Source organism: Semicossyphus pulcher, unplaced genomic scaffold, assembly GCF_022749685.1.
Source record: "Semicossyphus pulcher isolate SPU_LCO1_2020_fin unplaced genomic scaffold, fSemPul1.0.p SCAF_6, whole genome shotgun sequence".
Taxonomy (NCBI): Eukaryota; Metazoa; Chordata; class Actinopteri; order Labriformes; family Labridae; genus Semicossyphus; species Semicossyphus pulcher.
In genome coordinates this window covers 5747621-6035978 of record NW_027211737.1, presented here as the reverse complement: position 1 = coordinate 6035978, position 288358 = coordinate 5747621, and the positions used below count along the sequence as shown (strand labels likewise).

The following is a 288358-nucleotide window of genomic DNA, read 5'->3' as shown; positions in this document are numbered from 1 at the left end:
CACTCACTCCCTCAATATCCTCATCCTACTCGATCTCAGTGCCGCCTTTGACACCATCAATCACTCCATCCTCCTCAACCGCCTAGAGTCATCCCTCAGCATCACTGGCACCGCCCTCTCCTGGCTCAAATCCTACCTCTCCAACCACCACCAGTTTATAAGTATCAATAATTCATATTCAAACACAGCCCCTCTCTCTCAAGGTGTCCCTCAAGGTTCGATGCTTGGCCCCTCCTCTTCATCCTCTACATGCTTCCCCTTAGTCACATCATCCGCCGTCACGGCCTTCACTTCCACTGCTATGCCGACGACGCCCAGCTGTATATCTCCACCAAATCCATCACTGCTGCAACACACTCCACCATCACTTACTGCCTCACAGAAATAAAAAACTGGATGCAGGCAAATTTCCTTCAACTCAACAGCAACAAATCTGAAATCCTCATCATCGGCCCCAAATCACTCACCTCATCCTGTCCCGACTTCTCCCTCTGCATCGATGGCTTCACTGTTCCCGCTTCCACACACGTCCGTAACCTTGGTGTCATCTTTGATCAATCCTTCTCATTTCAACGTCACGTCAACCACATCTCAAAAACTGCCTTTTTCCATCTCGGAAACATTGCCCGTCTTCGCCCCTCCCTCTTGTTCTCAGCAGCTGAAACACTCATTCACGCATTCATCACCTCACGACTGGACTACTGCAACAGCATCCTCTACGGCACTTCCTCCAAAATCCTCAATAAACTACAATACATTCAAAACTCTGCCGCCCGTCTTCTCACCCACACCCGCACCAGAGATCATATCACCCCAGTCCTTCAGAACCTCCACTGGCTCCCCATTCAACAAAGAATCCAATTTAAAATCCTCCTCATCACCTACAAGGCCCTCCACAACCTAGCCACCCCTAACCTCACTGACCTCCTTCACCAATACACTCCGCCAACAGCAACCTCCTCACTCCTCTCACCCGATCCAAGCACCAGACCTGGGGGGACAGAGCCTTCTCTATTGCTGCCCCCTCCCTCTGGAACTCCCTCCCCCATCACCTCAGACACTCTCCCTCACTCCCCTCTTTCAAAACTGGACTCAAAACTCACCTTAACAAATCTTTTTTAAATCTGTGACTGTGTGTTTAGTTGCACCTTGATTGTTTTATACTGTATATTGCTTTTAATGTCTTTGCTATGTTGTTTTTACATGTAAAGTGTCTTTGAGTACCTTTTAAAGCGCTATATAAATAAAATGTATTATTATTATTATTATTATTATTAATGTTTCTAAAACGTTTTGACCGTTTTACATATTGTTTTTTGTGTTTATTGGAAGGAAACATGAAGTGCTGAGCTGGCTACCTGCTTTGTCTCTCAATTATTGTGTGTGTTGTAAACTGTGGTGTGATTTGTAGTTATACCACTGCTAATTTTGTACAAATTAAGCTAGCTGTGCAGCATACCACTAGCAGTGACAGAGTGAAATAATGTACACAAACGAAATAGTCATGAAACAATATCCTAACACCATCTTTTCTATCTTAGGTTTACCTTTACATTTTATATAGTCCTGAGTGAAGGTTAATATGGCAAAATAAATGGTTTATCTTAACATATATAGAATTAATCTCTTTTTTTGCCTTGATGAGAATCATTTGAAAATGTAATTTGAAAACTTATGAGAACTTTCTATTAAATTCCAATATATTTAAAGATGCCACTACAAGACTTTTTCTCTTTACTTTTGGAGACAAAATATACTTAATGTAAAACTTTTAGCAGCCATTTAAGACACATTTAATTTGTCCCAAAGTCCCTTTGGCGCAATAGAAGTCCCAAAAGCCTGAGTATAATTATGACATAAAACTTAAGCTCAGAACCTCTGCATTAAATGTAGCTGTATTACAAATATATAAATACATGGACAGTCCAGAATCCCAACATGTATAATATATTGTTGCTGGCACAAAATCTCAGTGCACGTTGTTGGTGTAGTTAAGGCCCTGTGTCACTTTGTGCTCATGTGTTTAACTTATTTGTTGACATTTATGAAACATTTCACGAGTTGCAATGTGTGGTGATACCATAAACTGGCCTTTTACTATAATTATATTACTGTCAGGTGACTACTTTTTTTTTGGTCTACTTTACTGCACAATGTTCGTTACTGTTAAATTGGGATTTAACAGCTAAAGGTTAACGTTGTAGAAGTGAATCAAACGGTACCAACAGCTTCTTGTCTGAAAGAGCAGATGCTCTTTGAATGACTGTCATGTGAAAACATGAGCGTGCCTTGGGGTGCCTGTGGTGGATCAGGAGTTAGAGTGGTGGTCCGTTAAGATCTACGGTTCGATCCCCAGCTCTTCCTGCCCACATGGTCCTTGTCTGATTAATGATAAGATACTGAATGCAAATTTCTTCTGTTTTGTGACTGTGTGTGTGAATGTGTGAATTCAATCTTAAGAGCTGAATTAGATCGGTCTTCTTCAGTGTTTGAATGTGTGTGTAAAAGGGTGAAAGCAGAGTGCCCATCTTGTGAGTATAACCTTGTTTTGTCTTGCTTAGAGAATACTTTATCTCAACCTCGTGGTGTTGCACAAAGAACCAATCAAAAAGAGAAGAAAAGACACTTTTAAATGAGAAAAATCGATGTTTTGCTCAAGGTGTAAAGGGGTTTTTCTTATTTAGTATTTGACAGATTGAGTGCACATTTAACTTAGAGTTTTTCATTTCCGTGTTTGCCCTCCCTGTACACGAGTAGCATCTTGTACTCACAGCTATGTTGTTTTCAGCTTTATCACAAGTACCTCAAGCAGAATTTCTCCACAAAGCTGCTCTCTTCTCTTCCCAGTGTTGTTTGTATCGCACAGTTTAGCTGCAAAAAGTTCAGAACTGTCAAACTGAGTTTAAACTATTTCTGAGGCAGCAGTGAGGTTTGAAGCTTCAGTGTCATAAATCAAGTGGTACTTATTATTTGTCTCAAAAACATAATGTACTGAAACAGGAGTTTTAAAAAAAAGCTTTGGCACCCAATTCTACTACCTTCTCCATCCTGGCACATGTAGACACTGCTAGCAAGCACTGAGGAATTTATTGCTTCAGTTTTCTACATCAAACATCAACACTGATTGGACGCATCAAATGTGCACCTCATTTTAGGGATATTGATGCTTCCACTTCAGAAGACCCTGAATCTTTAGTTCCTTTCCTCTACCATCATCTGCAAACCACGACCAGCTTCCAGCAGTCTGCTGCAGCAGCTGCTTGTCCCAGAGGACTGATGCTTCAGCCAGGAGACAATCAGCACATGGAGCACCTTGGAGGACTGGATCCCACCTTCGGCTGGAAGATGATGTCAAACATTGCAGAGTCATTGTAAGTGTCTAGTGTTACCTAACAAAGGGATAAAGTCATTTTGTATGTACATTAATGATTCATATTTACTTTAAAGATGAGGACATATTTCTCATTTATCTTCTCCCTTATATATATCAACATTTTCCCTTCTATTGTTTCACGTCTTGCAAAATGTCTCATTAGCTCAGATAGGTTAGCTGATCTCATATCTACTGAAAATCGCAAATTACTGTTTCGCTATTTATTGGTTGAACCATCAATAGGACAGGATGGGTTTGACACGCAAACTGATGCTAAACTATGTTTACGTTTTTTGTTACTATATTTAATTTTGAAAGTTCAACAATAGATTAAATTTCAAGTCTGTGAACACTTTTGCAGATTTTTTAACATTTCCTACATAATATTATTTAACATGTAACAGTTGTAAAATGGATTGACTTTAAATTAGGCACAGATAGGCCCATTTGTGGTTCCTAGAGTAGTGGTTCTCCACTGGGCTAGCCTCAGGAGCCACCACCACCTTCTTAATGACAAGTCACAACCCAAATTTCCAAAATTTCACAACCACTCAGACTTCTTTAATGAAAAATGTGCAGTTTGGACCTGACACGGAAGACATTTTTTTGCCACCATTTTTTTTCCCAAGCACACATTGACTGAAAACAGCTCTGCGACCAGCTGAAAACCACGGTGCTAGAGGATGACGTGTAGTTCCTTTGGTGATATCTTGACTTTCCTCCAGCGCCAACGTGATGTTTTGTGTAAAATATCTCGTTAACTCTGGATGAATTGCAGTGATATTCATTTTGTGAAAACCTTACTGATATCTAGGGTCATTGTAAGATTGAGATTTCTACTTGTGCAATACTTTAGTTTATAAACATTCCTATCAGGTTCTTTGTTTGAGTGCTGATTAACAAATGACAGTACGCTAACACACTTAATTTGATTGTGAAAATAGAGAAGATTATACCTGCTGTATGACACCGTCTTTTGAAATCACATCATTTAACTAGATGGAGGATTTCAGACAAAGTAGCTGCTTTGGTCAGTGTTGACACTAGTTTTAATCACGGGGTCAGTTTGTTTTGTGGCAATGAACTCCTGTGGATCGTCCGACTCCTGGTAAAAACGTCAAACACTACAGGGTCTTTTAAGGCTCCTTATGTAAAGTTTACAGCATGCTCCTGCCTTTCTTTGTGTACAAAGGTACAGTTAAAAAATAGAAGTGCATTCGGCTGTGTGATTCGACTGACAAAATACAAGTCATTTCCTGATTGATGATTTGAATCAACGACAGGAGGCAGCCCTAGAGATGATCACATCCAATGATTCATGCTGTTAGATTTTGGTATGAGCCATTAACCATGTAGCTAAGATTTATACTTAGAAGTCTTGAAGCATTGAGAATCTCACACAACAAGATGGACATTGATTGAAGCTAATTAAAAATAGATTAGAGATGACGATAAAACCATCCTACTGAATATAATAACTTATCAGAGAGATGTAATGTGTCTACTGGGCGATCCACCTCAGTACAGAAGACACTGGTGACCTTCTGTTCCTGTGAGCTCTATATTTAATGATGAGTGAGACATTGAGTCATCCTGCACAGGACGCTCACCTGCCTGTCTTGCATGTGTGATCTCGTGCTTTGAGTCATAACAAAGAGCTGCTACAGGAAGTTGTATCCTGTACGACAAGATAATAACTTGATAATAATAATTATCACAAGTTATTATCTTGTTCGCACAGGATAATATCTTGTTCGCACAGGATAATATCTTGTTCGCACAGGATAATAACTTTTTCACACAAGATAATGATCTTTTGGCATAAGATAAAAACTTGTGATAATTATTATTATCATCAAGATAATTATCTTGTGGGAACAAGTTATTATCTTGTACTGTATCTTGTATTATCTCGTGTAGATAAAATATTTCAACTTTTGGGACTTCAGGGGCTCCATAGGAAACACTGTCACAGATTTAATGATTTACTGTGATGAAACACCAGACAGAATGACAAATGATCCAAAACTCGGTATTTAAAAATCCACCTGAAAGTATAACACTCACAAATATAAAAATTTATCGACTGATAAATATAGGAAAATAATTTAAAAATAAGACAGAAAAGGTTGAATAAAATAGTCAGAAAAACACAACTCCAAACGTGAGACTATAAGATAACATAATTAGTCGAGCAACTGACAAGAGTCACCAGTTTTTATAAACTGGTTAATCTCAATAATTTATCAAACAGTAATGCCCGATTTTAGCTTCTCTAATGTCAAACAAATTTCAATGAATAGCAGAAAATCTTCAGAAGCCTCATGTTTTTTATTTTTGTATCCAACATTTCATCAAACAATCGTTAAAACCCGTAAAGTCTGTGTGACCAAGTGGACTCAACTGTGCCATTTGTCACTTATGTCACAGTCATTTCACATTAATCTCATTAACACTCATCTGTTATGTTAACCTTTAAATTCTCTAGATAACATACACAATCCTGTCCCGGGTCTGTTTGTGTTAATTGTTATATTTAGTAGATATGTTCACCTTCTCTAAATGCAGGTTGACACAGTTATAAAAGTAATTGTAATAACAACCATGTTTGTCTAAGTAGTTTCATTTTGCAATTTGCCATTGAGTGAAGTAAAGTGTACTGTAAGTGTACTGTGTGCCAGGGAGGAGGGTCATGAACAGACACCAGGATTTATGCTGTTATGAGTGTATTATTCTCGGTTTCTTATGTTAATATTTTGTGTCCACATTTTGTTGCTTTGCATGTTTCCTGGTTGTGCTTTTAAATAAATAGTTGAAGGTCCCATCAGTATTTATAGTCTGCCTACTACTTAATCATAAACCCTCTAGCAACAGTATCTTACACCCCACATCAAATTTAATCTTCCTGGTGTTACATCCGTGTCCTCAGTGGAAAGAATTAACACTCCCAAAACAATCAGTCAGCTGAAGAGTATTAGCTTATTATCTTAACTATAGACGATAAGTTAGGGATGCACCGATCAGGATTTTTAGAGCCAATACCGATTTTTTTTTAAAAATGAGATATGCTGATCACCAATCTGATCATCGATTTAAATGCATTTTTCCAACCTTTCAAAGGATATAAAAATCATAACACAGAAAGAGAAATTAATACATTATGATCTTAGTGTTTATTAGCCATTGCAGGTGATAACTGCACTGTTCAGAACAATAATATTACTAATATTTGATCATAATCAGAGCGCCACCTACTGGTAAAAACTCCATATTTCACATGTTTGATGAGAGCCATGTGAGGACTGCCGTTTCCCCTGCCCCCATCTTTGAAACATTATTAATGGAACATGAAGCTTTTTGTCCCCTTGAGATGTAGATGAAAGATAATGTATCACAATAGAGGCCACGTTCTACTTAATCTATGGATATAGCCATGTGAAGATGCAGAGAGCACTAACAGTAACATCCACGAGAATCTCTGACCTGACTAGCTGGCAGGAGAGGCAGCAGGAGGGGAGACGAAGATCGGAAAAAGGCCTTTCAAGTCATCTCTTCATTCAGCTGTTTGATCCTGATGTGCTCAGAAGGAATTCATCGTCTGAAAGAGAAGCGGGATTTAAAACAATCGCCGGAGCAGGTGGCTGGATTGTCAGAAGAGAGACGGTGGCAGCCTGTTGGCTCAGCGGTTCAGCCCTCTGATAACATTTTCCCTGCAGCTGCACCATCTGGGATTAGATGTAATGAAGTTGATTTTTTTCCCCTTAACAGATAGTTAGCAGTGCTGCCACATATGTCCTTGTAGTATGAGTCAATAATGCTCACTGCCCAATGTCAAACTGCCAATACAAAGTGAGTGACTGCTATTTCAGAGATAATTATGCTCAAGTGTAATGGAGTGTTCAGTTTTAGTTAATTGCTTCCATAACATTGCAGGACTCCATGCAGTGGAGCCCGATCATCTTTTAATTCACTTCTTCTTCTTCCTTGTTAAAGTTACGCCTACATTACCCCCAAGGCAATCTCTACACCCATCGGTTATCATCCGAGGCTGATGATCTGCTCATTGGAAAATCATTTCGTGATTTTTGTGCTTCTACCACGGCTGAGCACACTACTAAATTAAAAGTGTTCTTTTTTCAAGACTTCAGTGTGGAAAAAAACGGGAGTCTGTACCGGTCTGAACACGGTGCTTTATTTTGAAAAGACCGGATACTGTATGCTGTTTTCGTGTGTGACTTCCTGTTTGGAACGATCTGCTCTGTTCCGCTTGATTCGTGCTTGAAGCGGCCTCCGTCAAAAATAGACCCGGTGCATATCTTAAGCGGATCAGAGCGGAGACACGCTTCTGGGACCGCGGCACGTGCTGTGGAATCACAAGCATTGACTTGAATGGGCGCGATTGACTCTGGAGGTCACGGCGCACACGGAACGCGCCAGAGACGGATCCTGTGGAATTTGAGGGTAAGAATGGGTTGGTAGCAGATATGCAGATAAACACTACCAGTCAAAAGTTTGGACACACTTTCCCATTCACTTGTATGAGAAAATGTGTATATTTATAGAGATTCATGAAAAGCATAATCATAGCATGCAGCAAAGGGCCGAGGGACAGAGTTGAAGCCTGGCTTGTTGCGTTGAGGACTGAGCCTGTGTTTTAACCTCTGAGCTAAACTGACTCCCCCACACCGACTGTTTTTCCTACATGCAACAAAAGCCTCTTGATACGTGATTGGTCAAAACTACTCTGACTACAAACGCACTACAATACAAACAGTTATCTGTAAAAACATTTTTAACTGTTACTCAGGATGGGAATGAAAGTCTGGACGAGCTGCTCTTGCTGCCTCGCTCCAGGGAGGAAGCTGTGTTATGGAGTGTGACACTTTTATCACATCTATCGATTAGGGATGGGGACGAATACTCGAGTACTCGTTGTTGATGTCATTATTTGAGTAATGTTACACTGCACCTGCGCATGCGTTGTTTTCAGCAAAAGTAGTTTAACTCAGTGACATGCACCATGTCGGACGTGACCAGGAAAAGTTATGTTAGAAGTACAACGTGCTGTGCAAGATATGTGCTGTTAAACTTGTTTATCATAGAAATACTTGTTCGATGCTTCACCACATGCGCTTAGAGCACAAGGAGAAGCCAGCAGAGACAGACAACAGGAATTACATCATTTGCTAGCCCTGTTAGCACACGTCGTGATGATACCAGAGCGGAGGAGATTAGCCTGCTAATAATGAGCATGGTGACTGGAGACATTAAGTGTTGTGGAAGGAGAAGGCTTCCGTGTGCTGATGGCGTTTGTTGAGCTGGAGTACGAGCCACCATCAAGCCACACAACAGCTACGAGAGCAGAAAACAGCAGAAAAGGTAATTAGATTACTCGAATATTAAGATTACTGGAAATGCCCATCCCTACTATCGATTCTGTTTACAGTCTCAACTAAAAAGAAAAAGAGTTGCCCCCCTTCCTCTCCTAGATCATCATCTTTCAGGGTGAAAATGAACCCAGTCAGCTCAGTGCAGCTCTAGAGCTGTAGAGTTTGGACACAAGTGCAAATTTAACCCAATTTCAAAACTTCATGGGGGTGTTTGTGCTATTAACTTAACTTTTGTGAATCAGACCTTGAGATGAGGCAGATGGTGTTGGGAAGTGATGCACAAATCGTGGTGCCATCAGCAGCCGCAGACATTCTGTGTAAATAAAGGCTCTCAGACGTAAATGACTTCAGCTCTGTAGTGGAGTTTTCATGAGTCTTGTGTTTAAAGTTTATTGGTCGGAGGCACAACAAAGAAAAACACCATTAAGCTCAAGCAATTCAAACATAAGCCTGAGATTTGCTTAGAAAAAAATGTGGTCGTGCATCTCCTTCAGCAGACGAGTGACTCAATTATAAACTTAATCTACCTTTAGATTCATCCTGACCAAAACTGGCACACAGAAGGCTTCTTCTCAAAGGGGCATTAAGCAATATAAAACTTTTAAACCAACCTCTGTCATCGAGCACAGAGGCTCAGGAGAAAAGTGAGTAAGTCACAGCACAAGGTAACTTGTGAATTGATCTTTTCTACTTCTGTCCGTTCCAAGTAAAGAGGCAGGGAGGTAAAACAGAAATTGATGGAACACAAAAGGTGAAGAGGATTGTTGTCCTAAAGTGAACTACACCGCTGTGAGGTAAAGTTCTTTTTCTTTAAGCTTCAAAGCAAAATGTGTTGCTGTGCGAGGGGTCAGAATGAGTCAGAAAGTTTTATGGAACAAAACTTTACAAAAAAACTGCTGAAGTTACTCAACAGACTGGAAATAGTAAGAATTATGTGGAAATAAATTTTCACTCCCAAATGACCAAATTAGTTCCAGCTTGTTTTTGTTGGTATCCACATTTATTTTTGAACAAATATGACGCTGCTGTCTTTCGCTGTATTTCTTATTATAAAAACTGACTGACATGGAAGTAGAGATTCCATATTTGTCTCCTTCATCAATAATGAAAGTACATAGTCTGAGCTGGATTCATTCACAGTGACAGTTAGAAGCCAAACATGTTAATTAGCATCAAACTGGTGTGCCAGGAGAGTCAGCCTGCTGAAAGTGGACTTTTAATCTTAAACACTGTGGAGTTGTTTGGAGTCAAAGGTGCTCAGAAGGTCAGAATCATCTCTAACCTCAAGTAGGTGAAGTCAAGTTCTCTCCGAGCCCACTGAAACGGAAAGTGAGAGTTACAGAAAGTTGGCTGAATATGAATAAAACATAATAAGTAATTTCGTGTAAAGCCACGATTATGATCTTGGGAAGACGGCTGGCTTTTAGTGGACAAGCACGCCTCTCTTTGAACTTGGGTAGTTACAGAGGTTTTTCCACCAAATCTGGGCAGACACTGACCCCTTTATTAATCTTTTATCTTTTTTTTAACTCACACTTTTTCAATCGGCCTTTCATTTTTATGTCTAAACTGTATGGATTAACTGATTATCTATAATTTGGCTGCTCATACTGAAGATAAACACAGAACAACTGGTCGTTTGGTCAAGCAACAAGTCCCATGAAGTCAAACAGGACACAACCGTGTCCTCAACAATGTGGACAAAAAGACAGGAAGGCTGCACCACTTTTTTTCTCCACATTTTTACCATAAACCGAAAGTACAAATAAAAACGGGAATGACATTGTAACCCTCAAATTCCACAGGATCCGTCTCCAGCGCGTTCTGTGTGCGCCGCAACCTCTGGAGTCGATCGCGCCCATTCAAGTCAATGATCGTGCCGCGGTCCGTCTCCGGCGTGTCCCAAAAGCGTCTCTCCACAATACTCAATATTATTGTATTGTTTGTGAATCAGATCCGGCACAAAATGTAAGGCCTGCTTCTCATGCCCATGCTTTAACTTTACACCAAGTTTTATTAAAGTTTGGCACAAACTTTTCTCTATAAGTCTTCTAACAGACAAACAAACAACACTTTTTTTTTAGAGGTAATAACAAAACTGGCAAGAAGGTAATACACAGTGGATTTAAAGGATGAGTCAGACAACACGCACTGCACCCTAACTTAGTAAAAGCACTAAGTTACTTTCCAGCTCCATAAGCTACACACAGGAATAAAACCACACTCTAAAATATAACAACAATATGATGCAATCTATCGACGCGAAGTAAAGGCTGCATCATGGCGCGAATGAGTCATCTAACAGGCAATTTAAAATAAGGCTACATCCATCCAAGTGTTCACTGGAGAAAAAGGCATTTGGTGACATAAATTGTCTGCACCAAGTGTTCAGCCTTCTCCGGGCCAAAATCAGTTCTTTAACCTGACATAAACTACTGCTAATGTGGAGAAGTGTTCAGCCTTTCATCAAGCGCAGTTTCTGCAGGCTGAAGGATTTACTTGAATCACTTTTGACTTATCGCACAAGGGGGCAAATACCAATTCAGTGCTGGATAAAAAAAGCTGAGGGAGAGTTTTTGTGAAGCAAAGTGGCAAAACACTCAAACTTCTCCACTTGGCATTGAATAGAATGATAGAATGTCGTCACCTGTTTTCTACTGCTTTTTTTAAAGGCCTCGGGTTTAACATTTTGCCGCTGCCATGATGTATTTTTTAAGGGGCCAGAAAAGACCATACTTGGACCAGAGGGTAGCATGGAGAGCAGCGAGGAGCTAGCAAACATCTATGAAGTCATTTAATGGTCAATAAGATTTTGAGCTTGTAAAATAATGTTCACAGCTAGCAGTTGTACTTTACATTTTGTGTGCATGTAAAAAAAATTGCATGAAAGTATCATAAAACTTGTCCTTGTGTGGTGTAGAAATATTTTGTGCACGGATTTACAAATGTGTAAAATTTTGTAGCTTTAGCAACTATTTGAAGCTACAATCTGTGAGTTACAAGCACTAATTTGACCATTTCTTTACAGCTAAGCAGCTCACCCCACATTGTCTACTGAGCATCCAATCAGAGGAAGCTAAACTGTCCAATTATAGCACAACTGATTCTAGCCTGCATGTTCTGCAGATCCAGTCAACGCAGCGTAAGTGCTCCAGGCCTGTGAGGTTGCTGGATGTAACGGCTAAGAGCAAGAGCTAAGTTAGCCGTGCAGCTAGCAGAACTCGCTGACTCTGCCCGGTGTCAAGGCTCTGAGCACAGGGGTGTCTCAGTGTTCACTCCTCAGAATCGTTTGACCATTATTTGACTCCATAAACATCAGGCTATCAATGATATACAGTCTGTGCCTGTTGCTAATAATTAGCAAATTAGCTAGTTAACTGGCAAGTCAGTTAGGTAACCATTATGTTTCGCACAAAACCAGATAACTTTTTTTCTGCAGTTACTGATCAGAGTTGTTTTTGTATTAGGCTAAAGAAGATGGCAGAGCTTCTGGAACGCGACAGACTTCGGTAACACATCGGTAAATATATTGAGACTTTTACTGACCCCATGGAGCACAGACTTCTTGAACTGCCTGTAAGTACAATGAACCGCACAGAAAGTCAGAATGTTTGACTGATATTTGCATGAAAAACTAAAAGGCACAAACTGCAAACACGGCCTGAAGGGTTAAGTTTAGGGACAGTTAGCTGAGATGACACCTAGTAGACAGCTAGCAGCTACTGTCACTCAAAGCACATCACCCGTTATGAATTTAAACATTTACAGAATTATAAGTGGAAAGTTATATAAATGTCCATCCCTGAGCGGTTGTCATGAATAGAAAAATAGCTGCCAGCCTGTAAACATGTATAAACCTGCTGTAAAGTTGGCTCCTTTAACATGTGGCCTAATGGGGATTGGCTCACTTTTGGTGTCAGCCTCAAGTGGCTGCTTGAGGAACAGCAGTTTTTTAAACATCTGTGCCAGGGTCATGATTCGTCACACTAAACAGTCACAAAAGCAGAAGTCCACAGACTATTAGCCGTTACTCTCCATGTCAATGATTCAGCACTGAACTTCAAAAGGACAAGTGGTTTCAGGTAAAACTGGTCCCATTTGAAAAGCCACTGATGTTACGGAGGTTTTTCCTTCATATTTCACCCCAATTAAAGTCTTTCATGGTGCTTTAACAGACACTTTCTATCACAGAGACACAGAGGGACAATTGAGGAGGGAAAGGGCTATCAAAGAAGCTGCTAAATGAGCTTTCAGAATGGCTCACAGGAGATGAACGGCCTCTGAACAGGAGACAGAAGTTCATTCTGCAGCCTGCCCACACATACCCTCCTGACCAAATATTCAGCAGGCATGTAGGGAAACCATCTATCTGCATTCCTGCAATCCTCTGGGGTCTGCAGAAACAAGAGCTTCATGGAGATCACACGAGGACTGTGAAAGAGCACTTTCTGAGGGCTGAAAAATCAAATAGGTTTATTTTGAAAGACACTCTATGAATATATACATTAAGCTCAGTGTCCAACTCCTTCAGCGTGTAGCTGTGAATTACACTTTTAAAAGGGAAAATTGTTATGTTTTAGAGGAAGGCTCGACTTGAGGATGACATCGAGGCTCGAGGGTATAAAGCAGAGCGCTGCACAAAACAGTTTCTCATCCTCATTTATGTGTCACTCAGTGGTTTTCACTCTCAGCTGTCTGAAGAACTAAACCCTCGTGCCCACAGGCTTTGTGTCAGTGGAAAACAAGCGTGGGAAACACACGCTGGAAGTAATTCATCAACTCTAGAGTTCTGTAACTGTCAGACTGCTGAAGAGCACGTTTCACCATATTTTAAACTGTCATGCTTGTTCTTAAAGGGTATACAGCATTTTAATGTTGTATGTCATGTTATTGTTGGCTACAGTCCTCGATGGAGATGTCATCCCCACTCTCTTCCCCTGTTTCCAGCACTATCCACTGTCCTCTCTACAATTTATCTACAAAGTGAAGTAAATATTGCACACAAACCGAGCTTCTTTGAAGACAAAGGAGAAGCGGATCTTTCTTAAAACAAGTCTGAACACTTTAAACCAAAATTACAAAGAAACAAACACTGGGGCCTTGAGATAATAGACACGCGAAGCTGAATGGGCACTGACTGCCTCCTGTCTCCTGCTCTTTGTGCTCTGGCTCTTGATTGTTAAGTAGTCACAGGTGAACTTAATTACCTGCTGCATCAAAGTTGAGCTGCACCAAACAAAGGAAACACAACACAGCACGAAACAGCAACATTTCAAGGTTAACACAACAACTCTTGTTCATTATGTACAGCATCTGTTCGAACCTTTATGTAAACACTAAAAGACATTTCACTCAGTAACGATGAAAAGGGACATTAACTCTTGTCAGCTTCATTAGTCCAATAAATGTTGTTTCTTACTTTCCTCGACATTTTGTTTAAAAGGTTTCATTTAAACATTTAGGTTTTTATGTTCTTTAGTTAAATCAAATCATGAGAGCATAACTATTTTTTATGTGTGCATTCATATATTTATATGCTGGCAGGGAAGGTACTAAAGGTGCATCATCTTCTAAAGTGTCATTAAAATTATTCAAGGATTGTAAAAGAAATCCTCAAATATGTCACACTGACAGCACACACAGCACAGCACAGCACAGCACTGCGGCCCCTTATCTAATTTAAATGCATGGATTATATTCCACATTTATTATGCGTACCATATCTTAAAGTCATGTATCTGGAGTGAGCAGAAGGAGCAAATGCCTTTGAACTTTTTTGTTCAGTGCACCTTCCGAAAATTGAGACGTATTTCCAAAGGGAGGTTCACTGCTGAGACGGTTCGAATCCAATTCTCCAAAGTCAGACTGTAAAGTTTCATGTGGAACACTCAGACTGAGCTCTTATTGTTTTTAACTCTTGTCATGTGTTCCTATTAAAGGGCCAGTTCGCCGATTTACAACCTCAGTCCTATCATGTTATTATGAGTAGGAAAAAAATCCAATTTGGCTCTGTGCCTTTGGAGGACGATATCCGCTTCTCCAATGGGCCCTGGAAAACCTCCGCCAGACTACGTAAAACGCATCATCAGGCGGAGGCCAGGGAGCTTGCTAAACTACACTTCCTCAATCGCCTCCGATGTCTGCCGTGTTTAGATGAAAAAACCACATATCATAAAATGTTATCATTGAGGAAACGCTGCATGCTCTCCTGTATTCCCTCCCAGACATTCCACATTTATAACTGAGTCATGTCTCGTTAAAAATCGTCAGGTTTGAAATGTAGACTGCAGAGCCGAAGTTTTTTAGACGATCCACCGGTATGTTCTCGTCGTAGAGTTCTGTACCGCTCTGAGCCGTATCATGAAATGAAAAAAAGAGTGGATTTTTTACATAGAATTAAAGTTTTATTGTTGCACTGTAACTATCATAAATGCAAAGTATAAAATAGACTCTAAACTTTAAAGGGCAAACAAATCAAGACATCCAACATGAATATTTTTTACAATTTTCTTGCATTTATGTATATTAGAAAAAGACACCAAATCGAGCAAGCAAAACACTGAAAAATATATTGTGTTAAACTTCTTACACATGAGATGCAGCTCTGTATCTGTCCAAAAAATAACTTTTTATCTTCCCCACGACCCAATACCCATTTCAAGGTTTTTTACACATCATAATGTGTGACGCAACAGCCACAGCTGCCAGCACAGAGGAAACACGATCTCAAGTTTGAGACTCAAGTATAAGACAAGGACATGTGGAATGAATGCAATAATTTAATGCTGCTAATTACATGGAATCATGCACTGATTGGTAAGGACCACTGTAATAAAATACAGCTGCTAATGCTCTCAGTGATCCTGCCTGACATCCCAGAGATTTTATTTAGATTCTGAATTCTTGGGATTTGTTTTGCACCAATTTTATGCCTCAATTTATTCACGCAGTTCTTGTGCTTCATCAAGATAAAAGCTCTGTGCTACTGTTTTGTTTATAAATTAACATGATTTTAACTGTATTACTTTATATACTGCAGGGTATCTATGAATATCCTCCTGGGGATCAATAAAGTGGTGCTGATATAGTCATGTCATAATTTGCTTGATGGTTGTATTTTGTATTCTTAATCTAGAAAATAAGAAAAATAAAGATAAAATATATGTAAAATGTATTGTGGTGATACTGTACAGTACTTTGGTCTGAATATTAATGGAGCAGAAGTAGCAGAACTCATGATGCAATAACTCAACACTCATGATTTGAGGGAGTTAATAAAATAATTGAACAGTATGATTTACGTATTCATGCATACAGTTTGTTCGTGCCATTGAGCATCTCTCAAAGACACAATGGGCCTCATGCAGCAACAGTCTCTTAAACTTCTCTTAAATTTTCTGTTAAGAGAAAAAAGTCAACACCAGCTACACCAAACGTTCTTAACCATCCAGCTCTGCTCTCACCCAGGTGAGCTGAATGATGAATCCCACTTGATCTCAAATTAGAGTCGCATGGTTGAATTTTTTGTAATTAGCATAGGTAACGCCCCTTAAACACCTTATAAGGGCAGGTGCATGTTGTGTTGTGCAGGCACAAGGAGAAGAAGAAACGCCACCAAAAGGCAGTAAGAAGAAGAAGAGCAACTGCAGTAGTGAAATTGAAGTACTTTTAAATCAGCTTAAACAAAGTAAACATGTGATCTTCCTGAGCGCAAGCAGTGGCGTTACAGGTACATCAAAAATGCAGCAAAGGCAAAAGATCTGTGATGCTGTGAATGCCGTGTCAGCCGAGGGACGCACGGTTACTGAAATAAAGAAAAGAGCTTTGGAGAGGTGGCAGTGATTTTTATTTTATTTATTGATTATCAAGACACAACAAAAAATCCAAGGGATATCATATTAAAGTGAAAAACACTTATTTCCAACATGGTCTGAAGGTGCAGTCAGATGCTCCACTCGACAGTGATGCTCCGGGTGTGTCTGAATCCCCCGACACAGACCAAGATCCACTGCCGGGCACATCAAGCCCCCAATAGTCTCTTATCTCTTTAGCCCAAAAATTAAAAAAATTAAAATTAAGTAATCCATCAATATAATTCCCCTAAAAAGATAAAATAATCTAAATTATATGATGCATTTTTTATGTTTCTCTGTTTTAAAATGTATATTTCCGTGCATTGGACAAATAATTTATGAGGTTTTTTTTCTTACCTTGGTAAGGTTGCTCTCCACCAATCATAAAAATGTCTCTTACCTGAGAGAAGAGCAAAAATAAGAACTCTTGCTTCTTGCATGAGGCTCAACGTCACACAGATGTCACAGTGACTCCGTCTTTAAAAACAGACTGACTGCTCGTTCAGACTTTCAGGAAGCATTATCGTCTCTGCTGTGAAATATTACATATCACGTCCCATCTTCTCTCTGCGTCCTCTAAAACATCTTTCATCTCAGCCTTCACATCAGCTCATATTCTGTTTTCTTCCAGCTCTCGTTATAAGCATTGAGGATGGCTACTGTTTGTTTTAGACGGAGTCCGAGGGTCAACTTCAATCTAAACAAACAGGGAATCTCCTCAATGTCATACGACAGCAGCAGAAGATCCATAGAATGCAGATAGCAATTGCTGTATGAAAGGTCAACATGTCCAGCCTGCTTTCTTCTGCAGCGTTGTAATTGAGGACATTCATGTGATTTCTCTCACTCTTACTTTTAAGAGATGGTTAATTTGAAATAATTCTTAAATAAAGACAAATAACTGGTCCACATGAAGCCCTGGATCTCAGTTCCCATGCACCTTTTCTCAACAAGTATTTACTCCAATGCATTTAAAGCTGGGTCATAAGATGCTTGACCACTAGAGGGCAGCAAAAGCGACCAAAACAATATCACATAAATGCAGTCCAGAGATACTATTGACTTATCAAGTTGTTATGGCTCACCTGTGGACTGAAGTTATATATACTATATATATACTTACAGATTAACAAGTCCCAGAACATCAGCATCATCCTTTTTTAATAGAAATATCTTAAGACTCTTATTCTTGATTAATATTCATGCAAAGATCATTAAACCTTTGGCCACTTTGGGGTTTAAAATACAGGTTTAAATTTGACATAGCATCAACTTTTAAGGAGACTTGGCAAACTTGTTAGGAAAGAGCTGACCCTAACCCTAACCCTAACCCATGCAGCAGTTACAGAGCAACATTATAATTGATGGAAAAATGTTTCTGGCCACTTTAGTAAATGTAAGTCCATATTCACTCTTTTAGCTTTGTTTTGGGTCTCCACCATCTGCCGAGGGAAATTTAAGCGCTAAATATTTTCGTATATATATATTTTTTTGGCCTTTTATGCCTTTACAGAGAGAGGACAGTGAATAGTGTCAGAAACGGGAAAGAGAGAGTGAGAATGACACCCAGCAAAGGGCTGAGGGTGGTAGTCACACCCAGGGCTGTAGCTTCTGTATATGGGACACGCGATTTAACAGCTGAGCTAAACTGGCGCCACTGTTTTCATATATTTGACTTAAATAAAGAGACAGGTTTACATATGCACTGCTGTTAAGAGAGTCCAGTGAGAATAGCCCATATCAACCTAACTTCCACACACAGTGCTCAAGCTGTTAAGACTGACAATTATACCTTGAGGTGGACAACCAGTCCACACCGGTGACTGTAAGATGGAACACTTCTCCACCTCCTCACCTACATAAAAATAAAAACCAGCACGTAGTTTCTTTCAACAGCAGAGCAGCTTCTTGTGTTGGTCTGAAGCAGATGTTGTAGTAACGTCTCCTCTCCTCCGTTCATCCTCTACTCTGCTACTCGGGAACAGAACGCTGGATTTGTCAACAGAGCTGTCAGTCATCATTTTGACAGCATCACATAACTAATTAAAATTGAACTTGTCAGAAAAAATGAACACTGAACTAACGATAATGACAGAAACCATGTTTGAGAAAAATTTAGGGAGGTGGGCTTTATGACCTATACTGCAGCCAGTCAGCAGGGGGTGCTAGAGAGGTTTTGGCGTCACTTATGGGATAGCTGTCATGTCGTCCATCTTTGTATACAGTCTATGGTCTCGCACCGTTACTTGAAAAGTTTGCAACATAGATAAAAATAAAGGGAGTGCTGCACTGGGTAAAAAAACTGGTGGATATGATCTTGCAGTGAAAAATGAAAAACCAGGTGCTCTTCAAGGATAGGGCAGGTAGTGAGTAGAACAAAGAAAAAGACTGTCCAGCTATCTGTAGGTAAAAGAATCCTGGGTGTGGAGAGGTAGTCAAGAGGCATCCAAGGCACTCTGATGTAGAGTAAAAATCCTTTATTAAATCATGTTTAGGTCAATGCGTTCCATACTGCCTCTCCACACCCAGGATTCTTTTACCGACAGATAGCTGGACAGTCATTTTCTTTGCTTCTATAGATAATCTTTGTTCCGTCTACACTCGGTGCTGTGGGTTACAGCCCGCACCAAGCACCAACAACAATCTGCACCAAACATCATGGCTCCACTAACCTCCTCATCCGGCCTGTGTCCGTCTTGGTCAGAAGATTGTGGAATTAGAAGGGAGAATTTCCACATTATACCAGATCCAGGAAGCAGAGAAACTGCTGGATACCATCATAGTTCTTGGCTCTGCGCCAGTTAACACCACGTCCACAGGAGAGATGGACTCCACCGCTCCATGTTCTGTCTCTGCTGCTGCTGCTGCCACGGCCACTGCCGGTGCAGGCTCTCCTGCTGCTCCAGTCTCTGCCCCCATTGACGATCACTGGGTCCAAGTGGGGTCCAAGCTAGACCGAGAGCTCCCATCAGCTCCACTCCACTACATCCCGAGTCTTGAACCGTGGTTGGCGCCCACAAAAAACGCTGGACGGGGAAGAGGACTTCTCCAACCTGTGGCATCCCGCTGGAAAATAAATCCAGCATCCTTGATCCCCATGATTTCCCTCCACTGGTTGGTGACCCGTGTCCTCTAACCCCTCCTGCGCGGACGTCTGTGACATCTAGGTCTCCACCATCTGTATCACCTCTGGCTGCCCATTCAGGAATGCCGAGCAAGTCGGACAAGCTCGGCCGATCCACTCTTCCCAAAACCCGCCGCTCCGAGCCCAACTTCACCGCAGTGCGGAAGCCTCCGGTTCACTCCATGCGCGTCATCTCCCGTGCGCTTCTTCACCTGAGCTCCGACCTCCACCACGAGCCTCTTCTCCCACTACACTAGTCATTGGAGACTCAATTGTGAAGAATGTTAGGAGAAGATCTGCGGAGACCCACTGCTTTCCAGGCGCAAGGGTCGCTGACATTCTGGAGTATATTCCCGACCTCTTAGCCAAATACTCTGACGTCAGGAATGTAATTATCCACATTGGCTGTAATGATATTGCCAGCCAGAGGTCTGAAGTTTTAAAGCAGGATTTTAGCAGGCACTTAGATTTCCTTAAAAACTGTGGCAAATGAGTTTTTATCTCAGGCCCCATTGCTCCCTTCAAGAGAGGCATTGGTCGTTTCAGCAGGACCTTTAGCCTCCACACCTGGCTGCAATCTGTCTGCTCGAACTTCGGTGCCATTTTTATTGACAATTTTAACCTGTTTTGGAATCGCGCGTCCTTCTTCAGGGTTGACAGCATTCACCCCAGTGGCCTGGGTGTACGGATTTTAATGGACAACTTATTTTATGTAGTGGTAAATAAGGCTTCCTCAGAGTGACTGTCCAATGCCTCATGTTCAAATTTGGAGATGGCCACTTCCGGTTACCGGTCACATGCTCCCCCCCACACCTCACTCCTCTCACCCAACCCAGCCACTTACTCACTAGCTCCACCTGGTGATCACAAGTTTCCAGTCCCCTGTTGTAACACTCTCCCCTTGATAACCTCTATGCCAACAACTCCTCTACTCAGGATGCCTGTCCTATGGAAGCCTCGACCTCATTTGAAATGCTTAAAACGCACTGCAGTTATCTCAAATTTAATTAGAGGTCCCCTTCAGTCTAATACTGCTACCCCCTCATTGAATGAACTTGGGTCAACCCCACCCTCCTCACTTGATCCACATACTTTTAAAAACAGAAATGGTTTGGGTCTAATCCATTGGAACATTAGAAGTCTGCTTCAACACCACAAAATTGATCACCTTAAGATTCTGGTTTCTCAAACAGACCCTGATATTTTGGTGCTGACTGAAACTTGGTTAAAGAAACATGTCAGTGATTGTGAGGTATCTTTAAATGATTATAACTTATTTAGAATTGACAGAAATGCAAGAGGAGGTGGGGTGGCTATTTTTACTAAATCACGTTGTTTGGTCACAGTTCTTAATGCTGTTACCATACAAAAATGTTTTGAATTCATTGCTCTGAAGGTCAATTTAGGGCCCAGTAATTTAGTTGTGATTGGGATTTATAGACCTCCATCTGCTGAACCTGATGCTATTGATAAACTGGCTGATTTAATCTCTCAATATATAGATTATAATTTTGGGTGATTTTAATCTTAATTGGTTAACCAGTGTGTCTGCTTATTGGAGGGAGGTGTGTTATAATCTCAACCTAACTCAACTGATTACTGACCCTACTAGGCCTAATCTAAAAAACAATTCAAAGTCAACCTTAATAGATATGATTCTGTCAAATAGGAATGAGAAAATTGTTGCCTCTGGTGTCTTTGACCTTGGAATAAGTGACCATTGCCCCATAGCTTACATTAGGGATACGAGAATACAGAGAACTAAATCGCCAATTGTTGTGAGGAGAAATCTCAGAAATTTCAATGAACAGGCCTTCCTACGTGATCTCTGTCATAGTAATATTTCAACCATATTAGAAATCTCAGACGTTGAATTAGCATTGGATCATTTTATAAATACCTTCAACTCAGTTGTTAACAAACATGCCCCTTTTAAGAAGCAAAGAATCAAAGATAGATCGAGTCTAGAAAATCTGGGGATCCTTCACATTGGCTTGCTTTTAAGCAGCTAAGAAATAAATTTACATCGCTTGTGAGGAAAGCCAAATCTGATTATTATTTAAATACTATCTCTAGCTGTTCTTCAAACCCAGCTAAATTCTGGAAGGTAGTGAATTCTACTAAAAATAAACATACTGTTTCTCTGCCTTCACATGTAACCTACGATCAGCATCTAATAACAGATCACTTGGAAATATGCACAGCTTTTAACAAGCATTTTGCAGCAGCAGGTCATCTTTTCAAAAATGGGAATATGGGTTCTGGGGAATCTATAAATTGTCCAGAATCTGATGTCTCAGTATGTACTGTAAGACACATTCCTCAGTTTACTCTCCAATTTTTCACCCCTAATGCAGTTACTGGAGCACTTCTTGCCATCGACTCCAAGAAAGTAACTGGAGAGGACAGTCTAGACCCTTTCTTTCTCCGGCTCTCTGCATTGACAATCTCAGAATGTGTTACACATATTTTTAATTTAACCATTCTATCAGGTACAATTCCCAAAGTATGGAAGGTTGCGCATGTTACCCCATTGCACAAAGGAGGAGATATTAATGATCTTAATAACTACCGACCTATATCTAAATTGTCCTGTCTGTCCAAAATACTTGAATCGTTAGTAAATAATCAATTGTCTTTTTTAAAGTCTTTTTTAACTACATATTCTGTACTGAGCCCACACCAGTCGGGTTTCAGAACTAATCACAGTACCATCTCCGCAACATCTCTAATTTTAAATGATAATGATGTAGATGATCATAAATATTGTGCTGCTCTGTTTGTCGACCTATCAAAGGCTTTTGACACAGTCGATCATTCCCTGCTTTTACAGAGATTGTCAAGTATTGGATGTGACGCTAATACTCAAGGATGGTTCCACAATTACCTCTCAGATAGACGGCAGTGTGTAAAGGCAGGTAATGCCTCCATTTTTATCGTTAACAAAAGGTGTCCCTCAAGGCTCAGTTCTAGGGCCTATCCTTTTTACAATCTACATTAATGTATTGTCCAGGCCCTAAATACTTGTACGGTTCATTTATATGCTGATGATACCATTTTATATTGTTGGGCAGATTCAAAACAATTGGTCATTGACAAGCTGCAATTTTAATTTAATATTCTACAGGAGGCACTCATTGGCCTCAAACTCACGTTAAATGCACAAAAAACAAAATATATGGTATTTACAAAATCTAGGAAAATCGATTACAGTATATGTCACATCAGCACCTTATCAGGCACAGCGATCGAAAGAGTCCCACACTACAAATATCTTGGCATCTGGATTGATGAGAAACTCACTTATAAATTTCACGTTAATAATCTGACTAAACAATTGCGGATGAAACTCAGCTTTCTCTACAGAAACAAATCTTGCTTCCCAATGTTAAGTAGGAAAAGAATTGTTGAATCTGTTTTACTCCCTGTTCTTTATTATGTGGATGTAATTTATAGACATGCAGCTGTTACAACCCTTAAGCCCCTCGATGCACTTTACCACTCAGCTCTTAGGTTTATCACTGGCGATACCTACAGTACCCATCACTGTGTTCTGTACAATAAAGTTTGCTGGCCGTCTCTCTCTATGAGACGAGACCAACATTGGTATTTACTTATTTACAAAGCCCTCCTTTGTAACAATCCTAAACCAAGGATACTCAAATGCAGAGGAAAAATCCAGAACACAAAAATCCAGTAGCAGGAAAACTTCGACTTAGATACAGGCTGGACTAATTATCAATGGGATACAGGTGTAGGGAAAAAAACTGGCGGGAAACTGAACAAAAGCACGGCAGTAACACTAGACATGATACACAAGCACCAGGATACAAAATAAAACAGGAAGTGAACACAGATCAAATTAAAACAAACAAACAGGTTACACAGAACATTACATCCTTAACAAATTACCAACTTACCTTACATCTTTATTGCACCTAAGGACAGGAGCTTATCAGACCAGGTCTCAGGACTGGATAACACTTCATGTTCCTTGTGTCAATTCTGAACTAGGAAAGACTGCTTTTAGGTTCTGTGCTCCTGACTCATGGAATAACTTGCAATGCACTTTACATTTAGAGTCCCTGATAACTTTGGGAGATTTTAAAAACGCGCTTAGAAGTTTTAATGTTCTTACATGTACATGTTTAAACTGGGAATTATCTTAATCTGTTGTAGAATTCTTATTGGCTGTTTATTTTATTATCTTTCTGTCTTTTTCTTGTTTTGTTTCTATTGTATTTCTGCTTTGCTGCCTAATGTAATCTCAGCATCATTGAAAATGAGGGCCACCCCTCAATGTATTCCCGAGAAATAAAGGTTGAATGAATGAATGAATATCTGTGAAAAGGGATAGTAGCGCAACTCTTGAATCAAACTGCAGTACAAGAGCTGTGATGAGCACCTGTAAAAAGCTTAAGTATCAGTAATGATAGAGGTTCTACAAAGACAATTACAGATACTCTGGAGACGGAGATAAACTGCAGCTACATGTATTCATGAGGCTCTGTGCCCTTTTGAAGGATATATTTATATATCTGTTTAATTGTGTGATTCAAAGTCAATTTTATTCACAATGTCGGGTTTTTTAAAAACAAAAAGGAGGTAGAGCTTCCCTGTAGATATCGTTTATCTCACAGTAACATCCAGTCTCATTAAAAGGAGATCTAAAACAATCACTCTGAGGTCGCCTGCATGACAGAACTGCTGTCACCGTTCCGTTTTAGGGACTTGTTTTGATGAGACGAAATGATCTGAATAATGACATCTCCACAGAATAACAGAGAGGGTCTGATACGACTCATTATTCACTCATCAAAAGGTAAAAAAAAACGCCTGGCTTTTGTTACAAAAGACAATGAGGGGAAACAGGAGACTACTGCCAGTTAAACGAGCTAGAGATGTTTGATGGAATTTTGGCTGAGGCAGGTATAAAGAGAGTTGGGGAAGTGTAAATAAAAGTATGAGTAATGTTTTCCAAATCAGTGTGACATGAAAATAACTTGATTTAGTTATATTTCTGAGTTGATACAAGCAGGACGACTCTCCTCGCCTACTCATCTGAGGTCAGGTTGTGGTCAGTGTGTGACATTGCCACAAGGGTGAAGGGAAGAGATAAATAAGTGATTTTAAATAAAGATGCTTTCATCATAAATAAACGGAAGCCCTAAGTGGACATGCATCCATTTTATTTATCTCGAGTTGCCTGCCTGAACTAGCTCGCAGGCGTCGCTCCATTTTTGGTGTTGATCTGGATACGATCAGAATACTTCCTAACCCTCAAATTCCAAAGGATTCGTCTCTGGCGAGTTCCGCGTGCGCCGCAACCTCCGGAGTCGATCGCACCCATTCAAGTGAATGCTCGTGATTCCACAGGATTCCACCGTGGTCCCAGAAGCGTCTCTCCGCTCTGCTCTGCTAAAGATACGCCCCAGGTCTATTTTTCACGGAGGCCGCTTCAAACATCCATCAAGCTGAACAAAGCAGATCGTTCCAAACAGGAAGTCACACACGAAAACAGCATGCAGCATCCGGTCATTTAAAAAATAAAACACCATTTACAGACCGGTACAGACTTTTCATAACAACAACACACTGAAAAAAGAAAAAAGTGGTGTACTCAGCCATGGTAGAAGCACAAAATTCACAGAATGATCTCCAAATGAGCAGATAATCAATTTCGGAGATGCAAACTGAACTGTTGTTTGCTCTGTGTAACATTGATGTTATCGCATGATTTCTAAATTCTCGCACGATACCGCAGTTTTCCTGTGATCTTGTGATCTCGCGAATCCAGCTGCTCGGGCCAGCGCTGAGGATCAGACATGCTTCCTGTGGGCGAAGGCTCGCCGTGCCATCTGACAGACCAGAACTGCGCCACAGACGGAACGCACCGGACACGGATCCTGTGGGTTGAAGGCATAACAACTGGTCCCTGCTGAGTACGAAATAATGTGTTCATTTTTCATTCAACAATCTGACAATTGACTCATTGCTCTATTTAAAAACATGATACCGAAGTATGGGAGGCTGTGACCTACAAAACTTGATTGACCAGAGACTTAAAATCATAACTAAACCTTATTTCTCACTGGGAAGAAGCAAGGGTTAAACTGGGTTATTGAGATGAGGATTGACAGCGAGATAGACCAATCGTTTCTTGTGCCATCGCCACTTAATCGGTGAGCAGGCTGCTGACATTCTGCTGGGTTAATTTGCACGAATCGGTTTGTATCCTCTGTTTTGTCCCCCGCTGTAATTAATGATGATAATGCAAGATGTATGAACACCACAGATAAGTGTTTGTGACTTTCCTGTAAATTTTTATTCATTAGTTTCCAATCAGAACTGCAATTAACTCCAGCTGGCATCAAAGTGCTCAGATAATGAACCCTCTGTAGTTAGCTTGTTTTCTTAATTACCGACACTACACTGATAATGAATGCAATCCTGTCAATTTAACACATTTCAGGGACAATCTCTGTGTCTGAGCTAACAGGAAGTAATCAGTTGGTTTTTATTTAGATGAAATGCATGGTTATAAGAGCATTCATCATTACGCTGAGTATTCAACCTTTATTAACTCAGGGAGACTGATCAAGTTAAACAGCTGATTTTATTCATAACAGGTTTTTGATGCTCATTCAAACATGTGCTATGGCAGGGAGGAATGTGGGGTTCACAAAGATGAAAGAGCTGGGTCTTTAGCTTCTTCTTAAAGGTGAAAGGGACTCTGCGGACCGAATGGAGTTTGGTAGCTCGTTCCACCACCGGGGGACTACTGAGGAGAAGAGGCTAGTTAGAGACTGAGGGCCGTGTTGTGATGGGAGTACCAGGCACCTTTCATTGGCAGAGCGTAGTGGGCGGGACGGAGTGTAGACCTGGATGAGGGCGTTCAGGTAGGCAGGAGCCGTTTTTGTTGCTGTTTTGTAAGCAAGCAATAGGGTTTAGAATTTGATGCGAGGGATTGATGCGAGGGATTGATGGAGGGATATGAACAGTGGAGTGATGTGTGTCATTTTGGGTTGATTGAAGACCAGTCGCGGTGCTGCGTTCTGAATCATCTGCAGAGGTTGGAATGTGCATGCAGGAAGGCCTGCCAGTAGGGAGCTGCAGTAATCAATGCGTGATATACGAGAGCCTGGACCAGCAGTTGTGTTGCATGCTCTGGAAGGTAGGGTCTGATCCTCCTGATGTTGTACAGGGCAAATCGACATGACCAGGCAATCGAGACCACATGAAGCTTGAAGGTTAGCTGGTCGTCAATCATGACACCCAGGTTCCGGGCAGACTTTGTGGGCATGAGCTCAGTTGGTCCAAGCTGGATGTTGATCGGTGGTTGAAATATGTATTAATTCCTTTTATAAAAGGGTAATAAAGTAGTGGAAGACAGTCTTCCAAAGGGTTGGGCAGAAGTGAGAGGTAAACAATCTTTAGATCTACATCAACACGTTTCCTCTCAGCGAAATCTCCCACCATCACATCTCTTATCATCACTACGCAGACGATACACAGATTTACTTTCCCTCGAGATCATGTGACCCAAAAAGATAAGCTGCTGTTTTTCTCAGTGATGTTGGCACTTCATTTTCTCCCACTCAAAATCAGAAATCATATTGTTGAGTAGTTTTAAAACATAAAAAAGCACTGACTGACTCTTAAATGTAGTTCTCTTTTTGTTACCCGGTGGGTAAGCCTCCTTTGTGGTACAGCACAGGGATGAGGACGATGTTTACTCCTGTAAACAAACACAAAGCTCATGAATAACTTCAGAACAATGAAACAAAACTACATAAATATAGAAAGACATGAGACTATACAAAGCCTGGCAGTGTGTTTGTTTGTTCTGAGCCTTTTGCAGCCAGAATAACATTTTCATTGGATTAACAAACGTCATCCAAAATGTGGTTAATTTCCATCTCTAAGGACCACATGACAGTGAAACTGGCCTCAGCATGGCAGCAGCAGGCGAGCGGGCGTTACAGCGGGGAGTTTCCTCTCCTGTTAGCGTTCAGCAGTGGATGAGAGATGATCATTATGTGATCAGAATGGATCGTCAGCGGGGTGCAGCTGAAGGCTGGGATTAGTCTGAAATGACAAGATGAGCTGGTGTGGAAAAGCTTCCTCAAGAGAAATGATCCTGAGGATGAATTTAAATTTAAGAATGAAATATAGCGTGAACATCAAAAGCCATTTTATTTCGTTATGGCCACTTCTCAAACAAATGGTTCTTTATCGCTCTTTAGCTCAGCTGTTTGAGGATCTACTCAACTGATGACATGCCTCCTTAGATCAGCTCTGCAGCAGAGACATGCGGACAGTTAATCTCTGCAGAATTTATTTTTGAGCAGAAGGTTTATTTCACTAGGGCAAATCAACGATAATGAAATGTTTTCTAATTGGCACATTTTGAAAAGACCCGCTGCATTTTATATTTCAGCTGTCCTAATACATATTTCTATCAGAGAAGTTTTACATTCCTGTTAGAACATACATGTTAGAACATACATGTACACACTGTGGAGCGAGGAGAAGCGACTGTGTTCATTGCGGAGCTGCAAGCAGGAGGTTATTAGCCTAGCTTAACAAGAAGACAGTAAACAGGAGGTAGCAGGTAGCTAAAAAAAACTCATCCACAAGCAACTCTAAAGCTCACACATTAACACTCTCTGTCCTATTGGATTATTTTGTATACAAACAGTTACACTAAAACAACAACGTGTGGTTTACTGGGGATGTATGTCCCCCCAATAACTATTTATTGGCTAACAATTGAGCAGTGGCCTCCCCAAGTTTTGTCATCATCAAACTCAAACGTCATTCCTACATTTCTGTTTATGGACAGATTAATATACATACAGTATATAGTGTTACAGTATAGAGTGTTAATGAGTGAGCCTTAGGCGAGCTGCGATAACTTTGGACTGAGAGAGGCTAATTACTGACGAGCTAGTGCTAATGAATCCTAGCTCTTTTCTTAAAGCGAGGGCAGGCAATTTATTTTAATCATACTCTCTTTACATCTCGAGACTAATCCATAAATCAAATGCTAAGAATTGCAGGCCTGTTAAATGTTTTAATTCTGACTATATTCAGACCGTCTTCCTGTTGTAGTTGATGTAACAGGAACATATGTTGTTGTTGTTGCTCTCTTTGCCTGTCTCTATCCTGCTTCTCCCTCTCTCCCACTCTTCGGCCCGTCCAGTCGAGGCAGACGGCTGTTCAACACGAGTCTGGTTCTGCTCGAGGTTTCTGCCTGTTAAAAACAAGTTTTTCTGCCACTGCTGCCAAATGTTGCAAAGTGCTGCTCGTGGTGGATTCAAGTTGGGTCTCTCTCTAAATAATATAACAGTATTAGAGAGTACAGTCTAGACCTGCTCTGTTTGTAAAGTGTCTCGAGATAACTTTGGTTGTGATTTGGCGCTATACAAATAAAATTTGATTGATTAATTGATTGACAATGCAAAAAATCTGCTTCTCTAAGTCAGCTTCTCGAGGGCGGCATAACCTGAACACGCAGAGCCTCAAATCTCGAGCCTGGCACAGATGGTGTTTGGTTTCTTTAAAGGTTCATTCGTTCTTTAATAATTGAATCCAATTACAGAAAATCTCCTAAAATCATTTGTAGAAGCAGTTCGCCTCCATTTCCATCAAAATACATGTTTCATACGGCTTCATCAAGGCTTTGTTAGTCATTTCAGGAACAAAACAACAGCAGCTTAATTTAAGGATTAATGAGCTCCAGTAATCCGACATCACTCACAAAAGCAGGAAGATTTTTATTTTTATGGCTGACCGGTCTGATGTGTGTGGTTGTGGCAGTCTGGTGTCGTTTGCATGTGATTTAATGAAGGTAAACACACTTGATGGTTTTGTGTGATGGTACAGCGCTCTGTGCAACTGACAGATTTATTACCATCCTGCTGTTTTCATATGGCTGCATTGATTTTATGAACAGAAGCTGAAACTTTTCATTAAAATGCATGTGTGGAAAACAGAAAAGTAAAGCTCCACACGTTACAGCTTTCCTGCTTTACTCACATCAAATGCTTTTGATGCAGGTTTATACACATCTACTGGTTGTAAAGTTTATTAAAAATATTTGAATTGAATGAACATTTTAATTATCACATCTGTTATCCACGGTGCAAGAATATAGTTTACTCCTGTTGATAAGATCTCCACAGTGGCAGCTCGATGAAGTCACCAAAATACCAACAATTCCCTTTACGCTGCTTCATTTGAATAAACCTCACACCTGTTTGCACCTCTCCTCTCTCCTGTGCACAACACACTGAAATACCACACAGCTTAGCAAAGCTAACTTTAAGGTCAGTAAAATACCAAAGTGTCTGAGTGCATGGGAAAAATAGATCCCAAAGACTTGCGTCTCAAAAGATAACGACTTAATTCCTGAAATGCAAGAACTATATTCTTGAAATGTCAAAATATCACAGCATTTTTCTCACATACATTGGACTTTATCAATTAAGTGATTACTCATAGCATAATCCGTTCATCTGCTTATCCTGTTCAGGTTCACAGAGGGGCTGGAGCCTATCCCAGCTGTCACTGGGCAAGAGGCGGGGTTACACCCTGGACTGATCGCCAGTCAGGGCTGACAGACAACTTTCACGCTCACACTCAACTTACGGGCAATATTAGAGTCACCAATAAACCTAACGAGCATGTTTTTAGACTGTGGGAGGAAGGCGGAGTACCCGGAGAGACCCTGGGAGAACATGCAAACTCCACACAGAAAGGCCCACTATACGTCTGAACTGAACTAGGAACCTTCTAGCTGTGAGGCAACTACACCACCATGCAGCCCTACTTATAGCATAATATCAAAGGCCAGAAATACCTGGAAAGGATGTTTGATAAGGAGATTTTTTGATGCTCATTTCTTTCTTTTTGTGCCACCCTTGTTTGAGTACTTTGAGCCGTTCAGGGAGAATCAGCGCAACACTGACAGTCTCGTCTCTGTATTTCTTCTGTCTGCCAGTCACACTCATCTCAGCCAAACCACACTGCAGTGGAGCTCAAGTGAAAAGTTCAATATTGGACTTTCCTGTGAAGCTGGTTTGGCGACAGCTGCCTTGTGCCAACATCAGCACAAAGGGATGAGGGCAGCGAGGAGCTCTGCCCGCTCTGTGCCGAGCTGTGTTTGAGATCCTCTGCACACACTCACAAATGCTAATTCATAGTTCCCTGTCAGTGATGCTGTTGTAATTGTACCTCTCTCAAGCTTCATGTGCGATTCTGACTCCTCGTGGGGGTTTGTTTCTTCATCCTCTTCCTGAAACACGCTCACTCATGCAAACACATTTCCATTTTATTAAACACAAGTTGAGAAAATCGCAGAAAATGTGAGAATTTCACCCGAGAGAGTTGCTGATGCACTCGCCAGCGATTGCTTATTTTGTGACATTTATGCAAAACTGTTGATTCCAATTAACAACTTGTTTTCCAGCAGTGTAGCTGTTAGTCTCAGCGGATTAATTTGAACCACAGAGGGTTTTCAAACAGGAGCCAGTGAAGTGAGACAGGGGTGTTTATTGTGAGTGAGACTCACACCAACAGTAAGCTCATCTGAGATAATACTTTAATTCTCTCCTCTCCTCTGCTGCTACCACTGGTGCAGAAGACAAGACGCAGTATGGGGGAAAAGACACGCTCGTCCAAGGCCTTCATCACCACTTCAAGCTGGTTCATAGACTGACATGAAGAATTTTGTGATTTATTGATTATCGGAAGTGTTGTCAATTAATTTTCTGCCAGAGAACCGCTTGCTGTTTCTTCCATTAGTGCTCTGCAGTGAAATCAGGGGGCAACATGGCTCAGCATCACGTGTGTTTGTTTGTAATTCATAATTGATCCCATCACTAATGACCAAACTCTTAAACACCAGTCGATGGATTTCTTCAGCTTCATGGATGATTGCATGTCATTGCTCATTTGCAGCATGTTTAAAAAAAGGAGCACTGGAGGAGAACTCGCTGATTTGCATCGTTTGTTTAACTAGATTTCTGTCTCTCATAAGTTGAGGGTGTCTGCTCGTTTCCTGAAGAGGTTTTCCTGGACGATTTCCACCAGGATTGAATATTCTGCAGAGAATGACTCGGTTCAAGGAAGCATGACATGTCAGTAACCTTTGTCTGCAAGAGTTATTTAATAATGTGTGGAAGGATGTGTTTTAGCCTGAAGGGCTTATAGGAAATCAAATATAATGTGGAGATGGAAAGACTTTGTCTGTTGCTCTTTTCTCCCTCACACACATTGTTATTGTTGGTACCAATGACTGTATATATAGATGGACGACGCGTCTCCATCTGCTTGCATTGTACGAAAGTGATGCCAAAATAGCCCCTGTGATAGGCGCTGCCATCTTGAAATGGTGACGTCATTTGGAGCCAGAGACTGCGCAGTAGAGATCGGCGGGTGGAGCCGCCATATCCACCTCCGCTAACCAAAACACACACTTAACACTTAACTGAAAAAACAGGGATCTCACTCACCGGCTTGTTTAACAGCTGAACAGCTTCTCTGTGTTGGTCTGAGGTTAACGTTCACAGGTATGGAAACTTCAATGACTGTAGTGATTGTTTAAGTTACGTCTCTTTCACCGTTCCTCCTCTACTCTGCTAATCGGGAACAGATCGGCTGCAGGAGCCGTATTTGTCAACAGAGCTGTCAATCATCATTTTTACAGCATCATATAACTAATTAAAAATAAACTTAAATTAAAAATAAACACTTGGACATAAATCAGCATGATTAGAACTAACTATAATTTGGTGTGTATTTTGATATTATAGTTTGACTCATGTCCCATCTGTTAACATGGAGGAGGCAGGCTTTATGACCGATACTGCAGCCAGTCAGCAGGGGGCGCTCCAAATGTTTGGCTTCACTTTTAGGGAGCTGTCATGCCGTCCATCTTTTTATACAGTCTATGGTAATCATGAGGAAAGTACCAAAAGGTTTATTTTTACATGCACAGTCACAATGCTGCTCTTATCACAGAATCCTTGCAGACATGCATCATTCCCTTTTAGTTACAGTCAGGAATATACATGCTACTACAGACCACCTCCAAATGCAGAACTATGTCACAGGTTATTCTTTGTATTTTATGTATTTCAATGCTCAGATATAATTTCCTGTTTTATTTTACTAGCCTTGTGATGTTTTATTCCTGCCTTTGTGTGATTCCGGCTTGTTTGATTGTGTGCCTTGCCCTTATTGTTTTCACCTGCTCCTTGATTTGCTCACCTGTGTCTGATTAGCCTCACCTCACCAGTCTATTTTTGCTGCATTCCAGACAACTCGGAAGTCGAGTTTTTCCGACCTCCGACTAGAAACAGTGCTCTGGAACGCCATTGAAAATTGTGAACTGGGAGCTGATTCATCTACCCCGACTTTGGAAAATGTTAAAAACAAGTTAAATTGGCTAAAGACTTGCCAAAGAAACATCAGTTGGTCACGGTCGGCCATGTTTTGTATTTACTTTTGGCGTCGTGCACCTGGAACGCTCTGGGTTTGGAAGTCAGAAATTTCTACTGGGAAGTCGTCTGGAACGCAGCATTAGTCTTTGTCTTCCCATGTCTCTGTGGCAGTTCGTCTTTCATCAACCTTCCATCAAAACTTTTGTCAGCCACTTAGCGCCTGTGTTTTTGCCTGTGGACTAGTTTAGTTTGGTTCCTGGACTCTTGTGATTTTTCCTTGTGGCTCCCTGTGTGTTCTCCATTTGGTTGGATTTTTAGGTTGGGCCTTTGGTTGGATTTTGGATTCATGGACTCTGGACAGTAAGCCTTTGTTTTGGCCTTGTTTTGTGTTTTTGCGTTTGAGTAAATATCCTCATCGCATCTGGGTCCTCTCCCTTTTTCTGTTCATACCAAATGTGACAAAATATGTTGGAGCTAAACAGGGCCAATCGGAAAAATGTTGGTGCAGCACTTTAATCAAAAGAAAATCCTGTCTCTTCTTTATTCAGCTTGTGTCTCTCCCATTGTCACACTGATCCCTTAACTAATTAATTATCAGAGTAACCTTCTAAAATATACTCACCTTATAAATTGTCCCCTTTGTGTAGATTTGTGTGGTGGACTGCTTGTTACAGAAAGTATATGTGGGAATCTGTTGGTGCGTGTTTCTGCTCACCTTAAACTTGAACTCAATAAACTCCACTTCTGTTTTTAACCGTCTCTCTCCTCCACTCGTCTCTTTAATCCGTGTGCACTCGTCTTCACCTGAGCGGCTGCAGGTCTATCCAAACTTGCGGCTGGTCACGCACACTTGCATCTTTCAATCGACTTTACATGCAATCACACAGCATTCAAACTTCTCATAGGGCCTCATTAAAGCGGGGAAACGCAGAGTGAGTTTTGAAAGTATTTAACCCGGAAAACTGAAAAAGCAATCCCCTGAATAATGAACCTGCACCGCCTGATCACTGAGGCCGAACGAGTCTATGAGAGAGCCTCGGGGAGAGGAACGCTGTGCATCGCTGACATCACTCACCAGGTCAAACTACTGTTCTCTGCCATTCGTGTGTAGCTAGCTCACTAGATTACGCTTGATGAAGACTGAAGCTTGTGTGCTAAAAATGCTTATACGTGTGCACAGGAAGGCGGACAGGCAGGTAAGCCATCTTACCTTTTGATTCTGTATAAATTGACAGGCCGGCGACAGATTTTATTTTTGCTTTGTTTTTTTGCAGAGTAATTCATTTATTGGCTGTTCATTGATTGGCTACCCATACTGTAGATTAATATCTTATTGTAAATATCCTCCAATAAGAGCAGCCCTGTTAGCTGTAGAGGTGAGAAGTCTTTTCTTTTATGTACTTTTCTCCTGTTTGTTAGGAGGTGAGATCCCTGCATGTAGAGATTGATTTATTTCTTGTTTGTTGCCACGCTCTCCCTGAAGCCAGTCTATGTGTGTGTTGAATAAAACAACCTTGATTTGCTCCTCCTGTGGCGCTGGTTATCCTTACGAGCAGGGAAAGAGGAGAGTCACTCCGGTTTTCCCCTTGGCCGAGCGCAACATAAATTGGGGGCTCGTCTGTTTTCCCTCATGTTTCATTGAGTTTGGTAAGACTTTTGGCACATTTTCTTTCCATATTTATCGTGTCACTTTTTTCTGGACTGGCACTGTGGAGTTGGATTTGGTGGTTTAGCAATTACCAGAGCTGTTAAACAGCTGCCATGAGAGTGAAACAAAACAGTGAAGTCATGAACAGGAAAACCAAAAGAATGATCTGAAAGAAAATATAAAGATCTGTAGAGCTAAAAGGGGCTGGAGAGTTGGATACATCATGCTGTTCATATAGCGCTCAATACGACTGCTGTGACGTCGTTGACCTTTACTTTCTTCAGTCAATCCTGTGTTAGCTGTCCGTTTCCAAACATGTAGTCTGGGGAAGTCCTCCTACAGTCAGAGGAAATGTTGGCTATCTGCACACGTCATTCTCAGCTCCATCCAAACAGGAGAAGTGTTCCAGTGGGAGGCGGGTAACAAAATACTTTCCCTGTTCTGTTATAACTCGACGTAAGTCAGCAGCATCTGAGCCAAATTACATAATGTGATTCAGAGCAGACGAGGATGTTCCACAGGAGAATGACTTCACCTTTGTCTGCAGACGGCTTTTAGAAACAATTGTTTTTATCAACTGTAGTATTGGGGCTGCACGGTGGTGCAGTTAGCAATGTTGCCTCATAGCTAGAATGTTCCTGGTTTGAATCCCACTTTGGAAGTAGTGGGCCTTTCTGTTCTCCCCGTGCATGTGTGGGTTCCCTCCGGGTACTCCGGCTTCCTCCCACAGTCCAAAGACTTGCTCGTTAGGTTCAGTGGTGACTCTTAATTGCCCGTAGGTGTGAGTGTGAAACGTTGTCTGTCTCTATAGGCTCGTTCGAGATGAGCGAGGCCTGTGCAGAATCGATCGTCGCCTTTCTTATCACATTGCATGACGGTAAGTTTGTTGTCCGACTTGCTCTGAAAACCCGACTGCTCGAGGCGGTCGCAGTTTTCAGGGCCAGGCGCCGCAGGTCTGCGGTTGTGAGGCCGTATGGATGTACTGCCAAATTCTCTGAAAAGCCTTTGGAGACGACTTATGGTAGAGAAATGAACATTCAATTCACGGGCAACGGCTCTGGTGAACATTCCTGCAGTCAGCATGCCAATTGCACGCTCCCTCAAAACTTGCGACCTCTGTGGCGTTGTGCTGTGTGATAAAACTGCACATTTTAGTGTGGCCTTTTATTGTGGCCAGCCTAAGGCACACCTGTGCAATAATCATGCTGTCTAATCAGCATCTTAAAATGTCACACCTGTGAGGTGGATGGATTATCTGGGCAAAGGAGAAGTGCTCACTAACACAGATTTAGACAAATTTGTGGACAATATTTGAGAGAAATAGGCCTTTTGTGTTCATAGAAAAAGTCTTAGATCTTTGAGTTCAGCTAATGAAAAATGGGAGCAAAAACAAGTGTTGCGTTAATATTTTTGTTCAGTGTAGATGCCTGACTTTATGACTCCTCCCCCGACTGCAATCGGCTACTCTCGCCTGTTGTCGAGGCCAGCCGGCAGTCATCTGAACGAGCCTTATGTGTCAGCCCTGTGATTCAGAGCGAGTGTAACCCAGCCTCTCGTCCAGTGACAGCTGCAACCCTGAACAGGATAAGCGATATAAATAATGGGTGGAACTTTAGCGTCTTTAATTTTAATTTGTGAACCCCTTCACATGCAGTTTTATCATTTTGTGTCCCTTGAAGTGGCTTCAAAGCTTTTTTAAATGATCTTTAACCACAGTGACAGTATTATGCAGATTCTGTTTTAGCTGAAGGTTTTCTGTTTCAACATTTAAAGCAAAACCTCAATGCCTCTAATGTCTGCGCACAAGATACTTTTCATTGCTGCAATAAAATGCAACCCAGAATTGAATCATCACCTCGCTGAAAGAAAAAAAATAGGTTGTTGTATTCGATTGCATCAGATTGTAAAGTTGTTCTTTTATTATGTCCACTCTTTAAGCTTTACCAAGTGCTTAAAAACATCCCGCTGAACTCACACTGAACTGCAGTACAAGCCGAGAAGTCGACGTAAGAAATTATTCTAAACTTAAATTATAATAACCCAGGTGGTCTGCAGCCCCAGTTGCCCTTTCCCTCACACTGCTCGCGTGCGTGATTATGCAGCATGTTTATGTATTAAATCTGTGGCCTTTTCTCGTCTTAGCCTTTTATTACAGGAGCCTTGTTTTGCATTTGCACTGTCTTCCAGTTATAGTCTGAATAATGCCCTTGTTTCTTGGACAGTATTAATGTATGCATAAACATGGGTCTGATACACAGCCCTGGGCAGCTTATATGTTAAAATGTTCCTTTGCTTCTGTTTGGGCTGGAAGGTGGACAGATCTGCTCCAGGGGGGTGATTCTGGAAAGGTTAAATGTGTGGGAAGTCTCACGATAAATGAGGTGGACAATATCAGAGAGAGCGTGATACTTAAACAGAGAGAGAATTAAAACAAAGACATGAAACAATCACAATCACAATCAAGTCACAATAATCTCCCCACAAACTCTTGAACAGTTCACTCTGCCACTTCTTTCACGTTTGCTTTTCTTTTACTCTGACGAGGCCGGATTCAACCACGTCTCTTTATCGCACTCATAGTTGGAAAAATGTCACTCAAGACTCTTCAAAACTTTTCCTAGAAATGTGGTGTAAAGTTGGACAATAGATCACGAGAACAAATGCTTTTTAAAATTTGATTCCTTAATATTGTGAGAGCACTCACTGCAGAGTTTATATGCCCAGGCTGCACAATCCTATGAACGTGTCTTTTAATAAAAACAGAAATCGTAGAACTAATATTTTGTAATCTGCTTTTTGGTTGCAGCAAAGTTAAAAACAAGCAATTTAAAAGCATCGCCTTTCACTCTCTGAAGTTATAACTGATATTTCTCCACTATTTTAGGACCAAGCAATCACTTTATTATAAAAGAAACTATTTGGTGAAATAAAAACGTCTTCTTTACTTTGACTCTGCAACGCTGACAAATCCATCCTACAATCAGTTCTACACAGAAGACAAACTGATTGTGCCCATGAATTCAACATGATAAAGTCTCTTAGGATTTTTGTGTCCACTTTGCTGCCTCGTCCCACCATCCACGTCTGCAGCAGGATCAGTGAAAGAAAGCCTTTTGTAGTGGTACTTGCTGGAAATTACGCTTACAAGACCACATCACACACACGGGCTTACAAAAGACTCTCTAACACAACTTGTCGACATCATCTGTATACGTGTTCTGCAGTGGGAGAGAAAGTGCACAACACAGCAGCTTCAGGACATGACTAATGCTTGGGTGGTAGTCTGTTTCATCTCGTGTTTACAAGCTGACGTGTAAAACGAACAGACAGGCCAACATGACCCAGTTCCAACTCCATATGGGGGCCACTAATTCACCTCCTTCGCAGTTTGGGCTCAGTTTATGGCTGTTTCCGCTGGGCTTCTTCTGTTCAAGTGAGACCCATGAAAGCAGAGGCGAGACAGGGGGTGAGAGTGCAGCGCTCCACTCTCATTAGCCACCATTGTTTCAGCGACACAGTGGAGGAAGTAAGGGATGACTGTGCTCAGCAAAAGAAAAGCCACTGACGGCTGCAGGAGGTCTCCAAGGCGGGTGTCCACAAACTAAAACATCAGGACAATTTAATCTGACACGAGTTCATGTGCTAATAGGACAGGACAACAGCTTCAGTCTGTCAACAGATGCTAACATGTTCACAAAGAGTCAAATCTGAGCGGAAAAACGGTTTATAATTTAAGTGTTTTCAGTTTTAATTGATGTACTTTCTGCCACTTTTAGGTTTAAAAACATATATAATATGTACATATAATTTCATTAAAGCTGCATTGATTAAATTTTGGCCACTAGGGGGCAGACAACCCCCACAGCAAGATGACAAACACTGCTCTGACGTATTACCTTTAAATGTTCTCATGGCGAATATGTTCGCAAACAATTTCTTATTTACTCATAAAAAAGGTCACAGATCGAAATAAATACATTTGAAGTCATTTTTGGATCTCCGGATAAATGTTACTCCAAAATCTTTCTCAGTTTGTTGTATGAGCATCTTTTTATCAGAGTGTCAGCTGAAAACAGCTCGATGTCTGACGAGAGCCGTAGAGCTACTACTATGCAATACATTTGGCCAAAACCAAAAAAAACCCAAAAAGTTCCACAGTGTCACTTATGGTGCTAAGAGGGAAACAGAAACACAGGGGAAGTGGGCCCAAAAGTAACAGTGTTGGGACAATACAACCAATAACAAGACTGTAAATAGGATGACAAGGGTCGAAACCAGGAAGTCAGAACAATGCAGGCAAACAAATACACATGTAGGGCAGACAAACTAGTCCCTCCTGGGGCTGCTGCATTGAGGACTGTAGCGTCGGCTGAGCTAAACCTGCGCACTGTTAATTAACAATTCTTTTGTTCTTACTCTGAGAAACACTAGTAGTTATTGGATTGCACAAGAATATTAAAATGTAGTTTCTTTACGTAGAACCTCCTGTATTCTTGGCTGACCACCGGGGTCAGCCCTACACATGGGTCTGTATGTGACTGACTGAGTAACTGAGTGAGTGAGTGACGGTACTTTCACAGCCATAGAGAGAGAGTCGCGACATCGCAATGGTGGCTCATGGAGCATATTGGACCTCCACTGACGCGACTCTCTGTCTATACGACTCTGGATACTTTGTTCCTCCGCCGCTCGTCCGCTGTGCTCACCTATGTCCGCAGCGCACACCTGCTTTCAAACATGTTGTCATCGGCCGCATAAGGACAGTCCTTGTAACACATTGCCCACAAAAGTGCACATTGACCTGATGCGGTCAGACACATACTAGGTTTTGACCTGGTCTTGTTATTTAATTGTCTTTAAGGCACATTTGATCCTAAGGCAGGTGTATGTCTTTGTGAGCTGCAAACAAAATGAGCCTATGTCTGACTTCTGGGATGAAAATCTGCAGCAGAAGAAAAAGTTGGATCTTCTGAGCGATGCAAACATGAATACGTGCTACACTGATCGCACTTTTTGGTAAGTCAGACTTCACATATTTCCTTTGCTGCAAACAAACAAACTGCAGACAGTTTGACCTTTTTGAAGACTGGACTCGATCTGTTTTTTGTCTTCCAAGCTGTGAACATGTTTATGAGCCGCAATGTGATGAAATATTTCAGCATTTATTTAAACTACATACAGCATGAAAAACGGGTGAAAGCATAATTTTACTTGTGCATTTGGAGCACGATGTTGAGCTTGGTAAATTTCAACCACCTGGGTTCGCCCTCGTTAGTGGAAGAAAAAACATGCACATGGCAGCCGCCCGAGGCAGCTCGTGAGAGCTGGAGCTCATCACAAAAGCCTGTAAATTTTTGGAGTTAAAGCAGGAAAATCAATGTAAAAATAACAAGTTTTTTGAAGTGAATTTTAAAACTAATTAACACTTGGGGGCAAAGCAGATAAAGGCTTTTTTGTTGTGATAAAGTAAATATGAGCTTGACTTTACATGTAACATGGAGGCAGAAATGGATTTAATCAGAATAATGGAGCACTCGACGGGCTGGTGGTGCTTGTTAACAAAAGTAGCCCAATTAAAATAATGTCTCCTCTAATTAACATTATTATAATATTTATATAAAGGTAAACCAGTTTATTCGGAGGGTTAAATAGACTTTACTTAAACCTGGAGTTTCCCTTATCATCCTGCAGGAAACTGGCACTAAATAATGCTGTGCTTCATTTAGGATTATTTCAAACAGTGTCTTAAAAATACAGCGTGGGTTAAAGAGCCACTCTGATCGATAACAGAGAAACTGACCCCCCCCCCCCCCCTTTTTTTTAAAAGGTTCTGCCCAAATTTCCAGGCAGGTTTTGTGTGTCGTCAAACTGATATTACGTTGTCTTTTCTTTCTTTAAAACTTTTACTGTGATTGATTTTGAAACATAACAGCTCCTAAAAGGAACAAAAGTACATAATGCAAGATCAGCCCACCCGTCCCTCCCACCACCGCTGACCCCTGCTCAGGTCCTACAACTCTTTCTTCACTGTAGGCACAAATTCAAAGACAAAGAGACACATAGCCTCAGAACAGCCCCGGATGTTACAAAGAAAAAGATAAAACAAGATAATTGTATCTCAATAGGGAACATTTAACAGCCTACATTACTTCATCCAGCAAATGCTGGTAACTTTTCATCTTTGCATTGCATAGCTTATCATTTGTTGGCTGCAATAGTGACTATTCACCATTCATTAATACATTTTTGGCTTCTATCATTGACGTCATCGCTCAGCAGGGTTACTTTTGTTCTGTGGGGTGGTTAATCTTTTCATTTCTTAGGCATAGTGAATAAAGAGGTCCAGTAATGATTTAGACATAGGCAGGCCAAAGACATATCGGTGTACCTGCCACACGTCTTGGGCTGAAATGGGAGTTCTGAGACTTTATTCTGTGCAGTCTGTCGGGGGTTTGATCTTAAAAGAGAACTATTGACTACCAATAAGTTTCACTCCTGAGACTTTGCTTCATAGATCTAAAAAACAGTTCTACATCCATGGTCTTTGCCGTATGATTTTTAAAAATTCCTAGAATAAAGGTTGATATTCTTTACAAAAAGTTGCCTATAAAAAGATAACACTGAGTTTTTTGCATGTGCAGTAAATAGAAGACACAGACAAAGGAAAATGAGGAAACTCACAGCTGCATGCAAGTAAGTTGGAACATGTGTCAGATAATATAATATATCATGTCCTGTTCAGTTGTAAACAACAGTTCAATCAGTTTAAATGTAAAAAGCTATGTACAGCAGGCCTGGAAGAAGCTAGTGTTAGCATGCCCTGCTGACAGTAAAGCCTGGCAATGATACGTTATCTTATCAACAAGTTTTTAGCAGCAATATTTTGTGGGTGATGGCTGGCGACTAAAAGCCTATCAACACTTAATAATAAAAATGCTAACATATCATAGAAGGGTGATATTAGCAGCTAGCTACAACTAGTCTACAATATTTAAGTAAAAACAGTATTTGCTAACAGCTTTTTGGCTAACTAGCTCTACCCTGATATACAACAATACTTTGGCACTGGCCATCAACTGATGAAGATTTCCACTTTACCTGTAGGGACAAACGTTAGCCTATAGTACCTGAGTATAATAAAAAGTGCTTAGTTATCTTCGTTTCATGTTAGTTGCTAATGTAATAACACAGTTTTGCAGGGTTCTCATTTTTCATATTTAGGTCAGAAACATTAAAAAGTCAGCCAGAGACAGTTTTGAAACAATGAACAACCAGGTTTATTAGCTAGCTAGTTAGCTACAGCTTTTTAAAAAATGCCAGAAACAGTTGTATTTCCAGCACGTAAAATGAATGGTTACAGACTAAAATGTGAATTTTGTCTTAAATCAGGGACTACTTTTATTGAAAATTAAGCATCAACTTGGCCGTTGTTAGCTTAAACTTCACACATCTAGAGCTAGCTTGGAAAGCTTGATAGCAGATAGCAACAGTAGCTAAGCTTTGCTAGCCCTTTGGCCTCACTTCAATTCTTGATGTCCTAATCTGTCTGTGGAGGCATTAACTGACATTAATTTAAAAGATATTTCATTTAAGATTTATCACATCCCTCCGACCACACAGCTGCCTCGCTGATTTTTCAGTGTAGTTTAATGTGGAGACGAACAGAAAACAGTGAGTGTCAAAGCCGTTTCTCTGCTAAATTCAGTCACATTTGAGGATGTTGTTGGTCAGCATGTCTGTGTGCGGGCTGCTGCCTCTGCCAGGGCTGCATCAAATCCTCTGCTGCCGAGGGTCGTTGAAATTCACAGACCGTCAGAGGCTCTGCTTGGTCTGTTTCCTTAGAAACTGCAGAGGGATGGTGGGAATCAAGGAATGCAGGACACCAGGGGTTGCATTCCCATGTGCTGAGAGATCCATTCATCTCCTCTTTTAATGGAAACAAAATGCAAAATAATGTCGAGAATCATCACCTGCTGCGCCCTGACTCAGTTATTAACTGTTTTTAGCAAGTTGTTTCACACAGGAGGCAAAGAAGCAGAAACAAACAAAAGATGAATTATTTGAAAAGAAAAACAGTTTAAACTATAAAATTCATACATTTACTTTTGAGTTTTACCAAAACATTTACATAAATCTAAAAAAAAGAAACTATCATGAATCAGCATTAAACAAAAATACATTAAGCTTTGGTTTATTTATACATAACAGTGCGTGATACATCGTAAATGTGACATAAGAGGAGAATTATGTAAAAAAAACCACATTTGCTTATCAAAGAAAAACAGACAAAAAAAGGAAAGTAGTCAAAAAATACAAAATTCACAGATCTTCGAGCTGAGATGCTGATGTTTTGCTTGTGTGAATTTCGGCTCTGGGAATAATTTGCTACAGCCTGCAATCACTGATTTCCTCTCGGTACGGTTAAAGCAACTAGTGCTAATAAAAAGTGATCCATTAGACAAATATGAGGCTTTTAGTGGTGTCTAAAATGAACATAAATGGAGTGTTTGAAGCCGAAACAAGCAGAAGAATTCAGGTGTTTATTCCAATCAGAACATTTTCTCCTTCGTCTGCACAGCTTTTGTTTTGACATGATTTTAGAGAAGTGTTGCTAGTTAACAGGTTTTGAATGATTTTGCTATTCCCTTTATTATAGAACAAATAAAGGCACACATTGTATCAGCACATGATGAGTCTTTCACACATGGATCGGCAGTTATTGCATGATTGCGACCAATGGCGATAGGGTTGGTTTTAGTGCATGTTTTACAGCACTGACAGCAGCCACGACCTGCAGACAAAAGCAGTGCAAGAAACGGGGTTAGAGACTTTTTAGTGATCGAAGTGAAAAACCCACAAAAGTACATCAGTCATGCCTCTTTCGTCCTTTGTGTTATGCTTCAAATCAACTCACAAACAATTTGGATCTCTAGCTTCTTGCAGACGTGCATTTCTGTCGAAAAGATGTCCGGTCTCGCCCATTTTCTCAGATCCAATCTGGTGAAATCTTGAAATATCTGACCACAGCTGCCTCATGTACTCACTCCTCTAAGGTGCAAACACAACAACTTCATGATACCCAATTATAAGACCGTTGGTCATGTGATCAGTAGAGCAATCTTTGAAAACCGTGTAATGGTGCCCTGAGGCAACATAGCTTCCCTGTTCCTGTGGAGAGGATCAAGAGAGAGTAAAGGCAGTCAAACCTCTGTAACCAGGAACACACTGGGCATCACTTGTGTTCAAGACGACGCCTGTCACAAGCCTGAAGATACAGGTCATAACCAAAGACCACACCAGGAGTCAGATGAGGAAACAGCCCTTTCATTGAAGCTTTTTCTGGAGCTTTTGATCATCTCACATGGCCGGGGTTGTGGATGTTCAAAAAGTTCCTTCTTTTCTTTGAGCCCAAGTTGAAAAGTAACAGAGAACAAACATGATGGAAAAAGTAGATCTATTGCAACACCAGCTCTTTTTATCGAAAAAGAAAATTTGTGTTTGTACCTATCAACACCTTTGCCTTCCAAAATGGTCAGACATTTAGCTGGACTTGTTTTTGTAGCATTACCCCAGTAGTTTAACTGGTGTAGTTAGATGGAAAACTGAAGACAGACAACCAGGCGTATTAAGGATTGCTACATAATTGTATTACATACTACAGTATGAAGGACGTATCACAAAGATAATAAAACATTCGCTCATGTAGATTCAGAGAACAACAAAATTAGATTGCGGTCTGTCTTGTCATTCCCACTGATCTTTGACAATGACAATGCCTTTGTCCATGCAAGATGGCTGACAGCCATCGACCATGGAGCCCTTTATCATTACGATATCCTGATGTAAAAGCCCCGCTGTCTGTGCTATTGTTCTGTGGTTTGTTTCAGCATCACACTTAGCCTACATTAGCCTTCACGAGCCTTGTGTTTTACCTGTGACGCGTTTTTACGCCATTTTGTTCTTACCTGCTGTGAAAACATGACATTTCTACACATTTAGAGGAGGAAAAAATGTACTTCTCATTCAGTTCTTCAAATTCCAGCACATCACTGCATCTCAGACATCAGCATATCAAGGACATCAAGGATGTCAGGCAACGTACCCCCTGTATGCCTGTATGTGATTTTACAGGAGGAGAGACGTCTGAGCGGCCGACAGACATTGGACCGTCATGTGTCACTCTGTCCGGCATTGTGCTGCATTATATTTCAGATAAATCACCTTCCACCTCTTCCACCACAGCGAGTTTTGTGTGTGGTCATTTTGAGACTTGGTTTGCAGGTGTGCACAACGAGGCAGCTAAAAAAGTAAAGTGTCGCCACTTTCCACTAAAAACAACAATTTTGTCATCTGTTGTGATGTTCGCTCTGGACATTGTCAAATGCCAGTTTATCAGATATCATCTAACCCATGTGCACAACAAACCTAAAGAGATCTGTGGTACTCAAACTGAAACTTAACATAACATAACTGAAAATCTGATTTTACATGATGTAAACATGTAGAGATTTTTGATTAATGTTTTCCAATCTTTCTGCCTGATCTGTCTCTGCTGTAGTAACACGTCCTGTTAAGAGTGCTGCAACTCTCCATAATGTACATGTGCTATACTTATTTTTATTTATTAATGTGCAATATCACCATCTCGCTTCTCAACATGTGCAATACTTCTCTTATATTATTACATCAGGTGATCTGTTCATTCATGCTGTACAGCTGCTGACTTAGTTTTCCATTTGGTCTGTTGCATGTTTACGATACATTGTTCGCTCATCTTATATTTTTTAGGATACACTTGTTTAGTTACCTATTTTTATACGCCCTTTATTGTAATGCTGCACGAGCCACTTGCTGCTGTAAGTTTCCCTGTTGTGGGACGATTGAAGGATTATCTTATCTTAACTTAAAAATAAAAATATAAAAATAAATATTGAGAGTAAAATGTATGAAAGATAAGATACAAAATATTATGGACCATGTTCTGAGGCACATCGGGATAATTTTGAGCCTTAAAATGGTGCTAAACGTTTCTTTCCACACCATATTTAGCACTCCTTTGATCCTTCAGATGTTTCCCTAATCACTTCCCCTTCATTCACATGCACATTGTAACACGCTACACTCACCCCTGTGCCCCCAATTCAATTGTTGCTCTCCTGTTCCAGCACAAACCTATTTAGCAGCCATCACGCTTACGTAAGAGCCGCAGAAAATAAATGGTTTCCACTCGGGAGGAGGGGGCTTCCATTCAGAATATGACAACCATGTTTTAAATTATGTCAGATCCCAGCGCTCCCCTCCCTCTGCTGGAATGTCTCCTTTAGCACCGAGGAATTTTATGGCCCTACCTTCCCTCTGTTGTGGGGACACTGGGGGACAAAAAGCAGCGCTGACCCCATGGGGGGCATCTGCTGGGCTCACCACCTAGCCGCACATTGTGACTCCGGCATAACTTGGCTGTCAGACGTCACCAGTCATTGTGTCGCGGCGTTTTTTGTGTCTCGGGACAAAGCGTGAAAGAGAGAAAAGAAAACAATCCAGATGCCTTCTCTGAATCGGCTCAGCTTGCCCCCTTTTATAATGCGGGCGGGGGTCAGCTTTGTCCGGACGCGGTGATAGTTGTCGTTGTAGAGAAAGCAACTTTGAAAGCACATACCTACATGTTGTAATTAGGTTAGCCGTTCCCCTGGCTGATGGCTCTGTCTGTGGGGATTAACTCTCACAGTGATACAAATCAGACTCGTGTGTTTCAGCTGTATATTCACTCTCTGTGACTGAGCACCAGTTGTCCAAACTGGAGGCACGCACACACTGTGATAAAAGACTGCTCAAACAATGGGCTGACACCACAAGTATAATTATTGTTTTTCTTCTCAGCCTCTCTGTAAATATCTGACAGAAACATTTTCCTGTGTGACAAATAATCTGTCAGAAGATGAAGAAACCCAGAGAGCACTCATTTTCTAAAGAGGAATTTCCAGATGTAGTTCATTGAATTTAAGAGATTAATTATAAGCTGCTGAATTTAATTTGTCCTGGAACAAATAAAATAGCTGTCACTTTAGTTTTAATGTAGGCTACTAGAGGACTGAAAGGTTTTAGAAGGAAACCCTGAGACAATTCAATTTTTCCTCTTTTCATTTTTTTCCTACATTTTTTCTCATTATTACTCTAATTTTTTGCTCTCTTTTCAGTGTTATCATGTATTTTTTATTTTAAACTTCATCTGGAGTATTTCACCATACTCTCAATCAGTGGCGTACTCAGGCTGTTTGAGGGGCAGGGGCAAAAAAGAGGGGGCACCGGGTGTATGCTTGTTACGAAACCCTTTTAGTAAACGTTGTGAAACAGATGTTTAGATACCAGAAAAGATCGCGGTTTAGGTAAAAAATAATTTCATTAGTATGTTTTGTAACTAACTTGCAGTGACTTGCATGATGAACGATGTGTTTCTAAGTTTCGTACGTGTTGAAAAAGAAATTGCCTTCTGCAAAGTCCACACTGACTCTTTGTTTGGGAATCGAACCCTTTATATTTATATCCCTTCTCTCTGCACTGAAGTCACTTTGAAGTTACTTTATGTACGTCATTATTTATTCAATTAGTCTGATTCTGTTGATGTTTGTTTTTAACTTAAAAAAAAGTGTAAAAATCTTTATATTTTTTTCATTTGTGCTAATTTTTTATTTACTTTCATTTCATTTCTGGCATTTCCATTCTATTGTTTTATGCACAAAATGAAAATTTGCAATTAGATTGATTTAAACGCACTTATAGACATGAAACTTGACAAATGGTAAATGGACTGTTCTTATGTAACGCTTCAAAGTGCTTTTACACTACATGTCACATTCACCCTTTAAGATAATCCTTCATTCATCCCACAACAGTGAAACTTACAGTGTTACAGCAGCAAAGTGGATAGTGCAACGTAACAATAAAGCACATATAAAAATAATTAAGTAAACAAATGTGACCTAAAGAATATAATAAGATAAGTGAACAATGTATCGTAAATATGCAACAGACCAAATGAAAAACTGACGCCTGGATCCTGCTGGATCCGTGTCCGGCACGTTCCGTCTGTGCTGCGCTTCCAGTCCGTCAGACGGTGCGAGCCCCTGCCCACAGGGAGCGTGTCTGATCCCCAGTGCAGCGGAGCGCTGGCCCAAGCAGCTCAATTTGCGCACAAGATCGCGGGAGAACTACATTATCGCGCGATTATTGCAAAATCACGTGATAACATCAATGTTAAACAGAGCAACACACAGACAACAGTTCAGTTTGCACCTCCGAGGTTGATTATCTGCTCATTTGGAGATCATTCTGTGATTTTTGTGCTTCTACCATGGCTGAGTACACTACTTAATTACAAGTTTTTTTTTAAAGATTTCAGTGTGTTGTTGTTATGAAAACGGAAAAAAACGGGAGTCATTACTGGTCTGTACATGGTGTTTTACTTGGTTCCTGTTTGGAACGATCTGCTCTGTTCAGCTTGACGCGTGCTTGAAGCGGCTTCCGTCAAAAATAGACCCCACAGAGACGGACTGCGGCGCGTGCTTTGGAATCATGATGATTGACTTGAATGGGCGCAATCGACTCCTGAAGTCGGGGCGCACACGGAACGCGTTAGCAAGTTTACAGCATGAATGAACAGATCACCTGATGTAATAATATAAGAGAAGTATTGCACATGTTGTGAGATAGGGATATTGCACATGTACACACACGTTCACACACTGATGGCAGAGACTGCTACGTAAAGTTCCCAACTGTCAGTCATCACATTCACACACTGATGGATATGCCACCGGGATAAATTTGGGGTTCAGTGTCTTGCCCAAGGACCACCTTGGAGATCGAACCACCAACCTTATGACTGATAGTCGACTGACTCTATGACTGAGCCAAAGCCGATAAGGGGCCTGAATGAGACAACGCTAGTCTGGGAAACTTCTGGTTTAATCGTTAACACTGCATTGAATCACATTACTCTCCTCCGTTTTTTTGAGGTAAACCATTAATCTGCAAACTAACTATTAACTAAAACAGTTAAATGAATGAACTGGTGTCACTTGAGTAGATGTAGTTACTCTCCACGGCTGAATATAAGTTAACGGGAGTGAGAAGGGAGTTTTATAGGAGCAGCATGAGAAACAGGAGATAGAGAGAGTCCTGCTGTTTCTTTAGGCCCACATAAAACATAACGACAGAATCTTTACATTGAAACACTACAGGAATTATTTTATTTGTCCCCCTCAGAGGAATCATAGTGAATTTAGCCAACTTTAGCTTGAGCGACAAGTGAAAGGCGAGTTGTTAGCACACCTGTGAAAGCATTAAACATCTGTTCTCTCCACTGAAATCCTCCAAAATACTTGAAAGAGAAACAATAAAATCTTTCCCTGAAGCCCCTCGAGTAACATCTTTCATTACAGTATCTGCATAGAAATCTAATTTGGCCACAGAGGCCTGCTCTCAATCTGCTTCATGTGATTCGCTGCCAATTGTAACAGCAACTTATTTGTCTGGATCTGTGGCTGCGAGGAGGACCAGATGTTGGACTCAGAGGCCACATGAAGGAAGTCACAGGGTCAAGGATGGACAGGATGTTGATAAACTAACAAACCAGGAAACCTTGACTCCTCACTAAATGAAAAATCACTCTCTCTCCTCCAGCTGTCCTCATCTCCTCCTCCTTTTTCCTTCATCCCTCACTTCCACGTCTAGACCTCCTGGCCCCTCATTTATTTTCCCCTCGTCTTGCCTCTCCGCCGAACCCCGTCACCCAGTTTCTCTCACCTTTCTCTGCCTGTCTGTGTCTCTCTCTCTCTCTCTCTCTCTCTCCCACGGCGATGAGGCCATGAGGCGTGCAGATGTGCCACTTAATTAGGTTTCCTTATCTGCAGGCAGCTCACCTACAGTCCAGCCGAGCCAGGTCTGCAAACAGGAGCACACAACAACGATGGTGACGAAGGCAGGATCGTTATATTTCCTCCTTCTTATCAGGTAATTTTAATGGATCCTGCAGGAGAGGGAGAATCCTGCTCCGTGTCATCGCAGGGCAGATACAGAGAGAGAGAGAGAAAAGGGGGAGGCGGGGGGAGGAAAATGAACAGAATGTCTTGACACAGACTCTGACGGCCCTTTAGTTGGGCCCAATAAAAGCAGTGATATATGTTCATGTGTCTTCCATGTGTGATGCAGCAGAAGCCTCACACAGCGTCTCAGGGCTTCATCAGTCAAGGGGGGGGAGGGGACTTGGGAATTAATTTGTTGCTTCTTATTTCTTGTTTTCTTTTACAGTGAACAGGTGAATCTGGGGCTGGTCAACAAAACACTACAAACTCCCAACAAAGTATTGTTGTAGATTCAGTGTTAGAACTTGGCCAGATTTAGCTAAAAGAAGACGTTTATCAGAGATGTGGACTTGAGACTTGGTGGTTTGGACCCGAGTCGACTCGAGTCACTGTTTTGATGACTTGCAACTCGACTTGACAAAAAATAAATGACTTGAGACTCGACTTGGACTTGCAAGTTAATGACTTGAGACTTGACTCGACTTGAGGCATGATGACTCGGATGACTTGTGTGTGTTCATAAATGTTAGCTGTTAAATATAAAATGATAAAATGCAATGTTGGCAAGTTTCTGTCCTACTATCAAGTATGTACACAGCGTAAACTGGGAATCATGATTGGACGACTCAAAAAACTCCCGGGTATGTGATTGTCATCATTGGCTGTCAGTCAAACTCCTTGCTATGGCAACAAGCAACATCAAAGCCCCCAAAGAGAAGCCTCATCAGTCGTACTCGTTACTACTCAATACGGCCTCAGAGCAGACCATCATCATGGCTGCGTCTGTGCCAAGATAATACAGATACAATTCACTGTCAGACTTTTTCAACAGCTTATATAAATTGGCCAATAATATCTTTATTAGACAAACTAATAACACCTTGTCTTTCCTCTTTATAAAGAACGGATACTTCAGGTAAGAGTGCTGTATGTTGGGTGGAAAAAAATGGACTTGCTTTAACTAAGGACTCGACTCGACTCGACTTGCCCAAGAACAAATGACTCGAGACTTACTTGAGACTTGAGCAAAGATGACTTGGGTACAACACTGCCGTTTATGTACAGCTCTGTTTTAGTGTGAGCCTGGTTTTAACACGGTTATGTTTTAATGTCAAACATCTCCTGGGTACACATTGAAATTCAGTTAAAGTAATTTCTGCAGAGCTGAGTCCAAATTAATCCAAGTCTAGTCAATTCACATGTCTTCTTGTACATGAAACTGAAAGTCAGTGTGCTGGTGTTTCAACAGCCTGAGTTCTGAATATTAAAATGACACTCCATTTTTTCTCTTTAACCCTCATCCTACCAAAACATCCATCCATTGTCTACGCTGCTTATCCTGTTGAGGGTCACGGGGGGGCTGGAGCCTATCCCCGCTCTCAATGGGAGAGAGGTGAGGTACACCCTGGACTGATCACCGGTCAATCACAGGGCTGACACATAGAGATAGACAACCAAGCGGCAACCTCCGGTGTTAAGAAATGAAGCCAATGCGGCAAAGTGCAAAAGAGTGCAGTTCCTCAAGTGGCCACTTGAGACTTCAGAAAACAAGAAATAACATTACGGCAGATGGGAAAATGCCAATTTTTACAGCTGAAATAAACATATTTACAGCCTGGTACAAGAAACGGTTTTGTTATAAATAGCTAATTTTATTGTTCAAGATAACTGTACGGGGGGTGAATTTTTTTTATAACACACCCGTTTTAAATATATTAAGCTTTAAATCATAGGGGCCGGATCACTTGATTGACAGGTGGATCCTGCTGGCAGTCTGCTGGACATCAACACAGACACAGACACTGAGCTTCACTTCACCTGTTTGTGTTGTTGGAGCACGTAACGGGGGAACTTCCCCCTTTACAAAGTCAAACTAGCTCATTCATTATTTATACAGTCTATGGCTAATAACCACTAGCTACGCTAAGAAACATATAGCCTAGCTTCATAGCTTCATTCATTCGTAGCTGACTGATTCATGCGGCCCGCCATAGTCCTCAGCCATAGGCTTCAGCTCAGTTGCCCTCCGCCTCTGTGCCTGCCTCTGGATTAGCCGGCTCTGGCATTTCCAATATGGCGACCCCCAGCAGAAAACCTTTCACGCTCACATTCAGACCTACGGGCAATTTAGAGTCACCAAGTAACCTCACATGGAATGGAGTGAGGAAACCCACGCATGCACGGGGAGAACATGGAAACTCCACACAGGCCCCCTACATCTGAACCGGGATTCGAACCTGGAACCTTCTAGCTGTGAGGCGACAAACATTATAAGACATGTAATTAATATCATGTCAAAAAAATGTAGTCATAGTTAATTTGCATACACTTGTATCTCCTTTAAATGAGTTACAGCCCACTAACTCCCCTGATGGTGTGTGGTATTTATCATTAGGAGCCATGGCAAGAAATGCCTCCATTTATAACATAAGAAAATGAAGAATGAAAGTCACGAAATTTGGTGTGAAAATGTACCACTTGTGTCCGCAGGTACCCCACTCACTTGGATAAGAAATTGAAGCTCTATCGATAATAGTCCCTCAGATTGACACCTGTCCACAAAGGATCGCGCTTATTACACTTATTGCTGCAGCCCATCCAAGCAGCTACCGGGTGAGAGGCGGGGTTACAGCCTGGACTGATCACAGGGCTGACACATAGAGACAGACAACCTTTCACGCTCACATTCACACCTACGGGCAATTTTAGAGTCACCTATGAACCTAATGAGCATGTCTTTGGACTGTGGGAGGAAGCCGGAGAACCTGAAGGGAACCCTCGCATGCACGGGAAGAACATGCAAACTCCACACAGAAAGGCCCATTTCGTCCAAACTGAGATTCGAACCAGAAACCTTCTAGCTGTGAGGCGACAGCACTTACCGTGCAGCCTGAGTTTAAACATTATTGTTCATTATTGTGTTTCTGATGTTTAGGTTCTCCTGTTGTTGATACAATTATGGTCTTGTAAGACAGTATGAGCAGATCTTTCTCTTTTTCTCTCCATCTTTGTTGTACCCCCCGGCTTGCCTTCAGGCTCAAGATAATAACTCTGAATAAAACGTCTAACGAGTAACAAATGTCAAATGAGTGTCTGATAAGAAGAAAAGCAACGTGTTTGATTCTCTTCTCATATCTGGTTCTTTAACTTTAAACAGAAAATTGAATATAACAATGTGCAGGGCTAGCTGTAAGACTAGCTTTTATGCTTTCTCCATTTATACTTCTATCTCTGAACAAGACCTCTAATATTTGAACAGAAGCAGCTCTTTGTTCGATTCCAGCAAAGCCAGAGAATTACAATTAAATCTTTCCCTCAATGTTAGGATATTAAGAGATTCTTGTAGAGGGAGGTTAAACCGCAATCGCTGCTGCAACAACAGCACGGCTAATGCCCCTGAAGTATCGACAGTGAGAGCAAAAGTTCAGCTTCAGATCTGAATGAAGCTTCAAGACCGTCAGTCAGAAATGCAGAGGCCAAAGGTCAAAACGTGCAACAAATAGTGTGGAGTATTTCTCTCTATATATCAAACTGCTTTTACCCTCTGGAGGGGTCACTGGGTTAGCTGCTCAGGTGCATTATACAGCAGGTGAGATATTTGGCTTCAGGACTTTTAAATACTTCATTACACTTTTAAAATACTTACTCTTCTTTCTTGTTCAGTTTTATACCTCTATATTCTATTAAAATATTGCACTTTTTTTTTTGATGATTTTAGTAAAGATATGGCAGGAAGTGTGGGGAGGAGAGGGGGGGGGCATGCACCAAAGGGCAGAGGTCAGAGTCGAACCAGGGGCAATGCAGCAAGGCCTGCCCTTCCGACTGAGCTAAACCAGCGCCCTCAATATTGTACTTTTTACTACATTTTTTGATGGCTGGAACGACTTCTACGATAACCTTGTCCTAGTTCCTAAAGGACCCGACCTTTCAGTTCGTCCTGCTGTTTTTATTCCCATTGTCTCCTCTTTGTGATTTCTCATCCCTCCCCTCGAGGTCCTCACACTTTGCCTCCTTCTTCCACACCCCCACAGCCTTCTACTCAACTGTCTCCTCTTCACTCGTCAGCCTGACACACACTGGATCACTTCCTCTATTCTATTACCAATTTGTCCCAGTTGCCGTGTTCCTGGTTTTCTGTCACCCTTAACCTGCCTTCCTTCTGCTACCTGTTATTCTGCCTGCTGTTCCACCTGTACCTGTCTGTAAGGCTTGTTTTGTTTCCCTTAATCTCTGAAGACAGCCTTCTGTGTGCGGTCTGCATTTGGGTCCTGCCTACGTATTTAACCTATAAGATGATCTGTAAGGACATCTCTGTTTTAAACTTTGTTACTCGACTAAATTTCCATGGTGCTTTATTTTAAGTTTAAGCTATTAGCCGACTTATCTTCACACGTTTTTTTATAATTATCAAGTATTTAAATGAATGTTTTTGCGTGGAGGTGGCCAGCGTCTTATGCTAATTCAATTAGCTTTAGCCTTAGCTGTTTACTACTTGCTTCTCCAGTCTGGGCTAATACTGCCGTGAATTGTCTCAGTGATGTTGAATAAATCAGGTGCTTTGTTCACTCAGTTCAGCAAACACAATATAAGGCTTTATATACATATTTATACATACTAAAGCTAAACAATATAACAGCTTGGAAAGCATATTCAGTTTCCAAAGTAACAGGTTCATATATGTGTGTTCAACCTGTGGGTAGGGGCCCCCCAGGAGGTCACAAGAAAACTCTGAGGGGTTATGAGATGACTGACAGGTGATTACAGTCCTGAATTAGACAATGTTATTCCCTGAACACTGTTGACAGAGTGGAGGTCAAATTGTACATAACAGCTTTTAAAGAGTGTTGCATTATGGGTGGATTTTACCCATAATGTTGCTTGGCTAACAGGTGTCTTCCTGTCTTTTTAAGGCCAGTTCAGATCAGTGATTCGCAATAAGACTGGATGCAACTGGTAAAAGAATCCCTCGACATCTGAAATGTTCTAAAACTGGGCCGTACACATCAAAGCAACGCAACGCAGCTGACCGCTTCATAGCAATGACGCACTGACATACCCCACTACTTCTGCGTTAATGCTATATAATAACGTTAGTATTAGGCCCAGGTTACATGAATTATCTAGCTGGATTTCTGTTATCGTTATAAAAAGAAGTGGATGACAGTGACAGTGACATGCTCACAATGTTAGCTGTAACACTGATTAATAAACGTCGAACACAGAGAGTTTGGAAAGAGAGGATCTGGAGCCGTCTTTGGCTACTGCAGCACCAGAGACAGGGTGCTACGCCAGCTTATGCTGTTTCCTGATTGGCTGAAGTGAAACAGCTACATCATTCAGTTCTAAAACTGCATTTGGGAATTTGACAAATCAAATTTTTTGAAACTCCAGGCAACGGCTTCAGACGCTCTGCAACTAACCAGTTCACACCGCTGAAATTTTCTCTGCAACATTCTGAAACTGTTTTGTTGCGTTGTGAATCATTGATCTGAACTGGGCTTTAGAGTCTGTCAGCTAGCTCCATCTCGACCAGCTACAGAGGCCAACGTTAATCAAACTTCATAATGTGTCATTAAATGTTACGTTTATGCATTTTTTGCAGTACTTATATGTGTTGTTGTGAGTTTTTGAGATTGTTTTATTGTTCCGTTTGGAAAGGAAAGGATCCTAAAACTTCCTCTCAGTTGCTCCCCTGCTGTTGGGAAATTAAAACCCAGATCCCTCCATGCCCACCTGCTGCAGTCTGAACATCAGTTTGCAGGTTGGAGGCCTTTGAACAGAACGTGCCCTGTTCATGTGAAGCCATCAATATTCATTAACAGCATTATGATTCAGAAGGTGTGGGCCTGAACCATTTGCCTGCTTGTTACTTCGACATTCAATGGAGACATTTGCGCTGTCGTATTAAAGTTTCACAGGTCTGGCCGGCGGTGTCCCCATTAGCTCGGCTGAGTTTCTGTATTAATATTCAAACGCTTTACTGGATCCGTCTTAAACCTGAGGTCATGACATTTATACCTCAGAGAGAGCTGACACGGCAGAAGACGGAGAGAGAGAGAGAAGACAGTAATGAGGCAGACTACAGTTCACATTACTGCAAATGATTGCTACTGATTTAACATGCAGCTCTCGCTGTTTGGATCTCTTGAGTCAGCTGAGAGAAGAACTGTGCCACTCTCTCAAATGGTTCTTGTCAAATGTATTCACTTTTTGGGACTCAGAGCTGCAGAATTACAGAGAAATGTAGCTGAAGAGGAAAAACTGAACAAACAAAAGATTTATTATTGAATATTAAACCGTTTAAATAAAGATTAAAGTATATTTAATAGTGTATATATTTTGTGTTATTATTGCATGGTCAGTATTTGTCCTCTTTCACTTTTCCTCATCACTTTGGGTTGTAGAAGTCGGGTGCCTCTCCTGGTTCTCCTGTCCCACCATGTGTTCAGATGAGGAAGGGTAGGCACTGTAATTATTAATGCACTTCTATCAGTATTAACCTGCAGTGTTCAGGACCTCACCAAGGAAGAAATAAAAATAAACCACACTTAATTATCTTTACATCTGTTTGCATTTACTTGTAACACATTGAATACTTTCCTCTTTAGGCACCTAAAACCCATCAAATGAAGCAATCTGAGAATAAAAATCTGGTTGAACTGCTCACAAATAAAGGCAATAACCCGTGATAGGGGGGCACAAGCTCGCTATATATAAGGAGAAACAACTCAAAACATTTGGCATCAAAGGAGGCTTTGACAGTGAATTGAATGAAGTATTAACATCCGAAACAATCAGATTGACAGATATTCTACTTAGTTTCGGTATTAGTTTGCAGGGTTGAGGTGTCATGGAATAATCGCCATGCACTGTTAAACTTGTACAAACCACGTTGGTGGTCTTGCAAATAAGGATTAGTACTAAATATAACACAATGAAAATATAACACAAAATGTCAACAACTAACGGAATAGGGGGTTTAAGATACGATCTCATCACTCCTCAATTTCTGCATGTAAAATAAATCTGCGAGGAGAGATGAGGTCGGAGCCACCAAACACAAGCTATGTTCTGCTGCTGCAATAAACATTTCAAACTGTAACAATGTGAGTTGTCTGCCTGAAATGAGGTCAGTTAAGCCTGTTTCTATGTTTGTTTTGTGCTTTCTGAGGATTGGAGTTAGGATGATCTGGTGGTGCAGCTTTGTTATCTCCAGAAAACAACTGCAAATGACTCGTTATTACAGGAAAACAGAGTAAATATGATGTATGGATGCATGTCAGCTTAGGGCTTCCGCATGTATGCAACCTAACTCACGTCAGCTAAATCATTCAAACTTGATGTCCTGGATGAACGGCCTGTATGTTGACCTCATCCTTAACCCCCGACCGCCACTCTGGAGGACTTTGCTGCTCTTTATACTCCGTCACAAAACTTCCTAAAGCTTCTGTATCAAAGGTTCGAATTATACTCTGAGATTTGTGCTGACTGACACACAAGATAGGGAAACTTGTGTCCATATTCATATGTATAGATTATTATATTTATGTGACATATTCAACAACTGCCTTTAGAGTGGGTTAGTACATCACATCTGGCTTGGAGGCTTGTGAATATCTTGATCTATAACATCGATTACATTTTGTACTCAACTTATTTGAACATTCAGGTAGGACTGCTCCCATTCAAATATTTCCCTCTGAAATATAGAGGTATACAGTAGCAGAACATTAAGTACCCTCAAAATTGCACTTAAATTGTACAGTATTTAGTGAATATCTACTTTACACAACTTCTTTTGTATGATTTTGCAGTTAAAATAACGTTTTCACATATTTTACATGGATATTGAGGCTTCTATCTCTGCTGGTCCTGTCCTGGGATGAGTTTAAGGAGGTGGGGTTCCTCCTCCTCCTCCTCTGTCCCTCCATGTGTTCATTCTGGAGGAGGAAAAGGCGGCGTGACGTCACACTAGGCTGGTCTTGGCGTTTATTAGCCAGGGGAGCCAAGTGCCAGGTTGCACGAGCTCCACACTGCAGCTCTGTCCGGCCAGCGGCAGAGGGGATGTCCTACTAACTCCTCCAAAACTTTCTAGAAACTCAGTCAACAGACAAACACTGAGCCTGACTGACAAAGTGTCGCAACTCGCCTCACTCCTCTTCTAATGAAACTTTTAACTACTTTTATGTGTTTTTCTTTTTAACTAAAGTCCGCACATCCACTTTGACAAACTTTTTGAATGAGCCGGGTCACGCCTGCGTAGAAAGTTTTCCCGATTTTTCCCTTTTTTTATTTTTAATTTGCCGTTTGGATAAAAGTTTTATCACTTAGAAACTCGTGATGGCTGTCCTGTCACTAGCGTTACTACTTGTAGGATTTGTGTTGACTTCAGCTGACAAGGTAAGTGCCTCTGCTGCTCCACTGTTGCTTTATTTCAATCTAAAATGTGCGATTTAGCTTTGCCTTTCAAAATAAAACCCCGTTAATTTTAAATACGTGCAGATGTGAAAGCGGAAAAGTGAAGTTTCCCGACGCAGCGACAGGTTTAAGTGTCTCAAACTTTCACGTTTTTTCTGTAAATGCGCACACTGCTTCCTCTGTGAAATCCATGTTGACACTGCACACGCGTGTTACATAAGACATGAAGTAAAATAGAGGCATTTTTGTTAATTTTTTACAAGCAGCTCAGCCTGCTGTAAACTGCTGCTGGACATCTCAGACTATCCTGATTTCCTCCTGGCTTGTATACGCATTTAACGAGCTTTCTTTCCCCTCCCTCTTGCAGGCTGGTGAAGTAGATAGAGAGGGTAAGTACTGCTTCATTTATTTATTTGTTGTAGTCTAGTTTATACAAAGTTGAGAGAAAGTATGAGATTTTCCTCCTCACTGATAAAAACTCACCCTTCATGCACTGAGATCAAAGTGGGAGGGCAGTCTGTGTGTGAGGAGCTCTGTAATACACCTCCCACCCCCATTTACCCTCCTACCACCCCACAGCTCCCCTCACACACACACAAAGTCCTTCACCAACACACACACACACACACACACACACACACACACACTTATATTACATGAGCGAACTGCTTCAAGGGCTTTGTTATACAGGAAAGAAAATTCCACTTGTGAATCCTGCACATCTGTTATCCATTGTGAGGTTAAGAAACAAGTGAGCTGCAACAGTGTCCACGTAGGATCCTTTTACACCCGCTGTTATCTCCTGAACACCTTGGAGGGCCCTCACACAGAGAAGTGACAGCTGTCAGTCAGGGCGGGCAGGATGTTCTGTGATCCTTTGTAGCCTCTAGTGTGCCACCGTGAGCCCGGCTTCTCCATTATCAGCCTCGTAAAGCAGTTATTTCTCCCGTTCTGTGTCCTGTCTCTTAAAAATAACCTTCGATGTTTCCTCTTGCACACGTCTGCAGGCCTCAAGCTAGAACCAAATCTACGAATAAAGATTTAGTTCCTAAGTGGTTTGTACAGATGATTAACGAGGACTTGACCTATTCACCGATGTTCTGGTATTTGCAGTTCCTCTTGGGTGAGACAAAAATTCTGGAGTCATGAAAAGATAATCTGACATTCTTTATACTAATCAGACTTTTTGAGAGAGAGAGAGAATCACTTTTAAATGTTGTTTCTGTCTGTTGCACCCCTGAGTATACATCACCCTGTATCTCTGACTGTTGTATCGCCTTGACAACCAGAATTACTGAGGCCATCACCCTGTCTTCTCAGGTATTTTGAAACTTATTACATCTATATATCATCCCAGATGTATTGTGCAATTGACGCAAAGGGGTTAGCGCTGTCGCCCCACAGCTAGAAGGTTCGAACCCTGGTTCGGCTTCCCTCCGGGTACTCCGGCTTCCTCCCACAGTCCAAAGACATGCTCTTTAGGTTCACTGGTGACTCTAAAATTGCCTGTAGGTGTGAGCGTGAAAGGTTGTCTGTCTCCATGTGTCAGTCATCATTTCAATTCAGAAGTTAATTTCTGCCTTTTGGCGACTTGGTGACATGTAGCTTAATAATAACACAGCGAGATCGCATTTCATCATCAGAGTTTCCTTCTTCTTTGTTCAATAACTACCACTGACAAACCATCTGACATGGTGTGAAGCTATGGATAAGCGGGACAGGATAACAGGATAAGCGGGATAGATAATGGAGCAGCACAGTAAACATCTACTGCAAATTCTCCCTGAATAAAGCTCCAATCTTTCAGAAAACAAAATACACAATTTAACTGCCAATGAAGATGATGATAAACTGCAGAAAATAACCCCAAAATGCTAAATAAAAACGGACGTTCTGATCCAGTTTAGGGAAAGTAATGTCCACAAAACTTGTCACCAAAGAAGAAGACCTTTACACTTTGGATCTCCAAGACCTTTTAGCTGTGTTGGTAGTTGTATTAGAAATACCCAAAGGAATTAGAAAATACTCCATTTGACCATCCCTGTCTCTGTCGATGGTGTCAAAGGTTGTATATTAGGGATGGGGTTGATTCACATGAACGTCTAACACCTTCTCAGGCATCGTGCTCTGGGAAATAGACGTACAGAACTTTGAGTTGTAGTGATGGTCTGTTTCATTCCCCTCGTCTCTTTTATCATCCTCCTCCTCAAAACGCCTTCTGCCTGCGGCTTCAGTTGACTTTTGTTACCATCAACGTCGATGCAGAGAAAAATCTTCTGTGTAAACCTTCCTGACCTCCTTTCACTTTGACAGAATGCATCATTTTAAACAGACTCAGAGAATGAGAGGTACTGTAAGTGCAAACTTGTATTTATGGTTTGGTGACAATAACGGACGTGTTTGGCCTCGCAGTGTATCTGTATTTTATAATTTACGCGTTAGTACCTTTTGAGAGCAGCGTTGCAGTAAAAGTGTGACTTTGTAAACCTCCAAACTTCTGACTTTTCTAGCTCGTCATTTATTGTATAAAGCCACAGAGACATAATGTACTTGTTGGCTGTTTTGTTTTTGTAAAATAAACTGAATCCAATCCACAGTTCAATATCTGCAGCTCAGAGCAGCATATCTCCCACATGGCTCTGCCAACAGAGGGTTTTAATGTCTTTTTAAATGTCATGTTCTCTATAAATGTTCACATTTTATGAATATGCTCATTCAAAAATCATCATTACTGAGATTTTTAGGCAGAGTATCTTTCCTAACTCTGCTCTCATGTCATTTCATTTGCTCGGGCCGTCCTGTAAAGACTGAGACTACTTTTTACATGAAAACACTATGAAGAAGATCGAACTTTGTCAGATTGTAATTGCAAACTAGAGATTTCTGTATTTGTTGTGGTTGGGCATGGGTGGGGCTAAGGTGGAGGCTGTGATGTCACCAATCAGGATGTTTTTAACCTTTAAACCCAACGTGATAGGGCTGTCACTTTTCAATCGGCATTCGATATATCGTTTGAACCTGGTGAAATATTAACAGTTCGAACTGTAATGATGCGATTCATAATTGAAGCACGCTTTCCCACGAACAGATGAGTAATCTGCTGTCCAGAGTCCCAGAATGCATCACGTTTAAAGTAGTGTCCCTTGTATTCCAACAGATGGCGATAATACGCCGCCTGCTACAAACCAATGGAAGAAACTAACGAGCCGAGCCGTTGTTAACCTTTCCTGCTTCAGCGTCCCGTCCGTAGTCAGAAAGCACAGGGGAAGCTTATTGTTCTGCTCTAGGGCCGGAGCTGTAGCTAGCTTCACTTTAATACACCAGCAGAAAAAACACGGGAGCGCGGCTTGAGTCTTGAGGAGTCGTAGGCTTTAATATGCACAAACACAGCCTAAACTGTACATGAGTTCTGTTGTTTAAACAGCTACTGATCACTCTTTTCTCTGCTCTTCCGCTGCTCTGGTCCCTGACGCTTCACATAACTCATGCACACACACTAACGTTCTCTCTCACTTGCTCTACCACCCCACTCTCACGCACTTAGCTCTTCACAAAACAGAGCTACGCTTCTAATGTAAGACTGTGCTACAGAACTGATCAACTCAACACCAACGCACCTCAGAAGCGCTGTATGTACCACTACGTACCCAATATGTAGTGTACTACTAAGTACATTTAATGTGAGGCAGCAGCTGTAGTAAGTTTCAGTTTTGTAAGCAGAGTTTTATAACAACTCAGAGAGGACGTAAGAGTTAAGGTGACCAAAATCAGTCACATTAACTGGACTGTTTTACGTGCATGCATGGCTTTTCAGTGAATTTAGGTGCAGCAATGGCCGACTTTAACAACAACAATTAAAACATCTTTATTGAGATTTGGCCTAAATGTTCATGCATTCAATGTCAGTTGCAAAAAAAATGCAGACAATATAAAGTTTAAATGTGTGCATTGCTTCTCTGTGAATAATACAGCTATAAAAATCACCAATTTTCAACATTATTAATAACTTTAGCAGTTTTACTTGGATTGTTACATATATTATCTGCAATACTCAATATTATGCAGACGTATAATTTATATACAAGTTGTCTGGGGCTTTAGAAAAGGTTAAAACGTACCTGCTTATAAAGTCTGAATGAAGTCGTCGCACGAAGAAATCTGCTCTTTTCTTCTTGTGAGAGGGAGAAGTGACTCTTGAGATAAGACGAGGCTCTTGAGGATTAAGCAGCGTAAACCTCGTCTTCAAATACTCACTAATGAAAAGAGGTAATTCTCCGCTCCTCTTTGACTTCTTCCTCCTTCTTTAACTTTTTATCCCTTCAGGGTTTTGTCACAACGACTCTAAGGACTTTGGGGAGAGTATGTCAAACTTTATCCAAACTTGCACATGTTCAAGCTTAACCTTTTCATGTATCGCTATCAAACAACTAACTCTTAGTCATTCATGTGTGCAGAGAAGTTAACTGGTTGTGAACATGCAAAAACTTCAAAGGGCTTTTTGTAGGAATACCTCACAGTTACATCCACAGTGATCTGCAGGCATGTCTCTGGTTTCAGAGGTCTGATAAAAACTGCTGTACACTTTTTTATCTGTACAAACTTCACAAAGTCAGTGTGATGAGCTGCTTTTATCCCTCACAGGTTAATGCATCAGCATCATCATAACATTTGCTGTATATTAGCTTGTCAAATGCATGTTCCTTTACATCACATTTGTCCAGAGCGTGCCCTGTAGCTCTGTGATTACCAAAGTGTGTAATTTCCTCACACGTGTAATTTGAGTTTCAGCATTGACACCTGTTTGAATGTCTTCTAGTCAAATCCTACAAGATAATTGCACGGTTTCAGTATTTATGTTGCATTTTTTCCGACCAAAACCAACCAGAAATCTTTGAATGTGTCGGCCATCGAACGCATTTGGAAAAGCAAACCAAGCTTGGGTGGAAATTTCCTTTTAAACCGAGTGTTTCGAGGCCAACAGATTTCCTGGTACAACTGAGCTGACCACAAATAATCCAATGAACAAGGGTTGAGGGGAAATGAAGCAACATGTAAGGATGATGCTGACTAACGCCTGGCCCACACCAAAAGATTTTTCAAATCTTAGATGCTGAAAATGTGAGAGAGCCCACACATGAAGATATATAATCATAGATTGAACAGTTTTGCTCCTATAGTGTGTGGAGGGCAACGATTACACCAAACCGGCACACCACACACTCACAGATTCCATTCACCAACAACCAGAGTCCGACTCTCACAACTGAAATCTCGCAAATCTTACGGTCAAACGTGACTTAGAGTAAACAAACATGGCTGTGACTGTGGATGAAGCGGTGGAGACGGCGTGACCATGGGCTGTACATGTTACTTTATGCTACCCATGGCTGCAGTTGTTGTGCTTCCTTCTTCAGCTTGCTTCCCCATTGGCTATTGTTTCGTTCCACGTGACGATCCACAGACCACGTGCTCGGCTGTCATCGGGGTTCCCCCCCACGCAACAGGATAACGGATCGTAAATACTGGACATGTTTAATATTTGAAATCAGTGTGGTCAGGACGGCCTTCCAAGCAAATTGGGGGAAGTAAAATCACTCTTAAAGTCGAGCTGAAAGGACATTTCGAGAGTATCTAGCTTCCGTATCGTGACTTATTTCCGAGTGAAACAGGACGTACAGGCGGGACATATCAGAGGGATTTGATTTGATCGTTGAGAAGTGGGCGTAGACAGACGTTCTCCACAGCGCAGTAGCTAGCTAACTGACTGAGCGTTCTTGGTGCTCTGCGGCTAAATGTTGCAGATTGATTGGTTGAAATTGTTTGGTGCTAACTTACGTAAGCACGAGTGAAATTTAGTTTTACCAGAAGAAAAAAATGATCAGATTTTGATATAAGAATACGAAGAAATGGATTTTCTGTTTGTTTGGTTTTTTTGCCTAAATTGTCAAATAGATGCGCAATATTACCGGGGATGTGATCTAAAAGGATTAAAATGACATTCTTCATTTCACCTCGACTTTAACATCCCTCACACCACAGGAACGTCAGGCAAGAGCATCTTTAGAGCCATCGAAAAACTCGGGACTTTGCTAATGATTGTCAGAAGGGGGGAATCTTTCCTGCTTTAGATAGAATCATAGTCTACAAATTCTTTTTCACAGTCTTTAGTGGAGACTCAACTCAGTTTGAACCCTTAAAATGTAAAATGAATGCTCCAAGTGAAACCCTGAAATCTCACTGCCTATTTTAGTCAAGAAAAATATTGTTACACATTATCATCTAATTCACAATATTCCCGACCTTTGAGATGCAGATCGGGGGTAGTAAAATCACTCTTTACATCCCTCACACCACAGGAACATCTGGCAAGATCATCTTTAGAACCATCGAAAAATCAGGACTTTGCTTACTGTTGTCGGAAAGGGGGGGGGGTCTTGTAGTGTGTACCCCGCTTGACATCCAGTTTATGTATTTTTTAAGTTAGGTGTTAAATGTGACACATCAAGAACTTCTGGGAGGAAGGTTTGTTCTTCTCCTCTGTGCTCTCTTCAGCCTGCAGTTGTATTATAAAGTTTCATGGCTTCACAGAGACATTGGCAGTGTTGATTAGTCTTTCAGCAGAAATTCTGTAAAGGAGAAAAAGGCCGAGCATCGACCTTTAATAGCACTTATACATCTCTGCCTCCTCGTTCCTTTGAGAGACCAGTGGATTGGCACAACGTAAGAAATGCAGGGTCATCAGACAAAACTTGTTGTCATAGCTTAACTTTTGCTTTCAAACATCCATTGAACTGGCCAATCAAATACATGCAAGCTGAGATTCAAGGTAGAATACTTCAAAGTGGGTAGCATTGTGCTAAATCTATGAATTAACTATGTTTCAGGCGGGGAGAAACTTTTGCTATCTTGATAAACTTCCATCCTTGTACAATCCTAATCCTGCCTGACGCAAACTGACATTTTATCATTTGATGCTAATGAGGCTGAACCGGACTCAGAATTTGTCAGCTGAATCAGATTTGGCCTTTGGATTGCCTACACAGCTGTGAATGTTGGCCTTTTTTATCAGCCTATAAGTCTTATGTTTAACATGTAAGACTCAGGTTTATCAGAGTTTTCCATCTCCAGCCCACTACTAGGAGACCTCACAGATAAAAACAACCTGAGCACCTACTGATAAGCTAGTGGTAGCTCAGCTCGCAGCCCCTCCTGACATGAGACACTGATTTTTAATGTGAAACTACTTTATTTCGTGTTTTTATTGCTGGGTCTGTTTGATGTGAAAAGTAAAGGGAGCTTTGGGCAAAATTCCAGCATGAGATTTTCTGCCTTGTCTTTGGTTAATGTAACTATAAATCATTAGGTTTTAAAGACACAACCTCAACCTCTTTTCCTACTTCCTGCTTCCTTGTTTTCCAGGCCAGCTGAGGAGCCGGCTGAAGGAATACGGCCTGGTCACTCCCTTCAGCACCGACTCACATGGACACTACCTGTCACACCTGCTCTCCGCCACTCACAAGCAGCGCGTCAAGAGGGAGGTGTTTCCTTCTGGTGAAAATGAGCAGAAACTTTTCTTCAACATCTCCGCCTTCGGGAAGGAGTTCCACCTCCGCCTGCGCCCGAACAACCGGCTGGTGGCCCCCGGTGCCATGGTGGAGTGGCATGATGAGGTCCAAGGCTTTGGGAATGTCAGCAACAGCACCGAGGACGATTTCAGTTCAGGTGCCAACCAGACTGAATCCACCACCGGAGCGGAGAGGATACTGCGGCGTGAGCTACTAAAGACGGACTGCACCTTTATCGGTGACATCACAGACGTCCCCGGGGCCGCGGTTGCCATTAACAACTGTGACGGGCTGGTAAGTCCTCTGCTATAAAGCTCCTTCCTCCCCTTCCCCCTCAAGCCGTGTCTTTTCATTACCAAAGTGCCATGACCTTATCAACTGACGCTAATGGATTTAAGATGTCCGTAACTCCTGAGTTTAGCCTTTCTTTACGTCAGCACTCGGCATTTTTACAGCACATTGTTCTTGGAGATATTCTTCAGCCAGGCAGATGGAATAGCAGAGGTTTGTCACGGCTGAGTGGCCATGCATTGCACCCACAAACCCAACGGATTTCCCCCCCATCCTTTTCCCAACATAAAACACCAGTTCCTTTTGTGCTCCACAAAAGTCTGCAGTCCTATCCTCCCCATCACCCTCATAAAACACTTGAGCAGTAATTGAGGAATGACCCAGGCCAAAACTTCTTAAAGTAGGCCAAGGAAACATCTCTTGGTTTGGAGTTCTCTGCTAAAATGTTGCAGACTATAAAGTAACACAAAGCATGTGCTGCTCCATGTGACTCATTAGAAATCAATATGTTGAAAATATAACACTGATGGTTCTTTATCTTTTCATAAATAACAGCAATTTTGAAAAGAAAGCTGACCCAACAATGTTTATTTTCCTGCTAACAAGTCCGTACCCATATATAGCTCAAGTGTTCTTTATTCTCTAAGAGAAAAAAGGTGTGCTACTCCAGCACCGTTAGAATCTGTAAGTCCATTACTAAAACTCTGAACAACTGTTTGATGGATTCCTATGATTGCTGGGCTTTTGGTTGGAAAATAATGGTTCAAAAATGATGATTATTTCTTTTTTTTTTTCGAGACATCTCCTCTTTTTCTGCACCACTAATTGCTGAAAATGTTGGGTTTGAGTGAAATCTCTGCAACTACCAGATGGATTGCCAAATTGATACACATGCTTGGGGTGTTCTGATACCATCTTTCTCCTTCCTGATACTGATTCAAATACCTAGACTACAATAGAGGTCTTCACGGGTCCAACATTTCGTGCCTGAACCCTAAGATACCCGTAATTTTGTGACCCAGAACCGAACCGGACCAGTCTATTATTTGATAGCTGGGACCTGGACCCGTGCAGAACCGGGAAATGCCGGACCCGTCTATTATTTGAAAGCTGGGGCCCGAATGGAGTTATGTCGGACCCGACCCCGGCCGGACGAAACAGACCTGATCAGCACCGACTTCACAGCTTGCTATTAACAAGTTAGTCAGCTGTCACAACAAACCTTTTTGTCCTACCTGTGAGACGCAGCCTTCTCCCCTGTGCCTGGCGGTGCATATAATCCATCCTCCGCCAAGAAACTTCATGAAGCACATCCAGGTTTCCTGGTATCCATGTCGTGTTGATAAAAACAGAGATGCTAATCCACTAGTTATTTCAGATTAAAAGTCCACTTGCTGTCACACAAACGGATGACAAACGTGCGGCTCGTTTAGAAGCCACACACACACGTGTTTCTCTGAACTTTGCTTACTTTCTTCTCTTCTTTGTCCAAAATTTGCATAAACGAGGTTTTACCTCTTCATATTCATTTTCTTTAAGCTTTTCTGTCCATATCAGCGATGAAGGTATCCATCATTACCGGCTTTGGCTTCAACTTTTCTCTGAACCTGCAGTCACGTGACATGACACTCAACTCGTTGCTCTTTCTTATGTTTTTTTCCACTTTAATTCCTGCACGTTCTCACGTGAATGACACATTGTTACAAGTTAAATGACACACACAGACACACAGCACTTTAATCATGAACCCTTTCTAATCACGGACAGGTCTTCCTGGATCCATTCAGGTATTATAATGTTGAACAGACCTGGAACTGAGGATTATAGAATGAGTTCCGACCCGGACCCGTTTGACCATGTAATACGTGGACCTGAACCCATATGGGCCCGGGTCGAGTCCTGGGTCCTCGGGTTCTGGTACACCCATGAAGACCTCTAGACTACAGCGTGATACAAAGTACCCTCTGATTACAAAATATGCACATACTGGACAGGGCAAGTGGCCGTTCACCAATTTGTCTGGTTCTGTTTAAAAGGAAGTTTTTCTTACTGTTGCCAGAAGCTTTCTCATTTGTGGATAATTGTTGGGTTTCTGTTAATAATACAACAAAGAGGCCGTTTAGATCTGCTCTATATGTAAAGTGTCATGAAAATACTCTAGTTTTGATTTTGTGCTTTATAAATGAAATAAAAATTGTATTGATTGATATTATAGCAGGAAAAACCCTGTTTGCTAACATTTTGCTAGCTTACTGTCTGCTGGCACTGCACTATTGTTGTTTGTTATCATCACCTGAAACTATAGTTGATTTTTTTTTTTTGCCTAATAAGATTTGGTTTCATATCAATACATTGACTTGCATACTTGCCAATTTCCAATACCGCATTTTAGGCAGTATCGGAGGCCACCAATACTGTTATTGGTAAATGTAGTTTGATTCACCTCTAACATTCTTAAACTATGCTGCATTTTGCGTTTTAGCTTAGTGCTAATAAGCCTATTTAAACATCTTTTAGCAGCTAAGATGTTGAACATGGTTGACATTAGCCTACACCTGCCAAACAACATCATGCTAGCATTGTCGTTGTGAGCATGGTAGCTAGTTAATTTTAGCTTCTACCCGGAGTGACTTTGTGTTTTAGTTAAGTAATTAGTTAATCTTGGCAGGTTTTAGCTCCTAAGATGATAAACATGGTTGACACACAATCATGCTAGCATTATTATTGTGAGCATGTTAGCTCGTTGATGTTAGCGTTTAGGGTGACATTTCAGTGAAGCGGTAATCTTGATGTGTTTTAGCTACTAAGATGATGAACATGGTAGACATTACAGCTGCCAAACACCATCATGCTAGCGTTGTCTTCGTGAGCATGTTAGTTTGTTGATTTGAGCTTATCCCAGAGTGACTCTGTGTTTCAGTTAAGTGGCTAGCTAATCTACTAAGATGATGAACATGGTAGAAATTACACCTGCGCAGGATGAACTTGTTACCATTGGCATTGTTAGAATGTTAGCTTGCTGATGTTAGCATTTAGCATGGAGCACAAGTGTGACTTGTACACCCTCACGATGCAGGTAACAGGCTGTAAAGTCTTTGCTCTGGTAATATTGGAGACAATGGATGTGTGGTCGGTGTTTATCAGACTGTGAGTGCACAGATACGTGTTTGTAGGATACATTTGGTTTTTTTGTGTGTTTTCAGGGGAATTTTTTATTATGATAAAAACAGGAAGTAAAACAAGCCGTATTCTTTCTTCTGCCTTGTTTTGCAAAGTCTTTTTATATTTCTCACTGCTAAATAATTTTTTTAAAGGTTAAGATACCGCAACATCAAGTCCAGCATATCAAAAGGCTGCATATCAAAAGGCAGCACTTGTGAAAGCCGTCCCTTCTGGACCACTTTAAAGAGTGAAACATGGATATGATGATAGCGAGAGAGAGAGAGAGCCTCAGGGACTTACTTCATTGTGCAACATGAATGCAAAGCCTGCATTTTCTTACAAATGTGTGTGTTTGTGTGTGTGTCCACAGGATTTGATTCTCACAGGGTGGCCATAAGGTGCTCTGCAGGGTTTCGCTTTAATCTCTCCACATTACAACATGTGTAAAAAGGCAGCACATATGGAGAGTGAGTCTCGCAGGCAGGCGTGGGAGTGTGAGGTTGTGATAGTGCAGCGGGCCAGCAAATACTGAAGCCAGTGTGTGATATTGACCTGCGTTTTCATGAGGTGGTGGGAGGAGATTTACATGAAAATATGAGCTGACTTCCCAGGAAAACTTGACAGGTTGATTCCCAGGAAGAAAGCTGACAGGTTGTGTTTTGGGTTTATATGAAACTTGAGCCAACCCTCATATGATGCCAGCTTTCGGCCTTCATCTTACAGTAAGCAGACTGAAATAAGAGCTCCTGACAAACAGGAAGTCAAATTCTCATGGAAATGTAAATTACTATAATAATGATGATAACTTATACAGTACTTTTTAAAAGCAATGTTACAAAGTGCTTTTACAGATGAAAGGGAATCAATCTCACAGTTTTCCATTAAATGCATGTTCCAGTAAATAGGAGCTACAGTGAATGCACCTTAAAGGCCTGTCTTTGATCAAAGGAGCTTTTAATGTTGGAAGATTTCCCTAGTTTCTGCTCTTCAGGAAGCTCTTTCCATAACTGTAGCATCCTAAAAGTGAAGATCAGATTTCCTCTGGTTGGAAAATTAGATCAGGATATAACAAGATGACACTTTTTTGCAGCTCGTATCTCAAACAAAATACGAAAAACTAGATCTGAGACCCTCCTTTAAAACCACTTAGCATCATGTTTTAGGCTGAATCTGTGAAAACAGTTTTGGAGTGGCAAAGCTCAAATGAGAGATGACTTAAAGGCTTTAATGTTCAAAGCAATTAACATGCCACTTATTTTAGAAGGGCTGAGACAAACAACTATTTATTTAATACGGACTTTTCCTGCAGATTATTCGCCCAGTAAAGGTCAGCCCTAGTAAAGCTTTGAGGGCATGTAAAGTATCAAGTCTTTGGTAGGTTAATGCTAGTAAAGCTTTGAGAGCATGTAAAGTCTTAAGTCGTTGGTAGGTCAGTCCTAGTAAAGCTTTGAGGGCACGTAAAGTGTCAAGTCTTTGGTAGGTTAGTCCTAGTAAAGTTTCAAGCATTTACAGGACAAGTTCTTGTCAAGTCTAAAGTCTTAAGTGAGCAAGTCTGAGTCACTCTAAAGTTTCTAAAAGGGCAAGTTTAAGTCAATACTTGACTTGGGACTTGCCCTCTAAAGCCTTGAAACTTGAGTCTTCAGAGTGAGGGTCTAAGTTAAGTCTTTATATCTTGAGCTTTTCAGCACATTAGAGGTTAGACTTCAAACTGCTTTAAAAGATAAAGAATAAGCATAACTGGAAGACAAGCTTCACTTTTTGGCCTTATCAGTAGATTTGAGCTTGGTGATGTAGTGACTCCTGCAGGGCTAGTTGCCACTGTCTGTAGCTAGCAAGCTAACTGTTGGAACACTTGGCAGTTTAGGAGCTGTCAGTTTACCTGAACAATACTGTATTTAACAACTTGCTAACTGTCTACTGTCTCGGTTGTTCTTTGGAAAATTAGGTCACAGATTTTCAAGATGTATTTTCATTTATTCACTGAGATTTTCCAACTGTGTTAAAAGAAAATTCACTTTCCTTTGTTATGCTGCATAAATGACGTATTATGCAGGAATAATTGAATGTCAAAGCCACTGAGAGGGAACAGACACAACTTAAAATATGATAATAATACCAGTCCAACCGCTTCATTCTTCTGAATTGAGCAGCAGCAGCGTCTCTGTGTGAACTCCTAAATATAACGTCTAAAAATATTACAATGACAGAGTCAAGCTCGTCTGAAACAGATAATGCCGCTGACCTTTGAGTCTCTCCTCGGCTCTGCAGGATTCGTCCGTTTCCTTTGATAGGAGCAGGAGGAAGCAGTTCATCACTTGGGCACGTTCAGTCTCTCTAAGACATTAATAGTTGAACCTTGCAGGGGATTCGGGGCTGAGAGGGGCCACACAGGATGTGAGAGTTTGGCTTAGTGAATTCTGTTGTGGCAGGATGTCACTTTGAAGACGCCAGCAGCCATCAAAGGTCAGTTGCTCTGCGCAGTGGAAGGCTGATTTAAAAAGACTGCTGCTGTGTACACACTGTATGATGTCACACTAAAGTGAATCATACGATTATTTTCGTCTGATTTGAGTTAAGAGATTCTGGCATGGCGGTAATCAGTATCTGATTTATCCTTTTTTTGTCCTTTTTCTATGACTGAGCGCGTCTCTTAGGATGAACATCAGAGGAGGATGTCTTTTACTGTAAAAATAGAAGCACTATGTCCCAACAGGAAACAACTATATTTGGATATAACTCAGTTTAACCTGACCTGCGCAACCTACAGAATTAAACCATACTAAACTAACACACAAAAAAAATTAAGGGATTTTTAGAACTTGTGTCATTGTAAAGAAGTTAGTTGTAAAATGAACAATAATAAAATATCGACACAAAGAACACATTTTATTCTGACCTTTTTAAAACAAATTAAAATACACAGTGGGATGTAGACAGAAGCTTATTTAACTTATTTGACATTTTTTTACTGTTATACAACAGTTAGTTCAGACCAAGTAATCTGATTGGATAAGAGGCATTCCATTAGTGCCGATATAGTCAAGCAATATCACATGAGAGCGAGTGATGTTCTGAATAATATCACGGCACGAGGCCGCAGGCTTTTTGTTAGACGAGCTGCAAATAGTCGTAAACAGTAATAATCAACAACAGATTAGTTTTTGCTCCAACAACTCAACTAGTTCCACAACTTAGCTGAAACTGGGTCCAGTTTCACAAAGATAGACTCTGATTATGGCTTATATATGACAAATAGTCAGACTTCAGATAGATGTCCAAATTAATCCGTTTCACAAAGCAGTTTAGTTCTTGACTCTTTTAAACAGGACTATGGTGCATTGAATTCTGGGTAAATTAAGACTTTTTTCAAAACAAAAAAACGGCTGACCGAGTAACCCACATCTTATCACTCAAGGCAATTTACCCCAGCAGACAGTTTGTCTGTTGGAGGAATTCAACATTTTTAAGGGTGTTTCACTTGGAAAATTCAGCCACAAGTGCAGCAACAACAACAACAACAAAACTGACATAGAGAAAAATTGCAGCAACAGTTAACACTGTTAATCCCACCATTGAAAGGACAGTCAAAGACGTTCAAAATTTGGTGCTATTGGTTAGCAGCTGTCACTGATTGTTACCATGGTAACATGGGTCTTAGAGCTGAGCTAGCCTGGGGGTAAGGTGTCTTTTTTTGTCTTTTTTTGTCTTACTTGTCTTTATTTTTGTGAAACTTGCAATAGACTAATCTATGGGCAAAATTAAGACTGGCCTAACACTACAGACCAGTCTAAACATCCCTGTGAAACTGGCGCCATGACATTTGTTGCCAAGCCACCCAAACATTCTCCTGTACTCTGTGTCTACAGGTGACCACAGATCAGCGACTTTGTATGATGTATATTTATCTGTTTGATTTGAATTATCATCAACAAGTGAAGTTAGAGTCTGCTGTGTGATTCAGAGGTACCAGCCTGATCAATGTAGACATACACAGTCTGCTGTCATGTTCATTAACAGTATTCAGAACACCTGGCTGAGGCGGAGTGATACACAGAGTAAAAAGTCCCACTGATGTTGTTCTCTATGTCACCACTCATGGAATGCCTCCTATCCAATCAGACGACTTGGTCAGAATTAACTGTTGTACAATGTTTGTGACTGTTTACGACCGCTTGTGTAACTGTTGTATAAAAGCAATATCACACTCTGCCTCGTGCCGCAGATAATCAGACAATCAAATAATCAGATAATCAGATAATCAAATCATCAATAAATGCTTTGTACAGTACTCCATTACAGCAGGAAGACACATTTTGGATGTGTTCGGACATAGCCTACGATCTGTTTAAAGTACTTTACTATTTAAAAAAAAACTTTGCTAAGAAAGTCAAGGAATTTGAGTCTGGGTAGTTTGACTTAAGAACAGAAAAAGGATCAAATCTGGCAAAAAAAAGATACAAAAATTATTTGGCTGCTCACACAGTTTTCTGTGCAGCACTTTAAAGAGACTCTTTCTTACTTACTTTCTTTTTTCACTTTCCATTACTGGAAGTATTTTCTGAGTTGTCATCAACAAAAGGATTTTATTTATTGTAAACTGTGCGCTGTTTATTTCTGGGAAATAAACAGTTTAAAACAATAAGAAAAAATCTCTTCCATGGTTATTAGCTCTATTTCTGGAGGCAAACATGAAATATCAACATCACTATAGAACTTTTTTTATCATAATCATGTTCAGGTTCTGTTACGATGGTGCATTGATGTTCTGGGGTCATTAAATAACAATTACTAAAAGGTAAGTTTAGAATCATTAAATCAGGTCTAAATCACTTTAGACTGTTAACTGAACTAACAAATAACCGATTAACTTCCACGATACAACAGATATACTTTACTATACAGTTTGGTCTGTTTTGCTGCTGTAATGCAGAACATGATCGTGTTTCTCCTCCTGTTGTTTGCAGCCTGTTGCAAAGCGTGCAGGACTGCAGAGCTCCACATCAAACGCTCACCAAACCAGTTGTTGCTGATGAAAAAGCCAGTCGTTGAGGGCCGGTGCTCTTTGATCTCAAGTGGTAGCCCGAGCCCTCACTAGGTGTATGTTTAACTGTTTCTTAATTATAGCCAGGCTCCTGTCTGGAAGTCTTTACTGGAGCAGGCAGGCAGGCAGGCAGGCTGCTAAACGCTTATGAGGCAGATACTTCCTCTGCCTCAGCAGCAGCAGCAGCAGCAGTGTGGGGGTGAGGTGAGGGTGATCTGTGCTGGCCTGTGTGGGAGACGGCCTTCATACTGCATGCATGTCAGACAAAAAGCAGGGAGAGGGGTTTCTTGATGAAAGTTGATGAAATATATTCAGCGCTGACTCCGTTTCCTGCCTCTCTTGGTCCTTCTGTGCAGAGCAGAAACAAATCTGTCAGGGTCACAGCAGTGGGAAGATTCAAATATGATGCGAAGCAGAGTCTGTCGGCAAATAAGTGCATTTATTTCACATGTTCACGTCGCTGATTTATGATGACAGAAAACTGGTATCATTTTTAAAACTCATGAAAAGATTTAGGAATTATGAATGAATCTGACTTATTGAGCACTTCTTAACAAGTGGAAACATTTCACAGTATGAGATATTACAAAGTCCAAGTGGTGACGTTTTATTCGTGTCACAAGTTGGCCTCTACATCCTGTTAACCTAAGCCGACATGCATCCATACATTTTTTTTCCTCTGTTTCCCTGTGATAACGAGCACTTCCCGGTTGTTTTCTTGAGATCTCAACTCATTTATCTCGTTATGTCGAGATAACAACGCTCTTCCACCGTAACGTCAGATAATTATGACTCGTATCCTCAAAGCTGCAGCAGCACAAAACAGACCACCTTGGTGGAAAAAATCACAAGCGGCGCCCAGTTAGTGACGCGTTTTCCATCAGCCAGCAGTGGTTGGTCTGCCAGAGAGGGTAGGCGGAACTAAGCGGCTGCTTTTCCGCTCTCTGCAAGTGTTGCGAGTAAACAGTAATCTACTATGGCTGAACAAACAAAGAAAAGATCGATGACTACAGATACAACTTCAAAAATAAGTGAAAATACAAAGAAAAAGAAACAAATTCGAAGCTCAGATGAAGGCAAACAGTCTGAAAAGGAAAGTCAGTGAGGAAAATCAAGAATTACAACTGTAACAAAGGGGAGCCAGCTGTAGACGTCTGGTTAAATTGGGAAGTGTGCTCCTGCAATTACTGTTCAACGCCAAAGGTGCCGCCATAGAGAACGAAGCTGAAATGTTCCAGATAACATGTTTAACTTACCTCATTAGTGTGGGCAGTGTCAGCATGGCATGTCCGTGACCAGCCTGTTGTTCTGTTTTCTAGATCAGCAGAAAATTATCCAGCTATCGAGAAAAAGAGACCAATAAGTCAAGATCTCGAGAAAACAACCGGAAATTACTTGTTATCACAGGAAAAATTCAGGCCCATGAATGTCTGAGGATCAAAATAAATCAGCTAAAACAAGTGAAATAAAATGTTCACGATATATGTTCTGGTTCTTTTTTGCGTTGGGACAACTGTATATAAGACTGTCTGGAGTTCAGGAACTTTATTTGAGATACATTTGCGCTTAAATGTTGATTGCGCAGATGTTCTACTGTTTTGGAGAAGAACAAAAACGGCAAGTTTTGGGAGGGCTAAAGAATTGGGATATGGGATCAATGCATTGACTGGCATACTGGCCGATACCTGATATCACATTCTGGCATAGAAAACACTTTGGACCAGTTCATCCTCTTTTGCATGTAAGGATCAAGCAGCAGACACACAAGCTTGCATCAGTCCAAAGTCTTTAAAACCTGGACTCTCTTTGAAACCTGCTCACTGTTATTGGAAATCTGTGCTCCATAAAGACGTTTGCTTCCGTTTATGGGATATAATGACAGTGTCGGTTCCTCCAAGCACACCTGGTATGTACGCAGGTTCTTTTTGTCTAAGGATGGTGGTTTTACAATTACAGTACATCCATCATAAACATGTGAGGCTTGTTTCTTCTTCACGTGGATGAAAGTTACAGCACATGGTTCTGTTAAAAAAAGCTTTAAAGCAAACAATGAAGGAATGCGACTGACCTCGAAACATGGACGTATACTTTATCATGCCCATCCTCCTCCTCCCCCGACATGACTCGAAGTTCACATCCTGCCTTTCCACATGCACACTCGCAGGGTTCCCTTGTCCCAGAGTTGAGGGTTCACATTCTGCAGATATTTTATTGTGGACTCGTTACCCTGAAAGGAAAAGACGGGGAAGCTTCTCACGTCTGATATATTTTTGGACTTAACTTTTCTGTCCAGCTATGCAGAGAAGGGACGGAGATGGAGGAGGATGAATTAATGATCTGTTTCTACGAATGATTTAAAGTTATTAATAACACCGCTGGTAATGTAGCCGCAGGCCTCGGAAATCATTCAAACTTTTAATTTTTACTCTCAAGCCTTCAGAGGTAAATGCTGGAGCACAGTCATCCCCCAGTGAGCTTCAGTTTAGTAGTTAAATTGATGCAGGTCTGGTGTTTATTAATATCTCCTCCAGGATGTAACACATGTCTTACATCTGAAGCTAATCACAGCAACTCTGAGATGAAACACTTCAAAATTAGGAATTAGGGCCTGTGTCCACTAACAGCGTTTTTTTCACGACCTCAATTTCAGAGCGCTTCTCACTGACGCTTACTGTTGCTAGGTTACGAAGGTTGTCTGGCGGCACTTCCTCTTCCCTCAGTAGTAACTGTTAAGTCTATTTTAAATCGCTCTGTACGCTTAATATTACTGAAAACACTTTGGACCAGTTACTCCTCTTTTGCATGTAATGCCAATGTTTGTGGTTTTGAGGGAAATGGTTGCAATTACTGGATGGATTCCATTTAATTTGACAACTGAATAAAAGGCTTTCTTAGATTATGCATACACTCATATTGTGGAAGATGAAGGCTTTGTTTGTGGTCACATATGCGCTTTAATTGTGTGGCTGTTTTATGCAGATAAATATACAGTTATTAACACACTAGTGGTTTAGCCGTGGACTTCTAGAACTCAAACTGGAATGGGGACGTAACAATGGAAAAAGGCATCCCTCCTTGTTGTCGTTGCATCACAGCCTGCCTGTGATTTAAACCGTATTGGACTTGCTGACGTACGTCCATGTGGCTCAGAGCTGCATGCAGGTTTTTCCAATTCCTGCTGATTACCGAACATCAGATCGGTGTCATATGTGAGCGGAAAAAAACACAAGATCAGACTTTTGTGCACTTTCAGCTGCAGCTTAAAGTACATCTCTGAGCCGTGATGTACCAGCTTTGATTTCATCTGGACAAACAAAGTGTAAGCTGCCTGGAAATGCCTGAAAGCAGCCGTGAAATGCTGCTTCAGCCGTGCTCGTTTGTTTCCATGAAGCCGGACAGCTGGAACAGAAACCTCCTCTCGCTCTGTGCTGCAGGAAGTATTTTTTTTTCTGCAGATGAGCCACGATCGAGTGACAGATCCAGACAGACAGAGGCACAGCTGACCTGGGAACAGCACCAACGTGCAACGTCCTGACTGTGGATGTTAACCTTCACCTCGCCGGCTGAGTAAAGCTTGGCCACCTCTTAATGTGTGTCATGTTGCATAATCGACTCTGCCAGCCAACAGGGTGAGGCACTGCTGTGTCTGCGGCGTGTGAGACTCTCAGTGTAAACACACTGTGGGCCTGATGGGTAATGCATCAGTTAGAGTATCCTTTCAGAGTAAGAGCCTTTTTATAGGACATTTTTACCCTCTAGACCCCAGAAGAATTTAATAATGTTGCTGCAGTTCACTGAGCAGTTTTTACTCAATCCAGACAAACGGCTTTAACCCAAAAACTGTGTAAAACAAATTGAGTTTAAATGATGCAACAGAAAAACAACTAAAACTGTTATATAATATTCTCTTGAAACCAAAAATTTCAATACTAAAGAAATATTTTCCAAGTATGTGATCCAACACATTTTTGTGAAAGTTGACTTGGGAGAAAAACACAAAGTCAGACAACATAACAGATCCCTCTCTGGATAACACCAGTCCTTCAAAATAGAAGAGAAGTGTCCCAAACGTCAGACCTCACAGCAAAGTTAAAAACGTAAAAACGTGTCTGATCACTCAATCGTTTCTGAGCGCTCCTGAACGCAGCACAACACAGAGCAACACGTCAGTGAGGGAGACATGCCCGGACTTGTTTACTGCAGCTACTACGGAGACATCAGTGATCGCAGATGGACTCTTTTTATCGTGTGTGTGCGTCAATGAATATGTAAGTTAGTTTTGCACTGATGTTTATGTTACACTCTGTTAGCGTCGGCTTTGGCATGTTGTGTTACAGTATGCCTTTCCCTATAAGTCTGTGTGGCTTTGTTCTTCGCGCTATGAGATCTCGTGGCCAAATCTCGTTAAAGCCCAGTTCGTTTAATCAAAACCATGAGCCAGATGTTCAGACTAAAAATCTGAACTGGAAAAAACGTTCATAAGCTGTCTGATTCATAACTTGTTTGATGTAACTTCTTTGGGGTCAATTCTTATTGTAAACATCAAAGATTTAGATAATGCACCAGGTTAGAGGAGCACTGATATTGTAACTGAAATACACCTAACACAAATCGATATCGAATCGAATCGAATTGAGAAGTCCTTATCGATACCCAGCCCTACTGTTTACCCACGGTTATTATGCATACGTTTTCGACACTGTCTTACAGCTTCCATAGGTTTTAAGGATGCTTTGCTGGTGGAGCTGTTTCTACATTTCCAATGGAAACCAGCAACAAACACAAAAGACAAAAACAGAAATCTCAACTTCACAAAAAATATTTCACGTTTCAGTTATTGACGACAACTCAAAGCCTGGGACTTAATTTTCTGTGTTTTAATGTTTTGAGGATTAAAAATGGCGGGAACTCCTGGCCCTTTGTCAGGGGTGATGTACAGTGAGTGTGGTTGTTACAGTGGGAAAACCCTGACAGGGTGATGCAGGACCCCAAGTCAAAGCTTGTTACAAAAGAAATCAATAGTTTGACTCAAATTTTTGAACTGGAAAATATTTTATTGATTTTCATACCTTTATTGATTTAAAACCTTTTTTAAATCAGTTTACTTACCTGTTTTTACTCACATTAAACGGAAACATTTCCACTGATGTTAAGACACGGTGAACGGGAGCACAGGAATCAGCGCAGCACCTGATGGAGGTTTTCTGTCTCGTCACTGTCAGAGTCTGTTGACATTTTCTTTTCCACTCACCGCCGTATCCAAAACCGTGTTCCTTTTTAGTGATTACTTCTGTTTATTCCCTAATTTTGTCAACTTCTTCACCATCCTCTCTTGTTTTCTCAGTTTTTTGTCTCTTTTCCTCGCGGTAAACGGGCTGTCAAATTTACCGGACTTCTTTCTGTGGAAGGATATGATAAGAGTTAGTCCTCCAGAGTCTGTGCGTCTCTAGCGAGGGTCTGTTCTTCAAAGCAGTGGTTTGCCATGCAGAAATAGCAGACCTTAGAAGCCGTAATTGACCAATCAGCTTCAAGAATTCAACACAGCCGTGTAATACCATGAAATATTGAACAGGTTCCATGAAGCTGAGGGTTAGAGGGTTAATCAACTGTCCATCCAACCAGTTCAGAGCTGCACCTCCTCCTTTAAACTCCTCGTTTACAACGCAGAGATTCATGAGGAGTGACAAAATGAGCAAATAAGATATGCTGATGTTTTGCTGAGAGCTACGTGTGTTGAGCGGCCTAAACTTTTGGCCTCTGTGACATAAAAGCACCTTCTGGACGTGCGCGGCTCCTGACATATCTGCAGTGAAGAAAAGCAAAGAAAATATCCTATTTGATTAGAAAAAGAAAGTGAGCCAGTTCCTCTTTGCAGCGAGCTGCAGCACGGCACAAGAGTTTTATTCACTAATAGTTCTTAATGTTCCTTGTTGACTCAGCCAAGGCTTGTTGCAGAGGCTTGACCCCAGAGTTGTTTGGGTATACGGTTTGAGGTGCAGGAGGGGTAAAGATATGCAGAGCCAAGCTATTTCTCCGCAGCAGCCGAGGGTTGAGCTCAGTGTGTGCTGCCGGCCTGCTTTTATTGATATTTATGTGTTTAGACATTTTTAATCATGACCTATATAAACTTAAGAGGAGCCCACATTTTCTGTTGTCGTTACAGACGCACATTGAGAGCCATTCACCGGAGCGGGGTTTTATTTAAAGTCTAGTTTGGACTCCTCACCACCTCCTCAAAGCGTGTGCAAATGTTTGCTCTGTTTGGTGGAGCAGCACAAAAAGCAGAGCTGAAATAAACTCTGATATTGTTCCTGTATGTTTTACCCCTCTACACTTTGTAAATAGAAAGTCAATCTTTGAAATAATTATTTTTAAAGGCAAAAACAATCTGCTTAATCTGATATTGAACTTCCAACACAGATATGCTGGAGAAGATGCAGATAAGAGGATTTATTATGTAAATTTTTAAGAACACCTCTGAAATATTTGTTCTTGTAAAGCACCTCAAAAATAGTTTATTCTTGAGGGGTTGAAGACTTTCAGCTCCCCCCGTGAATCACAAGAAATGAACGTGTGTATTTCCTCCCCTGAAGTTGCCTTAAAGGCCGCTGGATGAAAATGGCAGGTAATGATGACGAAGGTTTGCTCACATTTTTAAAGCAAACACACCTTTGAACAACACCAAGGGTGAAAGGTGGCAGTGTCCGGGCTGAATTCAGACCTTTTTTCAACGCTGCACTACCTCAACTTTTTTTTTTGAACGAAAGCACGTTCATAGCGACCTCCTTAAGAAGTTTAGACTGAAAGAGACTGTTTTTGAAAAACTGGAGCCCTTCAGCTGAATCCCATATGTTTTTCTTGGCAGACGAGTGCTGTCTGCTTGGCCGCGGCTGATGTTGGGGATATTAAACTGATGGAACACAGGACTCTTGATCCCTTTTTCTGAGGCTCGTGTTTGGAGGCTCTGTCAGGCACCTGCCATTGTCTCCTCTGGTATCGGATCAGACCCAATCCTGGGTGGCAAAAATGTGCCATCAGTGGGACTTTAAGTCTCCTTTAAAGGTATAATAAGTAGGATTTTTCCTTGCATTTTGTCAACAACACATTCATGCTGGGCCCCTTCTCCTGGGCTCTTCGTCACCAGAGGCTCACTCTCTCTTGCGAGAACACGCCCACCCTGCCGACCTAACACCGACAGCATCACGATTACCTTTGCACTAGCATGCTAACCGCCGTTTACTGTTGCACTAGCATGCTAACTGCCAGTTAGCTTGTCCTACCTGATTTGAGGCATCTACCTGTCCAACAGAAAGAAGGCCAACTCTGCATCGCTCTTTCACCATGTTTGCCGGTCTGAATGGGGCCCAGCTGCTTTGTTCGTTAAAAAGATTCCTTGATGATATTTTTGACAGTAGTTTGGATGAGGAGGACTTGACGTGTGAAGATTTTAAGTGCGGGTTTGTTCATATTTGTTTGCACACTTCACCTTAACCTCGCTGATGTTCAGCTGATTGAAAAAGGGGAAAGGTTGATGCAGGTTTTGCTGAGCTGTTGATGAATGATAAAAGGAACGAGACTCAGGACGGGTTAATTGTGAAGCACACAACATCGCCTTCACTGTTAGCTGCAGTCCCTCGTCACCAATAGCACACACTCCAGTTTCACCTGTGTTTTATTTGATGCATTTTAACCTCCCTGAAGAGACGAGATTATCTGATAATTCACAAGAATAATGATGTCTCTCGGTGTGGATTGTTCTTATCAGACGAGGCAAAAACATCGACTTTCAAAACAAAAGCCCGTAATTAAAGAAATAAAATAAATAAAAAATTGTTTTGTCACAGATCAAGAATCATTTTAATTTCTAAACATCTTCAGTCCTCGTCATTCTCTGCACCAGCATGTCAACAGATGCATCTCCAAGGAAAGTGTCTGTTCACTAGCAAGGACCACACCATCACCAGGATATGATTGAACAATGTATTGATTAATGAGGTTTATGATGATGATGCTTGGGCCATGGAGAGGTCGAAGTTATTTAGGTTAACATTTTGGGGAAGCTTTACTGGGGATCTGCCATATTACCCGGGCAAGACAACCCCCTTAGGGTTGGGAGGGAGGGGTGCAGGAGACGAGAGCGATGGGGAGGAGAGGGGTAGGTTTGAATTTATGGGAATGCCGGTAGAGGCGCGGTTGAGGTGTGGTCCTGCTCAAGTAATAAAACTAGTGAAGCTAGTGAAAAGCTATTGAATGGGAGCCTGAGTTGGGATTGTTCTCTATTCATCCTCGCTGATCTTATTGTTTTTGGGAACTTTTCCACTGATACAGCTGATCTGGAGTCTGTGGATCAGGGATCAGTAATTAACTGTCCTCAGTGAGTTTACGAGTGATTATTTTCAGTCAGAAAGTAGATAATGACTCTAGATCTGGAAATTCGCTCTCTCAGGATTTTGTGGATGGTGCAACTCGTCACCAAAGAACAGAGACACTGTTGTCATGTTGTTTATTTTAAAAGCATCTTCTGGAGCAGGCAGCGCTGCAGGGAAACACCTGCTTGTACGTTAAACAGCAGGTGTCCCAGGATACCGCTCATTTTCAGCATGTAGTTGTTGACACCGCTTCCAAAAGCTTTCCAAAGTAGAAGCTTAAAATATGTACACAAAATATACACGTTTAGGTTCTTCTTAAATCCCAGGCCCGGTTGTATTTGGTCGTATTTGGAAATCCCATTTTTTGCTATCCAGGATCAGCTAATCCATCCTTCTTTTGTCCTGGTTTTTCAAACTAAAATTGGATCAACCTGATCTGGATACAGTCTTTTTTTATAAAGTCTGGAATCGTCAGTGCTCTAAAAGTGCCTACACACTACTTACTTTGACCACAGGGGGCGCCAAAATCCACACAAAAAGAAAGCTCCTGACAGTCTCTTGACATTATGTATTTTATGTTTGATATTTATTAGTCGGTGGGGGCACATTCCACTATGTCTTTACCATGTCACTGTAGCGATACAGCAATTCAAGTGCAAAATATACAAAAAGTCTACAGAATAAACTACTTTTAAAAATGTTTGTTTGACCAATTTTTTGCTGCAATCAGGATAGTCCTGATTTTAGGGATCAAATGCTCCCCTGAAGTTTGAACACAAACCGGAGGTTTAATCCAGATAACAACTAAAACTGGTTAAATCACATTTACAAATCCGTATTTCTTTTGAACACCCTTTCTCAAGATTTGATCCAATCTGTCAGCTGTAGTCGGATCATTGAAAGCACCGGCTCCTGCTGCTGTGGCTGAGATTCATCATGCTTCTTATGAACTTGTTGTTTATGTGATTTGTCACTTCCTGTGAGCCATGAGGGCGTCCTCTCAGTGAGGCGACAGTGCTAACCGCAGCCACGCTGCACAGCTCTTATTCACAGATAATTACTTTATGTTACTGCCGGTAAAATAATCACTCAAGTATGCCCTCCAATTATTCATCCAGCAGCCGCCAAATGACTTTTCTTTGTGAGTCTGAGTAATTTCTTCTTTAATTTCTCCCCATTTAACCTTTGATTGGTCTTTGTCATCGTCTTTAACTCACAGGTTATGAACCATGCTGAGAAAAAGAAACATCTGGACTGTGCTGATGAAACCCTCGAGCGATAACAGCCATGATATAATAGCTGTGACCGTTAGATTTGTTCTGCTTCATGGTCGCTGTTACAGCGAGCTGAAGAGCCTGTAGACCAAACGTGACATTTCTGACATGACATTTCTAACATGTTGTCAGCAGTGTGGTAAATCCTGTCTGTAAATCTTGCTGTGTGAAATCATGTCACATACAGCAGAGGGAGATTCCATATCACAGTTTTTTAGTGTACTTTAACAATACTACATTTTTCCAGATGCTGATTTTATCTACAAGGAAAACTCTGTTAGCTAAGTTTGTTTATCGCAATCTAAATACTTTTTAATGGTCATAAAACCTTCTCTTGTTGTTGCAGCTGACAAACTCAACTTGTATTACATCTACTTAGTCCGACTCCGCTCTGAATTCAAACAGTGTTTAGTTCTGCAACACGTACAAGAGAGTAGGGGTCTAACAATTAGTCGACACTGTCTACAAAAATCGATGACAAAATTAGTTGCCAACAAATGTTATTGTCACTTATTAGTCGGTTATGTCATTGCGTGTGTTAATTACATAATTAGAGCTGAGTTTGCTGAGGGGTGAGCCATCTCGCGCCATTACTAACTCTGCTGAGTGTTGCGCATGCAAAACAGCGACCGGGAAGCGACAGGTAAACAAAACAGAGCAGATTGGCGGCAGCCGATGCAACACCATCACGTCCTAAAACTTGTGAAGTCTGGGAGCGTTTCACCCTCAACGCTGCAAAGAAAAGGATCACCTGCAGGATTTATAAAGCAGACGTCGTTATCGTGGGAGCATGTTGATAATGCACGAGCATTAGAAGACTTTTTAAAACATTTTTATATCAGCACTTTGTCTGTCGTTGGTTTTAAATGGACAAAAACTTGATTTTTATTGATCTTTTGTATCAGTAGGAGCCAAATCAGCAGCAAAGTTTAGTAAGACATATTTTTACTGTAGAAACTATTTATTTATTTAGTGTAAGTCAGCACACGCTGAAAAGAACCTCCAACTACATTTAAAGCTGATAGCTAAATAAGCTAAGCAACTGTTCAGTTCGTTGTCCGATAAGTTGATTCATCGTTTCAATAATTGATGACTCGTCGTTAGTTGCAGCTGTACAAGAAAATCATGCAGCCGCTTTAGTAACCGAAAGTCATTAACTGTTGAATTGACCCTAAAGAGGGGGTATAATGCTGTTTCACATGTTAACACATATATATAATGTTACAATGTTGGATGTCCAGACTAAACATGTGTAAAGTTTCAAATCTGTAGGTCAAAGTATGTTGGAGTAATCCCCAGCCTTCTCAGCTCAGTCTGCAGGCTGCTGTGAACACCAGGTTTCACACAGGTTTTTCTACACGCTGCACTTTGTGTATTATTATTAGTATTATTATTATTATGTCATAATGTGTCTCAACGTTCATGGTGATCGCTGATGTTACAATAGTGGTATGTTTTCCTGCTGTAGTGTCTGAATCCTCATTGTAGCACAGCGGTCTGAAGGACATGAAGGAGCACTACCTGAACACGGCCTCAAACGTCCCATCAGATGGTTGAATTGCTTCTTTATGGTGGTTAGTCAGCTCTAATGCCCGTTTCAGGAGATAGCAAAGCAAATGAATGTGGAAATATTCATGACTTCAGGTAACAACGTCCCTGGGCGCCATTCCTCAGGCCAATTCTACTTTTTCACCCCACAAATGATGTAAGGATAATGAAATAGTCTCTCCTCTTTTCAATGCATGAACATCACAGCCTCATGAGCCCACACGTGGTGCTGTGGACTCATGCTGCATTCAAGTGCTCCCGACTGGTCCCATTTCCAGAGCTGTGAAGTCATTCTTCCTACTTAGCACTCGTAATGTTTCTGTTCTTGTTGCCCTAACTCTTATATTTTAGTATTGATTTTAACCTTGTTTTTGTCCAGCACTTACTGTTGCTAGGATACGAAACTGGTCTGGCAGCACCTCTGCTTCCCTCGGTAGTGACAGTCTGTTTTAAATCGCTCTGTTTGCTTAATATTTTCTTTGATTCAAGGAACATTTTACAAAGACAACAAAAAAACAATGTAAAGGAGCCGTGTCCTGGCGTTAGCAGCAGCTCCACACCTGGAAATTGTAGCCTCGAAAAAACGAAAGGATTATCTTCTCCTCCGCCAAGTTTATATCAGAAGTCCTGCCCATCTTGATTTTGATTGGTTGGTGAGGGAGAAGTGACACTTACAACATATTGCTTGTCATCAGAGTTAATGCTAATAAATACTTTTTTAAAGCTAATCCAGGTCGCTCTGGGGACACTAACTAAAGGGTGTAAATAATACTTTATTAAAAATGACGTGTAAGCAAGAATTTATCTGCAGTAGGACTGCACGAACTAATAAAGACTTTGTTTAAACAATATTTACGTTTGTCCTCCATGTTTTTCTTATGAGGCTGTGAAATTGGCAGGTCACCTGAGTTCACCGCTGGGAATTAACTTTTCCGATTATTCTGATGCCGTGTGAATGCAGGGTCAGCACAGTGTCACTGTTGTGCAGATTTTTGGAGTGCAGTGAGACCCCTGCTCAGTACCTGTTTGTTTCCAGAAAGGCCTTTATAAGACACAGTGAAACATAGCATGGGGAACCTTTTCCCAACATGTAGAAGAAAGCCATTTATCATCTGAGTTTCAGAGGCATTCAACTTGCTCTCTCTTTTATCTTACATGAAAGCGAAGCAGTTTGGCTCAGCCCGCCCTGAAGAAGATAAACTTTGCAACAAGCTGAAATTCGTTTCTAAGCTTCTTCCTCCCCGAGTGTTGGAGAGCGTTAGCTGAAAGAAGAGACTCATCCTGTGTACACAATATCTCTGCTTTAAGGATTTCTGAAATAATTAATTTCAGGGCCACAGTGTCCAATTGCTTCTGTCTTTCAAGATGAGAGCAGGTGAGAGCTCAGCACTTCCTTTGGTCCACACGGACTACAGGAGCATTTTGCTCTTTGAGACGTGAGGATTTCTGAATTGTTGCTGCTAAATATTCACACAACACAGCGGCCTCTTTTTCTGTGCATTTACATAAAGCAAAGAAGGGATTTAACAAACTTGTGTTTTTTATCATTTGGCATGATAGAAACTTTTGAAATCGCAAGCATCGACTGAACTGATGAGAGCTTTCCTCTGACGGCCCACTTCTTATCCCCGAGAGCTGCATGAAGAACCTGCGTTCTTTTTAAAGCAGCATCATTCAGTCAAAGTGCAGACCGGCTCAGTTACAGTGTTACAGAAAGATCTGTGCTTGTGCTTCCTGCTGTGCAGCAGCTTTGATCAACATTAAAATGCCAGCTCTCAGTCTCATTATAAACACTCTTGCATGATGTTTGTTTTTTAAAGTTGGACTTGGACTCCTCTCACTATTTGCCTCTTAACAAGAAGGCAGCATCTTCACGTAGTTTATAAGATGCTTCGTATTAAACAGCAGCACTGGACAGAATCAAGACTTTTATCCAATTATCCATCTGTCGGTTTGTTTGCAGAGCCGCAGAATCCCACCTGCACCTGAAGAGGCGCTTTAATAGGCCTGCACCCTCATTTATGACGTGTGAGAGTGGAGATACAGATCTGGACTCTGGCCTCTCGTCTTATTCTGAAGGAAACGCTGCAGCTTTGCTGATGCTAAATTGGTTTGCATGGTCTACTGAAGGCAGACGTAGAGGATATGATTATTAGGGTCCTCGGATCTCAAGCGATGCGGTGGAATCGCTGGGAAGAATCTTTCTTTCTTTGTTAAAGTGAATCACATTTTTAAGGGGCTAAAAATCAGAAGTGGGGAGACTTTACATTTCCTTTTTTTTCTACAGTGCATGTGTAAAAATATCTCTATAGCGCTCCCTTAAAATTTTCAACACAGTAGTCCAATCAGTACATTTCACCTACATGTATGAAATTAGGCAGGCATATGCATCATGTCAAGACCTTTGAAAAAGCCTCCTGGAGCTACACCCAAAATTTTACAGGAAGTCAGTCACTTTATTTTGAAATTGTGGTTGTTATTTATTTTTTTGCTGTTTACACAGATCATACATGAATGAAGTCCTCCCGGGAGCTTCATCCAACCCACCTGAAACTTGGTTAGCGTATTGAATTTTAAGTTGTTGAAGCGTGATCTTTGAAGGCCGTGGCCACGGTGTGCTGTGCCCTCCAAGGACTTATACAACAAAACAGGAAGTTGTTGTTACTAAAGCATACAGTGTAAAATCTGCCACAAACTTTACATATTTGATAGGAGTCCTCACGTGAATACATTAACATGACTGTTATGAGTCACAGAGCGCCACCTACTGGTAAGAGGAAGGGAGCTTTTGTGGCAAATAATCAGATTTACTCATATATACATTACATATTTGCTGTTTCCGTATGAGTGTCACTGTGTGTGTGTGTGTGTGTGTGTGTGTGTGTGTGTTTCTCAGGTTCCACTGTCTGTACTCAGGTTGACAATCTGAGTCTACACTTGATGTACAGCGACGTACTGCATGATTACTGCATGTTCTCTAGTGCCACACAGTGGACACAGGAAGTGACATTTCATTCGTTCATGCTGTGCCCAAAACGTATGTAAATTTAGACTTGTGTTTTACAGTGAAGCTCCTGTGAGGAACTTTCAGTTTGTGTTGATTTTGGCGCCCACTGTGGACAAAGCCGCACCTCTTATCTCTTTGCTGATTTTGTCCTGTACGTGCTTAAGTGGTGGTTTGTAACAATAAATCTCATCCTGCTTTCTTTAACAGTCATATGCATCACTGGAAAATTTCTGGAAAATGTAAACAAACGCAGCGTGCAGTTAATCGCTTCGGCATTAAGAATAACTGTATAGAAATAATCAATCTTGTCGCTGATGGTCTGGTTTGTTTCTGTAGGTCATATAAAGGCATCAGAACTAATTTCAATTTGTTTCATAACCAGTGAAAATCTCCTCACAGGAGCTTTAACGTGATGACTTAACTGCTGCACCACCATCAATGTATGCACATTGGGCCCACTCAACTCTGCTTGCAGCTTTAATCATCAGTGGTATATGAATGCATTACCCTCTGAGACCTGCGCCTTCTCTGGTTCTTTGGCTTTTACATCTATGGGATCATGTACGTTGAATTAATTTCAGTTTAATGCAAAATCTGCCTCCAAGCTTTTTCCCAGCAAACACTATATTCTTAATGTGAAGTGTTCAGCTGGCAGGCAGGACTCAGTCAAGGTGTGAGATGAGCTCAGAGTAAATAAAGAGACAGGAGGTGGCCGTGGGTGTTACAGCAGGAATAATTGCTGGCATGACAATATACAGACTCGTCTGTGAATGCTTCTGCAACTGAGGAAGTGGTAATTGGTATATGGCTAGGCACACTGCGTTACACCCAGACGATGTATGCTGACATACACACTATTTATAATCTCTGTTTGAGAGTGATGCCTGCAGGTGTGAGATAAATCCACACAATGAGCCGAGGAGAAAATCCCTGCTGTAAATATGTTCACAAAATGTTTAAAAATGTCAACTCACCTGAACTTTTTCATCACTGATTGTTGTTTATTTTGTGTTTTTTTCTGTTAATCTGACGTAACAATTGAAACCTTAAAATCAGGAACGTTCATTTGTCCCTCTCTGACAGCCGCGTATTCACGTCTCTCTGCAGGAGATGCTGCTCTCTTTGATAAGGCAGACGTGTCAGGGATCACTGAATGTCTCTTACTGTTGTTTTCTTTTCCTGCTCCGCATCCATTCATGCTGTGATGATCTTTGGCTGTAATCAGAGCGGTCCTTTGAATATGAAAGGAAAAACTCGCTGCAGATCTGTCCTTGGATTCAAATCTTCTTTCAGAATGAATCTGTAATATTTGCCACAACCTACGGCGCACATTCAAGGCTTTGTTTGGAGCGATTACAGAACAGCGTGAGGCTTGTCGGGGAAATGTGTTTTTCTCATTGTCAGTTTTCTACATTTTCTTTGGATTGAATGCAGGTATTTCTTTGTCAAAACAGCTCCAAACAACTTCTGAACAAATGTCAGATTGTTGTTTGCATTCTGGATGAGCTGTGAGCAACACTTTACATGGCTCTGATACTACCTGGAGATGTGCATGTTTCTGCATATTTAATGTGTGGCCTTGATAAAGTGCCCTTGATAAAATTGGGTAAATTAAAGTTGCTGTTATTTTTTAGCCCAGATGTTTATTCCTTTTTTTACTACATGTGTATTTTTAATTCTAAAATTGGACGCCTCATTTAAAAAGTTAAATCTTGACCTTAAATGTAACGTGAGGAGTTGTTTTCCCACTACTGGCACTATAAAGCAATGTTTTAATGAATGTGATCATGTTTTTAAAAAGTGTTATTTATCTTGTGCTCAGAAAGAACCCACTTTAGGACACGTATGTGCCCGCATAAGTATAAGTAAGTACATTTCTCCTAACTGTAGCAGGTGGTAATGTAAAGTCGTGCACTCAAGGCAGATAACATAACATAAACGCATCAGTTGCTTGTGATACCTGCTGGTGTCCTAAAACAGCATATGTTTACATTAAAGTGACAAAGCCCTCCAGAGGATGTTGTAACGATGTCAGGGACCAAAGGGAAGTGAGGTGACGTCATAACCCTTCCACAGGATCCATCTCCAGCGCGTGTGTGCGCCGCGACCTCCGGAGTCGATCGCGCCCATTCAAGTCAATGATAGTGATTCCAGAGCACTCACCGCGGCCCGTCTCCGGCGCGTCCCAGAAGCGTCTCTCCACTCTGCTCCGCTAAAGATACGTGCAGGGTCTATTTTTGACAGAGACTGCTTCAAGCACGCGTCAAGCTCAGCAGAGCAGATTGTTCCAAACAGGAAGTCACACAGAAAGCAGCATACAGCATTTGGTCATTTCAAAATAAAACACCATGTTCAGACTGGTACAGACTCCCGTTTTTTCTGTTTTTTTTAAGATCAACACACTGACACTTGAAAAAAGAACACTTTTAATGAAGTAGTGTACTCCTCCATGGTAGAAGCACAAAAATCACAGAATGATCTCCTAATGAGCAGATAATCAACCTCGGAGGGGCAAACTGAACTGTTGTTTGTGTGTTGTTTAACATTTATGTTATCGCGTGATTTCGCAATTCTCACGCGATCTTGTGATCTCGCGAATCCAGCTGCTTGGGCCACGGAACGCGGGCAGATGGAACGCGCCGGACACGGATCCTGTGGGATCGAGGGGTCACGCTCCGTTTGACGTCACACTCAGCGGACTGAAGTCCTGAATATAGCGTTAACTTTAAGACGCTGACATCAGTTAATTATTTCATGTTGATCTGAATGAAAGCAGTTCTCGTTTGTAGGGGTAATAACACGGAACTTTAATTTACGTCTCTCATCTCATGACGATCGTAACACAGCGTTACACCTGGTCAGTGAGTCAGCATCGGTGCAGACCCGCTGGTGGAGGGCTTAACAACCCACTCCCACTCCACACTCAGAGGTTTGGGACGGCACTCAGTGTGACGGACCCTCCATGCGATCACGCAAACTGGTGCAAGTGCGTCGGGAGACAAAAACATGAGACTTTAACACGAGAGACTGATGTTAGTTTCCAGCTCCTTTGAAAAGCGGTCATTTGATGACTCACCTTAACCAAGTAGTTTTAACCCATACCACATGCTCATCTTTGTCCCTAAGCCTTACCAAACCTTAACTATAGTGTTGTCTAATAATAAAACTGATTTATTTTCATCAGTGATTGTAAGTCTTGGCACAGACAAAAGATGTGAGCCTGCAGATTGTGGCGTCAGGGTTGAAAACGCCTCCATGTGTCCTTCTGCAGACACACATCTGTATTGTTATTTAAATGTAGAGGACTTGTTGAATGAGATGCTGTTTGACTGTGAATAAGTAGTAAAGTGTGAGACTGAGAAACGGCATAGCACTCACAGAAGCAGCAGGACATGAGCAGAAGAAAACATGCAGGTTGAACAGTGCAGGTTGGAAAGTATTTAACAATCACTTCATGAGGACGTAGAACATGTTTTTAAGCCTCAAGGATGCACAAAATGTGCTTACAAGAAAACTTAACCTCAGCAGGTGTATCCAGGTCTCCAGGAGTGAGCGGGCCATATGTTTAAGCAGTGATTTGACAACTCAGTTTTAAGTTAATATAGTCCGCTTTAACATCATTGAAGTCCCAAGTGGCTCAAGGAGGATGCCAGAGAGGGTAGGCGGAGCTAAGCGGCTGCTTTTCCGATCTCTGCAAGCGTTGCGAGTAAACAGTAATCTACTATGGCTGAACAAACAAAGAAAAGATGGATGACTACAGATACAACTTCAACAATAAGTGAAAATCCAAAGAAAAAGAAACAAACTCGACGCTCAGATGAAGGCAAACAGTCTAAAAAGAAACCGACCTGACCGTCAGCCAGGAAAATCAAGAGTTATAACCGTGACAAAGGGAGCCAACTGAAGACATCTGGTTAAATTGGGAAGCGTCTTGACACAATCACTGTATATTGCCATTAGTGGCACTCAAGAAAACGAAACTGAAATCTGTGAGATTGTCAGTTTAGGGGCTGTAGCTCCTCATGTTTAAATCATATGTTTAATCATGACCTGGTTGGAAACTTCGACAGGAAGTAAACCTGATTTTGTTGCCTGATCCTCTTACACTGGAACAAAGAGGAGAAACACGGCTGTACGGCAACAACATGAGGTCAAAAAGTAGTCGTAAGCACTGCTCAGTTTTAGGATGAACATGTTGTCTCTCCTGCCGCAGAAGTAAAAGGTCATTTAGATGCCAAACGTGGATTTAATGTGACTGGCAGGCTGTCCACCCGTGTGCAGCTAACAAAGATGAAGGTCCTGTTAATGAATGTGTGTATCGATGGCAGTGGGGAGAGTCTGTCGCTCACTATCAGAGTTACATGTAAACTTGAATAAGAACATAAACTGGAGCGGGTTGTGCGTGTAAAGAGAAGAGGAGGATGGGGGAGTGTTGGGATGTTTGGGGACTCTGGGAGTTAAAATGAGTTCAGTGTGCGTGTTGGCTGCAAAGCACCATATGTGCTCAGTCCAGCAGAGTGTGAGTGAAGAGGCCACAGCGAGGTACGGCCTGAGAGGTGCAGCAGTGGAGCCAGAGCGAGCGAGCGGACGGCTTAGAACTGCAGCAAATTCCTCTGGAGCTCAGAGAGAGGCGGCTCTGTCTGCGCACAGGTGTACTGTAACTGTTTTTTAAGTCACTCTTTAATGGATGAAGTGATTATTAGATATTATATCATCAGTGTTCCTCCTGCCTCACTGGATGACACTGACTGAGGTCGCCTCTGAAATGGGCCGTTCAGAACAGCGTCGTAGAACCTTGTTTTCAATGAAATCGACCAATCGTCGTTCACCTCCGGCTGCCTTCTTGCACAAGCTTGTAGTCAAGTCGTTTCAAGATTTCAACTTCCCATTCCGATACCTCCTGGTGATTCTGGCTCGTATGTATAAGGCCGAATAACCGATCCTGGAGCAAAGTGTAGTTCTAGGTCACATGCTCCTCAGTAGCAACTAATCATACTAACACTTGGCTTGCTGCAGCTTTAACTAGCCTCCACGTGCGTGACCGCTGCTTCAGCTCGCCATTTGGATGTGATAAGCTGTTTGTACGTCTTTCAGTGTGATCGTTTCAAACTGCGAGCATGACTCGGTTCTTATTGCAGGAAATCTGCGAGGGGCAGGTAGCGATCGCAAAGCAATTTCGTTTTTAATGTGTCGCAAATGATGAGGAGCTTTGTGATCACCACCTGCAGCGTCAAGGTAACCAGCTGATGATTGAAGGCAGATTGAAAGTCGCAAGGAATCAAAAACGTTCAACAGTGTCACATGGAGAGACCCAAGTGCATTTAGTCAGGCAATCAATACTTTGTTAGATATTATCACATAATATCTGTCATTTCATTGTTTCTGTTACTAGGACATTGGTGAGATGTTGTGTTGCCATCGTGTTGTTTTCTGTCTGTCTGTGCACAAAAATCAAGAACAAAAATGAAATTATTTAATTTTAAGCCCTCATGAGATCTTTAAGAACTTTGCCGCATAAATTTACATAAAGAAATGTAGAAAATGCTTCACAGCTTAATGCAAAAATGATCTTTATGTGACCTTATTAGCATAACTGCAAGTGCTTAAAGATCATGGCTGATTAAGGTGCGACATTAAGGTTAAATGCCTCTTTCTGGCAGTTAAAGAACTTTCATGCTGTTTAGCAAGTTTGCAGAAAGGTTCACCTTCTGATGTGCTTCTGCACCCTCACCGACCCTGTGTTGTGTTTCAGGCCGGAATGATCCGCACAGACTCGGACGAGTACTTCATCGAGCCGCTGGAGAGAGGAGCTCAGGAGCTGGAGGACCAGGGCCGAGTTCACGTGGTGTACCGCAGGTCGGCTCTGCTGCAGGCCCCCTCAGACATCCCAGAGGACTTCACGCTACAAGGTAAGACGCAGAGCCAGGATGTTTACTGCTGCTGGGACTGGGAGTGCTGCTACTTATTCTAATGCTGCTGCTGCTCCTTCTAACTTTGACTATAATAATGCTCCTTATGTTTCATGACCATATGTGAAAAAACATGAATTCTTTCAGACTGTTTAGAAAGAGAAGTTATGCCAAATATGCCTTCAGAGCCACAGAGCTGGTTAGCCCTCAAAATGCTCAGTTCAAATATCACACCAGGACTCTTCAATATAATAAATTCTCTAAAGGTTAGTGGAGCCACATGAACATTACTGACAGCCCGTATGAGCTGCACAACGGTCAACAACAGGCGTCTGTCAAACCAGAGTCCTCATGAGATGAAGTTTCTGTTGCATCTACAAACAGCCACTAGAAACTTGTAATGTTACAAAGCAGGTTGACGCGCTGGACTTTAAATGATGTTGAGTAGGGGTTGAGTACTCAAAATTCATGGTTTGGTATTTACATAAGAAAATGTAGAAGTCTCCATTTTTGTCGCTTGTTTTGAAAAATGTGAACGTGTACCTTTCTTAGTGTCACAGTTAAGGGCTGCACAGTGGTGCAGAGGTTAGCGCCCTCGCTCCACAGCTAGATGGCTCCTGTTTCCAATCCCAGTTTGGACGTAGGAGGCCTTTCCTTTTTGAAAGGTTTTTCTTATTTGGCCTTTTACGCCTTCATTCAGAGAGAGAGGGGGCAGGGGATAGTGTGGGAAACAGGGGAGGAGAGAGTGAGGAGGCAGGCGGCTGAGGATAGGAGTTGAACTCGGGGCTGCTGCATCGACTGAAGCCTCTCTATGTGAGACACTGGATTTAGCAGCTGAGCTAAACTGGCGCCCCAGTAGGAAGCCTTGCTGTGTGGAGTTTGCATGTTCTCCTCCGGGTACTCCGGCTTCCTTCCACAGTCCAAAGACATCGTTAGGTTAATTGGTGATTCTAAAATTACCCGTAGGTGTGAGAGTGAGTGTGTGTCTCTATGTGTCAGCCCTGTGATTGACTGGTGATCAGTCCAGGATGTACCCCGCTGGGATGGGCTCCAGCCCTCCTGTGACCCTGAGTTTTGTCGCAAATCCACAGCTTTGTTTTGGGCCTTTTATGCCTTTATTGACACAGATAGGACAGTGGATAGTGTTGGAAACTGGGGAAGAGAGACTGGGGACAACATGCGGCAAGGGGCCGAGGGTAGGAGTTGAACCCAGGGCCGCCACTTCGAGGACTCAAGCCTCTGTATGTGGGGCGCGGGATTAAACCGCTGAGCTAAACCAGCGCTCCTATCCACAGCTTTTAACGCTGTGTCGCATTACTTCTTACTTTGTCAGGGTTTGAATCTGTAAGCCAGGCGCTGCAAGTGTCCTGAAGGGGCTGGGCTTTGGTGACGACCATGTGACACAGATACAGGTCATTACTGTCAGTGGATGTTTTCCTTTTCAAACTGCTTTAACTACCACTAAACGCTAATGCTACAGAATGCACTCTGTAACATGGGAAGTTGTAGATGATCGTATTTGAAGACAGCGTGTCTCACTGAGCGTTCAGCCACCACAGACCTGACTCAGGCCAGCGTCATTTAACATTTGATGAAAACTGACCCACTTCTATTTGCCAACAAAGACCGAGAGGTGCATTTAAAATGCACTGAAAAGCTTTTGTCAGACAAATGACGGCTTTTACTTCTGCTGCTGCTGTGACCATTATTATTACTATGATAACAGCTGTCACCGCCTGCTCTAAAAAAACAGTTTCTGCTCTATTTATACCAAACAAATGTCACTGCATCCACTGTGAAGGCGGCGTGTGTTTAAGAACAACAAAGGTTGGACTTCCATGAGTCATCACTTTATCAGTGTGCTCTGAGTAGAAGGGAAAATGGAAATGTACCTCTGTGGCTTAGTGGTAGATGTGGTCGTCTTTCAATCACAAGGTCGGGGGTTCGATCCCCAGCTCCCTCAGGCTACATGTCGAAGTGTCCTTGGGCAAGACGTGGCATAGCCAACGGGTATGAATGTGTTATCTGATTGACAGTTGGGCACTTTACGTAGCAGCCTCTGCCATCAGTGTGTGAATGGGTGAATGTGACATGTAGTGTAAAAGCAGCTTTGAGTGGTCGCAAAGACTAGAAAAGCGCTTTATAAGTACAGTCCATTTACCATTTACCATACTTAAACGCGTCACATTATTGCTTGTCACTGAACTTGAATTGAATAGAAAACATTTCAGTGTCATTAAGGGTCAAGTGTTCTTCCACAGAGTCACATTCAGTGTGTCAGTGCCCTCGGCTGTGATGTAAACAGAGCAGCAATGCTGGTTAAGAGCCGGTCAGGCTGCGTCATCATACACATGATGTGCATATGCTTGCTGTCTTAATTAAAGCCTGCTGGTACGTACATGTGAACTTGCCACAGCAGCTTCTGACGGACTCTTTAAGTGTTTCATTTCCTTTGACATCTCTCTCTCTCTCTACATATGATCAGTTGCCAGCAGAGATATTTGCCCTGATTGCTGTTGTGGAAAACGGTTTTCTCTGACTGGATGGGACTGCAGACTGACATTAAAGGAAAAAGTCAACACAAAGCAGACAGTTTTTAGCAATCAGCCGCACAGTTGTTAAATTCCAAAACTACATTTTAGTTCCTATTTTCCCTCCTCTTGCTGGCACACAAGCTGAGAAAATTACTGTATGAATATTTATTTGCAGCCTCTGAGAGATTTAAAGGCCGACGCTGGCAGAAGCTGCTCACATTATATTATGCGGGTTATTCACACACACATTTTTTCCCTATAATAATGCATTGTAGAACATTTTGGGTTGCATAAATATTTCACATGAAGGCTTTAACTACATGTTTTTGAAACATTTTTGTTTTTGAAGGGTTTCACATGTCATGCTCACTTAAATGTAAACTGTTGTGTCTGTTGGCTGTTAGTGATCAGCAGGAGTCCAGCAGGAAGTACTAAACACCATCCTGGTGAAAATCAACACAACAAGGCTGTAACACGCAGGAGGCGACAATACTCTGCTTCTTTAGTGTTTGTATTATTGATGGAGAAGAAATCAAGTTTCAGTAGCTGCAGAGATTGCGGTGATCGCAGCGTATTGGTATTCTATGCTGTGAATGTAAACAAACAAAATAATATCAGTTACGATGTGGAGAATTTTCTCAACTGGTGGAAAGCCAATTAGTCTGACGTGAAACGGTTCATCGTATTCCTTCATGTGCTCACTCCGTTTAGAGAAACCTGGACTCCATGCTGTGACCTGTCTTTCTTCGTGTAGCACCCCAGGGAGCAGTAAACAACATAAACAACAACTCATGTTTTGATGTTAACGCCGAAATTGACTGCACTTGAAGCTCCTTTCTATTCTGCCGACCACTCAAAGCGCAGTATTGTTTGTACACTCATCCTATTCTAAGTCTCACATCCATTTCTAATTACAAGCAGTGAGAACGAGCGAGTGGGCGACTCTGGTAGTTTATCAGATCAGATAGTTTCATATTTACTCAAAGAGGATGACCTAACCTGCTCGGTGTTTCAGGGAACAGGCTGAGAGACGACCACCAGCCTTGGTTCTATTTCTGCAAAGTTTAGCACACAGGTGCTTCATTTGTAGAGGAAGAAAACGCAACCAAAACCAAAAAGAACAATACCACCCCTTGCAACACTGCAGCCTTCCTTGTAGTATATCTGGACTAGTCGCGTTCATTCTGCTACAGTTTGCTTGCTGTATCGCTGTGTGTTAGGAGATGTAAGGCCCAATCCCCACGACACCCTTTTGGCTCTACCGAAGGTTATAACTTGGCAGTGACCCCACAGAATGGACACATTTTTAAGTCATATTTTTCATGCGTCATACATGCTTTATATAAATGACTGTGCTGTAACTCATAACATTGTAAATGGTAAATGGACTGTACTTATATAGCGCTTTTCAAGTTTTCCGACCACTCAAAGCGCTTTTACACTACATGTCACGTTCACCCATTCATACACTAATTCACACACTGATAGCAAAGGCCTAAGTGCCAATCTCCAATCTATGCACATTCATACCCAATGGCTCTGCCTTCATGAGCAATTTGGGCCTCAGTGTCTTGCCCAAGGAGACTTCGACATGTTACTGTAGTAGAGCTGCCCCCTGAAAGTTGACAAGTCGAATCTCTGTCTGTGACCACTCAGTCGAAAAGCCTTCGTTTTTTGTTTTGTTTTCTCCGTGACATGCGCTGTTGGTTAACTGAAGAGAGATCACAGAGCTGTGTGTTTTTCATGCTCTGTACCTGGCTCATAACATCGTTATCTGTCCGGATTTCCATTACTTTAAGGTATATAGTACGTCTCACCATGCTGTGAATGACACTGTAACCTGCGATCAGTTCATCAGAGTTAATAATAACGCAGCGCGGGGAGGACGCAGACGCTTCATAACGTGGATCTGTGTTAATCACGCGGATCTTTCTGTCTGTCACTGTTAACAGAGACTTCAGTCTGCTGTGTTGTTCATATATTTCACACACACCTTTAGAGGAGCATCAGGCTTCATGATCAAACTAAACTGTATATCACGTCATCACTTCAGTCTGCGATCGCCCACTCCCTCCCTCTCTCTGTGCTCTCCCCCTCTCAGCGCTGCATCACAGCTTTTATTATATGTTGTTGTTTAAGGTTAATGAAGGTGAATGAGGCTCCTTGTATATTCACAGGGCCTAAGGCATTACCCCCCCAACACTGCTATATCTTCTTATCGAACGGCCAGATCCGATTTGACTCAAAGAATCCTGATTCAGGTACAGCCCTAGACTGTAGCAGTCAGGGATCGAACCCCCAACCTTCCCATTGAGACACTCTACCACTGAGCCACAGACGCCCCTCCTGTATTGTCTTTACAGGAACTTCTATTGACACAGTGAATTGTATAAAATGTTTGTTATGCTGATCCGCTTCGTTTTGCTTCACATTAACATCGAATTAAAATGCTTAAAAAAACTTTAGCATGAATTATTTTGTGAAGGAAAGAATCTGGCAACAGCAGCCATCTTACAATTTTTCATACTGCCAATATTCTTCAATTTGGCGTTTCGTTTGGGGTTTGCATTTGAGAATGCCCCATTGTGCGGGCCGTAGGGAGGGCTAGTTTACCGCTACACCATCAACAAAAGTGGACTTCATCTCCATCAAAACGGAGGTGTAGGGCCAACTTTGGTGTACTTGAATGCAGCCTAATACACGTTCACTCGCACACTAATGGCGATACCTTCTGGAGCAGCAATATGGGCTTCAGTATCTTACCTGGGGACACTTTGACATGCGTGTTGACGGAGCCAGGGATCAAACCGCTGATCTTCTGATTGGTGAAGGACCTGCTCTATCTCCTGAGCTGCAGCTGCACATGCTTAAGGAGTCATTACAATCTCTTCTTCACTCTGCTGATGTCTCAAACACGACATGCTGTCAGGAGAAAATCCATTCCACTCAGCACCTCATGTGTTTACAGCTGTAACATGTTAAGCATTAGGGCTGAACACGACTCTGAACAGAGTCAGTCGAAGTGGATTTGGCTTTTTAAAATGAAGCTTCGACCACCACCTGTAAGAGGCACGACAGCTGCCAACCGTACAGTTTGACATTTGCAGCAGACTACCTTCTTATGGTTCCAAGTCACGTCACTGTCTAATTAAAACAAATTAACTAACTTGTTAAGTTTGAAGTACTTCCTGATAGAAACAGGAAGTGATAGGAGGTAGAGACTGAACTGGCTGAACTGTATGGCACAACACTTGTGACAGAGTAGGAAGGACATGGGGGAAACAGAGTTGGGTTGACATATGAAGTGGCAGGTGTGACATTAACGAAAAAGCAGCAGGTAGAAGAGGTCGGCGACAGTGCAGCACCTTTTCAGTTGGGATTCAGCCACCACAAGCCAAGAGAAATATGTGCTTATGTTAACGATGTTGTTGCTACACGTGGAAATCTGTTTACCGTCTGCATAAAGATAACAGTTCAAGTCACCATAAGATAGACGTGAAGCTATCTTGACAGAATGATCACAAAGAAAAACGGTCTTTTGACAATAAGGGTTCACTGTATTTATTTATTATATAATTGTACTTAATTTTACACACAAGACAAACCAGGGCATCACTGTGAAAGGGAATAAGGCACAATAATAATTTGGATCTGGATTATATTTTTTGCCACAATTCCTGAAAGCCAAAATCATAATTTGAAACAAATTTTGATTAATCGCTCAGACCTAGTGTAGAGAACTACAACTCCCAGGAGGCATTGCTTGTTGGCTCATTGTAGGACCATGCTGTAGAACCCTTTAAATTCTTGGACATCATTTACAGCAGTTTAGATACATTTTCTTTCAGATTCTAGGTCAATTTGTGGATAAATGCAGCTCACTGGCTCAGTGTTCTGATCTTTAGTCCAATGACGTCTTATTCTAAAAAATGCTACGGAGCAGATTTGAGCCTCTGGCGGGCTCGTCATCATAGCGAGCGCTGCTGAGGCTTATAGATATTGTATTTACAGAACCTTTTCATGCCAAACTGATGTGAAAAATTTGATTTCTATGAAATAATCAGGCATATTCTTCTCTTTTTGTAGATGGCTTGGTAATTTTTCTATCTTTGAGATAAAGTAATCTAAATATCATTCCTTGCCGTCCACATTATGAGGCTGGAGATATTAGATTAGGTTTTAGTAATTAATCTAATGATCATGGACCAGCATTTAGAGCTGGACCCGACTTATCTTGGTCAACTTTGGCTGCTCATTACAAAGTGTCAACTGTTCCTTTTTTCACAGTTTAGGGCCACACCTAACGCTGACTTAGATTTAAGCCTAAATGACTCTCATCTTCACACACTGGCTGTCAACCAGATATGAAAACATGTCCACAGACTACTTTCTTAGTATTTCAGCTCACATGTCCCTTTTGACTTTATCAATGAACTGGATGAAGGATTTTAGTCTCTCTAGCTAAAGGTAGCGACAGTTTGCCTCACAGTCAAGCTAGTCCCTCAAATGAGCGTGGTAGAGACACTGATTTTAAGATGAAACTGCTTTATTTAGGGTTTTTTAGGCTTTACTTACCTAGTCTGTTTGTTTTGAAGAAATAAAGACCACTACAGAAATTCAGCTCTTGGTAAAAACCCTTATGAAGAATGAAAACTGAAGGAATCATTAGCTAGCTAAAAAAACAACAAACCAAACAACCAGAAGAGTTTCCAAGAGACACTGACTTTTAATGTGAAAATGCTTTATTCAGTGTTTTGGCCTGTTACATGGTCTGTTTGTTTTTGAAGTGGTTGAAGTTCTAGGTAAAAACCTTGTGAACAACGAACACTGAAAAAACTCTAACCTATAAACAAGTTAGGAACCATAAAACAAGCTAGCAGTTGCTCCACTAGCAGACCCCGGGCATTAGTGAGAAACTTACTTTTACGTGAAGCTGCTTTATTTATTGGTTTTACTGGTTTTAATAACCAGGGGTCCGTTTCAGAAAGCGGGTTTAGTGAAAACCCCGGGTTTGTTAACCCTGAAATGAGGGAAACGTCGGGTTTGCCGTTTCAGAAAGAGAGGTAACTTTAACTCTGAGCTGGTTTCTATGGTAACTGTGTCTGTGAACCTAACCTGGTCGGGAGCAGGTTTTCTTCAGGAAACTCAGAGTTTCGCTCTGTCTCCTCCCTCTAGAATATAAAACCCTCATTCGACTTCCTCATTCATTCAGCCCGTCTCACGCGTGTGTTTGAGCGGTTACAAATTAAAAATAAAAAACGTTACGTCTCTGTGCTGCTCTGACCGCTTTGCAAAAGTCTTTTATAATTATGATAAAAAAATCAAAAGACAAATCTGTGTCAAAGTCATCATTTTTAGATTTACCACCGCCACTGTCAAGAGCGCTCAGATAAGACAAATTTAACTCAGAGTAAGTTAAACCACAGTCCGGGGTTAGACTGAGGCTTTGTTGAACCTCCTTTCTGAAACGGACCCCTGGTCTGTTTGTTTTGTAGAGGAGGAGACCTCTATAGATAATGTGGCTCCCAGTAAAACCTTGTGAATGAATCCTAACTTAAACTGAGCATGGTCAAACAAGCTAGCAGTTGCTCCGTGAGCAGACCTTTCTTGATGTGTTGTGGTGTCCAAAGAGCATTTTAAAGACATTGATTTTTAACATCCAGTGCTTTTAACTGTTTTCATCACCAAGTCTTTTTTGTTCTGAAGAGGAGGAGACCTTATTTGGCTTCTGGTTAAAACTAAATCTGTAGAGATTCAACAGACAAAATGTAAGCCATGAGCAAGTTGCTTAAGTTTACCTTAAGTAATAACCTTAAGGAATCTAACAAACAAGGAAAAACACAGTCTTCTCTTGGCTAATAATGGGTTAACATTGATCCAGGCGGCTGCTGTGGGAGATTTTTTGCACTGGACAGTGGCGCCTTTGCTGCTGTTTGATTCTTTGACTCGTGCTGCCTCCTGTGATATGTTGGTGTTGATTGGATTTCATACCTCAAACCGATTTAGTCGCAGGATGTGATGGAGGCCGAAGGAATGTAAGATTGATTTTCCCATACTCACTCTGGGTGATGGCAGCGGAAGAGTAATTCCTCCCTTTTCTTAACAAACACCGCTGTGATGTCTCCGAGCAAGGCACGTACCGCCTTCCAGGCGCTGCTCAGTGGGAGGAATATCCCGCGCAGGTGTACTCAGCAGAATTCAGTGGTATTTTTTTGTAAGCTTGAAGGGCACTTTCCTCAAACTATATTACATTTATCTCAAACTTATTTTATTAACAGTTTCCCTGTTTCCTTTAAAGTTAATACAAAAGAATCGAAAACTTCAGCATCTGAAAGGGTTTGAAACGTGTTCATCTTCTGTCTTGATATTTGCTGTTGTCAAGGCAGAACTGTTTACGTCTGTTACACAGAGCGAGCTGAGGGAAGGTAGCCTTTGAGACTTTTTGCATTTAATGTGAGTGCTTTTGTTCCTGTGAACATCCACCAGGAATAGATTTTTTTCTGCAGCCTTTGTTAGATAAGTTAACCCTCACTGTGAATGGGCTTCAGAGGAACAGTGAGGGAGAGGTGGAGGCTTAGAAAGTGCTGTTCCTTACAATCCCCCTGATCTCAGCAGTGTGTGTGGTTAAGACGCTGTGTTTGTTTCAGCACCTCTTATTTCCTCTCAAGACCTGAGAGTCAGATAAAGAGCAGCGGGGGGGTGTGAACACAAAGATGCTGAGGAAACTGTACCTCAGCGGCAATTGGCTTCCCAGTGATGAGGAACAATAAAGTTTTCTTACAAAACTTGAGAACAAAAAGCGTAGACAGAAGAAACTAAAAGCAAGGCTTTAGTTTTTACTGAAGGAAACTGATTTATCGATATTTTATCAGAGTATTCAGCTGCTTCCTGCTGCTTCTAAAGCGAATGGTCTTGCTCAGGTTTGTTGTATATGTGGGGGAAAGATCGTCCACACCAATGACTGTATATATATAGATCGACGACGCATCTCCATCTGCTCCCATTGTACGAAAGTGATGCCAAAATAGCCGTCGTGATAGGCGCCACCATGTTGCCACTAACCAAAACACACACTTAACTTACCGAAAACACACCAAGGATCCCACTCGCCGGCGTGTTTAACAGCAGAGCAGCTTCTTTGTGTTGGTCTGAGGTTAACGTTCACAGCTATGGAAACTTCAATGACTGTAGTGATTGTTTTAGTTACGTCTCGTTTTAGTTATGAGGCGGGCTTTATGACCTATACTGCAGCCAGTCAGCAGGGGGCGATAGAGAGGGTTTGGCTTCACTTTTAGGGAGCCGTCATGTCGTCCATCTTTTAATACTTTTATTAAAAGATGGATTTAATACTATTTTAATACAATAGTCTATGGTCCACACCAACACTTTTTTTTTTTTAACTCTAAACCTTTAATCAATTGTTCCAGTGCTGACACCAGTATCAGAAATGTCTCCTATATAGCCCTAACTGTGGGATTGGGTATGGCTAGTACAACAGTCTAGCACCAATCAAATACCGTAAATTATAGATATAAAGGTTTATTTAGATGTGTTCTTTCACAGTTAAGTAGTCTCTATTATTAGGTACTTCTGTTATTGTTGTTGCCGTCTGTCTCGCTGGTTGTTTATCATCTCTTTCAATCTGTCTGTTTCGCAAACCGGCCGATAAAGGCCGATGGCTGTCCATCTATGAGTCTGGTTCTGCTAGAGGTTCCTTCTTCTTTCATTCTGTGTTTTCTCTGTCTGGCTGTCTCTAGATCCATCTCTTGCTCTCCGTCTCTCTCTCTATTTGTTTCTCTACATGGCTCGTTGCGGTAGATGGCGTTCCACCTGGCGTGTATTTTCAGGCATGTCAGAAAGGACAGAGATCAGGTCTGAAATGGAGCTCAAGCGCTTGTTGAATGGAAATCCTTTTTGATTTAAACCCTCGTTTAAAAAATAACAGTGAGCACTTCTCTCCTGTCTTTATCCAACGGTGATGTCAGGGATTGGATGTGAATGGCCTTCAGCTTTCTTCATTGGCACACTCACTCCCGATCGATGACCCTCTAACCTTTCCCAGTCAGTGCTGTGACTGGTTTTGGTTCGACGTTCACAAAAGGCTGATAGTGTCTGCTCCTTCAGTCTCTTGACAAGAGTCCTTGCTCTTTCACAGATGTAGTTTACACCACATCTGTTGCAAAAGAAGAGCTGACACAAAATCTTTAAGAGAACCTTGAATTTGAAAATGATTGTTTGAGTATCACAGAAAAGCGTTTCCAAGGTCAAGAAGGAATCTCAATCCAAAATACTGACCGGCTTCTGTAACAGCTGCCACTTTTCTGCTTTCAAAAAATGCAGCCGGACTTTATCACATTAAAACAGCAAAGAAAAACTTGCATGCATTGGTACAGTGGGGGAGCCAACACAGAGGGCCGAGCTTAAGCTTGAAAGGAATGTTGCTTCACAATTTAACCAAAGTTTCGACTTAGATTATGTGGATGTGCACAGTCCAGATAGATTCGTTAATTGTTCACATTTAGTGTTTGTCATTACAGCAGTGGTAACTCTCTGAAGTTTGAAAACCCTATCTTATAGATGGAAAACTCTTCTGAAGGTATGCTAGTAGTTGCATTCAGCTGTATCACCTGATCTTCATCCACAGTTGGAGTGTCCTAAACTGTCATGGAACAGTAGATGTGCAATTTTCCAATGTTCCTTCCATCCATCTATTATCTATACCGCTTATCCTGTTCAGAGTCTTGGCAGGGAGGTGGAGCCTATCCCAGCTGTCATTGGGCGAGAGGCGGGGTACACTGATCACTAGTCAATCACACGGCTGACACAGAGACAACCTTTCACGCTCACTCTCAAACCTACGGGCAATTTTAGAGTCACCAATGAACCTAACGAGCATGTCTTTGTACCCGGGAACCCACACATGCACGGGGAGAACATGTAAACTCCATGCAGAAAGGCCCACCGTGATACGAATCAGGAACCTTCTCGCTGCGAGGCGACAGCGCTAACCACTGTGAAGCCCTTTCCCAATCTTTGTTGTGTTAAAAAAATTAAATATAGTTCTTGACCTTGGGCACTGAGTTACAAACCAATCTCATCTCAACTGGTCTTACGAAAGAAAGGACTTTCAATCCCACCTTCCTTTTGGTATTTGAAAGTGCTGTTCAGTGTTTTAGCATCTGACAAGCTTTCAAACTCACGGATCTCTAAAACTGAGCCTTATTGGGATAATTTTTATTGTTTCATAGTTGTACCGGCAAACAACTCCCAACAGTTTTTAATTTTTTTAAGTGTTTGTGTTCTCCCTTATCCCAAAAGTGTTTGATGGGGTTGAGTTCAGGTTCTTCCACATAAAACTGTGAAAGTTTTTCAGCAGTGCTTCTGATACGAGTCCACTTGGTGAGGGAGTATTTCAACTTTCGCTCAGGTCACCTCGACTGTGGGAACTGTTCCTGTTGCAGCCCCACCTATAACAAAAGATTATCCCGCCGTTTGTGGAACAAGATTCTGAACAAATAATTTTTTATATCTTTGCTTAATTTCTCAGTTTTATGAATTCAGTTTGTCGAAACGAGATTCTGCTGGCTCTCCTGCAAGTCAAACAGCTGTAAGCATTTTCTGTTTTCCTATCAAACACTATTTCTCTGACATGAGATGCCAAAGAAATCAAACAAAAGCCGCAGGATTACACACGCAAAGGTGCTAATAATCACCCAGAACCCTGTTTCTTTACAGAGCTCCACTGCATCAACAGTCTCTGTCTTGGAAGAGATCTCTTATCTGAAACAGACTCTTACAGAAACAATGCTGTCCATGATGGAAGTCCAGAAATCTGTCATGAAACCGCCTTACTATAGGGTCTCAATAGTTATCATCTGACAAAAATGACTTAATGTTTATAGAGTAATATCTGTACAGAGAAGAACAAGAATCATGTTGGTGGGATAAACTGAGCCTTAGTTATATCAAAATGTCTTCATAGTGCAAAAATAAATAATTTATATCGCAGGAGTAACCGTGATTTTTATACCTCCATGAACGTGATAGCAATGGCTGACATATTTTGGGGTTGTCTGTTTGTCTTATTCTTGAGCAGATCTGGGCGACTGTGGCTCAGTGATAGAGTTGGTTGTCTCTCAAATGGAAGGTTGGCGGTTCGATCCCTGACTCCTACAGTCTACATGTCCTTAGGAAGACACTGAACCCCAAATTGCTCCCATAGCCATGGGTGTCCGCATATGCATAGATCCTGATTGGAGATTGGCGTAGTGGCTTTTGCCATCAGTGTGTGAATGTGTGTGTGAAAAAGGGAATGTGACATGTAGTGTGAAAGTTCTTTAGGTGGTATAAAGACTAAAAAGGCGCCATATAACAACAGTCCATTTACCATTTATCAGGAAATATCACCCTTCGAATCTGGCACGAACGTCCACATGGTCTCAAGGATGAACTGATCAGATTGTATTTGTCAAAGGTCAATAGTCAAGGTCACTGTGGCATGTTATTGTAATATTGCAGCAACAAGTGGTTCCAATTTATTTCCTGTCTTTGAGAAAGTGTTGAACAGATGATCTCCTTTTGTGTCTCAGAAGAAGGGACACTCTCATGCTCTGCAGTGAACCACTCACAGAGAGAGAGAGAGATACGTCCTCTGGTATTATGGCCCTCCTGTAAATGATTGCGGTGCTGCCTCTCCTGTTTATTGTCAGCTTACCTATAGAGTGTTATTGCAAATATATTCACTACACAAACCATCCCTTTGATTTTGACACAGCAACACTGATATTCGCTGGGAATCACTGATAGATGTAAACTGCAGCTTGACTGGTTGGTGGATGCAAACAACTGTGAGGCAGAAATTCGAGTTGCATTTAAACAGGACATTTTTAACTTTTGCATTTTGGCAATTTTGCAGCAAAAAAGGTCCAGGGGTCCATTTCAGAAAGCGGGTTAAGTGAAAACCCCGAGTTTGTTAACCCTGAAATGAGGGAAACCTCGGGTTTGCCGTTTCGGAAAGAGAGGTAACTTTAACTCTGAGTTGGTTACTATGGTAACTGTGTCTGTGAACCTAACCTGGTCTGGAGCAGGTTTTCTTCAGGAAACTCAGAGTTTGGCTCCGTCTCCTCCCTCTAGAATATAAAACCCTCATTCGACTTCCTCATTCATTCAGCCCGTCTCACACGTGTGTTTGAGCGGTTACTGAATTAAAAGAAGAAACGTTGCGTCTCTGTGCTGCTCTGACCGCTTTGCAAAAGTCTTTTATAATTATGATAAAAAAAATCAAAAGACAAATCTGTGTCAAAGTCATCATTTTTAGATTTTCCAACACCACTGCCGAGAGCACTCAAATAAGACGCCGTAAGTTATTGGATTTATTTTTTTTAGACTAACACAATTCAGTTTAATCAACATGAATTATAATGTATGTGAAGTCAGCATCATGTTAGGGATAAAGCTAATGCACATTGAAACAGCCACTGAATGATGTTTCATTAGTTTGATATTGAAAATCTGATTGAAGTGAGGTTCAGCCATGAGCCTGTTCTGCCTGAGCCGCACCTTTGAATGATGTTCTGGTATTTTATTTTTAACTGCTTCCATGTACGTTTTTCTCCCGCTGCATTGCTCCTAAATTAATATACATTTTAGCTTCCGGTCGTGATTAAGTATTAAATAAATAGACCAGTTCAAACTTGCAAATTTACTTGAGCAGCAGTTTCTTCCCACGCCGCTTCTCTCTCTTTTGCAGCTGCAGCCGTGTCACTTTATTTTTCTAAAAACATGCTCGTATTCGCTGAACGTCCGCGTGAGGATCTCGAGCTCCACTGGTGTGACGTAGGAGGACCTCTTTTTGTGTACCGTTGCCATGGTGAATCATGGTGTTGGGGCTCCATTAATGCTGGCTTTTTATAGTCAGCGTGCATGCACTTAACTCTGGCTGAACCTACTCAGAGTTGATTGAACTCCAACAGAGTTTTCAGTTCCAGAACAGCCGATCAGAGTTCAGGGTTAGACTCAGAGTTTGTTGAACCTGCTTTGTGAAACGGACCCCTGCTGGATTAGGAAGAAGCAGTGCCTCTTTGCATTGCTACATAAACAGATAAAAACACTGGATGACTGAAAACTAAACCTTCCAAACGGACCATTCACAGTAAGATCTGAAGATCTGAAGCTATAATGAGCGTCTTGTTTATGATGATGAAGTGGATTTAAGGAAGTTTAACCACAGTGGACACCAGGAATATTGAAACCCCAGAGAGTAGAGTCATGTAGAAACAAATATAAGTGTAACATATCTGTATGTATTCGTTATGACTCATGAGAAACAGTGTTTAAGACCATTCAATATCATTTGCATCGACTGGGCTTTAAGGGGGAAAGCCTAATATGTCCAAGTGCCAATAATAAATATTAGAGTTGAAAAACTACAATTCCCTAAAAACAGGGAAAACTCTGTCCTCAGGAAGATCATGTGACATGTGAGCTCTAGAATGGCTATTCAGTGGACATTGTACAGGGCTGAGTGGGAGTTATTGTTTTTACATTGATTACAAAGTGAAATCAAGCTGCACATTTTCCGTCAGTAATGATTCTGAGATAACACGTATCCCAAACTGATCCCTCCTCCGTCCTGTATCCATCTTGAAAAAAGCAAAGATTCCTGTGAACGCTCTCCCTCTCCGTGTGAAAACTCCTGATTTCCCAAAGGTTTTAAAAACTCACAACAAAAGATCAGAGATGCTCACTCTAACCTGAGGAGGTTTCTGAAGCCAATTTGACAGAGGTACAAAGCAATGAGAAACGTGCCTGGAATATCAGAATGAATGGGATGGTTGGGATGTATTGGAGCCTCCACCTGGTCTGTAAGAGAGGAAGTGTCCGGGGTCCAGGTTTCCAGGTTTCCTCGGCATGTCTGTATTCCTCCTCTGGGATTCTCCAGTGATTTCCACAATCCTCTCTGTGTTTGAAGAATCCATTGTTAATAGATCAGTCACTTTCTGTAGATGCTGGAGGAGAGAGGAGGGACAGTTCTCATCCAGCTGAGACTTTAACCCTTACTTTCATGTATGTCACAGAATTTCTACATTGATAAAAAATAGAACTAACATGTCTTAGTATACCATTTCTTTTCTTTTTTAAGATTCTTTTTTTTTATTTTTCCCTTATTTATAGGACAGCTGAAGAGAGACAGGAAGTATTGGGAGAAGAGAGTTAAGCCCGTTTTTGACCTGATTTTTGAGACGCACAACTTCCCGTTTCGTTGGGCGTATTTTTCCATGCAGTCTACAGGGGGGGGCGAGGGCCGATCATTTGCTCCCAAACCACTGTCGGATAGTCGGATGTATTTCTGACATGTCAGAAATTTTGGTCGGCCGACAAAGGCTTTCGCACAGTGGAAGCAGAGCCTCGAGCTGATCGGAGCATTTCTCCCTCAGTGCGCCCACGCAAAGTGATAACTTTGTAATAATAATAATAATAATAGATAATAGATAATTTTGCACCCTGATTAAAACTGTTGTTAGTGACTTGTAACGCAAAACGTAGAAAGTCAGATTTGGGGATAATACCGCACAACAGGGAATTTTAGCGTAGCGTTTGTTATCAAGTTTAATGTAGGCTTACCTCCAATTCACGTTGTAAAATGGACAACCCGTACTGTCCACGTCTGTTGAGCCATCTCTGTGTCCAGATGCGCCGGCCCCTCTTCTTTTTTGAGGTTTCAGCGCACAGTACCGCGGCAATCAACAACGCAGCCTTCTTCTGCTTGGTTAGCATGTTGCTAATAAACAAACCAGCGTCGGAGCAGCCGGCCCGTCAGCAGCCGTTTTCACATGGTTTTCACCCGTACAGTGTGAGCTCTCTGGTCGTGTTCGATGATCGGACCGTACAGTGTGAGTACATAAATCGTGAGCTTTGGCCGTACATCGTAGACAATTACTCGTACAGTGTGTGTTGGTATTAACAAGATTTTCAAAAATCGTACAGTGTATGCCCGGCTTTAGAGATGACATGCAGCAGGCACAAGGTCGGGAGCTGAGCCTGTGGCCGCTGCTTTGACACCTGTAGCCTCAGTATGTGGGCCGCCTGCTCTGAGCTGAACCAGCGCCCCAGTGTACATTTTATAATAGAGAAACTTTCAGATGTTTTGATCCCTTTTGTACGTTTTTATTTCAATCAGGAGAGACTTAATACGTTTGAACAATTATTTATTTACAGGTTGAAATGAAATGTGCAAAGTCTTTGGCGATTAGACTCCATCGTGATGTCATCGTGAGCTGGAGGGGTGTAGAGGCTGAGAGCAGGATAGGATACCCCCCCGATGGAGTCTAGACACTGGTGGTGATGATGGTGAAGAGAGGATGCAGGATGAGCTGAGCTGACTGAACACTGATGAAAAGGATGGAGGTGACTGGGGTGGAGGAGGGTCGCAATAATCTTCTGAAACGATGAGCAGACTGCGGAAGGGAGAGGAGCAGATTTAAAGTTTGACAGCAGTAAGATGATTGGTTCACAGACATCGTGTCTAACTCTGGTTGGTTAATGCTTAAATGGGAACGCCCATAATCAGCTGATCGCGAAACAGGAACAGAGGGGGGAAAGAGAGAGAGTGTAGTATGAATGAAGTTAATGATGAATGAATGAATGAATGAATGAATGAATGAGAACAGTCTTCCTGCTTGAACTTTCGCTAAGCTACATTACACTTTATTAAATTCTACACTTCAGATAAAAAACATTTAGCGTTTGAACATCAAAGGCAGACATGAGGACTGTTGAAAATCTGATGAAAAGTATGTGATAATATTAATTGCTTACCATAACTGCATTACATTAACAAATATGTTTTATGTTATATAATATGTACTGTTGTAAAATGTTTTATACTGTTAAACTACCAAGTTGAAAAACAAGCTTGTCAGTGCTCTCTGGTGGACGACTGATTTAATGGAGACACTGATTAAATTAAAATAGAAAATAGTTCAATTGTTGGAACACCACCGTGCTCGTCAATGTCACTTCTCCCTCACTGAGCAATCAACTGCAAGAAGGAGCGGGACTTCAGATATCAACTTTGTCAACAAAAATGGCGGCGGGGAAGCTAATCCTTTCGTTTTTTCAAGGGGACCATTTCCACATGTAGAGCTGCTGCTAACGCCAGGACTCGATTCCTTTCCATTCTTTCCAGCAAATATAAAACATACAGAACAATTTGAAACAGACCTAACGGTCTCTACCAAGGGCAGAGGAAGTGCCGACAGACAACTTTAGTAACCTAGCAACAGGAAGCGCCGGTGAGAAGCACTCTGACATTGAGGTTGTGGGCGCTGCCAGCAGTTAGTGGACACAGGCCGTAATGCTTGTTTATTATCAAAATGCAGATTTATCCAGTGAGATTTTTGATGCGTTGCAGCAATAACGAATACGTTTTATTTCGGGTCATAAAGACGTAATTCGAGAGAAACTAGTGATAACAGAATCACTTACACTTGATTGTAATATATAGATAACATTCAGTTACTCTAAAATGTTACTTTGATTAGTTTGTTAAGTGTTTATTCTTCATCAATTCCCTGATCTTCTCTTTTTATAAATGAAATGATGCAACAGCGGATGTCACGTTTGGGGTTCAAACAAAAAGGGAGAGGAGCCAGATGCAGACTACAGAGGATTGATTAAATAAAACAAAAGACAAGGTAAAAAACAAAGGCTTACTGTGTATAAAATCTGAAAGAAAAGGAAAAGGTCCAACAAAACAGGTGAGAACACAAAGGGAATCCAAAAGAGTCCAGGTAACAAGCTTAAGTTGTCCACAGGAGAAAACACGGACTAAAGGGTAGACAAACGGTGGTCTGACGAAAGGTTTCATGGAGAAGACGATGACGAAGTGGCACTGAGACAGGGGAAGACTAATGCTGCATTTCAGACAACTCCAACTCGAGAACTCCCGTTTCAGGTGCCGTTCAAGGTGACAAAGTAAAACAGGAAATGATCTAAACAACAAAATACAAATGAAATACATAGAAGAACTCATGAGAGCAGATTGAACATTGGAGATGACTGATTTTCAACACGTCAACTTCTGACCTCACATCTAACAACTTTAATATCCAGGTTATTGTATGATTAAGATCACACAACATGTGAAAAGCCCATATAATGCAATGTGAGCATATTCTCTCAAATCCCCATACACACACAAACACACACACAGCCAATCATGCTGACAGATGGGTGTGTGTGATCGTGGGGAAATGGGAATTACAGTGCGAGCAAACGTCTGGCCTCCTTACTGTGCCCCTGATATCTGATCTGCTGTTATCTGGCCCGACGCCCAGGTGAGGGATTCACCCTCTGCAGCACTCGGATATTAGGTTTTATTTTCACATGGTCGTGAAAATACAGTGAGGAACGAGCGAACGGCGTACCGGTGAGTTTCAGAAAAATAAGCCAAGCTCCGAGAGAGAAGGACAAAGGAAAACAGAGACACAGAGATCCTTACTGTAAAGGAAAGTGGTGATTATGTATTTGTCACTCAGATGTGTTAGGCAGAGTGGAGGCCGGCTGAGGGTGGAGGGATTTGGTTGGCTGGCAGAAGGAGAAGAGACAAAATAGCCAAAGAGAATATAATCTTGAGGGTATGTGGCTGAAAGCGTGATCCAGTAAGAAAACCGCAGGCCAGATGAGTGAAACTGGCAACAAAGACAGGTTGGAGTAAGCACTGCCAAGCTGCTTACTGCTGTAATTATTAATCTTTCACTGTCGCAGCAGAAGCAGAGACAATTCTTCGTACTTTTTAGAGCTGGTTGATGCAAAACCTTCTTATTTTCCCCTGTTAGACCCTCATATCGAGGCACGGGCCAGAGGCAGGTTAGAAAATGTATGCAGAGCACATCTCGCAGGGAAATTGATTTTGAGTTTGGGACAGGTGATTACTTTATATATTGTATTTAGGCTCCTCTTGCATTGTGGTTAGTCTCGTTAGAGGGAAATGAAGGACTTAATCTGCTCTGTGAAGTAGGGCACAGCTAAACGTGCTCGTGTGTGCTCTGCAAACCTCGCCTGGAATCAAAAGGTTTCTGTGCCTGCTTCGCTCTATCTTTCTGCTTTTGTGTGGAGGTTAAATGTGTGCCGCCCGGACCTCTTATTTTCTTTGCTTTCGAAAGCAGACACAGCACTCGGTTCTGAGAGGATCAACAAAGCCGTTTCTGCTCCAGGATTCCTTTGATTTCCCAAAGAAAAAGCTCTACAAAAGCTTCCAGAAGTCTGCGTCAGACCTGCGCTGTCGGTGAAGGATGGATTCTGTGTGACCATCTGTTTCCAGGTGGAGCAGACGGAGGCTGGGCTTCATTCTCTGAAGGGTTTTATGTCTGCCAAAAGAACTGGGCCGCAGGGAGGATTGGAACATCTTGCTGGTTGTTGTAAGAGACTGGTGCTCTGTGATGCAAAGGATTGTAATCTTAAGACAAGATAGAGGAGGAAAGCCAAGTTGTTAAGTGAAGTGGTGAGGGTCAGCAGGTATACTCCAGAGACAAGAGGCAGAATCTGCAGGAATGTCAGTAAGACATCTCTAACTGCTTTCATGGAGCTGCTAAGTGACCTATATTAAAAGAAGACAGGTTGTTTCAGGTGTTTGCTCAATATGTTTCCCTGCATTCATGCATCTTCAGATGTTTGCATTTCCCAAGTTAAGAAGTCCTTCTCCTTCTTTGGTGTGTCATGAGCTTTCACTTGTATGTTGGAATATAGAAACAACATTAGTGCTACAAAGAAGATGGCTCGTTTCTATTGCTCGGAACTCATCCAGGTCAATCTAAGTGGACAGCAACTAATGGTTATAACTCTGCTGGAAATTAAAAATGAGCCTTAGAGAGAGGGTAAGGAGCTCAGGCATCCGGAGGGAGTTCGGAGCAGAGCCGTTACTCCTTCGCATCGAAAGGAGCCGGTTGAGGTGGTTCGGGCATCTGATCAGGATGTCTTCTTGGCGCCTCCCTGTGGAGGTTTTTGAGGCCCGTCCAACTGGGAGGAGACCCCGGGTAGACCCAGAGCTCGCTGGAGGCATTATATATCCCGTCTGGCCTGGGAACGCCTCGGAATCCCCCAGGAGGAGCTGGAATACGTTGCTAGGGAGAGGGATGTTGGGGTTTGGGGTCATGTTTGCTTAGCCCGCTGCCACTGCGACCCAGCCCCTGATAAGCGGAAGAAGATGGATGGATGGATGGATGGATGGATATTCATATGCAGCACCTGAATTTATAAAACATTTTTCACCGCCAAATAAAAATGTACTCTGGTCTGCCATGGCTTTTGCGAAATATGATGTCTTTTTTGGAACTTTCTGAGTTGTTTTTCCAACTTCAGGGAGCCTTTACTTTTATTTTCGTACTTAAAATTCCAACTAAATTTCAACACAGCGTTAGTTAGACCCTGATGTCTTGTTCATGTAAGATTTATTGTGAATCAGCATATGAGTGCAGATAAAAATCCAGTTCAGATGTCATATTTTAACTCCATTCTTACATCCCAAGGTGCTAGTAAATATTGTTTTAACTGCCTAGCATGGAAGAGATGGTCTTGTTCCTGATATCTGCTAGTCACTTATCTGGATATTTCTGGTTTCACTTAAGACTGAAATATTGGCCGATGAACTCAGAGGCTAAATTGCTTTCAGACGACAGCTGAGTGGTCCTGGGATCGACCTGATTTTAACATGCGTCCTGGGTGGAATACACGGGTAGGACAGCTCAAAGTTCATGTGTGGGACACCAAAGCTCCGATGACGATGAGGCCACATTCAGAGGTAGACTTGGCTGCATATCTTCACATTATTTCAGTAGTGTGTATGTGAATGTGTCTTGTAACCACGTCATTGTAAACAGGGCAATGTTGAGGTTTAGTGCCGGACAACCTGCTCGTCATCCTTGCTTTAATACTTCTCTGCTACGTCTTGTGAAACTCTTTTGGTTATATTACTTCTCATGTCATCCCAAGCTCAACAAAGTGGATGCTTTAGAGCGGGCTGTGCGTGACATACAGGACATATTGGGTTCCATACTTATTCAGCAATTCTGGACAATCCTGTATTGTAAAAGGGGAGCAGGCGAGATGTCCGGACATGTTTGAGAGATGTGAACCTACAAGCAGTCATCATAGTTTATCATAACACATGGCAGTGAGAGAACGGATGTGTCAGAGAGGAGATGAGTGTATAAAACAGGATGTATCTTTTTATTAGCACTTTACTGAGTGAACACACAACTTTACAGTAAGTTTTAATATAACACCTCTCCACTTGAGCTCTTTCACTCACTCTCGAGGCTAGGTCACTCTTTTCTTTCATCAATGGATGGTTTTTATTCTGAACACGATGAATGTGATTATTTGCATAAAGACCGGGGAAGTGAGACGTGTGGACAAGTGGTCACTTGAGACACATTTTAAAGCCGTCTTGTGGGCTGACATAATCAGAGCTGTCTGCTTGTGATCAAATCGCCCACGACTCAGGCTTTAAGAACACGTTTCTGCTGCCTGTTTTATGATCTGTTAAACTACTTCCACTGAGTTTTTTTTAATACAGAGATGCACTCGATCGTGTTTACCTTCCCCAGCTTCTTAAACCCTCCTCACAGAGAGAAAACAGCCTGCAGGTAATCCAGGTCCGCTTGAGTGAGATCAGATAATACGCTGCAGAGGTGTGAAGAGGAGGTTGTGCTTCAACAATGGGATTCTTATGTGAAGAGCTAAACCCCCAAAAAACAGTCAGCATATTCCAAGAGATATCAAAAGGAAGCACCGCTTAGACTTTCAAGTCAAAGGTGAAAAAACACTCACAGTTTGCATGTTTATTTGGCTCATGTAAGTGTAGAAAACGCACCTTTAAGGATTATTACACTCCTTAAACTGGTCTGTGGTCACACATAGCTTGTGGGTGTCATTGTGCTACATTTCTTTGGTGCTTTCAGCTGTTTATTTTACTTTATTTGGGCACTGATGAACTTTCAAACTGTGTCACATTTCCTGCAGCTGCTTTTAATCAATTATCTTGAGTTTAAATGCAAAGATATACCACCACAGTTTGGGCAAATAAACACTGTGCATGTGATCTAATTTATACTGTCCTCATTCCACAACAGTGGCCACACTTGCTGCACAAACAGCCAAACAAAGAGCGCGTGCAGTAATTATCTGCTGGGCCGAGTTTCCTTTAATGGCTCTCTTGTGTTTGACGACTGATGGTGTTCTAATGGCTTCTTTTATTTCACACTCAGTAGTGTTGTAGTTTCCCTTCGCCGCACAGGAACCTGCTTCTAAAACATAAAACACATCTGCACTTTCCTTCCTCCCCCTCTTTAAACACGACGGAGCTTGAAGAGCTCATAAAAAAAAGGTACCTCACCATCTGATCTCTATTGTCTGGGCGTGCGGCATGTGTTTTAAAGCAGGTGGATGTGAGCGGCGTGTTTAGTGATAAGGAAAGCAATTTACCTCTTGTAATTCAAAAACATTAAGGTCATCAGGTGTGCGCTTTGTGCTGTCGAGGAGGATGCTTCTTCTAATGTGTTGCAAACAAAAGTAATTTTAAAGGTGTCGGAGGTGAGAGGGAACAATCAGCAGCCTCTCCCTGCAGGGGTGTGCGTGTGTGTGTGTGTGTGAGTCAGTGCAGCATCAATTCAGATATTAAACAAACACTGAATGCACCGAGAGACGCCCCTCTTTCTTCAGCATTTTAAGCAAAGTAAATCGTTGTTTAAAGCCTTTGGAAATTTGTATCAAATAGTAAAAATGTATGATATCAAATTTGAGAGTCTCTTTAAGTATCTGCAAAAATCTGATTATTAGAAAAATGTAGTTTTGCTGTAAATTTCTCAAGACTATGGAGGAGTGGAGGGGTGACCGGACTCCCTAGCTTCACCTTCAGCAACAGCACACAGTTAGCGTAGTGCAGCTCTAAACTGTGTTAAAGTGTCTGAGTCAGAATCAGAGGAGGAAGCAGAAGCCCGTCTGAAAATATTCATCTCAACATGTCACTGTGTACTCACGCATTATGCCGTTTGCCTGATTACTGCTTGTCCTTGGTTCCACCACCAGTCAGTCGGACCCACCAAACTTTGTCTTTTGGTGTGGACAGTCTTTAACCCAACGATCGAGCGCTCCACAATTGTAGCAACCATCGTTACGCCTCATGCCTCGTCCTCTGTTTCCTCCTCTGCCACGACCTCTGCCCAAAAACACACATAGGGCAAGACTCTGATACCTGTGAAGTCGGTGCACCAAAAATGATGTGACCTACATCCTGGCACCCGTTTAGTCGACTTGGGTGTGGCCTAAGTGAAGCAGTCTGCTTCTTGCTGGTCGTCAGCATAATAATCATGATCCCTATTTACTGGTGTGTGGAAGAAAGGAATGGACCGAATTAGAACGACTTATTGCGTCCTACACCAGCTTATTCTACATCGGCTCATGAACATTCACCAGTTGAGCTGAAACGACGAAAGAGAGTTGTTTGAGGGCATTAATGTACGGATGAATTGGAAATGTGGTAGGGGGACAAATTCAACAATATGTGCTACTGAAATCCAAAGATGACTCGACTACAGGTTGGGTTCCTCCTTATCATGAGACTGAAGAAATTATGTAACTTTTATCTCTGAGATTGTGATATTTTATTATTTTAGTTTATGTTTTGACTCAAGAAAGTTACTGTGCGCATTCAGCCAGAAACATTTGTTGTTGCTGGGTTAATGGGTCCACTCACAAGTGCAATAAAAGTGAGAGTTGCTTTTCCTGTAGTCAGTCTTCTGATTTCTGATCTTTGCTGATTGTTCTAGAAATTACCACGACAAAAGACAGTTAGCATAGTTAGCAGTTAGCATGCACTTGCAACATTAGCTAGGGTAACCGGTGGACTTCTGTGTTGTGTTGGATAGAGTTGACAGACAGAACCCGTGACAGAGAGGATGTCTTTAAGGTTGACCGCCGTTTATTCTGATAAACACATGAAGTGAAACAGAACCTCGATGTTAATTCTGCCTGCTCCGTTTCCTACACAAATAAATATACAAAATGTTAGCTTAACTAGCCCCAACTTTAAGCTAGCAGGAGCCTCTCCTGAAACAACTTTTTCTCAGTGCAAGTTGAAATCAAGACATTATGATATTGTACAAAACAAATGTAACAAAAGAATGTAAGAAATTAGAGGGTGGATTTGGATATTTAAAGAGGAGGGACTCCAAACTACAACACCTGTGGAGTTTGGAGGAGCTACAATCAGGTAGATTTTGTGTCATTATAGCAACAAAATGGTAAAGGTACACGACCCTGTCACACTGTGATAGCCCTGTTTATTCTTTAAGCAATAAATGCAGTGCTAAATGATGGCTCTAAAGTGTTATCTAGTACTATATGATTACAGAAATAAACTCGCACTGCCGACACTCAACACCTGATGCCCAAAAATAATTATATAAACCATACTACGTTCCCACAGCCTTAAACAGACAACCATATTCTACAGCACCTTGCCCGTGGAACGTGCTAATGCTAGATGTAAACAGCTAAATAGCTGCTGTGTGACTTCTCATAGGATTGTTTTGTGTAATTTCTTGCATAATTTTTTATGGTGCTTACTTTTGTGTCCGCAAGACCCTAAACTATATAGTCTAAAGGATGTTGTGGATTTGAGTGTCCAGCGGCTTAAATAAAGCTGACTGTGTCCCGTCTGATATCTCAAATGTTCCCTATCTGTGTGATGAACCAGCAGAGATTTAGAAGTTCTTATCCACATCGCCTCACATCCTCAGCGGTATGAACCCTGCATGATGATTTCTTTCCATTCGAAACCTGGTGATAATTAGCGTCTCCGGCCCGGGCCAAGGATCTGAAGGGAGGGTGGAAAAGACCCTGGAAGCATTGAGCAATATTTTGAATTGAGAAGCGCTCGGTTGTGTTCGTTCGCTGTGATTCATGAAGTTTGCTTTCCAAAAGTCACATGGCAGCTGGAAGAGGCTCATGAGCGTCTCTGTCTTCTTTCCATCCAGTCTGTCTGCTGGCTGGAACCAAATACTTTGAATTCTTGTAGATTGTTGTGATGCGACATCCTCAGCGTCCTCTACAGAGACATACTCATCCAGAGAGGCAGCATTACAGCTGTTTGTGTGTTTAGCATTCCTGGGAATTGCAACACTTTGGTATTCATTGCCTGACTCCAATGTTTTCGTATTGTGTAAGAATGTGAGAGCCGCAATAACACTGCCCATATGTGTGGAAATGACACCATCCACCATCAAAGGAAAAGCGTCTTGTGATTAAGTGTTGTTATTGTAAACTCTGCTTTCTCCTCGTGGTTATGATCACTGACAGGAACTGTACGGTCTGTTCTGACCTCATGTATTTTTAACTGCTGTTACTGCCGGGATTTAGGTTCAATACCAAGGTTTTAACTTAGAAATAAATAAATAAATACTCAAAGTTAAAGTTATAAAGGGTAAAACAAAAAATAAATAAATAAATAAATAAATAATAATAATTAAAAAAAAAATATATATATATATATTTTTTTTTTTTCTAGAACTTCTAAAGATTCTTTTTTTTTTTTTGCCTTTTATGCCTTTATTGAGAGAGAGGACAGTGGATAGTGATGGAAACAGGGGAAGAGAGTGAGGATGACACGCAGCAAAGGGCCGAGGGTGGGAGTCAAACCTCGGGCTGCCGCATACATGGGCCACTATATAACCACTGATTGGCTCCCACTCTATATGTTTTATACTACTTTTATAGTATAGCCAAAACATCATAGTGTGTGGTTGTATTTGTTCAATGTAAGACCTAACATTAGTACCTCACAGCTAGAAGGTCACTGGTTCAAACCCCGGTTTGGGAAATGGGGCCTTTCTGTCGAGGTCTGCATGTTCTCCTCGTGCATACGTGGGTTCCCTCCGGGGTCTCCGGCTTCCTCCCACAGTCCAAAGACATGCTCGTAAGGTTAATTGGTGACTCTAAATTGCCCATAGGTGTGGGTGTGAGTGTGAAAGCTTGTCTGTCTCTGTGTGTCAGCCCTGTGATTGACTGGCGACCAGTCCAGGGTGTACCCCGCCCTTCGCCCAATGACAACTGGGATAGACTCCAGCCCCCTGCGACCCTGAACATGATAAGCGGTCTAGATAATGGATGGATGGACAAGAAAACATCAAATCTCAAACTTTTATGGTAGACCAGATGTGCCATTCTTAAAATGTTTCTCCTTGAATCTTTTGTGTAGTGTGTAGTGTGTGATTAAAATCCTGGTGTAAGATGTGTTAGGTAATTTACGGATGTAGTCCTGGTGATTCAATTTAGATTAAAAGTCTGTGCGTGTGATATCTGTACCTGTACTCTCCAACTTCAGGGTGTTGGACGACAGGTTACAGCAGTGGTTCTCAACTGGTGGGTCGGGACCCAAAAGTGGGTCGTGGATGTGTGCTTGAAAAAAGAAGTTGTGGCAGAAAGTCTATGCTGCGCTTTTATTTTAAAGGACATGGGTTTCCATGACGACTGTTTATACTACTGTATTAAACTGCTCCATTTTTCGTTAGATACATTTGAGTAGTTGAAAAACTTTTGGGTCACGATTAGTCATTAACGAGGTGGTGGTGGGTCCTGAGGCAAGACCAGTGGGTTACAGGACAATCCTAATTTAAAAGTTTTGCCACCTCAGATCTTTTGATTAATCTTCTGACTGATGTAACAGAAGTTTTAAGTTGTACATAATTATCTTATCACAGAATTCATTTCCCAGCGTTTACAGAGCTTTTTTTCCACATCTACATTTCTTCATCGGCGGATGGCAGCACAAGTGAAAGCAGGAACAGCAAAGTGTTGGCCTTACTTTGTCAAACTACCATTGCCACGGTCAAGCATGAACTTAAACAAACAAAGTTTTTAGGGATGGCCATCACTGAAAGGATATAAAGCAGTTTAGTGCCAGTAGAACAGTGCTGATTGATTCTGCTATTAAGGTTGTGTACGCAGGCTGAAGCTTAAACATGAGATCTGGCAGTGCTGCTTTAGCTTAAAGCGCATGCCCCGTGTATAGAGGCTCAGGCCTCAACACAGCTGCCCTGGGTTCAACTCCAACCCTCTGTCATTTGCTGCCTTTCATCCCATCTCTCTTCCCTTATTTCTATCCTCTGTCCTATCTAATAAAGGCAAAGGCGAAACATAATCTTAAAAATAAAGAAAAAAAAATATGAGATCTGATCTGAAAGGGAAATCGCTGCAGACTGCGACAGTGTCCTTTACTGTCCTGTTGTCATAAGAGGGACAAGATGCTCATCTACGCTGCCTTGAATTAATACCATGTGCTCACAGACTGTAAGTTTTATGAGCAGAAGAGTTTAATCTATCTGTGGCTTATATAGCCATGCAGTCTTACGGCCGTACACACAGGTTTAAGTCAGTTTTCCCTGAAGGCAGCAGAGGACAGTGTTCTGTGTAATATGTCACAAAGTTCAAGGCCTCTTCCAATCAAAGTGTATTCAAAGGAAGCTCCTGCACCCGTCTGTTTAACCACTAAACTCAGCAACAGTTCGAGGCAGCAGGAAACATTTGGACTGACCAGACGAGGCGATGGTGCTGTCTGGCTGCCTCGTTACTTTCGGTCTGGCCGCACTGTCTCCTCATCCGCCAGGCCGGAAAAACTCATCAGGGAGATCAGCTGCAGCCGTGATTAGTTGGAAGAGCCTGCAGACTCTCAAACCTCTAAATGCCAGAATGAGACATTTTATTTCTCCAGTTAGTAGATTTAACAATTTATTACCTCATTACAAAAGGTTATGTTTTATATCCCAATTAGACGGACATTGTACTGATGCTGCAAATGACACAAAGATAAAAGAAGAGAAATTAAAAAGCAAATTGTATAACTTGATTTATTCTGGGTGTGGAGTTGTAAACAGTCCATGACCTTGTACTCCCTATTTTGTTGTGGTCTGTTCAGTAGTTTTCAGTAAGTTCTGCCAGATAAAATGACACCTACAGGAAAAAACATCCAAGGTAGAGGTAAAAATAGGCTCCATTCACAATCTAACATCCATTTCTCAAGGCTTCGGGTTCTCAGATTCCTGTATTTTATCAGTGGTGTTGGGCTGGGACAGAGTGGAAACAGTTTGTCACTTGACCTTTCAACGATGACATTGGGTTGTTTGTTCTTAGAGAGAAAGAGAGAAAAAAAACGGATGCAGGTCACTAAAATATATTGAACTCCCTGAAAGGAAATACAGTGAGCGTTTCTTCCAAAAAGGCAGTTCGCACCCTCTCATGAATGAAGCCTAAGTTTTCTGAATGTTGTAACTGACCGACCCCAACAAGGCCCGCCGTTGTCTGCTGCAAGACTCTCTCTCTCTCTCTGCCTCTCTTTACTCACACAAACACACTCCACACAAGTTTGATATTCTGCTCCTCAACAACTACGACAAGCAACACAACGGACACAGTAAGAAACGCAGAGTGTGAACTGTAAGCTGGTTCAGACTGAAAGAAGAGTTCGACTATTTTGATTTCTAGATAAAAGCAAATAAGAAGATTGACTTGTGTGTGGGGTAGACGGTAGCTCAGTCTGTCGGGACTTGGCTTTGGAACCGGAGGGTGGCCGGTTTAAGTCCAGGTACGGACTAACTATGGAATTGGGGCTGGTAGCTGGAGAGCTTTCCTGGGCACTGCCAAGGTGCCCTTGAGCAAGGCACTGAATCCCCCGACTACTCGGGGCGCATGTCCATGTGCAGCTCCCTCACTCTGACAACTTTCCATTAATGCATGTCCATAGTGTCCTGTTTGTGCATGTTTGTATTTTGGGCCTATGTCTGTGTAGCATGTGTGTACTGACAGAGTCGTCATCTTCTTCTTCTTTGTCTTCGTCTTCTTAGTACTTAGCTTGAAACAGGACATGGTTTGGAATAGAGGTCTTCACGGGTCTACACAGAGCCAAGGTACCTAGAATTGACCCAAAAACAGGACCCATATGAGTTCTGGTTCCTGTTTTGTTATGGTCCATTGGGTTTTGTTTGGTCCTGTTCTTTTACCGCGGGTCTGTTTATCATTATTTTTTGGACCCTAGATCCGAGAAGATCCGGTTATCAATGCTGATCACCTTTGCATGATAATTAGACTTAGGTCAGATTGCAAGAGTGACGTAAGGTCACTCAAGTATAAAAAATGACTATAAAGATGTCAAACCTAGAAGAACCTTCTCTGTCTGGGCCACATTCATATGCTGGTGGTGGACAAGGACAAGACCAAAAGACAGGAAGCAGCTAAAATCACAGTAACAAGAACGACAAAATAAGTGACACTCAAAAATGATAGCATTCCCAATAGACGTCTGAAACTTTATTAACCATTACATACACTAAGATAGGTAAGAACAGTGTGTTCTTTCCGACATAAGCAGCACAGCAGCATTGTAAGTAGTAATTTAAGAAATCCAAACGGATAAAAGTCCTTTGTTTGTTTGACCCGTCCATCACATACAACGCCACTCCAAGAAGACTCTTCATCCGTCACTTGAATTTAGTGCCACGTCACAACTTCACATTTTGAAGCGCTCAGGACCAAGCTGATGTCTTTGACAACTTGGGAATGAAAACAGGCTGGGGAAGTCACTGTAAACCTTTGCTGGAGGAATTCTGAGAGGTCGTTGAAACACAGACATGTCATAATCATTGCCCTTTGCAGATCACAGATCCTCGTACAACATAGAATGCCATGGCAATAAAACGGGAGAGGTAATCAGCATAATGATCTGAGCAAATTATGTAAAAGACCTTTGCATCTCTTAATTCACTAATAATATAAATGTACTGATTAGCTGGCTGCGCTGAGCGGTGTCTTAGTAGTGTCTAGTTTGAAAAAAGGAGCCTCTCAGAAGCACTGTAAGTCATATCAGAGCTGATGTAAATTTCTGTTCTGAAGTGAGAAACCTTCCTCCAGTGGATGGACCATCTTCATTGTGATATTTTACCTTGAAATGTTTCCTGTTCGCTTTACATGCCTCCACAGGAAATCGTCAGTTATAGCTGAACTGGCTCTCCGTTAAGACCAGCAGCATCCCTGAGTCTGTTTTCCAGCTCTGTGTCCAACATGCAACATTACTCCTTTGGAAGTGGACAAATAGTCAGATACCACCTTGGTCTGTTTACTCCAGTATGTGGAAGTGTTATTCCTGCCTTTTCATGTTATCAGTTTTGCCTGCTGACTCACAAGTCCTGCAGAGCTTTTCATTCTCATATTAAAAGTTTTTATTCGGTCAGAATAAAACAGCAGCTCGTGGAGACGGCTTTGGCTTTTAGCGACAAACATCGACTTTGAAGTCATATCCTTCAGCAGGTGGTTGAATTGGAATTTAATGAGGTAGTGAAATTGTATTTTAATGAGGGTCCATTTCGTTTTTTTACCTTCACTCTCATTCAAATATACAAACATGGGTCTAATGCAGAACTGCACCTCGGGTACAATATATCCGGCTGCTGCAGGAAATTTAAAAAACATGACCTAGCCTCCACCTTACGTGCCCCCAATCAGAGAGCCTGGCCCTGAGCTCTCCAAGTGAGGAGGCTTCTGTTCATCTTGTTTAAGTTATTTTTACATTCCTTGCTTCTGAGTCTGTTTGTAGTGTTTTCATTACTATAAGTGGCATTAATAGATATTATTAGCCGCTTGAAACACAATACTTACATATTCGACCTGTAAGTGGTTTTGGTGAATTAGCTAAGCGCTGCTTATGTATGCTAGTCGTTGTAAAGCAACTGTAGCTTTCAGTTTAGTTTCCGTTTCTTCTTATCTTTAATGAAAGAAGGCCAAAGTAAATATTCCTTTTTTGTTTGCAGAAACTCTTGAGGAAAATATCCAGAAGCAGTGATAATGAATAATAAAGTGAAGCTGTGTGCGCTAAAAACATCGCGGTTGATACATAGAGGGGCGGCTGTGGCTCAGTGGTAGAGTCGGTCATCTCTCAATGGTACGGCTCGATCCCTGACTACTACAGTCATATGTTGAAGTGTCCTTAGGTAAGACACTAAACCCTGAATTGCTCCCAAAGGCACAGCCATAGGTGTAAGCTTGTGTTATGTTAGCATGTGGTGATGTTATCGACACTTGAATTTAAAAGAGAATCTAAATGATCTACTTTTGGACACAAACCTTTGGAAAGTTTTGTACAACAAATTATTTAAATACCATTTAAGTAGCAGTTTTACAAGCAAAATATGCTACAAAAGGTGGTTACAAGCTGCAGTTTTTTGTCATGTTTTCAGGAACATTTCTATTAAAATTGTCCTTTACTTAATGCAATGAAAGGTTGTTAGTATAATTTTCTGAGGCAAAGAAGCCAAGACTCAGAAATCATTAGCAGTGCTTTAATATAAGGCCCAGTGGGAGCAGGAGTGTTGGCTTCAATTTTATGCCTAGAGCTCCCTACGAGCCTTTTAATAGTGTTTCAGAAGCCTCAGGTGGGCCACAGAGAATGCACGTAGACACAAATACACCTTTTAAATTCTGCACCGCACTTTAACACAGAACCACAAACCTGCATGGCGTCTCCATCATGCGAAATGCCTCGGCCAGCATCTTTTCTCCTGTTGCGGCGCGCTGCTGGTAATTAGGCTGCTGTTGTTGCTGCTGTCACCACTCATTTTCAACTCTATTCAGGCAGAGGGAAGAAAAAGGCTAAAACAATATTGCCTCAGTCATAAAACCCCGTGTAATTATCCCAGCTTTTTATGTGCCCTAGGGAGTGAAAAATTCCCTTACATGACAAGAAGCACATTGCCAGCACTAAATCAACTGCAGCTTCAGAACACCCTGGTGCTGCAACCAACACACTGCCAAAATGATAAAGCTACACATTGAGGTAATTTAGTTTTCAATTCAGTGATAGCCACCTGATTCAGGCAACTGACACATATGTCAATGAAAGCAATATTGAACAAACAGCATAACAAACATTATTCAAGGCCACTGCAATATGAGATGTCAACCGTGAAAGATTAGTGGCTTTAGTTGCTTGGACACACATTGCTTTCTTGGTAGGCAATAATGGAGGATATGCATGAGACTATTTGTGGTTTCACATAAAGGAATATGGGAAGAAAGAAAGACCTAATCAGCAGCATGTTCGGCCCTGTAAACAGCTGCCACATAGCTGCAATGGGGCCTGTTGTGTCCCAGTGTTACAGCTGACCAAGCAGACATTAATGTCAACGGCCTGTGGTTGATTGGTGTATTGTGCTTTCAATTGAATGTGTTCAGTTTGGTGTGTCTCTGTTGTTTACATTGTTTTACTTGAATGCTTCTGACAACATATATGGACAATTGTTGTAACAGCACAGGGAACAGGATGGTGGAGCAGCCATTAATTAAAAAACTCTTTGAATAAGCAATAAGCAGTTTCTATGCAACAAACCTGCAGATATACAGACAACAATCATGGGTTTACTTTGAAATTCAAGAAAACTTCAAAAGTTCATAGGCAAGTTGTGGGATTATAAGTAGTGTCTAGTATCGCAGTTCGATATCTGAAATATAGTTAAATTAAGAAAGTGAGTCACACTCACCCTTAAAATACCTGTGTCATGTCTGTGTGCTTAACTGAGATATAACTCAGCACTCAATTGCAGCAATTTGATTTAAAAAGTAAGTTTATTCTAAGAGTGTTAAAGTACCTGAATTTCCTCCGTTAGCTGTGTGTCACAGACGGGACTTCTTATCCAACCACTGACCTCGTTAAGTGGACCTAATCAGCTGGCCAAACTACAACTTCCTATTGGACCCAGATGACTTGTCCCTTTCTTCTACTCTGACTTCCCTGCAACTTATTCTGCAGTTTGTTGTGCATCACAGTTTGAAAATTGGCATTCGCTTTCTTTAAATCACATTAAACTGTATATCTAAAGCTTTTATTAGCCGTTATACGGTACAGCCCTCCAAACCAGTACAGCTTCTATATTGCCACGCACTGTTGTAACCATCCTGTAAGCAATTCTTTCTTCTTCTTTTTTAATATCTTAACATGCACATGAGCACATCTTCAGTGATGTATTCTTCAGTCATTGGGTGTTTCAGATTTTTCAAACATCAGACACCCTCACCCAGGTGACCCAGCAGTGGTTGATCAGGCCACGGCTTGTGTTCATGTAGCGCTCGTTAATCCCCATGGTCCTCATCTCCAGCATTTAAATTTCCCCATTTCCCTTTGTAGGATCTAGCTAGACTTTGGAATATTGTACTTTAATAGATCTTTATTTATTCCTCAATGAATCAAGTACCATTAGTCAATCAATCACTTGATTTAGCAAAAATCTCATTTGCTGCTTTTCTGTATGATGTGATAAAGGACTAAATATGGTTGACTTTTGGACTGTTGTTTGGTGAACAGGCAATTTGGTAATCTTGAACATCTCTCACTATCGATAAATCAAGAAATGAATAAAAATTGAAATAATCATAAATTATAAACCTGCAATGTAATCAAACTATGGATAAACTGTGTGTAAGCCAAATTTAGCCTTTTTGTCGTTATTTGCCTGCAATCTCATTTTCCATAAGCACTCTTGTTTTTATCAGACTCAGTCTTTCTGATAAACCTGTACACTTTTTGTTTTTTATGATTGCAATGACTTCAAATCGACAAATTCATGCTTAGCTCTGTGATTGACTGGCAACCAGTCCAGGGTGTACCCCGCCTCTCACCCAATGACAGCTTGGATAGGCCCCAGCCACCACGCAACCCTGAACAGGATACGCGGTACAGATAATGGATGTATGCATGGAAATTCATGCTTTGCGGATGTACCCTTGGCATTTTTTTGCACCATGGACCGTTTTTGTATTGACAGTCGTCTTGTGGATTTAGGGCTTTATTGCAACTGCTCGAATCATTATTTCCCCAACCTTCTGGTTTGGTTCCCTTTAATGTTAAACGGTCAGCTGCTGTAGTTCAGCAATGCAGCATATACGTCTACACCCACTTTAAAATTAGTAGGCTATCCTGTTGTTGCTGTGAATTTGATTGTGTGCTTTGACATTAATGGTTGCCTTTACTTGCTGTGGCCTGGATCTGCCAACTTACCTTTAAAGGATTTTATTGGGTGTCTTGTTCTCTGCTTTGTTTACTGAACTCCTTAGAGATCACCTCCTTTGAACAGCGGCGGTCGGGGCGATGCTCTAACACGTTCTCCTGACACCCATGATCTTGCCCTTTTTCACAGTCGGTTAGATCGTACTTTAAGCCCATTTTCATTTAGCTGTTCCCCTAAGAGGCCTGTGTGAAGCGAAGCTGTGTGTCTTGCGCCTGCTTATGTTCCAGAGTATGTTAATGGATAAAAAAGAACTCTGCTCTTCTGAATGTAGTCTGACTGTCTTCGTAGGGTTCATGACAGAGATGATTCAGGGTTTCCGAGTCAAAAGGCATCACTCTCGAGTTAAACCTGCACTGACCTTTCTGACTTAAATACATGCCTCTGTGATAATTAAGTCAATATTTTTGATCTTTGAACCCTCCTCTTTAAGAGGCCCATGAGCTCATCAGGCTCAGTTACACATTAAGCCTCTATTATTAAAAATAATGTCTAGTATTATAGCTTTAGTCGTGACTGTCTGTTATCACGACATCATTTTCAACAGCTCGAACAAAACTGTTTTAGAAAAACATCCTGCTCCCTCTGTTGGACCATTTGTCCCACTTTGTTTCACCTTTAGCTGATTTTCCCCCTTGAGACAAATTAGCTTCAGCTCACGGATTTTATGCAAATTCACATCCCCTCTTTAAATGTGCTTTTTTGTATCGTTTCATACAACACAGTACAGTATATAGGCCAATCCTGTAGCTCCACACAAAACAGAAACAGATAAAGGGATTACTGCTCATATTTTAATGCAAAAATACTGCCTATTGTCTCTGGAATACCCTGATACATCCAATAAATGTAGCTCCTTCTGTTCGACGTACTAACATTTATGATTAGATATATATAGATCTACAGCTCTGCCTGCTATATTTATGCGTTTGAATCTCAATAAACACATGCAAATTTGGTCCTCAATGGAACAACTGACTACATCTCTCAATACAAGCAATAACAGCTATGTTAAACCTAATAGAGTAAATGAAAGATGTGATAACGGCGGAGTAGATGATGATGTATTTTTAGATTTGCGTAAAGCATTTTGTAAAGTGAACCACAAGGTTGTTATTTCTAAAATTACTAAATGTAATTTTTGTTTCAAGCGCTGTCATGGATGTCTTCATATTTCTGATAGGACGCAGTGTGTTAAACTTTTGTGTAGCAACAAGAAGTGTACACTGGGTGTACCTCAAGGTTCTGTGCTAGGCCCCCTAATATTTTGTGTGTTTATACTGTATTAATGATCTTCCACTACTGTGTCATGGGATAGATCTGCAAGTGTATGCAGATGACACTGTTTTAGACACACATGCTAAAACAGCTAAGCTAGCAGCTGAGAAGGATCACACAGTGGCTTGATGAATCACGTCTAAGCTTAAACATCGTCAAAACAAAAGCAATGTTCTTTTCCAAAACTAACATACAGCCCCCTAATGTGGGCATCCTCATTTGGGGTTAAAAGAATGATATTGTAAGCGAGTTATATATGCTTCCACTCCATACATTTTCAGTTGTATGCAGACGATACTTAATTATACTTATCAATGAAGCCAGGTGAAAGCAATCAGTTTACCAAATTTGAAGCATGCCTTGAGGACTATTTGTAAAGTGTCCTGGGAAAAGCATTTGTTATGATTGGACGCTATTTAAATAAAAATTAATTAATTATGTTGACATTTCTTGGCGTGACCATGGACCCAAATCTTAATTTTAAGAAACATGCCAAAAAATGACAAAACCATTTAATACGGCTTAAAAAGTTTGGCAAATTTAAAACTGCCTTTCTATGGGTGCAGCCAAGACGATTTATGCAGGCTATGATCCTTTACCTCATGTCTTATAGTATCACATTTTGGAGGATTGCTGGTGAAACAGTCTTTAAACCACAAGAGTCTTTGTATACAAACAAACCTTAAAAAGTCTGGATAAATAGATCAAGGCATGGTCATGGTCCTTTATAAGTAAAACAAGTAAACCCAGGTCCAACAATAAGTCACCCTGGCAGTACATGTGTCCTTTCTCCTAACGAGGTTGCTGGAGTGTGAGTGTGTGTGAAAGGTGCAGTATGGGTCTTAATGGCGTCACAGCAGACACAGTAGATTTCCACTCCAGGCTGATGGCGAGATGCCTGTCGCCTACCTCTGTGCCATTTTTAGCCTGCGGACGGCTCTGGCTGGCCTCGTTGCCACCTTGCCGCACAGTGCCACGTGTGGGCAGGAGCTGGCTGGGGGCCTCTCCCAGCTCCTGCTGCCGCTGTTGCTGCTGCAGCACGGTGGGGCTCCCATGGGACTGGGTTGTGGGCCGGGGTGGGGTAGGGCGAGGCAGAGAAGGAGGCCGCTGACTGAAGCACACTAGCGGTCTTAAGGAGCGCTGCTGAGGGGAAGTCCTGTGCGTTTGAAGTAGGGACCTCAGAGAGCCTGTTTACTCAGGAGGGGGAGGGGGGAGCTGGCCCGCTGCACAAGAATGCCTGTGTCATGACGGGAGCGGCGGAGAGGAGGAATGCACTCCACAATCCCAACACTGTAGGAGCCGGGCCAGAGCTGAGGTGGCAGCCATTTCTTCCTATTTATTTTAGCTCCCGCTCCACTCAATCACTGGCCCTGTCTGTGGCCCTAAGCATCCCTGGAAAAATGAAAAATGGACTGCGCTTTTATTTATGGCTAGAGATTTCCAAGTATTTGCCATAGCACAGTATCTTCACCTAATGTGGATGAAATATAAGAACTGATTTAATAATTTATTTATTTGGGGGGAGTTCACAGAGCACCAAGGAGCACAGCACTCCTCGGTGGAATCAAACTTTAGTTTTTCACACTTAATATATTATTTTGCAAGAAAGTTAGGCTTTTATATTCAGGTTAATTGACCGGGACTGAATGCCAAAAAAATGCGCTGAGACACCTGAAAATGTCTATGTTAACTCAGTACATGTGCATAAGATTAAAGGGTTATACAGTGGATAGATGCCTATATTCATCTGATTCTTTATGTGATCTTAACCAGAGCGGTTATTCGAGACACATTCAGCATGCTAAGCCAAACTCACAAACACTAAAACCAGATTTGTTTTGACTCACCCCACTGCCAGACTTTCTGACACGGCAGCAAGAGGATTCACCAAAACTTATTTAATACACAGGCTGCTTGTGAGTCCATGCGAGCTTTGTTTACCAAGTCTGGTTTGTTTGCAAATGGGCTGCGTGAACCTAAACAAACCCAATTTTTAGATCAAGGCCAGCAATGTTTAGTCGGCAGACTACAGTCAGAGGTTTATGGACATTACCAAATGGAAGATGACCTCTCTCGCATTCAGTTTGAATTAAGTTTGAGGAGCAGAGTAAAGATGTGAAGGTCTTAAACCATACACTGTATAAAGACAGTGGATGGAGCCACCCTGGTGTGACCTGGCGGTTTGTGAATCCACCTTTTAAATCCTCAAGATGGGCATTTGACTGTTCTCCTTTTCTGGAGCCAGGAGTGACCATATTTGTACAACAGAGTGAATATGCATTGTTTTGTCTACCTGCTTTATCTTCATGATGTTTATTTTGAAAATTATGGTTCCATTTAAAGTTAATGTTTTGTATTGAAGATGACTTCAAACTAGCGATTAAGACCATAAACTCATTTTGACAGTGTTTACTAAAGTAATACATAAGCTGTAAAGTAAGATTATTTTCTCATCTTGTTTCACACAGGGGCTTAATCTGCTCATTTTATACAGCCTACGCCACACACAGAGAGTCGGTGTGTCTGCAATAAAATTAACTCTGAAAAAATGCTATTCAATAAATGTTGACCATTTGCACCAAAGCTGTGTAAAACATGTACCACTTAAGCTCTCAGCTACGACACATTATGTCAGCCTAATGACTTAATAATACCAGCTTTCATAAATCAGAGTTCTCATGATGTGTTTACAAAGTGCACTAAAAGGCTAAAAGCCTGTGATCAAAGCAAAAGACCAACACTGAATTCAGTTGATTTTTTTCTGTACACAGATTTGGAGTTGATTTGTTTGTGTTTGAGTTGTAAAAGCATTTCAGAGTTCTACACCATGTACAGAGAAACATACAATAATTAGGTCCTTTGCTCTGTTAGTCGAAATATGTAACAGGATTTAAATGGGGGTTTATGAAAGTTTCAGAGTTACTGAAACAATATAACAAGATACAAAACCACAAGATACAATACCACAGCATACAAAACAACGCTTTATGGTGATACGATATGACACTATACAGTGATACAGTAGGTCACGACGCGATATGACACGACGCGATATGACACGACACGATAAGATACGATACGACACAATATGACATGACGCAATATTACAAGACACGATAAGATACGATACAACACGATTAGATACGACACTATAAGATCAGATACGACACGATAAGATACGACACTATAAGATCAGATACGACACGATAAGATACGACACTATAAGATCAGATACGACACGATACGATATGCCACGATAAGATACGAAATGATAAGATACGACATGATGAGATAAGATACGATACGACATGATAAGATACGACATGATAAGATCCGACACAACATGACATGACACGATAAGATACGATACAACACAATAAGATCCGACACAATGCGATATGGCGCGACAAGATACGACATGATGATATAAGATATGATAGGACGCGATAAGATACAATACGACAAGACAGGCTAAGATACGATACAACATAGTAAGATACGATACGACGTGATAAGATACGGCACGAGAAGATGCAATACGACGCGATATGATACGATATGATACCATGCCATACAAAACACCACTATATGTTGATACGATACGACACGACACGATAAGATACAATACGATACGATACTGGTGAGTCTGGTTCTGCTCGAGGTTTCTGCCTGTTAAAAGGAAGTTTTTCTGCCAATGTGCCGAATGTTGCTAAGTGCTACTCATGGTGGATTCATGTTGGGCCTCTCTTTAAATAACTTAACAAAGAGTCGGTCTAGACCTGCTCTTTCTGTAAAGTGTCTCCGGATAACTTTGGTTATGATTTGGCGCTATACAAATAAAATTTGATTGAAATGTGATCGATACAATACCATGCCATACAAAACGACATTATACGGTGATAGAACACGACGTGATACGATACAATACTATGCCATACAAAAAGACATGATATGTTGCTACGATACAATACAATACATGAGCTGCAATATGATACAATATTATCCCCATGGAGAAATTTGTCTTGCAGTCAGATGCTGAACACATTTAGTTAACAAACTGTACATTATACCGAGCAGCAAACTAAACAAACAGCTTGAGTGATGTTTTCATGATAGAAAAGGTCTAACAGAACAATATCCTCTGCCTGAAAACATTAGAGAGACTCTTTTGAACCTCCCAGAGTGCACTGAAAGTTCACTTCATTTCAATTTCAGATTATGTCAAACAAGATTGAAAATGAAGCAAATACAAAACTTATAACAAAAGAACAATTTTCCACTGTGGTTGAAACCAAAGATAACAAACTGCGAGCATAATCACGGCTTCGCTTTTCACAGGCAAACAAAACAGACACCCTGATGATTCATTCACATCCCTGCCAAAACGTTCCCCTCTTTGGGTTTTCAACCTGCAACTCTCCTGCTGGCTGCTTTTAAGACCAACCAAGCTGCTGATTTAGGGTGGAAAATTGAATCGTCAGTGCTTCCTGCTGTAGAAAGTCCTGTACAAAGTAAGAGATATCTGTGTCCACTTGATCAGGAGTTGCTGTTCACTCCAGCAAGATGAAGGGACCAGATGAAGGATTTGGTGTCAGCAGTGCTCCCTCAGAGGTTTGACAGAGACGGCCTCGGCCTTCAGAGTGTACAGCTCAGCAGTATTAGAGGGATGTTAAGTACTGGTGGGCCGCTCCATCAAAAAAAAAAGGGAAGCATTAGCAATTTCATGGTCTGATTCAGGAAGTTCAGAGGGGACCAAATACTGTCAAGTCAGATAATTCACTCCACCCTCACACCGAGAGGAGACAGACACTGGCTTTGAACTCAAATCTGATTATAAAACCACATAATCTGTGAAATGTAAAAATGCCCTAAAGTAACTGTATTGTTTGGTCTCATAGTGCTGTTCCTGGGAGTTTATAAAGACATGAGTGGTGGTTTGAACTGATTACAGTTTAGCAGTGTTTTTACTACAGCGTCACTGCACACTCAGGAGGTTTAAAGCTTTAAACTTTCATCTCTCAGCATCATCAGCCCGAGTGTCTTCAAGGTTTTCAGAGGGTTTACCCGAGTAAGCCGACAGCCCGAGGCTTCATGAACAACCACTATTGAACACTCGATATGAGTCATTTCAGCAACATTAGCCGCAAAATATGAATTGAAATGCAAACCTGGTTTTTGGCCTCAGGGCGTAGATCTGCAAAATAACTGGTTTCTTGCTAATCAGACCGAATAAAAGTCCAGTCGCAGAGATGTGAGAATGATGTTTTCTGCTGAAGGTCATGGCTAATCATTTATAATGAGAAGTTGAGTGTTTTAAGTTGGATCAATGATTACAGATCTAATAAAAAAATGACACTCAAACACGTATTTGAAAGATAAAATGTAGTCAACATATAGCAAAGGTAGGCAATTCATGTAAGCAGCTTTTTGGGTATATTTAATAACATGCTCTTCACATCTCAAGAGGATATAACCTCTGGGAGCGACGGCCATGTTTCAGGTCTTCTGGTGTTATTCAGAAAAGCAATAAAGGATATTTGGGCCATCAGATATCATGCAGTCCTACTTGCAACTTAGATACAAGAATGGAGTTGGAATGGAAAGACCACGTCTGTTGGTAAATGCAGATGTCTGTTTATAGAGATGAATCAAGTCCTTAAACGTGCTAAGACAAGACGTTTAGCCTCCTTTGCTCTCCACATGGACCGTTTCCCTGCATACAGCCAATGTCTGCAGAGACACAGATCGAAAATGCTACTCAGACTACAAACGAAAACAAGAAAACTTTAGATCCTGCAATTATGTAGATAGCTGTTCATAGAGATGGGGCATCTGTGGCTGTCGCAGGCCTGTAGTAAGCCTGTACAATAATTTACTTTGGTCCAAATCAATGATTGGATACCCTACCTGCCCGTCTTTAAACCCACCTCCCTCGTCCATCCACTCATTGCATGTTAGCAGAATCTTCCATTAGGTAAAGCTAGCGAGCTAGTAGCAAAATATCTGTTTTTTATGCTTTTTGGATCAGATTTTTGTCATCAAGTTTAGAACTGCAACTAATAATTGGTTAATCTGTCAATTATTGTTTTAAATAATTGACAGATTGTTGAGTTCCTGTTGTAGATCTTTAGAGCCCAAAGTGTTTGCAGCCATCAGAAGTGAAAGAGATTAATTAACAACCAGGATCGCTTCAGTCTAACCTGGAACTCTGTTACATCGGGCATTTAAAGCATTTATTCATTTATCTGAAGAACACCTGCAGCTATGTGAAACACTCATGAATATTAACTCATCCCTCTGACAGCTGCAGTCCTGTGTTCTTGTAAATAACTGTACATCTTACGGATTAGTTGATCATAGTGTGAAGTTACTGTTAGCTTTTCAAAATAAAAGAAACTGTCGTGGTTTCTAACACTTCTCCCTCCTCTGTCTTGATCCCTGCACAGAACCAGAGCTGGATGTTCCCGGGACTCTGGACTCTGTAACCCAGCAGGTCAACGAGACGGTCCACCGCCGCCGCCGCCGCAGAGATGCCGGGGAGGACGACTACAACATTGAGATCCTGCTGGGAGTCGATGACTCGGTGGTTCGATTTCACGGCAAGGAGCACGTACAGAATTACCTCCTCACTCTCATGAATATCGTAAGTGACTGCAACGTGTTTTTGTTACTGGTTTGAATACTTTAAGATTCAGTGAAATGTGATATTAGTTGTGTATATGTGTTGGTCTTTGTGCTGGAGTGGGGATGGGCTTTTCAGGAATCTTATTGGGTAGTGTTATAAGGCATGTAAGTCTGCATTGAAACTGATGTTACAGGCGTTTAAGGATTAGGACAGAGTGCATCCAAAGCCAAAATCCTCTCTTGGCATCTGTTCCACCTTCTACAGTAAAGCTATTTCTCCTTGAGCCTTTCTTTCATTTTTCTGAGTATCTACAAGAGCACTTACACATAGAGATGAAACCTTCTTTTTGTTAACATTGGTAAATTCTTTTGTTGGCATACAAACAAAGACAGCAGCACCCTAGACACATAGATGAACCCTGATTCTCGCAGCTGCAGAAAGCAGTATTCAGCTAACAAGCTCTAAAACATAAACAGTACGCTACCTGCCTACAGACTAACAAACAGCCAACAGACAAAGTTACTGACTAGTGACTGAAGATGGTGAACATTTAACATCGGATTTAAAACTCTAAAATAATGCTGACTGATGAATTGTATTTATTAATAAAGACATCAAAAGACACTCAGCAAGTGAACCTTTGACCTATCAGATGACACATTTGACACACTGGCCATGAAATGAATTAGACTGAAGCCCCAGCAAGCTGTGAGCTACCTTCAGATCAACTGGTGGGGCTACTGCTTAGCTAGCGGGCATGATGGCTAAGGAAGCAGGGAAGAGCGAGGAGCATGAGGTTGATGCAGACCTTGATGTGAAAAAGCTGCACTTCTGCTATTTGGACTATGTCCACACGTACACAGGTATTTTTCAAAATGTAGCTTTTTCTCTGCGTTTCATCCACACACAAACACCGCTTTAGGTCACTGAAAACGGATCTTTTGTAAAACTCCAGCCAGGGTGAAGACTTTCAGAAACTCTGTTTCCACGGAGACGTGCACACGGGACAAACGGTGTTTTTGGCTCGTGACGTCAGGCTGTGTGCCGTTATCTCCTTTGTGAGGCGTCACAAATGACAGACAAACAAACAGTGATGCTTAACAGGTCTTTTTACATGGTTACACATATATGTACAGTTACTAGGTACAGTTGGTGTGACATTCTCATGACAGCGTTTCTGTTGTGTTTTTACATTTTCGTTTGGACAGGGATTTTTTCTAACCATGCTTGTGTGGACGGGGCTTTTTTGGAAAGGAAGGAGACAAAAACTCAGTTTTCAATAATACCTGTGTACATGTAGACATGGCCTTATTTTGGATTCAGGACAGACCCAGGTTACAAACACAGCTACTGTTGCTGCTAATTTGCATACTTCAATATTTGTTTTATTGATCAAAACACAACGCAGCTTATCCTCAACTTCTGCCCTTCTACTATAAATGGATACATTTACTACACAGTGTTTCTTCTTCTATCAAATGGTTAAAAGAATTCATGAATCCACTATTTTGTAAAGGTGTAAAGGAGGCGGGATAACTACACATCCAAATTTCTTTTCTTATTTTTATTGTATGATTTACGTTGGGCTGCTCGGTGGTGCAGTGGTTAGCGCTGTCGCCTCACAGTTAGAATGTCCCTAGTGCAAGCCCCGGTTTGCTGGCCTTTCTGTGTGGGCACGTGCATGTGTGGGTTCCCTCCGGGTACTCCGGCTTCCTCCCACAGTCCAAAGACATGCTCAGTAGGTTCATTGGTGACTCTGAATTGCTCGTAGGTGTGAATGTGAGCATGAAAGATTGTCCGTCTCTATGTGTCAGCCCTGTGATTGACTGGTGTCGGTCCAGGTGTACCCAGTCTCTTGCCTAGTGACAACTGGCATAGACTCCCGCCCCCCCAGCGACCCAGAACAGGAAAAGCAGTATAGATAATGGAAGGATGGATGGATAGATTAACGTTGTCACCGGGAAAAAAGGCAGCTACGCTTCATTTTTCAGATCTCCCTTCTTCCCCTTCTTCCTTTTAAGACCTGAGTCAGTATTAGAGGTATCAGGGTGTCTCTGAGCCGGACACAGGTCAGGTCTGTCATATCGACAGATCTAAAACAATCTTGGACAAAACACATCTGTGCTTTTGTCCACACCAGGATGCTTACTCTGCTAACTCTGCCCTCTGTAGAAATGATCCATCCAAAAACAAAAGTGTGCCATCAAACCCCAGGCGTGGATTATCCTTCTGTCTGTGTACACATGTTTCGGGTGTAAGTGCACCTGAGTGGGGTCATTTAATCAAGAAGCTCTTCATTGGCATTTGACAATCGATTCAGGCTGTGGTTTGCCTCTGGAGGAGCTTTAAAATTATAGTGTTTGCTCATTGCAGACACCGCAGACACGCCTCTCTGCTGGGGGGTCAAATTGGCCATATGTGCCAGTATTTGCCGGCTGCATGGTGAAGTGATCCTTTAACAAGACATTTGAATGCAGATGGAGACCCAGGGACAATACTCGCACCACATGCTCTGTGTGGAAGCTGCTGCTGTTCCTCAGCAACAAGTCAGCTGATGATCAAAGCCTCCCCGTTGGACATGGGGATGGTCGAAGAAGAGTGTGTGCCACTCATACACACACACAAATTCTGATAGGTGTTCAATTATCACTGTCTTCTGCTGTTAATGACGTGTTGCAGAATCAAAGCAAAGTTCACAGATAATCGTTGACTAGCAGGTTGTAGTTTTTGATGTGTGGAGTCTTCTGTGAATCAACAGGAGATACATGAGAAACGAGAAAATCACAGTGCTGCCATTGACTTTGTTAGAGGGATAATGAGTGTGCTACAGCTTTAACCCGCTATCTATTGACTGCAGAAAGCTGGCAGTATTCCTGATGACTTGTCATGCGTTTCCTGTTTGGAAATTGTCCTAGAAATATTTTTTAAATCCTTTACAACCAGAACGGTTAAAGAGAATCCTCTCAGAAGCTCCTATTGCGTTATTTACTTTACGCTCTTTCTCTGCAGGCCGTCGTCTTGTGTTTGTATTGTGTTCTTGTTTGGTCTCAGGATGTGAGAAAACACAGGATTGTGTCTCTTTCCTGGTTTGTTATTGATGACATGCTTCTTTATTCATTGTTGAGTTAAAATTGTTAGCCTCACAAGCCCTTAGCAAATTTTGTTTTGGCCTTTATGCCTTGTAATGAGAGAGAGAGAACAGTGGATAGTGTCTAAAACGGGAAATCAAAAACAGAGTGGGGATTACACGCGGCACAGGGCCGAGGGTGGGAGTCGAACCTGGGCCCGCTGCATCGAGGACCGCAGCCGAGATGTGGACTTGAGACTTGGTGACTTGGACTCGAGTCGACTCGAGTCACTGTTTTGATGACTTGCGACTTGACTTGACAAAACATAAATGACTTGAGACTCGACTTGACTTGAGGCATGATGACTCGGATGACTTGACGGCATGTGTTCATAAGTTTGAATGTTAGCTGTTAAATATAAAATGATAAAATTGTCACGTTTCTTTCTAACTATCAAGTGTGTCTGCAGCGCAAACTGGGAGTCATGATTGGACGACTCAAAAAGCTCCCCAGCATGTGATTGTCATGATTGCCTGTCAGTCACACTCCTCGCTATGGCAACACGCAACATCAAAGCCCCCAACTTCCTGACGTTTTTTCCCCTAATAGAAGCCTCATCAGTCGTACTCGTTACTACTCAATATGGTCTCAGACCAGACCATCATCATGGCTGCGTCTGTGCCAAGATAATACAGATACAATTCACTGTCATACTTTTTGAACAGGTTATATAGATTGGCCAATAATATTATTATTAGACGGGCTGCTAACACCTTGTCTTTTCTCTTTATAAAGACCAGATACTACAGGGAAGAGTGCTGCATCTTGAGTGGAAAAAAAGTGATTTGACTCGGGACTTGACTTGCCTTGACTAAGGACTCGACTTGACTTGACTTGCCCAAGAAAAAATTACTCGAGACTTGCTCGAGACTTGGACCAAATGACTTGCGATTTACTTGGGACTTGAGCAAAGATGACCTGGTCAACACTGGACTGCAGCCTCTGTATATTAGACACACAATTTAACCGCTGAGCTAAACCGGAGTCCCTAATTTTGACTTTCTAAAAAGATCCTTCACAGTGGCTTTTGTACCTTTGTACACGTTCTCATAATGGTGGCTAATTAAGTTAAAACCTGGACAGAATCAGTCTGCTTGTTCTGTAGAAGAAATTTACATAATATGACTTTTAATCTAGCCCTGCCTTCTCCTGGCATTAACAGGCTTCCATAGTTTAAAAGCACTCAGAACGCTCATGTTAATGCATGTTATCAGCACTATGTTGCAGCCTCAGGCTTCAATAATTTGAATCCATTTTTTCTATCGTGTCTATCTGCACACTTATCCCAAATAATGACGAAGCAAAAACAGGATTTTAGACACTTATTAAAAAGCGAAAACTGATATATTACAGTGACATAAGTTGAAGCATTTTGGGCAGCGATTACAGCCCTGAGTCTGCTCTGGTGTGACGCGACAAGCTTTGCATGCTGGGATTTGAGGATTTTCTGCCATTCATCCCTGCAGATCCTCTCAGGCTCTGTCAGGTTCGCTGCTAGACTGAGGGGGAAATGCAGCAACAGGAGCTTTCTGTGAATCCCTCATGATGGATAAAACATTGTAAATTGTCCTCCATGGTGACCCAAGGTGCAGGAAAACCTCCAGGGACCCCTTTATGTGGAGAAACGTGTTTCCTGGCTGTGTGCAGCGGTCATCACATAATGGAATTTGAACCTTGGTTGGGTCAAAGGTCCTGAGCCTCTGAACCAGGTTTTCATTAAGGACATACCTGTGCTTTGCTCCATTCAGCTTCACCTTTACCCTCACACTCTCACAGCGTGACCTTTGACCTTGGAATGGTATGGCACAGGTGATGGTTTTCTTCCAGACATGATGCTCAGAATTGAGGCCAAACAGTTCAATCTTGGTTTCATCAGATCTCAGAATCCTTTAGGGGCCTTAATGCAATCTTCAATCGAGCTGGAGGACATTTCTAAACATGCTCTAAACATGCTTTATTTTGTTATTAAAGGTGAAAGGGACTCTGCAGACCGAATGGAGTTTGGTAACTCGTTCCACCACCTGGGGACGACTGAGGAAAAGAGTGTAGTTAGAGACTTAGGGCCGTGTTGTGATGGGAGTACCAGGCGCCTTTCATTGGCAGAGTGTAGTGGGCGGGACGGAGTGTAGAGTAGTGTAGTACGTATGAGAGATGTTGCAGAGTAGTCATGTTGTTACAGTGCTCCTCTCTCTCATTGTTGCTCTGGTGATGATATTCCCGTGTTCTTTACGGTGATGTCGGTTGTATTTCCCGGCTAAACTCGACCGGAGGCAGCTCGGGCTCTGAACACTGATTACTGTGATCGACAGCTGGGTCCATTTCCTGCCTGCCAGGTCTTTTAACTCCACCTCTCACTCTCTCTCCCTGACCCTATGTCTCTCGCCCTCTCTGGTTCTTCCACACTCACTCAGACCTCCTTTCCCAACTTTCTCGTCCATCCCCTTTCCTCACTCCTCCCCACCTGCCTTCTAGTCTCCCTTCTTTCTTTCTCCTCTCCTCCAGTCACCTGACCTTTTATATGATCACTTCTCTCTGCATCCCTCTCCTCTCATCTCCTTTACATCTTCTCTGCCTCTCTTCCATTCTTTGTCCTTTACTTTTCCTCTCTCCTCCTTTCCCCTTCTTTCCTGTCATTCTATTCTCCGTTTTTCCATCATGTCTCCTCTCTTTTCTTTTCCTCTTCCCCCTCTTCTTTGTGTCCTTTTTCCTCTTCAACTCCTCTGTTCTCTTTTTTCTTTTACTACTCCCTTCTTTATCTTGTCATCTTGACTTTCTCCATTCATTCTCCCTTTTTTCTTTTTCCTCCTCTTGTCTCAGCCCTTTTTTTTAGACCCCTTTCTCTTTTTGACTCTCAGTCATTGATTGTAGCATTTAATGAGCATGTATTTAAGTGAGTCCTGTGTGTGTGGACGTGTTTGTGTGTGTGTATCCAGTGACACTGATGTCAACATTATGATCAACAATAATATAGCTCTCATGGGTAGTCTTGCAGACACACACCCACACGCTCAGTATTCCTTGGTTAAGTGCTGCTCCAGCTTTAAAGAAGAGATAAGAATTAAGTCTCCTCTTTTATTGCCACATCCTTCGTCATTAATGAGACTCCATTAGCGAGCGTAAGCACAGGCTTTTATACTGACCACCACAGTCAGGGAGAGTCGGGAAACTCGGGCTGTTCTTGTCAGGGTTTTTTGTCTGTCTGCATCTCACATAACTTGCGTGGCTGCTCCGTATGTGCAGCTGCAATCAAATTACATTAAATGCAATGCTCCAAAATGTGATATGAATTAAAAAATGTGATATGAAATTAATTAAAATGTAACACTTTTTTTGTGATATAGCTTGCCTAGATTTTTCTGCGTGTTTCAGCACACACGTCTTATCTCTGTGGGTGTTACAGTGATGGGTATATGTGCCTGGAAGGCCTAGCACTAGATCTATTGTTGTCTATTTTTTTCACTGGGGTCTTGAATGATGATCGTGCTGCTGCTGCTGGATGTGTCTCAGCCTTTGATGCACGCATGAAAGACACACGGGGATGAAATTGCTTCCCCTGGTAGCATCAGCTTTCTTCTCTCAGGCTGTCAGAGATCAATAAATTACATTCCTTATGAAAGTGTCACACAGAAGCTTTTACACATCGACCCAGTTACCAAAAAGGGCCTCCAATGAAAACTCATGTCCGGTATATGGCCAATAAACAGAAAAAATAGTCAAATCCAGCAATAACATGAAGAGAAGCTGTGGGAGCATTGGTTCCACTATAACATAAATGAGTCCTCTTCATGGGGCATAAAGTTTTATGGACCTCTGTTGGAGACATTATGGTACTGCAACAACATTTACATTTAAATGCATACTGAATAACCAGTTTAACCAAGTTTAACTGTGGTTCCTTTACTTTACAGACGTGCTGTAATACACCACATCTCATAACATGCTCAGATACTGATACAATGTTGAATCAACATGTCTTTTGTAAGCAATGTCAACATTAACTAAACATTTGAAGTTTGAGAATGGTGGAATTTATTGCTAGTTTTGAGAAGGATGATGAATTCATTAAATTCATAAAATCCAACCACTTTTTTACCTACCTGTAACTTTGAGATTTTATGTCTATTAACTCGTGCACACATCAGTTCTGAGAGCATTCATATAGTGTGACCAACATGCATGCAAACTCTCTCTCCTTTTCTCTATTTGCAACCACTAATTTCTACATGACTGCACTATTGTCATATTAACCTCTCAACTCAACTAATCTTTGTTTATAAAGTACCTTTCATAAAGTAGTGCAGCCTTAAGTGCATCACATTGCAACAACACAGATGGAAAATAAGAACAAATTTTGACAATAGACACAATTTTGCAACACTGAAATATTTGGAATCAATATTAAAAAAGCAATATAAATGATAGAGATGAAATATCAGGGCTGCATGGTGGTGCAGTGGTTAGTGCTGTCGCCTCACAGCTAGAAGGTTCCTAGTTTGAATCCTGTTTTGGCCTTTCTGTGTGGAGTTTGCATGTTCTCGCCGTGCATGTGTGGGTTCCCTCTGTGTACTCCAGCTTCCTCCCACAGTCCAAAGACATGCTCGTTAGGATCATTGGTGACTCTAAATTACCCGTAGGTGTGAGTGTGAAAGGTTGTCTGTCTCTATGTGTCCAGGGTGTAACCCCGCCTCTCACCCAATGACAGCTGAGATAGGCTCCAGCCTCCCTGCGACCCTGAACTACGAAATCAGCTGTTTAAAATACCTTTTTTTAATTAATTATTATATATTATTATTATTATTAAAATATTAAAGTTTAGATGAACAACTTATTTTTAGGATTTTAAATGTTTTATTTGTTCACATTTCCTTTACTTCATGGCAGCAATCAATAAGGTAAGCTAGCTTGTAAGAGACCTGACTTAAGTGAGGACGAGCACATTCATGCACTCGTGGCTTTGATATTTGTTTGGTTTCAAAATGTAGCAGACTCTCAATGGTTTCTCTAAGTTGCCACAGCTTTAACCAGAAAATGAATCCAGCAATTTAGACACTGTAAGTAAAAAATTCCTCAGGATTTAGTTGAACATTTCCAATTTGAAGATAACACCTGAGTTGTTCTTGAACAGATTACACACGTGAAAGTGTGTTTTCAGACGGACACTTCAGCTGAGGAAGCAATCAAGTTAGCGCTATTGATCCGAACCCCATCAATCCCCCCGCTTCCCTGCAAAGGCATGTGTTGTTGCTGTTTTGAAAGATGGGCTGCTGAACGTGAGCTGGATGAGTAAAATGTGAGGCTGCACACGTACAGTAAGAGGAAGACGGTCTCACTGTAAATGTGTGGAGGAGGATGTTAAGAAATTAATGCTTAGTACATCATTCTGGCCAACCTGTGAAAAATCAGTGTGTGGGAGAAAAAGAACATATGGTATCATTTCAGCTCGAGCTAACGGAGAGGCTCACTGTGAAACTAATTCCAAAGGAGCTGAGCTGAAAGTACTGAATCAGCAGCGTTTATCCATCTTTTTTCAAAATAAAGCACCATCTTCAGTGCTGCTCACGCACCAGGGGATGCTGCTGCCTACAGTCCAGAGCTGTGAGTGATAAAATATATTGGACTAAGATAGCTATTGCAGTTTGGAGTTTTTTGCCCTGTAATATTGTTTTCACCTCCTCTACCCTGGGTGGAGAACACTGACATATCGTGCAATGAGGCAGATAAGCTCAGTGAGGAATCACTGGCCCAAAGAAAACGAGACCCACTGTGATGCTGTCGCTTCAGTCCACATGCTCCGGGTTGCTAATGAGGTGTCCCTCGTATGCAGTGTCAGAGAGCGTGGCGAGATGTTGATCTGTTCACTGATTCGATTGGTATCTACTTTACAGTCAATTAGTTTGCAGGGAAACAACAGCTCTATAGATGGTCTGACGGGCCAACACACACATCACACTGAGCCTTTTAAAGGTCACATATCAATGATTGTATGTGTCATCATTGATTCCACATTTCATGTGAACAGGCATGACTTCTCTGGGAAATACAAAATAATGTGATATATTAAACAATAATACACTATATATATATTCACATAACCAAAACTTTCATTCCCAGCAGGTAAAATTTAAATGTCCAAATAAGGTTGTGGCGTGCCGGCCACCTGATGCTTTATTAAAGAAAGCTCATTCCATTTTTGGGCTCTGCAAACGAAGAAAAAAATCCTTAACTATACATTAACTATATTATTTTTCTAAATACATTCTAATTACCTTTCATCTGTTTTATTCCACAAATATCATCTGCACTCTAGCAGGGTTGCAGCGGTCTTTTGCAACTCTTAGTCACTTAGATGACAAGATCAATGCTCCTCCTCTTCATGTTCGTTGGTCTGGCATTTTGCCCCGCTCTCCCTATCCTAGAGCTGATGTGTGTGTTCATGCATTCGTCTGATTTTATCTTTCTATCTCCCTACAGAATCCTCATTGCCTGTAAGAATATTTGATATAATACAATATAATGTGATATAATGTAATTTATACGTCCTATTAAATTCTATATTATTCTAATATATTTGGATATTGTCTGGCATGAATTCAGTACCAAGGTTAAGTGTCTCATTCTCTGCATCTGCATGCAGATAAGTAAACATGCACATGCAGTAATTTAATAGCAGAATCCATCAGTGTGTTTAATATGTCCCAGATACCTGCAGATACAGAGAGCCACACTGATCCCTCAATGGGAAATTTGATCCCTCTTGCTGATTAAAAACACACAACGGGGCTGTGGAAGATAATAATGTTGAGGGAATGAGGTGTAAAACAGCGTGAGGACCGGTAGAAACTGGGCCACAGCCGGAGCTTGTATGCACAAAAAAAAAAAAACGTCATAGATTTAAGCTGATGGAAAATGTTGGTCAGGCTATCTGAGCAGATCCAGCTCCCTGACTCACACAGATCTATAAACGTTACTTCACAGCCTTTTTGACTGACAGCCAGGGTCAGACCTACACACGGGTCTGTATGTGACTGAGTGAGTGAGTGAGTGAGTGAGTGACTACTACTTTCAGAGCTGTAGAGAGAGAGAGTTGCGACATTGCAATGGCGGATCATGGAGCATATTGGACCTCCACTGACACGACTCTATACGGCTCTGGATACTTTGTTCAGGGAGTGGGCGGGGCCGCTCCTCTGCTGCAGTCTCAGTTTAAAGGTGAAATTATCTGTGACACATAAGATTTTAAACATCTGCATGAAACATCTTCCCTTGTTGTGCCAAGAAAAGTCAATTGTGTGCTGGTATCAAATTACCTCAAAGGGTTTTAAAATCTGCACAACATACAGCTACCTCGACTCAACAATTCCTTTATGGGGGGAAAATGGGGAAATCTCAGTAAAAACAAGAGAAGGGAACCTTTCTCGGTACAGAAAAACATGCAAATGATGTTGTACAGAATAATGCTAATTTTATTTATATACCGTCTTTAAAAATGAGTTTACAAAGTGCTATGACATCCAAAGAAAAACAGGATACAAACAGAAGGCAACACAACAACAACAACAAGGTCAGACACAGCAAGACAATTTTATTCATGATGAAGATAGGGGAGGACAAAAGATGTAAAAACACAACAGAAGAGAGATAATAGGACGATAAAGACGAGGAATAATCATAAGATAGGTAAAAAGAGTAAAAACATTAAAGCAGGTCTAAAATAACGTGATTTAAGAGAGTGTAATGTGTCCCAATTTATAGATATGCTATTAATGTGTTTTATGTGAGCTATTCAAAGTCATCTGATCAATAATGTCTTCACTTTGCTTCTCAGGTGAATGAGATATACCACGATGAGTCGCTGGGAGTCCACATCAACGTGGTCCTGGTGAGGATGATCATGCTGGGGTATGCAAAGGTGAGCTCCACACATCATTTCTGTCAATTGTTTTTGAAATGCAAAAGAAATAACATGAAATTGTAGAATCCCATTTAGGGCTCCTTTGCCCCAAAGAGTGCAAGACGGTGGGAGTGTGGCACTGAGTTTGATCACGTCACAAAGACACTGAAATCGAAGTGTCAAAAGAGCCTTCGTAACAGAGCTGGTGATTCCTATTAATAATTAATCTATGAATCATTTAAGGATTTAAGAATCACTTTGGATTTGATTATTATGCTCTTATGCTCTTATTGTCCTCTCATCCCTTCTATTTATAACTTGTCTTCATTCTAATGCTAAGTAAACAAAGAAAATTGGAGAAAGTAAAAGTACCCTAGAACTGTACTTGACCTGTACTTGAATAAAAAATATATTCAGCAATTTTATCTTGAGCAGCAATATTTGCTTGGTTCTCTAGAGCCTAGATAACAGTTGCATTGTTCTGACTTTGTCGACACACAACACAAGTTCTCCCATCTATCCATCCAGTACAGAAAGTAGGAAAACAATTTGACTTATTTGCTGCTCTTTAAAAGAGAGACTGTGGCAAAAACGAGGCATAACTGGATGTCACAGCAAAGAATGAGAAAAAGAAAGTCGCAAATATTTCTGCTTTGATGGAGCACGCATACAGAACAAACAAATACAACACTTATACTTCTTTGTATTTTATGCTCTTATAGTTCTCTCATGCCTCCTATTTAAAACCAGTCGTAAGTCTAATGCTAAATCAAAAGAAAAAATACCAAATGGCATTCAGTCTTTTCACTGAAATATTGATGTTTTTCTTCTCATGCTGTTATTTCAATAAGAAAGATTCGTATAAGTGCTTCCGAGCAATAGTTATTTCAACCTCATGGTGCACATTTGTGACATTCACACACTGCAATTAATAATGGATCAGAGATGCTAAATAGGGAGGAAAATGTATGCAGAATGCAGAGGTCAGCCGCTGTCGCTCTCTTTCACACATTCTGTAAAAAGGCACGCATGGATGCACACAATATGTGCAGGAAATCTGCAGCAGCATATAGATGAATGTTTGCCTGACCTTTTTTTAGTTTGCAGACAGGAAATTCAGTTTATGTATGCACTTATCGCACCAGAGCACCTGTGTTATATCAGTTTATACTACTCGTACTTGTCAAGTTTTACAATATATGCATTGCTATGCTGTTGACACAAGACTAAAATATACATATGCACGGTCAAGGTTGGATGCTAAGCATTCCTCTCTCTGTCTCTCCTCCCTGTCAGTCCATCAGCCTCATCGAAAGAGGCAACCCATCACGCAGCCTGGAGAACGTGTGCCGGTGGGCGTTTGTGCAGCAGAAAGGAGACCCTGAGCACGCCGAACACCACGACCACGCAATTTTCCTCACTCGCCAAGGCTTCGGCCCCACAGGGATGCAGGGTAAGACCCGGAGCACAGCCACACGGTTCAAATGTGCACTTGCCTGCACTGCCTTATGTGCTTAATCTGAATACTACAGCAGGTAATCAATCACAGTAAGGAGCAGTAAAAGCATCCTGTCCTTTAACATGTGCAACTTGTTAATCAGGACTGATCCTTTGGTTTATTCTTGACATTTGTGAGACGCTCAGTCTGCCCTTGAATTATTTGGAGGGATTACACATCTTGTCTTTATTTTAAAAGAGCTATTATGCAAATTTCATGTGGAACATTTAATAAGCCTTGAAAAAGAACACTGAAAAATCAAAAATAATTCCTCTCTAAAATCAAGCACAAATAGCACGACAGATCCTTGAATGGTGTCACCCCCCTTTTGTGCTTCATACCTTCCTTTAGTTTCTGTTCTTCTGAATGCAGACCTGGGAAGACTGTCGGCTAAAGGCAATTTACTCCCATCTGCCAGATATCGACTGCTTGCTGCACTTCTTTTTTCGTACAGCAACTCCAAAGTCATCACCATTAAAAACCCATACCACTTGATCTATGGCTTTTTATTTGCCTCTTTGAACAGCACTTGCATTCGCTGGAAGCGAACTTTGTGTGCTAAAGCTTCAGCTAATCTGCTAATTCCTTTTTTATGTAAGACAAAGGAAAAGGGATTCATAAGGTGCAGAAAACAGGCATCGTAAAAGACGTGTTTTACATTTCCTGACAAGCCCAAAGCTTAAGTACTGAAGTGCAGTCACTTACACGCTTGTTTAGGGGAAGTTTAATTAAAACTTGGAGCATTCTTAGCTTTGTTTGGCTCGGTAAAGGCTTTGCCAATAATCATAACAATGAAATGCCTGTGTCTCAGGTCTGCAGTGCTGCAGCTCGATGGAGTTTTATCTAAAGCTGGCATCAGGAAAGTTAAATTAACAGACAGTGTTGATGGGTTTGTTGTGATTGGCTGAAGTGACACGAATTGGAATCAGATTTGTTTTGACTTCGAGCAACAAAAGAAGCGTATTTCACAGCGGTAAAGTGGAACAATTGGACAATAGGTTTGGATGATAGAGTCTTCTGTTTGTTGGTTACCATTATGTTTGGTACGGTGGTCCAGACGTTGGTGTATTATAGATATTCTATTGACAGCATTCAGTTTTTTAGATAGCCAACTGGCAAACAATCCTTCCGCTTTATTCAGAGAAACTCTGGAGAGGATGCAAAGACTGTCGATTATATAAAGTTTAATTAAAGTTAAGAGGACAGAAAGCATAGCAGAAAAATACCACAAACATTTTGTGCAGTAGATGTGCAATTCCATGAAGTGATACGTCCAGGAAGTATGAACACGATTCTGAAGATTTACACTTCTTATACACAAGACTGATGCTGCGTCTCAATTTAGATACTTCTGGTTTTAACACTGTCATACGTTAAGTTTGTACTTACCTAGTAGGGTAGTGTTGTCTCAAGTATTACATGACCATTATGTGCTACCAGGACATGGCGTTTGCAACATTTGCCTGCTTCAATTCCTTCTCCTCGGTCTTCTTTTTAATGAAGAATTGCAAACCAGCAGAACATGAACGCCAAAATGTAACCACGATGGAAACTTATAATTCAGATTAATTTCAAAGAATAAAAATAAACTTGCCGTTAGTCCCTGTTGTGTGCCCCCTGCTTAATACAATGTGGAAATCTGCACAATCTGTGACACTGACCTGTCCATAGTAGTGTTGCGGACAGGACAAGTAGTGTTACTTAGCCAAGATGGCATCCATTTAGGATGAGATATGTCTTGTGTTCCTCACTTAACTCTTTAACCTTTATGAGAACACCACCCAAGTGTTGATAGTGCACTGCATGCTGCCATTATTATCAGTTTAGGCACACTTGTGTACTGAAAAAAACATGTCAAAGTAGAAATTGAGCCCAAATGAGACACATTGTAAGAGTCAGCAGCCATGCTAGCATCTCTGTGAGACTGCACCTATAAGCTAAATGATAAAATAAGATTGCTAGCATGCCTTCAATGATAATGCTAGCATATTGATTTTTAGCAAGTGTAATGCTTACCATTTTAAAATCTTAGTTAAGTGTTTTTGCATGCTAGCATTTGCTAATTAGCACAATTTAATACAGTTTAGGCTAAAACAAATGTTTTTCAGGTATTTGGTCATAAACATAACTGACATTCATTCAAGTCTCCAAAATGTGCCTCCCTACTTGGCCAACAGTTGGTGTGAAATGAAAGATGACATAGTTGGTTCATTGTTAGTGAGGTCAGCCCCCAGCAGAGGGCTTTGGTTTGTTATTAAAGCCACACACTGAACTGTTTCAGGGATACAGCACACATTAATATTTAGTTGAAGCCTGAAGACTGTGAGTGGAAATATAATGTGGTGAAGATTTACATGCAGACAAAAGCTTTTATCTTTTGCATCTCTGCCTCGTATGTAAAGGACTGTATATAGATAAGTTATTTTCTCTCCCCTCTAGGCCTGGCAGATAGAAAAAGGTCAGCATGTGTTGTATTTGAATGTACAGCTAGCGATGCATCTATTTCACATCATGCACTGGAGAATTAAAGCATCAGTGACAGATAAGAGATCAGCCTGCGACTTCTGAACTCTGTAAAAGCTTGAAGACACTTTTTTAATGGTCTGATTCCTGCTGGGAGGATCTGTAATCCAACTGAGTTCAAAGCTGCATCGAAACAATTTACCTGATTAAAATCATTCAACCAGCGTTGTCTTACCTGCAGTCACTGCAGACGTGTTTTTCAATGCCAACACCTGTGAGTTCTGTACAGTTCTCACCAGGGACTAGATTAAACAAAAAGAGCTACTGAGCATTTGGTAACTATGCTTGATAAGTATTTCATGGGAACAAAGTCCTTACCTTGCTTGTAATTATTTTTCATTTGGATCTACAGTATAAAGAATTGGTCATGTTGACATATGCTGTACATTTTATGGAGGTCCAGGTGTGCCAAAATACATTTTTAAAAAGGTACAAAAAGGGAACCAGCCTGATTAATGTAGACGTATACGGTCTGCTGTGATTTCAGTTAACAGCATTCAGAACACCTGGCTGAGGCGGAGTGATACACAGAGTGAAAAGTCCCAGTGATGTTGTTCTCTATAGCAGCGCTCATGGAATGCCTCTTGTCCAATAAGATTACTTGGTCCGAACTAACTGTTGTATCAATGAATCAATTATTATTTTTATGGCGCCAAATGTATTCAAACATATCTTATTTATTAATTTAATATTGAACACTTCTCAATGCTCTGTGCTGAAGTACAGCATCGTTCACAGTTTAATCAGTAACCTTTAAAGATTAAAAGTGATGCCAAATACAGGTCACTATAGATCAATGATGGACTACAACTGTTATTTTTGTGAGCAATTATGTCCCTTTGTTGACCCTTTGAATCCAAGCAGGGTGCTTTGCGGACTTTGCATAAGGATAAGACTAAATTACCTTTCCTTTTAATTTTCCACATTTAATATCTCGAAAATATCTGAGCTTCGGGCAGTAATGTAGAGGTCTGAGACCAGGCTATAAACTCCTTCTGATGTGTTTAATGCATTAGTTATTCCAATGTATCCTACATCATGCTGTGCATGTTTGTACACCAGCTGTTTTGAAGATCAAGAAAGTTGTCTTTGTGCGAGACTTTGAGTTGAATATAGAATTGGCACCACTTATAGAAATCTTTTCCATCTTCTCTCACTGCCTTTCTTTTATTTCTGTTCAGAAGTGAAATCTTTTGAAGCTTCTTCTCATATTTCCCACACACAGAGAAGAGAACATAAGTGCTTCCACCCTCCATCAAACATCCACAGTGAGCAAACAGTTATTTCCCAAAAGTAAAACGATAATGAATTGTTCGATTGTTGTTTTTATTGGCACACTTGCTGTCAGGCCATTTGTATTTCAGATGTTTAAGTGACATACTTTAGCAATCTGTGTTTCATCAGTTCCAAGCTGAAATCTGTCAGGACAAGTAAACCAGTAGCTGCTGTCTTTTTGTTGTATATCAATCATTTATTCCCCCATCGAGCAGCCTCGGTTTTCTTTGATGCCATGAAGTACATTAGGACATGATTGGCTTCGTGGCTTCCTGCAGAATTATTTCAACGCTATCTGGGGAAAACATCTAACAATCACTCCTCTGCACTCTTCCCTAGAGCCTTTGTTAGATAATGATAAACTGGAGCAACGGTATGAAGCAAGATGGCATTAATCTTCTCTGTTTGAGTGTGACATGTTTTGAAATTGTATCATTTTCACAGGATGAAGTAAACAAAGCAATTGACAAGATTTCACCCAATAGACGCCGAACAGACAATAACAGGTTGATAGAAATAGTTGATGGTAAAGATGGAAAGGAATTGCCCGTTCTATCTTCTGTAAATAGCTAATCTAATCCATCAAACACAACAGGTACACACAAAACTTATTCTTGCTCCATTCTGTTGGATTCTTTGTTAGTTATGATCCTTTATTTCCTAAACCTTAATTGTATCTGCTTATTCTGTAAGGTTGGGAAATAGTCTTAAAAAACTACCAAATTAGCCTCCTTTTATTGCATTTTACAAGTATAATGACCTACTTACCAGTGGAGTCATTTCAAGAAGAAATTTTGGATGGAAAAGGGTTCCAGGAGTCAGGTCACATTTTATTTTTCCGTAGATGACAGACAGTTGGAGCACTTTCAGGGCTTGGATAGACATTAAACGACTCCGGCTGAATCATCAGGACAAAGGATGAGCAACTGTGAGAGAAAATATGTGGCTCTTTGGTTAAAAGTCAAAAGTCAGTAAGAAGAATGTGAGGAGAAATGTGTGTGACGAGACCGTGACTGCCAAGGAGCAATTTGGTATGAAATGTTTAATTAAGCATTACATCAAAGACAGTGAGCAGAAGCTTCACTTTTTAGTAATTAAGTTCTGATTTATGGCTCATCGCCATATTTAAATGCATCGACCATATCACACTGACAGGAACACATGGTATTGTGATCCTGTGTGGAGTTGCGTAGCCTTTTGAAGCCAATGTGTGTCTTAGCTGTGCAAAAAGAACCTGTTTTTATTTTGGGCTGTCTACTTTGTGGCTAATGTTGGCACGGTAAGCTAGCTAGCTACTCTTTCTAACTACCAAGCAACCAACTATTTGGCTAATGGTTTGTAAGGTAGCTAGCTACTTTGTTGTCAGGGTAAATGATCAATATATCAACTAACATTAGCCGACAACAAACAGCTAGCAGCTAACAACTCTGTAATTACCAAGCAACCTACGGTACTGCTAATGGTAAGATAGCTAACTAGCTTCTCCCTGCTGGTGGAGCAAAATTATAAATTGAACATAAGAATCAAAACATTTAGTTTCATTGTTCTTTTTATTGCTGTCTGTTGGAAGACAGAAATGTAATGCTGTAGCCTACATGAAACTTGTTGGGGGATGCTAACCTTAGCTTTCTGCTTGCTAGCTTGAACTTTGGCCTAGGCTGATCAGTGAAAGAATCTGTGAAGCCCTGTTGTCAATGTCAGTGTTAAAATGTAATAATTTTAGGTAGAAATGCTAAAATATGTAAATGTACAACCTCAGGTTTATCTGTGAAATCAGCTGTAAGCTAACAAGAGCATTTGCCTAGCACACTTTTGCTAATGTGGCTAAAACATTTTGTTTTCTTGCATAGGAATAATCCAATAGGCAACTGGACGTGGTTGAAGTTCTTGAAGACGTTTCACAGAGCTAGCTCTGTCCACCTGTCAGTTTAGAACTGAAGAAGCCTTTTGGATGAGAGGTGAAACGTCTTCAAGAACTTCAACCAAGTCCAGTTGCCTTTTGGATTAGGCTTAGAATTACCATGACCTGGATGACTGAGAACCTTCATCAACTTTCTTGCACAGGCTTACAGAGAGTCAGAAGAGTCAGTCAGAAAGAAAACAAAAAATATCTGTTTAAAGTTTTACCCTGATAAACACAATAATAAAGTAAGAAGAGTTTCACACTCTTAACAAAACAAAGTCAAGGAGGATAATCAATGTCGACTGATTACACCCAGACTCTTTGTTCAACAAACTCATTCACACTTTTTAAAGTTTATTTTGAGCAAACTGATTCTCCCTGAAGAGGAACAGACAGTTTTCCTCCCAATGCAGTCAGTGCCAGTTTCATCGGGGCTGTGTTATCATGGAGGCCCAGAAGTGGTCACTGTTCCTGGAACATCCTGGATTCTGGTTTTAAGATGTTTTCAAGGGATTATCAATATTTAGTGGACTACCATATTAGGGCTATTATTAGGCCCCTGCCTATTATTCATAAGTGAAGACCCAGACTTTATTGTGTTACGATAAAATTGGTCTACATCATTGTTCTCTAAAGAATATAAATGCGAAATTATTGTATCATTCATGCATAAACAGAACCTAGCTACCAGCCTTTAATATGCTAATGAATGGTGCTAATTTACAGCTGTTTTGTGTTATTGTTCTTTCTTTCTTCTTCTTTCCCTTTTACTTTGTCTCACCGTCTGCTTTTACAGAGCTTTCACAACTAGAGTTATATAGACTTTTTTTTTTAGCTTGCCACTTCAGTTACGAAACATTGCATGACAAACTGTCGGCCTTATTTCGTGTGTCGCTTATGCTTATACTGACCCTTGTTTGGCTTTTGGGATGCTAATCAAAGCAAGACTTGTTATGAAAGGCAGCCTGCAGACCTGAAAATGATTCCAGGTTGCCCTCCATCAGCTTTGTGGTGAGTTCATTCTAACAATAAAATGGGCCATCAGATGAGCTAATGGCAGCTGGACCCAAAAGCGAAAGGGACACTTAATTTTAATACCCCAAATCCCAAAGTGAATTACACCCTCGGGAAAGCATTACGCATGAAGAGTCAATAAACATTTGTCTGAGTGAGCACTGAGTGAGTTTAAAAATGATCTCAGTATCAGGGTAGCTTTTTGTTTGTTACATTTAAAGGTCGGCTGTATAATTTAATTTTAGCTCTGGATTTTGTTTTTGTGGTGGAGATGAAAATGTTAGAGATGAGTGACTTCAAAAAACTGTATTGGTCTGAATATAAGACGACCCTGATTATAAGACGTCACCCCCTTTTCAAGACAAATCTTTCCAAAAATACTTTTTATTTTTATTTTTTTAAGATAATTTTTTTGGCCTTTGGCTTTATTTATAGAACAGCTGAAGATAGACAGGAAATGTTGGGAGTAGAGAGTGGGGGATGACATGCACCAAATGATCAGCAGACCGGGAGTCAAACCTGCGATCAGTGTGACGAGGACCGTAGCCTCTGTACATGGGGCGCCTGCTCTACTGACTGAGCTAAACAGCACCCCTCCAAAAATACTTTTTTTCAAATTTGTTTTCAAAAAGAAAACTACGAGGACCGCCGCTACTTTCTTGGCTGGGTAGGGCAGACCCAGTCCTGGGGGACTCCCAGGACCTTAACCAAGGTGCGGAGGGCTGGGCTACGACCGCTGATAGTGCAGGAGGACGGGACACAGAGCTCTGCGGTTAGCTGCTTTGCTTCGCGGCGCTATGGTGGCCCGGATCTTTTTATGCTTGCCATTCTCAGATACTCTGTGACAACAATTATCTTAAAATTGACATCATTACTCAGTTGTTGGTTAACTTGACCGACTTTTGAGCCATTTGTTCCCAATGATCACCGTGTCTCTCCATCTTTCACCCCCCTGGCTCTGTAGTTGTGAGTGACGACTGGCCTCGGTTATGACGGGTACACTCGCTCTACAGATGAGTGGTGCTGTCTATTGTTGTGAATGTATATTTAAAAGTCTAGACCCCGTATATAAGACAATCCCACATTTAAAGATGTATTTCAAGGGGGAAAAAACCTGTCTTATACAGACCAATACAGTAGATGTTTTGTGCAATACGTTTGTGTCTTTTGGTAGTGATGATGATGGATTTTTTTTTTCAATAAAGCGAAGAAATTCCCAACGTGAAATCATTTAGAAGCTACAAACAAAGACCTGAATACTTTATTAATTACAATAAGCTGCTTGGATATATTCTTTAATTACCATCTTCACTCACAACTTTAAAATCGAATCTAAACTCCTGACCCTAGGAGAAATCCATTCATTTAAGACCTTAACTCAGAATGAGAATGGAACAAACGACTGGTTGAATTTGCGGTTTAGATGTCTAAACAACCAATGACTCTGTTTAAAAGCCAGGACAGGTGGCACTGATCTAAATGTATATTAGCTGTGCTGTGCCAAAATCTATACTCCCTCATGTCTTTCTTTGCCAGGCAGTGTGTGGTTCACTTCTTGTTAGGTTATTTTCTTCTTATTGTGCTGCAGCAGCAGGAGGTGTGTGACTCTCTGTAACATGTCAAAACAGCAGCACAGATTGAGGGTTAAATGTGGAGACGTATGTTTATTCTAATCTTGGCACAGATAAGGTTCTTCAGCGCTGCCATCTGTAGCTTCAATACAAACAGTTATTAATGTCAACAATGTATTCCCAGTGAATGATGCAACAAAAGCTGATGCAAGTGTTGCAGGAAACAGAAGTAAACAGTAGAAATGTGAGTTGCAGGCTTATTAATAATTATGAAGCTGAGAAACGTGGAGGCGCTTCCTTCCTCGCTGTCAGTACCGCTGTGCCTCCGTCTTCTGCTGGGTTTGTGTTATACATTTCCTGTTTTCTTACTGAGCGTATCATTAATATCATAATGCACATTCAACACATGTAAGCACACAATACATGAGATGTATGCTACAAATACTTTTTAACAGCATTTGAAAGCATCAGAGTACTACGTGTAGCTCTTTTGGGAATAGAAATATAGAAGAATTGGGCCTCCCAGCTGAGAAACAAGAGAGTAATAATAAAAGTACAAAAAAATCAGTTTCACTTCTCTTCCATTAACCTTTACCTTATCATGTTGTCCTTCAGGTTACGCCCCAGTCACAGGAATGTGTCACCCTGTCCGGAGCTGCACCCTCAACCATGAAGACGGCTTCTCCTCGGCCTTCGTCGTGGCTCACGAGACAGGACATGTGTAGGTTCTTGCTCTCATCTTCCTTCTCCGCCTGCGTAGGTGTCTCAGTCTCCTTAACACACACATTCATCCTCCCAAGGTGACACTTATTGTCCTTCTGCAGAACACCACAGCTGCACGTGTGAACACTTACCTTGGGCTGTTTTTTTTACTGTGATCTCTATAGTAAGTGACGCAGGGGACCTTTACGCGGATCGGCCTTCAGCTTTCTGACAGTGAACATGTTGGCCTTTATTGAGTTTGTTTATTGATGAAATGTCCAAAAACAGCGGCCCTCAGCATGACCCCTTTCCCTTTTCATGCCCTTGAATATCTCACACGTAAATTCACACACCATATGTCCTGCAATAATATCCAGAAGTCAAATAAAAGCCAGTCTCCCGTTGCGGTCGGGGGGGCGGCCAAGACGCTAAAAATTAAGGCCATTAAGGGTGTATAAACCTTAATTTTGTGCATGCCAATGTAAATATACATTTTAATCACTTCAGTTTTACAAAATTCAAATGCTAATTTTAACTTATATGCCAAACTGTATTTTGTAGTAACCTACAGTTGCCACAAGACAGCAGTAGCTATGTTTCAGGTGCCGTACAGGAACTGTTCAACTCCCTAAACTTCCATCGTAGTCACTGCAAATGTTTAAAAATAAAATCCCTCTTATGAAATTAGGTAATTATGTTAAATGGATAGCCAGAGGACTTTTAATTTGTAGCTAATGAGGAAGTTTGTATTTACAGCTAAATGCAATAACATGAAGAGGGCAAATAAGAGCAGATCGAAACAAGGCCTAATATGTTAATATTAACAATTATACTGAACAAATGGAGCCAGTTAGAAATAAAGTTCTTCCTCTAACACAAGCCTCACTCAAAGAAAAGCCTGGTATCCTCTGCAGTTAGGGTAAATAAAGGTCCCACCTTAGAGGAAATACAGTATTTCACATCTGAAATACAGATGTGAAATACATTTAATTACCTTCCTCCCAAAGCATCTCCTCCTTCTCCCTCATTAAAAACTCCTGAATCTGCATAGTCTTGCTCGCTATGTGCTATGTTCCTCCTTTCGTAAAATTACAGCCGAAACAAAACTCGTCTCTGCCATCGTTTAGTGGCAACTTGTTGAAACTTAGCTAGCTTGAAATGTAGTAATTAGTAGTTGTAACGTTAACGTTAGTAGTCAGCAATGAGTTTGCAAACATCACGATTACGGTTACAGCTGGCTCGCACATCGCCGAAGTGGTTGCCATGGTTGCACATTATGATATGCATAGCGTCACCCCGTCCATTAACGGGATTGGCTCCTTAGGTTTGTGACATCACAAACCCTGCCGATCTGAAAACGTGTTGTTCAGCCTGTCCTTGGTACACTGCAGTTTAAATGCAGACAGGCCCAGCCATGAAGATGACTGCTGATGTTGTCCCTGATGTGTCTTGTAGCACATGAAGAACACCACATGGAGATGTTTACAAGGTTAAACACTTGATTTTCACTGGAGGGGGTCTTTAATTTCTCTCTCTCTCTCTCTCTCTCTCTCCCTCTCTCTATCTCACTGTCACTGTCACTCTCTCTCTCTCACACGCACACACACACACACACACACACACACACACTCACACATACATGAGCTGTAAACACAGCTGGATGAATTATTACAACAGTCATAAACATAAATGTCAGGACTGAGCACATATTGAATACCGAGTAAATGCACTACACACTGGACAACAGGTAGACTGCATGTAGGGTCACGTTCATAAGCAAACCCCGAATCCAACAGAAGATAAATATAGAGGATAGAGGCAGAAAGGATTTCAAATGTTCAGATTCAACAGACCTGAAAATCATCTGCAGGGCTGAGCTTAACAAACACAACAACAAATGTTTGATCTGAGCGTCTAGCAAAGGAAATGTCAGGGCAAGGAAGGCAGGGAGGTGTTGTAGAGAACAGAGGAGCTGTCTGGAGCAGCAGCTGTTTGAGAGAGTCAACCGGCTGATAGAGCAGAGATCCATCCTGCTGAGATGTCCCCGAGCAAGACACCGTATCCCCCAACAATATAAAACCAATGTGGAAACTAGCTGTTCTGTATGCACACAGAGATTTCTAGTGCAGAGAGAGGATTCTTGGAGGCTTGCTGACGTAAAAAGGAGTATTCACAAATCCTGAGACTGCAGGATAAGCTTCTGAACTGAAGAACAGCTCAAGGAATCTTTAGTCTTTCCTAAGCTGAGGAGATAAATGGCTTCATGAGGAGGAGAAAGCAAAAAAAACGATGAATGAAATGCTGCGTTAAAAAGCTCCAAATGAAGCTCTATTGATTAGATTTAAAGGAATATAATGTAGTGGCTGATTCTGATCTGACATACGTCTGATTTTCTCAATTATCAGAGGGTCTTTCAAAGCTTCAGTTTGATTTATTTCACTGGGTATTGAGTCATGCACAAATATTATGCCCAGCCCAACACAGGCTTACAAGTACAGATGTCCCAGTGCTATCTTTGTAGGTTTCAGCTAGTCTTCAGGTTTGTCCCAAGCTTCAGCGACATGGGACACCCTGCCTTTAACCTTTAAGAAGATTGTTGAAATAGATTTTGATTCAAGAGCTGTTTTGATAAATTGGACTCCAACAACGTTTACATGTCTCAGTCTGATCCTGATATGTGTATGAAGATTATCTGCTCACAATCTGGCCCACATATCTCTGATTGCTTGATATATATTTTTTTACACCCAGGTGCAAACTAACAATTAGCACCAGACTATAAACATGACTAAGCTGCTTACACGTGTTAAAAATCCTGTTTTGCCTCAACATCAATCAGTTTTCTCTCGTGTAAATGGCGTGTGTGCATGAACAAGCCTTTTGCCTGTCCCTAAATCTGTACCTTGGCAGCCAAACATCAGATGAATCATTTGACCTAAGATCCAGGAAGAGTACATAATAAAGTTTTGTCTTGGTGATTTCACAATAAGGGCTGATTAGTTTTAATAGGTTTGTAAAATATCTTTGTATAATTCTTGATAATGTTTGAGGCAGATTATTATGCGAGCAGGGACTCAACGGCTTCCTCAGAGGGTCTTTGAAGCAGCCATAGATAGTCGGAGGTGATGAAGATTTAATCAGCAGTGAGAGAACAGAAGACCGACAGGGTGACAGTCAGGTACCCTGCTGCACATGGTGTTGACAGCCGGGTCTGTGTGCGTTAAAAAAAGACAAACTGTCACCACCGTATGTAAGTATTAACTCATACTAAAGTCCCCTGATGTATGGAAATAGACTCCTGTTCACACTATTACCATTTACAACAAACAGAAAGAGAAACCACCGTGTTGCTATCTTTTAGACTTTGTTTATTGTCAGTTTTATGTCATCAATATGCTCCTAAAAAAGTGCTGCTTAGTTCTGATGACGGCAAAATCCAATTTTCCCTCATCTTTCTTTTGTGACTTACCATAACGATGCAATGATGCTACCCTATTTCTCAAGCTCTCTTTTAATTCTTCAGTACTACTTCTGTTCAAATAGCTCCTACAAGGTAATACATTGATGAGAAGGTGTCAGAAAGTGTGTACCATAATTATTTTTGGCTGACCGCCGGGGTCAGCCCTACACATCAGTCTGTATGTGACTGACTGACTGACTGACTGAGTGACGGTACTTTCACAGCCGTAGAGAGAGAGAGTTGCGACATCGCAATGGTGGATCATGGAGCATATTGGACCTCCACTGATGCAACTCTCTGTCCATACGGCTCTGGATACTTTGTTTGGGGAGTAGGCGGGGCTGCTCGTCCGCTGTCCTCACCTATGCTGCAGCGCACACCTGCTTTTAAACACGTTGTCATCAGCCTCATAAGGACAGTCCTTGTAAACATTGCAGGTGACAACATACAGATAAAAACATACATTACACAAAAAGACAAGGATAAAACTTCTTGTGGCTCCTGCTGCATTGACCTGTAAACTTGATCCACAGGTGTACGACTCATTGCATCGAGACAACAAAGATATGTGCAAAGTGACACTTTTGACACATTTTTGACCTTTGTTTCGATTATCTTTTTTCTTTTACAGAAATCTGCCAGCCAATCAAAAAGTAGTACTTTCAATTGCCATTGTTTGTTCACTTGATATTGTTGATGAATAAAGAGAGATTATATCTGCACATACATACCATGGAGTCCTTAGTAGAAGGACTGAACAGACCAAATATAGGAGTTTAAAGTTAAGCATTCAGATGTTGTGTCCTGGAAAAAAAGTTTTAATTTCAGACTAATTTGGTCAAAAACAAAGCAGATGCTTTGAGTTCAGTTAGTTAAAACGGCATGTTTTGTTTTTATTGTACATGACATGAAAAATGACATTTTTCCACTTCACTCGGTGAAGATAGATTTAAAATGTGTCAGTACATTTCAGTACATCTTAAGATAGATCTGAAGAATCTGAAAAAGTGATGACATAAAGACGCTCACTGACTACAGTATGTTTTTTACATTGTCTAAAAAAATCTAATTATTCCTGCTGAAACATGTATTTAAAAAAAGTCACACATTCTTCACAGCTCAGGCAGTTCACAAGGTGATACCTCGTCTGAATATCTGAACTCGAACTTCTGTTGGTGACATTGTAACGTACAGTATTGACGCCTCATCTGAAGAGTATATATTGATTCTTACAGCATGTTAGTACAACATGACCTGTCAGTCAGAACAAGGACAGCACCGAGGACATTTAGGCCTCCATCAAACCTTCCTTTGTTTCAGCTCACTGTTTATCACGCTGTGTGGTTGGCCTCAATGATTTTTCAACATCACAACAACTATTATGTGTAATTGGTTTGTAAATGATATTATAGCGACATGTGTGACATGAGAGGCTTTGAACAGACAAAACATGGAGACTAATGATGTACAGCATAATGAGAGCTGAAGCCCAGAGGAGCCACATGCAGCGAAACTCAGTAAACAAAGACATGAGCCAACCATCTGTCCTCTATGAACCAAAGCTTTTTATTTATTATCTGTTCTCTTGTATTAATTCCAGCTTCATGAATGACCTTGTAAGTTCTTGTGACAAACAGTCAGTTGTCTTCAGTTGCTTTTCACAAAAGAAAATGTTCTCTCCATCCACACACTCTGTTTACACCAACACATAAACACCAAGCATGCTTTGAAGCGCTCTTTCTTCAGAATCATTCTGAGTTCATCTCAGGGTTCTTTCTCCTAAGTATCTATATTTACTATGTGTTTAATATGTTTAATATTTGTCCTTTTAAAGCAAAGCCAAATATTCAAATTCATCAGAATGTTTCATTGTTATGTTTGCAACACCTTCACAGTTAAAACAAGAGGTCAAAACCTCGTATGTGGCTGACCGCATCAGGTCAATGTGCGCTTTTGTTACAAGGACTGTCCTTATGAGGCCAATGACGACGTGTTTAAAAGCAGGTGTGCGCTGCGGACGAGCAGCGGAGGAGCAGCCCCGCCTACTCCCCGAACAAAGAGCCGTATAGACAGAGAGTCGCATCAGTGTAGGTCCATTATGCTCCATGATCTGCCATTGCGATGTCACAACTCTCTCTCTCTCTCTACGGCTGTGAAAGTACCGTCACTCAGTCAGTCACTCAGTCAGTCACTCAGTCAGTCACTCAGTCAGTCACATACAGACCCGTGTGTAGGGCTGACCCTGGCTGTCAGCCAACCAGGCGTGCTCACACAACCTACTTTCCATCGCTGCCTCCGAAGCCTCAAAGGTCAACTCTCATCTGGTTTGCATGTGCTCAGAACATCAGGAGAATACTTCAGCTGTTTCATTCCTCCACAGTTGTTTCTGCAGTTATGTCAGGTTGATATGAAGGCCTTCGTTTCTAGGTGCACACAGTGGGTTAGAAGAAGAATCCACATGCATCATTTCCCTCGATGTTCATGTTTAAAAGCTTCCAGAAAAAGTTACTTCACAAGTTAATCTCTGAATGTCAATTTTTTCTGTTATACATGTTGTATATTATATCTCCTGGCTACACAGAGCAGATGATTTCTGTTTTGAAGTCAGTATCGGAGCAAATAATTGAACATTCAAACAACCTTCATGGGAAGTTATTTTCTGGAGGTTTATCTCCTAAAAAATACATATGACATTTCTCACTGCATCAAAGTGCTGCCTTTTCTTCCAGGTCTGTAACAGATTACGATAATTGAAAAGTTTCTCTAATGTCCTCCAGCTCGAGAAATAATTTAAAGTTTGTGTTAATTACAAATGTATATGTCGGCTCACAGGTTGGGAAGGTTTTTTCTTCCGAGGTGCTTTCTCATCTTATTTATCCTTTGCAAAATGGATCTGGTGAGTTTTTCTGTTGGGTTAATTGGACTTAAACAAATGCAGAAAAGACGACCATCAGTCCATCTGAGGTATCAGGAAGGAGTTAATTGATCTGTATATATAATAATATAATCCTTTATTGATCCCTGCGGGAAATCCGGGAAGAGGATAAATGGCCTACTTAAAGCTCCTCTGAGATTTGTCATACCATGCTATCCTGCACATGTGTAAATATCTGCTCGTCTCCCCCTGATGGTGCAGCTTGGGCATGGAGCACGACGGCCAGGGGAACCGCTGCGGAGACGAGACGGCGATGGGAAGCGTGATGGCTCCTCTGGTGCAGGCAGCCTTCCACCGATACCACTGGTCCATGTGCAGCGGACAGGAGCTCAAGAGATACATCCAGTGAGTTCATGTTTACATTCACACATTCAAGAGGGCAGACTTTTTCTGTCACATTATCTTAAATGAGTTAGAAGCATGTTCAGTTGTTGACTATGATTGACTTGAAAGCTGTCCTAGCTAATTTAGCAGTGGTAAAAGATGGCAAATCTGGAGCCTAGTCGAGGTAGGCTAGGGATATGAAGGTTAAAACTTTATTTATACAGCACATTTATAACACAGGCAAGTGTTTAAAAAGTCTGAACCTGAGTTCTTCCCTCTGCGAGTTTCACGCAGACTTTCATACTGGTTATTTAAATGCAACAGAACAAAACAATTTCTCATCTGGATTTGCACAAGATACGCCCAATGATAGATGTTGAATGGCTGCCATGAATCTATGAGAAAACTTTTCTGAAGGATAACATGAAAATAACTCTGGATAAGGATACATCTTGCAGCCTCATTTGTTCTGTTGGTCGCTGAAATCTCAACTTTTAGATATCGTGCTTACTAACAGACAACAAAATATTCAGTACAGGGTTGATGAAAAGGAGCAAGGAAGCTGGAGTTGGTTATTATTGCTACAATCTATAAATATGGCCCCTAACACACCTGGTATTAACATGTGTCCTGGGTGATCCCATCACAAGTGGTCAGCTCGAAGTACTAGCGTTCACATTTTGCATTTCAATGTGCCTCCAAATGCGTCTTCAGTGACCACTTGTGATCTCATTTTCCCGCTCTGTATGCAAAAGAACACAGAGCCTCGTTCACCTTAACACGACTTTGAAAGCATCATATAATACAAACACTGTGATGCAGACTCGCAGCACAGAGAGGGGGAGAGCTGCTGTGCAGGCGCTCGGGGGTGAATACGGACTGAAGTGATGACGTGATATGAATCTTTGATCATGAAGCTCGATGTTTGTCCTTATAGTAACTGTGCATGGAAATACGGACAGAACGCGACGTTCTTGAGTCAGGGTTAGAACATGACAAACACTCTGTGTCACAATCTGTGTCACAATCTGTGTCCTCACTGCGCTGCATGATTAAACTCTGATTACTGCAAGTGGATCACTTGATTTTTAAACTGTGATAAAATACTTGTGGATCGTATCTCCGACCCGCGCTGTCTCTCCCCCTCGACGGTTCGAGATCGATCCGTATTAAAAACTTAAAAACTTAAACGCAGTCTCCTTACTGAACAAGTACAGACACGATCTGTCTGTATTTCAGTACACACTCTGCTCTAATGCATACACTACGCTTACACAGCTGGAGTGACATAAATAAATATAAGATTTTCACGTTACACAGCAGAGAAATGTTAAATCAGACGAGAATGAGAGGCGAGTGATCTCCTGTAACCAAGTGATTGTTACCATAGATACAAGGAGGCGGTGCTTCATATGGCCCAGGACACGTGTGCGTTCACACCACCAGATGTACACTACCAGTCAAAAGTTTGGACACACTTTCCCATTCATTTGTATGAGAAAATGTGTCCAAACTTTTGACTGGTAGTGCATGTGGATGAATGTGTCCCAGACCACCTCCATGTGTGGCCTGAGTGATCAGATCTGAATGCGTCTTCAATCAGTCCTCGGTGTGTTCACACCTGTACTTAAAGTCGAGCTGAAATGGCATTTCGAGAGTATCTAGCTTCCGTATCGTGACGTATTTCCGAGTGAAACAGGACGTGCAGGCGGGACATATCATTAGAGGGATTTGATTTGATCGTTGAGAAGTGGGCGTAGACAGACGTTCTCCACAGCGCAGTAGCTAGCTAACTGACCGAGCGTTCTTGGTGCTCTGCGGCTAAATGTTGTAGATTGATTGGTTGAAATTGTTTGGTGCTAACTTACGTAAGCACGCGTGAAATTTAGTTTTACTGGAAGAAAAAATGATCAGATTTTATTATAAGAATACGAAGAAATGGATTTTCTGTATTTTTTTTGGCCTGTATTGTCAAATAGATGCACAATATTACCGGGGATGTGATCTAAAAGGATTAAAATGACATTTTTCATTTCACCTCGACTTTAAGGCTGTCCAATTGTGAGCCGATAATGAAAACCACATGTTAATACCAGGTGTGTTAAGGGCCAATGTTTTAATGTAAGGTGAAAAAAGCACTGACACACTAATTACGATCCTCAGTGCAATGACATTGTTGGATTACCCTCAGCTTTTGAGATACGTTCCTTTGACAGCATCCTGCCATTTTTAATCAGCACATTATGAGGCTCTGCACATGTAATCATGTGGTCCATTGCTGTTATCTTTTTCCCTCAGCTGCACAGGAATCGATCCCTGACGGGGAAAGTTCAGTCGAGCGTGGACACCAAACTATTGGCAGCGTATTAGAGTGCTGACACTGGCAATGTGCACTCAATCGCCATACAGCATCCTTTTTTCTAGAGCAGCTCTGGGCTTTAATCGTTGAATGTATGGCAGGGAAGAATCAATATATACTGTAGTTTGAAACGTGTTGCTGAAGAATGAGAATGTAGGATCGTAATGTGAAAGCTTCGGTTTTAAGAGGGAAAGAGAAACATCAGCGAGCGGCTGCTTTCGAGTTGTTTAAAATAATCTTACACTCCACCAAACACACATTTGTCTGAGCTAGGATGCTTTCATGCGCTGGCCACATGCAGCCAAATCCATCCAAAGAGTGGAATATAAATACATAACTAATGTTGCACAATATCTGAAAGCTTTTAGCAGCATTTTGTCAGAAAATTCACAGGTTTCAAAGTGGTTCATATTTAAACAAGTGAGCAATTAGGAGCTGCACAACAACAAGACACTTCACTTTACAATGTTTAGCTGCTCATGAGAACTGAAATCACACAGTGAATCCAGGTGCAATCAGTCTAACTTATATTTATTTAACACGTCTTTCCTTTGGTTTGTTCACTACTCAGCTAGTTGATGATGTTAGAGCATGCAGTAACGTCTTTCTTAAGTAAAAGCCAGTGTTCAATGATGGTTCAGTCTCAAATATAGCCAGTCAGTTGTGTGTGCGGTATACTGTATGTTCACGATTTAAATGTCCATCAGTACTGCAGCAGTCCTGCTACATTTATTGAATTTCCAATTGCTGCTACTGATCATTAACTTGACCTTAAAATGTCGTCAATGAAACTGAACTCTTCCTGCAGAGGTTTTACCATCAAACTTACAAGCACGCTGAGTTGGTGAAGGCTTTTAATTTGAAACATCTGTGCAGGAAGTTTCACTTATAGCAGTTTTACACTGTTTGAGGAAACATCAAAGAAAGTGCAACTAGAACAACTTAGTGAATAAAACAGACCCTCAGGGCAGGATGAGGGTGTGCGACAGGTATGATGATGTTTTTTGGATGGTTTTAATCTAAATTACAAACAATTGGTTCATAAATCAATTAGTGGTGAGTACGACAAAACTATTTTATTGTACTGATGGATTTAACACTGTGGAAACTCTTAAGCCCAGTTCAGATCAATGATTCGCAACGCAACAAAACAGTTTCAGAATGTTGCAGAGAAAACTGCAGCGGTGTGAGCTGGTTAGTTGCAGAGCGTCTGAAGCCGTTGCGTGGAGTCGCAGAAGATTTGACTTGTCAAATCTCCAAATGCAGTTTTAGAACTGAATGATGTAGCTGTTTCACTTCAGCCAATCAGGAAACAGCATAAGCTGGCGTAGCACCCCGTCCCTGGCACTGCAGAAGCCAAAGACGGCACCAGATCCTCTCTTTACAAACTCTCTGTGTTCGACGTTTATTAGTCAGTGTTACAGCTAACATTGTGAGCATGTCACTGTCATCCACTTCTTTTTATAACGATAACAGAAATCCAGATATCTAATTAATTCATGTAACCTGGGCCTAATTCTAACGTTATATAGACTTGACCCAGAAGTAGTGGGGTATGTCAGTGTGTCGTTGTTATGGAGATGGTCAGCTAGAAGTCTGTGAGAAAAAGAGCATACTCCTCACTTGATATTTTACCTCAGTAAACATTTCTCTAATAGTTTGATCTCAATCTCTAGTTTAAAGTCTTCTTCATTACAGCACGATGTTTATTTTGTAAAATATGAGCCCATATATGGGCCCCAGGTTCCTGGTTCGAATCCCGGTTTGGATGTAGGGTGGAGTTTGCACGTTCTCCCCGTGCATGCGTGGGTTCCCTCCAGATACTCCTCCTTCCTCATTGGTGAACCTTACATCTAACATCTATTCTTTCCTCTCCTGGCAGCACGTACGACTGTCTGTTGGATGACCCCTTCAAACACGACTGGCCGCAGCTTCCTGAACTTCCCGGCATCAACTATTCCATGGACGAGCAGTGTCGCTTTGACTTTGGAGTGGGATACAAGATCTGCACATCAGTGAGTACAGCCCTCAGGCTTCCCTTTACTGGATGGACGCTACCTACAGTGTGTACCATTTCCTAAAAGATCAGGTCAGAAAAACTCAGCAGAAAGGTGAAACAGAGAGAGATCATAGAAACTTAATTTACTCGCACAGAGTTAAGAAAGAAGTTGTCAACTTTCGCTGACTTTCGAAGTGTTTCCTGAGCGCGATTCTGGAGAGTTATTCCTGAGCTTTTTGTAGCAGAAGATGATGAAAGCAGACTTCAAATAAACTGACTTCTAAATATCTGCAGACTCAAACAAGCAGAATAAGGTGTCGGATTAGTGAGCACTTCTAAGACACATCTGCTGCAGTCTCACCAAGTTCTCTGCTGATGACAGGGCGAAAAGTACTCTGTCATTCTGACAACTGTTTCTCTTTCACTGGTCGTTCTTATTTATATACAAGAGGAAGAGTAAAGCTGATAATTAGAGATCTGGTCTAACAGAAATAAAAGGTTGATCCGTCACTTTGTTGAAACAGAAAGTGCAGGTACGTTGCGGCAGGTAAACAGGTTGAATGGTTAGAAATGGCCGCCCCAGATGATTCAGTGAAGACGTCCATCGATCAATAATAATCAGCCATGCAGAAACATCATCTGCTCTTTCAACTTCAAAAACAACTGGCAGGGCATGAGTCATCTTGGAGTGACATTTCTGAGTGAATGTGATCATACTTTAAGGAGAGGGCAGAGACCTTGTGGGTCCTCTTACCGACAACTTCCCATGATGACTCTTGATTTTCAATGGAGGTCAGCCTCTTTGATTTGACACCTGGTTATCTGAACCCACTGGGGATGAAGGCCGCATCGCTTGATTCCAGCATATAAAACCACCAGGGGTCCGCAAGCTCCATCTTGAGTTTAAAAACCTCCCTGCTGCAGTTTTTGTGGCAGTTATACTTAACACACAAAACTGCTAAAATCAGCCACTTTGTCTTCAGGAGCTTAGGCGTTGTAAAAATCCATCCATTTCTAGATGCAATGCAATTGGTAGGAAACGTATCAGGCAATATTTAAACTAAACTCAAACTAAAAATGAATCGACTGTCTTGTCAAAAAAGGCCAAAAGAGTGTCTCCTATAGAAGCATGTAACTGTAATCTTTCTGTATGTACTTCGGGTGTCGCTGTACTACTACAGCTTGGGTATAAAGGATGTGACCTTACTGTTTAGGTCAGGTGTGTGACTCTGGAAAGGCAAATGTTTTTTGACTGCTGCAGCGTAAGTCTGGCAGTCACGGTCAGTTGCCCATTTACACTTGATGCACTTGTGATTTAAAACAGTTTTTTTTCTACAGTCGAGTTTGGCTGCTGATCTTTAACAAATGAAGTTTTGCGTTAGTTAGTTCATGCAGGACATGTAAGTCAAACGCCCCAGCTGTAATCAGCTGTCAGCCTGCTGATTGAATCATCATTCCTAATCAGTAACACACCAGCGGCTTTTCACAACAAGGCGGACCATTTAAATGCAACTTCCGTCTCGCTGATGCTTGCTACACCAATGCTGCACGCACACTGCTGCAGCTGCTGCTGGCAATGCCTTGCCTCCACCACCTCACCTCCTCCTTTCTAGCCTGAAGCCTTTTGCCCACTCTGTATACCCAGGGGGGGTTTGTAGTGCATTCACTGGAAAGCCGCAGCATGCTGCTCGGCTAACCCAGGGAGCAACTTAAGAGCGGGGCCGTCAGCACCAAGCATAATGTATTTCCATTTGGCAAAAAATGATTAAATTACAGACCAGAGTGTTCCTGACTTAACAACCAGTTATCTACAAACTCAATCACAGTCAAGGCACTTCAGTGTCTCATTACAAGACTGAGCTCCACTAACATGTCTAGTTGTACTCTTATTTAAAGCATTTCAGCATCTTTCAGCTCATTGTTTTGGTTTCCTCGCCCCATAACTTAATTGTTTTATCTCCCAGCTCTCGTTGGTGTTGTTTACTGATGCAGCAGGCAGTGAAAAGACTCGTAAAAAAATATGGCTGACAAACCAACATGATATTTAATTACAGCATGTTCACCCTGTAAAGGCCATCTAATGAGGAGAAGGACCGTTGGATGGAGGTGCATTGATTCAGGAAAGAAAAAAACCCCGTTGGCGGATAATAATCGGGCTCATTAAGCCTCAGCTGATTCAAATATCATTAACATGTAAACACGATAGATTCACTTTTAGCAACTCAAATGACCAAATCATAAATTATTCCTGACATTGCCAAGGTCAGCAGATCACAACCTTCAGCTTGGGGTTACAGATCCAGCCTGTGATCATGAAGAAGTCAAAGGACACTTATTGGCAAATTTGTAGCTTGTCCATTCCAAAGCATTGGATAACTGAAACGTACTGTGAGGGGATTTGAGCTGGTTATGAAACAGACGACAGTTAAAACTGATGCCTTCCTTGTGCGCTACAAAAGCAAATGAGACCATCAGAGACAAGAATTACTATTTCTATGAAGTTATTTTAATACTTTCTATCTGCTGCTGCCAGGTCTGGTTCTGACCAAGGGACTTGGAGCACGCAGACCGAAAAAGCCTTTGTTTACATTGTCTTATACTTTGTACAAGACGAATCAGCCAAGAGATAAGACCACAGGGGTCGCCAAGATCGGCACAGAGTGAAAGTTTCTCACAGTATTTTGATTTCAGGCCCCCTGTGTGCCGATTCTGTAGGTCTGTTTCTCTAACGGCCACCAGGAGGTCGGTGTTTCCATCAACTTGGTGAAAATATGATGCTGTAGTTGCTTTATATCTGGATGCTGTCCTTTAGCGTAGTGTTTTGATGTGCTGTTGAACTCAGGTGATGTAGTTTGTAAGCTTGAAGGTCTGATTCGGGTTGGGGATGATGATGTCATCCCTGAGACCATGGTTCAATCCCCTTAAAATGTATCTTTTGAGTAGTTGACCTCCCTTTAAGTCACGTAACTCGCTAACAGACTTACAGACAAACCCCACCAAATTACATAAAACAACATCCTCTACACGCGCACATCGCCAACAAAAAACATGAAACAACCCGACAAAACTAAACATTCAGTCCAGTGTGAGGCATGATGGCTGTAGCTACAAGTCCTATTTTAACCCAAACCATGATATTTTCCTAAACCTGGTTAGTTGTGCCTAAACTTAACCAAACTGCAACCATTAAACCGCTTGATATTTATCGGTGTGTAGTCAGATATTTGGGTCATATTGTCCAACCTTTATCATAAATCTGTCCAATTATTCAGTGTGTGCTCCTTCCTTTGAAGCAGAAAAGACCTCAATGCTGTGGACAATCCCTGAATCACAGCAACAATCTCTTATTATTGGGAAATGATGTGAAATTCAGGCAGAGTATTTATTTTTTTGAATGCTGGCCATTTGGGAAAAATGGATGGTGAGGTTGACAGATGGGTGGGTGCAGCGTCACCAGTAATGAAGGCTTTATACCAAACCACCGTGGTGAAGAGGGAGCTGAGCTGCAAAGCTCTCAATTTACCCATTTACGCTCCAACCTTCACCTACGGCCATGAGCTCTGGGTGGTGACCTAAAGAATGAGATCGGGGATGAAAGCGGCTGAAATGATTGTCCTCTGCAAGGTGGCTGGGCTCAGCCTTAAAGGGCTCTGACATCCGGAGGGGGCTCGGAGTAGAGCCGCTACTCCTTAGCATCGAAAGGGACCAATTAAGGTGGTTCAGGCATCTGATTAGGGCGCCTACATTCTAAGGTTTTCCAGGCATATCCAACTGGGAGGAGACCCCGGGGTAGACCCAGAGCATGTGGAGGGATTATACATCCCACCTGGCCTGGGAACGCCTCTGGATCCCCCAGGAGGAGCTGGATAATGTTGCTGAGGAGAGGGACGTCTGGGTAACGTGGCTTAGCCTGCTTTCACAACGACCCCACGCTGCATAAGCGGAAGAGAATGGATGGATGGATGGAGTGCTGGCAAAAATGGAGCAAAGAATACAGTCAAACACACACAAATTGAGACCAATAGGCTATCAGGACAAGCAGCTATTATATTGCATTCTCCCCATCATAAACATCACTGTATTCATGTGGAAGTCTTTACACAACTGAGGTCATCCTCCCGAGTTAGCCTGAAGGGACCGACATGTTCGAGCCATTTGAGCAGGTGGCCTGTTTGAACCTTGTAAATACAGCACAGAGCCGGAGCTGCAGCCTGAATGAAGGGAGTTACAAATGTGTGTTGTAGGCTGATGGATTATTCAGGGATTTATTTTTGTGTCACAAGCTAAAAAGGATTTTTGTTTGTTTGCAATTAAAGCCGTTCAATCCAGCTAATTGTCTCGTGTGCCTCTATTAACACAGAGACGCTCGCCCGAGCCATTCAACAAGATTGGAGAATTAGACACGTTGAAAGAGTCCTATTAAAACCAGCACGGTTCAGATGTTCATGTATTTTTGTTGTGTCTATTAAGTGCTGGTAAATGAGAGGGACGAAGGAAGTTGTTCAAAACCTGTGACATTTTTATAAGTGAACTGAGCACAAATGACAAATCGCTCTTTGAACTCGTCACTCATCAGTGTGACTGTAAACCTGTTTTTCTTTGGCAATTTTCTCTTCATGCGTTGGCCTTTTAACACAACCAATAATTTCATGTGCAAATTAAGTATAACAAAACTACAAAACAGAATATTAAGAAAGATAAATAAAAGTTCAAATAAAGGGAAACAGACAGAAAATACCTGAAACCGGGAGCTGGTTTAACTCAGTGGGTACAGTCCTCGACACAGTGGCAGGCTCCACTCCCGCCCTCGGCCCTCTGCTTTGATGTCATCCCCCACTCTCTTCTCAATATGTCCTGTCTCTCTTCAACTGTCCTATTAAATTAAAGCAAAAATGCACCCCCAAAAAATAATAAAGAAAAGTAAGACCCAATACAAGCAAACAAACCAACACCTAGACAAAACAAAAATAATGAACAGATATTTACATTGATTTGTTTAAAGGTTGTCTACATCAGAAAATACAGTCCTTAAAGATGTAATCTTGAAGATCTCAGTTTCGTGCTCTTTGGCGCACCTACTGGTGATAACTTATATATCCTGAATGCCGTACACACACAAGGCCCTTTGCATAAATTGGAATAGCATGTCCTTCGCTCTATCAAACACAGGTAAAATTAAAAGTATATTAACCTACACATCTCTCAGGGTCTGCAGGGAGATGTAGTAGCTGTTTGAATTAAACACAAGATACTTGTGATTAGCCTGATACCCTGATGATAAGGATAAGTGCTCAGTGAAGAAACCCCTCCCCTTGTGTCCTCATCCCAATACTTATACTATAATTAACCTACCACATGACCCTTAGTGGTCACCGCAACCCAAGCAGCTCTGTCAGCTTCAACAGACCCAGGCTCCGTTCATATGAGCTCCAGGTCCAACTGTGGGGTCCAAAGGGAATTTGTTTATAGACCCTGTAAGAGTGGGTTTAACTTCTCTCCAACTTTATACACATATGCAAAACAAATTGTCTGAGTCGGAGTTATTTAATCTCCCTTAGTGGTTCTGTGACTGCATTCGGAGAAAGCCACAGGTGGGAAGGAGCTCCTGACTGTACAGAACCATATCAGCCAGGAAAGGAAAGAGAACAACCACTTTTAGAGATAAACCTCAACTACAAAAGGAGCAGAACTTAGAGGTAATTTTAGGACTTAAGATGTTCACAAAGCCTGGTGGTACAGAGACGCTGCAGGCAGCTGAAAGGCCCAGTTTTCTCAAATCAATCTGAGGATGTGTTCTAATCCTTGAAGAAGACGTGTGACTGCCTTCCCTGGAGAGGAGGTTAACAATCAGCTGTTCCCCCCAAAAGCCTCTTTATAATCCACTTAGCTTTAGTGCTTGTGATAGAGGAGCCCAGGACACAACAATAACAACTGGCTGTGCAGGCTGTCGGCTGTCTGTGAGACATGTAGGCCTCTACTATCAGTATTTGTTTTATCATGCCCTAAAGCCGGGGACAGTCACGGCCAGAGGCATTAGGTTTTTAGGTTGTCCACTCGTCTAACTGTCTGTAGGTATTCTTGTGGATGAAATATCTCAGGAACACTTTGAAAACGGAGATAAAACAGAAAGATATTTCCTCAAAGGTCAACATCAGATAGGATGTCATGATTTATTTTATATATTTATACATCCGTCCATTATCTATACCTCTTGTCCTGTTCAGGGTCGCGGTGGGACTGGAGTCTATCCCAGCTGTCATTGGGTGAGAGGCGGGGTTACACCCCGGACTGATCGCCAGTCAATCACAGGGCTGACACACAGAGACGGACAACCTTTCACGTTCACATTCACATTCCAGAACACACAGAAAGGCCCCGTATGTCCGGACCAGGGTTCCAACCAGAAACCTTCTCGCTGTGAGGCAACAGCGCCACCACTGCACCACCCTGCAGCCCTTTATTCATTTACATTTTTTACATTTTGTTATAGTTTTAGTATAGGATCTTGATACACTTCTATCTTCTGGTATATTAACTATATAGGTTTTTTAATATTTACTGTATATTTATTTCTGGTGCTACATTCTTGCTTGATAACTTACTGCTATAACATCACACTTTCCCAGTTCGGGATCAAAGTACCTCTATCCATCCATCTGTCCATCCATCTATTGATAAAATCACATCATTTTAAGCCAAAAGGTCAAAGGTCAACTTCACCGTGACATCGCAAACGTTTCTCCGGGCCATTATTCCTCTGCTTCTCTTGTGAAAGGAGGTCATAGGTCACTGTGACCTCATAGCCATCCCATATAATAAGCCAGATATCTCAGCGATGCCTGGAGGGATCTTGTTGATTTTCATCTTTTTATCAATACAGGAGAAGGACGCCATTGGCGATTGATTAGTGATCAATCTCCTCTTAGGAACATGTTTGTTCCGCTATCGCAAGAAGTGTCTTCTGGCAATCACATGCTCTACAGAGGGAGGGAGAGAGAGAGAGAGAGAGACGCACAGAGAGAGAGAGACACATAGAGAAACAGAGAAAGAGGGGGAGAGGGAAAGAGACATTCTCTGTCCCCCCAGTAAATGATTGTCGAGCTACCTCGCCTCTTAAAGCTGGCCTACTTACGTTGTTTTGGTTAAATAGTTATGTAATGCTCCGTGTATGGTGCTGCATACAAACACATGGTGGTAATTAATTCTTTTATCAAACGAAATTTGAAACGAGCATCATAATCAACAATGCTGAGCCTTTATTGAGTGTGTGTGTAGTGGTAAATAATGAGCTGCTCGGGGGATTAAAAAAAACAGCTGGATTTTCAGACTCCATCTCTGCTGTTCAGCTTTGGGTTTTGCTATTTTTCACCCTCGCAAACATTTTCACATACATGATGCCAGCTCACTAATCTCTTCTCTGTGTTTCAGTTTCGCACATTTGACCCCTGTAAACAGCTGTGGTGCAGTCACCCCGATAACCCGTACTTCTGCAAAACCAAGAAGGGGCCGCCTCTGGATGGGACGGAGTGTGCTCCTGGAAAGGTGAGTTTGTCAATGACATATACATGGCCAAATGTGTGTGGACACCCAAAAGAAGACCATAGAGGGAACAAAACTTTATGAGACATGGACAGAACTGTGTATACACCATTTAACCATATCACAAATGATAAAGAATGAAAGATTGATTGCATAATGTGTGTTTCATTGCAAGTTAGGGCTTTAACTGTAGAACATCTCATTCCACTTTTTCTGGGGAGGATTTTCCACCAGATTTGGGAGCCTGGCTGCAGGAATTTTCTCCCTGTAAGCCACAAGAGCATAAGTCAGGTCCAATACTGCTGTTTGGAGATGAGGTCTGGCCCACAGTCGATGTTCCAGTTGATTCCAAATGGTGGATTGGGTTGAGGTGAAGTTCTTCCATGCCATAAAGGGAAAAAGGTTTTTGGACCTGGGAAATCCCTCCCTGGGAAACTTTGGAAGCACACATTTTGTTTTGTAAAATTGTAATTTCCCTTAACTGGAAATTTGGAGCCAAAACTGAACTAAAAAACTCTCAGACCAAAAGAACATTGCCTCTCCTGACCGCATATGTTTGGCCATGTAGCGTTTCATCATGACATTTATTAAGCATAAAAATGAGGCTTTTTATGTTGTGCTAACTTTCCCTCTCTCCCTCCTTCACCCTGTCTTCCTGGGCAGTGGTGCTACAAAGGTCACTGCATGTGGAAGAACCCTAACCAGGTCAAGCAGGATGGCGCCTGGGGCTCCTGGAGCAAATATGGTTCCTGCTCGCGCTCCTGTGGAACTGGAGTCCGCTTCAGGACACGTCAGTGCAACAACCCAGCGTACGTGGAAAAGCAACGATAACATGATTTAATTATGTTTCTTGTAAGATGCACTTATTTGCTGTCTTGTGCATAAATACATCTCTAATGTCTGTAAGGGTGCTGTTTTGTGTAAGTATGGGCATATTTGTATGCCTCCATACTGTGGGCACAGATTTCCTCAGGCCAAATCTTCTTCAAGTTTCTGTCCATCTGTTCACATTTGTCCGTCTCGTTCTTGTGAACACAGTCTCCAGAACAACTATAGGGATTTTTCTGGCGGAAGCATACAACCATGGGTCGGTAATTCTTGTTTGGCTTGGAGCTCCAGTTACTGCTCCAGGCAAAGAAATGGTTCAGCACATAAACCCCTGTACAGCCACAAATGTTGAAAACAACCCTAATCTTTTATTTAAGCTTCTTAGTGTTTTGCATCTTTTCAACCAGGATTTGTTTTCACATTCTTGCTGTTAAAGAAATGCTTCCTGATCAGCACCTCTGTTGTACTTCTGCTTCCTTCCCTTAGGCCCTCAAACGGAGGCCAGGACTGCCCGGGAGTCAACTACGAATATCAGCTGTGCAACACCGACGACTGCCCCAAGCACTTCGAAGACTTCCGGGCCCAGCAGTGCCAGCTCCGCAACTCCCACTTTGAGTTCCAAAATGCCAAACACCACTGGCTGCCCTATGAGCATCCCGACGGTAAGCCAAAAAATGTCACCAGATTGTTTTGTTCCAGCGTGAGGGCGGTGGGTTATTTAAAGCCAAAAACAACAATGAAAGGTCTCACAGCCAGAGACGGAGAATAATTGTATATTCAGAACGGGGATGTTCCCTTTTACCAGATTCAGACAGTTTCAACACACTGACCACACTCTGCTGTGCCGAGAGAACTTTTTCAAGTGGTTTTCTTTCTTGTTTTAGTTTTAAATTCTTTTGTCCTCTCTTTTCCTTTTTTGTGGTCTCCCATCACTGTGCCAGTAAGCAGAGTTTCAAACCATCCAAGCTCAAAATGTGCCCTTTCTGCAAAGGTGACAGATCTCTACAGTGCAAACTCTGAATCCTATTTCCGTCTCTGTTCTCGGTCAGACGTTGCCTTTATCTGGCTCCGCACCATGGAGCTGTTTGCCACTTATTGCAGCCAAATTGATCTGGGTTTTTAAAGTCAGTGAAGGAGAAAAAAAGGTCAGAATGCCTGCTGAGAAACTGCAGGGAGGCGAGAGCGACAGTGGGGAGCCATTATTTTGTAACGTAAAGAGCTTTTCTGTAGAGTGTGGTGTAGTTTAATAACAAGGTTATCAAATCAGGTATAAGGTACAAATGAAGGTCCATGTGGTTTTATACAGGCTGTGTATTCAGACTAAGTGTAATCATTTTGTGTATGCACCCACATACTCATGATATGCTAAGAAACTGCAGGTACAGTAATTTGTTGTAAGTTTGCAATGATAAAACACAAGCATGTTCTAGTATGTAATGGGAAAAAAAGTCCCACTTCCCATGCCTAAATTAAATATTATTTTTGGCACAGTCTCTTCCACTGCAACATGGACATGATATATAATTTTCAAATTGCAGGAGGTGCAATATTTGTTCAAGGTAACATGTGTCAAAATACCATTTCAATGTAAATATTGTGCTGCAGAGATGTTCTACATCCTACACATCACACACAGACGTAAGGATCAAATATCTTTGTTGAGTACAGATCCACACAGAAATAGTGATGTAAAAATATCATTCCCTTTAATATTGCAAATCATATTGAAATTGCAATACAAGTCAAAATAATCGCAATTAGATATTTTTTCAAAATCGTTCAGCCCTAACGTGATATAATGTCAGTCCTGTTTTTTTACTTTCACGTTCAGAAATGCACAGATTTTTGCAAAAGATAAAGACTTGAGCAAAACAAAAAAGATAAGCTGTGTGATACGATACGATGCCATGCGATGCCATGCGATGCCATGCGATACGATGCGATACGATGCAATATGATGCGATAGGATGTGGTACTATATTATGTGATACGATATGACGCAATGTGATAGGATGTGATAGGATGCTATACGATGCAATATGATGCGATGTGATAGGATGCTATATGATGCGATATGATGCGATATGATGCGATAGGATGTGGTACAATATTATGTGATGCAATAAGATGCGATACGATGCGATACGATGCAATATGAAGCGATATTATGCAATACAATGCGATAGGATGTGGTACTATATTATGTGATGCGATATATAATGCGATACGATGCGATACGATACGATGCGATATAATGCGATACGATGCGATACGATGCGATACGATGCGATACGAAGCGATACGGTACAATGCGATAGGATATGGTACTATATTATGTGATACGATATGATGCGATGTGATAGGATGCGATAGGATGCAATACCATACAATGCGATACGATACAATGTGATGCGATATAATGCGATGCGATATAATGCGATGCGATATAATGCAATACGATGCGATACGATGTGATGCGATACAATATTGTACAATGTATTTTTGTGCTTTGTGTTGCGCCTCTGTCAGGGTGAAGGAAAAATGTAAGGGTCAGGATGATGATTTTTCCTCCCGGTCCCAAAACCAAAGGCAGAATACTGAACTGCTATTAAAGAAGAAACTATTTATTACTTACAAAAGGTTGAATTGTGACAATAAACTGAAGTAATATCAGAGTAATCCAAGGCCAAAAACACCTCCTCAAAAAGTGCTGATTAATCCTAGATTTAACAGACAAAACCAAGACACACTTTTATCTCTAAGATCCACAGGACAAAAACTTTATTGAACCCTGCAGCTTCAATGTTATTAAAACAAAAAGTGACTATTTACCAGTAGCGATGCTCACAAATCCAGTCGCACTAAGCCTCTGCTGGAGGATGAGAACAGAAGTGTGGACACAGATCTGAAGGCTCAGGATGAAGCACTTTAGCATTGTGAAACTCAGAGACTCAATAAGATTACTTGCTTACTTTGTCCTCCTGTTGTTGCCATGCAACAGTCTTGTTAGGTTGTTTTAAAGATATGACACAAGTACAGTGACTAAGGGGACTATACCACTAAATAGTAAGCAAACCCTTTAATTTATACCCAAATCTTTGTGTGGGGAAGGGCTTGCTGAATTAATGTACATAAATACAATTATAAAAGTATTCAGTTGTTCCTATAATGAACCACTTTTTAGTGTTGTTTTTTGCACTGCTTCAAGGTTTCTCAAATGGATTCAGAATCTGACAGCTCGTTATTTTTACCTGTATTAGGTTGTGTGTTAGGTTCTGTGTTAATTTTTAAACTTGTTATTTTAATCCCTGCGGCATTAGCAGAGGTAACGTTTTTTTGGGGTGGAGAAGTTGCAAGAAGGTTAAATCAGGTCAATCTAGCAGGTGTTCATTTAAAAAGTTTTAACTGGTTCAGTCTGACAGAAGTAGATGTTTGCAACACATCTCTGAAATATTCCTTAATATTCTTAAATTTTCCAAGCTGGATTTTCTGAATAATCCCACAACAATCTAATGACGTGTTATCCTGCAGCCAACAGGAGATGCCACTTGTACTGCCAGTCGAGGGAGACATCAGACATCGCGTACATGAAGCAGCTGGTGCATGATGGGACGCGATGCTCCTACAAAGATGCCTACAGTATCTGCGTGCGTGGAGAGTGTGTGGTAAGAACGTGTTTAAAGTACATGAGTTTGACATATTAAAAGCTGCGTAAGGTAATTAAGGACATTAGCAACCTCAGGCTATAAGAAATACATTTAGTACACAGCATGATGCAGAGTGCTCACTCCCTGCTGTTTTATAAGCAGCAGAAGGTCCATCCATCCATCCATTATCTTCCACTTATCCGGGGCTGGGTCGCGGTGGCAGCAGGCTCAGCAAGGTTACCCAGGCGTCCCTCTCCCCAGCAATATTTTCCAGCTCCTCCTGGGGGATTTCGAGGCGTTCCCAGGCCAGACGGGATATATAATCCCTCCAGCTAGCTATGGTTCTGCCCCGGGGTCTCCTCCCAGGTGGACGTGCCCGGAAAACCTCCAAAGGGAGGCGCCCAGGAGGCATCCTAATCAGATGCCCAAACCACCTCAACTGGCTCCTTTTGATGCGAACGAGTAGCAGCTCTACTCCGAGATTCCCCCGAATGTACGAGCTCCTTATTCTATCTCAAAGACTGAGCCCAGACACCCTCCAGAGGAAGCTCATTTCGGCCGCTTGTATCCGCGACCTCATACTTTCCGTCACTACCCAAAGCTCATGACCATAGGTGAGGGTTGGAACGTAGATCGACTGGTAAATGGAAAGCTTTGCCTTCAGGCTCAGCTCCCTCTTAGCCACGACAGTCCTGTACAACGCCCGCATTACTGCAGATGCTGCACCGATCCGCCTGTCAATCTCACGATCCATTTTACCCTCACTCGTGAACAAGACCCCGAGATACTTAAACTCCTCCGCTTGAGGCAAAGACTCAATCCAGCGTTTTCCAGCAGAGAACCATGGCCTCAGACTTGGAGGTGCTGACTCTCATCCCAACTGCGTCACACTCTGCGGCAAACTACCCCAATGCCTGCTGGAGGTCCCAGCTTGATGAAGCCAATAGGACAACATCATCTGCAAAAAGCAGAGATGAAATTCTGAGGTTTTTTATTTTTTTTTGTCATAAATGTGTGATCTGAGATTTCACCCACTGACAGCGGAAATCAATGTATACATCAGTATGTAATTAGGTACATGTCAGTCCCGTTGAAGCCTTGATGTAAATAACTTTCAGCTGTTTCAAATGTTTAAGGGTTTTAGCAGTTCAGTCAGAGAACTCAGGTTTATAATAGTTTAAATTGTTTATTGCAGCAGCAGAACATAGCTTGTGTTTGGCGTCTCGACTTCGACCTCATCACTCCTCGCAGACCTATTTTACATGCAGAAATTTGAGGAGTGATGAGATCATATCTTAAACCTTCTAACCGGAGCCTGCAGGTGGATGCTGGGGTGGTGGTGGAAGTATGAGCGCAGTTATGGTGCAGGGCAGCGGTGGCAATGACCGAGCAGCGGGAGAGACCGGAAATCTTGCAGCTCAAATCGAGCGCCACATTGGGGGGAAGTGTTTGCCAGGTGACTGTGGAGAATGACGCACGTCAAGTGTGAAATCAGTGCAGCTCCAGTTGCCTGCCTGAGCAAGCTCGCAGGCGTCGCTCAATTATACATTAAATGTTCTGAAATTACAAACACCTAGAAACCATTGTCAGGAAAACTGTACAGTAGGGTTAAAGAGGGGGTATTATGCTGTTTCACAGCTAAGTCTGCAGGCTGCTGTGAATGCCACGTTTCACACAGTTTTTTCTACACGCTGTACTTTGTGACATCACAGAGTGCAGCCTCAGCAGGCTTCGGAGGGCTGGCCAATCAGAAGAAAGTGGGCCTGTAGGGGCGGGGTTTCTTAAAGGGACAGAGCTGACTGAGTCGTTTCAGGCAGAGTTTTTTTAACTGTTAATTATGCTAAGCTACTCCACAGGTATCACAGAGTGATATATGAAGCTTGAAATTAGCATATAAAAGTAAATTGCTCTGGCGAATATATGCAACTGTTTTAAGTGCCTTGTTTGGAAAAGATGATCTTGAAATGGAACATCAATAGAAAAAAAGTCGCCTAATCAAATCCCACCACCCCGACATCAAAGGGTAATTAGTAATGAGCAGAATTTAAAGTCACAAATTAGTTGATAAAGTGTTTAATTTGACAGAAAATTAGTGTTAAACATCTAACTAGATTTTATGGGAAAACATCCGGCTTCTTTATTGTGAATGTTAAAGCATCAAAATGAACCTCATCTCATCTGTCATTTTGTTGTCTTGGTCCACAGAAAGTCGGCTGCGACAGGGAGATCGGCTCCAACAAAGTCGAGGACAAATGTGGCGTTTGCGGCGGGGACAACTCTCACTGTCGCACCGTTAAAGGAACCTTCACTCGAACACCAAAGAAACCTGGTAAGAACATTTAAAAGCAGCACCAACACAATGTCTGCAGACTGAATTCTTTCATAACACAGTTTCACAAAGATCATTATTATATTTGTCTAACATGAACGATTTCTTCCAATACTTTTCTGTCTTTTTCTACTTCTTGTTTCATTTATGCAGATAGTTCATGATCCCTGAACACTCTGGGTCAAAGATAAACTTTATACATCTACTTCATATTCTGCTAAGGAAGCCCTAAGGGGAAATGCATCCATACATTTTATTTACTCAGTTTTCCCATGATAACGAGTAATTTCCGACCTCGACTTTATTTTATCTCGTGATCTCTGCTGCACCACTGTGTGACGTCAGATGATAATAACTGGTATCTCCAGAGCTGCAAAGGCACAAAACAAACATAGAAACAGGCTTAACATACCTCATTAGTGTGAGCAATGGCTGCATGGCATGTCCTCGTCTATAATATCACAGAGACCAGCCTGTTGTTCTGTTTTCTCGACTGCCGAAAAGTTATCACGAGAAAAACAGCTTTGTTATCTCTAGTTTAGAAAAATAAGTCGAGATTTCGAGGAAACAACTGGAAATGACTCGTTATCACGGAGAAAACAGAGTATATAAAATGTGTGGTTGCATGTCCGCCTCTGTATCTGCACAGCTGTTTTACGATCATAAATTTATCACTTATTTATCCTTCATTGAGGCCAATATAAGAAGATAAAAGAAAAGTTGGAGGCAAAGCTTTGACTCAATGCATCATGGGTTTACTGGTCAAACATTAAACATTTGCATTCATTTCAAATATGTGCACAGTTATTACAAACTTCATCTGAACACTTTAGTGTGATCTACTACTAAAAAACCTGGACTCACATATAAAGGACAAGGCTGGTGTTATTCTATAATTTGTTATTGGCAAGTACAAAACGTACGACAGAGTATTAGGGCCACATTGAGGGGAAAAAAATCTCTAAGATTTTGAGAATAAAGTCATAATATTACGAGAATAAAGTAGCAATTTTACAAGACAAAAAAGTCATAATATTTTACGAGAATAAAGTTGTCATTTTACGAGAAAAAAAGTCATAATATTAGGAGAAAAAAAGTTTCGAAGGGTAGTACCAGAAGAGCAGCCAGTCACCTGCGCTAAGATCACGAGTCATTTTCAAATAAAATCACTTTTCAGAGTCCTGATCGTTCTGACAAAGTGGTGCTGATGTTCCAAAAGATTAAATATCTCGTACTTGTGAACCTATTCTAATGTATTGATATATAGCTGTTTAGTGTGCTTTTAGGCAGTTTAACAGTGTAGTGGTACGTTCCATTTATTTAGTGTTTAGTGTTCTTTAGTGTGCTTGTGCGAGACATGTATGCTTCCAGGCTACCGGGTGTGTTCAATAACGCACCATAAATACAGCTCCGCCTCAAGTTGTGTTAAGCCTCCTGTGCGATCAGTTACAAGCAGAACTTCACCAGATGTTCACTGTGAAGTTGTACTTCACACGTTCCTCATTTTAGTGAAGGTGGTTGACTGCTCTTCTGATATTTATAATATTTAGGCTAACAAATAAAACAACTCTCAGAACTTTCTGACCTCTTTTGTGGCATCCTAACACACAAGTCAGCATAATTCACAACTCGTTTTTGGACAAAAGCTGAGCTCAAAAGCACAGAGGAATAATATATATTATATAATGGTAAACAGGTTAGTTTTGATCTTTTGTCTCTCAATGGGATCTGTTGACAGTAACTCAAATGTAGTGGAGCGCCAGCCTTATCCTTAAACACCCATTCATCACCGTCTAACATCACTCATCATGTTTCAACCAAAATAACATCTCAGAAGATCTGTTCAATCATTGACATAAATACATTTACACACGAGTTTAACCCATCGTTAGGTTGGTTTTGTCAGCGTCACATTGGTTTCTATGGTAGATCATGCACACTGATGTGGGATGGTGTTAATATTGATGGATTAATTGAGTCTCTAGAGACCGCTATGACCTGCAGATAGAGAAAGGCCAAAGCAACAGAAGGAAGCTTTTTGTCAGCCTGTTTCCTCTGAAAAAAGTTCAATCAATGAGGAAATGTCTGACACAAGGTTTTGTTTTTCAGTTGTGTTCTCTCCCAGAATGATTTTATTAAAGTCATGTGTGAGTCTGTCGTCCAGCAGAAGACGTTCACTATCTCGTTTCAGAAATGTCTAGCTGGAGAAGTAGTGGATTATAAGGGGGAGCAGCACAAAGATTAACAAGTAATAAAAGACTAAACTTAATATTCCATAATCAGGTAGTGAGTAGAGGAAAGTGCTCACAGAGGTAGATGTTCCCTCCGCTCTCTGCTGCTATAAAAAGAAAAAAAGGAAAGTGATGAGGAGTCATATAGGAGTACTACTAAGTGTGACAGAAATAGTACTCCTGCAAGACTCCTCAGTTCCCTTTCAAAAATGCTTTATAAACTCCTGTGCCGAGCTCACGGCAACTGATTTTTGATATATTCTGCAGCAGGCTTGTTTAAAGTGCTCTACAACTTCTTAATGCATCCTCCATCCAAAGTCCTTCTGCTCGAGCTCTGCTAACATGAACTGCCCTCTTTAAAAACATCATTTAGGGGCGCTGGTTTAGCTCAGTGGGTAGAGCAGGCGCCCCATATACAGAGGCTACAGTCCTCAATGCAGGTTTGACTCCCTCCCTCGGCCCTTTGCCCTCTGCTGCATGTCATCCCCGACTCTCTCTTCCCACAGCTAGTGGTAAGCTAGCAGAGAACATGCTAGCAGATAAGCTCAGTGCTAGCTTGGCTACCGTCTTCAGTCACATTACTCTCCCCTTGCAGGTCATATCTGTCCTGGAGAGTCTTTCTGAATTGTTGCCTGAATAAAAATCTGACGTCCTAACCTAAGGTCCTAAGATTTTCCTTTAAATAAATGTCTGTTAAGTCACTATCTGTAACACAATGGTGACTGAGCCCATGGCCCACTGATGAAAGCCTTTGCATTTGCAGTATTACAGACTGGGTGTCGGTGGCGACTTCCGCAGAAAAAATCACAAGCGGCGCCCAGTTAGTGACGCGTTTTCCATTAGCCAGCAGTGGTTGGTCTGCCAGAGAGGGTAGGCGGAGCTAAGCGGCTGCTTTTCCGCTCTCTGCATGTGTTGCGAGTAAACTGTGATCTACTATGGCTGAACAAACAAAGAAAAGTTCAATGACTACAGATACAACTTCAACAATAAGTGAAAATACAAAGACAAAGAAACAAACTCGACGCTCAGATGAAGGCAAATAGACTAAAAAGGAAAGCGACCGTCAGCCAGGAAAATCAAGAGTTACAACCGGAGCCACCGATGTCACACATGAGACACTGACTGGATATCTGGGAAGTGTGCTCATGGAATTACCGTTTAACGCCATAGGTGCCACCAATGAGAACGAAACTGAGATCTTCAGGATTATTAAACAAACCTTTTATGAATTCGCCACTTAAACTCCTGATTTTGTGCCAGTATTGTTACAGAGAAATTAAAATTCCCAGCATACGTCCTCTTTGCTTTAACTTTCTCCCATCCCTTCCTTTAATTGTCAAAGGAGATTCTCTGCATGTGCAGTAAATATCTCAGGATGAAAGGAAATTAAATGTAGAGTGCATTTTTTTCTCCACCTGCAAAACTTTGATGAGCATGAAACCCTTTAAGCTCTGATTAAAAAAGCAAAGTGTGCTGGTGCTTAAAAACACATCTTGACCCCATTACCAGCATGCCACGTTTTAGTGTTTATCCTTTCACTGGCTCTTTCATTATTTTATTTTTTAAGCTTTTTACTGCCTCATGTTTTTTTTTATTTTAAGCCAACTCCTTTAAAAATCTGGAATAACTGCAGCTCATGTTCGTCAAGGCTGAAGCGGACACAGAAACTCTGCAGGGTAATAATTTAGATTCAGTTAGAAGCAGCACTTAATGAAAAAGGGTCGAGTGGCCTGTTGTAGCATAATTTCAGTTCTCATCAGTCAGTCGTCTCCTAAACTGACGAGCAGAGCAGCTGGACTGAAATCTATAGTGACAAACCTGCCAATTGGCTTTGAATAGCACACAGCAATACAATAAAACCCCACATGAGCACATTCATCCTGCCTGCTGCAGACGAGCTCTCTCAGCCTGGAGTAAAGAATTGAACATGATTGCAGCGACGTCACCCGCCTGCCTTTGCTGGATGAAGGAGGTGGATACAGACTACACCTGTATACAATTAAGTTAACTAGAAACCTGAACACACACTGATTATTAATACATCAGTAAGGCTGTTTAGTGTGGAAGTTAGAAAATATAGTTGAGCTTTAAAGATTTGACTATTTGAGTTAACATATTTATGTGTTTCCTGGGACTTGTTGCAGATATTGATTGGTGCTTACAGTAGCCAATAGCACTGATTGAGACAATTCACACACGAAAACAGTGACACCCAATAAATGCTTTTCTCATAAGTCCTGTGTGTTGTGGAATATGGACGTACAGAAACAGACACATTTGAAAAACATCCTTGAATGCAAGACGTGTTATAAACATTTCTGTATGTTTTGCAGGAAAGTGCAAACTCTAACATATTGAAAGAAAGAAAAACCTTTGGATGTTGGATTTTGTTTAACCAGGAAAGCCTCATTGAGATTAAAAATCTCTTTTACAAGAGTGTCCCGGCTTCAGTTTCAGACATACAACACAAAATAATTACAAACACAGGTCAGCATATTCTGGGTCACATAGCGGAGAGTGATTGGTCAAGAGAAAAGGGTGATAGCATCCGTACAAACTTTGGTGTAATTATGCAGCAGATACGCACATTATAGCATTTCTAATAACTCCAGGTAGTATTGATGGAAATAAAATAAACATCCCTGTCGTGCTGATTTGCATAAGAGCCTAGAGGTCTTTATGAAAGTGCATCCACCTCCTGCAGAACTCCATGTCACTTCTTCTGTCACAACTGTCACAGTCGTCAGCCCCCAACAGCAGGGTTCATTTGGATTAAAAGCCTTATTAATTAGCCCAGAAATAATTAAGCCCTTTTTTCTTTATTCATTAGTACAGTTAGAAGTTTTCAAATCTGAAAGTTCATTAAGGAATCGTGCTTTCTCTTTTATACAAACTGCTTTAATTCAAGCTGTCTCCTTCAGGTAATCTCAGCTCTGCAGTCACACAGGACACACGCACACACACACAAGCACACACACACACACACACACACATTTCTCATGCCAGCTTCATCTGTCATGAATAAATTGTCATTAAACTTGTATTAAGGCGAGGTACTCTCATGAAAGGCTTTGGAGAAATATTAAGCGTGACTTTCAGGGACCATCGACACGAACCGTTTCAGGATGGTCTTTGTTGAAACTGTCATCATTTCCTAACATCTCACTCTCATGTAACCACTCACGTTTCTTAACAGGGAAACAGTTAAGCAAGAGAGCCCAAAAAGAAACCCCTATGTTGGAAAACACAATATGCAAGTATCCAGTGTCACCATCACAACTTCTTTGGTAGCGTTGTCTGTCCAGCTTGTAGTGCAGATGGATGCCTAACACAGTAGAGAGCTAGAAACATGAGCGATGTAAGCTGCTGTCTCCTCTGTTACTAATGAAGTGTCTATTTAGGTCCGTCTCCACTGCTGTAACTGTCGCAGGTTCATTATCAAGTCAAGTCTCTGAAACTTGACATAAGAAGAAGATAATAGTCATTAAAGCTATTTTTGAAATGAAGTTTATTTCAGTATAAAGGTCTGCTGAGCAGTCGCTTCAGCGGCTTAACAAACTTACTTTGTAAAACTTGGTGCAGACAAAACAATTCGCATTTCATAAACCTGCATTCAATCTGGATTGTTACAATCTGAGTTATTGAACCTTAATTGGCACATTGATGCTCAGTTCAACCCAAACAGGCTCTAGAGAAGTATTTCCTTTTAGTCTCCATAAACTCAATTAAATTGTTATCAACTGTATGCACATGGACGCTATTTTCCCTCAACTGCATGCTCAGGGTGGAAAGCTCAAATGCTGTTATCATACGTCTAGTGTCATTCTGCTGTGGTTCAGGTAATAAGCTGTATTAAGGGGCGCTGGTTCAGCTCAGTTGGTAAGGCAGGGGCTCCATATAGAGAGGCTACTGTCCTCGACGCACTGATTGCAGGCCCGACGACTGGTCTGTGAACATTTGGTGCATGTCATACTGCAGTCTGTCCTCCCCAAACTTCCTGCCTCTCTTTAGCTGTCCTAAAAAAAACCAACAAGCTGTGCAAAGAAAGGGAATCTGACAACTGCTACAAAGGAACAACAAAGATAATAGATGGACATTTGGAGGGACAGTGGCCTATATTTTAATCTAAATCAAGATATTTTATTACCAAAAAGTTAATGTTAGATAACAGCTAATGTTAGCATTCAAGCTCTTCCAAGCTAAAATTCTTGTTTGCTGGTTTTAACTTGATATGGAGGGAATGTTAGCTAGAAAGCCATCATTATAAAGATATATCTGCAGTCTGTAGTCGAGGGGAGTTCGTACCAGAAGCTGTCGGTTTGCAGTCTGAGTAGTATCGTCCTCTAGCATTTTAGCTAGCTTTGGTTGTACGCAGGAAAACAGTCTGTGTGGGGAGCAAAAGAGGCAGAAAATCTGCTGTAATTAAAACCAGGAACCCATCAGCTATCATCTGAGTACTATGAGTGGACATTTGCTGAGAAGTGCAGCCAGCATCCTGTCGTCAGCATTGTGTCTTAACTCCAAATCCGTTTTCATGTCTGAAGCATTTAGCCGACTGTAAACAGTGACAAGCACAAGGAAAGTAAGCCTGGAAAGTAACTGCTGGCAACACAGGAAGCACTGAAAGTTGACCTCCGCTCCCAAAGACTGTGTTTTCGTTTGACAACAGCCTCTAGATTCTGAGACTGGCTAGAAAGGGCTGAATGCTAACGTTAGCTGTTGTCTCATAAAAGCTAATGACAAATATGTTGTTTAACCTTCAAATTTCTCCCTCCAGATTTAAACTGTCGTTCAACTGTCTGTTTACTTTGCAACCTCGATCACAGCAGTATGACATTATAACAGCATTTGAGCTTCCCTCCCCAAATTCCAGTACACTGTAGAGTGAGCGACACCTGCTACTCTGCCACCTGTTGTAACCTGTTGTGAAACCAGCGTCAGTGTGCCAGTCATTATCACCTCAGTGACACCACTGCGTCAGCGTCAGGAGGCCCTCAGTGTCGGCCTGCCTGTCAAATGTAAGGGCGAGTAATTACGCCGCTGCGGTGCAGGTGATTGGCAAGAGGCTCCTTGCCAGCTATAATACTCTGCCTCCTCATCTGATGTGTTCCCCCGGTCCCTGCTATGCTGATTAAATGTGCCTCCACTATAGGTGATGATGTTGCAGAGAAACTGGAGGAGACAACACCAACAATGCAAGACTAACTAACTGATTCCTTTTATTTTGAAGGGAAGACCAGAGGAGCCTTCTCTTTACCCAAAGGAGCAAGAAATGTGTTTTTAAACGAAACAGAAGACTCTAGAAATGTTCTTGGTGAGTCACGGTAGGTTTGTAAGTGGTGGACATCCCGGACAGAACACTTTGCTGCCTCATAGTCTGCAAAAATCTCTTACTCATGCCTCATTGAAACGTTGCTGAGAGCTCTTCTTATTCACATCCTGTCTGCACAGAGTCCACATGAACACCAGACTTCCTTGTTGTGGATATGCACTTCAAGGATGTAATTGATATTTCTAAGCGTTCTTTGATGACAGATGGATGTGAATGAACGGCCTGTTTCAATGAAAATTTTTCCTGCAGGCTTCAACAGCAGGAAGGAAAGCCGACGTAGTGTCTTTTTGTCTCTGTCAAACTTCTCTGTAGAGCAAAGTGAACAGAACTTCTGGCGATGTCCACCACTGCAAACAGATAGACTGTTTCTGTATCTGCTTAACTCATCTGTCTCTCTCTCTTATCTTTCCTAACCCCCCTCTTCTGCTTCTGCTGCTGCTGCCGCTGCATCAAACATGGCAAAGGTTACCTTAAGATGTTTCACATTCCTCCCGGAGCGAGACATGTGATCATCCAAGAACACGAGGCCTCCCCTCAGATTCTTGGTAAGTGTGACGTCCAAACACAAACACACTAATGAAATCAGAGGATGACTAAAACAGCTCATGACCATCCTCCTACTGTTTCCATGTAAGACAGATTGGAACATACGATATACTGTAAAATCATATATTACAGATTTTGCATAATTTATTTTTCATTACCTTCCAGGCTGAGAAAATGAGTCTTCATATTGCTCATTAATTATTCATTACTCTTTTGAAGAGGTTTCGAGATGACTGGATCTCTCTTTAAGGCACAAAAGGGACTGCGCTTATATTAGCATTGCATTTTCTCAAATACATTGAGATGAATTTACAGTCATACTCAACCCTATTCTGAAGGTACCTGCATTATTCATGAGCACCATATTAGAAACATGGAATAGGTCCATCTTCTTATTCGTATGTGCGCTCTGTGGGACGGTGTCTGGATCATTTCAGCACGACTTCTGTGGGGAGCAAAGGACAACACTGGATCATAAACTGTGTCCCAATTCAGGGGCTGCATCCTTCAAAGGCCCGTCGAAGGCTGTCCCATTTCAAAGGTCATTCAGATTCGTCCTCCTTTTCCCGGGCCACCAAGGATCCATCGGGTGCATCCTTCATGGCCCAACGTATCCTGAGATTCATTGCGTGCCAATTCAAACCAGATGGTGGCCAAGGAATACACTTTTAAATGTTTTTGGTTTCAACTCAATCGATTAGCGAGTGATAAAAATTATTTTAAAAATGTTAGCCAGCTAGCTATCTGTTGCTAGGAGACAGGAGCGGTGTCTGGTGATGCAAGGCGGGAACAGTTGGTGAAGCAAACAGGAAATCCTCCGTAGACCAGACCGTCTCATTTCGGCTTCGGGCTACAAATTTCTCATCCTCCGTAGACCGCGTCCTTCAAACGATGCAGCCCCTGACTTGAGACACAGCTGCAGACTGAAAGTGTCTTAAACCTGCATTCTGTCAAATGGCCAGCAGAGGTCCGCTTCTATGGAAAAAGGACAATTAGATTACATTTCACGTGATTTATTTCCTCAGTTCACATTTTTCTTATACGTTTATGGTCTCACGTATCCACCCCATCGTCCAAATATGGTCACTTCAGACTTCAAAAATACATTAAAAAAAGATAGTCATGGCTAAAATGCTAAATGTGAGGCTTCAAATGAAGTTCAACTTAATTTATAGAGTATTTTCTTCCAGTCAAAAGGTAAAAAGTGGTTCACATATACAAAAAATAAAAATAAATCACAACACAAAAAACAGCTTCTTAAGAGACAGACGAGACCAAAACAAATCTAAACACAAGACGGTAATGGAGATCTAAAAAAGAAAAGCTTTTAGAAGCCACTTAAAGTACAGATTGGGACGCAGTAATTACAGAACAAAATAAATGAGAATTATAATTGGTTATGGGATAAAAGAAGTTTATGGGATAAAGATGTTGCTTGATGTTTGTCAGCTAGTCTCTATCTCTGTTTGTGTCCAAAGTTAGGTGTTGTTCTTTGAGTTTGTTTACCAATGTTCATAAATGATGACGCTAATTAAGGAAGCTAAGGATGAACAAACTTATCAGACCTTCAAAGCAAAACAACAAACTGTTGGATCCCAGTGTTTCAGGTGGATAACTGAGACATAAAAAAAAGAGAAGCATTTTTGTTTCTTATTCATTGAACGGCCCAAAGGACACCTGATTTATTTATCGTCCACGAGGTGAAACAGGTCAGCATTGATCTCCTCGGCCAGAGGCACACTGTCTTTTTCAAAGAGCATTGTAAGTTTAACATTTAGGCCTAACTTATTTATCTGACACTGCTGTCCTGGGATCTATGGAGTAAAAGAATGTAATAAGAATAAAGAGAATTAATGGCATAAATATTGAGACGTATTATAACCTTGACAGAAGCCTTTGAAAAAGTAAAGAGCCAGACTGCTTCTTGTAAAGAATTTAATACAATTTCTGTCTGTATACATCAATAACATGCATCTTTAAATGTAGCCCGCATGAACCCTAAAGACAATCTCTCAGTATTATTACTTCTCCTGAATCCATGATTTCTGATTTTGGAATAAACCTACAAAAAATAAGAGAGAGAAGTTTGATTTATGGTCTTCATCTACACAACGATGCTCTCCATTCGGATCGTGTTGCAGTGAATGATTCTTAAAACGTTTTGAAATATTCAAAAAAGTTTTGTTTGTTTGTTTTTTTAGCTAAAAAAAAATGAAAAGAGCAGCATAATTAGCGTTTCAGAGATGTAAAAAAACAAAAAACAAAACAGTAGCTTCTTTAGTTAAACACTGCTAATTTTCCCAACAGAACTTTGTTAATAGCACTTGTTGCTATCGCTAGCAGTTAATGTGTGCTGAAGCTAATAACTAATGAAAGAAGAAAAAATGTGTGAGCAGCCGGGTGAGGCCGCAATCTGGGTTAGGGAGACCATTGTTTGTATAATCCTGTTTAAATTGATCTAAAATGAAAATCATGATAGTTAGAGCGTAACTTACATTACATTTAGGTTCGACTAATTAAGGCAATTTGAAGTATTTAAAGACTACCCAAGAATTATATCAAGAAAAGATAAGATAAGATGAAATAAGATAAGATAAGATAGACTTTATAGAAATTCAGCTCGAAGTAAAGGGCAGGCTAAAACAAGTGATGGATAAGAAAAGGCAAGACATTAAAATACAATAATAATAATTATAATAAATATACACACCATGTACACCTTTCACTTACTGTAGAAGGTTGAATTGTTGTCCAAAAAAATTGCAATTGAAATATTGCATAATAAATAACAATTTCAGCATAATAACAATTCAGTCACTGTAATTCCTTTGCAATAAATACTATTAAAAAACAATAACCATATGAATATAAAAGTACAACTGAAAGACTTAAAAATCTGAATAATTCAGATCAATTATTTGTTTACGACATTTTCTTTTCATGTTTTCCATCCAGAATTATTTTGGATCAATATATTTTCTGTTATAATTCAGTATAATTATAACCTAAATAGTAAAATTGAATGTATTTTTCAGTTCAAGTAAGAATTACAATACTTTTACCACAACATATTTCTAATATAACCTTTTAGTTCAGATTTTACAGATTCCGGGAAAATAAAATGTATTTGAAACGAAAGAAATGACTTCACATTAATCACATTAAACAACAATACCAGTGCAGACAATAGTGGACCGTTTGTACTGCAGCATTTGTATTGAAAGTGGTGCTTTGGAGGACTTTACAGTTTAAACGTATAGAAATCAAGTCTGTTTTATTTATAGGACCCAAACTCGCATAGCACAAATTAGCCTCGGGGGACTCTAACTGTAACTGTGAAATTAGGGAAACTGAAAGCCTCACTTTTCCTGTGTCAGTAAAAATAGAAGCAATAACTTTTATTTAGCATGGGAGTGAAATATGAAGCGAGTCTGCCCCGAGCTGTAGAGACTTTTTATTTCCTGCTCTGGGATTATTATCTGATACAAAATCTGTCAGACAAACCAGTGGTCCACTCTCCAAAGCCAAGCTATACAATAGATATCACCTCAAATTTTTCATATATGCTTAAATCAAATTATGTTTCAGTGTGATTATGGGGTCAACACATTTTTACGAGGTTTTGACCCCTGCTGATTAGGGTGAAACTCCTGCTGCCGTATGATTGGTTATTGCCCCTAATTTGTCTCAGCTCAGTTTCTTGATGAATTATGACAGAAATGAAAAGTTTTCCAGCTCAGTCTGTAATCAGACTCAATCACAGACATTTAGCAGGTAATTCTAGGCTGTAAAGATGTGAAACTAGAGAGACACTGATTTTAATTCCATGTATGATGAGGAGGAAGATTAAAATAAAACAGATTTGTATCATTTTATGCATATGGGCCATTTAGGCAATTTAGAGGAAACAATCAACAATCATCAGACTTAAAGTCTGTCATTTAGTGCTGTTTTAAATCTAAGAATATCCCTCAATAACTTTTTTTTTAGGTTTTCAAAGATAATGTGATAATAAGAATGAGCTCCCCCTCGAATGAACTAACTACTAATGAAAGTATTATTGAAGCCTTAAAGACCAGCTTCATGTTTTAAAACATAGAAAAATTATCTGCTTAAAATAATAAATTGTGTCTGATAAGTTTTTTCTGCTGTTTAATTACCTTGAAAAAATCCTCCAAGGCTTCTCCTCCTTCTACAGCCGAAAACAAAACACTTCTCTGCCGTCGTTTAGCGGCAACTTGTTGTGATAAGTAGTCGTAACGTTAACGTTAGTAGTCAGTTTGCAAACATCACGATGACGGTTACAGCTGGCTCGCACATTGCCGAAGTGGTTGCCATAATGATATGCATAGTGTCAGCCCGTCCATTAACAGGATTGGCTCCTTAGGTTTGTGACATCACAAACCCTGCCACTCTGAAAACGTGTTGTTCAGTCTGTCCTTGGTACACTGCAGTTTAAAAGCAGACAGGCCCAGCCATGTAGACGACTGCTGATGTTGTCCCTGATATGTCTTGTAGCACATGAAGAACACCACATGGAGATGTTTAAAAGGTTAAACACTTGATGTTCAGTCAGTGCAACTTAACTTGGGTTCAGAGTGAACTCCAGTACATCAATCATATACCTCTTATTTTATGTCTTCTAATGTATTAGTATTATGTTAGGATCATGATTTCACTTGTATCAGCGCATTTTTATAGTATCGTTTGTTACCTCTACCTAAGTAAATACTCCAAATAAGGCTCTGAAGTTAGTGATACTTAAAGAATATAAACCCACAGTGCCCGCACTTTCTGTAGCCAGCAGAGACGGAGCGTTCTCCTGTGTTATCACACAGCTAAGGTGCACTGAGCGGTCAGAGTGAATGTTAATGTCTGCTGTAAAAGGAGTATTTGCTCTGTGCTTCAGGAAGGAACTGGACTGTGCCGGATGAAAAAGCCTCCATCATCACAAAGCATCATTCAGAGAGAAAAGTCTGTAACAGGAGATTGCCTTTTTTTGACCCAAACCTGCAGCTCTGAAAGAAAAAAAGAAGCTCTCTGTAGGAAAGAATCAAAAGATGAAAAACATTTAAAACACACATGATAGCAGCATTGAAAAACATTTCATTCAGAGTGAACATCTGGCTTTTGATGACGCAGGTTCCTTCTTGTGCCTGAAGTCACTCTGTCAGTTTTATCATGAGAATTTCTCTGCCGCTGTGGTTTTTGTAAACAGCATCCATCCTTTGTGCCTGTCATTGTCTTTGAAATGACGTGCTGATGGATGACTGTGACGATGTTTCTGACTCGCTTACACTTCAAGGTTTTCTGCTGAATTTCTGTCAATGTGTCACAACTTCAGTGGCAGCTGTGACTAGACATGCTTTTGTATCCAAAATGATCCGTGAGAGAGCAGGTTGGACAGGAAACAGCACTTTTCAGGGACTTAGCTTCATTTGTTAGACGCTTGTTAAAATCCTGTTTTTTGGTGCTCAGGGCCGACACTTTAACCATCTCTTTCATCGCTGATTACACAGTTAGTGGCCGTGATCAAATGCAACTTTTTACTAAACTTTTCTGGTGAGATTCAGAGATAAAAGCAACAGTTGAGCAAACTTGAGGACAGTGTCAGTAGCCCTTTTTACACTGCGGTTCGGCTACAGCGCCGTAACGAAGCTCCGCCTTCATGTGCGTAAAGCCGCCCCGTGTGTTCCAGCGTTGCAGAAGCAAAACGTGTGCCAGGTGTAAACAAACAGCGCGTGCTTCAAATACACACACACACACACACAGCGCTGTTTCGCCCTGTTGGCTCAGCTGTTTACACAGACACAGTTTCGCCTCTTTTACTACCTCTGATGTCCCCTCAGAGGCGGAACGACTTCGCCCCAACATCACGCCTCTGTTCGTCCATCCTGCCTTGAACTGGCGGTGTAAAAGGGGCCAGAGATTAAGAGAGTCTATAAAAACCGCATTGCAAAACGATACCCTGAGATTGCAAACCTGAGTACAGCCCTGCTGACTGGATCAGCTTCATGTTGAGTCATGTTGCTTTTGAATTATCCTGCAGGACATCAAAAACAAACACTGACATTTCCTCTGAAAAGACACAAGTTTCTTTCTATCACTCAGATTAACGATGCGGGTGTAGGTGTCAGACTTGAGCACCAGAAGAGATTATCTCGAGGAGTGACGTGGGGTTGTTTTTGCAACTCATGGATCGCATTTAAATTTCATTATATTCCAGCCTCTTGTTTCAAACTAAGTTTATTATATTAGTAGTTTGGCAGCTTGTTTTGTGTGAGTGAGAGTGATTTCGACATCATAATTAATGTTCAGGCATCATCATTCCAAATGAGTGGCAGGGGTTAGTGAATTTCCATGAATCACCCTGTTGAGAGCACAATTTGAGCTTTGTTTCCTCAGTAAATCATTCAAATGTTGTAATTGATTAAGTAAAGCCGTTTTGACTTTGTCAACTGCTCATAAAAAATGACTGATTACAGCAATCAAGAACCAGGCGACGGGTCATTACATCCTCAACGGAAAAGGAGAGGATGTCAAGTCCAGAAGCTTCATCGACTTGGGCGTGGAGTGGCACTACATCATCGAGGAGGACGTGGAGACGCTGCACACTGACGGACCTCTGCACGACCCCGTGGTGGTTCTGGTAATAAAACGTCATTTCTATCTAAGCTTATATTTCAAATAATCTAAAAGTCTATATTCTTGACAATGAGTGCTGTATTAAGGAAGTGGGTCAGCCATTCAGTTCCTTCTCCCCAGTTCCCGTCCGTGATAATTATCTGCTAGATTTGAATGAATGAACTCATGAATTAACCAATGAAATAGTAATTTACTCCAAACATAGTTTTTTCTATGCTGTTTAATTGAAAAGAAGTAACAGGTGAAGAAAGAACAATTTAACACATTGAAACATTAAATAAAACAATTCCACAGGATTGTGGTTAAAGAACAGATTTAAAGAGTATCTGCATGTTTGAGATCCAAAACCTTTAAGACCAGGCCAGGAATTTTACAAGGTACAGTTTGAGCTGTACAGGAGGTTATCAAACAGCACACACTCAGAATGTTTGGTTAAGCGGGGAAGAAGTAGAAGTCTGGGCATGTCCCCTGTCTCAAAATGAGCTGTAAAATCTTCAGATCAAATCCAAAATGCACAGGCAGTCAGTGAATTGCGAAAGGATTTGCGGTAATATGGTCACATCCCTTGGAGCGTATTAGTAGTCAGAGAGCAGCCATCTGAACTCTCCTGCTGAGGCCTGAATGACTTCCTGAAAGATCCATTAATCAACTCTGGTAGACTTCCAACCATGGAAGTTGGGCTGACAATGAAAGAAAAGACTTGATCTCAACCATGAATAAAAAATGGTTGTACCGCTCAAGTCACTTAAGCATCTAATGAAACGAAGGCTACATCAAGCTTGCAGGCCTTTTGCCTCACATTTATCAACTGACTGCAACAATAAAGAGACATGATGACCTTAATTAAGGACACATGTGTAATAACAGGCCCTTTATGGACATATATATAGCTGTTTTTCAGCCATATAACATATAATACACTTGTGAGCACGTGGTTGCACTCAGGGGAGCTTATATGCAAAGAATGATAAGGGACCTTGTATATGTCCCAGGGGAACGCCACAAAAGATTGAGGTTTCCAAGGAGGTGGGATGTATAGGTATGAATACACCTCATGGTTTAAGTGGTGATTATTTTCATTACAGGCTTAATTGGAAAGGAAATTAGCTTAGCTTAGTTTAGCATGAACATTGGCAGTAAGTTGTCTGAAACTGAGAATTTAAGAATCCCTTAAAATCTTTAATTTTTTTTATTTAATTAATATCCGGCCAAAATTTTAACGTATACCATTTGAGAGAAGAGGAAATATTTCACATAGACCTAAATTAACTACAACATTATGAAATTGAATAGTGAGAAGAGGGTCCAAGCGTAATTTGTGCCAACAATTGATAGATATGAATATCAGATATCGAAGTGTCAATGGTAAATAAAAAAGCTTTAAAATCCATCAATGATGTGGCCTGTGAGAGAACATTTACTATACACAACATGTAGAGTATAGAAATACTCTCTTTCTTTGTCTCATTGTTATTAAACTCATACATTTTTCTCCAGCTAGGGGGATCTATTTGAATTTTCTGAATAAAGCCAGGACTGTTTGGTATTTAATGTCTATTAATGTACCTTATCGCTTTGCTGATTTTGTCCTGAACATGCTTAAGTGGTGTTTTTTAATAAAAAACCTGCTCATCCTGTTTTCTTTTACAGTCATATGCATCACCCACTTTAAATTTTTGTCCTGGAAAATGTAAACAAAGGCAGCGTGCAGTTAATCACTTCGTCTGAAGTCTTTAAAATAACCATATTGAAATAGTCAATCTTGTCACTGATGGTCTGGTTTGCTTTTGTAGGTCATATAGAGTCATCAGAATTAATTTCAGTCTGTTTCATAACCAGCGAAAAACTCCTCACCGGGGCTTTAAAGAGCTTAACACACACACACACACACACACACACACATAAATACACATTGCATTGTTGTTTCCTGCTAATTTCTTCGTTGCATCAGCAGGCTGTTATAAATGTGAGAGGTGACGCCTCTTTTTTATGATAGGGTTACAATTACACGGTCAGACATTTAGTTTCAGACACTCTGAGGGAACATGCAGATCTGACACATTAATTTACAGTTCTTCCGTCAACAGAGCTTTTACGGAAAGAAATCTTATGAGAGGATGTTTGAGAAACACTTGTTATAGCAGGGGGTTCTTGTGCTTCTTTGGTGACTAATTCAGATAATTATTCATATTCAATTTGGCAGCAAGTGAGGAATAAAAAATGGCACAAAGCAGATCTCTCTCAGAAGGTTATTTTCCAATAAACAGATTCAATTTCATAATGTTAAGTGTCGTAGCAATTATGCTTCCCCCCACATATGTCAATCTTCATACAATAGATACAATTAAATCAATACTATTAATTACTACTAATAATTACAGCTGAAGTTGATGATATGGTAATTCTACTGCACACAGAACCACAGAACACAGAGTCAGAGGTGTAGCGCTAGTTACTGGAGCACAGTAAGATGGTTAGATTGTGGCTTGTAATTAAGGTTATCTAACCACTGTTTCTTGGATGGCCAGTTAACAGATATAGGTAAAATAAGATTGACTTTATAACTTGTTTATTATGTCCAAAACGCAGCAGTCAGCCAAACATCTAGCTAATGAGTATTAAGCAATACCTTAGACATATTACAGGCAAATGAACACACATACATGAGTTTTGAGTTATTTAATTTCTTGTGCCGAGAAAATGAGCAAATTAAAATCATCCTTTGTGAGGAAAAGTCGCAGTTCATGAAGAGGTTGTTAGGGCCTGTGTCCACTAACTGCATTTTTCTCGCTAGCAGCGCCCACCACTTCAATTTCAGAGCGTTTCTAGGTTATGAAAGTTGTCTGGCAGCACTTCCGCTTCCCTTGGTAGTGACTGTTAAGTCTGTTTTAAATTGCTCTGTTAGCTTAATATTTGCTTTTATACAAGGACATTTGACAAAGAAAACATAAAAACGATGTGAAGGAATCGTGTCCTGGCGTTAGCAGCAGCTCTACACTTGGAAATTTTACCCTCCTCCGCCATTGTTGTTTTCTGAAGTTGTATGGTAGTTGGTATCTGAAGTCCCGCCCCTTCTTGATTTTGATTGGTCGTTGAGGGAGAAGTGACTTTGACGAGTACAGGAAAAACTTTAACTATTTTCAACTGAGAGTTCTGTGAGCACAGCAACAAGAAACAGCTGACGCAGAGGGTGTTATTGTGCTGAGGACGCTGAGCGCTGCACTGGTGATGTATAGAGAATAGGCGCTGCCAGCGCAAAAACCACCGTCAGTGGACAGAGGCCCTTATTAAGCCTTTTCATCCTTCCATGTTGACCTTAACTGCACTTACACTGGAGAAAAAAATCATTTAATATTCACATCCAAGCTAAAAGGCCGCAGCAACTAACAGTAACTTTGAAGCTGAAATGTTTTCTTGCATGTGGTAAAGTCGTAATTCAGGTGTGATGATGTTTGGATCTTCATTAAAGTACAAATATTGAAATATAATATTTCAAAAATAATCAATACACATATTTTTTTATATAATGATTTACTACGATTAAAAGACACTAACATGGCTGTAACAGCTGAAGCAAAAAAGGTGCATTCCTGACATTTCCAAAATATTCCTTTCCCCCCCTCTACCTCTGAATAATAAAAACATTAACAATGGAATTTCAAAATAAAGGTTTAATTAAAAGGGATAGTAGTCAGCTCAGGGGTTTTTTATACTATTAATTATTGAAAGTGTATTGAAATTAATGATATAGAAAATATAATATATATAATATATCATACAATAAACTGTAATAAAACCTGTAATTAGTATGAGAGTAAGTCTGTCATACATACTTAAAGGCTTCACGTACTGTTTTCTAAGAACCTGGAGTATGTTCACTTCTTCAGCCTGCACCAGCAGTTACATAATTAAAGTCGTCTGTGTGTTTAAATCCCTCAAACCTTAAACCCACACTAACACGTGTTCCAAGTTTCCGTTTCCCTGCAGGGTTATTTCTTCTTGCAGTAGTTTTTATTTGAAATCGAACTCTCTCATCCAGCCTGCTGATCCCTGTCAGATACACCTGATCCAGAGCAAAGAGCCTCTGAATCAGACAGGAACATGTTTGTGTGTTGCTATAATGTGTTCAGTCTTATATTAAATATAAACTCTCCTATATTCGGATAATTATGTGAGTTATGTTCATGGAAAATGTATGGGTTGGTGTTCGGCTCTCCTGGGACACAAATTCGCACTTGAAATATTTCGATTAACAAACATGGCCGAGGGTGATCCTGTGTAATGTGTATTTCTTTGTCTTCCATGTGCAGATTGTACCCAAGGACAATGAAACACGCTCTACTTTAATGTACAAGTACATCATCCATGAAGACTCAGTGCCTGTCAACAACAACAATGTGATCCAGGAGGACACGTACGAGTGGGCTCTGAAGAGCTGGTCTCCGTGTTCCAAGCCTTGTGCCGGAGGTAACGATGAAATATCATCAAATTAGAAAAGAATACAGACTAATAATGACTTTCTACTTATATAAAATGATTAGTTAAATATTGGGCCTGCTGCTTCTGTTATAAGTAGGCAGCCTTTAATTCTATAAAGGGATAACGCAGTATGGAAAATGTATCATTTGGATGTGTATCAAGTATGGACTATGGAAAGATATTTATGTTACCAGACTACTGCCCTTATTCTTTTTACTAAAATATTTACAATTCAGAGTGTTTTCATTGTGTTAGGAGCACGCAGCATAGCCAAAATATTCCCCACTGTGTCGGAGAATGAGCAAGAGCAAGTGTGATATTTTTGAAAGTACAGAACAGCTTCCTCTTTGTCTGTAACAAAGAATACGGCTTGCAAAGAGCTCTGCCGCTAGTGCCGTATAACCGTACCACATCTCTGAAATGCTGCACTCGCCCTTGGTTGCATATTTACAGAGCATTGCAAATAATCCTATTTTAAGCTTGTTGGAGCATTATGTTTATGGAGTTATGTTCTGTCGTTATTAGAAGAAGTTTGCAGAACCTGACCATCTTTTCTGCTTAAAGTGATAATCTCGAAGATGAAAGTCTTTGCATGTGCAGTATTATGGACCGGCTGTCTGTGGCGACTGTCACGGAAAAAATCACAAGCGGCGCCCAGTTAGTGACGCGTTTTCCATCACCCAGCAGTGGTTGGTGGGCGGAGCTAAGCGTCTGCTTGTCTGGTCTCTGCAAGTGTTGCGAGTAAACAGTAATCTACTATGGCTGAACAAACAGAACGGATCGATAACGACAGATACAATTTCAAAAATAAGTGAAAATCCAAAGAAAAAGAAACAAATTCGACACTCAGATGAAGCAAACAGTCTAAACCTTACCGTTTATCGCTAAGGTGGCACCAAAGAGAACGAAACTGAGATCTTTGAGATTACAACCTTAAGAAAACTCCTCCTTTATGGCTCTGTTAAGTTTTGTTCCAATGGACACGGGAAATAAAAAAGGCTGCACAGAGAAAACTTTTTTTCAGCACATTTTCAGTTCCTATATATAAACAAGACTAAAACTTATTATTGGTGGAACAATAATATGATGTTCTTTATTCAGTTTGTACAGGGAAACACATTGAATAAGATAAGATAGAACTTTATTTATCCCAAAGTAAATCCTAGTGTCAGATTGCTCCAAAGTTACAGTACAAAATCAGAGTAATACAATAATAACACCTCAAATATAATGCGTCCGTATCCAGCAGGGCAAATGCAGCTTTCCAGTAGAATTAAATGAGCGGGGAATGTGTATTTTGATGCATTGCTGTTCTCTGTCGGGGACTGAAGACATAATGTACTAAGACAGAGAACAAACATGAAACACCACAGGGCCTCTACATGAAAGATTGTAACATGATCGGTGGCAGCTTTGCTCTGCACGATGAACATGATACATATCTCTATTATAAGCAAATCTCATTGTTCATAGTTGGCTGTACACCCACATAAACTCACTCCAACACTCCTGACACATATAGATACAGATGGGCATATATAGCATGATATTCATCTTACTAATTAGTGCTTCTAAAGACCCCTAATTGGAGCAATCACAGGCAACTGATGCCGTCTATGCTGTGTATTTCATGTTTTTAAACAAAATGTTAAGATTAAAACTTTATTCAAAAGCAAATTGAAACCATCCAATTTTTATTTGAGTATGCACAAAAGTTTTTCAGAGAGTTATAATGAAAGGGTCTTAAGATAAAGAGCCTTTTTTTGTGTGAAACAAGAAGAAAACTGGGGACAGAGAGTTCTCCAAAAAGTTTTTGTGCACAAAAATCTTAAGAAATATAAATGTTTTTCGTGAATTTTTCTTACAAACAAAATAATCCAAAATTGTAAAAACATTTCTAAACACAAGTCAACTAAGTCTAAAATGTCAATTTAACTCACAAGCTGTGTGAAGAATAAAAAAAGAATACCAACAGAAGATTACAAAGAGAAAGCATTCATGCCAGCTGTCGGTATAAGCATTGTGAAAGTGGCTGTGTATTGTTTCCATTGTATTCCCTTGTCTTTTACAAGTTGACTGTGTTTTTTATTTCATACCAACACACTCAATTCTTTCACAGGGTTCCAGTACACAAAGTACGGCTGTCGGAAGAAAGGAGACACAAAGATGATCCACCGAGGATACTGTGACGCCGGCAAGAAGCCCAAACCCATCCGCAGAATGTGTAACCTTCAGGACTGCACGCAGCCTCAGTGAGTACACACACTTCCCTCTCAGGAGGACATACTGGACAGTTTTGAAAGTGTTGATAAGATTCAAACTGGGACTTAGCTGCAGTCTATTAAGATAAAATGTTAAAGTGGATTCTCTTGGCTTGAGTGGAATATGAAGTGGCTTCTTCTTAACTGTAAGGTCTGTGATAAAGGGGACAGCACGGACCTCCCTAAAATCTCTCTGCTTTATCAACATGAACTCCGATTAACTTCGTTTTTGTTTGAACTTTATGTTCTGGCTTTTCAGCCTGGTCCTGCATTTCTTTGCCTTTTACAGGTCCAAGAGTAAAGGCAACACCTAGATGAGGTGGGGCAGTATGGATAATACTGTCTTTCATTGCATATTTCATTTTATTTCAGCACTGATATGCGTCACGATTTAGTAAATGTTCTGCAATATCAATCAAAAAAACAGAAATGGATAATACAACCCGACTGGCAATGTAAACAAAACAGCTGGCAACTCAAAGGACAACAAAATACTGAGGCAAAACCATATAAAGGTCCCAAATGAACATAAAAGATCTGCATCATAGCGTTATAAACCCAGAGCTATAAAAGAGACCCATACATCCATCCATCCATCCATTATCTATTGCACTTGTCTGGTTCAGGGTCGCGGGGGGCTGGAGCCTATCTCAGATGATCGCCAGTCAATCACAGGGCTGATACATAGAGCATGTCTTTGGACTGTGGGAGGAAGCAAGAGTCCCCGGAGGGAACCCACACATGCACGGGAAGAACATGCAAACTCCACACAGAAGGCCCATGACATGCGATCCGGGATTCGAACCAGGATCATTCTAGCTTTGAGGCAACAGCGCTAACTAGAACCCGACCAATTTTTCCGTCAACCGATTTTAACAGCCAATATTTGCACTTATCAGATATATCTGTATCGACTTCTCCAATATAAATTACTTTAAGATAGCAGTGCTGTGTAGAGATGTTTCGGTCCTGAACGATTCGTTCAAAAAGAACGAATCTTTTCAGTGAACGGAATGATCTGTTCACTTTCAAGCATCAAAGTCGTTCCTTTCGTTCACTTGGCTCCCCACTTCTTCTTTTAGGAAACCAGACTGATTGATGTTAGCACGAGCCAATTGCGTTTCAGAGGAGGGCTGTTTGTATCACATCTAATGTATCAAATCACCATCATTGGTTAGGAGAACGACTGAACGTATCATCGTTCATGAACGAGTGACAGTGACTGAATGTATCGCTTGACCGAATGTCTCTCTCTCTCTCTCTCTCTCTCTCTCTCTCTCTCGTTCACTGAACGAAGCGACCTGATTAGGTGCATCTGTACATACAAGTCAATTCACAGACTCAGACTCAGACTCTGATTAAATATATTACATCCTCAGGCCCTGTGAATATATAAGGAGCCTCATTCACCTCCGTTAAACTTTAAAAACAACATATCATAAAAACGGTGATGCAGACTCGCAGCGCTGAGAGGGAGAGAGCATCTGCACAGAGGGAGGGGGGGAGCGGGTCATCGCGAACTGAAGTGATGACGAGATATAAAAGTTTGATCATAAAGCCTGATCATCTACAGCTCTGTGTAAAATATATGTAGTACACAGCGGACTGCAGTCTCTGTTGACAGACAGATCTGAACACAGGTCCACGTTATTAAACGTCTGTGTTCTCCCCGCGCTGCGTTATAAACTATGATGAACTGATCGCACAATGAAGTTGTAGTCTTCGTATTTTATTTTATGTATTGTGTTTTGTACAGATATGGACGTATGTGTCTGAAATAAAGAAATAAAGTAAAGTACAATACTAGAAACGATATTACAACAGCTCAAAAATAAACTGACACAACAGCAAGATGAGATAACACATGAATGTTTATTTTTATATAAATATAATATTTTCTTTTTAATATAGTTGGGCCAAGTAACTGTTATTTTGTGATGATTGAACAAGAAGACCAGTAATGCAATGGGAGCCGTATTGTTCGTGAACGAGTTAGAGTGAGTTACGGGTAAACCGGAAATGTCACTGAACGACCTGGTGAACGAATGTAATGAACGAATCGTTCAGCTGAACGAGATCCGAAGATCTGGGTCACTGAAGTGAACGAGAGTTGACATCTCTAGTGCTGTGTGAAAAGCCATTACACCTCCTGATAAGCAAAGGGTGCAATTTTCATTTCAAAAGCATGAGATCTGATCTCTTAGTCTTTAATACAAAATACAGCTGAAATCAAGAAGTGTAACAGCCACCTCACTCATGGTTACAACTATAAACCAGCACAAAAATGACAATTACCAACATGTGCAGAACATATGTTGTAAACAAACATCAAAAACACTAACAAAATATTTTTTTGCATTTTGGAACATAAATAGCAAACTTAACAACTTAAACTACTCAGTCAGCACTAGGCGGCAGGCATGATGGGAAATGAGGACGTCCCTATCACTGAAAGAGTGCGCGTCACAGCTGAGCATAGCAGCACACACAGCGAAGGGAAGCATTAGGAAGCATTATCTTTCCCATACAGAACGAAACATTGTGAACAACAAACTCATGTTAAAATCACAGTAATCAGCCAAAGAAAGCTGTTTCTACCCTCTGCGCATCTAAACTGCGCAGACGAGATTCCGTGTGCACAGTCTGGCTCTCAGTTAGTTTTAAGTTTGATGGTGACGAAGGCACAGGAGCTTTAAGCTTTATTGTCTGCTAGTTTCACAGCGGTTACGCTCTAAACAACAAGCTTACACGTCTACACCTCCGTACAACTCCGCAGGAAGATACAGGGTTTTGTTTTAATAAGCCATCGTCGCGCTGCTGCCAGGTGTGTCCGTCTGTCTACTCCGCCCTCAGCACACCTGTAGATCCTTACAGCAGTCAGACACGCGCTCGCGGACGTTTTGTGAAGTCCCTTTCACGTCTCATAAAAATGTTAAAGATACGATGTTACGGTGCTACAGACAGACAGAGAGCAGAGACAGCCATGTCACCATGATGCTACGTGTTGATTGAGTTCCGACCTGCGGACTGTTGGCTGAGCTCAGACCGCTGCCCCGCGATAGAGAGTCCATAGATTGTCCAAAATGCCCCAAACAGAGCAGAATAATAAGAATAGAAACACAGACGAAGGGCAGATCCTCTGCAGATACAGACACCAGCTCACACTTCTCCTGGATTATGATGTTGATTAGTAGGGAATATTTAATATAGAAAATCATGCTCATTAAGCCTTTTATTACTATTATAAACAGTATCAGTCTGTGAGCTGGTCTATGTTTAGTGACTTTTATATTCAGCAGCACTGTGTGAAGGTGGGAAAAACAAGAAAATCATTTTTGTTCCTACTTTTGTGTGTTTTTCTGTTATACTCACTTCTGTTTAATTTGATATTTTATTTTAGTGCTATTTAAGCTGCTACAGAAACACTATTTTATTTTAATTTTGTGTGTCATGCAAATATGACAATAACTTTTCGATTTGGAATTTTAATATTTTAATTTCAGATACATTTAGAACATATGTGAAAATATCGGCCGATATATCGATATCGGAATTTCTTTACTCCCAAATATCGGCCCCAAAAATCCAATATCTGTCAGGCTCTAGCGCTAACCACTGCACAAATTCTCCAAACAATTATTTGCCAAATTGTTGCAACTGTTGCAAGTTCAAATAAATGATAATCATAAATCCTGATCACATTATGTAACTGTTACAACAATCAGATGACAGATGCACATAACAACTCCAAACCATCCTGTAACATTTTGTGACAATCTGCAAACAGCTGGTGCAACAGTAGAATCATAACTAAATAAGTTATCATTACTCTAATTCAGTTTTGCATTTTCACACAATCAGTGCATGAAGGAAGCCTTAACATTGCCCAATTGATCCCCATAAGAAACCAGTCGTACACACAGTAGATGCAGTTAAAGGTTTTCCTGACGTGGGGCTTGTGAGCGAGAGTAAAAATAGAATGATCAGAAGCAGCAGAGGCCAAGATGACCCGACCCTGTTCACCCTGTTCACACATTCGTTCTCGCAGCAGCAGTTCTCTGGTGTGAAGCAGGTCAGTTACACAATCAGCACTAATTGGACATCATTTTCTTGTATCTAGAGCACAAAGAACATAGTTTGTTTCCAGGTCCCATGATATCACATTGAAAAGGAAGCTGTTGACAGCGATGACATTAGTTTGAAGTATTTATTCATAGTTCGAGTTGGAGCTGATGGCTTGTGACAGCAGTGCTTGTCCAGAGAGAGAGCAGAGTGATTGATTGTCTCAGGGCTTCGGATTGTGTGTGCCGGAGGACATTTGCATAAAGTTCAACCTTTCACACCTTTATCATTTTTTATTTTTTGGAGCTTTTATGCCTTTGCTGAGAGCGAGAGAGGACAGTGGACTGTGTCTCAAACAGGGGAAGAGAGAGTGGGGATGACACGCAGCAAAGGGCCGAATCCGGGGCCACAACATTGCGGAAGGTCTGTATATGGGACGCTGCGCTAAACTGGCGCCCCACACAGTGCCATCTTCTAAATCAGCCTTCTAGTTTGTATCACAGACTTTTAGTTATTGATCCAATATAATTCATGTGTTGTTATCCAGGTGTCAGTTTATCCTGATAACATCATAGGGGTTGCTTAAATATTAGAATGCTCCTCCAGAGACACAGAAGACTTTTCAATAAGGATGAGTAAACTGAGCATTGAGTGTAAAAGTCTTGATGTTGCTAATAATGAAAGCTGCTGTTTTATCCCCGAAGAGCTGCTCACCCTCAAAATGTTTCATTAGTTTGGATTTAAGTTGAAACCTTCAGCGTCCCAGGATAAGTTAAACTCTGCTTCAGGGGATTTTCAGCCCCCATAAAACTTGATTCTCATTAGGTTGTGACTACTTGTTTTTTTTCAGGTTTAAACTGGATAAAATAGGAAATAAAATATAAACAAACAAACAAAGTAAAGCTGTGTTGTACAGAATGCATAAAACCAGGTCATTTCAAACCTAAAACATATAAATGACGACAGAGCATCCTTCTCTTAGTCCAGTGATCCACTGCACACTGCATGTTGATTATATGCTTCATTGCCAGTTCTGTTTAAGGTTCAAAGAGGGAAACTGTTAGCACAGGGTGTGTCAAAATGTATATTTAGATGAGTTAATCCAGATCTAATTAAAGTAAGCAGAGCAATCACTTTTTAATTAGGTATAAGATCATCGATACATCTTTAATGAATTACACACAATGACCTATGATTAAGGGATCATGTACAGAGAGCAGGATGCTATCGCAGAATGGAACCCTGACAGGGTGAGCAGGGTCTTGTCTCACCCTAAAGGGACTCCTCTGCCTAAACATTCTGCTCACTTTACATTATCCCGCTTAATACACGGCTACCTGCTTATGAAATCAGTAATATTGATTTGGAAATTATAATATTAATTTAAAAATGATTATATTTCCATTTTTTGTTTAAAAATAGTCAATTACACTCACAGTGAGAGCTGCATCGATAGCAACGGTTAACTCTGTAGCCTTTTTAAAATAGCTAAGCTACCTGGAAACATTTTCTCTGTTGGTGAAGTAAGACACGGTGAACGGGACCGCAGGAAGCCGCGCAGCACGTGATGGAGGTTTTCTGTCTCGTCACTGTCAGAGTCTGTCAACATTTTCTTTTCCATTCACCATCTTTAAACTGTGTTGGCTGCAACATAAGTTTTCAGCGTGAGACTTCTGTTTACACTAAAAGGATCTTACTCTTTAAAAAAAGGACAATCTTTAGGGATCATTTCCTGGAGTAACAATCTGAGCCTGTCAGTGGCAAAAACAACTTTTAGTGGGCGTACTTTGATCGGGCGCAGTTGCCCCTGGGGATTATGTTGCAGCCATTGCGGCCGGATCACGGCTACAGCAGAGGATATCTACTGGACCGATTCCAAAAGTTTTTCAGAGTCATTTTGACATCCAAATTTGTAAAAATAGGGCCCAGGTTTAAAAATACCAAACTTCTCCTTTAATGTTTACTTCATGTGCTGTCTTCAGTTTTGTAGATCTCTCTGTCGTAGCCTTCAGTTTTTACATCGTTTAACCTTTAATGCTGTTTTTGTCTTTTTCCCCTCTGTAAACAAGCCAACATCAAATTTACCGGACTTCTTTCGGCTGATGAATATGATTACAGTTAGTCCTCCGGATTGTGTGATTAGAGCAACATCCCTAGCAACGGTCTGTTCTTCATAGCAACGGTCTGTTATCAAGGAATAGCAGACCTCGGAATGCTGTAATTAACCAATCAGAATCAAGTATTTAACACAGCTGTGAAAGATCAAAGGTTCGGTTTTAACATAGTTTCATAATAATAGTACATGTTAGCTAGTTTAAGGATTAACTCACAAATATAGGTCAAAAAATACATTTCAAAAACTTTAAAATTTGCACTAATTAGAAATTAATTGAAATAATATATACATTATAATAATAGATTTATTCTTTTATATACTTTTTTGTTTACTGAATATAGTCGTGCTTCTGCGTTAGTGCTGCATGGTTTCACCTTTACTTTAAACATAGAGCTGACAAAAAAAAGCTTTACATCTTCCCAAAGATAACAGCATCTTTCCCCTCCGCTGTGCTGCAGCAGCTTTTATCTGAAGCTGTACCATCTTTTTGTGTTTGTCTTTACGCGTCATTTAGTTCAGAGATAGCTCAAACCTTCAGAGACGGAGCCAAAGTCAATAAATCTCTACAAGGCTCATACAGGAGTGATTCTACGCTGTGTAGCCTTAAATCTTTTGAACCACATCGAGGTCTACTTTTTATCGATACATCTCTTCAGCGTGATTCGTTCGGAGAGTAATGAGTTGTGTCGCGAATGATCCATCGTGGCAGCCGGATATAACTTCTTACAAATCATTTAAAAACATTGACAGCTGGGTGATAGACGAGACAAGGTCCCCTCAGGGTGGAAAATACTTTTAAGCTTTAACTTTTGCAGGAGTGTGAGAGTAGTAGAGAAAGAAGAGGGAGCTAATTTGTCGGTTGCACTCTAGTCTAAATGCAGGGGCATGACAGAAAAGGCCTGCAGGTTAGAGAGATGGGATGAAGGAGAAGGATGTATAAGCTGTTTAGTATTGGAGGCGAAAAAACAGCAACATGAGAGAGAAATGCAGCCAGAACCATCCATCCGAATCTCCCAGCTAAATGATGAAGCTTCTTTAAGCCAACTTCAATACTGAGAGGTGATGCAACAAGCTGCAGACCTCACAGTGAGCCGGTGTTTACCCTCCGCCTGTTCAGCTTTAGACTAAAGGGAACAAGAGGCGAGAGATCTAAGGCTGCTGTCATCAGAGGCTGGATGAAACACAGACTGTCTGCTGTTTAGAAAACTGTTTGTACGTCTATCTCATGTCCTGATAAATGTCTACTAAAGCAAATATCTCAGGGGTTTATAGAGATACTGTTGGAAAAGTTTTGTATGAAAACAACCATCCCTCATGCCTCCTAATGGACTTAAACTTTTTCATAAGTGGTTCTCCTGAGACTCTCTTGCAGCTCTCTTTAGCGATGCTAGCAGCTTCCTCTCGGGGATGAAACACTGGCCGGTTGATGTGCCACTTTGACCCAGAGTCAAATATCCCGGAGACTGTGAGTTGGATGCACAGACGTGTGTGGTCTCCAGAGGATAAAGTAGGCAATCTGATGATACCCTGACTTTCTTTCCGTGCCGCGAGCTAGTCAAACTTTTTACTCTACAGTGAAATATCTCAAATATCTACTGCATGGATTGGCACAGAATTTGGTTGAGACGTTAATGATAGTCAAGATGTTTTTCCTGCGTTGCAGCCAGCGTTGGTTTAAATGTCCCATATATAGGCCTTGGATTTTGTTGCAGACATTCACGTCCACCTCAGAATTCATGTTAAAACTTTGATGATCCCTTAAGCCGCAGATAAACTTGCTTTTAACTACGCGTTCACGTGCGCATGACAGCTGCCCATGCGTGCCTTTCATCAGTTTGGAGCGTCGGCTGTGCACGTCCTCAAAAACTTAACGCTACCTGTACGTGAGATGCAGTATGCATGACGGGTAGGGGCAGTGTAGAGGCAGAGGGGATGTGACAGGGTCAACACAGCAGCAGGGACAACAATGGCACAACATTTTGAAGAAGAGGTGAAAAATCCACATCTGTACGATGTGTCATTGCCACTGCACAGCGAAAAACATGCCTGTCAAAACAGCTGGAGACAGATAAGTTCCATTTTAGAAGTCGACGTGGAAATCTGCAAAACTAAATGGAAACAAGTCCGGGGCCGTTACGTCCGTGCACGGAGGAACATGTTGGAGAGACGGAGTGGGGACAGTGCTGACGTTGCTGTTTCTGACGCGACCTCAGAATTAACATAAAAGTAACCTCCTCGAGTGTTGCCATGTCTGTCATTTACATCACACTAATTTGGTAGTTGCATACGGCCTCAGGTCTCAGGTGTGCCCCCTAATTACAAATGCTAACATGCTAATACTTTAAAGCTAAGATGGTGAAATAGTTGTGGTTTCATCAGTTAAACATCAGCAAGTTGAAGTTGTTATTTTAAGCGTGTTAGCATGCTAATGTTAGCTTTTTGATCACATCTGTCTAGCTCACAGCGTTACAAAGGCTCTAGCATGGCTGTAGACTATTAAAACATCATGCATGAAAACACCAGCTCCAATCTTTTGCCTTGACACCAATTACACTTCGACGTGCATCATCATGACTGAGTTCATCAGCGCATGCAAGTGTCCAATTTCCCAGCATTGACACACACATCTTTTCACATTAGTTCCACAGATCTACATACACTTACTGCTTATCTATCCTCCCTCACACAGATAAAGAAACACTCCTGGTTTGTGGAGTTCTGTGTTGTCGATCCACAGAGAAATACTTTAGAGAGCACTTTAAACAGTCGTTGATATGTCAGCCATCCAGGGAAGAATGAAAGATTGCGTACATTGGCAAGTTTGAAAGGTTTGACTTGTTAATGGTCATATTTTTATCATCTGTGACTGCAATCCTTCATTGGTAGTTGTGGTTTCTGTCCTGTTTGTGCAGTTGTTAATTAGTGGTTTGGTTTCCATTCCATTTGTTGGGTAATCAGCCATTGGCAAAGCGGTAGTTGTCGTGTTCTTTTCTGTTTTTATTCAAATGAAATGAAGCCTTTAGAGGTTTTGCAGCCTGATGGGGGGTATGTGCTCTCTTAGAACTTTATCGTTTTCTTCTGCTTTTCCTTTGACTGACTTTGTAATTTGGTGCCTAACTTGGTCAGTGTGAGGAGACGGACCTTTGAACACTAAGGCACATTCCCTCAATAGCTGGCCTGATTTTGTTCCCCCCCATCATTTCTCAGCTCCCTTCCTCGCTTCATGACTCGCCTTGTCTCTCTTTCCTTTGGTTCAGGAAAGGGCTGAGATTTCAGGCAAACATAAGAAGACTCGGTCAGAGGAGATAAGAAATGTCAAGGAGGAAATATAGGACGGTATGCCTGCTGAAGATAAGAGTACAGCCCTGATGATATAGAGCAGTGTATAATTTTAAGCGTACATTCGTCTTAAGTGTCGTCCAAGGAACTGTTCGCAGAAATTAGGCAGCGAGGAAGAGTCAAAGATTTATTTGCTGAGACAAACCACAAATGTGTTCACCCTGTGAGTAGAAGTGTTTCAACTAGTAAGCATTCCTTTAAAAACTCTTGTGCAAACATGACTCAAACCGGGAAGGACAAGCTAACCGGCGGTTAGCATGCTAATGCAAAGGTAACTGTGATGCTGTCGTTGTTAGCTCGGCGGGGTGGGCGTGTTCTCGCACGAGAGAGTGAGAGTGAGCTTCTGGTGACGAAGAGCCCAGGAGGAGGGGCCCAGCTTGAATGTGTTCTTGACAAAATGCAAGGAAAAATCCTACTTATTATTTAATCAGCAGTTTTTTGTTTTTCAGCTTGGGCAGTTAGGTGGAAATATTTAACATGTAGTCATCTGTTTGTTTTAGCTATTCTATCCATCTCTAAGTTTATGGAGGTCCATGGCATAATACGTGCATGATGTTAAACTGACTGCAAACAAAGCTTTGAAGGTTTTTGACAGAGGTGGGAGTGACACATGTGCGAGTCTTACACTTCAAGTCAGAAGTCCTAAGTCACTGTGAATCAAGCAAGTCAAGTTGAGTCATTACTCAGCTCGAGCAAGTCACAAGTCAGGTCATATGAAATTCTGATTATCTACCCGTCTACCCAGGCTGCAAAACCCTCTTAAGTTTTCATTTAAAAGGCAGTTGTCATGAAAAGTTAAGTTTAGTGCATACCCTGCAAACTGCTGTTCTTTTCTTTATATAGTCATCCATTACATCCTCCTGAAATGATTTTTGGCGTGGTGCCCTCCATGTTTGCCTCTGGCGTTGCCTCTGCTGCGCACACTGCACTAAAAATAATGTCTCAAAATGTAACTTTAAAAATGCAAATATTTAATTGAAAAAAGGTCATAAGAGGTCATAAAAAGTCCTTACGAGTCATCTGTCTCAAGTCTAAGTCAAATCTCAAGTCATTAATGCCAAGTCAAAGTCAAGTCGAGCCTTTTATCAATCTTAGTCCAGCAAGTCTTAAGTCCTCAAATTTGTGACTCTAGTCTGACTCAAGTCAAGTCATGTGACCCGAGTCCCTCCCCTCTGCTTTTTGAAAGTGGTTACGTTAAGTTTTGCTGTAAACAAGATGATTTAGATGATCAGGAAAAACGTCTTATAAATGAAAGTGAATGTCTGAGTGCTTGTGTTTTTCTCCCGGTGAGATTTTCACCAAACCTTGATTGATGACATGTGATGTTCCCTCATCTCTCTAGCCATTCAGTTTGGGTTAAATGTGCTGTTATCGCTTATATTTCTTTATATTTGTAGCACTCAAAATAACAATTACAGCTTCCTCTTTACAACAGAGATATTGGATTCCTCTGAGATACATGCGTACTGACCACAGTGTTTAATGGCCACTTGTAGAAGATGTGAAAACATTTAGTTCCAGTGTCTAAGATTCCAAAACCTCCACTAATAAATCCATGTCTGTATGAATATATAAAAGTATCCGTTTAGAAATTATCTGTATTCTTGTATTCATCGAACTAAATCGAGACGAGAAGTCTTTTTGTATTCTTCCAAATATTCAAAGAATTCAAAGAACTGTCTTTTTCCCTGTCTGCCAGTGTACGTTTACTCAGTGGTGACATGAATGAAAAGAAAATGAAGTGCTTCAATCAAAAGCATTACAGCTCTGCACCGAGGAGCCTTTTGACTTTAAATGTGGAGGAAGCGTCAGCAGAACTGCTGCCTCCGTCTTTATTTCAGTCGCGTCCAAGCCTGTGTGAGAAGTTTTTAAAGCGTGCGTCTGCATTCAGAGCGTCAGGCTTTGTGTTCAGCAAACATCTCAGCGCCGCATGCCAATTCTCTGTCAGTGTTCAATGTTCTATCCAAAATCAATGAATAGTCTGTTCAAAGCTTTTCACGCCCGCACCTGAATTCCATACCTGATTCTCTGCCGGTCTTCAAAGAAATCTACAACGCATGAATTTCCATTGTGCCTGCCTCTTTTCCTGCTTTCATAAGGCCCGTGTTATTTATCGTCTCAGCAGTTTGCATGTGATGGCAAGTCCATGAATCATTTATCTCTCATTTATAACAGTTTGTCTTTTAATGAAAAACCCACAAAAACATCAAATTAGACGCAACAAAAGGAAAGCAGAATATCAAACATGTAGACATGGAGTCTAAGAGCAAATGGTGTATCTTCAATTAACTTCACCTCAACACTTGAATGTTTTTTCTCCTGTCGGCTCAGTCAAATAATTTCAAAAAGCAGTTGGTGGAGGAGCCAGATAATCAGGAAATCACAGGTAGCTGCATGCGGGCGGTTTGACCCAGTTCGTCCGAAAACCAGACAATTAGAGGTCTGGTGTGTTGTAGTGTGGCAGTTTACAGAGTCAGACCTCGATCACACAGTCTGCTGACTTGATAGAAGCCTGCTAGTGAGACTATAAAGTTTGTGATATGATGAGGCTTTTGTCTCACTTTAACCTGACGCTGTTCTTAGAAATCTGAAAGAAGTAGACTGATGTAAACTGATTTTACGACCTGCCTGATGACATTGTTCACTAAAGCTGCAAAGATTTATTGATTAATCTGTCAGGCAAAAATGTCGAATTCTGTGACTGATGATGAATGAGACGCGCTTCTCTCTGCTTTATCTTTGCATACTTAAGGGGGGATTTACTCAAGGATTGTGCAGCTTTTACGCCCACAAGACCTGTGCAAATGACACAAAAAGACTCCAAGCACACGCAGAGGGTTGAATGCACCCCAAAGTGCGCTGCAGAGCAAACAGCGTCTCTGTGCTCCGGTGCTGTTTGCACATATTTAAATGAGTCATTCTGCAGACATTCGGGGCAAATTTGGCTGCTTTCAATGCAAATGAGTGTCGTGGCAAAAAGCATCTAGTTCACAAACAGCAGCGCTAACAGCACCGCGCAGAGAGTTGATGGTAACTGCGGCGCGGTGTTATAAGGGCTGTCACACGCTGGGTTTCCAGTGATCGACAATTCCCCCTTTTGTGTGATCAAAAAATGCGTTTGTCAGTAAAAACAATCTGTTAATAATATTTTGTCGTTATTATTATAATCGGGAGACCAACCAGTCCGGGGCTATGCAAGGCTCAACCCCGGCACACCGCCACACTTTGGAGCCATTAGGCAGGACGAGGATTATAAAAGGACGAGCTGCTGTTGCACGCTCGTTTAAAAAAATGAAGCTGCGTTACAGTGAAACTAGTAAACACTGCCCCCTCCTCTCCCTGCTCATCGTCGATCTGTGGATGGATTTGAGGTCCGTCAGTGTGCGCTCATCTAATGGCGCAGCACGGCGCAGCAGAGAGTGGAGATGCAGACAGCTCCTGTTCACAGACACAAAACGAGAGCAAACTGCACGGAGCTGCGAAACGCTATGGGCGTGTTTGCGCTTAAATATCATCAGTGCGATTTGCTTTGTGAATCAGTCCTTGAGACGGAGCAGATAGCGGGGGCAGATGATGCGCAATTTATGGTGCTGTCATCGGCCGCAATCCATGCTTCGTGAATTCCCCCCTTAGTGTGTTAAGGTTTTGTACTTAGAGTAAAGTACTTTGTCACAGTGCTGCTTTGAACTTGATGCTCATGTACCAAACATTTACCATGTACAAAACTACATTATGTAAGTCTACATTTTCCTGTCCAAAACAACCTTCATATATGTAATATCAATTTTATCAATATGTAGGGTTAGGGTTAAAGGTAACCCTTTTTCTGCCTTTATTAGAGAGAGGACAGGGGATAGTGCTGGGAATGGGGAAAGAGAGTGGGGATGACATGCGGCAAAGGGCCGAGGGCGGGAGCTGAACTCCGGGCTGCCGCTTCGAGGACTATAGCCTCTGTATGTAGCCTGTCCTTGAGCTTTCCTTTATTGATATGGTGTACAGTGCTCATTGTCCTTGCTGTCTGTGGAGATTTCAATCTGATGTCTGGAAGAGAAATTATCATAAAAACAGATCCCATCTTCTGCTTCTCGGCTGCCTGATCGTTTCCATCACAAGAGAAGAAGAGGAAACAAAAAGATCAATATGAGAGGAGAGCAGTGGGTTCTCTGCCTGCAGCCTGGTGGGACTGATAAAGGCTAATTATGAAAGTGTCAGAAGGCCTTACTGTGAGATACAGTATTCACACTGCAGGCTGCTGGGTGATTGTGAGGTTATTTACTGAAACCATGTAATTGTTTTCATGCAGCACTGAGTGGAGACTAAATATCTTCCCTGCAGTGGAGGGTTGAAAGGAGCAGATCAGAGGATGCAGCACAATGCTTTGATCGTTTTCTGTCTGTTCTGCAGAACTAACAACATCTGCATCAGTTTGTTCAGTCCATTATACATCAGAGGGTCAAAGACAGGCTCGGTTTATTCTTTGGGAATTAAGATGTTTTTCAATGACCTTTAGTGAGCTGATTTTGAACTACAATCTGGACTCTTTTTATCCCCACTTATTTCTCTGTCATGCAGTTTAGCATCTAATTGACATTTGTGTGTTTATCTAACGAGTGTAAGGCAGTAAAAAGAATAGCTTACAGCATTAATGAGATTTCCAGCTGTTTTGAAGGCTTTTCAGATTGATCAGGTCCTTAACTGATTATAGTGGAGGGGGCGTTATGTCACCTGGTATTATCAATCTACTTCACCAGGGCGGCTACGACAGGTGGTTTCACCTTGCACATTCGAGTTCTGTCTCCATCATTAGCAGCCCTGACTCTTTATCCTTATTTGAGTAGACTACACAAGATGTTCTGATAAACACCAAGTTTCACTGCTGCATCTCGTGTTGTTTGCTGTTTGTCATAAAATTCAAGGTGACATTGAGAGAAGAAGACAAATCTTCCCGGCATGATTTCAGCGTGCACAAAGGTACAGACCAGGTACTGTGAGGCAAAGTAAAAACAAACTTAATAACTGTATTTCCCTCTTGTGATGCATTAAAACATCCTAAATGAACACTGTAAGCTGACAAACGTGCTCTAAGAAAATTATTTATATTATTTGTAGAGGAAGGATCTATCCCGAGCTTTTCCATCTCATGATCACTATCACTAGCAGTTTCCATCGTGTCTGTGTCTTCCACTGAATGTGTAGCGTACAGTTATTCCTGTTCGACTCTCTTGTCCCGTAGCTTCACTGTCAGGGTGGGCACGTCGTCTTTGAGTATAATGTCTGAACACGTAGCGTGTGACTACCCCTGAAAATTAATTTGCCAAAGACTTTATGACCAAATACCTGCAGACCTAATGACAATCCTTGTAGCCTCTGCCCTTATTAGTGTTACATACAAAGGGGGGAATTCACTACAGGTTTGTGCAGCTTTTGCACCTGCAAGACCTGTGCAAATGACACAAAAGACTCCGCCTCATTCTCCAAGCACACGCAGAGGGGTGAATGCACCCCAAAGTGCACTGCAGAGCAAACAGCGTCTCTGTGCTCCGGTGCTGTTTGCACGTATTTAAATGAGTCATTCTGCAGACAGTCTGTTATTAATAATTTTGTCATTATTATTGTAATCGGGAGACTAATCAGTCCGTGCCAGGCTGGACCCCGGCACACGAGCTGCTACACATGACGGGGATTATTATAAGGACGAGCTGCTGTTGCTCGCTCGTTTAAAAAATTAAGCTCCATTCAAATAGTTAAACGAGTAGACACCTGTGGAGTCTGGAATGTTCAAAGAGCTGCCCCTTCCTCTCCCTGCTCATCATCGATCTGTGCATGGACTGAGGGCACAGCACCACACAGCAGTTAGTGGAGGTGCAGGCAGCTTCTCCCCACAATCAGACACACAACAAGAGCAAACTGCACAGATCTGCTAAACTTTATGGGCGTGTTTGCGCTTGAAAATCATCAGTGTAGTTTGCTTTGTGAATCGAACCTTGAGAAGGAGCAGATCGCGGGGGCAAATGATACGCAATTTATGGTGCAATCAGCAGCCGCAATTCATTCTTAGTTAATTATTATTTTCAAGTGTTAGCATGCTTACACACGAAACAACGATGTTGAACATGGGAAACGTTACACAGTCATGTTGCGATTTTTTTAACTCTCGTACCGGCACATTCACTCAGTTTTTTGCCCAGGAGACGGCTGTGTGGTTCCCATATTAAACCTGAAGTCAGCATGTTTTTTTTTACCCGTGACGGTGGTCTTTTTGCTGAACCGAACCAAGCAGATTGGGTGCCTAAACCTGAGCAAACTACGATTGTTTTACAAAGCTAATCACATGTTAGAAACATTGTGAAATTGTCTCAGTCTTGTTGGATGAAGGCACCAAAAGTGCTTAGTTATGCTCAGGTAAAGCTTCTGGGACATCTATAATAACTTTTATTATACTGAACTCTAACCACAGTCTCAAAAGGTGAAACATGATCCCGACAAAACCCAAACATTTTATTCCTGTTATTCACATAGAAACAACCCAGTCATAAAATACTTTCAACACAATATAACAAGTGTCAAAAGTGTGATAAATGGCCGCCTTCATATTCAGCAAATTACATTTCCAGAGTAGATTTTCAACAAAATCCTCCCTCTAAAAACGTTTGCAAAGCCTTTCACTCAAAGTTAGCCTTTTGTCATCGTAAGCTTATCGTCTTCTCTAATTACCACCATAAATATTCCTGCAGACTGTCACTAATGCCTTCAAACTGCTCGTCATAGCGATAAAACATTCTTTGCAGGCAGATTATTCCAATCATTACTCAGTGTATTAATGTCTGCTTTTTGTTTTGTTTTTTGTGGCAGTGTTTGCACGAGATAAACCCAAACATGTGTGCAATGAGGATCAGCAATGTCATAGTTCTTTCTTGTTTTTTCTATGACTCAATTAGTTCTCCAATCACTGCTAATTTCTCTTGTCTCTGTCTGCTGATTAGTGAGAGCTTCATGTTTAAATTTGGGTAAACAATCCCATTAAGCAGAGAGTCGATGGCGGCTGTGAAATCCATTCATTTGAGTTTATAAACATGTTCTTCCTGCCAAAACATTTTTATCTTTAATATTCTCTCAACAAATATTCATCTTTTCCTACTTTACTGGAGTATTTCCATTTGATACTTTATACTTCTGTAACGCTACACTTCAGAGACAGATTTTCCTTTGTACGACAGCCACACTTCCTGGTGACCTTTCAGAAACAGATGTTACATGCTCTTAAGAGTACATTTTTCATACATTAAGCTACCGGTACACAACCTTTTGCTTTAACAGTCAGCAGTGTGTCACTACGAATCTTGACACTTTTCTGATATGTATTCGTAGATCTGCAAGTGCTATTAAAGAGCAATTATATCTCTTCTCAGCTGGTGCCAACATTGCATACTGTTCAAGTTAAATGACACCCATTTTGACATTTGAAAGAAGTTCTTTTATTCTGAAATGTCTTTGGCTTTGGTGACTTTTCCTGAAGTGAGATCCAGGAACTTTCCCACCAAATTTGCCACTGAGAGGCACTCTGAAGCAGGAGAATCTTGAAACAGTTGAAGAGGAAAACAGCCTCTGCACTGTTGCATGATATGCACTTGCATTGTTACAACATCTCAAAATATATATTTAAAACGGGGATATAAAGGTCACAAGACTATAAAGTACATTAAGTGCTATTTAAGTGACTGAGGTTATGGCAGCAAGACTTACTGTCCAAGGAGTCATTAATCTTGTCTTCCAAGATGAGCGAGCAGGCAGGGATTTGGACGAGGAAGAGCAGATGCCAGAGCAGGACGATGCTTTTGAGGAAAATGCATTACAGCCCTTTAGATGCAAAATGACTGTGAGGGAGAGGAGTCGGCAGCAAGGGAGACATTTATGTTCAGGGATAATGCACTCTCTTCACCCTCACTTCCATATCAGGCTGCAGGCAATATAGAAGCGGAAAATGTCATTTGAACGTCTCCAGGGCCCACAAGACCGGCTATTTCCCATGCATCTGACATTTTTTAAACTCTTCCCCCTTCGAGTTACTAAAAAAAAAACAGTCATTGAAATGACAAACACGGAGGGGATTTAATGGAGCTGTGAAGAATGGAAGCCTATGGATGCGACTGACCTACATGCCTGCATGAGGCTTCTTAAACGTGGCTGTCTGCTTAGTCTTTTGACGGAAAGACCAAGTCCTCAGCCACCATGTCCCTAGAAATGAGAAAGTGGCAGCAATCTGAGATATCTGGGACAGGGGTTAGGAACCAAAGACTGTAAAAAAGAAAATGGACATAGCCCCCGTGGCCACCCATTGGTTTGTCCACTACCTTTTTGAACCTTGAGTCCGGCATTTTGGCCACAGCCATGTTGGTTTTCTGGAGACAGAAGTGACTATATGTGGACGAGTATGGCACAGAAGAGGAGCGAGGAGTTAGCAATCCCCAAGTTATCAAAGCTACACAGTCTACACCCATGGCTAATTCATTAGCTGGTGAATTAGATAGTTAACCATCATGTTTCCCACAGAACAGGATTCCATTTGTGGTGGAAACTGACTGAAGCTAAGAGAGTGTGTTGAAAGTAAGGGACGCACCGGTTGCCCTCCCACATTGCTGGTGAGACGAGATGTCAAGTTCAGTGACTCAGTTAGCTGTCAAAGTGGTGAGCTGGTTTAGCTCAGTTGGTAGAGCAGGCGCTCCATTTGCAGAGGCTACAGTCCTCGTCGCACTGATCGCAGGCTCGACTCCCGGTCTGCTGATCATTTGGTGCATGTCTTCCCCCACTCTCTCCTCCTAACGTTTCCTGTCTATCTTCAGCTGTCCTGTCGATTAAAGGCAAAAAGCCCAAAAAAATAATCTCCTTTTATGTCAAGGGGACACCAGCGTCCATGCACAGCAGCCTCCAAAGCTCCAGTCAGGGCAGTGCAGAGACCTGAACCTGATCAACTACAAGTACCACCAGACGCCAAAGAGGATGGAAACACCACTGCTTTTAAAGCAAAGAATAGTTTTATATTTAGCTTTTTTGTTTGTTTGTTTCTTGGCAAATTGTTAGTTAAGGTAGCATTCATTCTCACCAGATATAGTAAGATGGTAGTTTTTGATATAGCAGCCAGGACAGTGAATGATGGTTGTAATGGTTATAAATGGTTCAATAATTAACCCCCAAATTGTTGCCATTTTCAGCTCCAAAAAGATATATTCAAATCAATATGGCTGTTTTGTTTCATGTGTCGGAAAACTGTGAAGGAGGCTATATATTTTTGTGATGGCAGATATTTTTCTCCAAAGTGGAGTGGTGTAAAACCAACAAAAATACACTCTGCCTGCTCTCTTAAACATTAATTATTAACGACACATCGGCTATTATTACATCCTAAATACATCAGTGGTTTGAAGCTCTGCACAGGCGCTTGTTCTGAGGGGATTCTTGGGAAGGATGTGACCTGGAACACACTGTGAAGGTGTAGAAAGAAAGAACAGTATGAGTATTTGTTGGAGGCCAAAGAGATCGAATTATTCAAGAAATATTTTTAGAACGAATACAGATTTTTCATCTTTCCAAACCCTCTTACAGAGAGATTCTTATTCAGACCCTTTGGAGAGGGGACTAAATCCAAGCCCTGGATATAAAGTAGCCCCTATTCAAGCAGCTGCAGCAGTAAAATGCCAATTATACATTGATGGTTCAAGATAAAATCGTGTAATGTAATTTAGGATGATATAGAATGACCATAGGGGACATTAAACTGCGGTCAATTCAATTCAGTTTTTTCTATAGCCCAGTAACACACAAATCTGCCTTGAGGGGGGATTTCACAATCTGTACAACATGAAACACCATCTGTCCTTTGACTCTTGATTCAGATCATTTGTGTAGCCTTCTTCCTGACCGTAGCACCTGCCTTCAGGTAAGCTGTCTCTGTGAAACACCTCATTTCGTACAAGCTCATGTTTTAAACCCAACTTTTAAATTTTAAAGCTAGTTGGATAAATCATACATGCAAATCTTCTCTTTGTGTGTCCAGTTTACAACTAGTGGGTTGGCCTCATAGTCTAAAGAACTAAAAGTATAGTGTTATACTCTTTTTGTGAATAAAATATTGATATGAAACTTTGCAATATGCTACTTTTGCTCTTTAAACTTTAAAGATTCAATCTCGAAGATTTCAGTTGTGTTCTCTATGGCGGCACCTAATGGTGATAAACGGTAATTACAGGAGGACACTTCCCAATTTAACCAGACGTACACGGTTGGCTCCGGTTGTAACTCTTGATTTTCCTGGCTGACGGTCTCTTTCCATTTTAGACTGTTTGCTTCATCTGAGTGTCGAGTTTGTTTCTTTTTCTTTGGATTTTCACTTATTTTTGAAGTTGTATCTGTAGTCATCCATCTTTTCTTTGTTTGTTCAGCCATAGTAGATTACTGTTTACTCGCAACGCTTGCAGAGAGCGGAAGGCAGCCGCTTAGCTCCGCCTACCCTCTCTGGCAGACCAACCACTGCTGGCTGATGGAAAACGCGTCACTAACTGTGATTTTCTTCCACGAAAGTCGCCACAGACACCCAGTCCTTAATAATACTATACTTCAAATGCAAAGGCTTTCATCAGTGGGCCATTGGCTCAATCACCATTGTCCTCATTCTGTGATAGATAGTGACTTAACAGACATTTATTTAAATGAAAATCTTCGAGATTATTATTTTCATTATATTTCTTTATTAATGTAGGATAATGAATGTAGTACTTTACTTTTACCGTACTTTTGATGGAGTTCAGTCCTCTGTTGTTAATTTTGATTCCCTAAAAGATCTGACTACTTGTTCAAGCACTGTTAAATCTGCATCTCTTTGTTCTGAGATCATTACCTATACCTGCTGTACATCATCAGTAAATGCATTGTTTGATTTGTGCAGGTGGATCTCAGATGAATGGGAGCATTGTACCAAAACCTGCGGCAGCCTGGGCTTCCAGATCCGGACCGTTCGCTGCGTGCAGTTCCTCCACGACCTCTCCAACCGCTCGGTCCACAGCAAGTACTGCAGCGGGGAGAAGCCAGAGAGCCGGAGGCCCTGTAACCGAGTCTCCTGTCCTGCACAGTGGAGGACCGGGGCCTGGTCTGAGGTACAGTATTTACATCTTCTATTTAAAGAGGGATTTTCTCTGACTCTTGTATCTCAGCACGTCTGATTGATTTTATTTTTCATGTCAACTTGGTTTTTCTTAACTTACCAAGATCATATAAAACACAAGACAATTGATTTGATACTTTACAATTTAAGTTTTTTAATGACTCATTCAAATAACTTAACTTTGATATTTGAATAAACATGTTGATTGAGGAGTTTAGGACTTTTCAGACTTGCTGTCTGCTTGATATCCGGTCCCAGTGAGGGATTAATGGTTTGTTTGCGCTTCAGTGTCATCCAATCATCAATCTTCCCCACTGTTAGAGGGTTTAAAATCTACACTTCATCTAACATTTGATGTCATTTTTCTCTGTTGATGTATCTAAAAGGTGCCCTTGTCACAGGAGAGACTCTGTCTGGTCTTTCACACTGTGCCAGTGTGAGGAGGGCATGAGTGTTGGAGCGTAGGTTACAAAAGTTATTAAACATAAAAGGTGCAGTTCTCCTGTTTGTCAGTGTCAGAGGTGTTGGGGTAGAAGGGATTTCAGACGCAGTTAACAATGGCAATCACTTTTATCTTTCCAAGGTAGATAAACTTTATTGCCTGCAGTGTTTGACAATGTTCTCTGTGTCTCGAGGGCACACAGATGCTGTTATTTCCTAGCTGAAATAGTCTGTACAGACTTTTTTAGCTTGGATTTGTAGTGCTCAACTTTACATGACTTGCAAACTAGCCACGAGCTACGCTCATGAGGTCTCAAAATATTCAGAGGGTGCTTTGGACAAAGATACATTTGACCTACATTTGACATTTGAGGCCCAGGCAGCAGCTGCTCACACGTTACGCATCATGGTGCATAAAGGGTCCATAAGAAGGAGAACTGACTTTCTCAGCCATATCGTAGACATGGAGGAAGTTATTGCTGTATTAACACTGGTGGATATCCCTATATAATGTGTCAACATTTTAACACACTTATCCAAAATATAGGTGTCCAAGATATTCAGTTTTTGCAGGATCTAAAAATCGTCGTGTTCATTCCTTCCAGCGCAGTTTTCATCATCCATCAGACAAATGTTACTCATTCTGCAGCATATTTGGCACATAAAATATTTTGGTCCCTAAGCTTGTTATAGTGACTGTATTATTTGTCATAATGTGTCACTGAGCTGTAACCTGTTTGACATCCCATCTCTTGAATGCACTGTGGTAACACGACTAAACTTAGAGGGCCTGTGCTCACAGAGCTATTTTAAGTGAGTCAAACTAATTTGAATTTAACCAAAAGGTGGTATCAAGGTAAAATTGTAACTTTGTTGTCTCGGCAGGCTTGATGCTCACTCACTTAAAACTTGGCTCATCACATTGTTGTACAAAACTCCAAATTCCCAGATGGGATTTGATTTCTCTCCAAAAATCAGGCCTACCAAAACGCTGTTTTGATGTTTTTTGAAGCTGCCAGATGGAGATGTAAAAAACATATTGTCACTTATGTGAAAGACTGTTAGAGGATTGTACTGTGCTTTAAAAAACAAGTAAATGGTCCCAAGTTCTGATCTCGGCTGTTTTAAATAATAAACTAATTTAGTAAAAAACGCTTTTCAGATTTAAGTCACAAAGTGCTTTACAAGAACATTAAAACCATAAGAATGAAAACTTAAACGATGAAGAGACTACCTCAGCCTTGTGTTTAAAAGATTTAGCAGAATAACATAAAAAAAACACCATACATATAATGCAGCTGATGCAAACAGGGAGCCCAACAACTGTGATCATGTTAAAGAGTCTACATACAGCAGACAGTAAGGATGTGTGCACAGCATACCATAGCTCAGGTTCTATGTCCTTAAAAGCTCGATCACCACAGGTTTTCAGGGAGGGAGCGTGGCACAGACAACAAATTCAGGGAGCGACTTCATGAGTAGGGTGAATTAATTCAGTCACATATGCAGGAGCCTGACCGTGGAATCGTCTATAAGTCAGGGTGAGAATTTTAAAGTAGTTTCCATATGCAAAGGGGAGCCGGTGAAGGGATCTATGGACAGGGGTAATGTGAGGCTGTCTTTGAAAGTAGAAGTCTTGCTGCAGCAATTTGGATTGACTTCAGAGTATCAAGTGTTTACATGCAGCGTGAGGAGAAAGTTGCATTACATAGTCAGATAAAAGCATATTCATTTGCTCAGCAGGAGCAAACTGGATTGAGCCCTGCCGGCAACACAAGACAGTGGTGAGGACTCAGGGTTATATTGTCTCCAAACGAAAAAGGTAAAACCTTTGTCAGCGAGATTAGAAGAAAACTTATGTCTACTATGTCAAACAATAGATTGTATGGAAAAGTCCGAATCCGAAAAAGGAGACGGCCAAGATGCTGAACTCAAGACTTCAGAAGGGGTTCACAAACCACTTCTTTCATACAGTCTATGGCCGAGTCGGTCTCTGTCCCAAAACAACCTAAAGGCCTCACTAGGTTTGAATGTAAAGTTGAGTTGGATATCATCTGCAAATAGATGATATGCAAGATAAATTTGTTTATGTTTGTAATTAAATCTATTTCATCTGTTTAGTAGCTGCCCCGTCCTAGCAGCAGCAAATATAAAGTGAATAGCAAGGGCCTCACTACTGAGCCCTGTGGGACGCCTCAAGAAAGTTGAGATGATTCAGATACAAAGTCTCCAATAGAGGCAGTGAAACGTTTTGTCAGTCAGAGACAAATAATCAAAAAATCAGACCACTGCTTTGCCTAATATGCCTACCCAGTCATGTAACCTCTTAATCAGGATATGATGGTCTACTGCATCAAACAAAGAACTGATGTCCAGAAGCAAAAACTCCTTTTACTGTGGCTTTTTAACAAATGAATTATTGATATTGGAAGCTCTTATCTTGGATTCTTCTCTACAGACCAGACAAACAGCTGGAAAAATAAACCATCTGGACACTGTTAACCTGCTGTGTAAAGTAAATCTGGTGCAACTAAAAGCAACCAACAGCAAAGTGAGCTCCCAGTTATCCAGCAGACAAAATGCTTTTAGATAGACTTTTATAGACTTTATTCCCTGTGCACTCTCAAAGAGAAGTCCAGTCAAAAAGAGAAACAGGATAGTGCTCCTGCTGATATTTCTGACAGGTCATCTGTGGTGGAAATATTTTGGTTCTAGGCAGAGATTGAATTTCAAGTCAGGTTTTTATCCGACCCAGTTATTCTGCACTTCCTGCTGCCTATGTGACCTGCCACAGCTCATCCCACCTCTGTCCTCCAGAAGCTGTGTTTTTTATGCTGTATTTGAGCGAGTGGCTGTTTGTGCTCTTCCACAGTGCTCTGTGACCTGTGGAGAGGGGATGGAGAGGCGTCTGGTCACTTGCCGGATTGGAGATCAATGTAATGGAGAAAAACCTGAAGCTGTGAGACCGTGCAGACCCGGACCCTGCCATGGTGAGCATTTATAACGCACTGAAAAAAAAACTATTCTAGAGGAGTAGAAAAAACGTTCCTTTTTGGTTCTATTTTGCATTCTTCAGAATAAAAGCCCGTTATCATTAAGCATTCATTGGAACAGCTCCTTCAAAATAAACCACAGCACTAATTCATTGTTTTTTCCTTCTAAAAGCGGGAATTTCTCGTTTTACGTCCTCAGCTACTGATCATACATTATCCCGACCTTCTAGGCAGCCATTGATTTCCATCCATTACCATATGGCATTTATATCAATTGGCAGGCTGTTGAAACTCGCTTGGTGTGTGTAATTTATCACAGTGAATATCAAGTATGCATTAATTCGTATTAAAGTTGTGTAATTTCTTTGGTGGCTTTCATGTGCACATTTACCAAAAATTACATTAGGCACTCACCTCACAACAGAAATACAATATTGACAATAAATAATATAGCTTGGATGACGTGTGTCCTTAAACGTCGCAGTGCACCAGTTGCTTTTTTGGGCTCTCTTGATAAAACAAAGATGCCACGTTGATATTTGCAGGTGAGAGAAAAAGGGATAAACTCGGATAAAGACTCAAATAACACTCCTTCTCTCCTCTGCAGCTTAAAAGCACAAAATATCCATCCAATATTGATCTGCAATATATGTGACTGCTGTAGAGCATTACTTTTGTCCTCAGGAGCTTTAAAGTCAACATGGCATTCTGAACATTCTGAGTAATGATTAAACCACATCGATACACACCTTTTGTGTGTTCACCAATGTCAGTGAGCATACATTGATTAGTTGAGTTTATTCTTGGTATCTTGTGATGCATTTATACTTTCAACAATCAAAATATGACGAAAGAGAAGCAGGATTCACTGACAGATAAGACGAGGCTTAAGTGGATAAAAGGATTAAACTCAGGGAGATGTTAAAATATTTTTTTCTTTCAGGGTCAGAAAAGATTAATTTAGATTTAAGACCTTAGAAACCATTGATGTGTCCAAACTCCGTACTAATAACTTTATAATAAATGTATTTTTTGAGTAAAAGTATGCAGTGAATACAATGAACTAAATGTCATTGCAAAGCGTTTTGTAAAGGCTCTTACAGTTTTGTAACAAAAACAAACTTGTACCAATGCCATACAGGATCCAGTTAGTCTGAACAAGGAGAAAGCAAAGTGTATGTAGGTGAATACATTTTTGTTTTTGCAAAATAAATTTACCAAAACTGGCATGCTTCAAAGAAATCAAAGGTATTTTTGAATTGAATTGACTCTTACAGGGCTTAGAACTATTGTTTCTGCTCAGATGTTCTTCAAAGCTGCATTTCCACAGCAGGAAATTTCCACAAGAAGGTTTCTATTTGGCAGTTAGTGCCTTCTCAAAGTACAGCGACTTTGGGAAATGGACAGGAAGTGGTTAACCTGACTGGTCCATTAAGAGGCCTGTGAGACTAAGGGCCTTTCTCAAACCAGATCCTCCTCACTCAGCACGATAAGAACTAACGATAATGACAGAAACCATGTTTGAGAAAAATACATTTGACTCATGTCCCATCTGTTAACATGGAGGAGGCATGACCTATGACCTTTATGACCTATACTGCAGCCAGTCAGCAGGGGGCGATAGAGAGGGTTTGGCTTCACTTTTAGGGAGCTGTCATGTCGTCCATCTTTTTATACAGTCTATGGTGAGCGTGCAAACAGAGTGGAAGTGCGTAGGGAGAGGGTGTAGGTAGTGGTCTGAGAAAGGCCCTAAAAGTTCCTGCTACTCTTTGGAGACAGCGCAACTTAAGCTGTCTCAGCACTGTTTGTAAATTAAACCCGTGTTTGGCTGTCTTCTCTTTCTTATGTGTGTTGCATTTATACAGAAAGGGTCAACAAAAAAGAAACATGCACTGCTCAGTTTGTAAAATTACTAAAGTTGGTCACATTTCCTTCATGATAAAACTTTGTGCATAAGCATTTCAGTTGCAGTGGCATCACTAAAAGACTCTTCTTTGAGTGGATGAGGAGTCTTAAGGGCTGCACTTTTTTTCTTTTGTGCAGTGGTTGGGGAAAAAAATCATCCAGATGGTTAGAAGAGTCTTTGAGGATACTTGAAATGTCTCCAGAACAGCTACAAGCCTAAACAATCTTGATCAGATCTCCTGGCGCTTCTCTTTAAGAATAAAACAGATGCTTACGAGCGTCACTAATGCTAACACATGAGAGACACAAACTGGGACTAACTCATAGCTTGCTTAAAATTCATATACACATTTGTATGGGCTGGCTGGCAGTACGGGGCTGACAGCAGAATGAGCATCACTGAGCTGAATGTGCTGTGGCTGACATGCACTACAGTATTCTGTGGCCCAAACACTTAGCTGTCAGTTCCTGATTAAAGGCAAAGCCTCTGTGCTCTGTAATGCATCCACCTCCACTCTGTCTTTCATTTCTATCCAAGGCCACCTCTCAACATTATCCAGCGCTGTGCATTGAGCTCACAATGTATTGCTCTTTGACTTACAGATGAGCCATGCAGCGGAGACAAGTCCATCTTCTGCCAGATGGAGGTCCTTGCTCGATACTGCTCCATTCCAGGCTACAACAAGCTGTGCTGCGACTCGTGCAGCAGGCGCAGCGGAGCTCTGTCTCTGTTCTCGGAGGTGGCTGAGACGGAGGAGCATGTCCGCTTCGGTTCAGCCTCCCAGCTGCTGGAGACGTTAACGGCCTCTGTAGCCGCCAACTTCACTCGAGGCGGCAAACAAAGCTCAAGCAAAGGATCCGCCACAGCAGGCAACGCTGCGAAAAGTGCCCCTACCCCTGCCCCGCATAAGAAAACCTCATCAAAGATCACTGCGGCACCAAGGCGGGTGTCACGACACACCGGTCTTACTGGCAGGAAGCTGCCCGCTATGGCACCTTCCCCCCTGGCAGATCCTACTGAGAGTCAAAGGTCGAGCAGCTTGACAGAGAGTCGGCAGCCGACAGCTTATTCTGAAGTGGAGAGATGAAAGTGACGGCCTTCCCCTTCAGGACTCTTAATGTACAGTAGATAATCCAGCTTCATCCTGACGCCAAAAACACCAGAGAGAGAGAAAGAGAGAGAGAGAGAGAGAAACAGAGAAAGAAAGGAAAGTGCTGGTTCACTTTGCTGATTAGAATTTCCCCTCCTTTTTGCCCCTGATACTGACTTTAAATATCACTTGACATCTTACAGAGAGTATTAGTATTAAACAGCCATGTTGCTTAGCTGCCAATAGTTGCAAGGTAAAGGAGGCAAATACTCTGTGTAAATGAAGAGCTAAATGAAATACAGCTTCAGTAGTTCATAGTCATAGACAGACAGATTAAGGACAGATAAATTAGGTTAAAGAGGTGTCCATTAGCTACACTTGCTCCAAACATAAAGCCTCTAAGTAGATGCAACAAAGAAAAACCCACCCAGTGTTAAAGCTTTCTTCGATGCCACCCGCAGTGTCAGCCAAGGTGACAGGTGCAGGCTGGTGTTTGTTATTCCCCTCTGATCGGTCTTTTCTCTGGTCTTGTCATTTAATGAATCAGGCCCCTGGTGTCTGAGGAGCGTTGCAGCGGGTCCTCCAGCAAACGTTCAGCAGACGGCGAGACAGAAAATGTCAACAGGTGCAGTCATTACGGCTGATTCAATTTGTGAAAACTCAACAGGCTGAATCCACGAAAGAACGGATTGTCTGAGAAACCTTTGTACTTGAACGTTTCAAACTGCCATGTCTTGCCAAAAATGTAACAATGAAGCTTGACTCTTGTAGAATTCAACATGACCAGTACTTCTTAAGTAATCACACACCGGACTGTAAACGGCCACATATGGAACATGGCCAGAGGGAAACCAGTGAAACCATGAAGGAAATGGTTTTAGTTGTATAGATTGTCTATCTATTGTTGCTCTACAGTTTCCATGGAAATGGATATTTATAAAGGTTCCTGTAAATACTGTACATGAACATATCAGTATTATGTTTCAAACTCCCTTTTAATACATTGGACTGACAACACTTATTGCTAATGTTTACCTTTTCACCAGCTGTGGTCAATGGACATATATAGAGAAAATTCAACTCTAAATGCTGGTGCAAAGCATTCTGGGAAATGTTTCAAATACAGTTGAAAGAGATATGCGTATTTGCTTTCTTGCCCAGAGTTAGATAAGAAGAATGATACCACTTTCACAGCTTTACGCTAGGCTAAAACGTATTCTCCAGTTGGGAGATGGTTAGCTTAGCTTAGCTTACCTTAGCTAAGATTGGAAGCAGGCTGTCTGTGTTCATAAGTTCACCTACCAACACCTCTAAAGTTCACTCCATAATGTGATATCTTGTTTGTTTAATTTGTACAAAATCAAATTGTGAAAACACTTTGAAATTACTTTGTTGAACAGAGCCAAGCTAGCGGTATCTCCGCTTGTAGTCATTGCGCTAAGCTAACTGTCTACTAGCTACCAGTTCCCTTTCAGACATGAGAGTGGTATCAAACTTCTCCACTGACTTTTGTTGGAGAGAAAGCAAATAAGCACTTTTCACTCTATTCCTTTAAAGGCAGAATTCCTTTTGTATGACTCTATACATTTTGTTTTTTTTCTAAATCTGAAGTTCGCATGGTGCTAGCCGTCAACTCGTGGCTCTTTTTATTTCCCTTCTTGCTAGGAGAGGTTAAAGTTGTTAGGTCAAAGAAGGGAATTAAGTAGGGAAAATATTAACACATCACATAGTGTACTGCGGGCTTTTGTTCAACTGGAGCGACTGAAAGGGGACATGAAAGTTTCATAATGCCTTCACATGAGTGAGTGAAATTTTTACTTTGATGTAACCGAGACAGACCCAGTACTCCCCTTTTTATAGGAACATATGCAAAACTCTTAAAGCGTCTTTTGTCCACTAGGGGGCAGATAGAATTAAAAATAAGCATCACATTTTTGTACCCATTCACCAGTGAAGTGCTACTGGCTAACCAGCTCGCAAACGGTTACATATCCTCACATTCAGCAGCCACAGAGCCTCAGTATCCCGATAAATCACGTTCATGTCAACATTAATAATATAAGTCCAATATGTTTTTAGGTCTTTACCAACTCCCAAGGGAAATATCCGTCTCTTCAGGTGCTACATGTTCCACTTTTTCACCAGCCAGTTATTTATTCTGCTCTCTGCTGTTTGGTGCTTTCTAACATACATTTCTGATCTTGCCAAACCAAGGTGCTATAATCCTGGGTGTTGATTCTCACTATGAGCAACCAATTCACGTTAAAAGAGTCATTTGATTCCTTTTTAATATTTAAAAAAATGCTTCATGGAGCTTTAAACTCATTACACTCTTTGACATTTAGTCTGAACAAGGTGTTGTTGTACATTTTGTGTTGCAGGAACACAAGAAGCTGGACTTTCAAAAGTATTGCTTCATGTGGAACAGGTTTCTGTACCCAAAGTATTTCCTAAACAGCTTTTTTTATGTTGGAAGAAGGTTCAGGAGAGTTCAAGCTATTTATTGTTCTTTAAAAAATAAAGGATTTCCTCACAACCACCATGCATCTGACTGCAATAGCAAAGACACAGTTTCTGTGTTTTCAGCAAGAAATAGCAACTATTCACACTCACTCCTGTGTGCCAATGTATAGTACATGTATATAGCATTGAGTACATAAGTATTTATTAAAGTTAAAGGGTTCTGCTTTGTTTTTACAGTATGTGCAGTGTCAGCTGGTCAATAAGCTGCAGCAGATAAACCATTGAAAACTGATCCCATTAATGACCTTTTTTATCCACATTTCCACATTTTAAATGGATTTCTACTTTTTTAAACTTGATAGACTAGTAATGACATTGTTCTTTGCAAACACTTAGATGTAAATATACATGCTCACTTTGGAGATGTTGAACTTGTGTTCAGAAAGCTGTTTTTTCACAGCTGTTTTGTAGAAGTTGTTAACAGAGCTGTTACATGGCAGCGAGATGTACTGACCAGACAAATGCTTTATTTTAACCAATAAAACATAAATAGTTTAGCATCAGTTAAGTTGTTTTATTCTGTTTGTAGTTGTCAGTGTTGTCTAACCATGTCACACTTTCCTCCCCAGTTGTTCACATCCTTTACTTGCCGCCTTTACAACATTGCTGCTAATGTTATGCAGAGCTTGTAATGATAAATAGGGTAGTTGTAGATGTTACGTTGACAATCCCTGAGCCTCAGACAGATATTACTGCATAGGATTCTCCATGTACTGTACCGATACCCCTGTGCTATTCGTGCATTGAAGTATATTGATTGTCATGACTGTCAGTCACTCTCTGCCCTATTTGCTTTTCTATGTACTTCTGTAGATTGAAGTGTACACTACTGATGCTGTTTGTTGTAATGGGGAGCACATAGCAATAAAAGACATTATTAACGACTCAGATTTCCTGCTTTCTGGCCTTTTCCTCCATCATTCCTGCATGTGATCATGCCTTTGAATCGTTTCTGTTCTGTATTTCAGCAACAAGCATTAAACACTGCATAAAACGTATTCTGGTTCAGCATAATCATACATAATAAGTCATAATAAGTTCGATTTTTTAGTCACTGGGTCCTCTCAGGCGTGTGCGAGCTGTAGATGAATAAAACAGTGAATGAGCCCAGTGTGAAAGTTAAAGATCTTGGTAACTACAGGAGCACGCTTCCCAAAGTAACCACACGTCTACGGCTGGCTCCCTTTGTCAGGGTTCTAACTCTTGATTTTCCTGGCTGACGGTCACTTTCCTTTTTAAACTGTTTGCCTTCATCTGAGCGTCCAATTTGTTTCTTTTTCAGAAGTTGTATCTGTAGTCATCGATCTTTTCTTTGTTTGTTCAGCCATAGTATATTACTGTTTACTCGCAACACTTGCAGAGACCTTTAAGATTTTTTTTTTTGGCTTTTTATGCCTTCATTTTTCAGAGAGAGGACAGTGGATAGTGGCGGAAATTGGGGATGAGAGAGTGGGGATGACACGCAGCAAAGGGCCGAGAGCGGGAGAAAAACCTGGGGCCACTGCATCGAGGACTATAGCCTCTGTATATGGCCGCCAATTTAACTGCTGAGCTAAACCGGCGCCGCTCTCTGTCAGACCCACCACTGCTGGCTGATGGAAAACGCGTCACTAACCAGTCTGTAATACTGCAGATGCAAAGGCTTTCATCAGTGGGCCGTAGGCTCAGTCACCATTGTGTTACCTCATTCGGCGATACATAGTGACCTAATAGACAAAGTTTGAGATTGTACCTTTAATTCTTGAACTTGGGAGGAGTAGTTTAAAAGTGTAAAAATTAATAACATTAACGCAAATACATTTCAAAAACTCAAAGCACAACAACACAAATTTCGCAATTACGGAGTTTTTCTTGTCTGGTATTTAATGAGACTCCTTCTTTGAAGTGCCAGTCCAACAACTAGAACACGTCTTCAAAAGCTTTATTTGTATTTTCCGTGGTGGTTTGGACATCATGAGCTGAATTTAATCAGCTGACTTCAGCCTATTCTTCATGATGAGTCCATGAATATCTGCTTTTAGACCCACAATTTTAGACTGTTGATGAAAGCAAGCCAGCAAATCAAATGCTGTTAGCTACAGCAAAAGAATACCTTATCAAAGATCAGAACCAGGCTCGTCTTAAAGGTTTTTCCTGCTGTAGCTTCATGTCTTTCACTGCACTGACGTGCTCCTCGGATGCTCTGAGTTCCCAAGTTAGGAAGTCATTTTTCAGACTTTGGTTTGTTTACGAGCTTTAGGTCGTAACATTGAAACAGCATGAAAGCTGCAAAGGTAATATCTCATGTTTTTCAAACTCAAAACTAGATCATCCATCATCTATGCTCAGGGTCGCGGGGGTGGGGTGGGGGTGGAGCCTATCCCAGCTGTTATTAGGCGAAAGGCGGGGTACACTCTGGACTGATCACCAGTCAATCACAAGGCTGACACACAGAGACAGAAAACCTTTCACGTTCACACTCTACTGGCAATTTGAGAGTCATTAATGAACCTAGCGAGCATGTCTTTGTACTGTGGGAGGAAGCCGGAGTACCTGGAGGGAACCCACACATGCTCGGGGAGAACATGCAGACTCCACACAGAAAGGCCCCCTATACATCTGAACCGGGATTCAGTCAGGAAGCTTCTAGCTGCGAGGTGACAGCGCTAGAATTAGATCAAATGATCAAAAGTTGATATACATGTGTGAATTTATAAAAAGTTTCTAACCACGTACACAACTTTTACTTTTGTCCGTTTTTTTACTGTCATAACGTCAAGTTGATCAAGTCTGCATGACGAGAACCAAAATCCCTTCTAACTGTGCGTTCACCCAACGCATAGCAAATATTCGCCTTGCGTTACTCGCCGAATCAAAATTTGTGTTTAAATTACAGGCGAATATTCGCCCATTGAGGGGAAGCGGGGCTTATCTCCATGGTTACCAACAGCGTCGGGAGAATCTCAATGTTGATAGGCTTTCACTACACATATTACGTTAATTCGCAGAGGAAGTCAAATTTTTTCGACTCACGTGAATTTGCGTCGCGATCATTTTCGTCGCGTCATTTGCGCCGCCCGACACTAATTTGCGTCTACTCGCGTCATTGCATTGACTTTATATTGAATCTCGCTGCAGATTTGCGTCTATTCGTGTTCGGTGTGAACGCACAGTTACTCTCCGGGTTGTTTTTCCAACCTGCAGGGGGCGTTCGCCTAAACTTTTACAGGCTGGATCGCATTTTTCCGTGTATACTGATATCCACTTCTTCTGATGCTCAGTTACTGTGTTCTTTCCCCCTTCATTAGTTTATCCCGTAACACAGCAGCTTTTAGGACTCTTTCTGCAGAGCTGACAGGGAGTCACCTCGACCAGCGAGAGTGAACGGTTTTCCCCTGCAGAGCGGCTGAGACTCACTTCTGCTCGGTCTCTAGTGATTATTTCTTTTGGAAATGTATCCAGCAAATGTCAAGGATTTCAAAAAGTCAAAACCATTGTGTGGTTTTCATCACTGTTTGGTCATGAAGGTCAGAAAACTGTCGTCTGTGTGAGAATGTCATAGATTACATTGAATGAGCTGGTATCAGACTTTTACTCTTACGTCTGAATTAATACTTGACTCTTATTTAACCACAGCTTGACAAAGACGTTCATTACATCAGTACATCCAGCAGCAGCAGATTACAGGCTGAGGAGAGCGTCTTCATTAAACCTAATGTAATGTTTGAACCATTTACACTTCAGTCTGGATGACTGATCGCTAAGAAAATTGTTAAAAACAAAATTGTGTCAAACATCATGACAACCCGACATCTCCCCGAGGCTGTTTATCTCCGTTTGGATCCAACATGTTATTTTCTTTTTGCTCTCTAAAAGCTTCCTGCGTCATCGGCAGTGTTGTTAAAACGCCTCTGCTTTTAAAGACAGCGAGCAGCTACAAAGTGACGTGACGTAGATTCATCTGTGATGCAGTTACAGCAGGGCAGCAAGTAAAACATTGAATTGAAACGATATTTAACTCGTACTTTTGGACTTTCTTATGTTCACGTATTTTATGAAGTGAAAGGCTGCTTTTAGCACAAAGGCCCAAGATATCTCTAATCATATCTCCTGAACTGTCTGCTGGCAAAAACTGTTTTGGGCAGTCACTCCTCCCGTTTCTTTGTGCCTCCTTGTTTTGCCTTGTGTGTGTGTGTGTGTGTGTGTGTGTGTGTGTGTGTGTGTGTGTGTCTGTGTGAGACACCTGCTCTCCATCTACTCATCAACTCAACAGTATGTCCACCCCGGCAGTTCACCATCCATTCATCACCAGATCTTTGTTTGAGCCACTGTGGATATGATCACTCCCCATCTGCCTTCCTGCCTGGTTGTCTGCATTAACCTACCCACTGGATCTTCAACCCCTCACCTTGCCCCACGCTCACAACCTCGCCTGGTGTGCCAATCACCTTTCCCTCTGCAACCTTCTGCACGACCTCCCCCATCACCATCTCTCTCTTTCCCTGCAATAAAACCTCATAACGATCCAAAAACCTCAGTTGCACGTATTTACGCTGCAGGTGTACAGTCTCTGTAGGGTTACATTTAACATTTAGACTTTCAAACATGGCTGACACTTTCTGTGGTTCAAAAAGACACATTTCAGACGTGTTATTAGACAGATGTGTCGGTTAAAGTGAAACATTTTAACGTTTGGTTTTACTGTGTTTCATTTCAAATCGAGATATTGGCGCTGTCGCCTCGCAGCCAGAAAGTTCCTGGCTCGAAGCTCGGTTCAGACGTATCGTGGGCCTTTCTGTGTGGAGTCTGCACGTTCTCCCCGTGCATGCGTGGGTTCCCTCTGGGTACTGCAGCTTCCTCTCACAGTCCAAAGACATGCTCGTTAGGTTCCTTGGTGACTCAATGACCAGCGTGAAAGGTTGTCTGTCTCTGTGTGTCAGCCCTGTGGTTGACTGCAATCAGTCCAGGGTGTACCCCGCCTCTCGTCCAACGAAAGCTGGGATAGGCTCCAGTGCCCCTGCGACCCTGAACAGTATAGACAGACGGTATACATAATGTCAGGATAGTAATTTACAGATTCATTGAAAATATCTCTTATTAGGTCCCGATCAGACAGAGCACGTTTTGCGGGCTGTAAAACGCGAGGCGCACCGCACTGCCTTTTCTGTTGAAGCCTACGATTAAAAAAAGAGCAGCTCCCTGCGGCTGTCATTAACCTAACCATTATGATGTAATCTGACAGAAGGCCAGCCTCTCCTTTCATCCGATTGGACAATGAGGAAAAACGGCCATGATGTCGGGCGCAAAAGCAGCGCGCAAAAAAACGCCTCCAGCTGCTAAAACACGTTCTGTCTGATGGGGCTTTAGACTCTCCGTACAACTTAACTGTTTGTTCTTATTCATCAGAATATAATTAGGTATATCTTAAATTAAGTTTCAGCTAGTCATAAATGCATAAATGTACCTTTAGTATAAATGTTGTGATGCAAGGCTGTCTGCACATCATGACGACGCCTGTGAGATGTTCAGGTGTGCAGATTCATCATGACGCGTGTGTCTCCTTTGTTCACTGTTTGTTTTGTGCTGTCACTCATTTTTATGTATAAATATATAAGTGTTATTGCATCATCTTCTTTAACAATACATGTTCGATCTTTCAGCTCCTCGTTGATTTTTCAGCTCAATTTGACAAAAACGCCAAACGAGTCAACACAAGCTGATGAAATCTTTCGGTTTCGTTGCCTCTCTGTATTTTTTAAGTTCAAATCGCAGCAGGAAAGCTGAGTGAGCCTGTTTGCTGGAGTATTTCCCTGATGTTGAGATCCTTTGACTCTTCACTAAATTGTTTATATTGTGTGCCTATTACAGCAGTTATATAACCAACAATAATCCCATACTGGATTTGTCTGATGTGCTATTTTAACCACTGAATTGAAGGGATCTTGATTATTCCTAACTACACTGAAGTTATTCCAATCAAAACACTTTTATTCTATGTTTCCTGCTCACTGGGATTAGCTGCAAAATCTATTTCTATAAGACATGATTGTAAGAAACGAGCTCAGAAATATCTGGGAAGGCAGTTTTGCGACAATACTTAAAGAAGGAAAAAGAATTCCAGCCATTATTTTCATTCTGCTCCGCCCACACTGCATCTTCTTTATTTCGAGGCACTGAGGAGACATGAGCTCCGCTTCAAAGACTCCCTCATAGATCATAATAAAATCCCAGAAAAAGCAAGGTACCACGACCGCAGACATCAGTGCATGTAAGCCTCTGAGCTCTCCTGAGAAATAGGATGAGACAGAGGCACCGTGAACAGCAGCAGGAAGAACGGAGGATGGCACTCCGCCGGTGCATTCACTGACTGTTCCTGCCAGAGACGCCGTGCGACATGAAAAACTCAGGGACAGGACGGGACACAAAGCGGGCCAGGGGATTTTATGAGCACAGTGTTCACTCTGATTAAAGCAACATAAAGTGAATGAGTGTGACAGCAGGCTGACTGAGCAGAGGAATAAATAACTGCTTTCTTCCGTTTCTGTCTGTATCTGTTTAATGATGCTTCATGTAGAGGAGCATATTTAATGAGCAAACAGAAACCTATAACTCCTATTGAGTTTCTTCACTGAGCCAGTAGCCGGCGTGCATGACTGATGAGGGCTGATCCTCTGAGCTGACACACTATAAACTACTTTGCACTTGGGTGGCCGCTCTGGCAGAGCTGCAGAATCGTGACGTAAGCATACAGTAGAAGCCTGCAGTGATGTTCGACGCACTCTTTCTGACGTCTTGACATCACAAAGTGTCAGCACAAAAAGTATTTAGTCTCTTCTGTAATTGACATGTGAAATCCCAACGGTGCAAGAGCAATGGTCCGAAGGAACTGCATGTACTCGGGTTATGTAATTATTTAGGGTTTGGTAATAGTATTTTAGAAGTACTGAAATATGTAAATTCATACTTCCCCTCACTACCTTCCTGTGGGAAATACTCTTTTTGCTCCACTACATTTTGCTGAAAGTGCCTCTCACACAGTGTCGGCTGAGAGCGGGTCCAGCCTCACAAAGCCCCAGGGAGAAGTGTTATACCTGCTGGATGACATAGATGGATGTTTGTGTTTTGGTTGAATATCCATGACTTCATTGTGCTCCTCCAACATGCACACAACATCCAATCCCTTGAGCCTGGAATGCTGTTATAGTTATATATCTATCTCCATAGTTTTTTGAATCTCGATGATATTGTGTTCCTGTGTTCCTGTCACTCGTATTAAGACGCTTTTTTGAGAAAACAGGTCACTGGGCCTTCTGAGTGGTCTTGCTTTCATATATGACGCAGAGGACAGAAATAGATTCTATTATTTCAGCCCGACATTCAGCAAATTCATTCTGTTTAGCATGTCAGGTGCAGAGCAGCATCTTCAACTCCCTCTGACAGTAAGAGGACTTTGTCTCAGGTGTTCACGGCTACACAAGAGCTGCATCATCACTAAGGAGACATTAAACAGGTGATTTCATGGTTGCTGTGGTTACCGTATTTCATGCTGTCTGTGAATGCATGAATCTTTCGAGACAACAGTCTTTTGCAGCGTGTGCGGCCACAGCAGCAGTCCGTCCCGGTGGCAGGCAGGCAGCCGGGCTCATTCTGTGTGACAGTGTCGCTGTTTGTGTGAGCTCGGCTAAATGAGGACTGAGCTTGCCAAAATGTTTCGGCGAGATGGCTCCGCTTTGAAGACATGCAAGGGATTTTTTGGGGGACAAACTCATGGCGGAACAATGATGGGTTTGTGTGGTGAAAAATTTCGGATTTGACTGATGACCGCAAGTGACTTTCTAAATCGATGTGGGAGAGGGGGCCCATTTTTCCTGCAGTAGTAATTCACTATAACTGAATCCGTTTTTTTTTTTTGGTGATGGAAGATGAGCCACTAATCACTTAAAAAGCGATTTCCTTTAAAAACCTGCTCATGTCCGGCCAAAGACATTTTATAATAAGATTTTTAATGCTTCCAATCCCAGTGCCTTCCTGGCAGTCCAAACAGATTTACTCTTTCACCAGTATTCACAGTGCATCTTTATTTAAAGGTATCATCTTGAAGATTTTCATTTAAATAAATGTCTGTTAAGTCTCTATCTATCGCCGAATGAGGTAACACAATGGTGATTAAGCCGATGGCCCACTGATGAAAGCCTTTGCATTTGCAGAATATAGTATTATTATGGACTGGGTGTCTGTGACGACATTCGCAGAAAAAATCCCAAGCGGCGCCCAGTCAGTGACGCGCTTTTCCTGTCTCAGTGTTGCGAGTAAACAGTAATCTACTATGGCTGAACAAACAAAGAAAAGATCGATGACTACAGATACAACTTCAAAAATAAGTGAAAATCCAAAGAAAAAGAAACAAACTCGACGCTCAGATGAAGCAAACAGTCTGAAAAGGAAAGCGACCATCAGCCAGGAAAAATGTTACAACCGTTACAAAGGGAGCCAACCATAGACGTCTGGTTAAATTGGGAAGTGTGCTCCCGCAATTCCCGTTTATTGCCAAAGGTGCCACCAAAGAGAATGAAACTGAGATAATAATATCTTTAAACTAGGCCTGGTCAATCAAATGATCTCGATAGGGAGAACAGCCTTTCTCACGCCAGATACAGCGACTACAGAGTTATCTGCACTACTTTGATTGCATATGAAGTACACACCGACTTCCCACTGCGTAGCATTCATTGAGCTGCTGGTAAAGAAAGTGGAGGTTTGTAAAAGATGAAGAAAAGTGAGGGGCAATAAATGGACCATGAAAGTGTATTCCCAGTATTCCCCGAACCTGTTGACTAAACATGGCAACATGACATCAATCATATGGACATCAGTGGCAGCTGATCTTTTTTCTTTTTCTGACCCGGAATTGCTTTATTTAGTGTTTTTACCATTTTTCATTTACCTGTTTGTTCTCTTACTTTGGAGTTCAGGAATCCAAACCTTGAACCAGGCCAGCTAATGTCACCAGCCTCCAAGGTCACACTATGTCCGCTGAAGTGCAGCGGAGAATATCTAACCTGAAACTTCTTTAATTTGTTTTACTGCTTTTTATTAGATTTTCTTAAAAAACAGATCGTTTGATGGACTTTGGCGAACGCTTAAAAATTATATTTATTTATAGATAACTAATGAACCATCTGTTCTCTCCTAAAACTTGCAGGTTTATAAAATTATGTGTTGTTATAAATATTCATAAGGATAAACTGAGAAAAAAACAGTGTGATATGTTTTGCCATAAGGCCACATCCAAACTAAAACCAACATGTCGAGTCAAATCAATGTCCTTAAAAATAAAATAAATAAACACAAATATAAACAATAAGAAAAGATCATACATGACAAAAACACATGACATAAAACACAAGTATAACATATATAAAACATAGATATCATAAAACATAAGGTAAAAAGATTACAATAAAGCGGAATACGATAAGAAAGTTGTACGATTATTAAAAACAATCTAACAAAATAAAAGCTTCAAAGTCCTAACTTTAGGCCTGAAGGTTAAGGTTCAAAGGTGTGTCTTGGTCAGCCTCCAAAAGGAGATGTGAGCTGTAGCAGAGGGTCATATTCATGTGGAGGAGTATCAAGAGAGTAGGACCACCATCATGTGTTCACGCTGACGATCTAACGTGACAATAGATTCAGCTTGACCCTTGATATTAATCTGTAACCGCTCTGCACACCACAGGGCCTGTCAGGGACTCTGCGAGTGTTGGCTGATACTAGAATCATGTTTCGTACGAGCTCAAGAACATTTTCCGACTAAAATCTGCAACTATTTTGCATTTTCTGACATTGAGCTGCAGTCACACGGGGTTTCCTCCTGTGTGATCCACCCAGTGTTCATTAATATTTCATCTCCTGGTGCATCTACATTTTACTAAAACAGACAGGCTCCTGTTTTTGTTGTGGGAGTTGTCGGGCGTCATTCCAGCAGATCAATGAGGGAAATCAGTAACTGATGTAAAAGTGGTCGAGACAGGATGAAGGGGAGTGTTTGGGTCTATGAAAATAAACGACAGCTCTTCATCACGAGGCAAATCTCAAGCATCCTCTGAGCATCACAAACTGAAAATCCATATTTTCATCATCAATACAAAGTTACAGGCATGTGTTATCTAATTTAAGGCTCCCACGACGCTCCCATTGTTATTCCTCTGTCTTGGATCTTTGGACCAAATAGACCTTTTTATATATATACTCCTGTGATTATAACTGTTGTACAGTATTAAAGCACGACAGGGTTTAAGTGCTTCTTCTCTATTTTTAAGTCAAATCTGGTCCACAAAATCTAAGCAAATATTTCAGGCCAACCCCTCATGAAACTCCGAATCAGCCTGCTATATTAACATATCAAGGCCAACCAACAGGATTGTCTCTGATTGAAACCACTTCCTGAACAGTGAATACAAATTGGTACTGTCATACCGGAGACACGGGGGTCTGTGATTTGATGACGTAAGAATGAAGCAATCTTTTTAAACCATAGGCGGACGATGTTCCTGCTCCCATCTTGTATGTGACTTTACCCTGTTTGGTTAGACTTTCAAAATAAAGCTTGCAGACAAACAGTTTGATTTATTTATTTTGATTTGCAATAATTAAAAACAGTCACATAGTAAACAACAGAAAACAGTTGTGATTTGGTTACGTATAGGCTTGGGTTTAAATGTATACTATGTAACGTACCACATTTTATTCCTATTATTTTTTTGGCCTTTGCCTTGATTCAATAGGACAGTGAAAGATTGACAGATTGAAAGATGACAGTGATGATAGTCAGTTAATATTGGGAGGAGACAGAAGGTTTAAATGCACCAAAAGGGCCAAAGGTCAGAGGCAAACCCAGGGCCAAGCAGCAGGGACTTTGCCTCTGTGCTTGGGGAGACTGCTCGACCGACTGGTGCCTCAGAACTCACCTTCTTATGGATAACATTTATGGGAATTGACTTCCAGCCCCCTGGATAAAAGTCCCCAAAAGCCTCCAACCGGACTTTACACTTTCACACTACTTCAACTGTCGCCATATGAACAACTGACGTATTTGATGACTTGAAATGAAAAGCAGCTGGCTTAATCACACTAGGCAAAGAGCCTCGACTTCAATCATCTGTGGTTAAAATCTAATGTTTAATGTCCATATCTGGCTTTTATTTCTCTTTTCTGTGATGTCTCGGTCTGACAATAAAGTATCATCATCACCAGGAGCCTCCTGTTGTCTCCTGTTCCTTGTGATATTTTGATTTGACTCTTGCTCCCATTGTAAAACTCACGGTGGTGTTGTGTTTGGAGCAGAGTGAGGAGTTACTGCACTCTTGTTTCTGCTCAGGCCTATTGCTCCAGGCCTGACTTTTACCAAACAATTTGGTCCAGTGTCTCCCTTCATCCTTCACTTTCAGTTGAAGGATAGAAGAACCGTGACTGTGTGGATATAAACTCCTCTGGGCCTGGATGAGTCGGTATATACTGGACCATCAGCTGTGTTGTGAATTCTGCCTGCATGGCTGCTCTGACTCCAACACAAGAGCTGGTGCTTAATTCTGCCTCGCTACCCTGCCACACACACACTCACACACTGTCCCCTGCAGCACATAGTTTCTCTTAAATCTGCGTTATTAGACCAACTGTGGGGAGCCGTGCCACTGTACTGTGTCTAAGTGTGCTATGGAGGAGGAGGAGTTCTGTAGCTGCGAGAACATCCAGTGACGCACTAGTTGTTACATGCAGTATGTCAAAATAAAATCCTCTTACATAAAGCAGTTTTAATTTTTTATTTACTCATTAAAAGAGACTAGATAATAAAAGGGATTTAGATTGATGTTTGAAGTATGACTGGATGTACTAATGCTGGACAAAATACTGACCATAAAATGTCTTTAGTTTCGTCTGATGGCCATTAAAAAATCATGCTAGCTCAGTTCAAATCTGAGACATTTGTATTAAGACATATTTATATCAAATAGTATGAATAGTATGGTTGGACATGTTATGACAGTGGAATTAATGGGATTAAAACTGCATTTGTTATGCTCACCAGGGTGCAGGGTTTTGATGTTGGCTGCCATGGTGGTGCTGAGTGATAAACAACCAAAGCTTGGTGGAGCAAATGCTGCACAATAACCAGAGGCATGCAGAAAATCATAATATTGATTATGCAACATTGCCTTTGTTTTGGAGAATATAACTGTCTGTGTTCAGAAAGTAATTAAACAGGAAAACTGGACTCACAAAGAGAGCCTTCTGCTTGTGGTATAAAATGGAAATGAAACCAACATAAGGACGTGAAAATATTTTAATACAAACTAAAAGCATTTATATTTTCTATATTTTATTTGTAGGCTATTTTATAAAATTTTAGTTGATCACTATTTTCTACTGTATTTATATTGTGGAGTATTTTTTTGTTTTATATTTATCTTTTTATTGCTTTAAGGCCTATAGCTATTTGTTGCTATTGTAGTAGTTTTGGTTTGTATGAACCTCTGTACCTGAATGCATTTAATTTGTTTGAAAGGTCTTTTATAACTTGATTCATTTGATTTCCACCTCGGGGTGGTCTTGGCTGCCAGGTAGGAGCCATGGAACCATTAAGAGAGCTTCATGTGCTCTTCTAACAAATTAATCTTTATCTAATCCGTAGTTTTAGCCCGTCAAATGTCAATCTGGCTAAAGGATAAGAATAGAGTGCTGACTCCGTTTATTCACGCAAATTTCGATGTTCATCGGTGTAAAAATTAAACGAAACGTGTGGATGGTTACTATGTTGAAAGACTACCTGTTTGGAATTATTATAATATATTTAACATTATACAGTTAATGAGGTTGACAATATCAAGTGCTACGACGGAGTATTAGGGCCACAAAAAATAAAAAAAAATTTGAGAATAAAAAAAAAACGGTTTGCATTTTAAAACAAACTAAATCACCTCTCTGATCTCTGTGAGCATCAGCAGCCTGATGTTCTGTATTGTTTTTTTTATTTTCTTAATCACAGCAGCTGGCAGATAAAATTCCAGCTCCCTTTAGGGACAATGTCAAGATGAAATTGTATAAGAACACGTTTTCAGCGTGGGATAAATGACTTCTAAATGTCCAAACACGTTTCATACTTATTCCACTTTGTGAGTGCTTTTAACTTCAGAAACTGTGATCAGCTCTTCTCAAACTATGAAACTCAGATTGGCTGCATCTGTATTAGAAAAAATCATGTTTTTATGAACTCCTGCACTGATCTCACCTTTAACATGACTACATCTATCTTTTCTGAATGACATAGACACACATGTACTTGGTGATGCACCTTGAGATGTCCTGAACGCTGATGACTGTGAATTAGGTTGAATCTGAGAACAAAGCGACAGAAAGATTATAACCTCAAGTAAAGTGTGAATGTGACCTTCCTGACATCACCTCGGTGCAGCTTCTCAGGTAGACTGCTTGTTAGTGCAATCAGAGCTGTGTAATCTTCCCTCATCTGTCACTCTGTAATTTGTAAGTGAAAAGGATGCGATGTCCCTCTTCTTAAAGTATGTGGTTATGTTTTTATAGGCGAACGCCGTCTGGTCTGGGAGATCTGACCAAAGGTCTCATAACCTGCTGTGAACCTCCTGCAGCAGCAGAAGTTGTTTAAAGGACGATCATCAACATCGCGGCTGTGTTATATAAGGTAATAGTTATCTGAAAGAATAATTGTGCACTTTTAATTTGGTTATTATTTAATGCATTTTATCTGGGTCTGGACTAGATATATTTTCTCCACACTTTTAAGCATCAGTCTGAAGATTGTAAAACTGTTTCATTAGAAAGAAGGACAAAAACATCTGTGGGTTTTTTTTGCCAATGTCAGGAGAAATCCCATTTTACATGAAATCCGCTGCTTATCTGCAGTTATGTTGTACAAACTCCACAGTTTGTAAAGACTTTATTTTCCATTTAAAGTCTTTTGCCTTTTTTTACTTGCATCATTATGGAGGATAAAATCAGTAATTTCATCATGTTAGATTGATAAGCAGTGGTTCCAGAGTGCTTTCAGTTTTCCCTCTTATTTCTCATTTATCTTAATACTTAAAACTGGTTTTTGCAGTTTTAATGTTTGAGTTAAACTCCTTTTTAAAGTTTTCTCAAATGATTTTGTTTTGGCTACCTGCTGAAGCAAGCTGCTGAAATATGAAAATATGCTGAAATGTCATTACACTTACTACAGATACTTCTTGTCTCATGCTCCACAAGCCACAAAGAGCTGATCACTGTAGTTTTCTTTGATGATGAAGCTGGTGTCAAGTGTGAAAAACAGCTAAAGTATCTACACGACAGCATGACTTGGGAGATGAATGAAGACCCTGAAAAAATGTGGATAGTTTAGAGTGTAACAAAAGATTTAAGGTTAAGGCCAGTTCAGACTAAAGATTCATGACTAGATTAGAATCTTAAAACATGGCAGGGAGTAGTGAAAGGGATGTGAACTCGGCCGTAACGACTTCTTATAGGATTGCTGAAGCCTGCAGCTCAGCTTGTCTAGTTGACAGTGGCTAATTTTTAAATAAAAGGCATGTCACCTTTTTAAAAGCCGATCATATTCGTGACATAATGTTGGTTAAAAACTGTCAGCTTGGAGAAATAGCAGATTTTTACACGATTAAAGAGAGAGTTGGTTAGTTTGAGGAACAGTCCCACCTGTATGACATCAGCCTTAGGGTTTACTAAAGTAAGCTAAACAAAAAAAACTATCCTTCCCTTCCCTGTGTAATAGGACATATCATACAGTATAATGTTTTTCTCATTGTCTATAGGCTGCAGCTCACCTGTCACCCATCAGTGCACAGTTATCATGAGCTGCTTCCCTGCTGAAATGCCAAAACATTCCCATCTCAGATCATAAAACTCTCTGTCCCAGCGTCAGAGGTCTCTGTAGTTAGTGTTTCTCTGCTTATGACACTGCTCATGTGACACAAACTCCCCTAAACGACAGAACGGCTCGTGACGGCAGAATTGACCGCAGTAAGAAGTTCACTAATTAATTTGTTGTATTCGTCCTATTCACATTTCTAAATGTATGCTTCTATAATAAGTACAGAAAACTCTAAATGTTTGACCCTTTTGCTTCATCTAAAATGAAAAGGCAACTGTTGCATGCAATTCTCTATCACAATCCTCATTTGTATTTTAATCACAACAATAAAACGAGCTACAAAGTGCACTTGGAAAGGAAGCACAGAGAGCTGTTGCTACAGAATTGTTGCACGATCTCGTCTTGGCACATTCGTGTTAACTGGCAGTTTTTCAGAACATAGCTGGCATCTTAAAAACTTCGTCTTTCCTCTCGTCCCAAATCTTTTGACTCCACTTGAATGGCAAGGTATCAGCGTCAGTAAATCTGCCCAAAACATAAAACAGCCAGTGAAGTTAGCACAGTGTTTATTATTTAGTGTTACTTTCTAGGTTCTTTGATTTTTGTTTGCTTACTTTGTTGGTAAAAGTTTGATCATTGACAGTGTGTATGTGAGAAACAAAACACCAGTTTCTGCACATCTCTGAAAATAAGAATTCAATATTGCATAACAGTTGTAAAGAATGGAGTTAGAGGGCATCCTGGGGCACTGGGGTGTCAGCTTTCACTGTTTTAGAAACACATGAAAGTTTCCTTCCCCTCAGTCTGGCACTGTTTAAGTTTGATGTAAAACCCAGTATAGAAGCAAAGAGCCCCTCCTTGTGCGGTTCAGCGCTCACAAAAAGGGCCATTGCTAATTGGCTGAAAATCAGTGCATTCAGAATGGTTTTTATGAAGAGAGCAATCCATTCATGTTGACATGTTTACAAGGCTATTGTTAAGAATTCACCGAAGCCGACTGTTGGAAACGACACCAGTGCAAAAGGCCAGAAAGAAAGAGCAGCTCAATGTTGTTAGGAGAAGATTAATGCACCGAGAAAGACAAAAAGAATGAGCATCAGAGTCTGGATGTGAAAATACAAACGCATCTGCTGCTGTACAGTTATTTATATCGCTGTGAACATCTGCGCACACTACAGCCAATTATATTTCACTGCTGCTTTGCTTGTTTGTCTTATTTAATGATTGTCTCGTTGCTTAGCTCCTATCACTTACATGAACTTGAATTTGTTCTCACTTTATTTGACGGTTGATCAGATGCCTGAACAAAAAGACTCATCATTGTCTAAGGTCTTTTTACACTGTCAGAGTATTTTTATATCTGCACAATTAATCTGTTTTTAGCTTTTGTGATGAATGTCTCACAAAATGTCTGAAAATGACCCCTTTTTCTCATATCTTGAACATTTTCACTGCAGTTTGTTGAACTTCATGGGCAAATGAAACAAGGATTAAAGCTAACCTTTGACATTTCATTGATTTTCACCTGCAGGACACTCCAGAACAGGTCCAAACAGTGATTCACAAGGTACAATAAAGTGACAATAAAGTAGGTTCTGCACATGTCACATGCTTTGTAAAAAGTGGTATTGCTGTCATAGGAGATAACTCCGGCAAGTTTCAACAAGGATTTGTGTGAGAGTCAGGAAAATGTTAGCAAAATGTTTGGTACATTTGAGGAACATGGAGCGATGGACTCTTTGTGGATTTTTAATTAAACGGCATATTACTTCTTAAGCACATTTACTTTCATGCAAAGAATAAAGGTTTCTATCACGATGACATTTTACGGTCCTTCTAATTAGCTCTGATACTACTTAGAGTGCCATTTAATACAATGGAGCTTCTAACTTCTTTAATAAGAAGTGTTCTTCTAAAACCTTCTGACTTTACAAAGTCTTTCTGTTTTAAAAACATACATTGTATTAACAACTTACCAACGCCGTACACAGAGACAAGCCTGCTAAAGGAAATATGAGCTGAGAACATCTGCAGTACGTTCATCTGTAACTGGTGTCTGGTGGTTTGACTATATATGAACTTAATGTAATTTATGTGAACCAAACAAGTTGACTGACAAATCAGAGCTGAACAAAGAGCTTCTTTCTTTTATGATTTAGTTGGCATTTGCTGTATTTGACCTGTGAACAGCTGATTTATATTGCTGCTGCAGGGGACTTCCAAGATAAACAAAGTCGTGCTCCAGACGTGAATGTCACATTTCTTTATCTTTAAACTTCTCTGTTGTCAAATTAGCTTCTATCCGTCCTGTTCCTGCCGTGTCCACCTGGAGGCTGCAGAGTACGGTTTGACAGGCACGTGTCATCTTCTGTTTTTCAAAGTAAAAAAAAGTCCAGTTGCCTTTTGGATTAAGTGTAGAATTACCGTGACCTGGATGACTGAGGACCTTCAGACAAGAAAATAAAAAGTTTTTGTCAAAGGATATTTGAACAACACGGAGGAATCAACATGGTCAGGAAATGATTCAGACAAATATGAAGTCTAAATAATGCCTCATTCACTGGAGTGGGGCTGAAATGACTTCTGACAAGGTTACACAGGGTGGCACAGATAAAATATCAAACCTGATGTGGAAGAACCCATTTTAGTAAAAGACATCCAGTTTTTTGACAATTCTTTGAACATAAAACAAAACCTCTGTGACAGTTACGTATTTCAACTGAAGAACAGACCGGGAACATGACACCTCATGTACATCTGCATGAATAATGTGTAAATGCAGAGCTCATTCTTTCACCTCTGGTTCGTGAAGGTACACTGTGGTCTGTCAGGAACAGTGACTGTATATATAGATGGACAACATGTCTCCATCTGCTCCCATTGTACGAAATTGATGCCAAAATAGACCCTGTAATAGGCGCTGCCATCTTGCGATGGTGACGTCATATGGAGCCAGAGACTGTGCAGTAGAGATCGGCGAGTGAAGCGGCCGTAGCCACTTCCGCTAACCCAAACACACACTTAAGTTACCGAAAAAACAGCAAGGATGTGTTTAACAGCAGAACAGCTTCTCTGTGTTGGTCTGAGGTTAACGTTCACAGGTATGGAAACTTCAATGACTGTAGTGATTGTTTTAGTTACGTTTCCATTCTCTGATCGTCCTCCGCTCTGCTCACCCGGAACTGATCGGCTGCAGGAAACGTATTTGTCAACAGAGCTGTCAATCATCATTTTTACAGCATCAAATAACTAATTAAAAATAAACTTGTCAGAAAAACGTAAATCAGCATGATAAGAACTAACTATAATGACAGAAACCATGTTTGAGAAAAATGTATTTGACGTGTGTTTTGATTTTATAGTTTGACTCATGTCCCATCTGTTAACATGGAGGAGGCGGGCTTTATGACCTATACTGCAGCCAGTCAGCAGGGGGCGCTCAAAATGTTTTAGCTTCACTTTTAGGGAGCTGTCATGTCGTCCATCTTTTCATACAGTCTATGGTCAGGAAGGATAATGAGGAATTCATGTAGGTACTAATGTCATGCATTACTGTAAGTTCACTGTGGCTGGGTGGCTACACTATATAATCCTATAGGCAATTAATTTGTGTCTGCTGAAAGGAAGCCACTTACCTCAGCCTAAAGAAAATGTATTCAGAGTAAAATGTTGAGAGATACATGTTGGAACATAATTACACAGGAACTGAAGCTAAATCTGTAGCTTAATTTCTCCTCTCAAACATACAGTACCTTGTGGGATTTACTGTAGTAAAGGCTATCTTTCTTTGTTTGTCTCAAATACAATGATTGATTAATTCTGAATTGAAAGTGTTCTCAGGGCATCAAAACATCCACATTGCCGTCATGTTAACGCGTCTCTATCTTCAGTTTGTAGATTCTGTTCCGGTCATAGCGTTTGGCAAAATGAAAAGACGGCCTTGGATTATCACAAATACTCATCCTTGAATATGATGAAAGGTGTGACCCGCACTCTCCAAACAGAGTGGAATCGTTTTCAGACTGAGCCACTTTATCCTGATGAGTTGTTTACATGAGCAAACAGATTCGGGCTCCCAGGTCAGATCATTTCCTGGGGGGATTGCTAGAGTAAGTTGTGTGTGACATTTTTCAAATTAGTTCAGAGACTCTGAAGGAGTTGGAAAGTTTTCCTTAATTTCCATATTTGCCTGAAAGCCAGCTGGAGGAATTAACTTGTTAGTCATTTCCCCTTTCGCTCCAGATCAGGTCGTGTTCTTACCGCTCTGCCTGAAAAATGTTCCCAGAAAGCTGATTTTGAGTAAAACGTTGATCTCTGTGATTCATGGCAGGCTGTAACTGTGCTCCATCCCCATTGTTGTGGCATCTCAGTGCAGTATCTGCAGGCATGGCAGGCATGACTCTGCACATCCAGCTCAGTTAGCTGCTGCCCCTCCTCCCCTAAAGGGACGCTGGTTGAATTGTGGCAGCAGCTCTTTCTCCTCCTCAGCACTGTGGTGTGGTGCATGCAGCACTGAAGGAGGTCGGACTCTAATGAAATGCTGTTGACAGTTGTTATTTAGATGGAGTGGATTCATGCTGACATATTTATTTCAGCTGTTTATGACATAATAACTAATTGGCTGTGGTAACTGCTGAGAGAGGGAAGTGGTGCTGTTAAGCCCACAAAGACACTTCCCTCCACATGTTCTACCTTCAGACACCACAGTTTGAGCCTAAGGAACTGGCAATTAGATGTTGCTTTGCTTTTGTTCAGTGCATACCAAGTGAGCTAAAACTGTAGGGTAGCCGTCATCAGATCTACTAATGAACCCTTGTTGTTGTTTAGATCCGCCCAAACAGTCAAGAATTACAATGGGAATACAACCAGCTATGTATCATGTAGTGCAGCTGGCAGTGTGGCTTTTAGGGATGAACTGTTGGTCGGGTGAACTGCTTTTGACCAGACTACAATCTTCTGTCGTAGTCTGTTCTGTCAGCTCTAAGTCTTGTTATTCATGTTTTTATCTATTTTTATACCGGATATCTGCCTTAATGTTCAGGGTCATACAGGGCTGGGCGTAAACCCAACGCTTCCAGCAATAAAGAGACTACTACAGTACACCCTGGAGAATCTCTATAAGTCATTATGTGACTTTTTACCTTGAACAAATGGACAATGTAGAGATTTAGTTGTATCCTGTATGGCTCATTCTTTGTGAAAGCAGATTGAGATGTTTGTTTAAATGGTCAGGGTTAATATACACACAATCACATCCCTTAGTGGGTGCTGGATCCAAAACAGTCAAGTATATCAAAGAAATATATCAAGATCCGCACACCAGGAAGCTCCCGTAAAGGGTTTTATTTAGCACAAAGTGACGTTTCGAGCCAACATGCTCTTCTTCAGACTTGTGAAGGCATTTGTGAGTCGCCATCTTAAATACATACAGACATCCACGTGATCAGATACAGCTGACATCCATGATTAATAAGGTGACACATGGGATGATTTTTTTTTTGGATATCATACAAAAAATAATGCACACAAAAAATCTACCCTGAGGAAAATCGGTGAGTAGAACATGTACCTCGAACGTGTACATGTCTTGCCCATACACGGACAATGTAAATATTAACACATTTTCCTAAAGACCTTATGTATGTCGCATTTCATTATAACATATAATTGTCACATGTTTTTGCAGAATTCTAAGAATTGCCAGTTTTTCTGCCCCTGAATGTTGTCTTCTTTGCCCCCTATAAACATCTAAGACAGGGAGACAATTTAACGTTTCAGTATCATCAGAAATGTGTCTCCCATCCAGAGCCATGAACTTTGATAGGGGCACAAACAAAACCGTGAACATTGAGAACATTATACAGTATCATCTGGCTCGTGAACGTGTAATCTTTTGGCTCATTGTTTGGCTAGTATATATAATACATTAGATACAACACAAACGATTGGTCTTGGGATGGTGCTTTTTCAGCAGCTAACACTGAGTGGCAGTTAGCTGGCAGCTGATGTGTTACCTGATTGTCTGTGCAGTTGGTGAGAGCGGCTACTCATCACATCACGGATGGTGCAAATAGCGTCATGTCTTTTTAATCCTGTGTTATGTATGTGAGATCTTTTTATGCAAATCAGAAAGAAACAATAATAAGCTCTGTTTTTTGTGAAGTTTGTGGTGAGATCCTAATTTACCAAGCAGATAAACGTTTGTGATTGAAAGAGCCGTCCACTGGTCAGGACTTTGATCTCAGAAAAACAAAACCTGTGTTTTTTCAAAAGTAGTTTTTTAGTGGACAGAGAAAAGCCGCATGTTTTATGCTCAAGGCTTTCAAATGTAGTAAAATCGATGGTAAAAATACCGTCAGCTTCTTTGAACTTTGTAATTCAGTTTATATAATACTGTAAAACATGGAGGCATGATAAAGGGAGAGAAAGAATTGTATTTACTGGATTTCTCTTCATTGGATGTCACTCTGACCCTGCTTCCTGTGAAAGTGAAATTGGGAGTATTTCATGTCAGACAGCTTTCAGGTCGACTGGTCCTCCTGACACCACATTAACAAAAGCTTCACTGGCGTGATGATGAATACATTGAACACACTGAATGAGTGTTCGGGAATATGTTCAAATCAAAGTGATTTTAAGTGGCTTTTATTCATCCAGGGTTAGAGTGTTTTGGTTACTAGACCTGCTTGGACATATTGGTATGGAGTTGGTCTGATACTTCCACACATTAGTCAGCCCTCAGTTACAGTAAAACATCTTTTTCAAAGTCTGTTTTATCAACAACCTTTTAGAAAGAGCCGAGCAGAAAGTGTTGCCCCGGGAAATGCCTTGAGGAAAGAACTACTTTAGATGTAGTTTGAAATGATGGAACAAACACTGCTGCTTTCATCTTTTTCTGAGGCTGTTTAAATTGGCGGTTCATGACCTTCCATTTTTAGCACCATCTACCCCTTTGTTAAACAGAAAACTGTTTTCAAGTGCCCTGCGGATACAAATTGGAAAAGTTCCAATGACAAAAAAAGCATTCAGAGAAAAGTAAATGAATCAGAGCGCTCGTCCTGAGAGCATTCGGTTCAGATGTTTTCACAGTGTTCTCTGGTTGAACCGGCTGTTTTGCATCCGCTGACCTCTGTGCAGCAGCTGCCTTATTCTGCCTGTTTCTCCTCTCAATGAAGCCTCTTCTCTAAACACGCCGCACCAACCATCCCGTCCTGCTCCCCTTAATCATGCGGACCATATATACGATACTTACTTCTAACATGTCCTGTTTTCAGGGAACTGCATCAGCATGACTAAATACAATATTACTGCCTTTTTGTGTTGGTCCACCAACAAGCTTGAAATTGTAACAAGCTGTATAATTAGATAATGCTGCTGGTTTGAAGAGTTTGCTGATTATAAAGGAGGCATGGAGGAAACGGAGGATTCATTCGTTAAACTGTAGATATAACTTATTAAAATGCTAAAGTTTATTACATATTTTTAAGGCTGTATAGGTTTTAAAGCCTGTTTCAATAACATCACTATATTTAGCAGTTTGTCTCTAAAACGTGGTACAGGGGCTGAGAGCCTTTGACATTTAGCTTTGTTTAAGGTTAGTGTATCACATTATATTTACCATTGTATTGTATAAAAATATCTACAAAAGGGGAAAATATATAAAACTCTTTAAAATGATGCAACTTTCCTTTTGAATGTTCTTTCTTTTCAAACAGAAAATAAGACACCAGATTATATGACAATGAACAGCTTTCATTTGTATAGAATGAAATCATTAGCAGCTCCTGTAGGATGAAGCAGCCTTCTCTGCAGGTGTGTCAGGCTGCTGAAGCTTTAGAAGAATATCAAATCCTGGCCTGATACATAAGCAGACATGTATTGCAGATTTAGCGAAGAATTTATAAAAAGCTCTAAATTCACTTCTTCTGAATGCTCATCAAAAAACAAACTTTTTAACTCACTGCACCTTTTGTCTGCTCTGAAATAAAATAGCAGCCCAGCCACTACGTTTGTGTCTGATGTCTGATATTCTATCTTATGGTGAAAAATACAGTTAAAGTACTAAACCCTAAGGCAAATGACACATGTACCTCTGCAAATTCCCCATCCCCTATCTGTAATATAGTAAGTTGGTGGCTTTCAAGTGAGCTTAGAAGTAGCCTGGACAGCAAACATTGATTTGTGTACTGATGTCAGCGCTCCCTGAAGGCACCATGATCAGTTTAAAGAGCGAATCAAACATTCGTCTCTGGATTTCAGCAGGCGCAGAAGACTCATGTTTCATGCTTTCGTTGCATTGTTCCTCTCCATCCTGACTGGATCAATGACAGTGCCAGACACCGTTTTTAATTACTTTATTGTTAATGAGTTAACACCAATATCTTTATCGATGAACATTTGGACATTTTGTTGTTCACACAGAACACAGCTGCACCCTCTCACAGTTCAGCCACACTAAAATATCTCTTGATACAAAGGCAAGACAGAAATGAGCTTGACATTTTTTAAAAGCATAAACACAACTCTAGTTTCCCCCCTTTGATTCAGAGCTGTGGACTTGTATCAGGAGGAACATGTACACTCAGTGACCGGAGGAATGGAACCTGTGGCTCTGCAGAAGGACCGTTCATTCTCGAAACGTGTTACCTAACGTCTGAAGGTGTGATCATGGTCGAGACTGCGGAGTGGGAGGCTGCTCTTGGGGTTTGAATGTTGGAGGTACTGGGCATGCAACTGGTGTGCACAAAGTACCTTGATACCAGAGCTCATCAGAAAAGTCCAGAGTCATCCGCTCATGGACATGATGTGTCTCTGCACACATGAACAAAGGAGTGACTGAAACCTTTCATGCCTGGTTGGAAGTCTTGCATTATAGGCCTTCAGAAAATGAATATAAAAGAAAATTGTGCGGATGGGACGTAACAGCATGAAAAACAGAATGCTTGAACATCAGACATGATTTCCACATGTTTAGCAGCTGAAAGGTGCATAAAAGAGATCATACTGTATACCTCTTTAAAAGACATTACATCATGAACACGTATACCTATAACCTTTACATTTTCAACAGCAGCATCAGGAACCTTGATTCTTCTATCTCCTCTTGTAAAAAGAGGTTCAAGAGGGAACTTTACAGGGGTCTCTGTTTCTGGTCACTGAGTGTATACACAATACAAAAAGACAGAAGGCAAGCATCCAGCTTTTCAGCTCCGACTGAGAAGAAGGAAAAAATACTTTAAAGGTCTTTGTCATGATTCAGGCTGTAGAGTGTTTGCTGACACATTTATAGGACTTTACCCTGGTCATGGCTTTGTGCAGAACATCTCTGGCAGTCAGTACATAAGGTATACTAACTGCACGGCACAATAGTATAAAACAGTAAGATCTATAGTTAAGATCTAACAGTTTCACACACTATCTCGTTCTCTTGTTCCCACAGAAACAAATGGCACATTTGCATCTTTTCTTGTAGACAAAATAATTAAAAAAATAAAATCAGAATAACCCTGCATTTATTGAAGATCAATAACTTAACAGAATGGGTAATATGATGATGAAGTGAGTAATGTTTCACAGATTCATAGAAGGAAAGCGCCATGCCAAGATGAATTACTCACATCATTATAACCGCAGCAGCAGCAGCCAAACATGTTTATCCGATCCACATTTAAAAGAAAAACAACAGTATTTTATAATGCCAGAAGAGGACAGATTTAGTAGCTGTCAGAAGACATTTTCTTAAGATACATGTAGATTTTTTGTATGTCATTTTTAAAATAGCTTGGGGATAAACATGAATACTGGATTTCCAGGGTTGTGTTCTTCCAAGGCTGTCAGAGCTTTTTGTTGAGGGGTTTGAGTGAGTCACTGTGAGGCCTTGTTCCTTTAATTCAGTTCTGCTTCCAAATAACCTGCGTGAATCATTCACTGAGGTTTGAATTATCCTTTTTAAAATTTTGATTGAGCTATTTATGTCGGCTACTTGGCAGAGTATACCATGAATATATTTAAATTTACACTAAATGGGTGTTTTTTTTCCTTTGTTCAAAAGACTCGTAACTGATTAGTAGCATCTGCAAATTTTCAGTCATGCTCATATAACCCGTTCACCCACATATATTTAACTGCTGATACTCAACCAAAACTTCCTCACAGTACATTTTTATATCCCGAGCTTGTGAAACAAATCCTTGCAAATACTTATTGACATATATTCAGTTATAAAAACGTGAAAAGAGAAGATATTGAATGTTTAAACTAATTAACTTTCTTGCAATTTTTGTGTACTTTTAATACAGGGTCTTAAGATTTTTGGAATCGAGCTTGTTGACAAACTCTTAGTCTTCATGGTCTGACTCGACACCTGTCTTTGTCTGCGTGAAAAATTCATTTTAATGGAGCCAGTTAATCATCAAAGTCGTGTGCCAACGCAGAGGGCTTCGGCAAAACAACGCACCCGGTTGCTTGCTTCAACACAACGTCATGGCGAGTTGTTGCATTGGACATATTTATATTGTTTACAGTGTGACAGGAGATTAAACCGTTCCTGCCAGGGTTACTTAACAGAGTGGTAAAGTCTCTCTGTGTGTTATGAAAGCTGTTTGCAGTGTTGTGTCTCTTAAGCCTTTAAACTCTGAATCTGTTATTCAAACTGGACCGCCTTGATCATATGTCATTGTCTCACTGGCACCAGAAGTACGCGCTTCCACCAACGCACCTCCTGCTGTGTTCCGAGCAGGAATGCTTGTCTGTATGAATCCCCACAAAGGCAGAATATATGAATGTGTTCAAGCTGTTCAACTGCTGTGATTAACATGAAGTGAAGAGAAATGTGTCCTGATTCCATATTCAGTTTATTGCCTCTCTCAGGCGAATACAGATGTTGTCCATGTACATAAACGTTGTCACAAGTCAGACTGTATGCACTCCAACTCCTGAGACGGGACAAGATGTGTTAGAAATGATATCTCATTATGGGACTTTGATTTTTCCCACAGGCACAGCAGTTTTCATCACATTAAATCTTCTCATTATTCAGTTATCAATCCCCTTTGTTAAAGAAAAATACATCATATTATGTACAAAAAATAGTCATAATACCACTAATACCACAAGCCTTTAATACTCAGTACCATGACCATAAACCTTGCAGCTTTGTGCAGACAATCACAGAGGTAATAGATAATGTGATGATTAGCCCTTCACAAATAAATAGGACACCATTTACTTCTTACTGTCTATAAAAACCTGCTGTTAGGAAACTGTACTCAGCTTTTGTGTCCCTACAAATAAACCTTTAAAATTGTTGCTTAACATTATTTAAGAATGTGTAGGTGCAGACACAACAAACAAACATGCTAGTACACAAGATATTCACATGCAGACTTTACAAAGGTTCAAAGAGTCTGTAGATCCCCAAAAAGAAGTTCACAGTAATTAATCCAATATTTAAAAAAAAAAACAAAGATTTCTTTTCACCACAGGCACCAAAAGTACAAATTCATTACATTCAATACTGGAGCGTCACACTTATCATGTTGTCCATGCCAGACGTCTCAAAACCAATGATTGGAGTGCCATGAAAAGGTGTGTTAAACGACTTCTTTTGTAGGAATAAAACAAAGCAGGTGGCGGCTTACAAGCCAGGAACATGTACCAGTTACATTTGAACTATTTATGACTCTGTATTTTTAGTTTTACTGTTTAGAATGAAGTATCAAAAACGTGTCAGTTTTTAGTCTTTTACACAATTATTTTGGAAACTGGTGGCAAAACCAAGACATAGCTGTAAATCAGGCTTTTAATAAGTTTGGATTGTGATAACCTATTCCACTTTGAACTCAGATTCTGAGTCGGTAAAATACTCTGATTTCTGGTGCTTAACTTAAATTTCACAAAGCTTAACCAAACTACATTCAGTGGATTCCAACATAATTCAGATTTAATACTCTTTTAATTAAATGCTTTCAGGATGAATGGCCCATAATGCTTTGCAGCATACACAACAGCACTCACAGATGCACTCAGTATGTCCGGGGGCCTATAGGAATTGCATCTCATTATGAGCAGGGTAAATGAACAAGCGTTCCAGATGGCCAGACAGCCAGAAAATCACAGGAAGGTAAATGAAGTCCAAGTGTATGGCAGATAATAGCTCTCACTCTGACTGAGTAGCACTATTCAGTGGGACATGTGAGCCGGCTCTTTGTAAATTGGTCAAATCAGGGTCAAACAATCGCCTCACTTCCTGCATGTGTTTGCATATCTTACAGCGATATCCAGCCCTGTTCACTGGGAGGTCAAAGCCTCGATGCTGGATGCACAAACACTGTACGGCAGAACGAGGTAATAGGACAAAGAGTGAGGGTGTGAGGACAGTATGCAGACTAACAAGGCATCATTTCTACATGGGAGCGTGGGGACGTAGTAAGAGTTTTCTAAGCATTGGGACTCGATTGATCTTGGTCTCACCATTTAATTTCACCAGAGGCTCCACCAGTCCAAATAAAGGATGCAGCCTTTTGTATAAGTGGCTAAAAGTGTTTGCAACGTAACACAAAGAGTCCACTTTCTTTTGATTTTCGATGATTGAGAATCTTTGAGGACATCTTGTCAAGATCAAGAGCATCTGGTTATGACAAGTGTCAGAGCCTTTTTTATTCACAGCCTCTGACTGCTGCAGTGGCTGTAAGCTCTGTGCGGAGCAACCCTCAGCGACTCAAACAATTACAATCATTAAATGTCTGCTTTTGAAGCACTCTGCTGACGCTTCAGTCAAGTTGGCCCGTCTATATTACTGACCTTTCACGCCCTACACAAGCAGATTAACTGCCAATGTACAAAGCATCTGGCTGTATCGTGTTCTGGCGCCATTACAGCTGCCAGAGACAATCCAATGTTTATGTCTGTGTGTGTCCACTGGGTCTGTGTCCAGAGTGTCTAACTCATGGCTCTTTGTCCCACTCCAATATCTCTGCACACTGTTTTTGCCAGAGCAGACTTTGACTTCACAAACACAGCAGAGCTTTTTTTCTTGTCTGTGTTTTGGAAGACAGAGGGATAAAAGGGAGGGAGGAAGGTGGCACAAACCTCTCTTCATCCCTTCCTGCTGTGCGTCATCACATGCACTGAGTTTTACAAGGCCAAATTCATGATTCTGTTGGCAGGTTTTAAAACAGACATGGATTTTGCGGCTCATAAATACTTTGTTTACCAGTAGTCGTTTCCAACCTGCTGAGCTGAATCATAACTTGATAATCGCTAAAAATTAAGTAAAATCATGTTAATGCCATGTATGATCGGCTTCACTACCATTTAAAAAGAGGTGATCGCTGGAAAAGAAAGACGCAACAAGGTGGTCACAATCAAGTACAGCCCAAATGCAACCAATAGTTCTTCTAAATGAGCCACTGTAACAACAGAGTGATGAAGAACATGTGCTCCGCGTCTGTATCTGTCTGTTGGACAGTGAAGCTGCAGAGCTGAAACATGGTGCTGCCACACACTGTGTGTATTTGATTTTAACCACTAAAGTTTCCGCTCCTGACCACTTAAATAAAATTCTACTACAGACTGTAATAAAATGGCACATTGTCCTCTGCAAAGGTGGCCAGGACTCAGAAGTACAAATAGATCTTTTGCTGTGAGTAAAGTGCATCACTGTGTGCACGTCATTAAAGAGACAGCGTATGGTCGCCTAGCTGCTACTATGAATGTATATTAAGTATTCTTAGGAGATTTGGCACTCATTCATGACGTTACTAATAACTCAGCTGGTAGTCCTACAATAAGTCAAAAACACAAACAGATAAGATGAAGAAAACTAAATATAATTTAAGGTGCTCTTTCTTTACCAAAACACATTAATCTTACTCTTGTACTCCAGATTAGCGTGTTTTCAGCCCGTCAGGTGGTCAGTTGTCAGTTGTCATCGGGAGCATTTCATTGAGTTAGCGGGGCACTATTTTACCATCTTGTCAGCTGAATAGGTCGCTTTCATTAATTGGTCAGGTGTGGACACATTAAGGGCGCGACACCTTTGATGATAAGCATTATGATTAAAGTGGAGAGGAGGAGGAGGAAGTCAGGCGACGTAGTAAAACGGGAGTTAAAGTCGAGTAAATCTAAAGTTGAGTTATTTTTAAAGAACATTACATGACTTCACTTTAATCTTTTACAGTTTCCTTGTTGTTCTGATCTTAAAGTGATAATCTCGAAGATTTTCATGTAAATAAATGTCAGCTAATCTACCGCCGAATGAGGTAACACAATGGTGACCGAGCCTACACCCCACATATGAAAGCCTTTGCATTTGCAGTAAATAGTATTCTCACAGACTGGGTGTCTGTGGCGACATTCATGGAAAAAATCACAAGTGGCGCCCAGTTAGTGACGTGTTTTCCATCAGCCAGCAGTGGTTGGTCTGCCAGAGAGGGTAGGCGGAGCTAAGCGGCTGCTTCTCCAGTCTCTACAAGTGTTGCGCGTAAACAGTAATCTACTATGGCTGAACAAACAAAGAAAAGATCCATGACTACAGATACAACTTCAAAAATAAGTGAAAATCCAAAAAGGAAAAAAGAAACAAAAAACAAAAAAATCCAAAGAAAAATCTACTCCCCTCTAAGAGAAAGAAAATGAAATCTTCAAGATAACATCTTTGACAAAGAAATGTTGGTGCCTAAACCTAACCAGCTGGCCTTTGTTGAACCACTCTGAGTAGTGACAACAGCTGGTAATGATCTGATAACATCTGAAGCGGATATCTACATGAACTTAAGACCTTGTGGCCGGCTTGCATCTACAGACCCCTGAGACAGTTTCTTCATCCTGTTGCTTCCTGTCACCTTGTAGCTTCACACTCAGCTGTACTCTGAACAATCAATGCTTTGTTTCCCTCTATCAGCTCATTTGTCTGTTAAAGCCACTCTTTCATCAGGCTGCTCATTCTGGGTGTCTGTGTTTGAGTAAGAGCAACAACACACTGCTGATGTTGCTCTTACAAACATACAAACTCTCCCTTCCAATGCAGCAAAGATTTCCCCATAAAGATTTGTCAGAACCTGAATTTAAATGTTCTTATATGATCAAGTATGCATTATACAGATAGAAGGATGTCCAATATTGCTGCATCATGTTATTTATAGCTTTCTGTAAACTTCACTCCTGTGTTATTGTATGAAAGTGTGGTTTGAGCAATAAGCTGAATCTTTTTTAAAACAGTTTTTACATCTTTTCTGTTTAAGTATAAAAATGGCCCCTTTTTAAAAATTCAACAGACATCACTAACATTAGAAATTCCAAGTATGTAAAATACCTTTAAACCAAACCACCCTGCAAGCATGTTCTTACAGTCACTTCACAAAGACAGGTTCACATTATCACTGGTTATCTAAGCTTTAGACTCGGCAACGTAAACGTACAGAAGACGAAACATGTTAAGCAGCCGATGCAGGCCTTCAGTTTTCCCCACACACTGTTGGGTTATCTGCAGGAGACTGTTCATAAAGAGACAATAATAAAACCTCTGCAAAAGTCGACATGGCACATTCCTAACAGGCTCATGAGTTATTCATGAATAAATAATATTAAATTCAGCATCATTATACCTTTCATGTACGAGTTGGCAGAGCAGATTTCAGAATAAAAGCCAGGATATGAACAGCAAAGTAGACAGACGGTGAGATATGTAACAAGTTGTGTTTGCCTCTTTACTACATTTTAAATTGTGTTCCTCAGTTTGGAATCATATCTGCTGGATTTCAGAAAACACTCTCAGCATTTTGCAGAAACTGAAATAGGGCTGCTGCTGTATTTAATGATGGCTGTTTTTTGCTGATAGGAAAGTCAACGGAGCCAATCAGAGCCGCAGCTGTGATCTAGTATAGTAATTTCAGCTTCGTGGGCCGCAGCAGGATAAATCAGGGCCTTCAATTTGGCCATAAAAATGGTAACAGGTGGAGATGAGGTTGATTCAACAGAAAAACCACATTAATGTGAAAAAATACTTGTGGTCACGATATCACTTGTGACTACGATATCACTTGTGACAGCATGTTTTTCACATGTAGAAATATAATTTGTGCCAGTGTATGATTGCATGTTTTCTAAATGTGCTCCATATGTTGCAACCAATGACTCTATATATAGATGGACAACATGTCTCCATCTGCTCCCATTGTACGGAAGTAATGTCGAAATAGCCCCTGTGATAGGCGCTGCCATCTTGCGATGGTGATGTCATACGGAGCCAGAGACTGCGCAGTAGAGATCAGCAGGTGAAGCGGCCGTAGCCACTTCCGCTAACCCAAACACACACTTAACTTACTGAAAAAACAGCAAGGATCCTGCACACCGGCGTGTTAAACAGCAGAACAGCTTCTTGTGTTGGTCTGAGGTTAACGTTCACAGGTATGGAAACTTCAATGACTGTAGTGATTGTTTTAGTCATGTCTCCTCTCGTGGATCGTCCTCCGCTCAGCTCACCCAGAACTGATCGGCTGCAGGAGCCAAATTTTTCCGAATCATTTTGACAGCATTAAATAACTAATTAAAAATAAACTTGTCAGAAAAATTCTTGGACGTGAATCAGCATGATAAGAACTAACTATAAAGACAGAAACCATGTTTGAGAAAAATGTATCTGGCGTGTATTTTGATTTTATAGTTTGACTCATGTCCCATCTGTTAACATGGAGGAGGCGGGCTTTATGACCTATACTGCAGCCAGTCAGCAGGGGGCGCCTGAAATGTTTTGGCTTCACTTCTAGGGAGCTGTCATGTCGTCCATCTTTTTATACAGTCTTTGGTGGCGACTCATTTCTTCATGTTATCAAAGGTGTAAACATGTGGAATACATGTGAAATGTTCCCTTAAATCATGTACTGTCCTTGAATTGACCTAACAAATGTACAGTTTACTGCTCTTTGTATCTGCTTCCACAGCTTTTGCCTGGACTACATATGATGTTGGTGGGGCAGATGTTTCTGTCTTTGCTGATCGGCTTGGGTAAAACAAATGAATCCCCGACCCGAGACTAAAGGCAGTAGAAATATCCTGAAAAAGCTGTACATTTATTTACCTTGCAGACCTCAGGAGTTACCTTGCAAGAGTTGCTCTGACATTGGTTCATTATACGCTTAATCCAAAAGGCGACTGGACTTGGTTGAAGTTCTGTGATGTTATAGATGTGTAGTCGTACACATTGACCTACAGAGGCTGATATTTCTAGCTCTGTCCCCCAGTCAGTTTAGAACTGAAGAAGCCTTTTGGATTAAGCTTGGACCTGCCATGACCTGGGTGACCGAGAACCTTCACAGACACATTGGTTCATTCTAACTTTTCAAACGATTTTGATGCTTTGTTTAAATTGTGCTGGTAGGATGATCTAACAAAGTAAAAGCCTTGGTCTGTTCCTGATGTTCAGCATGCCTCTGAATAGTGGTGTTGTGGGTGTAAAGGCCATTGATGTGTATGACCATTTTTATTTCACGTTTGAGCTCTTTGTCTTTGAGCTTTGTTTAAAACTTTATAAGAGCTTTTGTTTTGAAGAATTCTTGTTTATAGTTTGGATAAAGTGATTTGACGATCCAAGGTTTGAGGGTACTTCTGATTTCAGTAGTTGTGACTAATGAGGAGAAATGCAGTTTTTTCTGTTCTGCAGTTTGTTCTATCTACTGTGCCAATCTACAAGGACATGAAATGACTTGACTTTTGAAACGTGCTCTGCAAACATCGTAGTACATTGGCTTTTGATGCATCTCTATACATTTATACATAAGGTGTGTCACCGAGCGGGACAGAGGCCTGTTATCAGTGTTATATCAACCGATCCTAACTGAGCTGTGTTTAGTTTTGCTGTTTACTACAATTCAAACAAAATAACCTGCTTTCATTTATAACATGGCACAATATGTGCAACATACACTGTGTGTCTTAAAGGTTATAAGCAAAGGTTTGTAAGGAAAATCATTATTCCATTTTAAAGCGTGTGATTTAAATCTTAATTTCAGACATGTAGTCGTTTCAGGAGGGTTGTGTTGATTGTAAAAAGGATAAATTACTGCTTCACAGTCATAGTTTTCTAGTTTTGCCCTTTTTATTTATTGGCAATATTTTTCACTGTATTGAAATTGCCACTTGAACTTGTTCAGACGATCCTTACTCAACGGAGAATTTAAGTTTGAGTGAATTTTCTTGAAACCTTTGCTTATCATTAAGAAGAATGTCTTCATGTGTCTCCTCAGATAGACACTGCAGTCACACCCCCGCTGCTGCAAGAGCCCTTCTCCAGGTCCTCCATGACCAAGTCCTGTTCAGTGACATGATTGAGTCGCCTGGAAGTGTTCTTATCCAGGCTGTTAAGAGAAATGGGCTCCAGGGAGGTCTGTGCGTTATTGGCTGGGAGCACAGAGTTCCCCTGCAGCCTGTGCGAGTAGGTTTTCCTCCGCTGTCCGTCCGCCGTGCACAGGCTGAACTTGAACACAGCTTGGAACCCTCTGCGGAAATTCTCATTGAAGAAACCGTAGATGATGGGGTTTACGCTGCTGTTGAAGAATGCTAGCCAGTGGGCGAACGGGTAAATGTAAATGTTGATGATTCTGTACTGCTGCTCAGTCAGGCTGGCGTAGTCGCTCAGCATCATGAGAGTCCACAGAGGCAGCCAGGAAAGGATGAACAGCAGAGCGACTATGAGGAGCATTTTAATCACCCTCTGTTTCTTTTTGGACACAGAGTGGCGGTTGTCGTGGCCCGGCTTTCCTCCTGTTGGGACTGCTGTTTTGAAAAGCGTGATGCCAATCCTGGCGTACATGATCACTATGAGGGAAAGAGGAGCAAGGTAGATGTTTGCAAACAGGACGGTGGTGTAGATCTTCCTCATCTCCTGGTTGGGCCAGTTCTCTCTGCACCAGTAAAACGGGCTGGTTTTGTTGTCGTAGCCCAGTAACACCCGGATGGTGTGCTCCTTGGTCACTTGTAGCATCACCCCCGAGGGACACATGATGGATATAGCCAGAACCCAGATAATTACTATTATTAGGGTGGCTGTGGATATGGTCAGCTTTTGCTTGAATGGGTAGACGATGCATCTGAACCTGCAAAGGGATTAAAAAACACTGGATAAAGAAGATGCATGTGACATTTTACCTGACAGCAAAACATTTAAATGAGTCCAGGCCATGTTTACTTTGAGCACATGTTGATGAGACCCAATGGGTTTGCACATGGGAAACAGAAATATGCAGGTTAGAATTTATGAAATAACAGAAGCGGATACAAAATGACGACGTGATTTGGCTTTATATGCACAAGTCCTGTTAACTGCTGCGATCACTCTCTGCGGTACACTAACCTTTTTTTCAGTTTCGATATAGAACACTGACCTTATTCTTTGGGCTTCACTGTATAGTGCAACATATAGGCTACTGCAGATCAATTTCAGACCAATAGCGGCATAATTAACACAGCTGCCCTTATTACCCTCATTGTGACCAACAACCGTGCACAAGGTGCATGGTTGTGTTTGCCACAAAGACACACAATGCTGTCATTGAGACTTAATAAAGGCTCGTTCATGGAACACTTGAGATTTTCAAGGACTGTTATTTTGAATTGACCTTCGTTGAACAGCACTTTTCCTTTGAGCCTGGAAAAACACAAACTAAAGAAAAAAAAACATCATGCTGATGTGTGTCCTGTAAAAACAGGATGAGGTCAAAACCTAGTATGTGGGTGACTGCATCAGGTCAAAGTGCGCTTTTGTGGGCAATGTGTTACAAGGACTGTCCTTATGAAAGCAGGTGAGCGCTGCTGACATAGGTGAGGACGGCGGAGGAGCAGCCCCGCCTACTCCCTGAACAAAGTATCCAGAGCCTTATAGACAGAGAGTCGCGTCAGTGGAGGTCCAATTTGCTCCGTGATCCACCATTGCGATGTCACAACTCTCTCTCTCTACAGGTTTGAAAGTACCGTCAGTCAGTCAGTCAGACAGTCAGTCAGTCAGTCTCATACCTATTTGTAGGGTTGACCCCGGCGGTCAGCCAAAGATAAGGTAGCAGGGGAGGACTTGCTGTGGATATTGATTTGTGTATTAAAAAGCAAATAGCATTGAAATGCACCCCCTAACCCCCAAAAATCACATTTCAGATGTCTGAAGGCGGAGAAGATGCAACACAGACTACAGGCTGAGCCAGTCGACAAGCAATTCAGCCCCACTGGTCTGTCTGCCTATGTGTGTCTGTCTTACTAGAAGACAGAGCTGCACAACCAGAAAATATGTGGAATAAGTACGCAAATTAAAAAAACAATAACAAACAAATAATGTGTTTGTTATAGATATAATGGATGGGCAGATTGAGAGTCTTCATCACCGGGGGAATCAGGGGATTAGAAAATCCAGAAGAAAGTGAGGAGACGGGCAGGAAAATCACAGGGTTTGCAAGTGTTCCAAGCTAACCAGCTCCTGTCTTTAAGAAGCTTTTTCACATTTTGATGCCGACCTAGAACGGTAATAAATTCTGCCATTCATCGGACAAAACAGTTCAGGATGAGTCATTAAAATATTATGTTTTCCAGGAAATTACAAACTCCAAAATAAAAAAGAATAATGCCTGAAAAACAGCTTTTTTTATGTTGGGAAAGACACGAGCAAATGATGAAGAGCAATGCAAAACATAAGAGATAATGCCATGTTAACATGTCACTACATGTCACATTTTAATATTTATGAATAGCTGATACAGGTGTCCTCTCTCCTTTGTGTTCATGGTACACTGTATATTTCCCTCAGCATGGACACAGCGTCTCCCTGCAGTCTGTGACAGTCCAGCCTGAAGCAGTGAGTCTCAGTTTGTCAGCTACTGTGAGGAGTGGGAGGTTAAGGTGACCCCTCCTCCTCTGGTGTCCTGCTGCTGGGGTGGCTTATATTTATTTTGAAGTCAGAGCCATCCTTCTTCTTCCCTGTCACTTTAGAGCTGGAAACGTGTCTGACTGACCACATCAATGACCTCCGGACATTCCTGCTGTTTAGTTATGTTTTTTTAAAATCCCCCCCGCTACAGCCTTCAAAAATTCAAACACAACTTGTTTCAGATTTAGTCACCACTTTCAGACTTCAGTGGGAAAAAATTCAAAGAGCACACTGTGCAGCTGACTGTTGCTGGAGTCAGAGATGACAGAGAAAGTCACCAGTGTGGCGTGTTTTCTTCCTCTAGAGTCTCTCAGGAACGTTAAAATAACTAACAGAAAAATAATCCTAAATTGGCTCTTATTGTGAAAATCACAATGTTCCTGATGAAAATGAATACATGTTGAACCCCCTAAGAAGTAAAGTAGCATTAAGAATGCCAGTGGTAAAATGGTAAAATATAGTGTACATGTATAATATATGTTATGCTCCCCTCCTTACAGATACACAAACATCAACACAATACATTCATTTTTTTCCATCTTTAACAACATTGTCGAAACTACTAATAACTTGAATTTTTACGGAGAGCATGAGAGCACTTTGATTTGACCTGACATTCAACTCATGCAGCTGTCAGCTCCAAATCTTTCCCCCTAATCATCCATGCCCCCCCCCCCCCGCCCAGCAGTGTCCCTATGTACCCTCTTTTAAAAAGCTTAAGTATAATATATGTCAGGAGTACGGCGACATGAGGATGCAGTGATAAAGACTGCCAAGTGCTGTTGCTTATCTTATATTAGGCATGTATACGCTGGCCAAAAGGGCAGACAAGAGAGCTGTTTATCTCCTCTGAAGTTCATATCTTCTTCTTATATTGAGTCTGATAGATGTAGAAGGTGACTTTGACTTTGAGATGTCACAGCATTTCAAACTCCTTGTGTGTGTGTCATTCCCAGAGGCTCAGACAGCCTCCAGTGGCTTCAGACTGCCACAGAGCTCCATCACCGCACGTCTGGTGTCTGAGGACGGGGCAACGGTCAAACACCAGATCTGTCATTTTCACAGCTTGGAGACTCGCTGAACTCCACTGCATGTGTCTGTTCTCTGCCACAGACTGCACTGTACCCACTGTTAGCTTCTGCAGCTTCCTCCAGTGGTTTTTAAAGAGACTGAACAGGATCTACATCCAACTGTTGACGCCTCGATGATCAGCCATTAGGCTATTCAGTTTGACCAAGAGGACACTTTTTCATAAGTAAAGACAGATATGAGAAAGCTGCACAATCATGCTAATATGTGTTTCTAATGTTAAAAAACAGAACAGTTACTTACTTTTGGTGTTTGTATGTTTTTTCAAGATGTCTTTGAGATTTTTCTATTTTATCATGAACTATTTGAGACACTTAAAAATACAAAATCCATCGTCTATATCTGATCTTGAGTCAGATGTTATTGAAAAAATGTGCTGAGTTTACTTTAGTAAAATATTCTACATTGTAGGGCAGCTTTTTCAATACTGTTTGATCATGACAAAAAATGTACAATATGGTTTCAAAGAATAAAGGGTTGTTACTAAGGAATGAATGAGGAACAAATCAGGATGGAGCTGATGATTGATTACTGATCTATGAGTATTTCCTGATTAACTTGACATCTGTATTGTAGATAATGATGCATATACAGAAACAAGTCTAGGGCCAGGTTTTGTACTCCAGCAGGGGATGTTTCTGAAATGCACCACCCGTTGCCTTTCCTGCGGTTCTCTGTGCTGAAGTCAAATGTACAAAGATTATTATAACACCAAACTGTTACCACGAGGTAATCTGAGCAATGGGGCTGTGTTTCAGCAGGAGGGTTACCAGTCATTATATTCCGGTAGTGTAAGCAAGGACATAAACTGCTTTTCATTTAAATGTAAATGTAAAACATATATGCATAACATTTGAGTAAAATACTTGTATTTAGCTGTCAGGACAGAGGGAGTGAGCGACCTGAGTAATGCTGAAGCAGTTTGCTGACTGTATGATGTAGCTGTCCTACAGTGACGTAAGCTTGTTACTCAAGACGAGCAGTGTCAGCACCGCGCGTGAAGACAGCAAACAGAATGAAGGCTGCTTCGAAAGCAAAAGAATTTAATTTATATTTGGTCAGATTTGGAGTTTGTGCAACTTTTTAGCCATATTTGTAGAAGCCACTCAGAAACGTATAAAAGGTCAGGGAAGAGAGCAAGCAAAAATGTTTTTTTTCGCATGAATAAAAAAGGATTTTTTCAGCCATGTAGGGGGTGTGCTCTCTGAGTGGCTTCTGGTTTTATATATTTTCTATTGGACTTTTTCTGTGGTACAATTCAAGTGTGGAAGGTGCTGGCAAGAGGATGTGTAGCGTTGAAATCAGCCACCGTACCTGTCAACAGCAATAGCCACCAGAGTGAAGACGGATGCTGACACGGAGATCCCTTGGACCATGCCGCTCATTTTACAGACCAGGCTTCCAAAAGGCCATCCTGTTGACAGGAGAGATGCATTCAGCAGGTTTACAACCAACAAAACAAGTGAAGACAGAACAGCACCTCGTGTGTAAATTCAGACTGACTGCATCAGACTGACTCACACCCACAGACGCATCAGAGTGCAGAGCTGAAGGGATCTGCAGTAATATGATGTGTAAATGTCTCGAGGGGGAGAAACTGCTCTCTTAGAAAGACTTAATCAGGCTGCTGGTGACTCGTAGCAGTGGTGCTGACAGCGTAGGTGTCTTATTGTGGCTGACTCAAAACAAACACACACTGCAGACTGTCTTCAGTATAACCCTCAGCTTCTCTAACGTGATTAATCCTCATGTGCTTTAAAATAAAGGTTGACAGAGGATTTCAAGCTTTCCTGGAGTAAGAGCAACGGTTATTAAATGTACGAGCGAGCTAGAGACTAAATCAGAGAGTTAAGATGTTAAATGTTGCAGCAAAGGAGGGAGAGGAATTTTAAACGGGCTTTCTAGCAATTTTATAAATAGAATCCAGTCTACTTTTCACAGGCAGTACAGTTTATGAGAGATGTAAAATGTTTTCTGTGTCTCTGAAGGGAGTTTAAAAAACGAGCCGGATAATATCTCCTGGGTTATCTCCGCTCAGTCTTGAGACTTCAAAGTTTTATGAGTACGCCTGCAATACGTCAGCTGGCAGGTGGGAACTTAGCCACCGCCTGGCAACAAATGCTCGGCAGGATAAGAGATGATAGAGCTGAAAACGTTCCTCTTTCAATTCTTTGAACATTTACACCAAGTCAGTCCCTCCAGGATTATAATGCTTACCCATTACCAGCTTCTCTTTTTAATGACATTTCCATTCTCCTACTCGTCATTTTAAGTGCAGCGCTAGTATAAAACCTTTTAAAGGTGACGGGGGGGGGTTACTATCTCACTGAACAAACACTCTTTGAGACAAGCACACAACTCTAACAGAGCCTCTGGCTGGTGAAAACACAAGGGAACACAGCGTGTGACTGTCAATACACTGAACACAAGGCATCAGTTTCAACACAAACACAGATAAATAATCACAAGAAAACACTGAGTGTTGGATTTATTATTATGGATTGGCTGTAAAGAGTCTCTTAAAAACGCTACAGTCATATCAGATTATGAAAGGGAAACTATCACACCGGAGCCTCGTTAGAACGCAACAAATATATGCATGATGTCAACATTGGTCTAATTTGCAGAAACGTGTGGATACGATTTTTACATAGAACAACCTGGGGTCCGTTTCACAAAGCAGGTTTATTGAAAACTCTGAGTCTGTTAACCCTAAAATGAGGGAAACTCTGAGTTTTCCGTTTCACAAAGGGAGGTAACTCAAACCAGAGAAAGAGGGGTAACTCTAGCCTGTTTCACAGAGAGAGGTAACTTAAGCTCTCGGTCAGTTACTGTAGTAACAGACTCTATGAACCTAACCTGGTCGTGAGCAGGTTTTCTTCAGGAAACTCAGAGTTTCGTTCCGTCTCCTCCCTCTAGAATATAAAACCCTCATTCGACTTCCTCATTCATTCAGCCCGTCTCACGCGTGTGTTTGAGCGGTTACCGAATTAAAAGAAGAAACGTTGCATCTCTGTGCTGCTCTGACCGCTTTGCAAAAGTCTTTTATACTTATGATAAAAAAAATCAAAAGACAAATCTGTGTCAAAGTCATCATTTTTAGATTTTCCACCACCACTGCCGAGAGCGCTCAAATAAGACGCCGTTAGTTATTGGATTTTTTTTTTTTTTAAACTAACACATTCAGTTTAATCAACATGAATTATAATGTATGTGAAGTCAGCATCATGTTAGGGATAAAGCTGATGCACATTAAAACAGCCACTGAATGATATTTAATCTGTTTAATATTGAAAATATGATTGAAGTGCTTCCATTTACGTTTTTCTCCCGCTGGATTGCTCCTAAATTAATATAAATTTTAGCTTCCGGTCGTGATTAAGTATTAAATAAATAGACCAGTTCAAACTTGCAAATTTACTTGAGCAGCAGTTTCTTCCCACGCTGCTTCTCTCTCTTTTGCAGCTGCAGCCGTGTCACTTTATTTTTCTAAAAACATGCTCGTATTCGCTGAACGTCCGCATGAGGATTTCGAGCTCCACTGGTGTGACGTAGGAGGACCTCTTTTTGTGTACCGTTGCCATGGTGAATCGTGGTGTCGGGGCTCCATTAATGCTGGCTTTTTACAGTCAGCGAGCACGCACTTAACTCCGGGTGAACCTACTCAGAGTTGATTGAACTAACTCTGATCAGCTGTTCTGGAACCGAAAACTCAGAGTTTCCTATCTCAGAGTAGATCAACTCAGAGTCCAGGGTTAGACTCACAGTTTGTTGAACCTTCTTTGTGAAACGGACCCCTGGTTATTTATCACCGTGTACAAGGTGTGTAATCATCCCAAACTGTTCGTACAAGTCATTCGGTTCAAAATGTAACCGTGGTCGGAACAGCCTGTGAACTAAAATAGCCTTTTCATGTCTACTACTGACACGTGAAGAAATTCCAAAGATCCAGCTTTACACAATGACTGTATATATAGATGGACGAGGCATCTCCATCTGCTCTCATTGTGCGAAATTGATGCCAAAATAGCCCCTGTGATAGGCACTGCCATCTTGCAATGGTGACGTCATATGGAGCCAGAGACTGCACAGTCGAGATCGGCGGGTGGAGCTGCCATATCCACCTCTGCAAACTAAAACACACACTTCACTTACCAAAAAAACAGCAAGGATCCCGCACGCCGGCGTGTTTAACAGCAGAACAGCTTCTTGTGTTGGTCTGAGGTTAACGTTCACAGGTATGGAAACTTCAATGACTGTAGTGATTGTTTTTGCTACGTCTCCTCTCACCGTTCATCCTCAACTCTGCTATTTCGGAACTGATCGGCTGCAGGAGCCGAATTTGTCAACAGAGCTGTCAATCATCCTTTTGACAGCATCAGTAACTAATAAATATCTCTGAAGTCCCATGTGTTAATGCACGGAAGGACACAAAAACTAACTGAAAGTCAAGTCTTTCTCCTCACAGTGTTCTGGCATCCTTTCACTGAAGATTTGGACCATTAAAAATCAAAACCCTCACAGTGGAAACTTTTCAAGGGTTTAAAAAATACAAGATTTAAGCATACGGTGCTTTTCTCCCACTACAGTTTGCCTCCACATGAGCATTTCAGCAGGTCTGTTGAGCCCGCCCCAAATAGGTAGGAGTCTTATGATGGAAAATTACTAACATTTGTGTGTATTATGTGTTTCTAACTTTGCCAGTATTTGAGTGGAACATAAGACCAAACCTTTTTCCCCTGCTCTACAGAAATCATGGTGAGCTGTGAACTGTGACACCATAACTGAAGTAGACTTTTTCCTTGGTTTAATAAAAAATATGTTTCTATAAGTGAAGCGTTGCACATTCTGAACTGCTAATGAGGTCACTTCTACAGAGGGAGAGATGACGCTGAAGCTTGTGGCTGCACTACTTGTTCCCACTCCTCCCTGATCTAAATTTAAATTCATCTTATTTAGTCTTTAACACAGGTCACTGCTGACTTTTCAGAGCATGTCCAATCAGATTACAGACGGCCAAGAGGCTTATAAGTAGAGATACTCTTTCTTAGTTGAGTCTGCATTTCTTCAGCATAATTTTACACAGCTCTTGTAAATGTCTTGGCATTAAGCTCAACACTTGTTACTTCTCTGTGACCACCACAACAGAGTCCAGTCATCAGGAGCTTTGTCCAGGTTGGAGCGTATCGTAGACTGTATATCAGATATGGGCGGAGCCTCTTGGTTTCAAAAAAGAAGCCAACAACAAAAGATTAAACATGCTTATTAAACCACTGCTTTTTAGTCTTCTTCAACACAGCAAGATGTTCAGTTTGTAAATTATGGTCCAATTTACAGCAAAACGGAGGATAAAGCAGGGTATGCTTCCGGACATGCCTACATTGTGATTGGCCGGACCAGGATTTATAATGCAGGAATTATAATGCTTGAACACACACCGCTTGTGGAAACAGAAACCTGCTCTTACAGTAGAGTCTGATTCCTTCAAAAACAAGTCCTCCTCAGCGTAGGCAGAAAATGCTAATTACAGTGACCTGAGGCTGACGGATCATGAGCTGCCTACCTGCACCTCTGGTATCACAACCCACATCAATGGCCCCTCATCTGTTTTGTTCAAGAACATTAACTACAGCCGACATTTGACTCATGTACAGAATCTAGCTGTGAGACAGATGAGTCTGCTGTTGCTAATACTATTTTAAGAAACAAATCATTAAGGGTTTCTTTTGCTACTGTTAAAACTACTTCTGTGTAACTTCTTTGTTAATGTAGGGCTGCCCCCGAGCAGTCATCAAGTCGAATTGACTGTGCACTCGTGCAGTTCACTTATGTGTGATTGTAAAAAGAGCATACATTGTATGCTGTGAACTTCAGTCTTTAAATGACCCTTATCGTTCCCCTTGTTTTTATTGACAGCCAAAGTATCTGCAAAGCTCTCTTCCTACGAAAAAACTACAAACTAATAAAACTGGTACAAATGCTAAAAGCAGTTTGACGCAAAACTAATCAACGTTTCTTAAATGCTCTTCTTTCACAGACTCCGGATGTCAGGAGGGGCTGCAAGCTAAACTGTCCTTATCCTATTTGTAGCTGCACAGCTTGTTTCAGCATTCATCATTCTGGTGTTCTTTCCTGGGAGCTAAATCAGCAGCGGTCTCCTCCCATCCGAAACAAACAGTCACAGTTATTAAAAAAGTAAAAACACACACACACAATAGACTGAGAACCTTCAAAGACACACAAAACAAGCAATTCGCTTTAAAAATCTGTTTCCCAAACAATCTTCAGCTGGGCTTCGGGGGATTGATTGATTAATTGATGTGACTGAAGTGACACTAATAAAGGCTGCTGTGTTATTTTTAAGCTGTTTAAGTTATGCAGTGTATTATAAAGTCCCATCTTCCACTATCTTTAAACACAAATCTTGAGTAAACAAATAGAGGACTCCTCGCTTTCATCTCCTCCTTGTGATGCCTCTTTCATGTGAATTACAAGATGCAAAGGGCCAATAAGCTTTTTTTGCAGCTGGCAAAACCTCCACCATGGTCAACAAGAGCATTTTGTGCCTCAAACATCCTAATGGAGCGTTATATGAAAGCTTTCTTTGAGAGACAATGGCAGATTGCGTGCTGCAGAGTCTTAAGAGAGCACTCAGAGGCCAAACAAGAGGCTCATATCACAGAGGAATGTGACAGAAGAGAAACTGATCTCTCGTTCAGTTTTCATTAAATTATAAACATCAAAAAATAAAACCACACACACAGAAAGAGGGATAAAACATCACATAAGGTTGCACACGTCCAGAGGAGGTTTAAATCCTCTATGAACGTCGCTTTATGGATGGTACTAAGGTATTTAAACTGTTGGACTGGTGATGAGCTCTGCCTTATTTCTGACTGACACAGCGTTTTAAACTACAGCTGAGCGAGTCCAATTTCATCTCTGTGACACCAATAAGTCTTTCAACTCCTCCCGAGTCTTTCATGTGCCGTTTTTCAAACTGCAGCCTGACTTGACTTGGTCTTTCTAGGCATCGCTTCCTCCGTTCCTCCCACTCTTGTCAGTTTTGAGATGTGCTACTCTGACCGACTGTTGAGCTTCTGGCAGCCAAAGAGCGGTGTTTATTCCTTTTTTATACGTTCCTTGGCTTTTTGGTCTCCTCCCTGAGGAAAATCATTCTATCCTCGCTGCTCAGTTTGTCGGATCATCAGCTGTCAGAAAAATCAGAGCACTTCCATATTTGTTGGTTGCCATTCAAGTGGAATGACCTATGATGCTCTCCCTCCCCCTCCTGCCTCTCCATGAGGATATGCCACATGACATACATGGGTGGACAAGAAGACCAACAAAATACTGCACAAGGAGTGCAGTAAATGTTAATAATGTTTATTTACAAAGGTCTCCTCAGGACACATTTTAACACAAAAATGTGTCTACTTTTAATAATAATTTGTGTTTTTTCCTTAATTGATTTTAGATAGCTGGTAAAAAAGTCTTTAAACTTAGGCCATGTCTACACGTACACGGGTCTTATTGAGTTTTTGCCTCCTTCGTTTCCCAAAAAAACCTGTCCACACAAGCACGGTTATAAAAAAATCCCCGTCCAAACAAAATTGCAAAAACACAACAGGTGGCGATATAATCCGGTCATGCAAAGAAGAAGAAGAAGAATCGCCAAAATCGCCGTTTACCCCGTCTACACATCTCCACGGAAACACAGTTTCTAAAAGTCTTCACCCTGGCTGGAGTTTTACAAAAGATCCGTTTTCTGTGACCTAAAGAGGTGTTTGTGTGGACGAAAGGCCGAAACGCAGAGAAAAAGCTACGTTTTGCGAAATACCCGTGTACGTGTGCACACGGCCTTAATCCTCACTATTTCAAACTGCTATTGCAGACTCTTCTCATTTCCTGAGTCTGTGTTAGACACCCCGGGCTCTCAGCTAATTTAAATATAAGCCCATCTGACGCAATATTAAACTGTCAGAGCAACTTCTCCAGCCCACATGGGAAAGAAGAGGGATAAAGTCTGCGTTCAGAAGAGGATGAGGAGGATAGATGGGTCAAAGACTTTCACCGAGGTCACAGCGAACGCAAAAGAAAACAGTGACTTATTATTTCTAACTCAAACAGTGATCTTCTCCTAGTGGTTTTGGTCCCTTTACCATAGACTGACACTTATCAGCCACTGATCAGCCATAACATCATGACCTCTTACAGGGGAAGTGAAGAACATTGATTATCTAGTTACAAATGGGAGTCGTCAGGCAGCAGATGAACATTTTGTCCTTGAAGTTGACGTGTTGGAAGCAGGAAAAATGGGCAAGCGTAACTGTGCGTTTGCACCGAACGCGAATAGACGCGAATCTGCGGCGAGATTCCATACAAAGTCATTGCAATGACGAGAGTAGGCGCAAATTCGCGTTGGGCGTCGCTATTGACGCGACGGGAATGATCACACCACGAATTCACGTGAGTTGAAAAACTTCCTCTGCGAATTTGCGTCATGTGGTGTAGCTAAAGCCTTTCAACAGCGAGATTCTCCTGACGCCGTTGGTAACCATGGAGATAAGCCCCACTTCCTCTCCTCCATTCCAGTAGCGGAGGGCGAATATTCGCCTGTTATTTAAACGCAAATTTTGATCCGGCGGTCAAACTCGCATGAGTAACGCGAGGTGAATATCTGCTTCGTGTGCGGTGTGAACGTACAGTAAAGATGTGAGCGACTTTGACAAGGACCATATTGTGATGGCTAGATGACAGGGGTCAGGGTCAGGTCAGGGTCAGAGCATCTCCAAAACTGCAGCTCTTGTGGTGTTCCCGGTCTGCAGCGGTCAGGACCTACAAAAAGTGGTCCAAGGAAGGAAAGCCTTCATGCTGACTGTATAATTCCCTTTTGTTTGTGTGGAATAGGCAAGGTAATAAATAAAATCAACTCCCACCCCAAAATAGTCTTATCAATATTTAAAGTGTCATCAGCCTGATCAAATATGTATATAAATATTTTCCTCATGAGCCTACTGAGCCTTTGTGGAATCCCAGAGCTTCAGAAACTGTTTGACGCTCCTCTTCAGACTGATGCTTCTCTGATTTCTGTTTGACAGGCTCTGGCACCTGAGGGACCTCACACTGACACATAAAGTCTACAACCATGGCTTATTCTTTAGCTAGAACATTTGGAACGTAGCAACATAAAAAGCTGCACTCAAAAAGAGAGATTGTGGAATGGAGCAACTTGTCACTAGTTTGCAAACATCACTAATGGGAGCGCAAGCAGCAGTGGAATGAAACAAACAGGTTTAATACAGTTAAGGTTTAGTTGGAACTAGGGCTGCTCATGAGTCATTCTAGTTTAGTTATGTTGTTGAATTGTATTTTGGTGTTTTGATATCATTTCCTTTTTCCTCGGTCACTGTGTCTCTTGTTGTCATGAGTTCTTATAGTTTAGTTTGTATATTGTGTTCTGTCTTGGTTTAGTCTGGTTTAGTTGTGCATTTAATGTAGAGAATTTCCTGTTTTACTTTGTAGTCCTGTCAGTCCTAAGTTTGGTTCCTAGTGTTTCCTGTTTTATTTTGTAGTTCTTGCCCCTTGTATGTCATGTCTTGCTTTACTTCCCTCCGTTGTTCTGTTTCCCGCCATTCAGATTGTTTTCACCTGCCCTTGATTGTCTCACTTGTGTCTAATCAGCTTCACCTCCCACGTTTATTTAGTCTTTGTGCTCCCTTGTGTCAGTGTCATCTTTATCCCGAATCCTCATCAGTGATCCCGTTTCCTGGACCTGTACCTGGACTTTCTTGTGACTCCCTATGTTTCTGTTGGATTTCTACCTGGGGTCTGTTTCACAAAGCAGGTTCAACAAACTGTGAGTCTAACCCTGAACTCTGAGTTGATCTACTCTGAGATAGGAAACTCTGAGTTTTCGGTTCCAGAACAGCTGATCAGAGTTAGTTCAATCAACTCTGAGTAGGTTCAGCCAGAGTTAAGTGCGTGCATGCTGACTGTAAAAAGCCAGCATTAATGGAGCCCCGATACCACGATTCACCATGGCAACGGTACACAAAAAGAGGTCCTCCTACGTCACACCAGTGGAGCTCGAAATCCTCATGCAGACGTTCAGCGAATACGAGCATGTTTTTAGAAAAATAAAGTAACATGGCTGCAGCTGCAAAAGAGAGAGAAGCGGCGTGGGGAGAAACTGCTGCTCGAGTAAATTTGCAAGTTTGAACTGGTCTATTTATTTAATACTTAATCACGACCGGAAGCTAAAATTTATATTCATTTAGGAGCAATCCAGCAGGAGAAAAACGTACATGGAAGCACTTCAGTCATATTTTAAATATTAAACTAATGAAACATCATTCAGTGGCTGTTTTAATGTGCATTAGCTTTATCCCTAACATGATGCTGACTTCACATACATTATAATTCATGTTGATTAAACTGAATTGTGTTACTTTAAAAAAAATAAAATCCAATAACTTACTGCGTCTTATTTGAGTGCTCTCGGCAGTGGTGGTGGAAAATCTAAAAATGATGACTTTGACACAGATTTGTCTTTTGATTTTTTTCATCATAATTATAAAAGACTTTTGCAAAGCGGTCAGAGCAGCACAGAGACGCAACGTTTCTTCTTTTAATTCAGTAACCGCTCAAACACACGCGTGAGACGGCTGAATGAATGAGGAAGTCGAATGAGGGTTTTATATTATTATATTATATTATTATTATTATATTACATCATTTTTTTATCGATTAATCTAGCGATTATTTTTTCCATTAGTCGATTAATCTAACGACTAATTTATGGATTATTATAAAGATTATATTCTTTTTTTAGTCTCTAATTTCCATATCACTGTGTGATGATATTAATAATGATTAAAAAAAAAAAATGATAATAATTAATAATATTCATTATAATAACAATGATAGACTATCTGTCAGATGCCTGATCAGAAAACTACTGTACCTCAGAAAGGATGACACAGATTAATTTAATCACTGTAGTCATAGCAACCCTTTCTCTGAACTTGAAGATCAGTATTTTTACTTAAAACGAGCAGAGTGAGCTAATTAAACAGAACGTACTACTTCAAAACATGAATCAACAATTTTTTTGAGAAGATACTACAGAGGCCTACTTCTTACTCCTCAATTAAACCATGGAGGTTGAGTTTTTCCCAACTGGACCTGAACACATCTCTCCTCTCGTAACTTGTGTCGTGAAGTGCGTATTGAGTGACTGGTCGAGGAGGTACGAGAGAGAGAGAGTGGCAGAAAATACGAGCGGAGCAGATGGAAAGTAAAGCTTATATTTAACATCATTCGGGGGCTTCATTCAAAACGTTAAAGCCAGCACTCCCCAGAACGTGGCGCCCTAGGAGACTGTCAGTGATGAGTGACACATAACTTTACTGTGCTCCAGCTCTTAACTCAGCCCTCTTTTTATACAAATCAGCGTATTTCTGTTACCGATTATGTCAACAAGTCGCCCCTGCCCTTGTTGAAAGTTGAGAAAACAAACAATCGTTAAGGTGAGATATTGTCTTTATCCTAGGTATGTTGAAAAGTGAAGACCAGAAATTAAAGGACACTCAAGGGACTTTTCCATTGCCAGTAGAGTGGAGACTCCAGCCGAATGTAGCAGAATAGATGTAGGAATGGTTTGGCAGGACCACCATAGATCTGTTCGCCTAAAAAGAAAACGCACTTTGTCCTTTGTTTCTTGTCGATGCTAGATGGGAAAGTGTCCCTGAGGTTGGACAAACTTGCCCCTTGGTGTATACTGAGTCCCTTATACGGAATCCTGCGAGTCGCCTTAGTCCAAACCATGGAGCGCGTACACCTCGAGGGATTATCCCTAGTTCTGATTGACTCTCGTGTTGATCCTAGCTCTGCTGAGTGGAAAACCCCGTTGCTCCCTGTGCACAAGACCTACTATCTCAGGCTCAGGGACAAATGTGGCACCTGCACCCTGAAAACTGAAATCTGTGGGCTTGTACCTGAAATACAGAGTGCCAGAGCAGCATCCATCGAGGGGCTGAACAAGGTTAAGTGGTGTAGATTCGTGGCTGGCTGTGAGAAGCTCGGTGACGGGTATTTTGATGTGGAATTACTAAAAAAAAGCATTTCTTTATCAGCTACCTCTGCATGCCATGAAGGATTTCTTTCTGCAGTGAAGAAGAGAATACTGGGAGGCGCTATGCTACCCTACTTAAAAAGCATTTACAGTCTATTGATATTATTATGCTACCATGTAAGACTCTTGTTCCAAATGTTTTATGAGCAAAGGGCATGGGAAATATACGCACATGCACACTTTGCTCTACTTCACCAACCCTGGTAAAAGAGAGCGCTTTCCAAGCGAGGCTGTTATCTTTGGACAGACACTGTTTCCTGTGATTTTCCCAGTGAGGATGAACAGATGCCCAGTGGGGTGCACACTCACACCACCAGAGGAAAAGCTGCTCCTAGGGATCTTTTTAAACCGGTTTGAGCTAGGAACATTTGTTCCGCATGGATCTTGTAGTTTTAATGCCTGAATGTGACAGCACAGGATGTCGCTCAGTCTGTATTCTCAGCAGGAAAGTGATGAGCCAGACATCACAGTTTCTGCTCTGCCAGGGCCGGATATTCTCAGTTTAGCTGCAGGGGGCGTCTCAGGCACGATGCTAGATCCCCATGCTGATGTGTAGTACCAAGTGTACGTACTAATAGACAACAGAACGTTCTCTATAAACCAGTGCACGCTAAGGGATGGAAACAATGTACACCACAGGCCAGCCTCCATACAGACGTGTTGCACCTCCTTCAGGGAACACTGGTTGTGTGAATAACATCCAGATTTCGGAGCCAAAGGAAAAACTTCCCTCTCTGCTGCATGTTTGTGTCGCTCGGCACAATCCTCAGTCAAACAGAGACACACACACACCTGCAGCTCTTTACAAATCCATGACACAAAGAGAGAGCAGCGGAGAATCCAACCTCACACAGTCTGAGGTCCAAAGCCCACAGATTGACGCCCAGGAGTGTCCGACACACCAACATGATGAGCAGTGGTGTAATGATTTAGAGGAATTATTTTTGCATGAGTCTATATATTTTGTGTTTGATTAGTTTACCATCACTTTATGCAGGTTTGTAATACAAAAAAGAAAGAATCAAGATCAACTGAGTAACGTTGTCTGTTAAAAGTTTGTATTTAATTTGGATTAAAACTGACTGAACTCTACGTGAAGTTTCACTTAGTTTACACATCTAAAGTTTAAACTTGCACCTCTGTGTTTTTGTTATTTGTGGGTAAAAAAAAGTAAACTGGGAGCCCGACAAAACCATTCACAAAGCAGCAGATGCTGTTCACGGCTTTCCTCTTGAACGTGCTGAGGTTGGATGTTTTCTGTCCAAGAGATTTATATAAAACTTTGGATAATTTTTGTATGCTGTAATCTCATGCAAAACTAATAAGCTTTCATTCTTGTTTATTTCTGGTAGCCGCAAGCTGTCCATAATGTTTGAGGATTTAATTCTGAGTTACGTCATTGTCGCAAGGATTTAATCATACAGAGCCCTCTGCCAGCTAGATTTCCCTAAACTCTAGATCAGGTCTGACACGTTCTGATTCAGACAATGACTAATTATGCTGCTCTTGTGTGTAATTATCTATTTGATCACATCAGCGCCTCTAAAATGTTCTCTGGAGGTGAATAAGGCAGCTGAGTTGAAACACAGTCACTGCATTCACAACAAACTCTTCTTATTCACTTGAAATCATTAACAAGACACTTAGAGATCGTTGCGGGATATAAAAACATCCTGAATGAATCTGCCCAGTTTTGTGTTTTTTAAAGCGAATGGATTAAGTCCTTCCTCAGGACTCTGAACTCTCAGCCGCTTTCACTCGCCTCAAGAAGCGCTCATGGGAGATTTGGAGGTTAAACTGTCAAGTCCAATAAACACAGTTTGTTAAAAGCTCTGTTCTGATTCACGCATGCCGGGAAGACTGCTGCCTGCATGACAAAAACACAACTTGTGATAACCACAGGCTGAAAACAATTGGTCATTTCAGGAGCATCACAGCGTTCATGCTGCGTGGGTTTGCATCCATGCTAATGGTGTCTTAACTGAAGAACAAAGGCAGCCCTGCAGCGAATTTAATAATATCACTAATAAGGGATTAGGGAGGAAGGTTAATCATACGATTAACAAGGCCAGCAGCAATGTTGCTGTAATGCTTCATTACACGCCAGAGAGCAACATTGTTGGTTGGAAGAGAAAAGCAGCACATGCATCTCTTATCGTTGTTCCTCACCAAGTGTAAATATGTGCCTGGGGTGGCACCAGAGGGAAATTAAAATAGTTTATTGTTTCATCAGGAGAACAAAAGACATTCAGTTTGTAAACTCTCTTTGGAGCCACTAAAGCAGCAACCAAACAACATGTAATACTCTTTATTTTGGACGTATAATACAATAAATGGAGCAACAAACATGAAAGTAATAGACCATAGAGTTGTTAGAATAACTCAGTGTTAGAAATGTATAAAAGTCTTGGGCTGGTAGATTAAAGACATTACTTTCATAAGCAAGAAATCTGATAATATTGTAACACACAATCCAATCTAAAGGAACTGTCCGTCATTTAAAGAGGAAGAGGCCACAAAGGGAATTTATCAAATATTAAAAAAGCGCTGCAATAATCTGACGCCAAAAATATGGATGATAAAGACATTTATATTGGAAAATGGAGATAAATGTTTTAACACAGGGGTTCCCAACCTTTCTGGCTACACGGACCAGACAGTAGCAATAATATTTTTGACGGACCGGGGGCGGGGGGGTTCGACACGCATTCGCATAAATGACAGTCACACGCACGGAAATACAGACAGATCGTATCTGTATTTATTCAGTGAGGAGACTGCATCTAAGTTTTTTTTTAATACGGGACGAGCTGACGAAAGGGACAGCGAGATCCATATGATCCATAGTGTGATCCTAGCAGTTAATCTGAACCGTCTCCAGGTGTGTAGTTCATATATTTCACTGATAAACACAGAGCTTTAGAGGGGCATCAGGCTTCTTGATCAAAGTTTCATGTGGTGCGAAGCCAGGGTTGCCAGGTCGGCGGTTTTTCCAGCTGAATTGGGCGACTTTTGAAGTGCCTTTAGAGGCGCGAGGCCCTGTGTGGTTGCAAACACACAGCCCATGCGACGGTTCTGACTCTGCGAATGTTTGTAAGGCCTATTGGGTTTCGGTCCGCGGACAAGGGGTTGGGAACCCTTGTTTTAACAGATGTAAAAGGGACAGAAAAGTTCAAAGCAGGATTTATCTGATTTTATTATTCTGTCATTCAGATCAAAAGAGAGCTTTAGTTCTGACCAGGAGGGATGGCTGATCAGTGGGGGACTTCACACATATTTTTGGACTGCGCACAGCTTCTGGATTTCTTGATAGATTGTTCTAAAGGGGATTAGACAGGTTTGGGGCATTTACTTGGTTTACTCTGTAGGAATTCTGCTTTTAATACCAAGAAATGACAATAGCCTCCTGGCAAAGCAGCCCCCTTTATGAAGAGACAGCAACTCCAACACCAAGCAATAAGGAGACAGTGGAAAAACGAAAGTCGGTTTTGAAGGAATTTAAATGAGGTTATTAATTCATGAAGTATGCTTTCATGTACTTAAATGTTGGTTAAGTGGAAATTTGAACTGTGGGTGGCACAAAATTAAAACTTGATCCAATTAACCGTTGTGCAGTCATTCCCCTCAAACCACACATTTCCGCCTACTGGAGGCACAAGAGGAAAATTCAGGCGTTAACCAATGTCATTAGGGTTCAATCACATGTTGTATGATTACTTTACTAAATATTAATCGAAATTCACCCAAAATGTACTTCTTGTTAAGATATCTTGTCATGAGATTAAGTGTTGAAGATGGGGAAAATTTGACCTGCTGATGGCACAAGATTAAATTTTTATCACAAAAGTCATTCATATTCAGCCTCTGGTCCACAATGACTGGTTGTACCAATTTTTCAATTGTAGTTCATGAATTTCAGTGTGAACCAAAGTGTTAGAACCACCCATTGACTAATAGCACTTTCTATACAACCACACAGCCAGCTATAACAGTTCCCCTTTTTTACAATGAAATCAATGAAAGCCTCCAATTATCGTCCTGCTCACCTGTAATTATGTTGTCAAGAAGTGTTGTGGGCATGCAGAAAATCCCAACCAGCAGGTCACTCACAGCAAGGTTGAGGATGAACAAGTTGGTGACCGTCCGCATGTTTTTGCTCCTCAGCACGATGAAACACACCACCCCGTTCCCTACCATGCACACGAGGAAGATGAGCAGGTAGGACACGATGAAGATGGCTGCTGTGGACGACTGATGCAGGTAAAATCCA

At 41.2% G+C, this 288358-nt stretch overlaps 2 protein-coding genes across 2 annotated transcripts in view; one reads left to right on the top strand and one right to left on the bottom strand.

Annotated features, from left to right (window-relative positions):
- Window positions 1-58188: 58188 nt before the first annotated feature.
- Window positions 58189-232644, top strand: adamts3 (ADAM metallopeptidase with thrombospondin type 1 motif, 3). The gene is made up of 23 exons (XM_069683065.1): window positions 58189-58316; window positions 58702-58723; window positions 65754-66193; window positions 94344-94500; window positions 136861-137057; window positions 147993-148076; window positions 149355-149511; window positions 158458-158563; window positions 165141-165284; window positions 169505-169637; window positions 177050-177163; window positions 177824-177969; window positions 178475-178650; window positions 181520-181653; window positions 183841-183964; window positions 191426-191509; window positions 191992-192072; window positions 198559-198722; window positions 203029-203185; window positions 205317-205449; window positions 225915-226122; window positions 229444-229561; window positions 232073-232644. The coding sequence occupies exons 1-23, from the start codon at window positions 58257-58259 to the stop codon at window positions 232555-232557; spliced, it is 3624 nt and encodes a 1207-aa protein (XP_069539166.1). The 5' UTR covers window positions 58189-58256; the 3' UTR covers window positions 232558-232644.
- Window positions 232645-268196: 35552 nt separating this feature from the next.
- Window positions 268197-288358, bottom strand: part of npffr2a (neuropeptide FF receptor 2a) — a 20263-nt gene continuing 101 nt past the window's right edge. Inside the window, exons 1-3 of the mRNA XM_069683164.1 lie at window positions 288135-288358; window positions 273267-273366; window positions 268197-269049 (exon numbers count right to left, since the gene is read on the bottom strand). The exon at window positions 288135-288358 is cut by the window's right edge and continues 101 nt beyond it. Of these exons, the coding sequence (XP_069539265.1) occupies window positions 268197-269049; window positions 273267-273366; window positions 288135-288358 (1177 nt within the window). The remainder of the gene's footprint in view (window positions 269050-273266; window positions 273367-288134) is intronic.

Excerpts from the sequence above, each read along its gene's own strand:
- adamts3 (XM_069683065.1), top strand. The coding sequence starts at position 58,257 with ATGGCTGTCCTGTCACTAGCGTTACTACTTGTAGGATTTGTGTTGACT. Across the intron at positions 181,654-183,840 it reads GCGTGCGTGGAGAGTGTGTG|AAAGTCGGCTGCGACAGGGA; the intron begins GTAAGAACGTGT and ends CTTGGTCCACAG. Across the intron at positions 192,073-198,558 it reads GGCCTCCCCTCAGATTCTTG|CAATCAAGAACCAGGCGACG; the intron begins GTAAGTGTGACG and ends GACTGATTACAG.